General features: G+C 48.9%; 13 protein-coding genes across 19 annotated transcripts in view; 7 read left to right on the plus strand and 6 right to left on the minus strand.

Annotated features, from left to right (window-relative positions):
* The first annotated feature begins 25,225 nt into the window (after positions 1–25,225).
* On the plus strand, positions 25,226–42,515 carry FOXN4 (forkhead box N4). The gene is made up of 9 exons (XM_074159895.1): positions 25,226–25,308; positions 36,048–36,211; positions 37,507–37,622; positions 37,719–37,832; positions 38,292–38,419; positions 38,774–38,870; positions 38,958–39,165; positions 40,229–40,612; positions 42,265–42,515. The coding sequence occupies exons 1-9, from the start codon at positions 25,226–25,228 to the stop codon at positions 42,513–42,515; spliced, it is 1,545 nt and encodes a 514-aa protein (XP_074015996.1).
* Positions 42,516–42,621: 106 nt separating this feature from the next.
* On the minus strand, positions 42,622–70,440 carry ACACB (acetyl-CoA carboxylase beta). Of its 2 annotated transcripts, XM_074159896.1 has the most exons (52): positions 70,022–70,440; positions 66,838–66,970; positions 66,226–66,364; positions 65,835–65,944; positions 65,575–65,656; positions 65,010–65,108; positions 64,582–64,691; positions 64,246–64,356; positions 63,858–64,067; positions 63,427–63,597; positions 63,016–63,177; positions 62,607–62,770; positions 61,899–62,049; positions 61,723–61,826; positions 60,999–61,080; positions 60,340–60,485; positions 60,112–60,262; positions 59,826–59,960; positions 59,442–59,588; positions 59,136–59,324; positions 58,692–58,792; positions 58,509–58,597; positions 58,314–58,438; positions 57,828–57,941; positions 57,632–57,745; positions 57,180–57,269; positions 56,956–57,074; positions 56,564–56,701; positions 55,996–56,095; positions 55,798–55,905; positions 55,568–55,624; positions 55,130–55,171; positions 54,836–55,051; positions 54,580–54,735; positions 53,766–53,969; positions 53,083–53,238; positions 52,580–52,702; positions 52,090–52,359; positions 51,657–51,754; positions 51,370–51,490; positions 51,072–51,182; positions 50,399–50,542; positions 50,195–50,315; positions 49,934–50,030; positions 49,644–49,740; positions 49,263–49,398; positions 48,764–48,941; positions 48,221–48,333; positions 47,383–47,537; positions 46,946–47,116; positions 46,428–46,564; positions 42,622–46,298 (listed from the first exon to the last, which is right to left on the minus strand). In XM_074159896.1, exons 1-52 carry the CDS (start codon positions 70,438–70,440, stop codon positions 46,172–46,174), a joined length of 7,143 nt encoding a protein of 2,380 aa, XP_074015997.1. In that variant the 3' UTR covers positions 42,622–46,171. The 2 variants fall into 2 exon arrangements, with proteins under 2 accessions (XP_074015997.1, XP_074015999.1); XM_074159898.1 differs by lacking the exon at positions 70,022–70,440 and having other exon boundaries at positions 56,002–56,095; positions 56,938–57,074; positions 66,838–66,963.
* A 1,077-nt stretch (positions 70,441–71,517) lies between these two features.
* UNG (uracil DNA glycosylase) lies at positions 71,518–76,327 on the minus strand. 2 transcript variants are annotated; one of them, XM_074159585.1, is made up of 7 exons: positions 76,190–76,327; positions 75,407–75,607; positions 75,203–75,298; positions 74,318–74,415; positions 73,822–73,910; positions 73,410–73,588; positions 71,520–72,869 (listed from the first exon to the last, which is right to left on the minus strand). In XM_074159585.1, exons 1-7 carry the CDS (start codon positions 76,277–76,279, stop codon positions 72,729–72,731), a joined length of 894 nt encoding a protein of 297 aa, XP_074015686.1. In that variant the 5' UTR covers positions 76,280–76,327; the 3' UTR covers positions 71,520–72,728. The 2 variants fall into 2 exon arrangements, with proteins under 2 accessions (XP_074015685.1, XP_074015686.1); XM_074159584.1 differs by lacking the exon at positions 76,190–76,327 and having other exon boundaries at positions 71,518–72,869; positions 75,407–75,719.
* A 151-nt stretch (positions 76,328–76,478) lies between these two features.
* On the plus strand, positions 76,479–78,528 carry ALKBH2 (alkB homolog 2, alpha-ketoglutarate dependent dioxygenase). The gene is made up of 3 exons (XM_074159742.1): positions 76,479–76,775; positions 77,367–77,565; positions 77,709–78,528. The coding sequence occupies exons 1-3, from the start codon at positions 76,571–76,573 to the stop codon at positions 78,016–78,018; spliced, it is 714 nt and encodes a 237-aa protein (XP_074015843.1). The 5' UTR covers positions 76,479–76,570; the 3' UTR covers positions 78,019–78,528.
* Positions 78,529–79,282: 754 nt separating this feature from the next.
* USP30 (ubiquitin specific peptidase 30) lies at positions 79,283–92,843 on the minus strand. Its single transcript, XM_074159492.1, has 13 exons — positions 92,767–92,843; positions 92,469–92,578; positions 91,347–91,529; positions 89,994–90,097; positions 89,157–89,255; positions 88,366–88,408; positions 88,008–88,102; positions 87,221–87,280; positions 86,091–86,177; positions 85,482–85,562; positions 84,225–84,444; positions 83,416–83,524; positions 79,283–82,337 (listed from the first exon to the last, which is right to left on the minus strand). Exons 1-13 carry the CDS (start codon positions 92,841–92,843, stop codon positions 82,073–82,075), a joined length of 1,533 nt encoding a protein of 510 aa, XP_074015593.1. The 3' UTR covers positions 79,283–82,072.
* A 3,486-nt stretch (positions 92,844–96,329) lies between these two features.
* Positions 96,330–118,384, plus strand: SVOP (SV2 related protein). The gene is made up of 16 exons (XM_074159608.1): positions 96,330–96,364; positions 100,444–100,604; positions 102,196–102,281; positions 103,344–103,442; positions 105,413–105,484; positions 105,708–105,832; positions 108,504–108,567; positions 109,842–109,967; positions 111,013–111,141; positions 112,528–112,601; positions 112,918–112,994; positions 114,119–114,226; positions 115,748–115,859; positions 117,088–117,169; positions 117,401–117,490; positions 118,178–118,384. The coding sequence occupies exons 1-16, from the start codon at positions 96,330–96,332 to the stop codon at positions 118,382–118,384; spliced, it is 1,647 nt and encodes a 548-aa protein (XP_074015709.1).
* Positions 118,385–126,964: 8,580 nt separating this feature from the next.
* On the minus strand, positions 126,965–133,997 carry DAO (D-amino acid oxidase). The gene is made up of 10 exons (XM_074159597.1): positions 133,804–133,997; positions 133,569–133,683; positions 133,125–133,201; positions 132,659–132,724; positions 132,045–132,099; positions 131,464–131,568; positions 130,815–130,897; positions 129,524–129,641; positions 128,837–128,935; positions 126,965–127,096 (listed from the first exon to the last, which is right to left on the minus strand). Exons 1-10 carry the CDS (start codon positions 133,995–133,997, stop codon positions 126,965–126,967), a joined length of 1,044 nt encoding a protein of 347 aa, XP_074015698.1.
* A 3,012-nt stretch (positions 133,998–137,009) lies between these two features.
* On the plus strand, positions 137,010–174,934 carry SSH1 (slingshot protein phosphatase 1). The gene is made up of 15 exons (XM_074159526.1): positions 137,010–137,188; positions 142,390–142,430; positions 157,979–158,082; positions 159,909–159,973; positions 160,761–160,882; positions 163,039–163,107; positions 163,536–163,601; positions 165,402–165,596; positions 165,856–165,949; positions 167,293–167,421; positions 168,574–168,620; positions 169,951–170,097; positions 171,015–171,215; positions 172,357–172,987; positions 173,455–174,934. Exons 1-15 carry the CDS (start codon positions 137,123–137,125, stop codon positions 174,721–174,723), a joined length of 3,246 nt encoding a protein of 1,081 aa, XP_074015627.1. The 5' UTR covers positions 137,010–137,122; the 3' UTR covers positions 174,724–174,934.
* Positions 174,935–184,242: 9,308 nt separating this feature from the next.
* CORO1C (coronin 1C) lies at positions 184,243–236,445 on the plus strand. 2 transcript variants are annotated; one of them, XM_074159717.1, is made up of 11 exons: positions 184,243–185,542; positions 210,465–210,664; positions 221,800–221,922; positions 229,277–229,406; positions 231,278–231,459; positions 232,040–232,159; positions 232,508–232,612; positions 233,606–233,751; positions 234,723–234,780; positions 234,872–235,117; positions 235,916–236,445. In XM_074159717.1, the coding sequence occupies exons 1-11, from the start codon at positions 184,360–184,362 to the stop codon at positions 236,033–236,035; spliced, it is 2,613 nt and encodes an 870-aa protein (XP_074015818.1). In that variant the 5' UTR covers positions 184,243–184,359; the 3' UTR covers positions 236,036–236,445. The 2 variants fall into 2 exon arrangements, with proteins under 2 accessions (XP_074015818.1, XP_074015819.1); XM_074159718.1 differs by lacking the exon at positions 184,243–185,542 and adding an exon at positions 192,386–192,487.
* Positions 236,446–247,605: 11,160 nt separating this feature from the next.
* On the plus strand, positions 247,606–250,314 carry TMEM119 (transmembrane protein 119). Its single transcript, XM_074159782.1, is given in 5 exon segments — positions 247,606–247,785; positions 247,817–247,909; positions 247,912–247,950; positions 249,360–249,401; positions 249,553–250,314. Coding segments are annotated over 5 exon segments (1,116 nt in total).
* Positions 250,315–251,941: 1,627 nt separating this feature from the next.
* ISCU (iron-sulfur cluster assembly enzyme) lies at positions 251,942–255,128 on the minus strand. Its single transcript, XM_074159447.1, has 5 exons — positions 255,030–255,128; positions 254,821–254,934; positions 254,485–254,595; positions 253,542–253,620; positions 251,942–253,187 (listed from the first exon to the last, which is right to left on the minus strand). The coding sequence occupies exons 1-5, from the start codon at positions 255,117–255,119 to the stop codon at positions 253,090–253,092; spliced, it is 492 nt and encodes a 163-aa protein (XP_074015548.1). The 5' UTR covers positions 255,120–255,128; the 3' UTR covers positions 251,942–253,089.
* Positions 255,129–255,678: 550 nt separating this feature from the next.
* On the plus strand, positions 255,679–272,783 carry SART3 (spliceosome associated factor 3, U4/U6 recycling protein). 2 transcript variants are annotated; one of them, XM_074159431.1, is made up of 19 exons: positions 255,679–255,882; positions 256,747–256,873; positions 257,857–257,961; positions 259,025–259,209; positions 260,278–260,383; positions 261,141–261,265; positions 261,511–261,666; positions 262,836–262,974; positions 263,378–263,485; positions 263,876–263,953; positions 264,162–264,220; positions 265,218–265,327; positions 265,608–265,720; positions 266,137–266,213; positions 266,612–266,780; positions 267,566–268,017; positions 268,704–268,856; positions 270,528–270,715; positions 271,353–272,771. In XM_074159431.1, exons 1-19 carry the CDS (start codon positions 255,706–255,708, stop codon positions 271,531–271,533), a joined length of 2,808 nt encoding a protein of 935 aa, XP_074015532.1. In that variant the 5' UTR covers positions 255,679–255,705; the 3' UTR covers positions 271,534–272,771. The 2 variants fall into 2 exon arrangements, with proteins under 2 accessions (XP_074015532.1, XP_074015533.1); XM_074159432.1 differs by having other exon boundaries at positions 255,682–255,882; positions 267,569–268,017; positions 271,353–272,783.
* Positions 272,784–273,228: 445 nt separating this feature from the next.
* The window catches only part of FICD (FIC domain protein adenylyltransferase), a 4,732-nt gene continuing 635 nt past the window's right edge, over positions 273,229–277,325 (minus strand). The window contains exons 1-3 of one of the 3 annotated variants that reach the window (XM_074159731.1): positions 277,295–277,325; positions 276,854–277,254; positions 273,237–275,915 (exon numbers count right to left, since the gene is read on the minus strand). The exon at positions 277,295–277,325 is cut by the window's right edge and continues 31 nt beyond it. In XM_074159731.1, coding sequence (XP_074015832.1) covers positions 274,840–275,915; positions 276,854–277,145 — 1,368 coding nt within the window. In that variant the 5' untranslated portion in view covers positions 277,146–277,254; positions 277,295–277,325 and the 3' untranslated portion in view covers positions 273,237–274,839. Of the gene's footprint in view, positions 275,916–276,853; positions 277,255–277,294 lie in introns of all 3 variants that reach the window. The other 2 variants (XM_074159729.1, XM_074159728.1) reach the window with 2 other exon arrangements.

Raw genomic sequence — 277,325 nt, forward strand, 5'->3', positions numbered from 1 at the left:
CACTTCTTGGTCTTAAATATTAACAAAATGGTACAGCTGCTGTAAAACCTCTTTCCTTTTCCTCTCATGGGAAAGAAAAAAGGAAGTTTTGGTTTAATATACTAGCAGTATTTAAGAATAAAGCATGGTGTTTGCTATTTGAAATTATTTTATTTGTGCTTAACAAGGGTAAAAGAAGAAAGAATATACAGAAATGTATATATTCTGCTATAAGCTGACTTCAACACAAATAGTATGGGTAACTGCTGTCAAAAGTTAGATGGTAACAAAATTGCAGGCTAACGAATATGAGACCAATATATCAGCAGGTGCTTTTGGAGGTTGCTATATTGCCTATCAGGAGATGGAATTTTTGGGTTTAGGTGCATGTTTGAATCAGAAAGTGTTACTATTAAGGCATATATTCACTCATCTTGAAAATTAAGTCTATCTAAAATTGAGAACTTTCTTTTAAAGAGTTTCATACAAGGGCATAAGTAGCTTCTTTATACTTAGAGCTGAATGTTATTTGAGGAAGTAGAAATAACGACAGCGATTTAGAAGTAAATGCTTTACACATAAAAAAATAAAACAGAGGGGGGTTTGGAGGAAAAGAATGTGTCACCTTTATGAAGCCTTAAGTCTTCCCTGTAAGAACTCCTCTTCTCACAGAGGACTATTTACAGTGAATGGAAATTATCCCGGTGGTCAAACTGAGTATTTTCTTTCTGCGAGGGGGTGGGCAAAGAGGGGACATGGGAGAAAAGCACCGTAAGTGGGAAGAAAGGAGAAGCCGGGAGATGCTCTTGCCTTCCACCTGCAGCCATCGGTCTGGTCAATCATCTTTTCCCATAATTAGCAAGTAGCCCAAGAAGCCTTTGATCTCTCCTGAACGACCATGGGCTGCTCGCCAGGATCTCCCCTTGGGTAGGGACGCATCTCAAGGTTACTCCTTGAGACTGAGAGATTCCTTGCCACAAGAGATTCTCTGTAAGAGATTAATAGCGTGCTAAACTTTGAAATCTTGCCTACGTGATATAAATTGCGCATATATAATCCTTTAGACATAAACCATTGACCAAGTCTGGGGGTAGGGTTGGCTCCAGCCGCATCCAGACTCCCCTCGGAGAAGGATTTTAGGAAGCAAAGGGCGTCCTCCCTGAACCTCAACCCAACGGGAGGGTCTCCCTGACAGCTCTGTCTGACCCCGTCTTCCTGCAGGAAATAACCAAGCGCACCTCGCCATCGAACCTTGTTAAACCACTGTTGCATCTACCACCAAAATTTGTTAAATCATTTCTTTATATCAATAAATGTATCGCCGCTTCCCTCTTAGGAGTGAAGTGCATGGCTCCGTCTGTGACACGGCCTCAGAGGAAACGATGACAATTATCACAGTAATGAATGTGCTCGGCCCCTTTGCTGTAATTCTCTCTCATGCCATTCATACATTAAAATACACTAATACAGTAAATAACTAGACAGGGCATCCTGTCTAAGAGTAAAAATAAAGGGCACGCCAAACCATATGTAAATTGCTGTTTGCTTCTTAGCAGCTCAAGTTGCAGATAATGTGTTCTTTGTTTTGCCTTTCATTATGCTCATAAAATCTCTATTTCCACAGCAGGTGGCCAGGTCCCCCCACCCTGCTCCCCGAAGAGCCCCCCCGTTGCCGGAGCCCAGCCAGAGCGGTGATCCCAGCGCCCATCGGTGCCAGGCAGGGAGGAAAGAAAGCTTGATTTTAAAGAGGAGAAACTCCTCCACCCCTTGCAGCTCTGTTGCAAATCCCGAATTCAGTGCTTAGCAAACAGGAGGATGTTGCTCCTGTTCCCGGCAGATTACAGCCAGTTAATAAACAGTTCTGGGAATGAGGAGCCGGTGGTGTGCCGAGAGGGCCTGGGGACACCCAAGCACTGTCACAACTCCGGAGCTCCAGAGCTGGTGAAATACGGGGTGAGGATACACGAAGGCTATTGCCTGAGGAATTACTCAGGGATCCTATTAGGATTACTGTGCTGATTTTATGGTCTCTAAAGCTGACCTTCAAAAGGACAAATTGAGAAAAAAGAGCAGGGTAATGCTGCTTTGCGTTTTTTGAAATGAGAAAAGCAGGTCCCGGCTGTTTTTTTCCGGGGAGGATGAATAAAGAAGGGGCAGGTTTAACACCAGTAGGGCCAAAGAAGCTGCACAGGGTTATCTGACAAGGGCAAATGAGTTTTCCTTCGAGCTTTTGGGCTTATTTTTGTCTGATAACTGTAATTTACGTCAAATATCTGTCACGTAGTATAACAGTGGGAAGGCAAACTTTCACAGCAAAGTTGCAAAAGCACCCAGATGCTAAAAGCTGTTACTAAGTCTGGATCTGTCAAATAAATATACATTAAAAGGGAAATCTTAATAAGAATTAATATTTTATTTAATTGGATAAAATAAAATACTTTTTTTTTTCCTGAGAAAGAATTATTTTCAAGCCTTCTGTAACTGTTATTAAAAAGGAATTTCCTCATTCCTATAAGCCCCAATGGTATCTATCACATCCCATGGACTATGTTTAAGTTTGGGTCACTGAATGGGGGACTCTGCCATCTCTGATTCAGCCAGACTCTGCACTATCGAGCAGCAACACTGAAAATCACATGCAAAGTCAAATATCCTCCAGTGTTGCAATAAGCAAAACTCCAGTAGAATTAGCAGGATCATTGCACAGCCAGACACCCACATCATCTCCACGTTCAGCAGCCAGTACTTCAGCTCACTGAAATACATCCCTTTATCTCCCTCTCCGGTACTACGGTACATCAAAGCAAACCCACTATTACGTCCTTTCACTCTGTGTTCTCACCAGACATAAGATGTGGAAGGAATTAATTATGGCTAATTAAAAATTACATCCTCTCCTGCCTTTAGCCACTGTATTTCTCTCTCTTGACTCGGAACAAGCAGCTCAAATGCTCCGTTCTGCCTCTGTCACCTTTTATTCGAGAATAATTTGCTTACTTCTCTTTGGCTTCTGCATCAAGCTCCGTCATTTGGTCTTCGCGGTGCCAGCTACAGAGCCCCAGTCCGGCTGCCACCTCTGCTCCCTCTGCTCCATTGTCCCCGCTGCTCCCAGCAGTGACCGCCTTTGCTTCAGCACCTCTCCTCAGCCACCCGGTGTCACTCCTGACTTTAGCCTCCCCCCCACCCCCCAAGCCTGCAAGGGCCTCCCTCCCCGTATCTGCCCAGCCGACTCTCTCCACCCCAATCACTTGACGGAGCAGCTCTCTCTCTGAAGCTTTTCAACCGTGGTTCCTCAGAGGACACCACCTCTGCTGCACAACTGACCTTCAGGAAACGCATCGCGAGCGTCAACTCGTCCCTGCCAAACACAGACAACGATTTTCTGTGGGGAAGAGGAGGAAAGGAGGTGCAAAGGAACCGCTTTTCCTTTGAGCAGGTCTCAACACACCGATGCTCTATAAATAAATGGAGGATTAACCAAGTTGTTTTGCAGCAGGTGGAATGTTTGCCAAGTAGATCACAGAATTTCATCATGCCCTTCATTCGCCTACGAGTCAGCTCTGGACCAAGAATGTCAAGGTTACCTGGATGTCTGTCCTGCAAAAACCATCACCAGGTTTTTGTGATTTGAGATTTGACGGGGATTGCCGGAGGCAGTGCCACACCAAGACTGTGACCACTGTCCAAACAGGCCAGCTTCAGAACCTCCTCAGCATTTCAAGAGACTAAACTGGACTATTTAAGAGAACAGCGTGTGTTAGTGACGCAGTTCTGCTACGGAGGTCTTACGGAATCTCCCCTGGAAGTTTTGCTACAGTCTACAGCAAGAGAAAGTCATCAGCAGCCACCGAGAAACCTGCACCTTAATTGCAAGAGCTGTTATAAACCTTTGAATTTTAATATTTTGTTGGAGAAAAGTAGCTGGTTTGATCCTGGGGTTCCATCTGTCGTCTCCTCTGTCAAGACTTCATTTGCATGCAAGTGAGATGTCACCCCGGTCACGGCTTCCAAGAAATTTCTTTGTCAAAGTCCACTAAATTAACTTAGCCAGCAGAGAGGGAAAGCGAACATTTATGAATATAGAGGTACCAAGGATAAGAGTCATTCTTACTGCTGAAGGCGTATTGTCCAAGCTAAATGCAACACACACTTTTGCACCATGAAGTTTTTCAAATGAGTCCAGATATTTGTGGCTGAAGTCTACCAGTTGTGTGCTTTATAAAAATGTTATTTCAAAATCATTATACCATCATTTAGCCTATGGAAATTCAAATATTTACTAATGCAGTTAACAGAAATGTCATATGGAACTACATCTCCAGCTAGTCGCAACACATCTATCACTATAGCCACTAATAATTAAAGTTACCTGGGTATCCATCTTGAATGCTGTTAAAGTCAGCTGTTAACAATTACTCCAGCTAAACCATTCAAAAGGTGCTTTGAACTTGTTTAAGGTCCTTCGTAACACTGTGCAGCGAGCTAGGAAACTGCGTTCTCACCCGAATAGAGTACCATCAATAATTTACTGTGTGAGTCAGGGACTTTGTCCTATGGTACTTGCATACACTTAGTGGCTGCTTTTCCAAGATAAGAACTAGAAACTGTATCTTCCTTGAGATTACATTGCAGGCACCGGTGATCTTTAATGAGTCAGTATAAGCATTATATGTTAATTACGAACTGCTGAAATAAGTGAGTACATCCATTTGCTGTTTTAAAACTGCCCCTGGAGGCAGCCCAGACCAGGACCGTGCTGGTCTTGCAGACCAGGTGGTGGGTGCTCATCTGCTTGTTCAGAAACTGGAATGTTAGAGGCTGTAGGAGCTGACTCCAGCTGGAAGCTTTAAGGTTAATAATGTATATCTCTTGGTTATAGTATCTCTCTTCCCAGGCTGAGGCTAAGACATGCTTAAAAATTAAAAGTGCTGATATCCTACAAAGGAGGAACAGATGCTAAGACTACACATTAATCTTTAACGCGATTCCAACTCACACACTAAGTTTTACTAACTTCCCTGCATTGCTGCAACCTCCGCGATCTCTTCACCCCACTGCGCAATGTTCCGTTCCCTGTGACAAGGCACAGACTTACCCTAAAGACTCAAAACACTGTTATAACGTATGAGTACTCAACTCTCACGTTCACATATTGTATTCTCCCTTTTTTTCCTCTACAGGGTCCTGACGTGTTGTAACCAGATCTAAGGAGAGGCAGCCCTACCTCTGCTGGCATCCTCGCTGTACCGTCCTTACACTCAGTCCCGCACACGTTAGCTGATGAAAAATTAAGACCTCGAGCTTCAAGCCATTTCTAAAGCTGCTTAAATAAAGAGAAAGACGGAGAGAACTTTTTTAGTAGATTCTTTCAGGTTTATCTTGCAATCCTTTCCCCATTACATATCGTGTGGTGCACCTCAAATGCATGTGCATATTTATGTAAGTGTCTAAAATCCACAGCAGAGCAGCAGAGCGCAAAGCTGTGCAGAACGAAGAGCGACGAGTACTTACATCAGAAAACTGAGCAGCAGCGAAGGCTCAGGCTCCCAGTCCCATAGAGTAACTTCTGTAGCTTCTGGGTACGCTTGCATCATAGGAAATGCTGATAAACACTGCAAAACAACCCAGTTTAGATCTTTAGGCACCTTCTAGGAAAGGGAGAAGAAAAAAATAAATTAATATAATATGACACAGCATAACACATAGATGAAAAGCGTATGAATGTGTATTACTGACTTCAGAGCAGAAACGCTGAGGAAAATTCATTAGTTTATATAGGGCTAGAGATGAAAGCGGAGTTGAGTGTATCACCGAGTGTTAGAAGAGATGGAAAAACAAAGCATGCTCGTGCCCAGTCAAATTCGTGGAAATAAGCGCTATATTGATCCCTCACAATCACTTTTTTTGCTGACGGAGGCTTTTGTGCCCATCCTCATCCCAAAGTCACTGTCTTTGTACACAGACAAGGCAAGTACGTTTTCAGTGAAGTGGCCCGGACTGTTAGATGTGCTGTGGTGCTGTTACCTCGACCACCAACAAAAGCACCGTTGCGCTTTCAGACAGTTACAACTTTGAAGTTGCCACCAGATAAAATACCGAACAGATCTTTTCACGCCATCCATTCTCAGTAGGGAATGCTGAGGAATTGTTTTGCACAGAGTAGGAAAAAACAGACGCGGAATTAAAAGACAGAAGGAAATAATATTCTATGCTGACAAATGCAAAATGACAATCAATTTTGGACTTGGAGTTAGGGTGCTGAGATGGGCAGATATGAACGGGGCTCTTCAAACAGTCTTTGCAACTCAGGCTTGAGAATTTAACCCAGAATCCTGGGTTGGCAAAAACAGAGATGAGAATACTGCAATGCATTCCCACCTGCACAACAGAGCAGTATGTTCATTTCTACAGACAGTTCACGGAGATGTCTCACCCAGGAAATCATTTTAATGTGTACTGTTCATCCCCGGACATAATGCAAGCACAGCACTTGGGTACCTGGCCTAATTACAGAAGGAATATTTTAGCAGTTGCACGTGGCTTCATGGCTTCATGCTACACTACCTTTGTGTAGAGAGATCACCTTTAGCGATTATTTATTTCAGGAGTTCAGATTCCTGCCTTCCTGTGACATGATGAATGACTTTTAAGTAACATAATATCTGGTTTCCTCCTCTTTCACACACCCATTTCATTGCCAGTTGTCTTCAGTGACCAGATCCGAAAGGATTGTTTGCAGTCAAAAGGGAAAGAGAAATTCTTTACCGCGTGCCCATCCTCCTCTTGTTCATATTTAATTGAATTCTTGCTTGTGTTAAAATGGGTATCAGTCATTCACCCCTGAACTTATTAATTCCAAACATCCCAACTAATAAATAGAACTGCTCTGTTAAAAAATTCCAAAATACTTCAATTTCACTTTTTAATCCGTTCTCCACGTAACTGTAAGTAGCCAATGAATGATACGGGGCTCTCCTGTACAGATTATTTAAAGAAGAAAGCAGGATATCAGACAAGGTACAAAAGTGGTGTCAGAAGGTGGCACGGAGCAGATTCATCAGCTCCTGAGTCTCTCCCATCACTGCTGGCGCTGGTGATGGCTAAAGAGCACTGAGAAAAGTCCTCTCCTTTCAACCAGCAGCTCAGACCCCTCTTTCAGCCTCAGTTTTACCATTTGAAAAGAGTATTTTTTGACTAGCTAAATTAAATCCTCGACATCTTTTGTTTATAACCCACATTCTTTCTCAAGCCAGCTGAGAGGAAACAAAGCAGACAAAAAAAACAACCCCAGAGGGAACAGGAGATAATTTGATCCTGGTAAAATACAGCAAAACCACAACCTGCTCTCGGCGAGGCTCTCCAAACCACGCTGCACTCCAGAATTAGTACAGTCACACAAGATCAAATATTTCAAGATGCAAAGACTCTTCTCCTGTCGTTGTAAGATTAGAACACATTATTTTCAGGTTGTATCTAAGGCCCAGACGCAATCTCAGCCCTGCTGAGCAGGAGATGTGCCATCTCTATAATCACTACTCAACAGAGCCAGGGCAGTCCCTCTGAGAGTCAGCACTCCTTAAGCTTTAAAACTCTGCTGAAAAGAGACTGTTACAAACAGAAGCCTTTTTTCCTACAATTCTTTAATATCAATCCAGCGTGACCATGATAATCTGTGAACCTCGTGTAGCAACAAGGTGGTGGTTGCTGCCCAAGCAATGGAATGGTGAACGCATCCCATTAAAAAGTTCATCTTCACATGGCAAACGAGAAATGCAAATGCGATACATCCTACCCAACAAGCCACCGAGTGGCTCAGTTCTCCTACCTGTAAAATGGGACTTGTTTTACATTTAAACTTTTACTGCCATCGCTCAGAAATGGTATTTGGAACAGGAAAATCCACCTTCCCATGGCCTGGGTCTCATGGTCTTCTCGTGGATTCGGCATTCCAGAAAAAAAAAAAAAAAAAGAAAACAGAAAAAATCATGTCCGAGAAAACGTTGTCTATACCTTTTTCATTGTGCCATGCAATACAATAAACCCTTGCAACACAAAACAATAAACCTCTTCTCCCTTACTTTTAAAATGAACATATCCTTCTGTTTGCACTTGAAATTGTGAGAAATTTCTTAGAAGGATTTAAAGTTTCACCCTAAACTGGACAGCATTCAGACAGAAATTTACTGAGCAAGCGATGCTGGGACTTGATTGGAGTAATATTTTCGTTAACGTTGTTCTGCTAACAACAGAGGGGGTTACACGTGAAGCATTTTAGCTCTGCAGCTGAAAGGGGTCATTATGCTCCCAGAGAAGGTGCCTTTCGTCCCTGGGAGCTTTCTGCCGGCTCCAGCGGCTCCAGCGTGAGCTGCTGTGTTCAAGCTCTCCCTGGCATCCTCAGAAGGGCTCAACACACAAAACAGAGAGTATCATGATGACAGAAACAAAACCAGGTGGGTTAAACAGACCAGCAAGATTGGATTTTCAAATATGTTCTGACAATAACAAATCTATTTGTTATGATTTAATAAATGAACATGTAACGTACCCATCTAGGGAGCTTATCTCTGCACAGAAAGAGAACTGATACGGTGGGTCAGGATTTGTGACACCTGGATGCAGGTCTCTGCTTGGCCACAGGCCTCTGGTGTGAATTTATCCAGAAAAAGCTCACTGCACAGAGGACAATGCTCTACAAAGCAAGGATCTGTATAAAACCCCCTAGAAACTAGTCTGCTTTCCAGGATCTAAGCCACTTAAGTCTACTTCATCTCAATCTTTCCATAGCATTGTACCCTATCACATAAATACACCCTCAAAGCTTCAGTTCCACGTCTGTAAAATACGACTAACGATACTTCCTCTCCCTGGCACAGCTGCTGTCAATATTCAGACATAAATTGTTCTTCATGCTAACGTACAAGGAAGCCATTAAAAATCCCAAACATAGACACATGGTTTCTAGGGGCATGGAAAGCTGTAATAAATCTATTTCCATCTCACTTCTCGTGCAGGTCTCTAAATCTGTGCCTATAATATTAGGAGTGTGCTGGCTAACTGGCCACAAGCTATACAAAAGCCTTTTCTCTCCAAGTTCAATCAAAAAGACAACAGCATATGACAGACCCCTTGTATCTTTTGGTATTTTAGCCTGTCACAGCAGGGACCTCCTGCAGTGCCAGGAAAAGAGGGTTTTTCTGCTGGCCAAGCTAAAGCTAACAAAAATACCTAATGAGTAGAAGAGCTGAGAAGCTCATGCATTTAGCTATGTCTAAAGTAGCATGTGCACACTGAATGGGGGCATGAAAAATTAATTCCAGAGATGCTATCAGATAGACCTTCAAGTGACTGGTTGGACTAAAAAAAAAAAAATACTATTTTTGGCAACTATTTTTACTTCAATTAGAAATATTTGGGGGAGAAATGATACCATTCCCCCACACCCCCATTTTTTCTCTAGAACAGGGGAAAGGAAATCCTGGTCTCCAGCCTGAACACTGTCACCAACTTGGGTCTTGCAAGGTTGTGGTCTGACCCTTCCCTTCCTCTCTCTAGCACTGGTTTCTCTCCCTGCAAACCTCCATCCCTCTCACCCACACCACAGTTTCCCACCCACCTGAGCCACTCTCCCTCCGGCTTCTCATCACTGACCCCACTGAATTCCCAGGGGAGGAAGATGAGGTGGCTTGAGGAGCTCTGCGCAATGTGGCTACACCTCTGGAGAAGGACATAGTGAGTTAGAGAAGCCCTGGCTGGGAGAAGAGGAATTGAACATGCTGGAAACGCCTATGAGGGTGATGGATATTTAGTTTGGGAACCCAGTGTGTGGCACTGGAGCGGAGGAGCACTCCCTGGAGAGCTGCAGATGGGAGAAGTGTGTGACTGTCACACCGACATCACCTGAGAGTCCTTTTAGACTTTCAGCATGGAAAATACTCCCTACTGTCGCTCTAAAATATAAAGTGCATTCCCGCAAATTAATAAATTGAAAAAAAAACTATTAAAATGTCAAATGGTATCTACCAGCTGAAAGTAGTCACTTCCCATAGGAAGAATGAAGGTAGAGCAGACCTTTCATCTGTGATGGCACCTCTGTTCAAAAAAAGCAATGCAGGGAGAAAAAGCTAGAGATTCAGTCCAATATAACAGACAACAAAGGGCTCATCTGGATGTTACTCTGTTCTGCAGGTGCAACGTGCTTCAGAAGAAACTTTAGAGGCAGCTCGGAGAGGTAAGGCATAACTGACTTTTGGTCTGGAAAGGATGCCCATACACAGGCCAAGGAAAGCAGTTAGAAATGTACAGTGACTGTATAAACATTGGGAAATCCTTGTTCTTTTTCTCCAAGACAATCCTAGCCTATAGGCTTGATGACATATAATTTCCATGATTAAGCATCTGTTAATTAAACACACAATATATAATTACTAAATGCAAGCTGGTCGAGCTTCTAAGGCGGCTAGAGTTCCTGCCGTTCCAAACAGAAGGGTACTTGTCTTGGATCCCTAAACACACATTTTGTGAAAAAATGTCCAGTTTGATTATGTGTGTCACATCTCATTAGAGAAGTGGTGTAGTCTATTTATTTGACGTTCCAGCAAAGCTGAAGAGGGAGCTACTGCAAATGCAAACATAGTAAAGGAAATGCCCTGTGAAAGAAGTATTTGCTAACCTTACCTGTGTAAAGGGAAGCTTGCATCTGAAAATCCAATATTTAATCAAAGCCTTCTGTAATTAGGAAACTTGGTTCCACGATCTTAATCCAAAGAGGAGTATCGCTGATGGATTACCTGCCTCGGTAACTCTGGCAAAGCTAAAGATTCAATACAAATTGACTTGGTCTTGCAGCCCGCTGCTGACTCACTTCACGCTGCAAAGCAAGAGCACAGAGAATGGTTTTACAAACCCTGAAGACTACCAGAGTAAGGGTGGCGAGGCTGGCTCCTTCACCAGCATGGACCGGTATGTCCCTTCCCAACGACAATTCAGCACACGATCATTTATAATATTTAGAGCAACGTGCACCTGTGTAACAGGATGCTTCAATTCCTTCTTTATTCAGGGGTCTTTCTACATAAAAGCACCACCTGATAGTGCAAAAATGTTCACTTCATGACAGAAAAAGGCCAGATGCTCTGTTCCAAAGCAGTAAAAATGCCCTCGTTGAGCTATACAGAGGTATCTTCATTTTTAAATTCTGAATAAAACTTCCACTCAGGAGTTTTGGGAAAACTTTCAGGAGTTTCTTACATTTGCATGGCTAGTGACCGCAAATCTGTTTAAAACTATCTTAACCATTGCCTCTGAATCTACCACAGACCGTCAGAGCTTATTAGAGAATAAAGAGTTGTTCATCACCACCTTATGCCTACATTATGATTTTCAGTATAAAAGTCTGTGTAGTGAAAAGGTTCAACAGGTGTGTGATCAAGGTCAGCTTCTAATTAATGTATGTGTCATCACGCAAGAGCCAAGTCTTAAATAATGCAGAGCTCAGAGCAGTAAAACTACGTAAAAGCAAAGCCTGGAAACAAAAACTGTTGTTCCATTAAATTTAAAATACAATTTGACTCTGTCATACCAATGTATATGAGCTATCTGCATTAAATTGTGTTTAATTTAACTCTAGAACTATAGGGCCCAATTAAAAATAATGAGGCCTGTCTCCAACTGTCAGGCTCAATTAGAGATAATGGGAACTGATAGCTCCTGGAATAGATTCATTTTTGTCTGATAGACGAACTGGGGCAGGGGTCTTGGCAGGGGTCATTGGAATAGACCCGGCAACAAAACATGGGTCATTCAAGCTTAAGGAGACTTAAGGAACTCAGTTATTAAATAAGGAAGTAGGAAGTAAATCAAATCCAAAAGCACATGAATAACCCCAACAGAATATTTTTTTTTTTCTCTTACATCCCTGTATATTGCAATTCGTCTATTAAACGGCCCATTCTACACCAATAAAATATATAATGCATACACGTTAAACCTATTTGTCAAGATGAAAGAAAAACTAGAAAAATAAGTGCCCAACTATGTATGCCAGGGCCAATTTTCAAGAATGTAACGGGATCAATATTTTTCTTAGGTAATGCTCTAAAGCAAAATCGCTGAGCTTTTATTTTACATAAGTGTTATAAAAAATAAATTTGGATGAATTAAGAAACCCAGCCGTCCTGGTAAGTGTTACATGCAATGAACAGATTAGTTCCTATTCAGCCTCAGCAATAAAAAAAAGGAAAAAACTTTTTCAGCTTTTGCTAAGCACTTTCAAAGACGTAAGGGAAGAGTCAGACAAATTCAGAAACGCGCCCGAGAGAAACGAAGCCATTTGTCCTTGAAGAAACATGAATGGGCGACGCGGCGCCCGACAACTTTTAGGCGCTAGACAGTAGCTGTCATTTTAGATGAGTAATTAATCTTGAGCGGAGAGGGAGATGTGGAGCCCTGTTGACTGTTTATTGGGCTAGAATGACACTCGGTGTCTGTCGGCACCGCTCGGACCCTGCCTGGGACGGGGACCCTCTCCCAGGCAAAGCTTGGCCCTGCCTCTATTGTCAGCAGCAATGACTCTGAAGTTCGCGTTGGGCAATCCTGACGCGCCCTGCCTTGCCTCGCCTTTTGTTTCTCTGTGAAGACACTTTTTTAATCTAATGATATCTTTCTCAATGTCTAACCATGCTCGTGCAACGTGCCGCCAATGGCATTTTATCCTCGGCTCCCCTCCCCCCCTTTACACGCCCAGGCCTGCAAAGTCATGCTTTGCATTTTAAATCTGTTCTCCGTGACTCGTGAGGAAAGAAAGGACAGTTGAGCTTCTCTCCAGCGTGGCTTATTCGGAAAGAATGTGCACATTTATAATTTGACTCATTATTTTTCTTCATACATCCCTCCCTGTACACTGAGAACCTCACGAGGGGACTCGTCGGCCACATTAGAACATCACAAACACGTCGTTGCTAAAATATAACGTAGGGTTCCTGGCAATACAAAAGGACCAATGTTGTTCCTTTCCTCCAGTGTCTTCTCTTGGTTGAATGCACCAAGCGGTGGACACCCCAGGCTCTGGGTGACAACCTACTGGGCTCAACCCACACATCTCTTCACTACTCACTGGCTACACTGGGGTGGGAATCAACGCAGGCAGGAAGATCTTCGGAGCCTGAGCCATGACTATCTGCATCTGTGAAACACTCAGAAGAGCAGGGCAAAGATTTCAATTACGATCCTTAGAAATGAAACAGTTTTAAAAAAAAAAATATATAAAAATGTATATATTTCCTCTAGTCTTAAGTACATCCAGGTCACGTTGTGCAGCACTGGGGAAAACAGAAGCACTGAGGTTTTGGAGAATTCTGTTATTTGTAGCACTCAGTACAAAACCTGCTCTTCGGATGCTCAGCTGTGTGTCTCCGGTGGAAATTCAGGCGTATGAGCACAAGGACACGTCTACACACCCCTAATGACATGAGGTGTCGACTTGGGAAGGTAACGAATAACTTACAGAGGCATCTCTGTGGCCTTGTACTCATACACCTGTATATACATACACACACACCTCTCTATATATGTATACACTTATATGAGTATTTTAAGCCCCAAAAAGCATTATTGAATAAATTAATTGTTGTACCTTTCAGCTGGAAGAATTAAGTATTTTGCCAACTTCATTCTCACTTGACCCCTATGACTTTGGCCAATGCCAAGAGGCAAATTCTGTGACATTTTCATATCCCTCTGTCTTGACCTCCCCCTGGGAGTCTCACGGGTCTGCGGCACCTTTTGAAAGACAAATGTAAGCACCATGAAAGCACTAAGAATGCCATTCACTTCCCCACGTCAGAAATCTGAAGTGGGTTAGCATATCGAAGAGTTAAAAGGTGGTTGAAATAAATTCACAGCTCTGAAGGGAGTTCAAGGCACTCATAACAAAAAGGTGCCGCGTTTCCTAAACAACTGATCCAGAAGAGGTTGCTTCCAGTTCCGTTTCTGCAACTTTTCAAAGCCAGAGCCTCTTTTTCCGAACTGTGATCACCAGGATTTGTGGAACTGAGCCAAGTTGAATTCATATAATGACATCTTTTCCTGTGAGGAGATTTAAATTTTTTTCCTTCATTGCAATAGCAAACGATGAGGATATTTTTTGCATTTCTAGAGCATCTTTCATTAAATTATCTGGAAGTTTTATGAAAACTAATGAACGAAGTCCTAGCATAGCAATAGAAAGGGGCATTATATGTTTTACAGAACCAAGGCACAGATAACCCTAATTATATCACCTAATTAGTCATTTCGGTGGTTAATTCCAAATAACAATTCTTTGAGAAACTCAAGTTTACATTTTCAACACCGTGCAGTAAATTCGGTTGTTTCTAGTTTTGCTATGTCTACCTCAATTCAGGGCTTGGTGTTCAGCAGTTCTTGCAATATGCTGAAAAAAAGAATTACTAACTTACTGAGCAAAGACATTCAGTATTAGTAAATAATTCAGAAAATGGGGAAATCTGTACTATGTAAGACCACGCACATGGTCTATGACAGTGCTAGAAAAAGAGAGATTATTTCCCAACCACCAGCTTAGACCCACGACTGGTATTCCGTACACTTTGCTACCTTACTTGCAATCATTTAAATAAAATTTTTACTTTTTTTTTTTTTTCCCAGCTATATTTTTGCTCTTTATTCAACAGCTCATTTTCTTTCCCACTAACCAGCTTCCCCCAGAGCTCCCTCTCTCCGCAGGTTCCCACAGGAGGTGTGCGGTGCAGTGGCCAAGGGCGAGCAACAGGGGATGTTGCGGGATGGGAGCAGGCAGCGCAGGCAGGAGGAGGAGACTCTGCTCCCCTGAGCTGCTGCACCCCAGAGACCAGGGCATGACCGTAGTCCAAATTCTTTTTTCAAAATTGCTTTTCCCACACAGAACGTAAAAACCATGGGAAAGAACGAATTATCCCATTCCCTCGGCTGCACGAAAATCACCCTCTGCCATACGTATTTGGGGGGAATAAGAAGAACCTTTGGCATCAGGTCTCAATATTCAAGGGAAACAATGAAAAAAATGAAAAAGACGATGAGAAAAGGCATTTGGACTACATTTCTTTTTTTAAATCATGACTTGAAAGGAAGGCAATGAGACTCTAACATTACACACTAAAAGACATTCCGTAAACGTCATGAAATTTCTCAGTTTTTAGGGAAGACTAAAATGTAAATGTTTTTCAGTTTAAATAAATCTTTGGGATTTTGCTACATTCCTACATTAATAGGTAAAATATGACAATATATATTCTAATCAGAGCCCTGTGCAACAAACTGAACTACTTCAGACAACAGCGCACACTATGATAAATAAAATCTTAAGCAAAGACGTGCACTCAACACAATGCTTAAGCAAACCCTCCTGATTACTTCATATATATTAAATTTTTTTAAGTTTGGAGCATCACACAGGGATCCAACTGAAGTATTTGACACTGTGCTACAGACGGTTACAATCATGAAGCAACAACCCTGACACTGCTCGTGAAAGTGCTAAGCTTCAAGTTTAACGTTGGAACCCCAGGTTCACCTGACGCCGAACTATTTTCCTTTCACCCGATGGCACGGCGCCGTCATTTCCAATCGCCTGGTGTTTTCGACGAGATCCTCAGCTCCGCAGGAGGACAGGTGGCATCCAAAGTCAGGCGTAGGAAAGCGCTGAAATCATCCACGCAACCGGCAAACAGTAAAGATGAGAAGGAGTACCTCAGGCTTCCTTTTGCCACGTTGGCCAGGCAAAACATTCTGATGCGGAGTAAAAGGAATAAAAAAAAATAATAAATACAAGTCACTTCTCCATGCAGCTCGCAAAAGGGTGCTACGATCCTGTGTTCTATACAGCACCGAAGTAAAAGCAAAGCCAACCACCAACTGCGAGATTTCAATTCCCATGTATATCAAATCCTACACAGAAGATAATTTTATTTATGGCTAGTTCTACCTGCCTCGTGAAACCAGAGATTCTTTTGACTTCAACGGCCAGGACTAAATCCTTGGGTTTTTTTCAGTTTCACAATAAAATCAGCTCACTGTAGCTTGACGGTGTAATCTTTCTTAAAGGGCTTAGGATGGGCACGCCTGCCTTTCTTCAGCAGGTGCATCCCCTCAATCAATTTCTATTGCTCCACAGAATGCCCTTAATTTGGAATAAAAAGTGAGATGTTGCTATCACTTAAGTCTGAAGACTGTCACCACTGGAATAATCAGACGTTTCTCTTACGCTGCTGTTTGAAGAGAATTTGAAATACAAAGAAACTCAGCAGGCAGCCGATGAATTCCCCCCGGCCCTGTCTGAAAAAAAAAAAAAAGAATGAACCTTATGGAAGGAAGAGAAAGAGACACATAATTCATCTTGAAGATACCAGAGATTTTCTTTTTTCCCGTTGAGCGGTTCCAGTTTTGAACAGGGCTATACTGGAGCCCATCGTAGCACCGGGGCACTTCCCCATCTTTCAGTTGGTCACCCACGTACTGTAGCAGAAACTGCCAAACAATCGGTTTATTCTCTTGTGATAGTAACCCAGGAAACAAATCTATGATGACACTGTTACATGCATTCGTGAACTTAGTGGCCTCGTAGGTCACTGGACAAATCTCTCTAAACTGAACTGTTGACAGTTCTTTGCAGGGTTCCCCACAGGAAACTGAAGGTTAATTGACCATTCTTTCAAACCATGAAATGCTTTTGAAAATGTTAGTTTTGAGTCTCGTAGCCTAAAAATCTGATGAACCAGCGTGTCTGTACTGTGGTGTCTTCCAATTACTGAAATTAAGAATTTTGGTCGGGGAAGGTGGAGAAATGGTTTAATTAGATTTCTGTGTCATATAAACAAGAAACGACACTCATCTAAATTGTGATATTGTTTAGAACAGAGATGCTGAGGTAGCAGAGTACCTGCTTGAGAAGCTGTTCATAATAGAACTGACTACTTCTTGATTATGCTAATTTGATGATGGCCTTATTAAGAGATGAGATCCTGAATTTTCAGATCCTTAGAAAAATATGTACACGCTTATCTTCGCTCATGTGCATAGTCTCACCAATGTCAAAGGAATTATTAGTGTTGGCTTCTGCAGGATACTCCCACCTGTAAAGTTATAGTTATGCAAATTCTCACATCCTCAGAACCAGGAATCCCAGAAAACCCCCAACATTCTTGAACGACTGGCAGGAAAGCAGATTTGCTTTTCTGAGGTAAAATACATTCGTAAAACTAGTTACATATTCACCTAAGGTTTAGAGAAGCTAAGAAGAAAATGGAAATCAATTGTTCTGTCACAAATTATGAAAGTCCTTTATCATGCTGTGTTGGGGCTTTACACATTTAGAGTATTACCCCAACATCCCGTGGATGCTATTTTTCATTTGATCTAAAATGTGTCAGTGTATATGCTGAAAATACTGCAGAAATAGAAACCAAGGAAAAAATGTGTATTTATTATTAGTGTTTTTCTCCAGAAACCTTGACGAATACTCGACTTGAGTATTTCTAGTCATGGTTAATAAGCTTAACACAATCAAGAAGATCTGAGTTCTGCAAAATTTTAAATCTCAAGCTAGACTTCGGCCTTGTTGTCGTGTCACTGCCTTCCTATGTAAGAGCTATCAGTTTAAATGTGGCCAGATAGCGATCTTCAGAGGATGCCTGCCTCTCTGTGCGGCTCAGCCAGTAACATACTGGGAAAATTTGATTCCGCTCTGTCAAGGTTAGACATTACAGCAGCCTTGCTGGGAAGCAAGGTGGACCAGACTGGGCTCTCTCGGACACCAATCAGTCACCCTCCAGGTGGCCATCACTGCGTGAAACAACTGACTCAGTCTTTCAAAGGCTGAAGATTCAGCTGTGCATCCAACTGAGGCGACGAATAGCCCCTCAGAGACAAATTTCCCCAAATATCCTCCATGTTTGTTGCTACGGTGACAAAAAGTTGTATATTTACCCAAAGCTGAAAGCAGGCAGCTGTAAAGTTTCCCTTTTTCCTTCTTTCCTGACTTTTCACCTACAAAGAGGAAAAACTTTATGTGAACACAGGCATAGGTAAAAGCATTCATTGTCATTATCTGCACAACACAATCCATGGAGATTTGCTGAAAACAATCAAGAATATTATTTTAGAAAAAGCTCCGTGGTGAAGAAATAGGTGAAACCTACACGTGATTCTCTGCTGTAAATAAACCACAGTCTACAAAAGAGCAATAAAGAGAGCAAAACTAATGATTTTGTCTGCAGCGCTCTCTGTTGCTGAAATAGTCTCTTACATAGCACAAGGATTTGTTCTACCTTCACTGTCTAAATTTATGACATTAAAAATTCAGGGTGACAATATGGTTTTATTCCAACCTTTTACACCTACATGTTTTAAGAAGGAAATATTACCTTCTGCACGTGCTGATACTAATTGTCATACACAGCACAATATCTACAGACAACAGAACGGTTTGAGGAAACTATTTTAGCTTCAGTTCCAATTTTTTCTCATTTCTACAATCTTGTACTAGGCACCATGCTTCTGAAAGTAACCATTTTGCCGGAGGCTCACTAAAAATACACTGAAACTACATTTCTCAGAGATCACTTTCTCGTTAATGAAATTGTGAGGGTTAAAATCTGCTGCTAACAGCCTGTGATAAGAGCAATTATGTTGGACATTTGAAGTGGTGGAAAACACGCCAGCCAACCAGAATTCCCTTGTCACAACACTTGCTTCATAATATTCTATATAATAACCATTGCACTGCACAATTACACTATCTATAAACTATGTTTTGCCCCAAAATAGACACGTATCAAGGCAAAATATTCGTGTAGTCTGCTCAAAAAGATAAAACGGTGCTACGTTTAGGTTTAAGTGGCTAAATTATAAACAGATTGTCAGGCTTTGTGTGTCCTAGTGGGTCTGGTTTTGTGGTTCTGCCAGCTCTTAAAGCGCATATAATCAAGGCTCTGTATTATTTCTGTCACAGGGGCATTTAGAAGCCCCAGGCCCATTTTTCCAGGCACTCTGGAAATGTACAGTAGTGAGATGGTTTCAGCCTCAGAGGAAATTATACCAAATGCAGAGCTTTGTTTAGTATTTAGAGGAATTCTAAGGCACACGTAAGTATCACGAGAATAGCTGAGGCAAACAGCACAGCTATCCCCAACTAATTTTCTTCTGAATTTCAGAATTAATTAGTAACACTGCATTCTAAAAACTACATCTTTACCCAAAGTAAAATTAAGTTGGGCCACCAGCAAAGAAGCTGCTCCTTCCAATGAGACATCTCACCCTAATGAACCTGGATACGCTATGATGGATTACACAGTATGATGGATTTTTGTTCCTAAGTATTAACAGTTTTACATTAAAATCAATGAGTAGGTGTCAGATGGCAGTTTTAACTTCAGGGCTATACAGGGCAGCAATATCACCTTCACGAGGATGAAGATTAATTTCTTACAGGCCAGACTACCAGCACTTCACACGGAGCAGGACAACGTTCTCCCTGCTGAAGAGAGAACAGCAGGCATCAGTTTTAGTAACTAAGAAAGTGATAATTAAAAGCTGCCAAACTCCTCCTAATGGAATAACTACTTGTTTGTTGCCTAAAGAAGCAATAAAACAAAACAACAAAAACAAAAGAGTAAGAAAAGTAATAATTGCCTTAGAAAGTAAAAAAGGGATCCTAAAGGGAGTAAAAAGCAGGTTTTCCTTTGTTTGTGATACATGTTACGAAACTTTTCAATAGTAAAGGCATTTTTAAATGTAGTTTTTTCTGACCAAGCCAGGCACTAGGACCTCCAGTGTATTTTCCTTACCTTAGCCGTGAGGAAGGCCTTTTTGTCCGTTACATCCATGCGTGTAATCAGTGATTGTGCCTTTTGTAAAACTCAGATTCACCATCTGTATGCTCCCAAGTGGCCAGACGAGTGCTAAAAACCCATCCCTATGGGATTAATCTGCAATTTCACACTAAATGATTTTTAAGTGTAATTTGTTACGATACAGTATTCTAAAATAAATAAAAAAAAAAACGGTCAGTGCTTTTGCATTGTAATAAAAGGAGGAAGCTTGTGAAGTTTCCTGTATTTAAAATGGGTCGTATGGAATCCACTGGCACATTAGTTTCAATCAGATATGAATGCACATGTCTCGGGAAAAGAACCTCTGGGTAACTGAAATAGCTGCTTTTTATTTCTGAGGGAAAGGATACAAACACAAACTTAGAATCTGTGCACTGGGCAGGGGGGATGAAGTATAACGTACTTCCCTGTCTTGTTCAGGGACGGAGAATTTGCATGATGAAGTTGCAGTTTAAAATGTAAATAGAATATTTCACTTTTGTACTGAGGGGAACGGAGGGATGAATTGTAAAGGCACTGGGTAAATAAAGGAGGAGCTAGAGAATCCACTCTTTCACATAAAACAAAGCTGGCTTGAAGTGTGCAAGGAAATTATTCCTTTGTAAGAAGCACTAACTGCTTTTAGAAGCACCCCGTTTCACTAAACAGAGGGCACTGATCTTAATTCACATCATTATTTTCTCCACGCATTTTAGATACTCGGCTGAAGAAGGATGAAAACTAAAATCAGAAAACATGCCAAGCGAGGAGTAAGAAGATCGGGGGTCAGGACACACTAATGTCCTTTTACAAAAAGGATGATGAGTAAACATGAAGCTGCTTTTCAGCCGTGCTGGGTTCAGCATCGAAACCATGAGCCCCAGCCTAAACTGGTCTGAGGTGGGGGAAATATTTTAATTTTTCAGCCTGACTAGACGGAACACAGAGGTCATCAAAGTCTTCACAGAGTTTTCATAGATCTCTAGTTTTGAGGGTTCCTCAACTCTCCCTTACTTTTTTTTTCTTTTTTACGTATCTCCTAAAGCACACTCGAGAGCGGGGAAAATAAAACAAATGTTTTATAATGTTTTATAATGATCTTACCTGGTAGCAAAATGCATTCAGTTCAACACCCAAAGGAAGCCACTACAGTTTAAATCATGGTCTATAGAAATTGGAGCTAATTTTAGGAGAAATTCACACACAAGGAAGCCAATGCCTTTGCAAAGCAAATCCCTCTTTTGCCTCTGTTGTTTTATTGCATTATTTATTTGCTACAAACCAGTTACTCCAAACAAAGGAAGAATATAATTGCTCAACATTACGTTATTTTAAAGACTGTGTGTGATTTTTCCATGCTGCCAAAATAAATTAGATAGAAACTGGATTAACAGAAATACCTAATACACATTTCTTTTCTTTGCTAATATTCACTGTAAAAATAACTTGTTACGTCAGGTGAATTTGCCCTGTTCCTTAACTTAGACACGACTACAAATTAAAACAGTATTTGTCCATATTTTATATTCTCTCATTTTAAATCACATAAAGGAACCCAGCTAATGTATGTAAGAAAACAATACACACCGATATTCCTTTTCACGCTGTTTTCATGCTATTTCTTGGACACGATAATGTCTCCAGTCTAGTATTAACTGGGCGAGAAAACACCTAAAACAAGGGAAAAATGGCTACAGTCAATCTCTCTGAATCCAATCATCGACTTGCAGTTTGCCTGCATTCAAACTTCATCCTGACATAACAGAGAACAGTCACGGAATTTCTGAAAATACGTATGGAAGAAACAGCAAAAACATTCCCAGTAACTTCTAAGGCCAGCTGCTTAGTGAGGGAACTCTGCTTTTGAACCTGCTTGATAACGTTAACAGTGGTGTAGCTGGCAACTGCCTGACTCCACCACCTGCTCCTCTCAACAGTCACAAAAACCCCAGCCTGCAAATATTTATGTGCGTATTTTCCAAGGATTACTATATGCAACTGTGATGGAGTCGCAGAGTAATTTAGGTTGGAAGGGACCTCTGGAGGTGTCTGCTTCAAACCTCTACTCAAAGCAGATAAATCTGCTCCGAGCTCTGCCCAGTCAAGTTCTGAGTGTCTCCGAGAGCAGACTCACCATCCCTCTGTGCCCCGCTGCAATGTCGGGCTACCCTCATTGTGAAAACTTCCTTCCTAACATTTAACTAGAACTTTCCTTGTTGCAACTTGTACGTACGCTTCTAAGCGTTTGGAGAACTAAGCTCTTTATCCCTTCACATTTCAGTTTAAGCTCCCCTAGTGAGCAAGACGGGTATAAGTCACCCCTTCTACTCCTCACCTGTTAATAATCTGGCCCTTTCCAAGCAGGAGGTATGCAAATCACCTGAATGAGAAAAACGAATCCGTGCACTGAATGTCTCGCTACAAGGAAACCAGTCAAGCGAAAAGTTCAACACAATGGCTCCAGCAGATTCTGAGAAAGTCTAAAAGAAATGGTGCATTTTATCTTTACCCCTCCTGCAAATATTAATCTCCAGGAATGCTTTTTTTTTAAAAAAAAAAAAAAAAAAAAGTGTTTTTTAAGTTACAAGGTAAATCTGTAATGACTACAAGTTGACCTTATAATAAGTTACAAACTGGCACAACATATCACTGTAATTAAGGGAACACTTGCAACTGTGCAAATTCTGCCCCTTAGGCTCTAGCAGTACTATGACTTTTTCTTTTATTCTGCTTTTCAGTTCTCCAGATGTGCCTGGTATAGGCCTTGATGCTGAGAAGTATTGATTACTGCCCATTTCTATTGACAGTAATTAACAGAAAGAGATTTGATGTTCATCAAAGCGAACAGATTCTCATTAAGAACCGAATAAAAGATCTCCTGCCTTGACATTTCATTCCCTCTATAGTGTGCGGTAAACTGTCAAGCACAGGGAAATAAATTTCTCATGAGATATTCTGGGTTCTCATTCTGCGAGTGTACTTAAAGTATTTCCACATTTATACTTTCTGCAGAGACGAAATGACCTGCTTTCATCACCGATTTCAAACTGCTTCCTCATCAAGGCCACCTTTTGTGATAATTAAGGGCCCCTCTTGTGATGTAGCGTTTATAGGGAGAAAACTGGGGTCCCAAGAAAAAACCCAGCAGGTCCAGGCCAACGGCTTCTGGTCTGTCCCTCTGCTGACACGGGGTCTGACCTTGGCTCCGCCATTTCACGCCCACCTCCCGGGTACGTGGAGGTAACACGGGTCCCAACCTCAGGCCTTCCCTGTCAGGCTTCACTATCTGAAGGGCACACCACGCTTGAAGAGCCTCTGGTGAAAGAGGAAGTGAAAATACGTCTGTCAGAAGGAATTCTTCTATTTTTTTTTAACATATTAACTTAGGTAAGTAAGCGTGCCCACACCTACCCAGGCACCCTGCGGCCTAGTCTCCCGCCCGCACTGGGCCTTCCTTGGCACCCCTCAGCCCCCCGGGAGAGGCCCTGGGCACCCCTCAGCCCCCCCGGCACAGACGGGAGCTCCACGGGCTCTTTCCCGGAGAGCAGCGCTTCCCCTCAGCCTCTGCCCACCCCACAGCGGGGAAGGCCCCTCTCGCCACCCCGGGGAGAACCGTCCCCTCTCCCCGCCCGGGGGTCAGCCATCTTCCCGCCCCCGGCCGCCGGCGCTGGGCCGCTGCCCTCACACCTCCCGCCTGAGGAGGAGGAGGCGGCGGGACGGGCGGCTCGGCGCCTCCCCGCCTCCAGCGAGGGCTGCCCGCCGCCGGGCCCGCCTGAGGGAGCTCAACCGGCCGCTCCCGGGCCCCTTCCCGCGGAAGAGCCGGGGGGTGGGGGCGGGGGGGGGCGGAGGCCGGTCCCGGGCATGGCGGGCCCAGCGGCGGGGAAGGCTGAGCGGCGGGCGGGGGAGAGGCGGACCCAGGCGCTGCCTCCCCACCCCTTCCCGCCGCGACCGAGCGGGATCTGCGGGCACCGGGCACAAGCGCAACGCTCCCTCCGATGCGCTGCCCCAGCTCCGGCGGGCGGGAGGGCTGCTCCTCACCGGGGGCCACGGCCGTCCCCAGGGCGGCCCCCGCCTCACCTCTCCCTCAGACATTTACCACCCCCCGCTCCCCATCCCCACCCCCGGCCCCGCTCAAACCGGCTGGGTGCGCCCCCCTCCCCTTTCCTCGCTCTGGAAAGTTGCGAGAAGTTGGGTTGGGGGGTTCTTTTGCTTCTTCTTTTTGTTTGTTGTTCTTTTTCTTTTACATCATTCCCCTGCCCCCCTCGACCCTCCCCACGACAGGGTTCCCCCCCCCGCCCCCCCAACCCCGCCGGGCGCTGACGGGGCGGGCCTGGGGAAGGGGCGGTGGAGGGAAGGCGGGAGGGGGTGGGTGTTGGGGAGGGGGGGGGGGGGGAGGGAGGGGGGGGGGGGGGAGGGAGGGAGGAGGGGGGGGCACACACGACTGCCGGGAAAGGCGGCCGCGCTCCCCCGGCCCTGCCCCGGCCCTGACCCTGCGGGCGGCCCCCGGCCGCGCATGCTCCAGGCTGGACAGCTCCTGAGAGGGAAATTTAAAAACGGGCTGGAGCCCGGCCCCGCCGCCGACTCGCCGCGGCTCCCAGCCGCCGCCGGCTCCGTCCCCCCCACCCCACCCCCCCCACCACCACCACCCCCTCAGGGCCGGATCCAAACACCCCCCCTCCCCTTTCCCCCCCCCCCACCAATTCCCTCCTTCAGTCTCCTCAGGGGGGAGATCCCGCCGCGCCGGGCCGCAAGCCGCCGAGCTTCCCGGCCGGGCCCGCTCTCCCCCGGGCCTCGGCCCGCCAGGTTTGTGGAAGGAGCAAAGGAGCTCTCGGCCGGGAGGTGCGGGGTGTCGGGGCGGCGGGGATTCCTCCTTCCTCCTAGGGGAGCGGCCGCGGGCAGCTGGGCGGGCGGCGGGCGGCTCGGATCCCCCGGGCTCCCTCTGCCCTGGGGCAGCCCGGGCGCGCTTCGGTCACCGAAGGCGGTGCGGGGGGCTTCTGTGGGAGTTGAATACGGGAGCGTTGCCCGGCTGATCCCGGTGCTGCCCGTACCGGCAGCCTCCCGGCACCCGAACCGCCCTTTCCGTGTCCGCAGCCGATGGGGCAAGATTCCCCTTCTGAGCTTTCCCCACCACCCCCTCCCTTTTTTTTTTAATTTTTTTTTTTTATTATTTTTTTTTTATTTTGCCGTCTTGAAATATTTTTACCGTTTTGCCAAATAAACCCGGGGAGGTGAAGTGGGGCTTTGCTTTCCTCCGCCCTGTCCCCCCGGGTTGTCCCCCCGGTGTCCCCCGGGGCCGCCTCCCTCCCGCCCTGCTGAAGTGCTGGATAGCTACTGCCGCCTCACCCGCCCGCCGCCCCGCGCTGCTCCGCTCTCCCGCCAAGGGGACTATGATAGAGAGCCGGACCCCCTCCAGCATGTCAGGAGTCCTTAGGAATTCAGGGCACGGTCACCACCCCGCCCAGGAGTACAGGTGAGGCCTTTATCCCTTTCCAAACGACGCGCCAGGCTGCTCACCGGTGGTGTGTTCTCGTGATTTCCGCCTCCCCCCCCCAAAAAAACCCCACCTTACCATATAGAAATAAGCTTCTTTTCTTTCTTTTTTAAACTTAACTGCATTATTTGACAGAGCCCTGGAACAGGCTGCGCAGGGAGGTGGTGGAGTCCCCTTCTTTGGAGATTTTCAAGACCCACCTGGATGCAGTCCCGAGTAACATGTTCTAACACGCTCTAGGCAATCCTGCTTCAGCAGGGGAGTTGGACTAGATGATCTCTATGGTCCCTTCCAACTCTAAAAAAAATTCAGTGAAATTCAATGAAATTTCTCCACTCTAAATTAAAATCCTGAGCTGATGAGCGGTTACAATGCATTACTTAGAAGCATTCCTGTTTAAAGTACTTTGATACTAAACTAAGTTTGATAGTTACACCTTCAAAGCCTTGGGTTGACCTTCCAGTACACTCTCTCTGCTGTATGAGTGTTGCCAGAGAAGGAAGTTCTTGTTAAATAATAATTATTTAAAAGTTCCCTTTCAGATCACATTTTGCATTGCTCTGAGGCAGTCATGGAGAGACTAAATCAAGTGCAATAGACACTTGGAACAAGTTTTTGATTAAAGCAAGTGCTTACATAGTTCTCCAAAGCACTGCCTTCTGTCAAAGTTTTTCTAATATCAGTGTGAAAAAACCTGGATTTGTCAACAGCCTTTGATAATTTACCTGTACCGCTACGCATCCATTTGCCTTTTGAAAGTATTGTTAGAAGTCACGGGATGGCTCTGCATGAATTACAGAGCACTGGGTTAAGTTAGGTTACATCTCGTCACATGATGCAAAGTTCCAAGAAATACAGAATAGCAGAACACGATCCAGTTCTCACAGTAAAAAAAAAAAAATAAAAAAAATAGTGCTTTCCTGTTTTAAAATGAGGAGGGAGACAGTATTGCCTTCCTCCCAGCCTGGGTGGGGGTTTCCACCCATTTCTGTGGGTAAAAGTGGTCGGCTGCAGGTATTCCTCTATCAGCCTCTCTCTATTCAAAACGCAAACGCTGCACTGCAGCCTCTTGCAGCTCAACAAGTGATTTGTTATACTCTCTGAAGCCAGTGTGGAAAAAGGTTTGTGGAACTCTATTTTGCTGTTTATCGAAGCACTGTTTGCTCTAGGCATTTTGTTTGGCTGTGTAAATGTTTGTGAAGAAATTATTTGGTGTTTAATGAAGGGTGTGTATGAGAGAGCCTTCTGGGTATTTATATTTCAGTCTGTATCTTCAGTGCCCTGAAGAACATACCACCTTAACAAAGACCCTTTGAATGGAGAGAACTATTCTTTAACTCATAGCTGCAGAAAAACACTCTTTTTTTGAGAAAGATAGGATTTATCTTACTGCCAGTGAAGGAATTGTAAGAGTTTCTTCTTTTGTTCAGAAGTCAGCTGCTTTTAAAAACTAATTTCAATTCTCTGTGAAAGATTTTGAACTCAAAGATCTCAATCCTCTAACGTTTTTAACCCACTTGTGATTTCTTTAATGCAGCTTTAAAATGAATTATTTGACCTCATTTAATAGTGCCAAATTCTGGTAAAAATGCATAAAATCTGAACCGCACCATAAATGCAGAGCAGTATTTGTCCTACTTCATGAGAAAACACTTTGGATTATGTAAAAGAAAATCTTTTAGACTGAATGATTTTAAGAAAAGAATAGACCTGTCAAATTCTATCAGCTCTGTTTACTCTCCTGCTGTCACCACAGTCCAAGACTGGAACCCACAGTCCCGAGTTCTCCATGGGGGAGCATCAAGGCTCCACAAAATGGGGAATGGCCTCCAATTAGTGAGTGGGAGGCTGGGGCTGTGCTGAGAATACTCTTCTGTCTCACTCGGAATCTTTCAATGGGACAGTTGGACTTGGAGGAGACCAGGCTTTCCTGCGAGTGTGCAGGAGGAAACGCTGAAAAGGGAGGGAGGGGAGCGCGTGGGCGTGCGAGCAGGGGATCAGATCACCAAACGCTGAGAAGTTTTCACCCAACTTGTGCTTACGGTTTGAAACTGGGGGATTTTTAAAGGGAGGAGGAAAAAAAAAAAAAATCCCTGATTTTCACAGATCTTTGAATTCTGTGGATCCAAAGCATCTATAGTAAATTTGAGGTAGCACAGAGTAGTGATGAGGAACAGACACTGCTGTGCAAAGTCCAGGGACTATCTGCACCATAGTGAAATGATTTCAGACAAATATCTCTTCCGCTGTGGGATATAAAGCATCGTGCTGTCCAGGAATGATGAAGGGCCATCATATCTTCTCCGATGCCTATGTTTTTATGGTTCTGTCACTGGCTGGCTACCAATGCAAAGCAATACTTCATGTGAGCAGATGCCTATCTTAGTCTCCCAAAGAAAATGCTGCTACCTTCAATATTTTCATAATTGTACTAGTGACAAATATTTCTAATGATTTCATTTTAAATTTCAGGGAATAAAAGTAGAGAATTGTAACACACTGGGATTTTGTAACCCTTAACACTTTATTCTTGTCAGTTATAATTAATAACCTAACGTTATGTTTTAGTGCAAATATTTGGATGTTTAAATCAAAGTACTTGGCAGACTACGCGTTTACTATGCAGCGGAGAGTTCTCATGGTCTTCAGTGGGCTTGGAGCTGGTCTCTGAGAAACTCTGAAGGTTCTTCAGCTCGTGAACGCTGTGGTCTTCAAGCCATATTTTTAATAGAAATCTGCAGTCTCTCCTTTTGCAGTATAATTTGATTTAAGCCACGTAACTAGTGCAAGAGGAGTGAATGATGTGCTGTGATGTACAGAGGTGGGGAATCAGATTTACTGGGCAGGTCTCGAGCAGTAGAAGCCCCAGGGAAGTAGAGGAGAGGCAAAGGTGGTCCTGGCCTAAGACTGCAAGAACGCTTACAGACCTGCAAGTTCTCTCCCAAAGAAGGCTCAATATTTTCCTAATTCAACATTCTTAGTTTTCAAATGCAGCAGCCTGCTTATTTTTCTCAGGGACTATCCCATTCCCTAATGAGGTACAGTTATGTGTGGTTTATTATATATCATATAATAAATCATGACATAAACCCCAAGCCATTGGAAGGGATTGTTTGGCATATGTGAAAATCCAAATTTAAGGAATCAAATCATCACTCTAGATAACAATGTGGCATCTGTATTTTGAAAGAAATAACTAAAATGTATAATTCAATTTGAAGAAATAACGTTACTTAAGAAGAAAAGCTAATCCTAGATCAACAAGATAAATTAACTTCGTGTTTTGCGACTCAATATTTTGTGTAAGGACCATGTTTCTCTTTGGTATTACTATGTATTTCCAGTTATTAGAAGCCTTATGTAGTACTTTGAAAGCCTTGCGGTACATTTTCTAGACACGTTAAACAGGAATTAAGTTTTAAATAGATATCTTTTTGCCCAAAATTTGTTACTCAATTGTTAATGATTTGATGTATTAGTAGACTCTATCCTTAATCCCATTTTAATTGCCCCTTTGGTTCTTAAAAAGTTGGTCTATATCCATTAGCTAATAGTCAGATTAATTTTTTATTGTAGTAATTACTTTATGCTAGCATAGTTTAGCATAAAAACATATTACGAAGCGTAGACACATAAAGACACAACCGCTGTATTCCATATATTCTGGATGTGAGTGCATTGCAGTGGTGGAAAACGGTGAAAGGTCTTTCTCTATATGACACAGGGTGCATTTTAGCTCTCCTGAGCGGTGCTCTCACATCGGGTTTGCACTTTGGTTTCTGGAGAGCCAGCTACAACTTAGGCCTCCGGACTGTCACCTCCGGGGATGGACGGAGTCTGGGAGTTTGCATGAAGGACATTTCTGCAGACAAAAGGTTACAAATGCATAACTAACGAAACCGTAATTGTTCCTGGAGAAAATGTCAGTGTCCATTCCCTTGACACCATGTGTGTCTGACAGGGAATGAGATAATGACTCGATGTGTCGCAGGAATTTCATCACAGTAGTTGCTTCATTCTTTCAAAAAAATGTGAGAAACCTCCTAGGAATCAGTCAAACTCGGGCCACTGTGGATTGATTTAAGTGGATTAGCTCGACTGTTTCCTATGCAGTTCCTGAAATGTGCTAATGGGTATTAATAAAAAAATTGCTCCTCAAATTGTCTTGGAGTTGCAGGCAGAGCTGGGAAGGACTGGTTTGGACCCAGGCAATATCTTCCAGGCTTCTCAGGCTCGTCTGCCTCCGGTGAGACCAGGTCTGAGTTCATCACCTCTTACCTCAAAAAAGGCGCTTGACCTCCCGCTCTAAACAAAGAAGCAGAAAAGGAATTTGGACGTTTTGAGCATTGCTGTGAGATTTCAGGTGCTCGTGGGCACACCACTCTTATTTTACCCATTTTAAAAAAAACTCCTATGTGTGGAAAGCAGAATTGCTGCACGATCGCAGCAGCAGCACCTGATGCAAGTGAGAGGTGTTCTTACAACAGCGCGAAACAGAGGACGGTATATTTTTTTATTCCCTTTACACTGGAGTAAAGAACTACACAAGGTCCCAGGCAACTAGATCAGTTCGTGGCTAATAAACAGTATTTGAAGCAACGTTAAAAGAAAAAAATAGCTTCCCAGGTAGACAATGCAACTGATTTTTATAGAAAACATTCCTGTAGTGCCAGGTACTTCAACACGTTTTTGCATTGAGGAGAAGCTTATTTTGACATTAGCCACAGATGGGTTTTTTTTTTTGTCTTTTTTTTTTTTTTTAACAAAACTGATTGCACGGTCGGTCAGGTACCGACCGCATTTGGCAAATCCGAACCTAGGGATGGTTTTGTGGGTAAAGCACAGCAGGGAGCGAGCGGCTGGGAGTTCAGAGCTGACATTGCTGCTAATTTCCTCTTAGGCTTAAGCAAATCACGGAGGTCACTTGTAATTCGGTTTCCCTTCATCCCATACCAAAATGATGTAATGAGGGGTTGTGAAACTCGGAGCTGAAGTGTATAAAAGTCTCCAGGAGCACATCCATAGCCTGTTCTGTTAGTGCTAAGCACCTTTGCAGAAGGTTTTGGAGAATCCTCCTCTGAACCGTGGTGTGAGAAAAGGAGAATGGTGACACCTGACAGGGTAATGATCTGATTTGCTTTTTCCTTATTAGATTTGGTTCCTAAAATCCAAAGTTCCTTGAGCTGTAGCCGAGGAGGGACTTTCTGGTTGTCCCCGGAAAACTGCTTAATTTCTGTTCTTATTTCTAGCAAGGCCAGAAATTACTCAAAGAACCTGAAGAGAGGGAGGAGGAAGGCGGGCTGGTGGTTTGGGACTGGACGGGTGCTGTGTCTCCAACACACAAAGGGGAATCGCAGACCGAGAGCCCCGGTGAGAGCTGTGGCTGAAGCAGGAGAGGAGCTGGTGCAGCAAACAGGGAGGAGAGAGGCGGGAGGTTGTGAGTGTGGAAACCAGAACCTAGTGCCAGGAAAAGCACCTGCAGGGAAGGAAGGTGGGAAGAGAAGTGCATAGAAGGAAGGAGCAGAGCAGATGGAGTGAGGATCAAAAGGAGAAGTTGGCTCCTTCAGTAAGACAGAGAATACTTCTGACCGGGGAGACAGCTGAAGAGCCACAAAACATAAATATTTTCCTTGTGTTGTTTTACATATGAGAAATTATTGCGTTTGTTCTGAGGCCATTAGGTAATCCCAGACAAAAAAAACCCATCATCTTGTCGCCACTTCAAGAAGAGGTTTTCTTAGGACTCTTCCTGTTCAGTTGTCACTCACGCTGGATAAACCATTGCAAAGAGCTAATTAAGAATCTGTCACCCCTGATTGCTCCTACTCATTGAACAGTTGCATTAGGCAAGCGGAGGTGAAAAGCTCAGATGTCAGTGCTGGCAACGGTGATAAAAAGTTGTCCATTGAGTGAGAGGCATCTTAAAACTCCGGTTGGGGTTGAATATGGCAAATGCAACCGCGGCGTTTCGCTCTGGCTGTGTTTAGAACAGAGGCAATAACGAGCCACCACCACGCGCTAATCCCTCGGAGGGAACCTGTAGCGTTGCGTTCGCCCGACAACATCAACCAGTTTGAGCACTTTGTGTCTTTTAGGGACAGACTCCAGAGCAAACAAGCGGAGTCTTCTGAAAGGTGAATGGTGCAATACGCGTAGAAATGTGTAACTCTGCACACCGTATCCTAAACTGAAACTTCCAGTTATGGGCTAAACTATCTGGAGATGAAATATCTTAAGGGTATGCTTGTCGCTGCTGGGCTTTCCTTTAGTTTTAACCCACTCGTCTGGCAGACTGTTCTATGATTCTTTCCTGTGAGGGTGGTGAGGCACTGGAACAGGTTGCCCAGGGAAGTTGTGGCTGCCCCATCCCTGGAAGTGTTCAAGGCCAGGCTGGATGGGGCTTTGAGCAACCTGCTCTAGTGGAGGTGTCCCTGCCCAGGGCAGGGGGGTTGGAACTCGATGATCTTTAAGGTCCCTTCCAAATCTAACCATTCTATGATTCTATGATGCTGTTGAAGAGATGGTCTCTATAGTCTTCAGTGACAAGTTTACCGTACGATGGCGTTTGCACGTGTGGAAGTGGATAGTTCACCTTGACAGTGGTTTCTGCGGTGAGGAACTACCTCAGACCCAGCTCATGAAGATTCTGTGATTCTGTGATTAGAGCAACTCAATGAGAGGAAAGATGGTAAAGTGAGATCTATGAACATAGATTCAAATTCAACTCCGATCTTAGTTGCGGATTCCCGCAAGGGTAATGCCAGGAATGAATTTCATTCCATCCAGTGAGCTGTTGTGCCAGCAAGATGCACTTGATGGGGTTACAAAAATAGAGGTATCCTTAGGTAGACTTAGCAAAGGGTTGGCACTGCTGGCAGGCTCTAGTGAGCTTTGTCAGATGTGCAGGAGTCCAATTTCTCCGTGACCCCAGGCAGGAAGGTCTGGAGCTCAGTATGTGGAGATCTGGAAAGGGGTTTCATTCCAAGGGGTGTTTTTCCTGATTCTGGAAAAGTAAACTTTGTGTGGGCTGCCTGGTGGCCAAGATCTATCTCCTTGATTGGATAAACATTTTGGGGACGATATGATGGAGCAGATGGCAAAGACTAATGCCACCACTGAGCGTGTCACCTATCATAGCTCTCAGGGCCCTTTTCGCAGGAGACCAGCATCCTTGGACACACAAAGGACAACTAGGACGTAGATCCACAGCATCACCTGGATTCTTATTAATGCAGGTGCCTTTCTAGGGCAGAAACGCGTAGAAACAGAAGGGTGTTCTCCTGCAGAGCTTTGGAAGGAGTGGGGTAAAAATGGAGTTGCCTCATTTCGCCACACCTTTAAAAATAATATCATGTTTGCAACACGTTTGGTGTGAGCGTAACCTTTTCTTCAGAGGCGTTTAGTAGTTTGGTGAATCTACCCGACAGCCCCGGGGAATGTGCAGCTGGGGACATTTTCAGCGGAGTGCATTAATTATAGCGTATCACTATTTATCTCATTTACATGCATTGAAAGGAAATGGCTGCTTTTACTACAGTGCCCCATTGTGCCAGGGGCTGCGAACACCCATCTAAAGGCAGGATCTCTGACTCCTGGAGTTTACCCTCAAATGTGAGATGAAAAGGGCGGTGGAGGGGAACAGAATCGTAGTACACACGGTATTACAGTCTGTACTTATATATTTGTAGTTGGCTTGGCACAGGCAATTTTTCAGGTCAGAAAGACTGAACCCTGTGAGAATAAAACGTTAGGTATTACGGTGCAGAGCTCTCGCTTTCTCCAGAGGCAGTTAAATTAGCATTTTTTCACTAAAAGCAGGACACACATTGAGCCTGTGTACTGTGAGATAAGCCGGTTTTATGCTGCAGAATATATCTGGGCATTTAAAACACCTCAGTCAGGCAGTGATGGGCGTAACTTTAAGCAGTTTCACCTTCTTTAAGACATGTGAAGTTTCAACGTTGGTTTTGAAGATAACCTGAAGAACAATCCTTAAATGTGAAGTATCTTATTCTGATTAAATACGCTATTTTCCCCCCATTGCTAATGAAAAGTTATTCTGACAACTAAAAAATCCACGCCAAAAAAAATGTGTAAGTGAAGAGCCGGAGGTAGTTTTAAAAGAACTGAAAACTCAAATTCAAACAACCACGCTATGCAAGGACGGAGTGGGGAAGAAAACATCTTTGTCTTGGAAAAAGAGCTGGTTCGCATGCTTTGTCTAGTTTTTATATACTATTGCATCTTCGCATCTGTTTAAAATGGAGCTTAATGACTGATATATCAGTTTAAAAATGCAGTCACCTTCCTTGCCCTCATTGGGACCCCTGGAGTTGGTGCGAGAGGGAGGGAGCATCACGAGGATGCCGGGAGGATGCCGGGTGATGATAACTGGCAGGACGGAGAGTTGTGGTTCAAGCTTCTGATGGCATCCAACCGTGTCCAGGGCACCACCAGTCCTTCCCACGTCTAGAAGGAGCACCGGGATGAGTCCCTTTAGGGTGGGGGCGAAGCAGAGGCCGCCGTTTCCCAAAAAATCTAAAGCTGAGAAAGCTGCTGAGCATCACGGTGACTCCCACCGGTGGGGAGGGAGATGCTCGTCCCGCGCCGAGGAGCCGGGAGGGCATGTGGCAGATTCAGGGCCTGACAGGAGGCGTGTGCGGTGGGGGCTGACCCTCGCCGCCCATCTGACCCCCTTATTTGTTGAAGGAGCTGACTTGTCTGGGAGGACTGGCAGGGACCGGGGGTGCCAGATGGCATGTGGATGCGTGTTGTGTGTCGCCTGTCATTCAGCCAGATTAATGTGAACTTTGTAAAAAGGAGAAAGGGAGGGGGGGGGGGGGGGGAGGAAAAAAACAATTAAGCAAGAATCCCAAAAAACAATCGAGGCCACGTGCCACCGGGCAGCAGTCGTTGGCCGCACAATGGGTTATCGGCTTCCCATGAATGGGCCCAACTGTTGCAAACGACATGAGCCTGCCCAGTTTTCAAATCATTTAATGCTCCTGTTTACTTCCAACCCAGCCAATCTCCAGGCCGGGAGAGCCGTCACCTGATAAGTCTTTTTATGTATTTAAGTCCCAGGCCTCACAAAATAACTGAACAGCGGTAACCATGGCAATGCTAATTATTGCACTATAACTACAGTAGGAGAAAGAAAACAGGGTAGGCTGGGAGAGAGGTTTGAAGATGTTTTTTGGCCGGGACTGGAGCTTTTGGCTCCTGGTCATGTGTTGGATTTCTTTTTTTTCTTTTCAGAATCTTTTTACAAACAAATAGATTGCATTCTGCTTTAAAGATCTTCCAGATAATAGTTTAGAGAACTTTGATACGTGTTTCTGGGAATCATGAATAGAGGAGCTGAAAGCTCCTGGGCAGCCGGGCACTAGAGTTCTGGCTTGTTCTTTTAAGCTGCTTTAGAGTGGTGTAAAACATAAAAGATGCTTCAGCAAGAGACCAGATTTATTTAAGGCTTCTGCATCGTCATTTGGCAATGAACTCGCATTAGTACCACGCAGCTGGCTTCAACTTCTCTATGAGAGAGCTCTTTAAAGCCCTTGTTTTGAAAGCAAAATCAACTACATCCAACTAAACCGTGTTCTTCTGAAAGAGAAAGATGTTTTCCTGGACCCGAATCCCTTTGGATTTACCCTGGGTATCTAATGATATCTTCCTGACATGTTCTAATTACTGCTTTACTCCTCAAGATACCCATGACTTCTGTAATACTGTTTGAAATAAGTAAAGGTAGTTTAGCCCTTCATTCGCAATAGTTCTTCTATTGACTTTAATGGGAGTTTTGGCCACACAGGAATTTTTGAGTACCGTAAATATATTCCAATATTTCAGTTTTCTACACGGCGCTCTATCAGAAGCAAAACAAACCAGCTGGGACGGAGCATGCAGAACGTATCAAAACCAGAGCTTTAAACCAAAAGCAGCCTGTCATCGTTACGCCTCGCTTTTGTTGCTAAAGGCTGGCTGGCTGTTGTGCGTTCAGCCACCAGTTTTTCGTTCTGATCCTTTAGTTTGTCAAAACCCACCTAAAAAATTGTTTCATGTGCTTCATGGTTCCTTTTCAAGTATCAGCAACTTCATCTATCTGAATGGAAGAGATCAGCGGTTCATTCCGTGAAGCCTTTTTTATGCAGCAGCTCTCCGCTGCTCCGTTCCCACCGAGGGGACGCGGTGGCCGGGAAAAGCCCTCTCCCGGTGCCCAGGCCAGCAGCAAACATAGGTCCCTGAGGAGCCGGGCACAGAAACTCCTTCCAAGGCTGGTTGGTCACTGGATTTCAAGATTAATTCAATATTGTCAGGTTAAAAATCCCGACAAAACCTGTTTTTCTACCTGTTTTCTGGTTTCTTCTACATCAAGGCCAAACAAGTGCCAATTTCTGACAAATGTGAAAATTATGAACCAGCTTTGGTTTTGTTTCTGGGCAGCGTCTCTTCTTATGGGTTCTTATGCCTTTTTCCCCTGCAAATACCACAGAAGAAGTTTTCTTTACCAAAATGTTTCCAATTGTATGAAGGAACACATGATTAGGCAAAGGGAAGCAGCGACCAGCCAGTGGTGAAGTCAAAGGTCGTATCTGAATTCCACAAATGGAATTCCAGCCTGACACCATGTGAGCTTTGGCATCCCAGTCATCCCAGTCTTACCCGGGCCGGTGTGGCAGCATCTCCGCTCCCTGCTAACCTTTCCTGCTCTTTTGCAGACTCTTGGCATCTGACCCCTCCCGGCTGAGCGAAGATGACCTCCCCGGTGACTTGCAGTCATTGTCGTGGCTGACGTCTGTTGATGTTCCTCGGTTACAGCAGATGGCCAGTGGAAGGATGGATTTTAGCCTTGGTGCCCAGAACGCGATGCTGCCACAGACAGGTAAACTGTGAGCATGTTAAATAACTGCTCTTCAAAGGACACGGCCTCCTGCCCCCTTTCTCCCCCCACCCCCAGGCTGGCTTTCCTATTAGTACATTCCTTTTAAGCGCGTTACATTTCATAGAATCATAGAATCGTCTGGGTCGGAAGGGACCTTTAAGATCATTTAGTCCAACCATCAACCTAACTCTGATTTAAAAAAAAAAAAAAAACAAAAAGAAAACCATACAAAAGAACCCCCCACATCACTAAACCGTGTCTCTAAGCACTACGTCAACCCGTCTTTTGAAAACCTCCAGGGATGGTGCTTCAACCACTTCCCTGGGCAGCCCATTCCAATGCTTAATAACCCTTTCAGTGTCAAAATTTTTCCTAATCTCCAATCTGAACCTCCCCTGGTGCAACTTGAGGCCGTTTCCTCTTGTCCTATCGCCTGTTCCTTGGGAGAAGAGACCGACCCCCGCCTCTGCAACCTCCTTTCAGGAAGTTGTAGAGACCGAGAAGGTCTCCCCAGGGTGATAAGGTCTCCCCACTTTTGCTTCCTGTCAGAGGACCTGGAGCCCGTTGTCTTCTGACAAGGCTGTTGCTGACACGTTTCCTTCATTTCAAGAGGCTCAGAGCCCTGTCAGCCACCACAGAGATCTTAGGAACCAATTGGCTTCTCTGCTCAGGGTAGCTGCTGGTGCCCTGTTGTGTGAACTTGGGCCAAGGTATTTAAGACTTGCATTTCAGTGTTTTTCAACAGCTTTGAAATTAGGTAATTAGTCTCTCTTGTTTGTTTCAACATTGATAAAATTGAGAGTATCTTGCTTGCCCCATACCTGTTTGCTTCATACAGACTTACAGCGTGTGTTGGCTGGATGTCTGTCCTTCCTTTGTGAACATCCTTTAGGTAAACACACTCGCTCCCCGAGGTGTTCTGCACAGGGAGCTCGGCGTATCAGCTTCCTTGCATTGGAGCAGAAATCCTTCTGGAGTTCCGAGAGAGCTGAATGTTTTGGTTTTTTTTTTTTTTTTTCCTTTTGTAAGACACTGTGTCTGTGACGCCACCGCGGACTGTTAAACAGCTGTCATCTTTCATTCCCTGCAGAACGAGTTTCAGAGGCGGCTGATGTCGTCTTAGCCATTTGTGAAAGGCACTGGGTGCTTTTGGGATGGAAAGGCAGGGAGAGGTGTGATTATCCACTCCAGAGCTCAGCTCTGCTCAACCGCCTCCGTTAAAAACAAACGTCAGCTCTCTTTTCTGAAGTGTGCTTCCCTGCGAACACTCATCGCCTCTGCTTTCTCCAAAACAGGTCCTGTCGCCAGCAGCATGCACTCGGCAGGAGCACCTGGAGCGATGATTCACGTCCAGGCCAGCCTTCCACAGGCCGTCCTGGGACTCAATTCTATTTCAACACATGGAGCAAATGTAAGAGCAGGCCTCCATGGCTTGTTATTGCAACACTTCTTAGGGAAAAGCTGTTGGTGATTTCAAGACCGACACGTCTTGTCTTTATCTCAACAGATGAGCCAGTACGCTGTAGGTGGGCAGCCGTCTCCCAGTTTACAAACGCCGCAACAGCTCTTTCCTCCTCCTCATTCACAGCAAGTGTTCGCCCTGGCACAGAACACCCAGCAGGTACTGTTATTTGCTTGTCGCCTGAAGCACCTGCCAAGATCATCTCTAGATCTCTTTTAAAAGAAAACAAATAAAATATCCATATAAAATATATCTTGGAGCTGGACTCTTTTCAGTGGTTCCCAGCGATAGGACGAGGGTTAACGGGCACAAGCTGGAACATAGGAAGTTCCATTCAAATATGAGGAAAAACTTCTTTCCGGTGAGGGTGCCAGAGCCCTGGAACAGGCTGCCCAGGGAGGGTGTGGAGTCCCCATCTCTGGAGATCTTCAAGCCCCGCCTGGATGCAGTCCTGAGTGATGTGCTCTGGGCAACCCTGCTTCAGCAGGGGAGTTGGACTAGATGATCTCTAGAGGTCCCTTCCAACTCTGCCGATTCCGTGATTCCGTGATCCCTAAAACCTACGTACCCGTGGACATTTTGCATCCGATATTTTCCTTCTTTTCCTTCTGCACGCAGTGTAACCCGGCAGCGATCTACAACGCGCCCTACGGGACTCAGCCACACTATCCTCAGCCACGGCTGGCTCCTCACTCTGCCCAGGAGCTGCACCCGAAGCATTACCCCAAGCCGATCTATTCCTATAGGTGAGTGGGGAGCAGAACAGCTCATGGCCTCCAGCCCGCACTGGGATGACCGTAACGCGGTACGTTCGGTAGCACGAGAGTGTTTGAGTCCTTTCGAGGGGAACAAAACCCCCATCATCCAGCCAGGAGCGAACAAGCAAACTAGTTCCTGGACACCAGCGTGAAGGTAGAGTAATAGCAGAGAGGAGTAAGATGTGCAGGATGACGGGGTGACTCCTGAGCGCTTGAGAGCGGTAACGCCCCCCCATCCGCCAGCTGCTGGTGTCTCAAGAGGTGGCTCGGAGGTTGCTAGACCGGAACGATGGCTGAGAACACGCAACCTGTTGTTATTTCCTGTATTTCTCTGTCCTCTAGTTGTCTGATTGCGATGGCGCTGAAGAACAGCAAAACAGGCAGTCTCCCGGTGAGCGAGATCTACAGCTTCATGAAGGAGCACTTTCCCTACTTCAAGGTACGCGAACACCCGAAGGGCGGGGGTGGAACATCACAAATACTTTGTCCGTGGCGTATTTCACTAACGTCCTCCTGCGTCTTCCAGACAGCCCCCGACGGCTGGAAGAACTCCGTGCGCCACAACCTGTCCCTGAATAAGTGCTTCGAGAAGGTGGAGAACAAGATGAGCGGCACCTCTCGCAAAGGGTGCCTCTGGGCCCTCAATCCCGCCAAGATCGACAAGATGGAAGAGGAGATGCAGAAGTGGAAGCGGAAGGACCTGGCTGCTATTCACAGGAGCATGGCTAACCCAGGTAGGGCTTACATTACGCTTTTGCCGGCTGTATGAGAGGCGAGGGGAAAAAAAAAAAAAAGGCTATTTGGACCGGAATGCCTGAATTTCAAATAAATAATATGGAAAAGAGCTGGCTGTTGCAGAGCTCTCACGCCTTGCGACAGCCTCCTCTGAGCTGCTTGGCCAAAATACCTGCTGTGCCCTGCCCGGAGGCTGCGTGACAGGGGACTACACGGCAGCAGGAGGCAACCAAACCGACAGCTGTTTTTGGAGGCCCTCCGTGCGAACTGGTCCCCAGCTTCAAAAGGGATGGTCTTTTTGCCTCGCGCTAACCTGTCTAACACACCCAAGGCCTCCCGAGGAGTTACGCTGCCTCCGGTGTTAGTATTTATAGCGTCCTGTTTTAATGCCGGTTTTTACTTACTCTGCAAAACTCTCCTTTTACTCAGACTTTCTCATTCTTATTAATAAAGACACCTTATTGAAGCCTCCAGGAGCTCCATATTGGCAAAATCAACTGGAGTTTTTTTGCTGCAAAACCCGTGACATACGATCAACGACAAATTAGGGCCACGAAGATGATCAGAGGGCTGGAGCACCTCCCCTATGAAGACAGGCTGAGAGAGCTGGGGTTGGTCAGCCTGGAGAAGAGAAGGCTCCGGGGAGACCTCATAGCGGCCTTCCAATATCTGAAGGGAGCTACAGGAGAGCCGGAGAGGGACTCTTTGTCAGGAGATGTAGTGACAGGACAAGGGGTAACGGTTTTAAATTGGAAGAGGGGAGATTTAGATTAGATATTAGGAGGAAATTCTTTACTGTGAGGGTGGTGAGAGCCTGGCCCAGGTTGCCCAGAGAAGCTGTGGCTGCCCCATCCCTGGAGGGGTTCAAGGTCAGGTTGGACGGGGCTTGGAGCAACCTGGTCTGGTGGGAGGTGTCCCTGCCCAGGGCAGGGGGTTGGAACGAGATGATCTTTAAGGTCCCATCCAACCCGAACCATTCTAAGATTCTATAAAACGCTTTGGCTTGAACGAGTGGGTTAAACTTTCTCTTTTTTTTCTCGGGAATGGGCATCGCTCGCGCAGAGGAGCTGGACAAGCTGATCACTGACAGACCCGAGAGCTGCAGGCGGCCCAGCAAACAGGCAGAGCCCGAGGTCCCCACCCTGACCCACATGGCAGCGGCCCAGGGCCGGATCTCCATCTCCCAGCTGCAGCCTCAGCCCATCATGACGCTCTCGCTGCAGTCCCTCCCCCTGCACCACCAGATCCAGGCTCAGGCTCGCATCGCCCCGGACTCACCGGCGCCCGCACAAACGCCTCCTCTCCACACTCTGCCCGACATGAGCCACAGCCCTCTCCCCCACCACCCCCTGGGACGCGCCCCTCCGGACTTCCTGAACATGACGGCAGACATGAACACGGAGGTGGATGCTCTTGACCCCAGCATTATGGATTTTGCATTGCAAGGTAGGGGAGAAAGGGGCTGGGGCAGGGGAGGACGTGATTTATGTGGCTGTGTAGTCACCGAATGTTTAACCAGGGTCCTCAGCAGGATGCTCTGGGGTGGGATGTAGCCGAGCTAAAGACTTGTGCTGGGTGGTGGCCTCTGAAGCGTGACTTCCCTGGCCTTCCTCAGCGTGTTCCTGCCCTGTGCTAGGTGGGACAGCAAACCACCTTCATGGCTTGAGTGCAGGCACCGCAGTAGATGTGAGCAGGGGTGTCTGCGTAGCTGGATCTGGGACACCACATCTCTCTGCCCACGGGAAGCCATAGCTCTCCTCATGCCTTGGTTTTCCCCTTCTGTAAAAGGAGAAGTTAGAATCATAGAATCATTTAGGTTAGAAAAGTCCAACCATAAACCTAACGCTGCCAAGTCCATCACTAAACCATGTCCCTGAATGTCAAGTCTCCACGTCTTTTAAATACCTCCAGGGATGGTGTTCCCCACCACTTCCCTGGGCAGCCTGTTCCAGTGCTTGACAACCCTTTTGGTGAAGAAATCAATCGTTATTTAGGAGACTCCGTAGGAAGTGGTGTCCCCAGCTCATGGCGATGCCTAGCATGGCCCCTGGGTTCTGGTTAGCACCTGATAGACAGATGAGGCCTGGAAAGGTCTGGAATCCTGCTGGAACCAGGGGATTTCATAGAATCATAGAATGGTCCAGGCCGGAAGGGACCTCCAAAGGTCATCTAGTCCGACCTCCCCGCAGTCAGCAGGGACACCCCCAACTAGACGAGGTTGCCCAGGGCCTCGTCGAGCTTCACCTTGAATATCTCAAGGGAAGGGGCCTCAACCTGGGCAACCCATTCCAGTGTTCCACCACCCTCAGAGGAAAGAACTTGTTCCTAATATCCAGTTTAAATCTCCCCTTTTCCAACTTAAAACCATTGCCCCTCGTCCTGTCACTGCAGGCCTTTGTAAACAGACCCTCCCCAGCCTTCCTGTAGCCCCCCTCAGGTACTGGAAGGCCGCTATGAGGTCTCCCCGGAGCCTCCTCTTCTCCAGGCTGAACAACCCCAGCTCCCTCAGCCTGTCCTCACAGCAGAGGTGCTCCAACCCCCTGATCATTTTAGTGGCCCTCCTCTGGACCCGCTCCATCAGGTCCATGTTCTTCCTATATTGAGGGCTCCAGACCTGCACACAGTGCTCCAGGTGAGGTCTCACCAGAGCGGAGTAAAGTGGCAGAATCACCTCTCTGCTAGCAACGCATCTTTTGATGCGGCCCAGGATGTGGTTGGCCTTCTGGGCTGCCAGTGCACATTGCCTGCTCATGTCCATCTTCTCATCCATCAGCACCCCCAAGTCCCTTTCCTCAGGGCTGCTTTCTAATACCTCATCCCCAGTCTGTATTTATACCGAGGATTGTTCCAGCCCAGGTGCAGAACCCTGCACTTGCTCTTGTTGAACCTCATGAGGTTCACCTGGGCCAACCTCTCCAGCCTGTCCTGATTTGGGGGAAACAGACACACTCACTGTCCTTGCACTACAAATGGTACCATCCACAAGCAGCGCTTGGTCCTGAGCAGCGGGTAAAGCCCTTTAGTTCCAGACTGAGGCCTACACGCAGTGCCCGGGTGGGTTGGATGCGTTGCTGTGACCAGAATTTAATCTTTTCAAGGTAACATATGGGAGGAAATGAAAGACGAGAGCTTCAGCCTCGATGCCCTGGGTGCCTTCAGCAACTCCCCGCTCCACCTCTCAGACTGTGACCTGGGGACCCCCGGCCTCACCCCTGTCTCCAGCGGCAGCGATCACTCCTTCTCAGACTTGCAGGTCACCGGCCTTTACACCACCTACACCACCCTGGACAACGTAGCGGCAGCTCAGTACATGAACCCCCAGGGCAACAAACCCATCCCTCTGCTCTGAGGTTTGCTCCCTTCCATGGACCTCTCTGACTCGGGGACCGGTTTCTCCCAACCCTTAAAATCCAACCCAAAAGCAATAAAAGCTCCTCCTGCAGACGCTTGGAACACGTCGGCTTTTTACTGGGACGCAGCAGGTGATGCCAAAAGAAATCCAACTGTTTCTAGTGGAACTACTATCACCCGCAGCAAGACCAAGGAAGAGGCACGGACGCTTGTGTTGCAGGACCGGTGAGCTCTCAAGGAGGACCTGGACGGCATCAGTCAGCAGGAACTTTCACTAGAACGTAACTGAGCTAATAAATAGTCCCATGAAGGTAAATCCAGTCAAGCGACGCTGTGATCCGGACTTAGATGGGGACAGTGTTTGGTGGCCACCTACACAGAAGCCAAGACGAGTCCACGGGCTGGTCAGCACCGAGTCGGAGTCCAAAATGGTTCATCACGCACCACGTGTATCTGTTTTCTTGAATTGCCGAACCGCTATCGCTGTTGAACCAAGACCCAGCGCAGTTTCTGGAGATGCTTGCACCGCTGACGCTTTTCTGACGTAACTATCGTTAACTTATTGTTACGAGGTAGGACAAAAAGGAGCAAAACTATTAAAAGTGAAAAAAATCAAGCCCGTAGAAGACCACTGTTCTATCTAGGTCTGAAAACAAAGTCCTTGCCCCACCATGAAGGAAGTGGTACTACTGAATTGTTAAACCGATCACTGGCTAGAAGATTTTAGGAATTATGCCTATTTTTAGGATTTTTTTTTTTTTTTTAAAGAAAAAAAGATTAGATTTGTTTATAGTCTCGTGTATCGTGCTTCTGTCTATTCTTGTGCTAGGGCAGTATTACTATTTGTAAATTTATTTATATTTATTGTTATGAAGAGAGAAGAAATTATGTAAACTGAGCACTGTTCGCTTTTGTAAAATGCTGCAGTAACCTCTTTTACATCCACTAAGTTATTCAGAATCAAAAATGCAACAATTTTAATCGCTGTTGTTACACTACATTTCTTTTAAATAAGCACTTTTGATACTGTGAAACTCATGGTTTTTAAAAAAATTTTCAAAGACCAAATATTGTGACTGTACCGTACCCATTCCGAATAGTCTTTCTTTCCTAATTAACCAAGTAAAATTGATTCTAATGTAGGTTTTTTTAAATTTTCAAACCCTACTTTACACTTGGTAACATCCATTGCAAAAAAAAAATGTGATGAAACACCCGAAAACATAAAAAGCAAACTGTATGTTGGAGTTTAGCGTTTAGTCTACTTATATGTCTGTGACCATGAAGTAATATTTATATCTCGTGTTTTGTCCTGTTCCTGTGCGTTAATGGAATTAATTTCCCAGTCTGTCAGTCCCTGGTACTGGATCCACGCGCTCACAGGCTCCTCTCTCCCACCCGGAGTGTGGCCGAGGGGTGGGTGGGGGCCGAAAGCCCCCCCTCAGCTTTAGTCCATCTGCTGAAAACCCGGGGGACGCGGGACGCTGGAGCCACTTGGCTGAAAATCCCCGTTGTGAAGATGAGGGGCTAGAAAATGTCCGTGCCCGTCTCTCCCCCGGTGCGTACGTCCACGGTGACCTCTTCCAAAAGGGCACGATGCTCCGTGTCATAATTTATTGTTGAAGAACAAATGTGATTAACGATCATTTGCTGTGACTGGCGTCACCTACGATGTCTTCGTCTCTTTTTTTTTAAATAAATATTTCTTAGCACTAAGCCTGGCTCGTTCTGGATGTGCTGCGTTATAACCACGCCGGTGTCAGCAGCTCGGCATTAAACGCTAATTCCGAGGCGTCCGCTCCTGGAAATCCAACCCAGCGAGGAAATTGGTTTATACAATTTATGGATGATGACAAAGGGACACAGCTCAGGGGTGTGTGACCCCAGCCGTGGTGTCTGTGCGTGCTGAGGAGCAGGCCCTTCTCTTGGGTCTAAGACTCAGGTACAGCACTAACAGTGAAGCATCTCACCCACACACAAACCACTTGTAGCTCCCACCTGGAAATGGCCATGAGGGCTTATCTCTAAAAGAGCAGCTTTGGCCAGGCTTCACCACCTTTACAGACACCACACCACGTCCACATCGAGGCTTTGTCCCCACCTCAAATCCTCCAGGAGAATGAGAGTTTGCAGGTATTTACTGTGTGAGCTCTTTTCCCATCCCGTCAATCTGTTCCTGAGAATCTCCGCAGCTGAATGCCCGAAAAAGCTCTGGTGCAGGGACAGGGGGTCGCGGGAGGGATGCTACGAGCCGCTCTGCGCTACAGCAATTTCTTTGCCGCAGGGAGGGGGCTGCACAGGGGCAGAGGGACCGTCCCCAGATCAGATTCGCCGTGTTTATACAACGACAAAAGAAACAGAACTCAGGAAAACCTCCTTGAGAACTGTGCTCGCTTTATTGGCAGTGGTTTGGCTCCCATAGGGTGAGCTTCAGCATCCCCCGTCCCTGACAAATTGCAGTGACACCTTTCAAGCATCTCATCAGGCCCTTTCCAACCCCACTCCCAGGACAGGGAGGACTCCCCATAGACCTGGTGGGATTCTCCATCCCAGGCGTCCCCATCCTCCAGACTGAGGAGGTGTCCAACACCTCCACACCACGGGAACACCAGGTGTTCCACCTTGAACCAGGTGTCCAACCTTCCATCGCCTCCATCTTTGTGAGCCAAAGCCCAACCTGTGCTGGTGGAATGATGCACCCGCACAGCCAGCGGCACTGGGAAGCACAGATTCAAGTTTCTCCTCCATGAACCAAGCTGCCTAAAGGCAACCCAAGAAGCAAAATAAAGGTCCGAGCAGAATGAGAGCTCACCCTGGCTCCTGTGCGTCAGCGGAGGAACCGGATCGCTGGGGCACCCAGATCTGTGTCCTCCCTCCTCTCTGTCTTCCGCAGGAGCCACAGGTTGAAAACACCTGAAGGAGCTGTGGCAGGAGCCAGAAAGGACACAAGATGGGTGAGAGGAATAGTTGGGTCAGTCAAACTGCGGTGGATTCGTTGATGTCCCTGTTGCAATAGCTCCCAGCATGGCTCGCTGACATCTTTTCTGGGCCGTCAGCTACTCATAGTCACGTGTACTGGTCGCTCCCCAACGAGGGGAAGGATGAGACAAATTGCTCCTCACATTTCCTGAGTTTATTATAAAACATCAGTTTGAGACTGCTTCTTAAGCAGGGTTTACATTTCCTTGTGCTGGTGCCTGGTCAGCCTCAGTATGGCCGTATGGGGATCTCCTCCTTTGTCCTGCTCCCCTGTGCCTGGGCCAGTCAGATTGTACTTCCAGCTCCGTCCAGTCTCATGAGACACCTCTGTTACTGGTGCTTGTTTTAAAGACTAAGGCCAACTAAAACACGGTAAAAGATTTTAAATTCTTTTTAAAACCAACTTCTGCACCAGGTCCAGACTCCAGACTTGGCTCGGGACAGGTTTATCTTCTGCCAAGCCACCTCTCTGTCAAACACCCCCAGTGCCAGAAGGAACTTTGCACTGAGGGAGACACCATCTTCATGGCTTAAAATACAAAGACTGGTATCCTTTATTTAGGCACATGAGTAAGGTCCAAGGCTTCAGTTCGAGGGCTGATGAACCGGGTGGGGAGGTGAGGTCTGGCCTCGTTCCCCTCCCGCCCCATGGCGATTGCCCTGCAGGCCACTGGCTCAAGACGGGCTGTCATTATCCACCGTCGACAGGAGACGGGCAACCTGGGCCTTTTGTGCACGGGTGAGGTGCTGAGCCATCTGGACGACGCAGTCCGTGGCCACCTCGGGGTTGGCTTGGACCAAGCTGCAAGGCAGACGAGAGAGGGCAGCTGCCTCAGGGAACAAAGCAAGAACTGCCTCATCTCCACCACCCTCTGTCCCCAACCCAGGGGACAGCATTGCCCTTTGCATCCTGACTCCTGCAGCCACTCACCTCCGGATGTGCTTGAGCATGTAATCCCGCTTCAAGTACTTGATGTTCTCCCGGATGGCTGACTGGGTGCCATCGTCCTCTTGCATGTGCTTCTCCAGCCACTCCACCACCACCTGGTTGTTGTCCCAGAGGTAGCCCTGGGGACCAAGCACAGGAGCGACCTGGTGAGATGTGTGTTATGGTGCTTGCATTTGAGAGCAGCTCAAATGCAAAGACCCCAAGTCTCATGTCTGGCCTGGAAAGCCCTATTTGAGGGTAGAAAACGTTTATTCGTGGGCCACCTTGCTAGCCCTGAAGATCAGTATCCAACTGAGGTCACCCAATTTGAAGAGATAGCCCCAGGCTCAGGGCTGTGTGGCTGCCCACCCTGGCACAGGCTGCAGAATGGTGATCCCCACCACACGTTTAAACCCTCAGGGAGGCACCAACAAAAGAGCCAAGCAACAGGAGATCAAGCTGACAACCTCTGGGACCCCCCTGGCCACAGGGACACTTCGGGAAGCTGGGGCTGAGGGTACCTTTGCGGCTCCTTCTGTCTCCATGAACCAGCGCCGCAGCATGGACTGGATGTGGATGTGGCTCAGCTCGCTGTTTGCCTTCAGGACCTCTGCCTTCACCACCTCCTCCAGCAGCAGCCGTCGCAGCCGCCAGTAGAGGAAGGACCGGGCGTTCTTCCACTCCAGGATGTCCTGCAGAAACAGGGACACAGTCCAAGTTCACCTTTGCATAAAAGAAGAGAAGTTGATGTGCAGCAACTGCTCGCTCATGGCTCGCACTGGCAGGTTTGAAGGCATCTCTGCTGGGCTGGAGCAGAGAGCAGCATCTGGGGCAGGAATGGCACATTGGGCTCCAGCCCAGACCCTCAGGAGATGACTTTGTCTCCTGTCTTCATGCCATCTACTGCAACCCCTGCTGTGCTGAGCCCCCTCCCACCGCCGCCGATGCCCCGGCTCACCGTGATGACACCTTTCTCCTGCATGCGGCCCGGGGTGTCATGCAGGTCGGCGAAGTGCAGGGCCACCTGGTAGTACATGGGCAGGAGGAGGTCCTCACGGGCCTTGAGCTGCTTCTCCAGCTCCCTGCGCTGCAGCTCGGACAGCTCGGGGGTCCCTGCAAGACACGCCGTGCTGAGCAGCCCATCCACCACCCCTGTGATGGGCCGCTGCGGGGTCTGGGCTCTGCTCTGGGCTCCTACTTCAGCCAGCCCTGTCAGGAACCAGTGCACCCAGTGTCATGTCCCTTTGCTGTGGCACATTTACAGCCCTGCCCAGAGCCCAGCCACAGAAGGCCATGGCCACAAAAGGGCCACGCTGTGTTCAGCCCCTGCTGCAAGAGAGGTAGGAGGTGGCATTTGCAAGGACTTCGTGGGACTATGTTTTAGCAGGATGGAGGATCATGGGGGCAAGGACCTCCCAACACAGCCCCTCCATCCGCTGCAGGCAGGAGCCCATCACAGGGTGAAAAGAGACCCAGTGCATTAAAGCCAACTTCTGTGTGGCTCTGTAATGACTGTGTGTTGTCTCATTAGTGGTATCTCATTTGGCATGGCCACTGCCATTCTTCATCTCAAAGCATAGGAGAAAAGTCCAGCACCATTTATGGATCCCCCAGGAGATACAAGTGTTCTAAAGTACCACCACATCCCCTTGGCAGGCTCCACCATCAGAAAATCCATAAAGAATTGTCACAGAGGAACACTAAAAGATTTCCTGGTGGTTGCCACCACAGTGTTTGACCCTGCCATTTTAACTTACCCCTACCAATGCCCACAAGCTGAAACGCCCTTCCCTTACCCAGCTGCTCAACAAGCTTGGCATAGACTGTATCGATCCTTCTCATGGTCTTCACCAGATCTTTCTTTCTGAACTTTATCTCCACTGTTCCTCCAGGCTCCAAAATGCCTCCCCTGGAATGAAAGCTTGGTAAAGCAGGGATCTGGGACAAGAGGTCCAGGCAACTCTCTCTTCTAAGAAATAGGGAGAGAGAAAACCTAAAAGGGTTTTGTTTCTAGTCTGAAGTTCTTGTCTGCCCTCCCACTCCTTACAGCTTGCTCCAGTGTGCATGAATTCGGGTTACAGAAATGGCCTCCTCACCCCCAGGACCATGTTTTACTCGCCCACAGCCTTTGATGGACGCAGGAGGATATCCCCAAGGTGATACCTGCCACGCTGCTCTGTAAGAGCCCTGCAACTTTTAGCTGACGGCTTTGATTAACTCCAGGGTAAAAAATACACATCTCAAGTCTGGAGGGACTATAACTCTGCAGACCCCATGAACCAGTTCTCATTTCTCCGCACGCTGGCTGCAGAAGATGCACATGTGTTTTGGATACTGACCTGCTCTCCTTGTCTGCGTAGAGCTCCACGTACAGGGGGTTGATGGTGGAGTCGATGACTACCCAGGAGCCTCCCCGGAGCTCCGCATGTGGTGGGATGTAGACCAGGACAGGCTGCTTAAAATCCCGGAGGCTATCGACAATGAAGGCACCGAACTTCAGCATTTGGTCGTACATGTCTGAAAGCCAAAGGGACTCAGTGGCTGGGTGCTCCAGCCACTGTGGACCAGGCTATTGCCCATTGCCTCCTCCCAGCTGCCCAAACCATCTTCTCCATTAGAGAGACCAAACAAGCACCCCAAAACTAGACCAGCAGGAAACCACCGAGCCCTGGGACCAGGGTCCTGGTGATGCCGCATCACTCCCGCAGCCCAACTCCACATCCTGGAGTGGGGCAGGCAGCACCCTGGTAGGCTGGGTCACCCCAGGACCACATGGGGTGGCAGAAGTGTCAGCAGTATGACACAGCATAGGGATCTGGGCACCCCAAGAGCAAGTACCTTTCATGCCACTGGAGAAGCCTCGCCAGTTGGCGAAGATCATCAGTGGGAGATGCTCCCGGTTGAAGTCCCGAATGGCCTGGGCCGTTTTAAAAGCAGAATCTGGAAACCAGACCTGCCCTGCCTGCTGGATGATCTGCAAAAGATGGCAAGCAGCAGTGCTGAGACTGGTGCTGGTGCCTCCTGGCACACTGTGCTGGCAGGTTGGTGGCACATGGTGTGCAAGAGCTGGAAGAAAACACACTGACCAAGCACCCTTGATTTCACCAGTCTTTAAGGAATCAAGACATGCCAAAGGATTACGCTAAGCTTTTTCCCATCTCTCTCCCCTCCAGCCCCCTCACGGCTGCCACTCAGCCGCACTAAGGTCTCCCCACACACCTTCGCCTCTGAGTCTGGGTTGGCAGGGTCCGCAGGTATCGTCACCTCCACGGTGCGGGTCTCAACAGCGATGACGCCCACTGGGAGGCCTCCCAGCCTGCAGTAAGGCAAGGTGACCTCAGCAGAGGCCAGTTCCCTTCCATGTTTCATCCCAGCCCCACCAGAGAGGTTCCCTCCATCACCATCCCAAGAGCAGTGCCATGGCCAGGGCTTGAGTGTGCTTGACTGTGCATGCAACCTCTCCCCATCACTCTCTGCCCTGGGGTTCCATTCCCTGCTCCCGGCAGTACCTTGCTCTACCAACCACAACTGTCTGAGCCCATGGCCTCATGATCTCCAGGAAGCTGCCCTGGTCGAAGAAACCACTCTGCCAGGTCCCCTTGAGAGCTGCAGAGCACAGGAAAAAGCAGAGCAGCACAGCAATGAGTAGTGAATATTCCTCGTGCACCGACTCACAGCAAAAAGCACCTTCTTCACCGGAATGGAGGGTTTGCAGCCACAAGACACATTTGAGAGCATTGCTGAAGAGGTCTCAGGCCACCCTCACTTACTTGGATGGGGTCTCCCTGCCAGCATCCACCTGGGGTCGTAGGGGACTTTGGAAGGGACAAAATCGATTTCTCTTTCAATGGGGTCACTTACGGCAGCGACAGGCACCGGGCTCTTGTTGTCCTGCAAGGGAGAGCCCCAAAGGGCAGGTCACCAGCCAGATATGGGGTAACAACCCACACCATCGTTCTGCAGCACACTCTTACCTTGGGTATGTACGAGAGCCACTGTAGGATGGTGTAGACCCCCTCAAAGTCGTCCGGGACGGTGACATGGGAAACGCCATTATTGTGCATGATCTGCACGCCTCCCAGCTGGTTATTGGATGTGTAAACCTCACGTCCCAGCACCTACTCAGGATGATTAACAGAACACACAGATCGGTCTCTGCTCACACAGGAGCGGCTCCTCCTTGCTCTGTTTGTTAAGTCAAACCTCTGTACAGGCACGTTCCCTCTGGTTTGAGGCTGAATTTCTACCTCTGCTTGCCAGGTTAGTGTTAAATCAAAGGGATCCTGCTTTAGACAACTGGAAGCAGGTTTCCAGTCAGCTCAAACCATTGCGACTCTGCCCAGAAATGGGTTCTGCCCCTGAGATCGGAGCTGAACAGTCCCCATAGCAGCTCAATCCCACCCTGCCCCAGGAGCGATGCACCATGAACTGGCCCCTAAAGCAATACCAAATAGCTGCAGGTGGCATTCTCTCAATTCTCAGTGAGACCTGAGCCAGTTGCAGTTCCCCTATCGCTTCCCCAGACAGGTACCATGAGGTGACACACAGAGAAATGCCACTTCTTCCCACGGGACAGATAAGGAGCCCACACATGCAGTGGCATGAGGGGACAGTGCTGGGGGAGGACACGCAGCCAGAGCACAATACCTTATTGAGAGCCGTGACGCCGGTGAGGATGATGTGGGAGTTCTCCACCTGGATGACACGCTGGCCCAGCCTCACCAGGTACGCACCGATCCCGATGGCACGGCAGGTCACCTGGGCACACGCAAGGACACGTGGGGTTACTGGGGAGACAGGTGTCCAGCAGAGCCTGCAAACACTAGAAAAGTGGTGTTCCCTGGCTCTGCAGGAGTTACACCAGGTCCATTGTTGCATCTTGTGACCTTAAAAGCAAACAGGGGAGGGAGGAGGAGCAGAGGAGGGGAAGGGCACACCGCTGTACCATGCTGATGGTCACTATTTCATCATAAGCTCGAGAGGACTCCCCAGCGATGGTACCGGCAGCTCTCAGGTTTTCCACCCCAAATCCGTTGTCCTTCCCAATGATGTCCAGAAGGACATACCTGCAGGAAAGACAGAGCCACGGTGGAGTGGGCAGGACAGGGGGAAGTAGCCAGCTGTGTGATGTGTCTGACAGGATGCTGAGCCAGGATGCAGGAGCTACATCCCAGCAGGAATTCGGGGCAAGGCTCGGGGCAGCTTTGAGACCCATGAAACAGCGGGGCTGACCTGGACTCGCCCGCTTCCTCCACATGCTCACAGTGCACCGAGTTCATGGCGCTGATCCTTGTGTAGTCCTGGGGAGTCAGGTACAGGTACTTGAACCCCTGGAAATAAAGAGGAGGAGGATGAGTTATGGAGCTCCCCATGCACATGCTCATGTGGGAGATGACCCTTCTCCAAACCCAACCCAAACCCACCCCATGCATTAACAGCACCTCAGGGACCAGGGCTGGACAGAACAGCCATGCCACCACTGGCACATTTATCTCCCCCCTGCTGGGGAAAGTGGAAGGAATCATCCCTGTGGCGCCGGGTACAGGTGTGGGCTCACACCCAGCATCGATCCCACAGGTTTATCTCCCAGTTTATCTCTGGTCCTTCCTTCCCCAAGTAAGTCCTGTTGTTTTCTGTGATGACAGGAAGGGAGGTGCCCACATACCTTGTAGGGGTCCTCAGGGTCTACCCAGGCCACCTGGAACATGTGCTTTATCTCATCCGCAAAGCCGATGCGGGCACCGCTGTTGGCAGCAATGTAGATGCGGGGGATGCCTTCAGCCCGTGCTAGCTCTGAGGCCCGCAGGAAGACCAGGTCCTCCTCCGGCCCGAAGGAGCCGATCTTGTGTGTGATGTCGTTGCAGATGAGCACAATTTCCCGGCCTTTTGGATACTCAGGGGTCTTCAGCTTCATTTTGAAAGCAACCATCCCCACCTGCCCCAAAACAGCACAAAGTCACAGGGCAGGCTCTTCCAGAAAAATGGGGTCAGAGCTGGAGACTGCATTAACTGTCAGACAAAACGCTTGCTTGAGGAGCATCCCCTGGGCTTTAAATACAGCCAGACTGGGGAAGCCACCAGCCATTCCCACTTGCCACAGCACAGCTTGCCCCCACCCCGCTCTCTCGCCCCATTCCCAAATCATCCCTCGCTACCTCGTTCCCTCCAGGGACCCTGTTCATCTGCACCAGGTGTCCCTGCGAGTCCAGCACCAGCTCAGTGTATGTCAGGACGTCCTTAGGGTACTGCTCTGAGGAGCCCCACAGCTTGAAGAGAGCCTGCGGAGACACCATGCACAGAATGAGCTGAAAGCATAGGGTTGTGGCAGCTCCGAGGCTATCGCCAAGCACAGATCCACAATCCTGCAGCAGGCTGGGACTTGGGGTGAGTAAAACTTTGTATTAGAGCCCCCCACCCTGCTGCAGACCTCCCTGCACAGGGCTTTCTGGTTCACATCCTCCACAGCAATTTGCAAGAGCTAAGAATCCATCTAGAAATGCTGAATGTAACGAAAAACATTGGGGCTTGGGCTCTTTTCTTTTTCTTATTTGCCAGCTCAGGGGAGAGGAGTTTTTTCCCCAGATGGGGATACTGGGGAGGGTGGGGAAGAAAAGCAAATGTAGTAATTTGGAGACTTTTTCTGCTCAGCTGGACTCACCTGCCTGATCATCTCGGGGAAGTCATACACATAGGTGGTGCCCAAGGTCTGTGCCTGGAACCGCTTGGCCTGAAGCAGGTCTTTGGTGACGTAGGGGGTGTTGATGAGCATCCCGTGCTGCGGCCCTTGCTTGTCCCCATATGACTGGAACATGATCTGGAGAGAAGGGCAGAGCATTGGCTGCCTTCCCTTGGCGTCCTCTCCACAATGTTAAGGTGCAAGAGCCCCACAGGGCGGGAGCACTGCTGAGCTTTGCCTGGCCAAGATGCTCGTGCCCATGGCTCTACTGAACCAAAACCCGTGATTTTCCACCCCACTCTTTGCTGTTGAGGGGACAGAGTGCAACACTGCTGTGCTGCAAGTGCCAGTAACACCCTAACAGTGACCTTCACCTCCCAGTCCAAAAACTGCCCGACCACCCACCAGCTACACCCCTGGGGCTCAGCACAATTTTGGAGCAAAGTGTCACCCCAAGGTGCTCAAACAAATGCAGTCCAGAGGGGAGCGAAATCAGGTCAGCCCTGGGAATGCTGCTGCGCAGTCCTGGGGGCTCTGGGACAGACCAGCATTGCAGGTGCATGTGGATTTTTGCAGAAACCACCCCAAGGCTTTGCTGGAGCTGATAGCAGCTCAAGCAATTGTGGTTGGGTTCCAGCTTGCAGCCACTGCCTGCAGTTACTCACACTGCCAGTGCCAGGGTCCCTCACTTCCTTGTAGAGGCTGATGTCCAGGTAGTAGCCGGACTCGTTGGTCAGGAACAGGCGGATGGGGATGGCGGTGGCAGTGGGCGTCAGGCGAATGTTGATCTTCACCTCAGCCTGCAGGACCCGCAGCTTCCAGAGGCGGCTGCCGTAGCGCATGACCATGGACCGCACTGACTCCTCGATCTGGGTGGGGGACAGCACAGGATGAGTCCGTGGCCCCAGCGACACCACTGCCCTCGAGTGCCTGATGCCGCCAAGGCCCCATTGCATCTCCACCTCAAGCAGCTATTTCAGATTTGCTTTGGTCAAGCCCCTTCCCTCTCTCCATCCATCCATCTCTAGGGGCTGGTGCTGCCATCCAGCCTCTCCACTGGAGAGAAAGAAAGACGGTGTCCCACATCTCCCTCAACAGACACAGCCCCCCTCCCTCAGACCATGCAGTGCCCAGGGGAAGAACCTGCCACTCACCCCCCCACATCCTCCAGCAAACTGCCCACTTGTCCCAGTCTGGGCAAAAAGTCCCAATTCATTGCAAAGTGTGAAATCTCAGCACCTCCCCCAGCAAACAGCCCACAGCAAAGGTCTGACAGAAAAATTAAGCTTCAGGAGCCTCTGGAGCTGCTGAATCCTTTCTCCATCCAGGGTCATGTGGGCACTGGACGGGACTGGGTCTGCCAGCCAGCGTGGGCAGTGCCAGCCCATCCACACGACAGTACTGAGCACAGGGGATGACGCAGCCTCCATCCCCGGGTCAGCACCGCACTGATGGGAAGCAGGACACTGAGAAACGCACCTTGGAGGGGTCCATGACAACCGTCGGGACGAAGTTGAGGAAGATGTGGTTGCAGTCGGTGCGGACGGTGGTGTTGTTGAAGGCCACCTCCAGCTCGTCCATTGCCTCCAGGAGCAGCCGCTCGCCCTCGTTCTGCAGGTACTCGAAGGAAGCCTCCTGCAGTGCACCGGGTGGATCAGGGGATGTCGGAGCAACCCCTGCACCCAAAATGCACCCACCTCTGCCCGCACACCCGGGGGACCCGTTGCCGCCTTGCCTTGGTGATGAGGTCTGAGTGGCGAACAATGGCGCGGATGAAGAAGCGGTAGTCGGTGGCCTCGGTGCCCGCCTGCACTTTGGCAGCCCCCAAGTAGAGGTGCATCTTGTGATTGGCGCAGGGAATGGCCGTCAGGTCGAAGTTGCGCATGCGGTTCAGCTCCAGCTGGAAGGCCAGCGCCGGCTCCAGGTGCCGGTAGATGCGGTCCTCTGCAAACTGGTGAGGTGCGGAGGGCTGAGCCAGCGACCGGCCAGCTCGGCGTTAGCCAGGCCCTGCTTTTACCTCAACTCTTACCTCATCCCTCGCTCTGAATGTGAAAAACTTTGGGAATTCTCTCTACAGCAAAGGGGAGAGAAAGCTCAGTGTGAATAATCCTGGCGCATAAAGGATTTTTCCAATTTTCAGTGAATTCATTAAAAAGAAGAAACCTTGCAGGCTTCCTCCTCCCCCAAAGGGAAAAGAGCTAGGAGTAATCAATGCCTTTTAGAGACAACTTAAAGCCATGGAGTGGCCACACATTACTGGAGACATTAGCAGTGTAAAGGATAACACAGGAGATAAATCACTAATTGAATCCCTCGTTAATTAATGCCCAGCTCCTGATGCACGGTAGATCCATCACCCAATCCTATGTCTATGAGGTACTTATAGATGTTTCTAGGGGTTTTGGGGAGGTGGAAGCATGATGTGTCTAAAGTCACTCTGCCCATTGGCAGCTCAGTCTGCACTCACCTGCTGGGCAATGAGAAACGTGATTCTTCGGAGACCACAGTCAACGAGGATGTTTTTCTACATGGAAACACAAGGATCCACCAGTCACAAGAGCTTAAACGTCTCCACCAAGGGAACAAACAAAACCCAACCAGCTGACACAGGGTGCAGCATTTTGAGGAGCGCTACATGGGGATGAGGCAGCACTTTAGGATATGGTGCAAAAGGGGGGTCCAGCCCCAGCAACATACCTTGGACTGGGCAAAGGCTCTGAAGATGGGCACCAGCTTCTCATCCTCCATGTGTTCGGCCCAGCGGAGCGCAATGTTGAGGATGTGGATTGGCTCCTCACGGACGTTCTGGCAACAAAACCACTCAGTCAAACCTGACCAGCAGCACCACTGCCATCCCAGCACCACCTGGGGGGATAGCAATGGCATTGTGCCCACCTTGGCATCCTCCTCCTCATAGACGATGGCTCGTGCCTCGCTGAAGAGTGTGCTCTCTGAAGGTGGGTCAGCAAAGCACGAGATCACTTCATCGAAGTTCCTGCTCAAACAGTGAGGATGGGGTGACAAGTCAGCACATGGTGCCTACCCCATGCCCAAAGGGACAGCATGAGGAACGTGCTGTGGCAGGGACATGGGTACCAGCACAGCAGCCTGGGGACACGTGCCAGTTCAGTCGGGCTCTGCCAGCCCATGGCAAAAACACAGCTCATAAAACCCAGCTCTGAGCACTGCAGTGATAAAGTGCCAAGATGCTTAAGCCACACCAGACAAGCTCCCCCCAGGTTCCACATGTCCCCAAATGACATGTCATGTCCCTGCCAGGTAACTGTTGTACTGAAAATACCACTGGGCCCCGACCTCTGTCTGCAGGAGAAACAGGAGCTGCCCCGAACACTGCCCAGCTGCCACCAACTTTGGCTCTTCCACCCATTTGTGCTCTCTAACGATTGCAGCAGCACCCAAAAGGCACATACATGACCGGCCAGGCATGTCCCTGCACCCCCACCTCGTGAAGTCCTCAAATCTGTCAAAGGCCACCATAGCTCCCATCCGCTGGCTCAGGGGAGAAAAGCCACTGTCCATGAAGAGCTCAGTGCTGTGCCGGGCCAGGTCGGGGTTGGAGATGCTGATGGGGACGGACATCCTGCATGGGGGAGCAAGACAGTCATCAGCCATGGGTGGAGGCACCACTCCTGGGTCCAACAGGGACCACGCAGGTCCCATATGGGACCCTGACTTGGAGAGGGTCTATCCTGGTCCACTGGCAAAGGGAGAGCATGGCAGGCAGCTCCCTCTGAGGATCCTCATGTTTTGCAGGGAGAAGACAATACAAACCCAACAGCTTTGTAAAAAGGATCATGTCCAGGGAGCAGGAGAGGCCTGCGGGGGCCCCCATACCTGTTTGGGTGGGAGGAGGGCAGCATGAACTGGAACTCCACCAGGCAGGTGCCGTCTGAGAGCTGTCGGTGCTGCAGGCTGTTCAGCTCGTAGGCAATGTACCCACGCCGCACATACACCTGGTAGGGGGAAGGCAGGAGGTACCACCGTTTCCCTGCTGGCACCGCAAACATCCATGCCACCCCTCAGAGCTCACGTGCCCCCATGGCCCCCCCAGCCCTCACCTCCAGCGCCGCCATGCGCACCACCTGGTTGGTGTGGTAGAAGAAGATGGGAAGCACATCAAATATGGTGGTTTCTGAGAGGATCAGTTTCTAGGGGGGAGAAAGTGAAATTTAGGGCACAATAAAGTGGGACTCCCTTGCCCCATCACAGGGATGTTCCAGAGGAGTCCCTCAACATGGGGTTGTGCAGGACTGGTCACTGGGGTGCCATGGGACATTCAGCCCTCCATGGGGACACCACCATGTCAGTCCCCTTCCGAATGGGGTGAGGAGCAGGGGACAGGGACTGGCAGCAATGGGGTGTACCCCCCGCTCTGCAACGCACAGGCAATGACAATGCAGCAAGGCTTTGATTGTTTTTTTGACTATTTTTAAGAGTAAGCCACTTGCAGCCAGACCACCTCACCGAAGCTACCCAAGTTCCCTCTGTAGAAAAACACGCAATTCCCAACCTTCAGGTTTTCAGGGCAGTACTCGTGTCCGTACATGTCGATAGCGGAGAGGAAGATGGACTCCACCTGGTTGTGCCGCAGCTCGTAGGAGGGCAGGTGAGAGGCGATGAGCACCTGCAAGGGGAGAGACAGCTGGGACCATGGGGGACAGGGATGGGGACAGGGATGGGGAAGGCACAGCACGGCACTCGCTGACCTGACGGGCTCTCAGCGCCACTTTGGAGTGCTCGGTCTTGCTGAGCTGCGTCAGCTCGTTGAGGATGGCCGTCAGCTCGTCTGTCAGCGTGGGGTCACGGCCACAAAGCTGGTCCTGCAACACAAGATTGGCTTCACCTTGTGGCCCTTGCCCCACATGGGCAACAGGAAAGAGACGCGGGGCACTAAAACAGGAAAAATGCTGCATTTTGAACCAAATGCAACAACGCAACGCTGCAGAGGGGAGATAAAGTCCCCCTAAAGAGACACTTGAATGCAAAACCGAAATCCTGGGGATGCATTAAACAGAGGAGCAGAAAAGTGGTTTCTGAGGTGTCCACTCACTTTCAAGGGGAAAGCACAGGGCTGTGACAGTCACCCACAGCCATGTCCCATCCTGCAGTGATACAGAACTTGTCTTGGTTTATGGGCTTTTCCCTGCCACCAGCCTTTATTTCTGGTGTCTCGGGGCACGGGCTGTACTCACAATTAACATGGTCACCAGCAGGTTCTTCTTTGCCACCTGGGCGTGAGAGAAGATGCTCTCCAGCACGGGGGTCATGTCAGGTTTGCACTGCTCCCGCAGGCTGATGACACACTTGTCGTAGTGAGCTGTGGGGCAGAGCATGGTGAGCCCTGCAGACCCTTCAGAGAGCCCCCCAGAGAGCCTCCAAGACCTTACCATGCTGGAACTGTGTCTCCACTTGCAAGTAGCGTCTCAGCAGGTCCAGCACCACTGCCTTCATGTAGCCCCGGATGCCACTGCGGTACCTGGGGAGCAGAGAGCTCAGCACACTGCCAAGGAAGTGGCAGTTGAGGGGGGGGACACACGGTCAGGATGGGTCTCAGACAGTGTGGGGCTCACCTCTGCACCAGCTGCACCACGCTCTGCGTGTTCATGAAGAAGACCTCCCGCTCAGCCTTCCTCTGCAGTGTGGCCGCATGGGTGTCCAGCACGTTGGCGATCTGCAGGGAGAGGGCACAGGGTCCGGTGGAGCTCGGGGCCAGCGTGGCCACAGGGCTGCCAGCTCCCCAGCTTGCCCGGAGACAGCGGTGCTGCACACAGAGCCTTCTGTTGGGGTCTTTTTTCCCCTCGAGTGAAAAATACAAAGTGACAAATAAATGTAGAAACATACATTGAAAAATACTAAAATAAAAGTACAAGCATAAACCCACAAATATTTCCTTCACTGATTTCATTTTTTATATTATCTCTTGGAAGGACAAATTCAGGCAGAAACTCCTAAGTAGCATTAGCTGAAAAGGAAGCGAAGGCCCAGCTGGGAAGTGCAGCCCCCACATCACTCACCTGCTGGCTGGGGAAGCGGCAGAGCACGGAGGTGATGTTGCTGGCATATTGTGCCATCACCTTTCGGATTGACTTCTCCACGGACAGGGGGATTCTTCCCGAAATGCTTGTCATGATCTCCTGCAGCTCCAGGAGGGGCAGGGAGGGGTCCCGCAAGGTCTTCATCAACTGCGCCACCCACTCCTTCACCTGTGGGGAGCAGAAGCTGGTGCTGCCTGCACCCACCGGCGCTGCCTGTCTTGCCATCGTGGCAAACACAAGGCAATGGGGGAAGACACCGGGACTGCCTTTACCACCAGCACCCACCTTGGTGCTGAAGTAGGGCTCGGGTAGGCAATACCCGTTCATGACGTTGGTGAGATTGTCCAGCACATTGCGGAGAACCTGGTGCTGCTTCTCACCGGTCATGGGAAGGGTCTGCTGGGCTGGGAGCCCCCCTGTGAACGGCTGTGCCTGGAGAGAGCAGAGAGAGATGGGCTAGCCCAGGTCCTCGCTGATGTGGGACGGGGCCTCCCAAGAGCTGCAGCTGCCTCAAAAGCCCCAGAGAAACCATGACAACCCTCTCCAACATCTGCTGTTGGTTAGACACAGAGGAAGAACCTAACATTCAGCATCCTAAACGCTCCATGGGACACCATTTGGGAGCAGACGGGAGGGGACAGCAGCATGGCCGGCCCCTGGCAGACTCACAGGCTTCACTTTGGTGGGATCATCCAGCTCGAGCCGGGCTATGACGCAGCCCGCCTCCAGCAGCGCGCCCGGCCGCTTGACATAGTGTACCCGCCCGGATTCCTCCACCACCAGCGTCATGATGATCTTCATCACCTGGGGGAGGAGAGGTGAAATGGTCACCAAAAGAGCAGCGCCCACATGTCTTGGGCACCATGGCAGCACTAGTGGGTTTGATCTTTGCCATGTGCCGGAGTTGCAGGAGCTGCAAGAGAGGGGCTTATCCAGGCTCTTCAGCAAAACTCACCTCAATCTCTGCAAAAACATTTCCCTCAGACACGTGGCCACCATCGTCCACTGTGTACTGCAGCAGCTTCCCCGCGGAGGGTGAGCGCAGCACCGTCGGGTCCTTCTCCTTCTCAAAGTCACACGTTTTGTTGCCGATGGTGATCCGGTATCTTAAGGAGAGGGAAAGGTCTCATCAACCAGCTGCCAGTCGGCAGGGAAGGCCGGTGGGGGCCCAGTGGGGAGGTACCTGTCAATCTCCTCCTTCATGTAGGTGGTGTAGCTGTTGCCATTGTAGGAGAGCAGCAGCCCGCCGTCGTTCAGCCGGTGCACGTCGATCTCGATGTGAGTGCGGTTCATGATGATGACATATGTCGTCAGGGACTGGCGGGCAACCTGCAAGCAGCAGCCGGGGAGACCCTTCAGTGCAACCCCCCAAAACACGTGCAATGGCCTTTCTGGGGGCTGGTGGGGAGTGAGGAACATCTCCCCGAGCTCAGTGCAAGGGCTGTGCCAGGGGAGGGCAGGAGGCAGCAACCTCAGGCTGCACCAAAAAGCTTGTTCAACTCGCAGCCCGGAGCTGGTTTAACTCATGGCTCACCTGCTGCTTTCATTGTGAGTAGGGATTTTTTTTTGCATGAAGTTCAACTAATTGGGTTTAAAAGCAAGAAAAGGACGTCCTTTGCTAAACTCAGGGCAACAGGATGTATGAAAATGTCTGTCTAGTTAAAATGAGGTTATTAATGTAACCTTATTAAAATGAGGTTGTTAACCTCATTTTTACATTGCACATTTTTAAACGGCAACCTTGTATTTATTGCACCTTCCTTCTCCAGGACAGGAGCACACATCCCTGTTCCCATGAAAAGAGCTGTGGCCAGTTCAGGAGGAGCACGGCGCAGCCCTCACCTGGAGAACATACTTCACGCCCTCATAGATGAGCTCCACGTCGACGATGTTTAGCAAGGAGGCTGCTGGCAGCACCTGCCCCCTGAAACACAACGGATGGGTCAGGCACCACGAGAGTCGCCTGCCTTGCGCGCCGGCAGGGAGCCAAGTGTGTGAGATGTCAGCGGTGCTGCTGGCATCAGGCTGTGCGGGCTCCGAGCTGACTGCGGGAGGGCGCGAAGGTGACCGAAGGAAAAAAGCATCTGCTTTTAAATAACCCACGTGAGTGCCTTGTAAAAATGCAACGGGAGGCAGGCCAGACACTGGCAAAACACGCTCAGATAAGGGTGCAGGGGGGAGCCCCAGGCGTCCTCCAAGGCCGGAGGAATAACCTTGACATTCAAGTACAAAAACAAAAGCAAGCTGCATTCAGCCAAGCCAGTTTCCCTTGAAAGCTGTTTTCCCAACCCTGTGAAACTTTTTCCCCTCTCCTGATAAAGCAATAGCCAAGAAGCTGGAGCTGTGAGTCACAGCAGATATCCCTGTTTCCCAGGCTGTTGCAGTGCTACTGCCTCAAGGTTTGCAAGACTTTTGCAGCAAAAGTGAGAAGAAAGATGGCCCAGAGAGAGCAACACTTGGGTCTCTGTGCTTGCAAGAGCCACACAGGCTGCTGAGAGCCAGTCGTTAGGACATACACTCCCTGTGCCCATGGCAGAATCCCCGTTGGGCAGCCTCTGCTCCGCACCTCTCCAGAGAGTGCAGGAAGTCAGTCATACACGTCCTGAAGGCAGCATCCGCGACGTTCAGGGCACCGCAGACAACACCCAGCATCGTGTCTGGTTTCTCTGCCTGCAGGGGGTAAAAATAACAGGGTTTGGTCCAGAAGGGGAACAGTGAGCCTGGGGAGGCGGTTGCCCCTACCTGCACTTTCTCGGCAATCAGATGGTCCAGCCAGCCAGTGTCAATCTCGTTGCTCTGGAAGCTCTCTGTCTCCAGCAGCTTGATCAGATACTCCACTGTGGTCCGGAAATCCCCGCGGATAGACAGCTCTTTCAGGGCAACCACCATGTTCCTTTCAGAGAGCAAAACCCCCCCAACATCATCCCTGGAAGTGTTTAAGGCCAGGCTGGATGGGGTTTTGAGCAACCTGCTCTAGTGGAGGTGTCCCTGCCCATGGCAGGGGGGTTGGAACTCGATGATCTTTAAGGTCCCTTCCAACTCTAACCATTCTCTGATTCTATGATTAATGACCAATGAGGCAGTGCTTGGCTTTCAGCAGAGGAAACCGGGGAACCACAGGGACTACAGTGATGAGCTCCTGAGCCCTGGGTGCCCTCATGCCTGGATGAAACCGCCCCACAATCAGCATTGTTACATGTTGCTTAATTACTGAACATTGCTTAGCAGATCACTGCAACGTGTCTTTAAGGATCAGGTTGATGAACTGGGACTGTAACACCACCGCAGTCCACAAACCTTGGCACTGTGTGCTTCTGCAGCACAAACAAGCCACTCAGCACAGCAGCACCATTCTGGTCCTCTCAAATAAAAGCCACTTTTCCAGGCTCGTGCACCGATTGCAAGTCTTCACGAGGACACCTGTTCTCCACCCCATCCCGCCACACTCACGAGATAGCCTCCTCCCGGTTCTCTCCCCACGAGAAGCAGTGCCCAAACTGAGAATCGGCAAACTCGTGCAGCCCCCCGGCCGCCGCCACGCTGAAGTACCCCCAGACGTTCTTGCTGCTGCGGAAGTTCAACTCCTGCACTGTCCCCGAGCTGGGCTTGAAACCCTGAGCGAAGAGAGAGCAGAAGACATGGAGAAACCAGGTTTGAGACTCATGCAGTGTAAAGAGAAGGAAAATCCCTGTGCCATTTTTCTGTCTGCATGTGGATCTCACCCATCCCACAGGTTCAATGCCCATGAAGATCGTCTGGCTGGAGAGGACGGTGCCCAGTTCAACCCCACGAGTGGCAGGGGAGTCTCCCTGTCCCTGCATGTGGGGCTGGTGCATGAGAGCCTGTCCCCTCAGCTCACCTCCTCGGGGTTCTCGCTGGTGATCCGGGCGGCGATGACGTGGCCCCTGGGCACGGGGGGGTTGGTGGGGCTGTGGAAGCAGATGGGCGTATCGCCCCAGGGGCTCTCTCCGTACAGCACCCGGATGTCTTTTATCCTGTGCAAGGGGATGCCCATTGCAATCTGCACGAGAAACGAGGAGGACTTAAGCTGCCAGAAGAAGACTTTAGCATCAAAAGCGCAACTGGGAGACATTGATAGATGGGAGCCAGAGGTGAAGGAGGGATGCGCTACACGGCTTCTGCATGAACCCTACACGCTGGTGTATGGGACAGCTTCCCTATGCCAGGCTCTAGCCTAGCACTTCTCCCTAAATTACACAATTGCTTCATCTAACACACCTCACAAAGTCGCCCGTGTGCGCTCAGGTACCTGCAGCTGGGCAGCAGGGAGGTTCACATCTGCAATCATCTCCGTGCAAGGGTGCTCCACCTGCAGGCGCGGGTTCAGCTCGAGGAAGTGGAAGCTCCCATCCTCGCTGTAGAGGTACTCGACAGTGCCTGTGCTCACGTAGCCCACCATCTGGGCCAGGCGGACTGCGCACTGCAGGAGAAGGCGAAACCACCATGGGGAGTAATGACCCTCTCTTCACTGCAGCAGAGTCAGGGTGTCCCAAGGAAAATGGCAGCAGTGCCCTTGCATGGACCCAAGGAGACAAGCAGGTCTGGGGCTCCCTGCTTGGCTCGGGGGGTCCCTCCCTTCCTTAGGAGCCTCAGGTGCCAAAAACCACAATAAACCCAGCAAGAATCAGACCAGTTTCTCACTAAAACCTTGTGCTGCCCTAAGACCAGGGCGCAACCCACCTGCTCCATCACCTCGATGACAGAAGGTGCTGCAATGGTGGTGGGTGCCTCCTCAATGATTTTCTGGTGCCGGCGCTGGATGGAACAGTCACGACCGAAGAGGGAGATGGCATTGCCATACTCATCAGCCAACACCTGCACTTCCAGGTGCCGTGCGTGCTGTGCCAGCTTCATCAGGAAGATGGGGGACCCAGGCGCCTCCGCCTGCACCTGCAGTGGGGGAGAAGGTTGTGTTCTGGCACCATTCCCCAAAATTCACCCCAGGATGGAGGTAGGACCTGTGGTGAGCCCAGATGGGAAGCACAAGACATGCAAGGTGGGAGCAGGACCCTGCTGTGTGCCCCAGGCTGGGATGGGGACAGGGATGGGGGTTCTGAGAACCTCTCACCTGCCGGAAGCAGCTGCTAAATTCCTCCGCTGCCTCCACTTTTCGGATGCCTTTTCCCCCACCGCCTTCTGCTGCCTTGATCATCAGCGGGTAGCCAATCTTCTTGGCCACCTGAGAGGGAACAAAGACTGTGGTGACCGAAGTGCTTTGAACCCCAATCCATCACCCCAACAGCCCACCCTGCCCAGCCCCATGCAGCCCCGAGTAGAATTGCCCCAAGCTGCATCTGTGCAGAGGGAAGAACTGCTGTCATATGCGCTGGGAGCCCAAAAGAGGGCTCTAAAGAGAAAGAATGTTGGACAAGAGACAACAAACTGCCCATGGGCTCAGCTTTACCTCCAGGCCTTCCTCCGTGTCCTTCACACAGCCCTGCGCGTACGTCTCAAGGGGGATGCTGATTGTCTGCTGATGCTTCTGGTCCTCCTCAGACCACTGGGCCACCAGACCTGCAGGCACGGCCAGGGCTATGGTCATCACCAGGGTGGCATGGCTGAGGTGGCATGCTGCCAGTGCCCAGGGGAGCCAGGGTCCCCACAGTGGCACTTGCCATTTTCCTTGCGTCCATGCACCCCATCTCCAAAACCCCCTCTGCCCAAACCAGCAGCCACTCGACGGCAGTGGGGTCCCTGATATCTGCGGTCACCCCACAGCCAGCTGGGCCACAGACCCCAGCTGCAGTGCTTGCTTCGGGGGAGAAGGGAAGGCAGTGAGGAGAGAAATGGGGGAGCAGGGAGGGTGTGCGGAGCTGGGGAGGAGACACTTACCACTCCCACTCCATGGCAGTGTGGGGATCTGGACCGTCTGAGCCACGATGGTGGAGGCAACTTTGTCTCCCAGTGCCCACATGGCATCGCTGGGGGGACCTTCAAACAGGGACAGAAGGGGTGAGCTGGGCCAGCCTGGCCAGCCAGCCTGTCCCCAACACACGGGCGCTGCAGAAAGCTGCTGCCCACTGAGATGACACCATCAGCCCTTCTGCAAAGAGTGGGGGTGTGGGAAACCGCCCCAAACCCACTGCCCAGTTCAGGATAGACCTCAACCCTTCTCCAAGGGGAAGCCCAGGTTGTCCCCTGGCTGGGGGAGGTCTGCTCCCACCCAACATTCCTCCGTGAATGATGCATCAGCAGGAGCATTATAGGGAAAACCCAGAAAGCAATAGGATTCCTGGGACAGCTCCAGGAAACTGGCCTGGGGACTGCCACGCCACAGGGTGGACATGGCAGATGCATGAAGTGGGCATTTCCCAGTCCCTAGGGAGTGAGCATGCCTGCACACACAAGCCAAATGCCCGCTGCTCCCTCTGGCACAGGGAAGGCAGTGAGACCTTACCTAGGAAAGCTATCCCATTTTTCTGCAGCAGCTCTGGCAGCTTGGGGTTTTCCGAGGCATGTCCCCAGCCAGCCCACACCGCCTGGCATGAGAGAAGGAGCAGTGCGAGCCGTTACCTCCCTGTGCTGGTGTCCTCCCATTGCCTTCAGCATCGGGTCTGGCTCCTCCACACAGAGGGATGTGTCACCCCATTTCTGAGTGCCTCTTCGTCCCCATCCACTACCCTCAGCAGAGGTGGGAGGCCCATGAGTGGCTGCTACCTGGACTGGGATCCGTTTGGAAATGTCCACGATCAGCTCCACGTTGGCGTAGTTGTTGTTGTTGGCCCCTCCGGGGACAGGTACATAGTGATCTGCCATTTTGATGTACTCTGAAAGACAGCACATAGCGACGGTGGGAACCAGCCCCCCAAGCTGCGCCCCACTCACATGCTGCCCCTTGCACTCCTTCACCAAATCCTCTTTCCTAGGGAGGCTGGAGATGGGGGAAAATTATTTACTCCTGGATCTGCCTGAAGTGGCGGAAAATTTGCGACCCTGGCTGTGCAGAGCCCCCCACGTCCCAGGCAGCAGTGGAGGGAGAAGGAAAGGGATGCCCTGGCTCGGTCCAAGAGCAGGGAACATCCCTCTCTAGGATGCTTTTAGGAATTACCCGCATTAGCCTTGAGGTCTTCAGGGGTGACCATGACCACAAAACGAATGGCACGCTCATTTCGGAACATCTCGTAGGCCCACCGGCGGATGGAGCGCATGCACTTCACGGCGGCAATGCCGTTGTTGGCAATGAGGACCTGGGGGGACAGGGACATGGGGCATCAGGTCCTTGCTGGAGGGCTGTTGCCCTGAGGGATGGCAGTGGGAAGGTGAGGGCTGGGCACAGACAGTGAACAAAGCAGAGCAGCTGTGCTAACATGGGCACTTTGCAACAGCCGGTTGCACATGACGGCGGAGAAGGAGGCTCCTTAACAGCAGCTTTGATGCCCAGCACTGGGGCTAATGAAGGACAGGACTTTGGCCTTCGTTTGTGCCAGCCCAGTGCCAAAGCCACTGCAAGCAGCCACCGTGCAAGGGCAGCGTTGGGAGGGTTTCCATCTCCCAGCCCGCGAGGATGGGTGAAGCTGGGAGTGGAACAGCTCTGATCTGCTCCGGGTTATCATCGGTCTGAGCCTGGTGGGCGCAGGAGACTCGGGCAAGGCTTGAGGATGCTGCTGTGAAAAGCAACGACCCACCACCCAGGCAAAGGTAGGGGTGCACAGGGAAAGACCTTCTCGATGACACGGTTGCCCCCAAAGCGGGTGACGAACTCTGCTGGCGAGGCGACGGTGAAGTCCCGTTGCAGATCCATCTTCCTGTGCTCGCGGCCCTTCTTCGCCAGGTGCAGCCCGGACATGCTAGGCCTGCGGTGGGACGCGATGGCAGTCAGTGAGCTCGCAGCCACACGAGCAAACCCTCACCCGGCGCGAGGAGAATGCTGCTGCCAGCTGGGGCTTCCCTGGGGGGTCGGATCCACAGAGAGCCCGGCAGCCTGCAGCAACAGAGACCAGAATTTGCCCCCTTCACGTTTTTTTCCGAGGAAAGCAATAAAACCTTTCACCCTGCTGACACATGCAGGGAACACTGGGATTCACTTTCCTTGCTACCAGCTCCCTGTTGTGCACCGGCATCTCTCCAGGGACATTTAACACCCACTGCAACACCACAGAGGAAAACTGGTTTTGGCTGAGTTATACAGGGGAAGCATTTTGGGGTGAACAGAGTGTGTTTCACAATCAATACACGTCTCGCAGGAGCTGTGGGTCCACATTGAATCAAACACCATGACAAGCAGATTTGCAGCCACAGGGACTGGACTGAGAACCCTGCTGCACTGGACAAAAGCCCCAGGGTCTGCTGCAAAGCCCTCAGAGCTCCTGGTTCACACCAAACACCGTATCAGAGCTGTATCTATACCTTACATTCCCAGAGGGCACCCAGAGTTGTGGGTGGCAGGAAAAACACCGGGTACACAGGATGGCACAGATCTCTGTGCTTCTCTGCAAGGCAAGCAGGATTGCTGCCTCCAAAACGCATGGCAGGAGCACCAGGTCTCCAAGGTCTCTACAGCCAGAGGTGCCCCTACAAGGCCACCCCAAACTGTGCTAGAGTTAGCGAAGGGGGAGCAAAAAGCAGGCAGTGCTCTGCGAGAAACCTTGCAAAGAGCGGGCTGTACCGCTCCCAGCAGCTGCCTTGGGAATTGGCTCTCCCACAGCCTGCAACGACAGCAGCTGCAGTTCCTTGATGCATCAGACCCCATCCTGTCCACACTGCCTGCTCCACCACCCCAAAACACCTCCCCAGGCTCACCACACTGCCAGCCAGACTCACCCCCACCGTGGTTTTCCACTGAAGGCATTTCCATGCCCTCCAGAATCTATTCCCTGTTTCACAGCCCATCGTGCATCCCTGAAGGTCAGAGGGGGCTGCACTGGTGGCCGGACAGCTGGACCAGTCCCTCTGCAGGGCTCTGGCCCCAGCGGTGTTATAAGGCAGCCCTCGCACCTCCCACCTCCTGGCACGGCAGCAGCCGGCGCAGGAGGGTCTGGCAGCGCTGGCAGCCCATGGCAGGCAGGCAGGGACCTCCCCGGCAGCCAGGCACCTGCCTTGCCGCGGCTCTGCCTGGAGTTTTAAGCAACTTTCTATTTTAATTACCAGGTTCACATTCCCCCCCCCCGATAACTCAGCCAGATTTTGAACTGGTGATTGTTATTCCACAGATATTCTATAAATAAGCAAAGGAAGAAGAACCAGCCTCCCCCCAAGATGAGCTGATTTCACATAAGCAGCACTTAGCACATTTATTTTAAGGGGAAATATGCCAAACCCCCCTGGGGGATTGGGAAATGTCCCAACCTCTCCATGCAGTCAGGGTATTTTCCAAGTAGCTGGAGCACTGCATCAAGCAGTCCTGGGTTTAACACGTTCCGGTGCATTCCCAATGTTGCTTGGCAGCTCTGCCGGGGCCGGCCGCTCTGCCCACTTCCCTCCTGCACCCTCGAAATCCACTGCAAAGCCTGTGCCAGCACAACCCATCCCATCCTGCAAACCACACCAACCGCGGCTACAACGTGACTCAGGCAGCGACATAAGCAAATTCCTCCCACGTTAAAGCCCAGATGAGCAGCAGCGATTCCCCACTGGCAGAATGGTGCATGAAACAGCCCAAACCCCCAGCGAGGCAAGAAGACACCGTTGGGCTGTCAAGTTTCATCACGCGTCCCTGCAGCCAAAGGTCTTTTATTTTTAACTGTGAGTGGAGCAGCCAGGAGGAGCTGGGCAGCAGCGCTTTGTTTCCAGTTATTTATAATATCCGTCAGCTGTGCTTGCATGGGAAGCCGCCCAGCATAAGTCAGCAGGCAGCAGCGAGCTGCCCCACAGCCCCACCAGCACTAGCACTGGGCAAAAGTCGCTGTGAAGCTGGTTATGAAGCAAAAGCTCATCCACTTTTCATCAACTCACTGCAAAACCACAAAAAAGCTACTTTTCTGCCTTGAATAATTTGTCTTCAAGAGTTGCAGAGGCAGAGGAAAGGCAGGAGCGGCACAGGAGCACCCCACGTACCCCACTCCTCCTAGGATGCTGTTTCCCCACACACAATACCCGGAACATGTCGGCGTCCCCAACGTAGCAGAAGCAACGTGTATGCAGCAGCAGGAGTGGGCCCTTTTGGGGTCCAGCCCTGGGGCGACAGAGCAACATTTGCACACACAAATGCAAGTGCACATGCAGATGCCCTGTCAAATGGCCCCGCTCAACTTGCAGGTTTACACCCCGTGAAATGCCCCCAGCAACGCTCATGCACAAAACAGAACAGGGAAAAACACCAGCAGTGCCTGCTGCTGCCATTCACCACCTCAACCAACTCCAATCTCATCTTGCCACACAAGAAAATCCCCGCTCCCCAATGTACCCCCCGTCCTGTGCCAACCACAGCTGCGGCCAGTGCACAAGCACAACCTTTCCCGGCGCCAGGAGATGCTGCAGGGACAGAGAGAAGCAGCAAAATGATAGAGGAAGCAGTGAGAAAACAAGAGTGATTTGACGATTTGGCCGCAGCGCTGGGGGTTGCGTTTGAAGGAACATCACGCACACTTTCCAACCCGTTCTTTGACATCCAAAATCACTGTAATGGAGTGACCCCAGTCCTCATGTAGCACTGCTGTCACACAGAGCGTTTGGCCATATCCCCTCTTCCCAGGGTTCTGCCACTAACCTTATTACGAGGGTTTTTCATGCAGCACCAAGTCAAAGGGAGCAGGACCGGGGCATTGATTGAGGGCTCTGAGAAGCACCTGCACACCCCCCCCAATTTTAGCAACAGGATCCCTGAGAAATGCACCCCCGAAAAGCATCTGCCTGCCCCAAAGGGGGCATCTTTGCACCACCGCTGGCCCCGACCCCCCGCATCATACCTCATGCCGGTGGTGGGCTCCTGCGGGGCGGTCACGGTGGGGGGCTCGGTGCCGGTGCCCCCCACCCCAACCAGGCTGCTGCGCCGGCTGCCCACTCTGAAGGCGGCGGCCACCAGCTCATCATCGGAGGAGTTGTCATCGAAGGAGCCCAGGACGAATTTGGCCAGGGCCGGCCGGCGGAGAGCAGCTGGGTTGTACACTGCAATCTGTTCCTGCTCCCCCACCACAGCCTTGTTGGACCGTGGCGGAGGGTTGGGGGCCGGGGGGCTTGGCCATACTGGGGGTTTAGCTGTGGTAGGAGCTGCTGGCTGCTCTGCCGGGGTCTCCTCTGGCTTCTCCTCCTCCCCGGGCTGAGGGTTGGACATTTTGGCGCAGACGAGCCGCACCAGTACTAGCAGGAGCAGGGCAGCCAGCAGCATTCACCTGCCCTGGGGAGAAACACAGAGACGCTCTGTCAGGGAGGAACCCCAACGGCCATTCTGGGGGGGGGGGTGGGAGTGGGGAAGGGAAAGGAACAGCCCCCCAAAACACCAAGGCTCCTTCCCCAGTGCTCTCCCCACTGCAGCCCCCCCCAGCACCCAGCCAGACCCCCCCTCCAGCTCGGCCGGGCTGCCTGCAGGCTCAGCCAGAGCTATTTTTACTCCCCAAAACAGGAGTGGTACTGGTGAGACAGCGTGAGGGCACAGCTCCGCTCTGCCTTCACACAGCCCTGAGGGGGCTAAAATGTCCCCCCACCACCACCAACCTCCCCACAGCATCCAAAGGGTGGTGGCAAAGCCACCCCACCAGCCCCAACCCCTCAAACTGACACCCCCCCCCCCCCAAAACCTCCACAGGCAGTAAAAGCTGGGGAGGGTCCTGAGGGGAAACGGCCCGACCCCGCCACATTCCCCTCAGCCCCGGCCCCTTCCTGAGAGGAAGGGCACCACTCACCATGGGTGCCGAGTCCCGGCGATGGGACGAGCACCAGCTGCGACTGCCCACACCGACGCCACCGGTCACGCTTATCTCAGCCGGACACTCTGTTCAGGCCAGGCCGGGCCGGCTGGGTGCCAGGCCATGGCGGGGGGGGGGGGGGGGGGTGCCAAGCCACAGGGAGAGGGGCCCCCCCGTCCCTCCTGTCTCCCCCGAGGCCGGCGGTTGCCCTACGGTTGCGTTCCGGCACGTGACGGTAACGTCAAGCAGAAATATTTCCCCTGGAAAACTTCTGCTGGAGGCGAGGGTGGAAAGGGAAGAGGGCGGGGGGGGGGACAACACTTTGGCATGGCTGGCTGGGACACCGGATCCTTGGGGGACAAAGGTGTCCTGGCCCCGTTCCTGGTCATGGGGATGAGGATGAGGAGAAGCTCCAGCACCCACAGCTTTACCTCCTCATGGGGAAGCAGGGACTGGCCCCCCCCCACCCCGAGGCCAGCAGCCATTGCAGAGCCAGGGCCTCACCTCAGGCACACATCCCTCCCTGCCTTGATCCTACCCATGTCAGATCACACCACAACATAGACAAAGTTAATTTTATTTAAAAAAAAAAACAAAAAAAACCAAACAACAAAACCAAACAACAAACTGGGAGGAAAAACCCAAAACACACACAACACAGCCACAAGCAGCGTAAACTTCACTTGTACTAGTGTTACCTATCAGGGCAAGTGTCAAAGAAAGGTTTACAGCGTTATTCTATAAAAACTGAAGTAATTTCCCAATGAAGAAGGCACTTCGCTTCCGTTAAAGGAATTATGAAGTCAAAGATGAACTGGAAACTCAGAAGTGTGAACTGCCAACTTTGCCTTCATCCTGCAAGTCCCAACAGTCATCTTCAACACTGGCCAGAAACCTCCATTTGCTCCTATGAAGGCACAAACCTCCCTCTGTTTTAAGATCTTTTAAGATCTTAAATAATTTGTGACCGTCGGCCCATCAGTTGGCAGATCTCGATGCAACAAACCTTCACTGCCACCATCGGCATCTACCACAAATATGACAGTGCTCACACCTCACCTGTAATCTGAGTGATTAACACACCCAGTAAGAATCTCAAAAGATTATGGGTTTCCTCTGTAAATGCCAACAAAAACCTCAGAGCACGACCAGAGCCTTGGTCGCAGCCTCCCCTTGGCTGTTGGGGGGAATTTACCCCAAAATCTTGAGAGTACAGATACACCAAGTAACAATTCTGACAGTGTTAAACCTTTACAGTCTCAAGAGGCCATATTTCTAATAAAACTCGTAATCTGCAGCAAAAGGCTAAAATCAAAAGCATCTGCCTTTTCTCCCATGGAGTCACCTCCACACCCCCAAATATAAAATCTGGATTTGCACAGTAGGAGGCAAAGCAGCAGGAGGAGGTGCAGCAGGATATTTACAACAGCTGAACAGCTTCACCTGTAAGAACTGACAGCCCTTCACAAGAGCCTGAAAATACATTCCCATTGCAATAAACACACAAAAATTAATATAGAAGTCTTTTTTTTTTTTTTTGCTTCAAACTAGGCTGAGACCTGTTCAAACAGCAGAGAAGTTCTCCACGTAATACTTCAATCTGCTCTTTAAAAAAAAAAAAAAAGATTTTTAAAAAATATCACATCTCTGAAAGTTTGGTCATTTGTTCCTCGATCAACATCCAAAGAGTAATTCTCAGGTCAGCAAAAGTTTTTCAGAAACGAGACAACCCCTGAAAGAGGGGCTGTCTCCAACCATTAGGCCCCACAGCTCAGAGTGCTCTCCAGTCAATGGGCTTCTTGCCGGATTTCTTGAGCAATTCATTTGTCTTCGAGAAATGGCGACAGCCGAAAAACCCTCTGTTGACAGAGAGAGGCGAGGGATGAACCGTCTGCAGGACGTGGTGGCGTTTCTGTAAAGCGTTAGAGGAAACCGCTCGTTAAGATTTGCATGTTTGCAGCTCCCTGGACAAGGCTGGCTGCTTCTGCCCCCACCGAGCAGGTGTGATTTCCTCTCTACACCTCCTCAGCCACCAGCCTGAGGACCCAAAAAAAGGGGCCATGAGGACCAAGACTTTTATCCCACTGAGCAGAGGAGGATGGACTACGTCAAGCAGCAGCAATACCCTGGTCATTTTTCAATTGCTAAAATCCTAACAGCAAATTTTATGATTATTCATAAGCCTTTTCCTAGAAAAATAAAACAAAACAGTTCTGTCCTGAACTGGGGGAACTGGAAGCTTTTCTGACAACAGAAGGTTACACTTGCTCCACTTTTGTTGCTTAATTCTGGCAAAGGCTAAGCTGGAACACAAGGGTGGCTAAATTTGACAGCACGGTTCAAGCAGGGAGAAAACCCCCAATTCTGTAAAAGAAGTGCCCTCTAGTGTCCACCCAACTGAAGGAAAGAAAAAAAAATTAGCAAAAGGGAAGAGATGAGGAGTAACCTGTACCCTGTCAATGGAGCTGCCCTTCTTCTGGGCGTAGGCTCCCCACAGCATGAAGACAACCCCGTGCAAGTTCTTGTTGAGCCAGGACACCACCACGTCCGTGAACTGCTCCCAGCCTCGCTCCTTGTGGGAGGTGGCCTGGTGAGCTCGCACCGTCAGGACAGCGTTGAGCAGGAGCACTCCTACCAAGCCAACAAAGCAGAGGGACAGAGGATGAAGCAGAATCAAGCGTTAACTGCTTTTTCCCCTGCTTCCCCTGAGAAATGACAAATTAAGTTTCCATTCTAAGGTACCTGCTAAGCGACAGGCACTCAGAATTGATTTTCTCTTTTACAGATGGACTGTTTCCAACCCATGGGTCTTTTTTCTAGGTAGGCTGCTCTGTGACACGTTGCTAGAGTGTTTTTTAACTCACCTTGCTTGGCCCAGCCAGTCAGATCACCGTGACCAGGATGAGTGAAGTCCTCGATATCCGTAGACAGTTCTTTGTAAATATTTTCCAAACTGCAAATAGAAACAACAGAAGATTTTAAATAAACACATTTCAAGATACGAGCAAACAGCACCACTTACTGCTCTTATACTAGATATGGATCAATTTTAATCTTAGTATTTAAGATAATAAAGCCATTTATAGAAGCAGGTAACAAGGACCCCCTTTGTGTGCCTGGATAGGAGCTTAATGAGAAGGTCTCAGCACCACTTAAAACACAGATTTATGTACGGCATGCTTTTCAGAATATCAAACTATATAGAATTGCCCATAATTTTGCAGTAATGTTTTTTTTCTAGGCAACAGACAACACAAATTTCACACTTCCTATCACTTACCAAACTTACAGCCATAACTAATACAGAAATGCAAATAATTTGTAAACTAAAGGGCTTTTGCAAATCGAACGTTGTCATACCTGGGCGGAGGTGGAACAGGCTTCTGGACACTGAAACAGAGCCCATGAGCTTGATTGGGTCCATGATATGGATCTTGCCCCAAAATGACAACCTTTACCTGAAAGCAGACCTTTGTTAGCACTGAATTATGATCAGTACTATTCACAAAAGAGGGGAGAAAACAAAAAGGCTTATAAATGAGCTTTAGCCTAAAATAAACACACAGGAAAAAAAAAAACAAGCCCCAGAAATTGAAGTTAAATCACTGACATCTCATTACAAATAAGTTAAAGAACACAGTCCCCACCCAACACTAATGATTAACATCATCACAGCTTTGCTGCTAACATCATGAAGATATTTTGAGTGCAAAAGACCAATGTTTTCAAAGAGCCACAATAAAATATCTAACAAAGGTATTTTCCAAGTAGATTTCCTCATAATTTAGTTCTATGCCCCATTTGCTGAGATATTTTTGACATGGCACATTGGTGATGGGATTACCTTAAACACTGTCTTTTTTTTTTTTTTTAATTATAGATCACTACAGATCAATTATAAAGATATTTACAAGATCCAAAAATTAAGCGCTACATTAATTTGGTAACGCAGGAAAAAAAGGTCAAAAGTCCAACTAAAGTTTTAAAGGAAATTCTGTGGCCCGTGAGGGTAATAAAACAATAAAACAACGTTTTGGTATCAGAGATGAAAAGAGAAGCCCGGATTTACACGTTAGGTGAGAGAAACAACCCAACCCACACCACATGGGACTGAATCTTAAAGGATCAAACACTGAATTAAGGTGTTTGTGCACCCGACCCAGCGTTTTCACCGTTTTAGACACTCCAGCAGCTGGAAGGACGGACACACACACACACACCCCCAACGCCCACATCCATACTCACATCCCTGATGTCGCACATCTGCGTCCAGGTGAAGACTTGGTCGGGGGGCGGGTAGACCGTGTAGCGTTTCCTCTCTTCTGCTACAAACGCCATCAGCTGGGGAGGGGGGGGGGGAAGAAACGGGGGAGGGGAGTTTCAGGCCGGGGAAGGCGGGGAGCAGCGGCCACCCAGCCCCACCACCCCGAGCGAGCCCGCCTTGTTTACCTCCATGAAGTACGGCTTCGAGAACTCCCCGGCCAGCTGCCGCCGCCAGCTCTCCCCGAAGCCCGGGGGCACGTTGCGCTCGGCCAGCCGCTGCCGTGCCGCCTCCTTGTTCTTGCGGATCCGCTCCAGCTGCTCGGGGCTCAACGGTGAGGCCGCGCCCGCCTCGTCTCCCACCGCCTTCGCCTTCTTCGCGGCGCTGACCTGGAAACGGCGAACGGAGGGGCCGCTGCGGAACGGGCCGGGGACGGCGCGGCCCAGCCGCAGGCCCCGCCGCAGGAGGAGAGCGACCGCCATGGCCCCGCCACGCCCCGCCCTCCCCGGGGCGGCCGTACACACGCGGGTATTTCGCGGCAAAACAACCGCGGGCCCGCCCCCATTGGCCGCCGCGCCGAGCCAGCCCCGCCCACAAGCGGGAAGCCCAAACCCATTGGTTAACGGGAAAGACCACGCTGCTCCCCATTGGTTCGCTGCAGGCGGCGGAGCGCCGCTCTGCCTAGCAACTGTGGCGCGCCGGCGGCCGTCAGCGCCCATTGGACAGCGCCGGAGAGCGGCCTCGATGGGCAGCTCATTCAAGCGTGCCAAGAGCGCGGGCTTTTTGTAAGCGGCCGGGTGGCGAGTGGCCTCCTCACCAACGGCCACCAGCGCCGCGAGACACCCCCCCCCCCTTCACAGCCGCGAATTGCCCCCAACAGCCGGTAGCCCCCCGGCCGTCAGCTCCCCCTTACTCCCTCCGGAGCCGCCGACGGCCCCGACCCCCCTCATCCCCGGTCCCCCTCTCCCTACCTCCTCATCGCCGCCCCCCTCCGGGGAGCGGCAGCGCTTCTTGGCCGGCGCGGCGCTGAAGAAGGAGTGCAGCGTCTTCTGCCCGATCATGGCAGCGGTGGAGCGGGCGAGGGGCAGCCGTGAGGGGCGACAGCGATCCGGCACGGAGCGGGTGGGCGGAGCGGCGATTTGGCGCCAAAAAGGCGCGCGTGCGCGTGGGCGGGGCTGGGGGGGAGGGCGGGCACAGGGCTCGCGGGCACAGGGCTCGCGCATGCGCACTCGCTCCCCTCCCTCCGCGGCCGCTGAGGGGGCTCGCGCTGTCGCCGGGAGGAGGCGGCATCGCTGAGGCGGGGGTCCCCGCTGCCCGTCCCCGCCGCTGTCGGTGCCTCCGAGCGGGCGCCCATGGACCGATATGTGGTTAAACGCCCCCCCGGCGAGGCGGGGGGCGGCGGGAAGAGGCCGCGGCCGGCGGAGCCCGCCTCAGGGCAGCCCCCCTGGCAGGAGATCCGCGCCGAGGGCCTGAACTGCGACTACCGGCTCCTCTTCGGCAAGGCCGAGGCTGACGAGATCTTCCAGCGGCTGGAGGAGGAGGTGGAGTACTTCGAAGGTAAGGGCCGCCGAGGGGCTCGGCTTCCAGCCCGGTGAAGTGTTGCCCGGCCCGGCTCGCCCAAGACGAGTCCCGGGGCGATTCCGGTGGCCTGGGCAGAGCTGCCGGGTGGTGGGGAGGTTTCTGCAGGTGCCCGGTGTTTGCATAATCCAGGCCTGTGAAGTGAAGTGCGAGCACAGGTCTGGTCCTGCAGGGTTGGTTTTGCTTAGCCTTAAGCGTCTGACTCGCGGCCTCACTCACGTTTTAACGCTTGCAAAGAACAGGGATAGTCCTGGAAGGGTGACAGGAGGTTTGTTGGTAGATGCGGAATATGAGACATCCCTGGTAAAATCAATTCAACAAAATATGATGGGGATGCTCTTCCCATTCATCACATTCAGTGGGGATAGTAAAGCGATGTCAAACTTGAGAGTTAACTACTTTGTCGGGACAGAAACGCTTGTGACAGCTTTTGGGTTGTCATCAGCACCCTCCTTTCTGTTGTCCCACTGGAGACTCACAGAAGCTCCAAATCAAGGAGATTGTTGAACCTGTGAACTGCGGAGGTCGTACGGAGTTGGTTGTGATCCTTCTCATCTCCTGTTTAAACAGGTGAAATGACAAAATTGCACGTGTTTGGCAAATGGCATGACATTCCAAGGAAGCAGGTAACCTATGGAGACCCTGAGTTAACATACACTTACTCGGGCGTTACCTTTTCTCCTAAGCCGTGGATCCCAGTTCTCAACCGTATCAGAGATCGCATCGCTTTGGACACTGGACATACTTTTAATTTTGTTCTTATTAACAGGTATGTCTGATTTCCAGTTGCATCAAGCAGCTTGTTCAAATGAAAAATTGCTTGTGCAACACTATTGACGGATCATTGACAAGTTGTTTTACATTCATTTAATTGGATTGGTGGAAGAACTAATTCATCTGTTCTGTGTACAGATATAAAGACGGTGGGGACCACATAGGTGAACATCGAGATGATGAGAGAGAACTGGTTCCACGCAGTCCTATTGCTTCTGTGTCCTTTGGAGCTTGCAGGGACTTTGTTTTCAGGCACTGTGATTCCAGAGGGAAAAACGCAACGCGCCACATGAAGCCCATCAAATTGCAGCTGGCCCACGGCAGCCTGCTGATGATGAAGTACCCCACCAACGTGTATTGGTACCACAGCCTGCCCATCCGCAAGAGAGTACTTGCCCCTAGAATCAACCTCACGTTTCGGAAAGTGATGACTGTAGCCAAGAAGTGAATTATACAGCAATCAAGCACCTGGTCTTTTGACTCTGAAAATAGGAGCTTTCTTCCCTGACATAACTGTCAGTTTCTCATTCAGACACTGTCTTTGATGATCCAAGGTACCAGATGAGCAAATTAAACCAGGAGAGCAGATAGTGTATTTAGTAACTTGCTAATAAAGACTGCGACCACTGATCTTAAATGCCAGAATACTTTCTCTGTGAAATGCTGCTGTAGTCCTGCTGGTACAACTTTTAAATGAGTAATACCCTTGTTTTGCTCAGGAGGAAGTTTGTTCTCAACTGATCTTGATCTAGCCGGTTTTCCAAAAAGATCAAAATACTTTATATCCTTCAGATAGCGGTGAAACAGTTTGTAAATACTGTAGAGTACAAGATGCAGTCATTTAGAGTGAGCCTGGAAGCTGATGCTGTTCAACAGGTGACGCTTTTGTGTATGCTCTGTCAATGAGCTATAGTTTGCTTGTTTTTTTAAAAAATAAAATACAAATGAGACTGACATGAAAAAGAGAAGTGCTGACATACGAATATAGTGAGTGCAGCAAGGCTGGCTGCATGTTTACAGTCACTGTGACTTTTGCTTGATTATATTCCTCTGCTGCTCTACTGCTTATGTGGGAGACTGGGTTCTTTGGTTAGTGGTGGGGCCAAAGGAAGCATGAGGTGCTACCGCCCAGGGAGAGGGCCTCTTCTTCCTCAGGTCCTTTGTACAGAAACCAGGGAGCATAAGATGGCCTTTTGGGGAAAGACCGGGTTGGAGCATTTATATAGACAACGCAGCGTGAAAGGCTATAACTTCTGAGAATGTCTGTTTTTCTAAATAATCATCCCTAGGGGTTCCATTCTGACTACCTGAAAGGCATCACCTTCCACACTGGTAGTGAATCCTGCAGAAATGAGGAAAGACTGTCCAAAGTCACCGACAGGCGTTGAGGAATCAAGCACTGGTAAGTACTGAGCGAGAACGTGAACTGATCCCTGCATAACCAGGCTCCAAATATCCGAATTAGCAATGGGCTCTGTCCTCCAGCGGTGGGTCCATTAGGGCTATGTCTGTTTAGATAATTTGGAGTTTGTACTCCACAAAAGTAGTGGCCACTACCACAAAATCCTATATATAGCATTAATTGCTCCTGCATGAATGCTACTCACCCAGGGAATGTGAAGTGCTGCTTCTATCGGACACATCAAATGTGGTTTGGTTTATATATTGGTCTTTGTTTCAAGAAATAACCACACATCAACAGCTACTTTTTTCTAATAAGTTTGTTCTTTTATTGCTACTGTACAGTTACAAAAATACCCTGAAGTGAAAACGCAACTTCAAACAGCAATGCAGTGGTTTGACTATAATATCTTAATTTTTTAAATAATGCACAAAATAAGACAAGAATAATCCAGACACACAGATGTCATCATGGAGGTCTAATCTGATGGTTTTTTAACCGTTTACATTTTATTAACACCTTCTCCACCATGGGAAGCTTGTAAGTAACAGCATTTGATGAGCCTCATATGCCTGCACAGAGCCCAATGACTTTGAAAGGTTGAGGGTTGGGTGGAAAACATCTGCAGAGGCCTCTGATGCTCGCAGCAGGCTGGGAGCATGTAGCACAGCCCAGGACCCGGACCCAGGTGCTGACACTTTGCTTCCTTCCTCACACTGAAACCTAAGCCAAGACCGTCTACTCCTTCCCACCAGTGAAACCTAGAACAAATGCTGACTACTCAACCCTCATCTTTATAGCTCTTGAGGAAGCTTTCAGAGTAAATCTGCAGCTGAGTGAAACGGAGCAGTTTATCAGTGCCGTGCCCCGACTGTGCTTTCATTCTCAGCACACTGGCCCCTGAGCTCTGGAAAGCAGCTCTATGCAAAAGAAAAACATATCGAACATGCAGTAATATGTGGCTTTATGTCCCTGTTTACAAACTGATAAATGTAAGACTTACTGCGTTGTGTGCGTATGTTCTGAGCCACCTCCAGCATTACTGCTTTCGACCTGTTCAGATGAACTTCTCAAAAATTCAGTTAAAAACTCTACCCAGACCCTGTGGAGAATAGATACTGCAGGATATACGTTGCTGGCAGTGGAAATGTTTTGAAGATCTGAGGTACAAATGGTAGACCTGCCGGAGCTAGATGCTTTGTGTGATGTTTTTCTTTAGATGACACCCAGCACTGCTTTACAGAGCTCCTGCTGCACACCCACACTGCCCGGAACGGAGGGCTCTCACCTTTGGCAAGTCCCTTAGATCTTAGTTCAATGGCCAGGGCATTTTTGGCATTTTGCATCCTTCTAGATACTTTGTTTGTTTGTTTTTTCTTGTTGTTTTTCCAGAACTTAAAATAGAAAGGGTTAACACCATGCTACTGCTAGCCTAGCACAGACAGGGAGACTTCTCAGGAACTAGTACATCAGTGGATTTATAAAGACTATTTTATGTACTATGAGCATTACTTGGAGCAGGAATCGTGATCCATACTCTGGAATGATGAGTTGTGTAAATAGTTTTGCATATACACCCATTACCACTCCTGGGTTGGCTGGTTTTGAGCCTCCTGTTTAAAGAACTCTGAATGCCTGTGAGCTTTGGGCAGCAATATGAATATATGAGGTACAAAGTTGCTCTAAAAAACTATTAAGACAGTTGTTACTATTTGAAAACTTAGTTGCTGTTTTACACTGAAAAAGCTTGTCTGATAGAAAAGAGCTAAAAATACCCTACATACTTTATTCTTGGTAATTTCAAAGCAGTCAAAAGGGGGTTTGCTGCTTTTCCTTCTGTGCTTTGAGACTTTTTTTTTAACACGTCAAACAATCTAGAGCAGCAAAGTACCCCTTACTTCTGTTTGTACGGCGACCCGCATCTAACGCAGCGACACCGGTCTCTTCAGACTACTGTGCTATTTCACAAGACACGTTAAGTGCCCACCAGTCCCGATTCAGTCGTGTATACTCTTAACTTCACAAGGATGCTTGGGTTGCTGTACATCTCGGCTCACAATCACAGCTGGCACAAGCTCTAAAGCTCAATTGCAAGCCAGACAGCATGTATCTGAATGGTTGATGAGAAATGGCAGTTTTCAGCGTTAAAATAGGAAGGGTAAGTCTGAAACACCAATTACAGTAGCCTTGAAATCACAGCATTAAAAGTTGTAGTCGATACTACAAGCAACTGCATTCAACAGCTTCATAGTGACGAAGGAAATTACAATACTGATCGCTAGCAAACACTTCTGTCTCTTGATTTCAGCAATATTCCAAATATACAGAGCAATAAATCAGGGTCTCAGCTCCTAATAGATTAAAAAAACGTATCTTTTCTCCTGGAAAAAGGAAACCACTCTTTGAATCTGCAGAAGTCCTTCTGTGATATATAAAGAAATAAAATATTAGGAAAATGATGTGAAGAGGGAAGTTGTTTTTCAGATCGTGCATGTTATGTAGAGATGCCTTACTTTATTAAATTAGCTGGGATATCAAGAGAAATCCGATTCCGTTAGCAGTTCATCCTATCATCTTGAGACATTTATCAGAACGCAACCCACACGCAGCGGACTCAGACAACGGTAAGGTAGATATTCAAATAAGCTCAAGGCACTTTGTTTCTTAAATCATTGCCTTTGATAACAGTAGCTTCCCATCAACCGCTTCTGGGGCTCCCCCTGTTCAGAAACGTCTGTGGTGACATGTATAGGATTAAGCATCTCCCTTTGAAAACTTACGTACGCGTCAGAATATGGAACACAGCCTTGTGGAGTCTGTTTGAAATGTCTGTTTCAGAGCTGTGATGTTGACAAAATTACTGCCTAACAGAATAACTGCTTCTCTAACACAGATATACTTTGGACTGCGTGACGTCAGCAGACCAACTTTGGGTAGCGTAATTTTGGTACAAAACACAACTCCCAGCGGGAGCCAGCCATTGCCATAGAGGGAGGGGAAAATTAAAGGGCCTGCGGTGGGTTATTTGCATAACAGGAGGTGCAGCGTCAATCTCGTTAGAGGAATTCTGTCAGTTTTTGTCTTCCTTCTGCTCTCTCAATCACTCCTCAGCCCTCAACTCCAAGCTTTGGTGCTGTGCCCTCGAGTGAACACGCTCGTAAAAAAGCAAGTAAGCGCTAGAAGAAAGGACTTCCTGCAAACTAGCTTTGCGAACGGTGTCGTCGGAAATCCACAGCCACTGGCTGCTGACAGAGAGGGGGCTCTTAGGAGAAGGTGGGGAGCGGCGGTATGTCACAAAGTGTCCAGAATGCATGTCTCCGTGATGAACTACAACTGCCATCAGGCGGTAAAGGTACACAGGGGAACTGAAGGACAAAGGAGAAAAAGGAGAGGGTCAGCAGCTCCTGTGGATCACGCACACGCCAGCAGCAGCCCCATGTGCTTTGTCTTCAGTTGCAATTTCTTTTTAGGGCAAATAGATAGCTCCATAAGAGAAGTACTGCCTTGCGGTTCCTTTTCAGTGTACCAAGTCTTCACTGCAACGCTGCTTGATTCTATTATTGAGAAAACTGGACCGTTTATTTTAAAAGGTTATGCTACAGAGGGCTACTACATTTTGTACAGCGTAATTGACTGAATTTTGCAACAGCGTTTTCCATCAAACCTACCAATGTGCCAGTATTTAGTTCTTAAAGCACCGTTACTGGACAGAAAAGCTGTTCTAGGAGAACGAGCTTTTAACTGAAAAGTAAAATTGCAGGAGATAACTCACAGGAGATAACAACAGACACAGTTTGGAGGACTTGCTCTCAACGATCTTCATAACAAATATCTGGCACAAAATGCGTCTTATTTCACACAGTGATTGTGGGAATTGTCTTCCACGTGGGGAAAATATGAAATGGCAGATAGAAGTGGTACAGAACTAACTGGTGTGAAAATACGTGAACGTTCTCAAAAGCCAAGAAAAGAGATTATCAGGAGAACCATCAAAACTGATCTACTAAGTTGAATCATGGCAGTTGCAACTTAAATCAAGCTTGTTAAATATAACGTTTGAAAAAAAGGTCTGTAAGAGATTTAGAACTTTCTTGCAATAGTTTTAAAATCAGAGTAAGAGGAGAAATGAAAGGAAGAGGTAGAAGAAAACAGCAAAAGTAAGATTATGGCTATTCAGAAGGATGATTTACTGCACCATGAACCAGAGAAAGGAGATTTTGAGTTTTGCTTGTAATATGCTGTACTCCCTTTTCTAGGAGAGAAACAGAGCCAAAGACAACCACTAAAAATCAACCAAGAGAGAAGCAAAAAATTTCTGCACAGGAGCTAGGATGGATTCTGGTGAATTCTGTGACTATGCAGCCTCAAGGTAAAGACAGAATAAAGGAAAACATAATTTGAAGGGACAGAAATTACAAGATAGGATGCAAATCTCTAACTTACCTGCATTCAGGGAATGCAGCAAGCGGAAAAGTTCCTGAGGACATTAAAAATGAAGAGGAGCAGGCACCATTCATAAAGAGCGGTTTAGTACCAGATGGCTGTTCCGCATCTGCAAGAGAAAGAAGATGTTCAGTAACTGAACTCAAATGCTACTAGTAATATTACTAATAACAGTGCTCCCGTTCCTGCAGTATCTTTCATTACAGAATATGAAGGTATTTTACGTATTTTAATTCATTACATATTACAATCCCTTAAGAGATGCAGAGGAGTACAATCCAAAGACAGTGGTAATTGTTTTTACATTACACAAATACAAAAATGACCATGTTTACAAAATCCCAACTAAACAGAATATTGAGCTGCCTAAAAGACAGACCTACTACGGCTCGATTTTCTAACTGGTTTTTAGGAAGCCATCGTCCCCAGCATTCTTTCTATGCTTGTCCTGAAGCCTCAGAAGATATCACTCATAAGATAATCCCTTGGACTTGCTGAGTTCAGCATTCCTTCATCCTTTGAACATAAAACATTTGAGTTCTGTGCTCTCTGGGATTTTTTTTTTAATTGGTTGTTTGTTTGTTTTGTTGTTTTTTTTTTTAATATTTAGTAGGATCAAATTAAATTATCAAAACTGAACTGTAAACTTGGAACGGGGTATCCTGATGCTTGCTGGGAAAGGGATTTTTACCTGTCCTCTTTGCACAGATCCAAATAAAGACACTGCTCTTGTGTTCATTCTGCAGATTAGAATGTTTTATCACTGAAACGTAGAAATAACTGATAGATTTTATTTTCAAAATAAGTACCTGAAGGTTTTACTGCTATCCCATCCTTTGTCCCAGGTGTTGTCTCTTCAGTGTTTTTCTGATTCAGCTCATTCTGGCTTGATTTATGAACAGGAATGCGGTATTTGTAGATGTCCATGATCAGGAACTCGTTGAACTGTACATGTTCGTGACGTTTCAGAGGAGTGCCTTGGTTTGACCAGCTCAGTCTTTGCAGATGGATACACAAACACTGAGGGAGCTTCAGCGATATCCCATAGAAAAGGAGAGTCAAAATACATTTTAAATTAAGAAAAAGAGCCGTTCAAGTTAAAAGCATACTAACAGAAATGGTAAGTCTAGTGGATAAGGAAATAGATGACTGAACTGTTCCCCTATGTGCTACTTTATCTGCGTTTGAGTTTGTTGGCAATAGTATCCCTAAAACATGCCACTAACTCAGATCTCTTGAGATTTCTCCTAATGCCACTGCTGCTTGCTCACTCAGCAGTAGGACAGACAGCTAACATTGTTTTCTCCAAATGGAAGAAAAATCAATAAAAATGCATGCGTGCTCTTAAAAAGCCCACCTGTCGATCTCATCTAGCTTGTTGATCTGTGAGGTAGAAATGAGGATTGGAATTTGTTGTTATAAGACATTTGCTAATACTACTAATAAGTAATGGCTTTGCACAGGGAGAGTACCAGGGGCAGAAAAGGTCAAGTTGTTATAAATATCTGACATTCAAAGTCATGCCAGGGTTAACCTCTAACAATAATTACACATTATTATTAATGGCACCCAAGGCTGTTAATTACAGATGAGTGCCCTCTTGTCCTCTGCATTTTGTGATTACAGAGCAAAAAAAATAATAAAAGCTTCTAATATAAACTACACCTGATGTTCGGCACCAATTCACTTAAACCAGCTGTATTTAGAACATTTTAATTCTCTGAAACATGCATTCACTAAAGCTCCTACAAACACTGTACATACAAATCATTTCCCTTAACCAAGGAAATCAAGTATTAATGCAAGACGTATGAACTGCCACTGAGCCAAGCTCAGGCTTAAGCGTTTTGCTGAATAACAGTAGAATACTCACGTTCTTTTAAGTTATGGAGTTTGATGTTTTCCTAAATTGAGGCCTCAACGTCTACAAATACTTGGCAAATGAGCTTACTTTAAGTAAAACATTAGTCTAATGCCCAAAAGCGGACACCAAGCAAAGAGATCAAAGAAAAAAGTTACTGTATAATAGGATTTAATAATAGATTTGGAAGGTTAGCTTGCCTCACCTTTCCTAACTTTAATTGCTTAACAAATGTTGTTCTCTGGTTTTCTATGCTCTGTCCGTTCAGAGTCCCTCTTGCCTGAATCTGAAATCAAAGGGAAAACAATAAAGCCATTTGATTACCTACTGTAATCACGCTGCAAACAACAGTAACTGTCTATCAAGAACTATGCTAAGTAAATTAATTAAGCCTACAGTTTTTTAGGAATTTTCTTAAGAATTGTTGACCTATCCTAACAGACCAGAATTCTAAACCAAAATCAAGCAGAAATGACAGAACAAGCCCCGTTTCTCCAGGTTTATGCATAGTCATGTGCCGTTTCTGTTGGTTTTCAAACAAGCCCCTTTGGCTCTGTGCTATCATCAAATTACAGGCAACTGTAAAATACTGTTTAGAATACCAGAATAAAATATTTGTAAATTTTGAGTCTTAATAATAAACAAAGCTTCAGAATACTCTGTGAGATTAAGAACTCCATTTTAAATATAAGAAATCCCAGGCAGGCCAGAGGCTTTCCTGAAGTCACAAAGAAAGGAGCAGAGAACTGAAACCATCATTCTGTCACCAGGCTTAAAACTGAGCTAGAAGGTTATAGAAATTAAAATTACATACTTTAGTGCAGTTGTCACACACAACATCCTTGACAGATTCAGAGGAGATGAAATGATGGAGACAGTGATCCAGCGTCATAGGACGACCCTTAGTATGAAAAACCAAAATTATTTGCAGTATTTACAGGGTGCATTCCATTTAATTTTGTGAAAGGATTTTTCGTAAGTTCTTCCTAGAAACTACAGAATTGCAGACTTATTTCTTGAGAAAACTGACTAAATGGCTTTGAGTATAGAACACTGATAACGTAACTAACTGTGGGGATTCTTCCTCAGCCTGGATTAAACATGGAAAACATCACGGTCTGTAGATAAGAACAATAGCTGTGACTCCTCTGTGGTTCCGTTAGTGGGGTTTTAAACTACAATTACTATTTTTCTCTGAAGTTCTAGCACTTCATGGGTCACTTTCTGCACTCTGACCCTCTACATAGGAGAACTACAGCATTTAGTTGAATTTAGGCACTCCTTCCTATTTTTTTTGTAGGCTGTACTACATATTGCCAAGTACGAAAGGCATAATCTTTGATGATGTTATAAAATAAAATACAAATAGCAGAAGATGTGTCCCAAACCAAACCCTCGCTGTCCAGGAGTGTGTTCTGGAGGTACAAGTCAAGTTTCCATGACTGCAAGAACTTGCTACTTGTCTGGAAAGACAAATCTCTAGCAGATGTTAAGTAACAAACTGTTACAGTTCAAAAATGTCACATTTTGCCCCCAAAATCTACAACGTTTTGTCATTTATTCAGAGCGCCAAAAAAACCCAGAAACAATTTCCAGTTGAAATCACTTGATCCAAAAGCCTGCATTGGGTAACTTGTGTACTACCACCACAGAGCACCCAAAGGTCACCTTCCATGATGGCCAGAAACACACAGCCCTCGGGATACGATCTGGTCTGTTCAAATTACGCAGAAAGGACCAAACACTCCACCAGGAGAAACAGAAAACTCTTATTTGTGTCAACAAAGTCAGGCTTGTTGTACTAATTGGTAAATTGCACCAACATGCAAGAAAATAAACTAGCTACTCGTTTACACTCAGGTTGTAGCATCAGTCAGGTAGAAGGCATCTAGAGAAGATAAAGTTTTGAGGACACGGCAGTAGGCACATTAGAGGGATACGTACCCACGCAGCTGCTGGAATACTCAGTGAGAGACTGTCAAAGGTATCGTACCTCACAGGGCTCTGCAAGGAAATATTTCACATAGCCAGCGAGTTAAAATTTATGACAGTCCCGAAAAAAACCCAACCAACCTCACAAAAGATGAACATATGCCCTCTGGTCCACAATTACCTGGTGGAATAGGGTCAAAACCCCGGCTTTCCCAAGCGGGAAACACAAGGTGTTTCTTAGCCTGTTTCTGCTGAAGTTGTCCCTGCTCACTTAAATTTGTTTACAAGGTTTTGAAAAGTAAAAGTACTAAGTGTATTCTTAGTTTGATCTACAAATGAGATTTACTGTATTTTTTCCTTTATCCAGGTTCTCTTCGTCTCCCTGCTCTGGATAACTGGACTGCAATTTAATTTGGCTTTGCACGTGCAAGCTCAATACCGCGTGCTGAATGAATAGCTAGCCCTAAAACGCTACCCATGTGAGTGGATTTTCAGACTATTACAGCTGTGGTACTGAATATTAAATATAATAAGACAGGTATTAATCTGTTTGATAAGGCAGCTATTATCCCCACAAAGTGGATCACGCTTAATTTTCCTCACTATATTTAGTGATACATTCTTCTTCAGCACCAATCCCATAATAAGTACCTGAAAAAGCAACAGTCTAAGCTGTCACTCCAAACCTTTGAGCTTAAATCAACTATGTCAGAAACAAGGGATGATGGTTTCAGAACACGCTCTGAGTGTTGGGCATCCTTCTTCACGTATACATACTACGAGACACTTGTTCTTATACCTGCTGTTCACAGTGTTTGCAAACCATGTTGCTGGTCAGCCTCCCGTGAAAAGGATGCTGAGATTTCCAGTGATTGGACACAGGGGGAAGAGGCCCTGAAACACAAAGTTGAAATTGTCCTTTCAGTTTCAATACATCCCTGTTCGTCACTGTAATTCCACATTTTTGGCTCACAGTAACAAAAATAACTGCTCTAAAACATGTTCTGTCCCTCTGACAAATAATTAACGGGGTATTTATAGCTGAAGAGATATATTTCAGCCCAATACAGACAAAGATCAATTAATACTATCCCCTTAATAAACAAAGTGACTACACTATGATTGAATATTCAAATTTCAGAATGGAAAAAGCATACCTCTTGTTCTGCAGCTTATTTGCTTTTGGGTTATTTCTGGCTGCTACAGAAGAAGATAAAAATTTCATTAACCCCACCTCAGAAAGCACTAAGTATTAAATATGTTCTTATTTCATCCCTGATAAGCTATTCTCACATTAGAACAATTGTGGGAGTTTTAGTGTCTCTTTATATTTGAGAAAGGCCAAAAAACCTAGCATGCAACAAATTTATAGTTGATGAAACGAACGCTTCTAATAAAACAAATAATTGATCTGCAGAATTCGCTGCCTGGGAATACTGAAATAAAAGCTTAACAGATTTTTATAAACCTTCTGTATATATTTTAGACAAAAAGAGGTAGAAAATTTCCATCAGCACTAAGTTTACCGCTAAACTGGAGGATAAGATAAATTTCACCTCCAAATGGGACTATTCCATAAATGTCCACTTTGCAGTTTTTCAGACCTTTTTCACGCGTCAACTCTTACAAATAAGAGTAACTGCTTCTCTGGACTCCTCTTCTATGCTAGTGTTTCACTCCCTACATTCAGTGGATTTAGGAATGCAGAAGCCCTCATGAAAGTGGGATCACTGTAAATTCAGATACATTTGCTTATGAAAACCATTTTTAATTTTATAGATTACCTGACCTATCGATTCGTTTCTATCAGCACTAAAGAACAGCTTTGTAGACACAGGGAAGATATCTTCAGTTTCTAAACGGACCTTTTATACCCGACACACGTGGGAATCTAGGCAGACTACAGAAACTTCTCCTGATAATAAAATAACATCAGTAATGAAGTCACCTCCAGCGAATGCACATCGAACAAATGTGTCACACGTGGCTGCCGATCCCGTTCATCCTCTAATGAAGAGGTAAGGACATGAAATAGCTCATGGGCATCCTATTAAATAGAGGCATAAGACTTAGAGGAAGCAGAAACAAAAAACATTGTACATTAATAGTAATCATTTGTGCACCTGCTGTAGTTTTGCCAAAAAAGCTTTTTCTATAAAGCTGAACTTCCATTATTAAAAATATTCTAGGCCACATAAAATCTCTCAAAAGAGACTTAATACTTGGAGAAAGAAAAAGAAAAATGAATGGACAAATGCCTGCTTTCCTTGATTTCAATAAAAGCATATTTGAAATCTATGCTGTTTGCTTTGGCTCTGAGATATAAAAGATAGAACCATGTTTTATGAGTGAGGTAATTGGTTGAGGTCATTGGCCAGCTGCGCTTACTTAGGGGCTGAAAATACTGGAAACAAGAATTAGAAATCTTGTATGTTACATGTAACTAAATTTGGAAATGTTAGTGGAGTCCATCCCTCGAACAGCAAATTAGTGCTGTATCTCTTCTGTTTTAATATTACTGGCTCCATTGAACCAAATCTGAAGGTAATTAAGTACGAGGTTTTGAAGCAGCCAGGGTTTCCATGACAAATATCTAAGCCAACTGAAAACACCATTCATCAATCACATGGTTCGTTTCCTTCACTTCTGAAAGCAAACTTTTTGCTACAGCGAAGATTCAGCTTTGACAGTCAGGGCTGTTAGTACCACAGCTTGGATTTTCTGTTACTCCAAATCTAAGCATTGAGATGAATATGAAGCAATCTGACTTGAATTCTGGAATCACCTGCTCTTCAAACGATGAGATCTGCCACCTGTAGAGTCTCAGAACTTCTAAGAGGCAGCTTGCATCCAGGACGTCGTCCTCTGTTACCTCTTGGCAGGACAAAGCTAGAGACATCGCATTTAAAAAATGTTAGAGGGAGTCACAAAGAACAGTTAAAACACAAATCTGTTTATTTTAGACTTTACATTACTTAAGCATTATATAACGGGTTACAGCAGTTGTTCTTGATTAAGACAGGTAGACAGTGACAAACTATTAATTACCATTCTCATCTGACTCAGGCTGACTGCATGTATTCTCCTCATCTGATATATACGCAAATTTAAAGGTTTCTCAACTGTTACAGAGAGAATAAATATAAACATCATCTGAAAAGAGAAATTTTTACTAGTGGATTAGGTAAAAATTGGTAGTTTACATGTCACAGAAGTCCCAGTATTAATGCCCCATCATCGTTACATCAGTTAAATGTACATGCTTAACTGGCACAATTTTAGGATGAGCAGTATCCTGAGACATGAAAACTTCCAATGGATTCCCTTTAAAACAAAGCCCTGTGAGGAGAGCCAGGGAGAACCAACAAATCAAACATTTTGAGTGCTTAAATAGGATGTAGCTGATACACAAATTTAGCACAGGGGCAAGTCTGAAATGAGTTAGCAAATCAGGCTTAGAGGCTTTAGCATTTGTATCCAACATTGTACAATGTTTCTCATTTAACAGTCCGTATTTGGGGTAAAATAGTCAGCTTAGTGATTAGGAAAAAATGCTTTAATCATTTTATAATGCATTATTTTTCTTTTATATAGAATTCTCAGTGTCCATCTACTTGTGATAATATTTTTCCTATTTCTTCCATTAGACTGGGTCCATATTGATATTGTTTTAACCATTAATATTCTGTGAAGAGCAAAAGCATTCAAGCCCGTGGCAATGGGGGCCATAACCACATTTTCAGCTCCCCTGTTGCCTTCTGCTTCCATTTGTTCAAGCCACTGGCAAACGGTATGATGCTGGGTTTTGTTGCCCACTGCTTCTCCGTTGCCAGGCAAGTCAAACACAACCTAGAAACCTGCAGTTGTTGGCCAAGAAACAAACAACTTTGGGGACATACACACCGGTCCTCGCATTTTTTAGGCTCGGTACAGTAAGTTAATACCTTTTGGATCTCTACCCCTTAGTGAAAATTGGTTGAATTTGGCCAATGAGCTCAAAGTTAGGAGAGGAAATTAAAAAGAGAAGAATGCAAGACAACGTGAGCTTCCTTTCTTTAGGAAAGGAGGGTAGAAACGATAACATTTTAAGCGAAATATTTTCTCCTTAGTTTATCACGACATGAAAACGTTAAAGTACCTTTTAGGAGATGCAGCAAAGTGACGGACAGGTATTGATGCTCGATGGACTGGTTCCGCTCTGTCTTGTATTGTGCTGTAAATTCCTCCAGCCACTTGATGAAAGAGGGACAGGAAGATAAGCCTTGCAGCAAAGAGTTCATGAAACAGGTGTTTCCTAAGTTAAGAAGGCCAGGTACAAGCCCTACAAATAGAAGTGTAAGAGTTTACACCATAAAGTCTAGGAAAACCTTACTATTTTCATTAGCAAGGGTTGTGATATAGGTATTAAAATGATATTAAAATTAAATTATTTCCGTTTATTTGGTACTTGCACCCCATGAAAACTAAGACTCTGGCATTTATAGCAGCGTATTATGAAGTGTTCATATACATAGTGGTCTCTGAGGCTTACACCACTGTAAAAATACTAAAATTTCTTTGAAAAATACTTTTTTTTTTTTTTCCCTGATAGGAATAGATTTCTATCAACAACACCAAGGTTCAGAATCATCTGCAAGTTACTATACAATATGTAAAATTCACCCCTTATTGGGCAAGTTTACCGGAGCCGGTGGGGTCACTGCTGCACCCTTGGGTGCTTCAGCTCCTTTTGGGTAAGAATCCTCTTTTCCTCAGATTGGCACATTGTTACGAAAAGTCTTGGATTGCCAAGGATTTATAAGAGGGATTTCTGCTTAGCGAGAGACCTTCACTTCTCCGGTACTAACATTCAGTAAGAGCACGTTTTATTTCGCATTCCAAAACGCAAACTAAAATAAGGTGCCAGTACCTGCAGCAGTTCAGGAACGAGCTTATCACCAGACACAAAAACATGTCACAGTTTTAGAAAAATGCCCATGGAGAACAATTAAAACATGACGTAAGTAAGAAAAATCCTGTGGTCAATACACGATTTTTTGATTTGTTAACGTTTCTACACAGGGCAGTGACCAAAATTTTATGGTTAGCATGAGAAAATAATTTACGGGTGCTAATAACGAAATAATAGAAACAGGTGCATTTCCAACACCCGGGAGAGAGCTCGGAGGAACCTAAATGCAGAGAATCATTAATTAAATTAACTAATTGTGGGGGCTTTCGGGCCCAGGGCGGGGGCTGTCGCCCCCCCGGCCCTCCCTACCTTTCCTCCGCCGCTTCCTCTCGGTGATGGGCCCCCACAGCACGTACATCCCCGCCGCCACGGCGGCGGCCACCCCCCCGATCACGCCCCAGTTCTTCATCACTTTATATCTGAAACGGGAAAAAAAACCAAAACAACCACAAAAAACCACCACATAACCGAGCAGCCGGTAGCTGCTCACGCCCCTCACACAGCTCCCGGGAAGGTCCGGCCGAGGCCGATGGCCCCACCGGGCCGCCGCCGCCGCCGCCGCCTCCCGCAGCGGGGCCGTTCCGCCCACCCCCCCGTCCCCGCTGACCTGGCCGCCGCTCCGGCCCGCAACAATCTCCGTACCGCCCCGTCCGCCTCCGCGCCGCCGCCGCCGCCGGGCAGCATCGCGTCCCGGCCCCGCCGCCGGAACCAGGCCCCCGCGGGCAGGCGGCGCGGCGGACGGGGCGGCGGAGCGCCGGAAGTGGCGCGGGGGGACCCGGATAGCGTGCGGACCGCCCCCTAGCAACGGGCGGTCGCTAAGGCCGCGGGGAGCCGGGCCTACTCCGGGCCGCCCCGTTAACCGGGGGAAGGGCGGGTGTAACGGACCGTCCCCTGGCAGCCCCCCGGGGACGCCGGGGTGTGGGGAATAGCGGGGGGTTGGCTCAAAGCTGTGGGGAGAAGGTGGGACCCTTAAATGCCGCAAGCTCGAGTGTCGCCAGGGCTGGTTTAGGCTGGATATTAGGACAAATGTCTTCACCGAAAGGGTTGTCAGGCGTTGGAACAGGCTGCCCTGGGAAGTGGTGGAGTCACCGTCCCTGGAGGTACTTCAAAGAGTGTAGATGTGGTGCCGAGCGGCACGGTTTAGTGGTGGACTTGGCAGCGCTGGGTTAATGGTCGGACTCGATGATCTTAAAAGCCTTTTCTGACCTAAACGGTTCTATCATTGTATGAAACTGTCTGAACCCTATGAAGAGAGAACAGCTCTCGTCGCTGTGTGGGATACACCAGCACCAACACCCCTCTCCCTCCGATATTTGAGGGCCCCGCTCTGTTTGCTCTTCCACCTTGTGCTGTCATTTTTATTTTTGTTTTAACACATGCATTTTTGGGATTGTTTAGAGAAAGCAGCATTTCCCGCCTGTGCCGGGAGAGGAGGCATCCGGGAGCGCTTATGGGAATGACTGACAGATGCAGCTTTTGAGAGCACCTCGAGATGGCAGCTCCTGATCGTGTCCGTGGGCCTGGCAGGTAACAGGCTCCCTCCTCACACCTCCCCGGCTTAATTCTAACCACCTTCGTTAACCAAAGTGTCTGGTAACACCCCGTGTGTCTTTCTGGCTGAGTCCTTGTTTGCCTGACAGTGCTCCCTGTGTGCCAGAAGGCTGTTGGTATAAGAGGAGAGTGGTCTGGAGAGTAAGGGACTAGGGGCTGAGAGAAACAGGGGAGCCACAGACAGAAGGAGGATGGGAAGGAATAAAGTCGCCCTGACAGCTGCGGTGTCCACATGCTGTTCTCACGGCTGTCTCATACACATTACATAGGTGAGACAAAAGAACCAGCTGAGAGGTCAAATCTCACACCCTTAACTTACTGGAAAATTGGACCTCATTTAGTAAAAAAAGTAATAGAGCTGCTGGGTTCTAAAAAGAAAGTTGCTGCTTATGCTGTGAACATACAAGCTAAAACTTTGCTTGAAAAATGCCATTTTCTAGCAAGTTTTGGGGAGAAGCAGCCCAGAGTCTCTGTGAGCTCATGTTTTGTAGATAAATCTCATCCTGGAACTCAGTCAGGCTGCTCTGCTGAGACCCCTCTGATAAAGGCCCGCGATGACTGCTTTCCTCTGGAAGTTTCAGCTCAGTAACTCCTCCCGTTGTACTGACTTTTATCTACAGTATTTTACCCAGTGAAACAGAACAGACTTCTTGGATCACGTTAAAGCATTGAACTGTGGTTTCTTTGACCCACATTTTCTGAAGAGGAAACATAAATCTTGCAGATCAGGAAGGTGTTGGCAGACCAGTTTTATCTTCTGAGGCCTTTTCATTTTTTAATTGTGATGGGTCAGGCTTCCTTTCGTTCCAAATAAATTGCTCGGCTCCTTTATGGTAACAGACAGCTGGAACAATGCCATTCTTCAGCCCGAATCCGTCACCACCCAATTCAAAGACAAGGAAAAGGGTGCAGGGCTGGAGAGTCGTCTTGTTTATGGAAATCTGTGTGTCTGTGAAGGATACGCAGAAAATGGCAAGAGAGGTGACAAAGGAGAGCAGAGGGAGATACCAAACACATCCTGAACACCTTCTCTAAACTTGTTCTCTGAAAGAGCCTTCTTTTTTTAGTGCTTTTGAGGATATATTACGGAACGTGCATGCATTTCATGCCATTAAAATTGTTTTTTATTGCATTTTTAGGGGAGCGTTCAGTTGCCTAAGCACAGGCATCTTGATCCCTGGGAGAGAGCCCGACAGTGCCTGAGACATCCCCATGGTCCCATGTGATCCACCGTACGGTCCTGTGCAAACTCCCCGGCTGGAGGCCACAGGAGGTAGAGAGTCACCCAAAATGTAGCCGATGTCTAAGGCTAGGCGCCTGGATTCCACTCCTAGCCCCAGACGCTTCACTAAACAAATATTCTCACTATTTTTAAGGAAGCTGAAACCCTGGCTAGGTCAGCTGCGAGTCCTTTCTTACAAATACCAAAACCTGCTAACACTTTCAATATTTAGTGTCACAAACTGAATCTGTGTGATGGCTGCACAAGTCCCATTCACAAAATGAAGCCAGTGTGGTTTGTCACCGCTACGCCCAAGCCTCTTCCACCATCCATTGTGCCCTGACCTGTATTTGTACAACTTAATTCAGCGCTTTTCACCTGTCTCCACGCTGTCTTGGTGATTTCAGGCCACTTCTCCAATTTGTCATATATATTTTAAATTTTAATCACGTCAAATGTCCCCAAGTCCTTTTCCTGGCGTGTATTTCCTCTTCGTTTTCTCCTGCAGGCCTTTCTCTGCAAAGGATTCTCCCGTCAACGCAGGCGTGTGCACAAATAGGGTGTCTCTTCCCAGTGACGAAGGGCGACGGGGGTGAATGTGCCAGGGTGACAGGACATCTTTTTTCAGGTAAGTAAATGAGATTTTTACAAACTACTCTCATTCCGCGCCTGAGGAGCACAGGAAGCCCTACCAAGTCACGTTCAGGAACTTCCCTTGGGTTCCTGAAACACTCACTGCAATAATGTAATTTTCTTTGAAGTCCCTGGACAAAAATTCAGTGGTTGTGCTGCTCGGCGGGCCCGAGCCCTGTCCCCAGGGGAGCCTCCGCTCTCCGCCTGGCAGTGGAGGCACCTACACCGACCTGGCTTTCCTTGTGGATGTCTCCATCCTCTCCACTTCTCCTGCCCCGGGGCTGCACCCTGCCGATGGGCCGGTCGGCGCACACGGGTCCCTGCGGGGACGAGGACCGGCGGTGACACGGTAGCCGAGCCAGGCTGGCAAGCGGCATCCTCGCTGCAGGGACGGCGACAAGGCGGAGAGAGGGAGCCGAGCCGAGCCGAACCCAGCCGAGCTGAGTCGAGCCGGGCCGAGCCGAACCTAGCCGAACCCAGCCGAGCTGAGCTGTGCCGAGCCGAGCCGAGCGGTGCCCAGCCGAGCCGAGCCGAGCCGAGCCGAGCGGTGCCGTGCCCAGCCGAGCCGAGCGGGGCCGATCCGATCCGATCCCTTCCCGCGCCGCCAGGTGCGGGCCACCGGCAGCCGCCGGAGCTGTCCAGCCGCCCGCCCGTCCGTCCGTTCGTCCGTCCGTTCGTCCGTCCGTCCGTCCGTCCGCCCGCCGCTCAAGCCGTCCCCGCCATGCGGGAGCGATGAGAGCAGCTCCTCCAGACGCAGCCCGGCAATGGAGGATGATTTATTCCAGCTGAGACAGCTGCCGTGAGTAGCGCCGGGCAGGGCAGCGGGGATGCGCGGGGCTTCTCCTACAGGGGCTGCGGGGATGCTGTGAATCCTGGTGATTTTTAAGGGAATTATTTCTAGGAAGTGTCTTAGGCCCCAGGAAGCAGGCCATTTTCCTTGGATAGCTGCCTGGGTTCAGCATCCCAGAGGCATGCAGGCATCCGTTTGTTATATAAATTCACTCAATTTTTATTTTTTTTTTTTTTCATTTTTATTTGTTTGGCATGAACTCGCTGGCGGTAGAAATAAGGAGGGGTGGAAGAAAAAGGTGGAAGTGCCAATGGATTTTTTAATTTTTTTTTTTTTGGAGAGGAAACATTAGTATTGCCTTTGCAAGGTGGATGGCATCTGTAAATAACGTTGTGCTGGGGAAGGTGGCTTCCTCCGCTCCCTCCCTCCTTCATGCCACGAACCGATGGCAGATCGGAGCCCTTTTTGCCAAGGTGTCTTTGCGGTGAGCTTATGTGCTAATAAATAGCGTTATTTGCTAACTGTATTTTTTTTTTTTTTTTTTTTGAGAAGCAGACACTGCTGCTTCTGTAAACGCTGTTATTTGTGAGGAACTCCTCGCTGGTGGGATGTGGTTACTGGATCTGGGCAAAAAAGGTGATAAAAGTCTCGCTGCCTTTTAACACCGGTATTTCCTTCCCTTTTCATGAATGCAAAATGCTTCCTTTAAGAACAAGTGCATTTCTCCTAATGCTCCGTTATCAGGTGCTATGAAACATATTCCTATTTATAAATCATTGACTCTGCAAGGCAGGGAATAAATGCTTAAAGTTGATTTTAAATATTAATGAGCTCATGTCAATGACAGAGCAAACTGTCCCGTAACATTTCTAATAAGTTGGGAAAATGCACATGAACTCCAGTTATTTTCAAATACTTAGTTCAGATGCATTCAGCTTGTCAGTAAAAAGAGTAAAACGTGATTTCATTAGGCTATTTTTCCCAATCTTTTTTTTTTTTTTTTAAACACAGAAACATGTTCCAAAGTACCTTTCAATGTAGGTATAATTAGATGTATTGGGTGCTGGGAGATCTTGCAAACAAATGCAGCTCTCTGAGGTGTCTCAGCTGTGAAGAATTTTGCAAGTGTGGAACAGTCAATATCACTGTGTGGTTTTTTTCTTCATTTTTGTCAATTGGTTTCATAGTTGCCTAAGTAGTAAACCTATTTTTTTATTTCCTGTGATGAGGAATGTGGCCAATAGCTCTCTGTTCAGATTGCCATTTAAGTATTTACAATTTTCAGATCAATCACTGCCCTTGTATAAAGTCTGGAACCACCATCTCCAAAATGGTCAGTTCTGAAAATCTCCTTCAACAAATATTACGAAATAAGAAACAGTAATACAGAGGTTTTGTGATCAGGTACTTTAAAGAGAGGAAGGTTTTTATTAGCATATCTATTTTGCTTGTGGTTTCCTAGGACACTGAACAGTTACCAGCATAGGTTGTATGAATGATTTTCAGTCATAATCCCTTGGACTAATTAATGGCACTTTAGAGTTCCTGAAATCTGGTCCATATACTTCAGTGAAGTACCTTCATACTGAAAATGAAACTTCATGAAAATACTTCACTTTGCACCAGACTGTGAGACCACTAAACTTACAGTAATAGTCCTCCTTTAAATAATACAAATATAAAAGTTTACTTCTTATATAGTTAAGCCAGGTGCTTGTAAAGCTTTTGCAAATAAGATATAAGTGGTATTTTGATATTAATCGCCCCATGCAATAAAAAAGTTATCTCATGGGCATACAAATTTCAGTGTTTGTTTGCTGAGGGTATGTATTTTGTAGGTGATAGGATTATATCTTCAGTGACAATTTTAACACGAGAGGAATAATCACTTGTGTTTGTCCTATAGGGTCAGCAAAAGAAAATTCAAACTCAAAATTCAATCCTCTGCATGCCCCAAATCAGAGTGTGAGATAAACCCTAGTTTCACTGCAGTCAGTGTAGTTTTTCTGTCCATTCCGAACAGGCCTGGGGTTTTGTTTAAGATCTTCAAATGTTATCTTAGAAAACAAAATTTTTGACTTTGTTGTTTGTCTGCCAAGACATGAAGGCCAGAGAAAAGCTTTCAGTTTCGCGCTGCAAATGGGAGCATTATTAAAGTAGTAAAGGAATGGGTGCCCCATAGAGATGTTGGAATGCCCTGTTTACCTGAAAAAATCATCCCAAAACACCTCAACAAGCTGCAAATCATCTGTCCTAAAGACGAATGATAATCTCACGCAATGGTCACTGGACTTCTCTCTCTCCCCAGGTTACTGCCAGAATATCATTAGTGAATATGTGCAATTCCCCAGCTGGGATGTGCTCAGGGAAAGAATATATATGCCAGGACTACAAGAATAAATAAATAAATACTGTTTTGTATCCCTCTGTGGTTCTACCACGGTGAAATCCTAAACTGGACTGAATGGCTGGTTGTGGCCAGGACTTCTCTCTTTGTAAAAAGCCCCATGGGTGACGGAGATGTTCATTCCTTCATCCTCTTGTCCACCATTGGACCAAAATCCATTCACGGGAGTTCTGTAGATTGCCCGCTGCTTTGCCCTTATATTAAGCATCGATTGTGTCATCAGCACTTGTAAGAGAAAATAAGAGTTGAGGTCCTGCCAAATGGGAAAAGTCTTTCAGATCACCTTTAGAAATGTCACACGTGCATGTCAGTTCCCTGCAGCTGCACTTGGCAAGGATGCTGAGAGTTTAGTTTTGCTGACCTTTAAACCAAAGGATTAAACTGAAGTTCAAGAGCCTCTCTGCTAATCTTTATTGTAGAATTAAAATGTTCGGGTATCGGAAGCCAAAAGAGGTAGCAGCAAGACTAATTTAATCTATTCCCAAAAAAACTATTTCACCAAAGTCCAAGAAATTGTCAGTTTCCAAGGTGAAAATGTTACACTGATGTTGCAGGTAAAGTGAAGGAATCTTGAGGAATCTCTTAACGTTAAATACGGTAGATCTGTTCCAAAATCTTTGTTTGGTCACAGGACACTTAATTGATGGAAAATGGACCTCCTCTATATACATGAAGCGTCGTACAAAATCACTCCAACCAAGACACAACAGTTTTGTCAATTTTGCAAAGTTCTTGTCTTCATATCTTGTTCTCTCCGTGGCCTTGCTGCAGAGATTAGTGAATTGATTGTCTGTCATCTAGTGCCAGAAATGATATAAAATACAGGCAGCTGTGAGCGTGACACTTAAGTGACAGTCATCGTCTCTCGTGCTAGGGCTGTAATTGGCAGGCAGGTACGCTCTTCAGTCTGCACTTGGACTTAATGAGAAAAGAAGCATCCTTTGATTCACTTTCTTATTCTGTCCCACATCATTACCTAAGAGATTCAAAAAATGAACCAAGTATTGGAAATCACATAGTTCCTTAAAATACAAGCATTTAATTAAGAACTCAGTTCAATACAAGAGATGAAAGGAATCATAGCCGTAGTCACAGGATCATCACCAGAATGGAAAACAGTCAATTCACTGAATTGTCGTATGAATCCTGCTTTACTAAGCAGTGTTTAAAAATCTGACAAATTTCAGGACTTTTGCTTCTCCTAATACGCAAATCACTCTTATGAGAACAGTGTGGAAAATTGAATTTGGGCTAGTCCTGCAAGAGCAAAGCACCTGAAATTCAATGACACAGCTATGTCTAATTCGCAATGAAAGCCTGGGCACACAAAACATGGCTATCGTTAAATATGTATCATTTAATCATATTTTTAAAACCTCTATGCTTTTATAACTTTATAGTTAACATGATAACATCTTCTTTGTACAAAAATGATGACTATATCACATAAAAATGCACTCTATAGGGTTTTTCCAAAGCCAGTAACAAACAACACAATAACGTACCTAAAAGCAGGTACAAATAAAAGTCACAGCATCCTCTGCGAATGTGAAATAGGGACAGGAGAGTGCGGAGAAACCTGGCTGCTGTTTGGCCAAATAAGCCTTCAAGAATAACCAAACACAGCTTTGACCTCGAAAGGACTCACCAAAGTTATTAATCTTTTTCTCTGTGTTTTCAGGGTGGTCAAGTTTCGCCGCACTGGGGAAAGTTCAAGGTCAGATGAGGATGTCATCTCAGGAGAACATGAGATTCAGATTGAGGGTGTTCGGACAGAGCTAGAGCCTGTTGAGCTAGAGGATGGAGCGGCAGTGCCAAAAGAATTTGCCAACCCAACTGATGGTGAGTAGGGTTCTTGTTTTCCTGTAAGGAGAAAGGTGTGACCTCTTCATTTCAGTCGTGTTACAACCAGGCTGAATATATTTGGTTTAGAGAAGTTAAAAATCCCCAGATAAAAGAAGGAAACAATAACACAGGCAAATCATGTTACACCTGAAAATTGTGGTTTAGCTACCTTGTTCTCTGAGGGATGCTTTATGTGTTTGTTTTTATATTACCAGTAATAGACCCTTTACAGCAGTTGTGTATCCAGTTGTCACTGCCTATTTCATACAGGAGGTTTGACTTAGTTTCCTTTAGAACTGGTCAGTGCTCCTAAACCGTTGCTGAGTTTACCGGAGCAGTTACACGTGGCTCACCTCCAAGGCTGAGCATGAAGCCTCTGTGTGTTCCTGTCTCCTCCTTGCCTCGAGGACGAGAGGGACAGAACAACCATACATCCCAGCCTCTGCTTTCTGCCCAGCAGAGATGTGCTGGCTGCCCTGAAGACAACCCCAATTTAGAGACGCGAGAAGTGTTGTTTTTCTCTTAGCACAAGGCATACCAAAATTTTGTAGGATGACTATTTTCCTAGGGGCTTATTTATTAACATGTCGGTGCCATAGGAAACCTGAGTAGCACGGAGTGAGAGCTCGGTGAGTTTCTCAAAAGACTCAGTGCAACTCTGCAGATTTATGTAGAATGTCACCTGGCGTGTTGCCCCGAAAAAATGCAAGTGATGCAACAGCCCACTATGCCAAGCCTCAGCGCCATCACGTCAGACGCCTGGGTTAACGTCACAAACTGAGTCCTATGACATCTCGGCTTTGTTTTATCAGTTAGATTTTGTTTGGTTTCCTTTTGGTTTGTGTTTTTATCTTGCTTTGTGAGGATGTCCAAGTCTTAGCCAGATAAAGCTTTTCCATGGCGAATGTACTTTTTAAACTGCTGGAAGTGTTAAAGCTTTGAGACTTAAATTGATTTAAACAACTTGACTATCAGTATGTATTTTTGTTGTGTATTTAATTTTGCACTTGAGCAAAGGAATTCCGGATATCTCAGCTTCTCCAGATAGAGCAAAATAATGAGGTCATGGCAATGTGTGGGAAACAAGAACCATCAGCATTTTTAACAAAAGTATGTTTTAAGATATATATGTCTTAGACAAATTCTTGATTCAAATAATTACAGTTTGACTCTCATGCAATAAAATACTCTTTTGCACTTTCCATCACTTGCATGGTATTGCTATGGGCTGTTGAACAGCTCAGATACTTCTCACCAGAGGAAGCTGCAATTCAGCGGCTGGTGGAGTCGCTCCCAGGAGTAAGACGCTGAACATGTGCTGGAGTCATTGGTGCTATGCTGATTTACTCCTCTGTGAATAAAATATTCTAGCAATATTTAGAATTATTTTGGCTTTAGCACAATTCCTGAAGAACATAGAGATTTTCCTCAGTAGGAACTGTATAAAAGCTAAGTAGCTGTTATATACTTTAGATCTCAGTAGATTACCCAGTTAATAAGTAATTGCATTCACAGAAAATTCTGTCTCAAGGCACGGCTCTTACTCAGAAAGGAACACGCTTCTCCACTAGAATTGTTTTCTTCCTAGATACTTTCATGGTGGAAGATGCGGTGGAAGCCATTGGATTTGGGAAGTTCCAGTGGAAGCTCTCTGTAATTACTGGATTAGCATGGGCAAGTAATTGTTATCAAGGTCAATTGCATGATCATCAGTTAGAGAATGTCAGTGATTTCAAATAATGTAGCCATTCTCTGCAGAGAAAAAGTCTCCAAACAGATAGTTGTACAATAAAGAATGATTTTTACTTGAAATACTGAAATGACAGCTGGACTGAAACTTGGTATGTGGGGGTAACGAATAACTTAAGATTGATTTCTCTGTTTCTGAAGTTCTTATAAATCAGAAGTTCTTATAAATGATCTTTATTTCTTATAAATCAAGTTCTTATAAATGCTTGTTTCAAATGGAAAGAACACTAGGCTATTCCTACAGAAGGAGATCTCAGTTTTCATGCAGTGATTTTTACCACATTAGCTACAATCTCTGTTTTCTCTATTAGTATTATTGTAATCTCAATTTCAGGTGAAGAGCAATCCAGTACTTCTGGTTCTATCCTTAGTAACAGGAACAGAAAGACAGGCTTTGTTTTCACTTTTCTGCTATTTCTGAAGCACTAGATGTTAAATCTACTGTGGTATATTTTAGAGTAATGGTATCTGGAGCCTGTGCTTACTGGCTATTGTCTACGTATAAGGTTACAATCTGCCATGCTTTATATCTTAAGTCAGTAGTGGAATTTGGTCTATAGATGATCTATCAATATATTTGATACAAATCCAGAAGTAGTGTATAAAGGAGAAAGGGAGTAAGTTATAAGGTAATAAACAGCTCTGACAATCTGTGTGTAAAGGAGTTGAAAGCTCATTCCTTTAATATGCAGTGTGGAAGTGAATGAGCTTGGATGACTGATCAGACAACTTTTGACTTCTTTGAATCCTCTCTGCCAGTGTTACTAAACATTAGGACAATCAGAAATTAGTTTAAAAATGCACCTGTTGCTTTTTTTCTCTCCACTGTGTACCTCCACCGTACCTTGCAAACATAACTGTTTTGTTTCACCTGCAGAATGGCATAGAGCAGAAACAAGGTTAATTTCAAGAAGGTATAATACTGACTGCTATGTCAATCTAATTTTCAGGCAGGTATTTATTTTTGTTTCTTTTTTACCCTTCTAGATGGCAGATGCTATGGAAATGATGATTTTAAGTATCCTAGCTCCACAGCTTCATTGTGAGTGGCGATTACCAAGCTGGCAGGTTGCATTGCTCACATCGGTAGGAAAAATAACTGACAGCTCCTGTATTCTGTAAGGTTTTTCCACTCATTGTTGTTCAGACATTCTGCTGTATATCCCAGAGTTAAATCTGTTCATGGCCTTTGCAGAGTACCTTTGGCTCTGAAGAATAAAGGAGTCTTTTTTAAAAGCCAGAGCTTGAAGAAATGAAACTCAGTGAGAACTGGGGATATTTTGCAAGTTTCAAATTCAAAGTTTCATGTAATTTCCAGGAAAATACATTAATTGACTCAGACTCATCCTAGAATTCAAGCCATTTGATTAATTAAAAAAAAAAAAAGATTGGTAAATTTTGGCTATCTTTCTTGAAAATCTTTCTCTCTCACCACATTTAAGCTCAATTATACACAGACAGACTGGGAGCCGTGAGAGAGAGCAAGCAATCTCTTTTTGAGGTGGATCATCCAGTGATCTCTGCAAACAGAGCTCTTATAATACCATGTCTAAGCATGGTGCTATGATGTTGGAAACGTGCAATGCCTTTAGGGATAAGAAAACTAGTTTTGGGACCCTTCTCTCAGCATATGCCACTGTTGTATGGCATGCGCTCTAACTCCTACATTTCCTTTAGCTTTTGATGGCATTTGTGGTGGTGTGTAAATTGGTCAAAATGCTCAGTAGATTTAAATCAGTTAAAATCATGTCCTTTCCCATACCCAAAGGAGAGTCTTGTTCCTTCTTTCAGCTCAGCACAATTTTGTTCTTGCTGAGCGAAATGAGAAGGAGAAGGGGTCAGTGGACACGAGACAAAAGCTTTGACAAACAGAACTGCTTCTTACCCTACTTATTGCCTGAGTATGCACTTCTTTCTCAGACAGAATTCCTTTTGTTTTAACGTGCTGATGGGGGAAACATGCTTGGGTTTTGCCATTACCTTCACTGGGCAGGATTTAATTTCTCTCTTCATCTACAGAACAAACTATACGTTTGGTGTCAGCTCTGAAAAGGGTGCAGTATATTTTTTTGACACCTCAGTCTTTTTTTCAGACTTTTCTGAATGTTGTAAGATGTAATTTTATCTCCATTCCAATCGGAGACACTCTGAGAAGGGTAGTAGGAGACTGGAGGTGAGCTGGCCGAGAAGTGCTGCGTCACACGGGGCTCCTACAACAGCTCTGTCTTGCAGATCTCAGGCAACACTGATCACCTTTTATTCATGAATAAGTTCATTGAAACTGGAGAACTCGGCGTCTTCACGGGCTGAACTCACTATGTGTGTAACATCAGAGTGCACGTTCTAGTGTCAGACTGGTTTGTTACTGAAGGGATCTTTTAATTGCAAAGCTGACTTGAGGGGTGCCTCGTTGCTTCCCCTCTCCAACCCAAGCACTTGCTCCTGTCTCCACTTGCCTGTCCCCTCAGTAACCCTAATGAAACTCTCAGTGGGGCCTGAGATGAAAGATTATTTTGTGGGTTATGAAAACCCTTCAGCTAAAAAAAACCCACAACTCAGAAACAAGAAAATACTTTCCATTTAGTGGTAAATTGTGCACTCCAGTCACTTCTTATAATTAATTTTTCTCCATTTATCAAAAGCTCAAAAATATTCAGCGCTGGTCTAGTTCAGTTCATAAATTAACAGGTATGATGAAGGTGAGGGGATGACAAGTAGCCTGGCAGCTACTGGAAATGGGCCCACGACTGGAAGAAACTGAGAGACCTTGGCTTGAACAGGCTGCTGAAGCTCAGCCTTATTCCTGGGCAATAGCAAATTCCTTTCAAGTCAATGGAAGTGAAGTTAGTGACTTCTGAAAAATCCCACTATATGAATAATTATATTTAATAGTCTCTACTATAAAATAACTATACCCAGAACACCTGGACATTTTGCTCTATTGTTAGAGTCAAATTTTTCTAGTGTCACTGTGAAGTTGTGTTCTCTTTGCTGTCACACGGAATATTTCACTTGTCTTGTTGTTAATGGGAAGATTTTTTTCTGGTGTTTCTTAGGTGGTGTTTGTGGGAATGATGTCCAGCTCTACCCTCTGGGGAAACATTTCAGACCAGTATGGCAGAAAAACAGTAAGTCTTCAGCTCCTGCTAGTATATATTCTAATATTTCTACAGTGTGGATGTTTCAGTGCATGATGTTTACAAATGTCATAGTCCACATGTATGAAGCAGAATTAGGCAGAGCCAGAATTGACCTCTCATGAAATAAAAGGAATTTGAAGCTCTGCTTTACATTTTATTAATCTATGTCACAGCATAAACTCATTTCCTCGTGCTTGTTCGTTAAATACAGGGCCTAAAGATCAGTGTGTTATGGACGCTGTATTATGGGATCCTCAGCGGTTTTGCACCAGTTTACAGCTGGATCTTGGTGCTGAGGGGCCTGGTGGGCTTTGGGATTGGAGGAGTGCCTCAGTCGTAAGTAAATATTCACAAGTCCAAACTTTCTCTTTTCTATTTATTTTTTTAAAAATGCTTATGTCAGATTGAAGACATGCCTCTGTTCAGTTGTCCCAAACCCATTTTTCTCTAAGTATTTTGGAAATAATGTATTAAACTCTGAGAAGGCTTTGAGGATATCTAATACATCACTGAGGTGAATCAGATTTACAATGACTTTTATGTGAACAAGCTGGGTACTTAAATGTAATATATTATGTGCCTTAAGTCCTTTAAAGCTTCTCTCATTCCCTTGGGTAAACCATGGTGAAAATGAGAGTCCCAAGAGCCCACCTAGAAGTGGGTAAAACACAACAGGCAGCATTTTGTAGCTGTGGCTAAACACCGTGTTGCTGGATTGTCTTGGTGGAGTCCATAAAGGACGGCAAGATCTTGTTGCAAGATAGTTCATGACCTAAACACTGGCATTGAGAAGTGGAGCTGGGCCCTGACTCCCGGTGTCTGTAAAACTGCAGATTATTGTTCAATCACAGCCTGAACTTGCAGGTCTGAACCTGAGTTGGAATTCCAAAACCACACAGCCCAAACCTGGAGCACTGAAGATACCATGATGGCTCAGACACGTTTTTAATAAGGAGGCAGCATCAGGGTATTTCTCTATTACTGTGTCATTCCATTCACTGAAGAGGAGGATCTGGAATAAATAACTCTGCTCTAGGCTTTTAATTATAAATGTAAAGGGAAGAGTATAGCCATTCTCTCTCTGTGTAGTCTTTTATCCTTATTAATAATAGATATTTTGCCCCATGGAGGTGCTATTTCAGAGTAATCAGAGTCTAACTTTGATTGATGCCTCATAGACTTCTTCACAAGGCAAGTCAATATCCTGTCTTTTCTATTGCCATTCCCAGATAACAGATTCAGAGCTGAGATGGAACATCACAGTATTATTAATTTTCTTTTACTGCTCTCCTGCCCACTTTTAGAAGCTGCACAGACGCAGAATATGCATGTAAAGTAGGAAAGTCCATAGCCTGCTGTGTATTGACCACCAGCGAGGCAGTTTTTGCCATGCAGTTCCAACTGAGCACAACTGGAATGAGGCAGGAGAACCACAAAGACAAAGCGCCAGAGTTAATAGTGCCTCGTACTGCGAACACATATTAATGATGTTCCGCAGAGCCCCAGCGGAGCAGCTACAGCCCAGCTAGAGCCGCTTGACCGAGGGGCGGATAATGCACAAAGGCTACGTGACTTAAACAGAGACAAAGAAGAACTGGTTACAGAACTCAAGAGGGGATTCCATTGCTGCTGAGTCTGTTTCTTGTTCTAACCATAATAGTCATTCTTTTGGCAGAGAAGTAAATATGTATGAAGCAGGTCCTTTCTAATATCCTTAACTTTGGGTGTGAGTGCCTAAATTTCAGTGGAATGACATGGGTATCTTTATAATTGTATTGTATTCTATAATGGGTATGAAGGAGAGATGTATATGAAAGGTGCTATTAAAAAGAAAACATCCAGCAATAATAAATTAACTGGCTACAGCAGATATCCCTCTATCTATATGTATGTAGGAGCTGCACCTGAGAAGCTGTGGCCTCCTCTGGGAATTTTCTGCCAGATATTATCTAACGCTGAGTATGACCATTCATCTGCAGTGTCAACATCTGGACTTGCAAAGATACGAAGTATTCTCTTGAGAAAACAGTTCTGTACAGCATTAATCAGCTCCTGTTTTCTGCTGTGATATATAGGGAACTGCTCTGTATTTCATTATGGGATTTTACTTCTTTCTCCTCTTAATCACTGATTTAATACAATATTGTGGGCAACTTTCTACTCCAGTGAACCGAGCTCTAGGAAGCTACTCAGAGATCAGTCCACCATTTATTAAGTTAGTAGGAGTTTTTGTCACAAACATCAAAGAAATGAGTGTAGAGGCATAAACAGGATGAGTCAATGGAATGCAAACAGAGGAGGAGCAAAGAATGACAAGTCTGACCAGACGGTTTGAAGAATACAAGAGAGCTTTGACTGGCTGCTGACCCTTGTGTTCCACCTCAGGAAATGCTCACAGAGAAGCCGTACCATTACTCTCTGGCACAGTCATGAAACAAAGACTCTGCAGAGTTACATTATTTCTTTTTGAATTCCCACAATAAAAGAATGCAAATTATTTTATACCAGTAACACGATCAGACCTTGAAAGTATTCACCTCTTGGAGAACTGAAACCTGGCAGAGCAGAGTTATGTGAAATTCTCTGAGCCGGTTGTAGAGCCCTGAAGAAATACTTCACCCAGCAAGAGTTTGTGTTGAATGGTGATGGACCACACTGAAAATAACAGGCGTAACGCCTGTCCCAGACCAGAGCAGGGCTGTGAAAACATGCATCGAGAGCTGCAGCATCTAGCTAACAACTATAGGGTTACAAAATCACATAAACAGAGCAAGTTCTGTCCTCCATTGCAATGATGAACTAAAGGGGGTTTGTTCTGATGTAGAAAGGGGAGTCTGAACCGGTGTCTTGCTGACTCTGAGGGCTAGGAAGAGTTTAGCGTTACTACTGTGGGTTTGACAATTTTAATAAAAGGCAAAGGATAGGTTTGAACCTCTCTCATTGTGCTAACATGGCATTTTTCTCAATGTGCTAACATGACATTTTTCTCAATGTTCACTCTTTACAGGGTAACCTTATATGCTGAATTCCTTCCAATGAAAGCCAGAGCAAAATGCATTTTATTAATAGAGGTGAGCAGCGTAGCTGTGTGTGCTGGTCCCTAGAGGGACAAATTCTGCTATTGATTCCATCCATTCAATCCTGACTAGAAATCTCACACATAGATAGCAGCGCTCAAATCCTGATTGTCCAAGTTAGTGTGGAGCTGAGGTTTCCCCCAAACACTAGTACTAATTAACTTGGGTCCCAAAAAACAGCATAATGCATTTCGGTAATGCTCTACCCTTTTTGTTGATTCTGCCTTTTTACAAATTAACTTGCATCCGGTGCTGCCTAAGTTACTGCTGTTGGCACAAAGGGAGCCACTTGAGGGTCACCTAATTTCATGGTGAAATTCATCTGCAGCTCAGTAATGGATAGTGGAGACCTGACTGTTCAGTAAACGCAGGGCTAAATTCAGCTCCTCGTATTCAATCCAAATGTATCAAAGTCACAGAAAGCAGAATTTTGCCCTATAAATACTTTAAGGCAAAATTTGCAGCCCTTTAACGGATGGTTGAAGGCTCAGAGAACTGTTGCTCATCTGCATCCATCAGTTTGGAAGGAACATCTTTGTGGAAAACCTCACCAAATTGAAACAGCTTCTTGATGCAAAACCAGTTTTCTAAGATAACTGCTGGCTAGTCCTACATTCCGTTGATTAATCTTTCATAAATAGAATTCAGTAGTTGAATTACTTCTCTCTGTGTTACTTTTGTTCTGCCACAGTTTGGCTGCCTCTGAGCAACCCTGAGTTAGAAATATATTCTGAGTGTTAAATAATGAGCTAAGTGGATTCGTAATCCAAAGGAGAATAATCCTGCCTGGGTAGGATATGCAAGAGGATGCCAGCTCCGTTATTTGCTAAGAAAGTATCAACTCCTTCTTTCATCTACAGGCCAAACACTGTGGCTTTGGGAGCTTGGTTTCGGTAAGGAAAACAAATACCATAAATCTCATGGTGGTAGCTGGGAGTAATACTCATAGAAGGATATATTAATAGCAATTTTGCTTAAGAAACACCATGTGATGAGCCTATTCCTTATGAGAAGCTACGGTTAAGCATGAGTGTCTAGAGAAAGTCAACGCTGAGTTTTCAGAACTGAACATTTTAGCTGCTGCAACTTTTAAACAAATCCCCTTAAAATGTCTGGACTCTATTTCCATACAGTGGTGCATATTTGAAATGTCTCTGGCATTTCTCTCTCCAGCTGTCCCTGGAGAGCACATCTTGGAATGTGACAAAGAAGGAGGCCTTAAGAGTGCTCTTTTTCTCATTTGTGACTGTTTCTTTTCCCTTTGGCAGGTCTTTTGGGCCATTGGGACTGTGTTTGAAGTCCTTCTAGCAGTGTTGGTGATGCCCACTCTTGGCTGGCGGTGGCTTCTCATCCTTTCTGCCCTCCCGCTTTTGCTCTTCGCTGTCCTATGTTTTGTAGGTATTCTTTCAAAGACAGATGTGTGTTCCATCAATCTACCACTTCTCTACCTGATTCTTTAACCTGGTTGAAGGAAATCCGGATAGTTTTGAGCTCTCTGTTGGTGTCTTCTTTGAAAAGTGTGAAATAATGACAAAAATGCTGTTGTTTCAACAGGGTGCTAGTAAAAACCATTCCCCAGTGAGAGCTGTGTTTATGTGACCGTAATTGCTGGAGGACAATGGTGGGCTGGAATTTTGTGAAACCAAATCAGGCCTGGAAATCTCTCCAGTTTAATGACTTTGTTTCAACTAAGCTCAGTGGAATCAACATTTTATTAAAAGCTGTTGCCATTTCCCTGGTTGCTCTTCAGATTCTTAAATTATTTTGTCGAAAAAATACCTTTTAAAATTACTGACCATGTGAAAAATCCACCCAAATCAGGGGTAAAATCTGCATAATGCAGGTGAGATTCTAAAATGAGTTAAACCTGAGCTTCAGTGCACTATTAGGTAATATACTTGTCAATCATTCAGTCTTCTCAAAGATATATGTTCTTGTCAGGTTGTTTAGTAGCTCTTATTATTCCATAGTCACTGTCATTGTTTTTCAGGAATACCTCCAGTTGTACAGGTGCTAATATGCTTGTTTTTAAAAGGAGCTTAAAAATGCAAATTTTGGAATGCCTACAGCATCTTGTTATCTGCCCTGGATGCTTTGCCTTTCCTACTGGGAAAGTATAATGTAAAGAACCTGCAAAAAGGCCTAACGTTTCTCAAGAATAAAGTCGAGGTAATAGAAGGGAAAGATTTTAGGCTGGAGTTCTCACTTCGTGGTGAAAGGGGGGGGCGGTTTTTAACTAGACTTTTTAAAGTCTAGTTAGGAATTTAACATTTGGCAGAAAGATGAATTGTTAAAGATTAGCTCTGTAATCCTTTCTCATGCGAGTAGTCTGCTGGAGTCACTGAGATTTCCCACTGTAAGCCCACAAAGAAAATCCCCAGATTCTTTATTGCTGTATTTTTGACATAGTTGTGCGTGTGCTCTGCTTTGCTCTCTTAGTGGCTGCCCGAAAGCGCCAGGTATGATGTGTTATCTGGAAATCAAGAAAAAGCAATTGCCACTTTAAAGCGGATAGCAACGGAGAACGGAGCTCCAATGCCTTTGGGAAAATTAATTATTTCCAGACAGGTATGTGCAGGTAACAGGCACATTAATAATGTGGGATACAATGAAACTGGGCTACATTCATATGTATTTTTATAAGCAAATAATCAATGTTAAGTTTGATTTTAATGTCTCAGCCAGTAATAAAAAAAGATGATCATAAATACCTCTTTCACAGTGAGGGAGAGTTAGTTTCTCATTTTTATGTACATGAAAATCCTCAAAATGAAAAGGGCCTTTATTGTGGGCATTAATATTGTTTAACCTCACACTAAGACCCTATTTTTAAAGAAAATCAAACCTTGAGGCTACCGAAGAGCTCAGATCAGAACTCAGGAGACAAGATGGAATTTGACTCTTTAGCTATACCTCATTTTTAATCTAACCCTGATTTTTTGGAGTGGGAAAGCTGCAAGCTCCTGTTCAGTCCTAGTGCATGGAGAAATTCAGGCTGTTATTTCCGAGCTCCATATTACTGTATGAATGGTGTTGGAATTTTTTTGTTTTCCTTTCAACTTTGTATGGCCAACTTTTCAACATCCCTGTCAAAATATAAAGCAGCTCTGCATTTACAGAACGAAGAGCAGACTCTTTTAAGAGAAGAAAGTTACTAAGTTAGCCAGCAAGGAGGGACGGCAGAGAGAGACTTGTAGATTTGAACGACAGCGAAACTGTAAAGGTAGGCAGGAGCCTGTCGGTAATGACAGCATCTTATTAATGAGAGGTGGAGGTTTGATTTTCTAAGGTCCGGATCAGAGAGGATTTGAGCTCTCGTGCATTTCACCAATACTTGGTTCAGTCACGGTAATTTTGATGGGCCGTGCAGGAGCGCTCGCCAAGTTTTGGATGGTTTTGTTTTCAGGGCGGGGTGGGAAAGTACTTTTCCTTAACCACAAGTTTATGTGCTGCTCCCTCCGCTCGCTCTCTCTCTGAGAACCACCACAGTTTGAAAAGGGTCTGCCTGCAGGAGGGCTGCTTGTAGTTCCTTAATACCTTACCCTGCGTCAGAAGCCCTGAGGGGCTGCTCTAATTTACCAGAGCTGGCTGTGGGCCACATGAATCGTATGCCACCTGTGGACTGGCAAAGTTCTGCTCTACCTCTTGCCAGCCCCACCTTGTTCTGACAATTTTTCACCTTCCTGATGAAGGAGTAGTGTGCCCCGTGCATGAACTGCTTTTGATAACGTTATGCTCCTAGAGAATTCCCCTTGGCATTGGAATTCTTTACTTGGATCCCAGCTCCCGTGTGGCTCCTACAACCTGAAGAGCCTTCAGCTGAAACCAAACACTCATCCTGAGATACCGTACCTAGTAGTGTGTATTGTATTATCCCTTACCACTCTGCATCCTCCTCCAGTCCAGGACCAGTGAGCACCCTCTGATCATCTGATTTCTGCTTGTTTTCAACAGGAAGACCGAGGAAAAATGCGGGACCTTTTTACACCCCATTTTAGATGGACCACATTGTTACTCTGGTTTATATGGTAAGAGGAAATATAAATGGTTCAGTGTGGGCACAATTCTAAATGGTTTTTAATGGAGATATTTTACAGTATCATTAAAATACAGCAACTTCCTCCTCAAAAAAAAACCCCAAACTGTATTGATTTGTAATTGATTAAACCACCCAATCACTAGCATGCTCAATCTAATTGCTCTTTCATTTTGTAAATGCTGATAGGAAATAGCTTTGAGGTAGCACTTAGTGGAAGTCATCACACAGTGGGTTCAATTTTGATTCATGTTGTTTACTATCGCTTTGACCGGCTGAGACTTCCTCTCTCATTTTCTTCCTTGCAGGTTTTCCAATGCTTTTTCATATTATGGGTTAGTTTTATTAACTACAGAGTTCTTCCAAGCAGGAGACGTCTGCAGCTGTGAGTACTGGTCCATCTTTTCTTTTTAAATATACCCTGTTAAGTGGTGGAATATCTTTTATTAGATCACCTTCTGCTGTTAGTTTTGCAAGGGCTGTAGCTGCCAGCCTGGATTTTAAGGCATCCGCTTGAAGAGTTATTTATTTTGAACATTTTTGACAGACTGTTCCTCCTCTCCTGCACAATGCAGAGAGGTCCTGCAGTGTCTCTGAGCCCAAAAGGTAAAACAGCAAGACAACCTTCAAGGGAGTCCTGTTAGAAAAAGTACCTGTTCTTCTGGAGAAAAAAGTGACTGAATAAATTTAAGTTTCCAGATTTGACAGGCCTAATTAGTTCTGAGATAGAGATAACTGCTGCTGCTGTGGAGCTCCCAGGTTCTCAAGATGTGATGACCTGCTGAGAAAAAAAGATAATGGTGGGAAACCATCGCCCTTTTTGTTGCAGATTTTTGTTTAAAAAAAAAAAAAAGTGCTTTGACTGCATTAAGAAGAGGCTTGAAAAGTTTGATTCCCCAGGGGAGGCATGATTGTATTCAGAACACTTGTAATTAGTGAAAGCTGTCTGACAGTTGGAAAATTATAGAAAGAAGATGGAGAGTATTGGGAGAACACACAGATCCCAAGCTTGTACAATGGTGTATTAGCTATTTGAGATGTCTAACTCTGGTTAGCCTCCACAAAGGAGCGTGTATCCTTTAAAAAATGTTTGGTTTTACAAAGACACGGTATTATTCAGTCTTCTGAAAGTATAGATTATTTAGTATCCCAATTTGTGTAGGGAGAAAGCGAATTATTGATATTAATTCTGTTCACTGTCGTGAGCCCCGGACTGAAAAATAACTAAGCCTGTACAGCTGTTAAGGGAATGTAAGTTTTCATTCTGTTAGTGGTGGTTGCAGAGGTAAGGCATCCTGCTACAGATAAGATTATAAACCTGTTTGGTTTCAGCTGTATCTTCCAGGTAGAACGTACCTGCTATGAGGCAGGGGCTTTTCAGTACATCCCTCCATCAATTTCAGCAGTAAGAGTGATAAAGAAAGACATAACAGGAGTAAAGGAAGGTAAAAAGAGAAGAGATTACTTAAAATATATTAAATGTTTGGGTTTTTCTTTTTCCTCCTACAGTATCCAGTAGAAGGGAAGAAGTTAAAGCAAAGTGCAGCCTGACCTGTGAGTATCTGACAGAGGAAGACTACACTGATCTGCTCTGGACAACCCTGTCAGAATTCCCTGGTAAGTGGCAACAAGAAGCACCAGTTCTTCTTTGCCAGTGGCTCAGTGGGATGGGAATGGGCTCCGGTACAAGCAATGAAATGGGCTCTTCTGTCTGGCCTTGATGCCAGTGTATTTCCCACAGCACTGGAGCTCCTCGCTTGGACTCCTTGATCTGTGCAGCACACACAGTAGCTGTGACTCTCTTCACTGCCCCCATGATCACTACAGATAAAAATCACTAGTAATTGCTTTGTGAAGCTGTAATGGCCCATCCGACTATGGATTCTATCCAAGCAACGTATTAAGCATTCAGAGGAAGAGTAACAATTAAATCAAAGGGGCAGAATCACTTGAACTTTTATCCATTAAATGACTTTCCAGAACTATTTTAAAAGGATCATGGGAATAGTGAATCAATGGAGAACTTGCTCCCGAAAGGGCTGTGTCCAGCCTCAGTCAATTCCAGTGAATTTCAATCAACAGTCTGACACAGAACAAGCTAGATAGTTAGTGTGTAATAGCCATCATTTCTTCAGGTGTAGAAGATGATTTCTCAGCATTAATCTGTTTGAAATAATACTGTGAGGCAGTGGTCAGGTTATTTTTCACTGCTCTAGATCATACTTTCAGGGACAAATGCTCAAAGAGAAGCTATTTAATTGGTGCAAAGTTGTAAGTCTATGACTGATAAATACGCATAGTCGCTACCTAATAGGAGGACTGTCCTGCACAGCAGTCGTTCTGGGAATGATGTCAATGGACAGCGGGCAGAAAAGAGAGTATGTCCTCTGGGACTGATGCTATCGCTGAAAGGACTGATTTGATCCTGACACATACTAAGGCAGGAGTAAGAAATATCAACAAGAGATACCTCTGAATATGACACTGGCAACTCTGGTGCATGAATAATCTCCACACTTGCTGTACATCAGCTTTTAAAAGGATCTGGAAAAGTTGGATAAGAGAGAATACTTAATGATGTGAGACTTACGGAGCTTTATCTATTTCCTTTATCAAAGAGCAGGTGAGAAATAATTTGATGGCAGCACATAAATAACACAATGGAAAGAAAATAGTAAGTTGTAAAGAGCACTTAAATCTAGCAGTAGGAAGATTAGCAGGGAATAATGGTTGGAAGTTGAAGAAAAGATATTCCAATGAGACATAGGTTAGGCATTTTCAGCATTCCCGTTGGTAACCACCACAATAATCAGTGGTTAACAGATGTCAGAGTTAATTGCTCACTCCTACGTCAGCGCGTAGCCCCTGAGTGTGTGGGCACTTGAGCGTGGGGACATGTGGGGCTGTGAACAGGAAGCAAGGCTCACCAGCTGGGACACAGAACTTCGGTTTTCATGTGGCACCAATGGCTAGGGCAATCCATTCTATACCCCTGCCTGATGCCTCTGCCAGCAAAGTATTTTAAAGAAAAAGAGAGAAGAAAATTTCAAATCTAAATAACCCAGGCTGTGTTAAAAGCTGGCTGCTGCAGCCTCCACCTTTGCTCAACTCCCAGCAGTCAACCTGTCTCCTTTACAGGTGTGTTAGTAACACTGTGGATTATTGATCGGATAGGCCGCAAGAAAACCATGGCCCTGTCCTTTTTTGTCTTCTCGTTTTGCAGTCTTCTGCTGTTTCTCTGTGTTGGAAGGTAAGTAAAACGCGGTGAACAGCTGGTATATCTGATTCATCCATGTTCTCTCTTGATTACGGCAGGAGAACGGGAAGTGGTGGTTTGAAAAGCCATGAGATGGTCATGCTCAACTGGAGAAAGAATTAAGAACAGTGTTAGGTTTTCTCACCAGGGTTTGGAAGGAAACTAAAAGAGCAATCCAAAGGGGAAAGTAAGAGCTTACGTCTGAGTAGGAGGCAACCTTTGGACAAATTTTAAATCAGATCTGATGTCATGAGCCTCGGTAGCTGGTTCATGTGCTGTTCTCTGCCATTCATTACCTGTGTTTTCCCAGGCTGACTGTACCAGAGCAGTTCTTCACAACCAAGCCCAGTCTCTGCCTCCCATTCAGCTGCTCTGACTGCCTCACTCCTCATGGGCTCTCAATGGTTTAGGTGCTATGGCACCTAAATGAGAGAAGCAATTAGACACAGACTGGCACAACCCTGATATTGTATCCAGCACGGCTGGTGGAGCTTGATGCTGGTATCACAGATACATGGGGCCCAACTTTCAAAAGAACTTGGCTTCACATTTTGGTATTGTTTAGTATCTGTCTTTCGTGCAGATTTTCCAAAGAGCAAGGCAGTTGGCAGCTCTGCCCTTGAGTCTTAGCGGTACAAAATTTCCAGCTGAGCTCTGAGAGTCCGCCTCTGACTGCGCCTGGCCTTCGTGCCACGTGCGTGTGACAATGTCTGTACCCTGGGGCTGATGAACAAGGAAATGACCTAACAGCCAAAGGAGAGCTCTCTGAATTTAAACCTTTTCAGGCATGGTAAAAAACCTTATAGTACAGAAACCTTGTAATAAGAAACCTTACAAAGTTGCAAATATCCAGGTGGTACCTAGGTTTGTGTCTTTTGAACAGGAAAGCTGCACCCTCATTTCCCTCTCATTTTTTTGTTACACCATTCGTAACGTGGAATATATTTTTCTTATTTAGATAAGCTTAGGCATTCGCTCCTTATTTCAATAGGCCACAGCTGTCGCTTGGAATGAATACACTTAGAAAACTGATGTGATTGTGGGAATGCAGATTGTTTGGCATCATTGTTATATTAAAGGTCCAGAAAAAATACAAACGGTTCATTAAAAAACAAAAGAAATCGTTCTAACGATTTAGCATTTTGATTGCACTTGCCTCCAAGCTAAACAAACAGATTGTACAGAACAATCCCAAACACTGCTCTCCTTTTTATTCTCACAGAAATGTTCTTACTGTGCTGCTCTTCATTGCAAGAGCTTTTATTTCAGGAGGATTTCAGGCTGCTTATGTTTACACTCCCGAGGTAAGGAGGTTGTTTTTGTAATGAGAATATTTAAGGGGAGTGAGAAAATGGTGGGAAAGTCATTTTTATGACCTCTTCACAATGGACCTTACCCCAGATATGAGTTGATGATCTCATTGTCATTGTCTAACAGAACTTGCTGTAGCACCATGTATTAATTTCCATTGATTTAGGAGACTAGAGGGAAGAGAACTTCCCACTAGGGTTAATGGACTGATGCTTTGTTCACAGGTTTATCCAACAGCCACGCGTGCTTTGGGCCTGGGAACATGCAGTGGAATGGCAAGAGTGGGAGCCCTCATAACACCCTTCATCGCACAGGTAAAATCCCTTCTCCTGAAAACGAAGGCACGGGAAGGTGAAGGAGAACCCGCTTTTCTGCTGTCAGGGGCAAACCAAGGGCAATCTGTGCATGATGTGTTGAAGGAGGGTTCTTGTTGCCTCTTCATTGAGGACAATTCAGGTTCATCTCTGAATTTACCTCTTGCTCCAGAGGTCTATGTGATGGGGGGGTAAATAACTGAGGAGCAGGCTGCTGAATGGAGGTAAGGGCACCGTGGAAGCCACCATCTGGAGATGGGATTTGTAAGAGGCAAGGAGTTTCTCTGTGTGGTGCAATGCCACCTTTCCCTTGAGATCCCAGGCTGAGGTCCTGGAGGATACAAACCTTAAGGGTATGTGCAACGAGGACAGGGAGGTTCGGGGAGCCAGACTCCAGAGGTGCAGGACTCAGAAGAATGTGTCAGAAGCTCTGCAGAGTGGTAGGTAGAAAACTTGTGGTTTGCTGAAGTCCTGTCTAATACATAAGGGCAGCAGCACCTCCTGGCACTTGTTTTGTCAGCGTTCAATAGCTATGTGTCATCATTGAGGACAGAAATTATGCAGCAGTGCAGATTAAACATTTTTTCCAATACTGTAATTAAAATTTCTACTACATTGGTATTTACGTTTCTTTCTGTGATAAAGCTCAATGACACAATTCTGTATTTTCTGCCTTTTTTTCTGCAGGTGATGTTGGAATCTTCGGTCTATTTAACACTGGTGGTTTATAGCGGGTGTTGCCTGCTGGCCGCCGTGGCTTCCTGCTTCTTGCCCATCGAAACAAAAGGTCGTGGCTTACAGGAGTCCAGCCACAGGGAATGGGGACAGGAGATGGTTGGGAGAGGATCTCATTCCCCAGGGGTCACCAGGTCAAACTCCGGATCACAGGAATGATGGGACGTGAAAACCTGCTGAAAGAATGAACGATACGAGCAAGTTCTCTTTCACAAAAAATCCAACCCTGAAGCATAGGAAGCTGACCATACTGTCACTGCCAATGTCATGTGTCAAACTGCGAAAACTTTTGGGTTGAACCTAAGCAAATTGTGTCTCTGCTGCTCTTTGCTCACACTCATCAAAACTTCTGTATTGAAAGGCATTTGATCCAGATTTCATTTGAAGTTTAGCAGGAAGGGGTTTTTCTTAAGTCTGTTGTGCTTGCATGGTCAGCTATTCAGCTTAAAATGTCCCGTGTCAAGCAAATAGCTAACTGAATGCAACTCAGTATAAGCTGTAATTAAAATAATGTACTCTTGATGCCTAAAAACAAAAGATTAATATTTATTGTGTACCTGGCATAGCACACGGTGGATTCCATACACTACAGAATAGGTTTTATGAATTAGATGCCTGCCTTGCACTTTTTAACCGTGAACAACACCAAAATGTGGTAACGCCAAATCAACCGATGCTTTCTAGTTCCTTTGCTTGTGGGTTCTGTTCCTTGAGAAGTAACAGGCACTGATTTGCTTAGAAACGATTTTCTGAATGTTTCTTCCATCCAAGGCAGGTAGTTTGAGTCAGTGAGGAGTGATGTCGTTGCAGAGATGGAACCTTATATCAGAAATGTAGATCTTTGTGGTTTGGAGCAGAATTTGTCTTTTCTGCCATTGCCAGAATCATCGAGCTCTCTGTCTGTGGCTTGGTGACGGGTGCTTTGGCTGTACCGGTGTCTCTTTGTGTGTGGAGATGCACGCTGTGGTTTTCTGCATGGGTCCAGGTATGTTTCTGCTCAATTTGCCTGAGTATGTTCTCGCGGCGGTGGAGCCAAAACCTTGGATAAAAATGCCTCAGTCCAAACAGCTGCGTGTAGCAGTTGATGGAGCTGCTTTCAAGTGTCTCCCAACAGAAGGTGGCCTCCAGAAGCTGGGCAGAACTTTTCGATAGCTGCTGATTGTACATTGACTGTAACGTCAAGCTGGTGACAAAGGAATGTAGCTGGCATCATGTCATAAAAGAGCGAAAATCATAGGAAGAGCCGAACTGCCATCATTCTTAGATGAGGAACTTCACTCCTTCCGGTGTCGCTCCTCGAGGTTGATGATTCTGCTCTTGTCAGAGAATGTAACAGAGTTCGGGTGAGGAGACATTCGTCTCATTTGTCAGGAATCCGTTGCTGTGCAGGAAGTCAGATTTCGGAGCCTGTGGATGTGCAGCGAGGAAACGCGTAAGGAAGCTGAGACGTGTCTCATCCAGGGCTCAGCTGTTTTTCAGGATTCCAGCCTATGGAACACACAACCAAATGTAAGTGAGATGGACTAAACACTAATCACTGGGCTGTGGGAAGCAATACATTTTTATAGTGCGTGTGGTCAGTTGTCTCACGTAAACGTAGGCAAGTGTGCAACAAATTTTTGCACAGAATTTTAAGTCGTGTTTTCTGGCCCCTTTTCTGTGGGGCAAGAATAGGTCACCAAGTCCACGTTTGGGTGCAATACAAATGAACACAGTTGGGGTTCAGCTTTCACTTAGGGTTTCACAGCACCATAGTGCAGTGTCGTGCTCCAAGACGTGTTAGGCTGTTTGTTTGTAGCACTGAAGGAAAACTAGAAGTGGGTAAGTCCTTCAAGAAACTGAGGAAGCTCAGACTAATAAAAAAAACGCCAAAGAGGTTATTGATGTTCTGTGGGTGGGTATCTTCTGCTGAGAAAAGTTAAAGTTTGACAAGGCACCAAGATGTCTGTCCATTCATTTAGCACTCGATGATGGTGACTGCAGTGAAAGACTCCAGAAGCGGTTGGTCTAAACAGGCAAACTTTCCTTTTCCCAGTAATATGAAAATGCCACTCAGCTCACAGGGGATCCCGCTTTAGATGTGGCTGCTGACACAGGAACCCACTGTCTGTCCCGGTGGCTGTTGCTGTGTGCTGTTTGGTTTTCTCTGTCCCTGCTGTCTCTGTACCCTGTGTGCTCGGTCTCCAGCAAGCTCCAGCTCCTGTCGATCCCCAGTAAACAGACAGGGCTCTCACGGCACTGACAACCAGTGCAAATCATTTGTTGTCATCTCCTTCTGTCAGGCTGTAGTTGGATAATTCTCCCAAACGCACTCTGCAGCTGGGGTAGTTCGGTGCTGCCCCACCAAAGTAGGGATAGATGGACTTGTTTCTCCTTGGGCTGTCCCTCTGGTGTGCGAGAGGTGGACAGGACATTGGCAGTGAGGAAGCAGTTCCTGGATGGGTTTAGATGAGATATTAGACCACACGTGTGACCAACGAGCTAGAAAACCTGCTTTGCCTTTGCGTAGTACGGACTGGTCACCCTTTAATGACAGTTCTCACTACCATCTTCTCCCTCCTGCTGGTGAAGGTGCTTGAGAACGTGCCAGTCCTGGCATGGACCTGATGGGGGACATGTCGAGGTGCTTTCGTGTCTCTCACCGTGTGGGCTTGCTGAGAGCTGTGTTTACAGTGAGGTGGACACCCCAAAACTGGATTAATTCCGTGGGGTGTAAGCCTGTACTAGAGGTGAGAATGAATATAAGGTGCGTGACATCTGTGGCCCAAAGGAGTGCCACCCGAGAGCCCCGCTGCTGAGTTTGTCTGTCTGTTAGTGAGCGCCTTGAGTTAAAATTCTGCTTTTCCAGTGCTAACGTTCACAGATCGCTTCGTTGGTCACAACAACCCCAGGCAATGCTACAGGCTTGGGGAAGAGTGGCTGGAAAGCTTCCCAGCAGAAGAGGACCTGGGGGTGTTGGTGGACAGCCGGCTGAACATGAGCCAGCAGTGTGCCCAGGTGGCCAAGAAGGCCAACGGCATCCTGGCCTGTGTCAGGAACAGCATGGCCAGCAGGAGTAGGGAAGTGATGGTGCCTCTTTACTGGGCACTGGTGAGGCCTCACCTTGAGTGCTGTGTTCAGTTCTGGGCACCTCACTACAAGAAGAACCTTTAAGTGCTGGAGCGTGTCCAGAGGAGAGCCACCAAGCTGGTGAGGGGTCTGGAGAACAAGTCATACGAGGAGAGGCTGAGGGAACTGGGCATGTTTAGTTTGGAGAAGAGGAGGCTGAGGGGGGACCTCATTGCCCTCTACAACTCCCTGAAAGGAGGGTGTAGAGAGGTGGGTGTTGGCCTCTTCTCCCAAGGGAATAATGACAGGACCAGAGGAAATGGTCTGAAGTTGGGGCAGGGGAGGTTTAGATTAGATATTGGGAAGAATGACTTTCCTGAGAGGGTGGTCAGGCCCTGGAACAGCCTGCCCAGGGAGGTGGTGGAGTCGCCATCCCTGGAGGGATTTAAGAAACATGTAGATGTGGCACTTCAGGGCATGCTCTAGTGCCCGAGATTGTTGGTTTGTCTCTGTTTGTGGGTGGTTTTTTGTTTTGTTTTGTTTTGTTTTGTGGTTGGACTCGATGATCTCAAAGGTCCCTTCCAACCATGAAGATTCTGTGATTCTGTAAAGGACTGCATTGCAATGGCCTTCAAAGTGTGCGTTCAAAGAGTTTCACCTGAAGTATATATATCTCATAAATTTGCACATATGTATACTTCAAATAAACTATTTCCCAGGTCAAGATTTATAGGTAATGCAAAACCTTTTCACGCTGTTGAGTAGTTTACTTTTAACCTGTGACATTTACAGCGTTAAAAGAAAACGGAAGGCATTTTTGCTTTTCACTTTTTACGAATTCTGCATTGAAAATGTATAGAATGATGCAAACGGCCAAGATGGGTCCTGCTGAGACAACTTCCTACTCTGGGTCTTTGATTTATAGACAGCGCTGCCTAAAGCACGGTCCAAAGCTCACTGAAGTCTGGGAGAATCTCCCGTGGATATTCCTGGGCTTTGGATCAGCTCAATAGAGGAAGACAGGCAGGAGCCCACCACAGCTGATCCCACCTCACTGGAACCAGTAGGAGCCTGTTGGGCACTGAAGAAACTGAAGTTCGGGTTTTTGCAGGATCTTGAGTATTATTAGGACATTTTTGATTGTTCACTGAAAAACTGAAGAACATCGGGGTTGATACACAATAGCCTATAAATAATCACGAGTCATATTTTGTTAATATGGCAACACCATTGATGTATATAATAAGCTTCCAAAGATTGTTTTACACACTCTTGAGTATTTTTCACTGATGAAGGAATTAATAGAGCTAATTCATTTAAAACAATAAAGTGAGATAATTCTGAATCGAACCTGAGAGCAAACAGAATGGTGGGATTCAGAGATTTGCTAAATGTCCAATATATTAATGTGGAAAGCTGTTGTGGGAAAAATAATTCTCCAAGTGTGCTTTGATGGAATGATTTATTATTCCTAAATGCTTGCCGAAAGAACGTTGAATGTTTTCCTGTGTTTGAATGTACAGTTTCTAAGCTGGATACATTTTAATGTTTAAAAACTTTGTGTATATCAAGCTTGTTGTAAAATACTCCTTTTGTTCCTCTGTTACTGATGCAACATCGGATAGTTTAATTCCACACTAGATATTTTATGTCGAACAAATAAATAGTTTTTTCAGTAAAAGTGCTTTTGGCTGTTCTGTGGGACTTCTGTGAAGGGTCAGGAACTTTACCATTTCTTTGTCTTGACGTTCAGAGATGTGAGCTGGGCGCTGCTGCGCGGCCTCAGTTGGATACGCCAGGGCTCGGCACTCTGCGGATCCCACTCGTTTTGTGCGTGCGTTTTACGCATTTGCTCACAAAGAACAGCCACAGGATTGATGTTCGCGTTACAAGTAACCTCATAGATAACTCCAGCTAAATATTTTTTTAAATTATCTGAAGATCTTTAGTTGCTTTTTGCATTTAATTGAGTTCGGACAATAAAAAACAGTCCGTTTTGCTTCTTGCCTGGGGGTAATTTCTAGCGATGCCTGTGATGCTGCAAGATGTGACTGTAGATCACGGGGGCGCGTTGGGAGGAGGAGGCTCAGCGTGTGTCTGCGCTTCGGGGCAAGGAGAGTTCCTGCTCTTTATTGACTTTGTCATGTGAGCTTTTCTTTTACATATCTTGTTTTTATAAAAGATAATTAAGTGCATAACCTTGACTGTGTTCCTCTACCCTTTAAATCATATTCTTATTTTGATGTCCGGTAATTTACAAACATAAGGTTGTTCGTGTCCGAGTCAAAAAATGATCTGGGAGTACTTTGCATGCGAATGCAGTGTGTTCTCATCTCAGCCTGCATTAATCTTCCTTCTCACAGCTTGGGCAGCCGCTGACGGTCCACTGGGATGAGGAGTCTTATTTCTGGGAATGGAAACAGTCGGTCGCTACGGGAGGGTTTGTATCGCGGAAGCAATACTTAGGGAGAATATTCATTCTTCTGTGTTTTCTCTGAACTTTTTGGCATCCTCAGCCATTTCGAAAGCTCATTCTGTTTTTCCGAAATGCCAGAGCTGCTGTTTGCTTACAGAGAGTAACTTTACTGATACTTGATGTATTTCCAGCTTTGTTCTGTGTCACAGGCGATCGTTGTTGAGAACTCGGAGTTCATAAAATGTGCTGATGCCGGCCACGGGAGACAGCGCTTTGTGCTTGTCGAGAGAGTCCTGACATCCCACTGCCTCTCTCTTACCTTGCCCTTCCCACAAAAGCCAACTCCAGTCTCTTCTGTCCCGCGGGGTTCGATCTGTGCGGTGTGAAATACCTTTGGAGTGATGGGCTGAGCTGCGGGAGAGCGTCCCAAACATTTCTGTATGGGAACAGGAGTTCTTAATGGGCCGGGAGCAATTAGCAACAACAGCCAGGCAAACAGGTTATTTCACACGATGGTATTTCTGGTTCATGCGGCTGCTCAGAATCTGAAACGACATCTCTTCCTCCCGCAGGAGGATGTGTTCAGGCAAAATGTGCGGGGAGACATGGAATGATGGGATGTTTGTAAGGAATAAGCATTTGAGGCGCTATCTGTGCCATCGTTAAGAAGAGAAAGCATCACACACGCGATATTTGAATATTACCTTTACTGTGCACGCATATTAAATTTTGGCCTTTTAGAAAATAAGCAAAATTAGACTGCAAATAGAATTACACCTCGAATCATTTCTGTTTGTTTTCTAAGGGGCTGTGTAAGGTCACAGATCAGCTGCTCCTAGAGGCTGTAAGATCAGAAGGATCAACTGCGCATTGCAAGCCACGCAATGATGCGCTGCACCCCTGGATCCAGCGTAGCTCTGCCGAGATCAGGGAGGTGGTTTGGGATTTATAGCAGTGCACGTGGGAGGAGAACGTGGTCCTTAATATCTCATATTTGGAATAAGTGACATCGAGTGGATGCCGTTTCACCGAATGGCGATATCACAGACCATTAGCTTTAGCATTAATCAATAGTCATTTTTCTCCAGCTACTCTTTTCTTTTTTCTATCCTTTCCTTGATTGTACCCCTTCGAACGTGGCTGCAATGTCTCAGGGGAGCTGCCAGGTTAGTGGGAAACCCTTTTGACAGACGGACTGGATGTGATGGGGGGCTCCTAATTTTCCCGTGTCTCCCTTATGTCTCCCTTTGGTTTTTAAGCTCAGGGCAGAGGTTCCCCAGTTCCCAGCCATCAGCAGGCCCTTCAACACCCCTCTGCGCTCTGCTGCCTTCCCAGGATGGACACTGCTCTGCCCTGACCTGTGCCCTGACTCCACAGCGACTACCAGGGCTTCCCGTCACCTCTGCTGCGGTGGCAGCAGAAGGTGGGTTTGTGCTTCACAAGGGTGTGAGAAGCACCAGCCTTAGCCCAAAATCGCAGCCAGAGGAACTTGTCACCTGCTCTTGGTGGTGGCTTTGATAGCAAGTTTTTGCCTTGGACTCGAGTGAAGCAGGAATGGGAATTCCCACGCCACGTCACTTTGCGAGCACCACAGGTGTCATAGCAGAGGCAAACACAACCCTCTCGCACCTTTACAGGAGGAAAAGGGGACAGGGCAGCAGCCGCCGAGAAATTCTGACCCTTGCGGTGAGAGCAACCATTGCTGCTTTTGCAAAAGGGCAGACAATTAGCAGATGCACTCAGCAAAGCTCGTCAGAGCTTTCCGAATGCTCAGGGTGTGTCAGCCAGAGAAGAACACAATGGTCACATAGCGTGCAGCGGAAAATGAAGCTGCTGGAAGGTCCCCTGGGGCCACGGCTGCGCTGGCACGGTAACCTCCACAGCACTGCTGGGAATGAGACGTGTCTCATAACGCGCCCACGAGGCCGCACATCCCGTGTGCATGGACCATCTCCAGCAGCGCTGCTTGCCCGTGGCTTCCTAAAAAGCCTTCACAGGTTTCTCTTTTCCTTGGCGACGCTGAAGCAGCGCCTCAGGAGATGGGCCCTTGGACAGGGAGCAACTCTGGTGCGCTTATCATGGGACTGTTTTAAATCCAGGTGCCCAGGAGGTAGAAGGAGCCCGGCTGCAGGGCAGCGTCTCCCATTCACTGGTGGATCACGGATCAGGCTGACCAGCTATTTCTGGCACACGGAGTCGGAGGGAGAGAGAAGCTGCATCACAGATGAGTAGGAAACAGTTTTCTGCAGAGGAGAGCGAGGCAGGGACCGTGTGCTGGGCTCGGGACAAGCTTGGGGTTTGAGGCTAATGCTTCGTGCCCATTCAGTACCTTGTCTGTGATGTTTTTTAGAGCAGGAAAAGCAAGTGGCATGGAAAAATTGGCCAAACTGTACCATCAGAACAGCACGTTGGGTCCCCAGCAGCGGCGCTGAACACACCGGAAAAGTCACACCCTCCTGGGATCTGTCCCCGACTCCTTGGGGAGGCACAACCTGCCCGGAGTCACCTCCTCTCTCCGAGCTGGAAACAAGAAACTGAAGAGACCGTGGGAGTTTTAGGGCCGAGAACAACTATTTTGCGTCTGCTCTCTGCTATATATAGAGTCTGGCAAGTACACGGGGCTGGAACATGTTGCTTTTGTTGCTAAAAACATCATTTGGAAAGCCCATTTTAGGCAACGGCTGCTGTCTATTGCCAGATACACTAAGCAGGTGCTGGGGAGCCGGGCTTTGTCCTGGCATGAACGTAAGCACGTAATTGTAACTGAAACACGTGCTTTTAGAGCTATTGTTACTTCCCGGGGAGCTTCAGAGCTTCTTCCTACTAAGGAGCTTTTGCCTCCTGGGGGAAGCTTGCAAATCTAATTACGTGCTGGGTGTCGGAGCAGTCAGGGAAGACCTCAGGTGGCACGGGCTCGGTTTCAGGTCCCGTCCCGTGGCGCAAATGGAACTGCAGGACCGTCACGATTCCAGCTGAACCCTGCCTGCCCTTTGCAGACTGATCCCCCCGGGGAGAGAAGTGCGCTTCGTCACAGATAATGAGTTCATATTTTAAAGCACTTCCTTTAGGTAGGCTGTGGAAGGCCAGGGTGGAGGGGACTCGGCAAATGGCAGCGACAGAACCGGCAGGAACCTGAAAACCAGACGCTACGAAGCGGTGTTGGAGCTGGGGGGGGGGGATGTTGAAAGGTCCACGTGTATCGCTGTGTTATTCGCATCTTCTTGCTGTGATTTCTAAGCTACTGCTGTCACGATAATCCCGGGTGAACCGGCAACTCACAAGCGGGGCTGCGGGGGGCTGGCCAGCTTCTTCTCCTGCAGGATGCTCCCGAAGAGCCTGGCTGCTGCCATGGCACAGCCCCAGTGGATGGTGATCCCGAACCCACCGTGGCCGTAGTTGTGTATCACCTGGGGGAGGAGAGAAGGGGTCAGTGCTGGGAAAGTTGCGCTGGAGCTCTCTGGGGTTAGGGGCAGTGAGGAGCCACGGCAGTGGCTGGGAATGTTGTTCAATCATAGAATTGTCTTGGTTGGAAGAACCTTTCAGATCGTTGAGTCCAACCATCAACCCAACACTGACAAAAGCCACCACTGAACCATGTCTCTCAGCACCACATCTGCCTGGCTTTTACATACCTCCAGGGATGGTGACTCCGTGACTTCCCTGGGCAGCCTGTTCCAATGCTTGATAACCCTTTCAGTGTAGAAATGTTTCCTAATATCCATCTTAAACCTCTCCTGGTGCAACTTGAGGCCATTTCCTCATGTCCTTAGTGTCTTCAGATTGACCCTTGGATCTGGGAGCTCCTGGTGCACAGCTCAGCTCCACTGCTCCTTCCCTCCCTCCAAAAGCCACTGGAGAGGCAGGAGAAACTCTTAGGGGGTTCAGTGGGGCCCCGGAGCGTCCTCTGCCACCCCAAAACGCAGCAGTGGGGCTTGCGGCCGTGGTCCTCGGAGAAGAACGTGTCACATCCTACCTAGTGCTTGTTCCTGCTGAGGTAAATCCCTGTCCTTCAGCAGGAGCCCTGACTGGTGGCTGGGATCAGTGGCTGCACCAGGACAACACGGATACGGAGTGCTGATATAGGAACAGAGCGGTCCATAAGTTAATTAAACTACAGCATTGCTTTGAACCATGCTCTGCCTAAGGACACCAATTTCTTTCCAAGATTCTCCAGCTAAAAACTGAATATATTTTCAGTACATCTAATAACATTTTGCAGCCGCCATCCCCTTTGGAGCTTTAATCTCTTCTTCTAAGCGGTACAGAGGCACGTGCACGCCATCCGATGGAGGATTCCCCCTGCAGGTGTGCTGAGGAGCGTTCAGACTGATGCGCTTCTACATGGAGAAGGTCCAAGGGTGCTGAGGGGCCGAGAGCAGACTGCCCACTGAAACTCGTGCCATCCCCGGCCTCCTTTCTCTTAAAATATATATTAGCAGTGCAAGGCCATTTAAAGAGCCGTTGCCCCGGGGAAGTTTGACACTTGGCACCCAGCTCTACCCACACAGAGGCAGCTGAAATTTTTCAGAGCCCCACGGCAGGTACAGCCCCAGCAGTGTCCCTCGGTGCCTTCACCGTGTTTCGTTTCGTGCTGCTGCTGAGCTTCGAACATGTAGAAATCTCAGAAGTCCAATCTTTTGCACCAACAAGCTGGTGCCAGTGCTGGAGGCCGTGAGGATGTTATTAAAACCTGCGTATTAGGTTTTATTAAAGGGAGACGTGAAGTCCACACGCACAAGGGTTGTACATTTATGGGCTGCCAGCAGAAAACCACACTACTTTAAATGCTGACACTGAAACATGGTGCACAAGTGCCTCGGGTGATTCTGGGAGCAGCAGAGCCCGTGGGGTTTGTTTCCTCGGAGTTTTTCCTCCCAATATGGGTTTTTTGGTGTCTGTTAAGGACTAAGCTCCAGCTGCAGGTTTTCCTTTGGCAGGAGCGCTCTCTGCCCTCTCCCCCAAGAAAATCCAACGGACTTTAACATCCTTGACGCTTATCTGTGAGACTGGGCTGAAATTGGCTCAAAGATGCATCAGTTGTTAGAGGGGAGACGGAGCGAGGACCGATGAACGCGACTGATGCACGATTAGCGTGGTGGTTAATGGCACTGTGGGCTAACGACACATCTGGGGGCTGTGCACGGTACCTCTGCCTGGGAATGCCCGTGGCGGAGGGTCTCCCGCTCCAGGCGAACACAGGGACGCGCTGGTCTCAAGCCGCTCCACTCCTGCACGACCTTCGCTTTCTGAAAGCAAAAGCAGATCAGCCCCGGCCCAGCGTCTCTCTGAGTTACAGCAGCCAAACGTCAGGGCACGACGTGACCCATCAGATGAGGGCTCTTACAATGACCTCCCAAAGCTTTGTTCTCATTTTTAACCAGCTCTAGGAATACTTTATCCTACAAACCTTGTCCCAAAAGCAATGCCAGCCCCGGCCCCTGCCCGTCGACCAGCCAGGTGTGCGGAGCCCGAGATGGGCACGATGGACACCGCCAGGCAGGCACAAACACCGAGCCCTGCCACCCCCCCGTGTTTTACCCTCTTGTTGAGTGCTACGAGCTGCTGTGGGGTGCACACAGAAAGCCCGGGGTTACTCTATGTGCACAATTCACCTGTCAACGGTGTGTTTCTCGCCGCGGTGGCTGACACTGCATAAGCAACCGTCACTTTGCAGCTCTCCTGCCCTGCTGAAGGCAGGCGCCGCCTGTTCCTCGTGTAAAGATTCAGATTTTATGGTTTGGCCTCAGCCTCAGCTGCGCCGGAGCACCCAGGCTCTCCATGTCCCCTCCCTCTCCAAGGGTGCTTCATCCCGGCCCCAGGTTGGGGTCACCCACCTGGAGCGTGGGGAGCAGCCTGCAGCACTTCTCCCAGATGGTTTTGTGATCCTGGGCGCTGTTTTCTTCATTCCAGTTGCCGTGCTGATAGATCCCTCCCAAGACGGTGAACTCGCTCCTGCACCAAAAGCCAAAGGAGAGAAATCACAGTGAGTGTCCCCTTGGGATGGGCCATCGCGCGGAGGGACCGGGATCCTTATGGATCCTGCTACGGATCCTGCTACGGATCCTGCTACTCCCTGAGCCTGGGATATATTCCTGCTGGAGAAACTCTCACGCCAAGCAGGCAAGAGAGCGGTGCCTGCGTGTCTGCTCGTGAGCAAGTCACTTGTTAAATGCTATCAGCACCCCAAAGGCCCTCGCCCGGGCAAACCAAACCAGCTCATTTCATCCTCTGTCAAGCAGGTCTGCTCCTGCCGGGCTGAGGAAGAGAGCTGGAAGGAACGGGATGCCTGCAGTGAGGAACACAAAGAAACAGATTTCTTTTGCTGCTGCTCCAAAACTCCTGCGGATTAGCAGAGGAGGAGAGACAGGCTAAGGCTGGGGGGAGCTGGGGGTCTCTGTACCTGCTGGACCTTTCTAAAACCTTGCAGGAGCCCTGGGAAGCACAAAGACAAAAGGGCTGAATGCTGGGGTGTGCAGGGGCGGGGGGAACCCCGGGGCTAAGCTCTCCCACATGGAAGAGGTGTCCTCCATGTAGGAGCGCCAGACCTGGCTGCTTCCTTCGGGAGCCAGCCCGGTGCCCGGCTGTGACAGCTCAAGCGCAAATAAACACAAGGAGGGAAATTCATATGTAGCTGGGACCGTGATCAGAAATTGCTTGGAATACTTTGGCTGGGGGCCGTGAGCGTTCAAAGTTCCTATTTACACAATGGCTTATTGCCTATCCCTGAAATATTAGTGCAATAGGAAGCGCCAGAAATGCAGCATTCAAGTTTTGCTTTGGTGGGATTTGCTCATTGGAAAAGGACAAGACCAGGGAGATTGAAGCCCCGTGGTGCTGCCCGATCCGAGATCGCAGGAGACCAGGACCAGCCTGGACCCTCCTTGCATCCAAGTGCCGAGCCAGGGTCACTCTCTGTGTGACCACGGGAGCTTTGCCTGCCCACGACCTTCTGCTCTCCTCCCACACAGCAAATAAAAGCATCATCGGGCCGGGTACCAACCCCAGCCTGGGCTGCTGCAGGGCAGACACCAGCAGGGACCTGCATCCGAGCCGGTGCTTTAGAAGCACCGAGAGCAGAGCATCGCTAATGCCAGCCAGACCCTGCCTCGCCCCTCTGTCACCTACCCCGGAATGACGTACGGCGAGTTGTAGATACCAGATTTGATGTCGTGAGTGATGATGAAATGCTTCACCCACGGGGCCAGGACCTGGGATGTGAAAGGGAGAGGGTCAGGGAGAGCCGGAGAGTGGGGTCCCTGGCTCGGGGAGGCAGAGGGAGGGACGTGGGCAGCTGGGCGAGCATGGCCACTGGGGTCTGGCTGTGGTGCCCTCCCTTCTGCTCAGGCTCTATGTGGCACCAGTTTTTTCCCTGCGCTGCTGTGGGAAAACAGGGAGATGCGAAAGCAGGCAGGCAAGCGGAGGAGGCATGAGTCTATGTTTCCCCCAATCATCATCCTTTTCTCCCAAGGATTTTATGTCTTTTCATTATTAGCATTATGCCTCTGGCCTCTCCCGCACCTTCACCCAACCGAGAAACGGGCTGGAAACTCGGGGCATCCCCACGGCTGAACGAGGAACGGGATCCAGGATTTTTGCTCTGGTTTCCACACACATGAGGGTTTTACACGACCAACAGCTGCTGGGAATCAGGACTTGATCCCAGTGTGGGTTCAGCCCACAACCCCATGATTTGCCCCAGAGGGTACAGGTACATGGTTAATAAATGCCTCCTCCAGAAAAAAAAGGGGGGACACAAGCCCTGCGCCCACCTCACCTTTATGACCTGCCCACGGCCGGGCTGTAGCTCCGGGTCGGGCTGCAGCTCTCCCGCACGCACCCCGGTGCAGTTTATCACGACATCCGCGCCCTGGGCAAACACCTAACGAGAGGCAGAAGCGGTGCGGTGAGCAGGGCACACACACGGCGACGCTGCCCGCGGGGATAACGAGATTCCTGCAGCGAAGCCGAGCCAAGCGCTCGGTCCAACAGTCTGGTAATGGATAAACCACACGGGCTGGATCCAGGGCATCGCTTCCCCGGCACGGCTCCCGCAGAGACCCCGTGTGTGCAGGCAAGGAGAATGTTTGTGGTTTAAGGGGAAGCCGTGCTGCTGATCTTCGCTCAGCACCTGCTAAACGTGCTACTCCATCCCCTCTCAGCCACCTCTTGATGCCCAAGAGCCTTTCTCTTCCCTGGTAGAATTTATTTCCTAGATCTTGGCACACTCTTGCTGCTCTCCCCCTGTCCTGGCTGTGCCAAGGAAGATCCCGGAGCAGCACGTGCCCACTGGAGGCTGCATCTCCACACCGGGACGGGGCCATACCCGCTCTGCCCTGGCTAGACATCACTACTCACCTCCTCGAAAGATTCAACCTTCTTATGGAAAAACTTCACTCCTCTCTGCGTTAACCTGGGAAGAACGAGTTCATTCGTTACCGGCAAATTAAAAGCAAACGTACCGTTCAAATTAGTGCTTGTAATTGATGACCAGAGGTGGAATGGTTTGTTGCTCCTTGTAATAAACATCCATGGTCTTCTCAGTGGTTCCTAATGGTCTCCAGTCATTAGCTCATTTCCCTAATGGGCGAGAGCTACTGAGGGTGATCAGTCCTGCTAAGCCCAGGCTTTCTGCTGCGGACAGGGCACCCACTCCTCGTTGGAAACGACAACAAAACCAAGCCTTGAGTAATACTCCCATAGCTAAAAGCACTCAGACGCAGCTCTAAGTATCCTTCATTTTTGTCAAGCAAAAATACACTCCTGGGCCAACTATTACAGTGGGGAGTCTGTTACCCCACTGGGACAACAAGGAGCTGCCTAAACTCAGCCACTGACTCGGCACTAGAGAAGGATCCAGAGCAACACCTGATGCGCAGGATGAAAACCCACAGCCGCCTCCCGCGTCCTGCCGGGCAGAGAAATCGGGGGGAACGGCGGGACCCCTGCACCAGCCCCAACCCCGCACTCACCTGTTGGTGAGCCACGGCAGGTAGCTCCTGCACTCCAGCATCAGCGCCGTGTTGAACCAGCCGTAGCTGAAACCAGACGAGGAGAGGAAGCCATAAGGACCCACAGCAGCTTTACGCGAGCAGCTGCCTCCTGCCCCGGTGCTCCCTGCAACTCTGGGCCCCCCAATTCTCCCTTGCACATCAAATGTGTAATTTTTTCCCTCCTTTACAGCATAAAACACTTTCTGCTGATTTTCTTCCCCCGGTTTGACAATATCTGGTGAAGTAAGAGAGGGGCTGGAATGGTTTATACACTGGGCTGCTACTTCTTTTGTATGTTTGAGGTGTTTCCTACTTATTTTAAGGGAAGAGGCTGTAAGGAAGCAAGGCCACTTCTGCACCCCCAGCTTCTAATCCTCATTGCCCTTCAACAGGGAGGTGCCTGGGACCATCCAGCCATACCTGGGGAAAACAGACTGAAAAATACCTGTAACCAGGGAAGAGTTCAAGCTCTTTTGGTGTCAAGTTCCTGAATCCCAGGACGATGTTCTTCCAAGACGGATCCTGCAACAGGGAAAAAGGTCCCAGCTCATTAATGAACACAAATCGCGTGCCACCGTGGGACAGAAGCCGCGGGGGACACGCATCCTCACTGCACAACCCATCCTGAAGAAGCACAGGCGAAGGAGCACACTCCAAGGCCAGCGATGCTCTGCCAGCTCCCACCCTCAGAGGGCTCAGCCCTCACTTCATACCAATATTGCACCGGGGACACAGAAAACACCGAGTCCCAGGCAAACTGTCACAAGACAAACTTGGAAGGATTTGAAAGCATTCAGAACATTGTCTGGGAAGAAGTACAACCCTGCCCGCCCCCAGGCAGCCTCCGAGCTGGAGCCTTTCCCAGCCCTGGCTGTGACTTGCTCCTTACCGGCACCGGCTGCGTGAACAGGTTGTAGCCAGAAATGAGGAAAAGTCCCATTTCCTTCGCTGCCGCTGAGCCCAGGTGCCCCAGGAGGTAATCGAACGTCTCTTTATTCCAGAGCCTATGATGAAAACAGGAGAGCGGTGGCTCTGCCAGCCCCATGGTGCTGTGCCCAGGCAGCTCAGCCCCTCGTACACTGACGGGGACGTGGCGCCAGCCCCTCATCATCATCCTCACTTACGTCTCCTGCAGGTTGCCGTGGTCGCTCAGGTAGGGCTGCCACAAGCCGGCCGCCCCGTCGCTGGTGGTGTGGGGCGTGTAGCGGTCCGCATAGACCTCCATCTCCAAGGAGGGCACCAGCCCGTGGTACTGCTCATGGATGCACAGGGCGGTGGAGAGGCCGATCACCCCAGCCCCGATGATGGCCACACGCATGCCTCCGGCTCTCTGCAGAGGGGGAAACACTTGACGGGCAGCACCGGGGCTGGGAGCTGCTTGGAGAAGCCAGGGGTTCCCAAGAGGGTCCTGTGGGACATGACCTGGCCTCGGCTCTGCTGCTGGAGCGGAGCTGGGCTGCAGGGAAGGGGCTGAGCTGCGGCTTGGTGCATTCTGTGTGCATTTCTTAAAGCCTCCAAATTCCTCTTCAACACCTGCCTGCACCGACCAGGCACTGAAATCATGGATGGGGAGGGTGTAGCTTGCCAGGGTGGCAGAGCAACCTTTCTCCACTGCTCACAGCCCTTGTGCTCAGGGTGGCATCCCTAGCTCTACCCTTGGCCATGCTGTAGCTGCATGTGCACCCACCCACTGGCACCATCTCCCACAAGATGGCATCAGCCCTCTGTGCCCAGGGTCAGGGTGCTCCAAATTCTCCCCAGCCCCTGGCACGGGCTGGAGATAAAAGATGTGGGCAGGGATAAAGGAAGTGGGAAACAGCAGGTGTTCTCCAGGGAGCAATGCCAGGTGTGATAAATCCAAGGACGGCTCCTCACGCCGCTGTTGCCCTTGGGACTGCCTGCACGTGAGGGCAACTGCACCACTACCCCAAACCTTTCCCAGCTCCGACTGGGAGAACCGCTGTATGTAAATGCCAGCTGCAAAGAGGGCCTGCAGCCCCCCCTCGGTCCCCTGATTCTTCCCTCTTGACGGAGCTTTCCTGCCTTGCAGCCTGGGAAAAGCCCTATAGTCACCCTCTGGGCAGAGAGTAGCCAAAGACTGATTTGGGGAAGGTCTGGGCGTTCCTCAGATCACCTCAGCCTGGGTCACATCCCTGGATGCTCAGCTGCCAGTGCGTGGGTAGGGAGATGGACACCAGCAGCACACCAGACCTAGTTCTGGGCAGCATGAGTAAATTCCAGCCCATAGTTTTATTTGGATAAGGTAAAGTGCAGCATCTCTGCTGTGAAAGACAGCCCACGGGGGAAATGACATTTGCTGGGATGGAGGGATGAGTCATCGGGTCAGCGAAGCACCGATGGCAGCGGGAGAGCCATGCTGCTTCCCATCTGCTGTGGTTTTATAACCCACGGCAGGCAGGAACCAGGGCTGCCTCTGCCCCAGGGCTGCACCCCAGGCTGCCCCTGCAGCACCAGCCAAGGACGTATATCTGCCTCGCTGGTCAATAAATAACAGAAACACATTTTTCACCAGCTTACCTGCAGAATGCGTGGTCCTCAGGGCAGCCGCTGCAGTTTTCAGAGGCTTCGACAGAGCCACCTTCTCTGGGCAACTTGTTTACAACCCAGCAAACCGCCCGCAGTGCAAGGTCTAAGTGCCAAGGGCAGCGGGATGACAGCCCGCCCCTGGGCAACGGGGCCAAAGTCTGTGCTCCGGACCCGGGGAGGTGGAGTTCCCCACGCCAGACCCCATGCGTGGCTGGCAGCCGGCCCTGGAGTCGCGCCTCTGAAAGGAAAACGGGGGCACCATGGTCCGTGGCAAAGCGCCATCATCGACACTTGTCACCATGGTGACCGTTGGCTGCCCCGATGATGGGTCCTGGCCGATGGGGACATGGGGATGGGACTCCCCAGACACCGTATTCCTGCAAAATCTGGGAAAATCGGATGCTTTGGTGTTCACTTTTGTGTGGTGAGAGAGAAACGGCATTGCCTTCCTCTTGCTAGACCCCAGGAGCTGTGCCACCAGGAGCTGTGCCACCCAGCTTCCCCCTCTCAGGGCTCAGATGGCTTCATTTGCCATTTCTAAGTTGCCTCTCCCTTCACAAAACCCACAACTTTGGGTTCTGGGCTTAAAAAAGAATGGTCTCTGTCAGTGTGGATACCATTATCAGAAGCAGAGGCAGCCCTGGAAGCTCAGGTGCTGCTTGGGCAGAGTTGCTACAATTAGGGATTTTCCTGTGCCTAAAGCTTTTATAAGAGAGGTAATGAGGATAAAAGAAATGGGAACTAATCTCCTGCAGAGTCAGGTTGCAGACACGTCTCTGGAGTCCTGGGCCCAGGGTTTCAGCCACGCAGCACGACCCACCGCAGGCAACGGGAATTCAGTCCCACAAAAGGCAGAGCAAAGGCACAGGGTGACCAGAGCAGAAGGATGCTTTACCCCGAGAGGTCAATGGGGATGGCCTGGGGAGGGGGGGTAAGTCCACAGGCCCATAGGGTTTAAGCACCCGGTACCTTTAATGCTTTTGGTATCTTTAATTGCTTTGCCACCATTCGCACACATTTCCAACCCCGAGCGTCGTTTCAGGGGCCGCCATCCTGTCTTCCACCGCCGGGCAGGAGCAGCAGCACCAGCGAGCGACTGACCCCATCCATTGCTGGCTCCCGAGGGTGGCAGCCGGTGATGCCGCAGCTCAGGATCCCCCTCTGGATGCCATGAAGGAGAAGGATTGTTCCTTATGCGTGCTGTCCCACGGTCGCATCCTCCCAGGGACGTTGCCAGGAGAAACCCCCTGGGGTAGATGTTGTCCAAGCCCCGGCCATCGGACCCCAGGGTGCTTTTTTGCACAGCTCCCCTTTGCAGGGGGGGCAGGGGGAAAAGGCAGCCACCCGACGGCCTGAATTATTAAGGGCTTTACATACAATCAGCAAAGCCTCTTACACTAATTACCCCATTACTCCTCTGCCTCTTGCTTTCGGCACCGCTGACCCCTCGCACTTTCTTCGGTCCGGTTTGAAGGATGCTCCTGGCTGCTGCGCCCCGCAGGGGCTCTAGGGGCGAAGCTCACACCCCACCGCCACTTTTTGGGGTGATGGGGGACCGCGACCCCCCCGAGTGTGGAGGTGCTGGACATGCCCCCCCTCTTCTCCCGTGGGGTGAGGGTGGGACCCCCTTCCCCCGTGGGGTGGGGTGGGGTGGCCCACCGGAGGAGCCCGGGAGGGCGGCCCCGCGGTGGCCGAAAGGCCGCGGGGAAGCACCGCCGGGTCCCGCCCCGCCCCGCCCCGGGGCCGCCCCCGCCGCCGCAGCGCCCTCGCCCCTCCCCGCGGCGCGGCGGCCGGGCGGGCTGCGCAGCCGCCGGGGCGGTGGAGGCGGCCGGCGCCCCGCAGCCGCCGCCGTAACCGGGCTCTGCCGCCGCCGCCACCACCGCTACCACCGCCACCATGGCGCTGGTCACGCTGCAGCGCTCGCCGACCCCCAGCGCCGCCTCCTCGGCCAGCACCAGCGAGGTGAGCCGGGCCGGGCCGGGGCGGGCCGCGGGGAGCAGAGCAGGCCCCGGCGGCGGCGGCGGCGGCAGCGGCGGGGGGGAGCGGGGCGGGACGCGGCCCCTCAGCGCCTCGGCTGGGCCCCGCGCGTCGGCCGCGGCCCGCAGCGCCTCACGGCCCCAGGCCCCTCATAGCCCACGGCCTGCAGCACCTCAGGGCCCCTCGGCCCCAGGCCCCATCCCCTCACGGCCTCAGGCCACTCATGGCTCCATCTCCTCACGGCCCCAGGCCCTTCACAGCCCCGCCTCCCACCTCGCCCCCCGTATCTGCCAGCCTTCAGCTTCATCCCCTCACGGTCCCCAGCCCCACAGCCCCCTGGCCCCCCACAGCCGCTTGCCCCCCCGCCTTCATCCCCCCCACAGCCGCTTGCCCCCCCGCCTTCATCCCCCCCACAGCCGCTTGCCCCCCCGCCTTCATCCCCCCCACAGCCGCTTGCCCCCCTGCCTTCATCCCCCCCACAGCCGCTTGCCCCCTGCCTTCATCACCCCCACAGTCACTTGCCCCCCCACCTTCATCTCCCCACAGCTGCTTGCCCCCTGCCTTCATCCCCCCCACAGCCGCTTGCCCCCCCACCTTCATCTCCCCACAGCCGCCATGGTCCTGGCCCCTCACAACCCTCCAGCCCCTTCCCCTCGCAGCCCCCCGGTGCTACCCAGCCCTGCCAGCCCCCAGCACCATGATGCTGCCAGGCTGAGTCAGGCCCCATGATGTACTTTAGACGTGGGGACCATCCAGCCGTCTCCCTGCTCTGCCCCACCACGCGCTGGCCGTCCCCTCCTCGCCCCCATGCAGCCCTGTTTCCTCCATGGCTGTACCCCTTCAGCCCTCGCCTGGCATTACCTTGGGATAGTAAACCCTGGGGCAGCCCGCTTTGCTCTTCTCCGCCAGGTAAATCCCCGGGCAGCACGCTGGACCTGTCTCCATGGAGCTGGTGTGCTTGCTGGCCCATCGCTGCTCCCTCCCTGTCACCCCGCAGCTGCCACCGTCTCCTGCCCCAGGGATGCTCTGCTTTACCCTCTGCGTTGCTCCTCTGTCCCTCTGCAGCCTGTGCTGCCTTTCCCCGTGCCTGCTGCAGCTTCTGCCCCACGGGGAGCTCATGCCACCCCTTCCCTGAGGCACTGTGGTCAGTTCACAGCTGCCGGAGCAGCTCCTGTCCTACTCCGTACCTGTGTGATGTCCCCATGCCATGCTGTCCTCCGCTGCCACTCCTCGCCGCAGCGCAGCCTGCACCATGCTGCTGCCCTCTCCTTCCCTCCCAGCTCTGCTGCTCCGGGATCATGGACGTGTCGCTTAATGTTCTGCTCCGCACATCCCTGCCATGCCAGGACAGGCACCCCATGTGTCCCAGCTCTGCTGTACACCCCCTTCTTCACTCTTGTACTCCAGAAACCCCATCTCCTGTTTCTGCCTGGCCTTGGTCTTCTGTCTTCCCGCACCTCAGCTCCCACGCACTGTCCAAACACAGCTGCACCCTCCAATTTCTTTTTCTTCTTCCCTGTGCATCAATTTTTTCCTCCTAACCCATCTCTTTTGTGACCCCAAAGACTGACCCGGTGTTTCCCTGTATATCCTCCCTGTGCATCCCTCTCCTCCCTACCTCTTCCCTTTGATGCTCACTGCCCTTGGCTTCACTCTGTCCCTGCTCCCACCAGGTAAACAATCCTATTTGTCACCTGTCAGGTCCCTGTGACTCCCCTGATTAGCCAGTCCCGAGGGGGATGAGGCGGGAGGGGGACAGTGCCACAGGCTCATAGGTTCTCCCTCTCCTGGAGGGGCCGCGGGGGTTCCCTTTGCACGGCCCCTGCTGGACTCATCCCTTCCTTTTGCTGACTGTTTTGCCGTAGATCCGTGTCGTGTGGTTTGGGCTCCCGAGGCTGCAGGGACCCAGTGTTTGGACCATGCATTGAGAAACATGGAGACAGGGCTTGTGCTTTTCCAAGGATTTTTCGGAAGGAGTTTTGTTGGGCTCTGGTTTAGATAGAGTCATAAATGAGACCTAGTGGCCACCTGATCTACCCAGATGTAAATGAGCTGTAACCCTCTTGCAGACAGTAGAATTAGACTGGATTTGACTGGTGCAGTTGGAGAGGAGTCAAAGTGTTTTGCCTCTCACCTACCCATCTCTGTTAGACACTGTATTGTGTAGGAGCTCTGTGTTGGTTATTCTTTTTTCCGTGGGGTGACCACACGATTCTCCCTTTTCCCCTCAAAAATGCTGACCCAAAACTTAACGCCTGGCCTTGTCTGTAGCAGGGCACTTCTGCCGCCAGCATCCATGGCTCAGGTGTACTTCGGTTGCTCCCAGAAGAAGACATCAGCTCCCGTTCTGTTTGAACGGTCCCTTCTGGCATTGAAATACCATGGAACTATAAACCATCCTTTTCCAAATTCAGCCCGTTGCTTTTACAAAGTTAATTTCAAAGGAAAAAGCGCCAGTGTGCTCCCTGATCTTTTATGATGTATCTTGCAAGGAAAATCGGGGCTCTTCGGGGATTTTAGCCTATGCGAATAATTACTAGAAGAATTTTTTTTAATGGAAAATGATGACCAAATGCCCTTGCTAATTGTGAGTACGCTGCTGCAGCCTCTCTGAATTCATGAGCCAGAAGGAATTTATAAAATGGATGCTGCTGCCTGCGAGAGGCCTGCTGCTGTGTTAACGTAGCGTGCCGGAAATTCTTAGGAGGAGAGAGTCGTTCATACACACGCGCTCGCAAACTTGCAGGCACTTGTTAGCTCCGCTGCCATCTCCCTTCCACACCACCTCCCGCTCCGTGCCAGGTCCTTCAGCCCCACCGTGCTCTGCATGGTCCCTGGGGAGGGAGGAGGATGCGGCTGGTGGAGTCCTGGACCCGGCGCTGGTGTCTGTGCCGTGGTGGGATCCACGGTGATGGTGAGCAGCTGCAGGTCCACGGCATCCCCTGCATGGTGCAGCATAAAACCTGGCAGCTCAGAGGGATGCTCTGACCAAAACAAGGCAGAAGCACCCAGCATTTGGGTTTGCTTTTTTTCTTTCCTGGCATTACTTGGTTCTTGCAGGTTGTAAACAGGGCAGCTCCTGTGTGCTTCAGCCTCCTGAGTCTGAACTTGGGGAGGTGAGGAACAGCCCAGGTCCTACATGCACTTTAAGCTTGAACATCTTACATGAAACTATTTGCTGGGTGCTTATGCTTTGTTTCGGTTTTACTGAAGCTTTTTAGTAGAAAATATAGGGAGGGTCAACTTTGAAAGCAAATCAGCTTCTGCAGAAGATGAGCCTGCAGCAGATTCAGGGGCCAGTTCTGCTGCCAAGACTCAGCTGCCGACCATCACGACTTGACAGTCACATTTGTTTAAAAAGAAAAAGAAAGAAAAAAGTTTTCCCCCGCCTTGTTGCTACGTGACAGACCCAAACAAACAGGAGGGTGACTTTACAAAGCCCAAAAACCTGCCAGACCTTCCCAGGGCTCACGGCGGGGGGGTTGGGGGGGAAGGTGGACTGGGGGGTCGAGGGGTTCCCAGAGCTCTGCCTGCTGCCCCGGCCGGGCTGGCTCTGTGCTGCCGCTGCGCTGTGTAAACAGACTAAAAATAGCGATGGTATGTTTCTCGCCATCGGCTGCAGTCATCTTGGATGGGCTTTGTGTATCTCTCTTCCTCCAAATGGCTATATTTCTGATATCCGGCCCGTGTGGTTACATTTGGGTGTTTTTTTTTTTTTTCCCTGGCAATTACTTGGTTCTCGCAGATTGTAAACGGAGCGGCTCCTGTGCGCTCGGGCCTCCTGAGTCTGAGCTTGGAGAGGTGAGGAACAGCCCGGGTCCTACGTGTACTTCAAGCTCAAACATTTTACGTAAAACTATTCGCTTATTTTTTATTTCTACAAAACCACCTGGAAACAAGTAACCCTTACGGTGGCCCTTATTAAATACGGGTTTTAAGCAATGTTGTAGTAAATAACAAAATGTTCCTTGAGTGTTAGCGCTGATGGAGCACGATTTCTTAAAGGCTGGTGTCCTTCCAGGTCTAGTGCCCGGTGTGTTGCAATTTTGAAGGTTTTCCTATTGCAGGGCGATCTGTAAGGTTCCTGCTTTGCTTCAGGGGTCCAAGCCACCTCCCCAGTGCGACATTGCCCTCTGAGGGGATGCTCCTGGCCTGTTTTCTTCTGTCTACTTGTGCAGGACCAAAAGAGGAGGATTATCTTTGAGCCTTTTTTTTTTTTTTTTCAGTCAGCTCTGGATGCAATTAGCCCCAACTCTCTTTTCCTTTAATATGGAGTTTTGTCCAGAAGCTAATAGAGAAGTTGAAAGGGGTGGCTGGAAAGTACAACAATGTGAAAATGCTTCTCTCAGAAAGTAGGCGTGAGTCAGATAGCACGCTTCTGTTTTTAGGAGAGTAAATAAAGTGTAAGGGCCAATAATGTCACCTGAGCAGCCACATTTGCTTCCAGGGGGACTTTGCTTTAAAAAGTGGCCGTTTAATGCATGCCCGCCATCCAAGCAGTGTGTTTATCGGGAAGGAAGCAGACATAGGACTTCTTGATGACTGGGCAACCAGGTGGGCATCATCCTAGCTTCAGGATTCATCTTCTGCCAGCATCCAGGTGGAGGTGGCCTCGTTGGCGAGGTGGCAGCTCAGAGACGGTGGAGGATCCCTGGAGGTGTGTGCAGCGGATCCGCACATGGGTGCGAGGTTGGGGTTCGGATGCTGGAGGCTGGGGTGGTCCCAGCTGGGCAGTTTTGGCTGTATCCGCTGGAGGGCACTTGTGCTGTCGCTGCACACCCTGAATTGCAGCATTAATTTGTGCCCAGCTCCTCGTTAGCAGCCTTTGGGACAGGTTCTGGCCTGACGTGTGCGCTCAGTGGGAGTGATGTGTGTGCACTCCTGGTGACGTTGGGGTTGCCGATCTTCAAACCGATCTGCGCTCCAGGACCAGCTTGCAGGATTAGGACCTAATAGCTTTAAAATCCCCGTGAGCCCCTTTGTCACCCGGCGCCGGGTGCTGATGGCATATATGGCCAGGGAGTCTCATTTATCCCTGGCACTGGAAAGAAAAACCCCGTGAAAAACAACCACCCAAAAGCTGTTAGTGCAGGGATGGCTTTGAAAAACGTGGGGATTTTTGTAAAATTGTAGTATGGAAACCAGCAGCATGTAACTTTCTCTGTATCTTTCTTTTCTCCCCTCAGCTGGAGGTTGGCAGTGATGAAGAGCGTAAATTAAATGTGAGGTAAGCAGAGCTCTAAACTTCGTTTCCACTGTTGTTAATTGTCTGCCGTTTATCTGAGTCCTGATCCCGCACAGGACTCCAGCCTTCAGCGTGTGTGATTGCCTGGTCTGCAGAGAGCTAAACACCGGGCATGCTCTCTCCCTTATCAGTTTAGTTTTGAGATGAGCGTTTAATGAACTGAAAGCATAAAAGAGGGTTTGTGGGTTTTTTTTTTTCCCCTGCTGGGAAGAAACTGGAAAATTGCTCATCGGCTCTGGCCACGGCACTTCACTGTTATCGTGGTATCTCTGTCTCTGCTGCTGCTCTCTGAGGTGGGGGCTCTGGGATGGAAAGGGGGGATGATGCTCCAAGGGTGGGTAGGGGAGAGCTCTGCTCCTTCCTGGGTATTAACCATCAGGAATTTGATTCCTTTGATACTGGGGTTGTGTAGAGCTGCTTTTTTCATGTGAGGGGGAGGAAAGGACTGAGAGATCCTGCTGGAGAAGAGGAAGGCTTCTCTCGCTGACGTTGTGCAGAGATCAGAAGTGGTAATGATAACGCTGGTTTGGTGGGATCCTGGCCTAATGGGGCTCTGGGTAATTATGTGGATTGTTCAGTCCAAACCCAGCTGTTGCAGACAGCTCTTACCCTCCAACCTGTAAACCGCAATCCAAGGGAGAAAGTGTAAAAACACAACAGTGGTTCAGCAGGCTCGGTCACCTCTCCTTGTTACTGCTTCCTACTTTAATCATCTTGGTTTCAGGTAAAAGCAAAGCCACTCACACTGCTGCTTGGGGATCGATTTTGTTGTTGCCATCCTGTTTTATGCTTTGAGGCCTACAGTTGCAGGGGTACAAAACTGAGACGCTGGTGGCAGCGGGTTTTCTGTCGCATTCTGATGGACTGAGACTAGGACAAAGTGGAGTTCATTTGAAGTCTGGTTACCCTTGTGGTTTTGGGAGCAGCAAGAGGATATTGGGGTATAGACCATCTTTACCCTGCAGGTGAAGTCAGCAGAAAAGCAAAGTTGCTTCTTTACAGAGTAGGAAAGCGTCAGGACTTGCCATTTCTGTGTCCCGGGGGTGATTTGTCGTGGCTGCAGCCCAACTGGGAAGACTGGCATTCGGTAGCCGTCCTGCTTGCATGCACATGGGTCAGAAGTGTATGTTTGGTTGCTCTGTGTTTTCCTGTGTAGGGGCATTTAATGGCAGTCTGTAATGTCATTAATCAGCTTATTTTCTGGAAAATGCATTTTGTATCAATTAAGGTAAAATTCAGGATTTCTGATTCTGCTCCCAGCTTGGTTGTGGGCTTATTGTACAACTCAAGGCTCGAGCAGGAACCTACTGAAGTCATGACCAGCAATGCATCTTAATTCTTGTGCTTTTTCCCAAATTGTGTTAAATAGTAACACTTAAGCAAGCAGTATGATAGGCTTTTCTTTTGTATACATGGTTCTAGTGCTTAAAGAGGAAATATAGCTTTATCCCTCTTCATTACAAATGAACTCAATGACAATGTACAGATAAATCGTTGGGAGATCATTGGTTTTGTGGCTACCTTTGGTCTGTCTGGCCTTTTTGCACGCCAGGCATGTGCATCCATCATTGCCTGGAGCAACCGTGGGGGTAGGTGTCATGAGACTGGGTTTAAAGACTGCTACTTTTCTACTGGCCATTGAAAAATGCTGCAGCACTGACTTTAGATACCGAGTTCCCAAGAGCTTCCTCTGGGATCTCCTTGGGGCTGCTCCTCTGTATATGATTTTCAGGATAAGAATCTGGTAATTAAATCACTGGATAGACCTCAAGAATAGGATGGCTCTTGTGCAGAGCCTCAGGGGGAAACACCGCCAAGGACTGAAGAAAATGTGTGGCCCTAGTGTGAACACACCATAGATGACAAATGAAACCCCTCTCGTGGGGAGGTGGGTAGATCCCGTCCCCTTCCTGCCACCACCTGCTCTAGATCAATTCCCTGAGACTTTACCCAATGCCCATGGGGTGGCAGAATTGTTCAACTTCATTGTGCTACTTGTCCAACTGCAGAGTTCAGGTCTCCTTTGAAAAAAAAAAAAAAAAAAAAAATCCCAGGAACTGGCTGTGATGATATTTGTGAATCTTTAAATCCCAGTCTAGCCTTGGTGGAGACGTAGGTGACAGCTGTGCTTTGTCACACGTGCCCTGAGTGCAGGGGTTGGCAGTCCAGCGCCTGACTTCGCAGACCTCCAAGGTTCTGATGGCTTGAAAAAGGAAGGGTCGTTGGAAACAAGACCCCATCTTGCTGCCAGCTCCAACTGCGTTTCATCGATATGGGATGAACGTGCTATTACGTTTTTATGACACAATTTACTTGTCCGCTTGCTGAACAGCTTATTTTCATTCATTCCAAAAAAATTGCAGGATTTTCATTCAAGACTGCATAGTTGGATCTGGTTATATGAGATATCTGAGTTTTTGTCTTTGAGGAACGGGTCTGTCTCATGGTTTTATGACCTGCTGCATGTCTTGCTGCTCTCTGGTCGAAGAGCAGCAGACCTTCCTTAACGGTTTCTGTCATTCCAAAATGCTTTTTCTTTCTTTTCTCCCTGAAACGGCTTCCCCTAAAATAGACTGAGGGGACATGTTCTAGGTTCAACTTTTCTTTCAAAGATGCTGTTATTTGCGTTTTCTTAGACTTGAATGTGCATTAAAATCTTCCTTTTCTCTTGCTTCCCAAAAATTTTGCAGAAGCCTCCATAAGGTGACATCCACGCTGTTTCCAGCAGACAGCCAGGAGGCTGTTTTGCTCCCCAGTGGGTAGAGATTCACAGCAGAAATAAAAGTAAGAGCAAAGCCTCAGATCTAACAGCCCAGTCGGGTTTGGCCCAGCTTCCACGTCTGATTCTCTGCGTTAACTGTGTCTGCTGAAACCTTCCTTCTCAAATGCCCGTCAGCCGTGGGATGTTGTGGCTTGATCCCCTCTTTTTTTTCCCTAATGATGCAGCGCACGTGCAGGAGACCTTGAGACATCTCGCTCAAATCTTAATAAAACTGCCGGCATGGTTCCGTCAGGTCCATGGGGAGTGTGTGTTCGCTTAGAGTAAAGCACAACCTTAAGTTTTACAAGGTCGGGATCCGCTGAGTTCAACACCAGCCCTGTGCGCGTGGTGCCGGCCACCTTATCGCAGAGCAACCCCAGAGAAGATGCTGTCGGGTACGGGGGAGACTGAGCAGACTGCTCGGGGAGAACAGGGTATGGGCAGTTTCTCCTACTCTGCTTTTTGGTGCGACCCTATTGACTTCCATCGCTCGCCCTTGGTTGGCTCTAGCACCGAGGCAAAGGAGATGTTTTACAAAGCCAGTCGTGTTGTGAGTGTTGGCTGTTTCTCAGATGCGATTGGCAAACGCAGCAAGATAATCACTGGTTCTAATTACAAGCACAAGTAAGTTTGTTTAGCCAGTCGTTCTGTAATCTTTGCCGTTATTGGCTTTCCAATTGCAATCCAAATGCGGTCAGAAACAGGGCCGGGTGAGTGGTTTTTGGGCACCTTCTGGAGCAGAGATGGAGGTTCAGCTGCTGCAGAAGGGCCTGGGAGTTAGTTGTCTCCTGCCTCTGATCCAGCTTGAAAATCATTATGGAAAGAACTGTTCTTGTTTGACACCACTAAACCCAGTTTTAAGAGCTGGCAAGAGCAGCTGTGGGAGGTGGAGGTTTTCAGGATTGGGTTTGTGTACATTTGTAGAGTCTTCTAGTGGCATACGCTGCTCCGCTGCCCCTCCATCCTGCATGGCGAAGTGGAGACCCTGCACTGAGAATGCTGCCTGGAGTATCCAGTGTCCTGCTGAACAGAGAAGTTGTAGAGGAAGAAGAGGAGACTGGGAATCTTCCTCTCTTTGCTGATGTGTACCTCTTGTGTACCTCGCCAAGTTACTTACTGTTCCCAAGCCCCCTTCTCCCATCTGCAGCCTGGCAGATGACTGTTAGCTCCTTTTCTGAAACACTCAGAGGAAAGTATTAGATCTGTTTGGTTTTATTCAGCATTAAAACCTTTCAGCTGTAAGAGTCATAGGGCTTTTGAGCTCTGAGGAACCGGCGGTCGTTTGTGATGGGTAGAAGGCACCATATCCCTCTTGCTTTCCATCTCACTTACTCGCCTTTTGTGTTTTGCATGATTACCTGGTCGGGAACGAACACGGTCCGCCACACTGGTTTGATAACCAGCTCTACAGTTCCTTTAGTGACTGCTTTTTTGTTGTAGTTTAACAAGTCGTTTTCCCCTTTGAAGGCACTGGAATTACACTGGGCATTGGTTTGACTTGGTTTTGCCTTCGCTGCAGGAATTAGGTGGAGCCCTCAGGTTGATGGAAACTCCCTTTGCAGCTCGGTGATCAGCAGGAGACAAACGCTTCACAGAGCATCGCCCTGGCTGGCACGCACCAGAGGACTCGTTATGAGGAGGCTGTTTGGTTAAAATCGCTGTAATAAACCAGATTCCTTGCTGGCGCTACGTCTGGCCTCTCCAGTATGGAAACTGGAAGAGCGACTGCAGCTCCAGTCCATCGTTCAGGCTCTTCTCCGTGCAGCTGAATGTGTTGGCTCTGCACAGCTCTCCTGCGCCGCACTGAGTGCCCACCACAGCTGGGGATGTTTATACATCATACTTTATTGTAGATTATATTTTAATGCACCAAAAACTATTTATTCACACTTGGATTTTTAAATTTTTTAGGGATTTATGAGTGTGTTTTGCTGGGGGCAGCATTAAGTGAATGGCTTCTCTCCGCAGCTTTGGCCATGTTTATGGTACTGGGAAGGTGCACGGGGCTGGGGGTACGCGGGGGCACCTGTCTCGAGGATTTATTTGTGGGGACAGCGGCTCGTTACATACTTCACAAGTCCCGGTCGCTGCAGTATTTATTGTCTCCCAGTTATTTGGTGGGAGATCTTGGGGCAGAAGTTGCTGACTTTATTAACTGTTCAAAACAGGACGCTGAATCACATCCTGGCAAGGCTGCAGCATCCTGCCGTAGCGTGCTCCGTACAATGGGGAGGCAAATTCACAGGCTCGTGACCCTCAGTAACTTTCTGGCCCGTAGGTGTGGCCGTGGAAGCCAATGGAGATATAATTAGGCCTTTACATTTTGTGGTGGGTTGTGTGGGGGCGTTCAAAGACCATGGAGCCGAGGAAGCATGCACTTATTTGACATTTATTTAAGATCTGGCCTTTCCAGGAAACTGTTGCTGACTGGAAGTTGAGCAACGTGAGGAGTTTACTTGGATGTAGGTAGAGCAACAGCAGGAGACCTGCCAGTTTGCAGATGTGGTGATCAGACCCTTTTTGGAATGTATCTGGCCCCGTTATCAAAGCTACTGGCTTTGCACTCAACATTTCTTTTTCTGAAAAAGGCCAGTGTGGTTACTGTTTATTTAGGTGTTAAAGAGCCGGGTCAGAAAAATATTTTGGTTCCAGATGCCTCTTGATTTCTAAATACCTTAATCTTTGATAATCAGTTGCCAAGATCTGTGAGTCAGGGATTTCTCATACAAATCAGAGCTGCGGTCTGCCTGACAAGTGCAGTTAAGTTGTTTTTGGAGAACATGAAATGGACAGAACACCTTCACAGGGATGGCTTTACTTTTAATGAAGAGAGCATTGAGTTTTTTATTTCCCAAACGTTTACGCATCCCTCTGCAGCGTTGGAGTCCCTGACGCAAAATGGCTCTACTGCTACACCAAAACAATAGAAAGCAGAATAAGGCCAGCCTCAAATGCGTTAGGATTCAGACTGCATCTGTTAGTTGTTTAGATTTATCTAGGATGATAAGAACTCTTCTCTGCAGAGCTTGCCTTCCCTCTCTGAAAGTTTTAGTCGATGGTGATGAGCTTGTGCGGCCCAAGACGGATGTGCGTCAGCTCTCCGTAGAACTGGCAGTGGTTAACGGCTTTGCCGGAGCTGCTGGTGGGCATAGACGTCTTCCTCTTGCAGGCAGTGCAAAGGTTTTATCTTCTGCCACAAGAGAGGTAGATTTCCCTGCATCCTTGCTGGGACAGGAGCGGGAATAGAAGCCACGTCTGCAGAGCCGCTGGTGTCTGTCAGCCAAGGTGTTGCCCATGGCACCAGACTCTCCCCAAAGTCCCCGTACTGAGGTAACATCTGTTGTAGGACCCGGGCTTTGTGCCCGATGCTCATCTCACCAGCGCAGGGACCCTGTGCCGAGGGACTTTCCAAACTGACAAACCTGCCAAAACCACACCTATGTTTCTTGAAGAAATCCTTGCTGCAGGAATGGCTTGTGAAGGCAGCTTCTGGGCGATCTGTGGCCGTGTGCTGCTGGCCGCTGGGCAGAAAAACCTCTGGGGCTTAGCATCAGGGGCCAAGACATCCAGAAGTGAACGGAACGGGACAAAATGTCCCTTTCAGATTTTTCAGAGAGCTGCCAGGTTGCTTGTTTGCCCTGTCTGCCAGCCAAACAGTCGTGTCCAACACTCACATCCCTGCGGAGACCGCTGCCTGTGGGGCTGCTCGCGGCGTGTCTGCGTGTGGGCATCTCCCTCCCAGCCCTGTATAACTTCTTGGACTTAACAGATGTCTGCTTCTCTCTAACACTGATTCTGCTTGGAAAAGCTGGGTTTGGAGAGGAGGGGAAAAAGAAGGATGATGCTGAGGTTTTTACCAACACTTTTCTGTCTTGAAGTAGCTTTGCCCCTGGCTGGCAGTCTCCTAATTTCTGGGGTGCACCTCCTCCCCGTGGGGTGCTGGCTGCCTGCCCTCGGGGGAGCTGGGAGGACAGGCTGCGGTCTGACTAAACACTAGAGGGGGTGTCGGGGTTGAGCTAGAACTTCTCTCGCTCTGCTTTTACCCCGTGTGATCCGTCTAGATTTGTTTTGTTTTATTTTTCCGCCTTACCAATGTGTCGAGTACTCCCTGGTCTCCGCTGCCTTTTTTGGAGTCGTTCTGAAACCCATCAGCTCAGCTATTTTTCGGGTTGCTGTGCCACCGCTGCCTGGAGGCTTCTCGGTTGTGCTTCCTATGCCGTTGTCTGTGTCCTGGCTGACCTTCGCGCGAGCCGCTTGGAAGCTGCTTTCTTCATCCTTGAAACTATTATTCACCTTCCTTTTCTTTCCCGATGGCGCCGCTGGAGAGTTTCCACTTGTTTCTCTGGCCTGTCTCTGGGAGGCACCGCTGAGTGGGTGAAGTGGGGTGACTTAATAAAATAGTTTAAAGGATTAAAACAATGAGTTGATGGGAGGAATGCGGGAGGATTGGCCCATGTGCCGACAGCTCGGCTGGGGAGGAGGATGGGAGCGGGATCGGCTTCTGCCCGGGAGCGCGGGTGGGAGGCTCTGCCTTTGATGTGCCCTCCACGGCAGGAGCCTGGGGGCCGGCATCGTCCCACCTCTCCTAAAACATGGACCATGGCGCCAGGACACCTCCCTGGCACTCCCGGGCTTGTGGTCTGTCCTCCTCCCTGCCTGCAGTCACGGAAGAGCTATGGCAATAACAGGGCAACGACAACATCCCAATAAGTGACTTGTTAAAACACAGGGTGTCTTTGGGAGGTTTTAGTGAGGGGGAAGAAGGGAGCCAGTGTTTTGGGAATAGCTGGCTTCCTTCAGACCACCAGGATGCTGCATGGCAGAGGGTGCGCTAGGCTGGGAAACGGTGGTGTTGCTAATACTGGGACCTCTGTATACGCCTCTATATGCTGCCCTCTTAATGGGCAGTCGTGCAGGCTGAGTTTTGGAGGCGATCTGGCCCCCGCCTCCTGGGACAGCGGCTATCACAAAAATGACATCATGTTTTGGTGGGAATCTCAGAAATGCAATTCAACCCGCTAGTTCCAAGAACATCGCGTGGCCGGGTGGTGCTGTGATCAGCCTCCTGCCTTTTTGAACTCTGCGATTAATGGGATGAACAAAAAGGATTTCTTTTTCCTTGTGAAACAATCTCTTATTTTATTTGGCTTTTCATCATCCAAGTACTCGGGATTCCTAGAATTTTCTTTTTCCTGGCCATTTGGGAGCTGTTCTGCTAACTTATTTTGCACAAGCCGTGCTGGAACGGGGGATGATCCTGCTAATTTGTTCGCTTCCCTCTTCCTGCCCTTTCTCTTGGGCAGTTTATCCGAGTTGCTCCTGGGTGTCGTGCTCTGCCGTGGGGAAGACACGACTGTCCCGGTTCGGCTCCACGCGGAGCTGTGGCGATCGCTGCCCGAGCCCGATGCATCGCTCACCCCCGGTGCGCAGGAGCAGGCTGGAGGCACATCATCAGCAGTCTATTTATGTTAGGAAATTAGCTTTTGTGGGCTTCATGATTGATTTCATTTTTTTTTCTTTTTCCTCTTTGTGCTCGAGGAGCGCTTGTATCTGGGGCTGTGAATGGCCCGCAGTGTCTCAAGCCCTTCTTAGCATTCTTGTGCTGGGGATGTGGCCCACGCCTTTCAGCTGAACAATACATGCTCAGACTCCCCTTTTGTTGCTGCGCTGCTAAAAACACGAGAGCGAAGCCTGCCGGGTCTTCCTGCCTGACCGACCGTCTCGCTCTCCTTTGAAATAAACGGGGAGATGTTTGCCCCTGCAGGGAGGCATTATAAGACTCCCCCCCTTTAGCAGAGGCTGCTGCCTGACCCCTTTGCAAGCAACTTTTTGCCGTTGAGTGATGGTGCCCTGGCTACATCTAAGGAAGGGGAGATGTTCTCCCTGTGTCTGAAGCAACGTCTGACCTTGCCGTGGTTCACAGCTTACATTCTGGGTTTCTTCTTGGGGTGACTTGTTTTCAGCTCAGGAAGTCTGAGGAGCCATGACTTTTTATAGCTCATCAAAGCTGCACCTTGTTTTTTTTGTAATAAAGTAGTATTTCCAAAGAGAAACATTTCCAAAAGTTGCCCTGGAGGGAGTTGCCTCCTCTTGAGACGCATCGCAGAGATCTCAGCAGAGGTAGAGCACCGCAGTCCAAGCGATGCTGGCAGCTCTCACCGACTTCAGCAGGTGTGTTGGGCACCTGCGGTTCTCATCACAGGTCAGTTTATCAGCATATCACAAAGTCTACGCGTGTATGCAGTAGTATTTTCTTTTAAAACAGCATTGAACGTGTTGAAACTGGGTCTTTCCTGGTCTCTGCTCGTCCCTCTGCATGGCAGCCTGCTCCGGGTGGAGTTCAGCAGGGATGGTCACGGCCATACTCTCAGCTATGTTTGTAAAGGTGACTCCTTTATATTTCATTTAATCTTCCCATGACACTGGACTCTGTGTGACTGGTGTGTGACACAGAGCAAAGGCCACTTGGAAACACACAAATTACTTTTTTTAAAAGCACGAGAAACGACCTGCTGCTGCTGTTCAAGGCTCCCACTTCTGTTTTTCAGGTTGTGCAGTAGCATGTGAGCGAGCAGCTTTGAAGTTCATTTTTCCCTGGCGCTGTTTTGTGTTGCTCAGACCCCTTCCGAAGGCCCCTTTCTTGCTCAGGAAGTGTTATCTGATGTGCCTACTATCAAGCCAAAGCAAGCAGCCAGCGGGCTTTTAGTTGTCGACTGGGCTTGGGAAGCCGGGGCCGTGCAGCTGCCGCCTCGTCTTCCTGCTCCGTCTCTCCCCACATCTTCCTTTCTTTTTGATGTGCTGGTTTCCAGTTCAGTTTATGTTGCTATTTGGGTGTGACTGCCTGATGGCCCTCTGGCTGGCTGCTCTTAAAATCCACCCTCTGGCGTGTTCAGGGCCTGGCTGGGCTGCGGGAGCATCCGAGGGGACCGGCTCGGTCCTCAAGCTGTGGCACCGCGGTGGGAACGTGCACTGGAGAGGCCCCTCTCCAGGGCTGCATCATTTCATGTTCTTGCTTAATTGCCTTGAGATGGCTGGGCTTTTCCCAGACTGAGCAGAAAATGAGGGGGGGGGGGGAAATCAGTTGTCTTCTTCCTTATCAAAGGGGCTGCGGAAAAGGGAAGTGTGTTTAATTTCGTGGCGCTTGGAAGGCCTGTTTTTTCCTCACCTTATCAGTTTGGAAGGGTTTGGAGCAGAAGATGCCATAAAACTGAAGGAACCAGGAGGCACTACCATTTTCAGACCTTTGTAAAATTGTGGGCAATTTTGAGAGAAGCAAATATTGCTTTGTTTCTGTTTTTTACTGCTAAAACACAGACCTGGTTGCAGGAGGGCAGCTCCTCTGGACCCGGGGAGAGGTCTGCACACAATGGGTAGGAAAGGCAGGACAAGTGTTGATGGATGCTGGGATGAGGGGAGGTTTCTGCCCCAATGCTCCAATCTGCTCTCAGATGAGCCCAGAGGCCACCGCTGTCCCCCAAGCACTCAGGCTCAGCCCTGATGGATAGATGACCTTCTCTGCCCCTACACCACGTGTACGTTTTGTTCCATTAATGAGGGGGGAAATTAAAAAACTTAATTTGACAGAGATTTGGTGCCTGGAGAGTATGATGGTGGCCCTGTGCCTGGGCAAGGTTTCGTTGGGGAGCTTTGCTGGGACATGCAGCTCTGCACCTGAGCTCCTCAAACACACAAGAGGTCAACAGTGTGGGAGCTGCTCAAGATGAAAGGTTAAATAGAAAGAGAGAAAGCTTCAGGTGGGAGAAGATAGCTGGGCTATTATCCCTTTTGGAGAGGGTGTGACTTCAGTGTAATGGCCAGGCAAAGGTGAGCTCCAAAGGTTGGCTGAAGCAAGCTTTGGTACCCATCAGGTGCATATGCCTCGGTCTTCTGGTGGTGCTGGGCTGCTCCTGAGGACATCCAGTGCCCGGGTGTTCACTACGTGAGCTCAGCACTAAAATAATACTCTAAGAGCAGAGTTGTGAGCAAGCAGATCTGAACAGCACTTGCTGTGAAGGGGCTTCTCATCTGTGATCACCCCCAGACACAGAGATAACAAGTTCATTACGGCCTCAGAATTACCGAGGGTGGTTGCAGGTGTGGAGATAAGCCAGGTCCCTCGGGCATCCCGTGCACCCAGTGATCCTGTGGCACCTCTGGGAGCAGCAGGGATACCCGGCCAGATGCAAACTCTGATCTTTCCGTGTTCTGCCTCTTTTAACTTGATACTATTTTTTCATTCTCAGACTAGGGAGAGACTGCTGAAATCAGCCTCGGGCTTGGCTGTGCCTTCCCAGGGAAAGTGCTTTTCTCTCTGCTGACTTCTGTGTATGGATATTTATTTTGAGATGAGTTCTGTAGCTATAAGATATATTAATAGAGTGTTTTCTTGTATCCTGCAGGATGATTATGTCTTATGTGAGATTTCCCATTAAAACAGGGAACTCGAGTACCTGAGGCATACGAGGCTTCTTCCTGGGACACACCACGGCCTGAGCTACCACGGCAAAGCAAGCTGCTTAGGGAGAAGTTTTCTGCGACTGGCAGCTGGCTCCCAGCTCTGTCTATCTGTCCGTCCAGTAACGCGAGCAGCTCTGTCTCTTGTTCGGAAACCCAGTATTTTAAACAGATTGCTTATTGGCGTTTGTGGACCCGGGGTGGGGGGGGCAGCATTTTGTAATGATTAAAAGGCACTGCCTATTGTGTTCTTAAGCAACTTGAAATGTAATTGATGTGTGTTGCAGCCACGCTCTTCTGGAGCTTTCCCAAAGGGGAAGAAATATTTCCTTTTCAAGTTGAGCAGCACGGAGCCAGTGGATGGAGTGAGGGACAGTGAAGCCAGAGACGCTGGAGCCTGCTCTCAGCAGTGCTGTGGCCATTAAGCACCCTCTCCTTGCCAGCCCCTGGGTGCCATCCCCTGCTGTACCTTCCTGCTGACACTCTTGGCATATCCCAAGGAGTTTTTTACCTCCCTTAGGGGGTTAATGCCATTAGTTTGGTAAGGTGAGGTTATGGAGTGGAGGGAGGACTGGTCTGCAGCTCTGCTGGAGCACCAGGGTCCTGGGGCTGGGACAAAACTCATCCCGGCATTTATTTGAGAGCCTGAAGTGACTCCTGTGAAGTAGCTGTGCTGGTCAGGATTCCTGGAAGGGCATCCGGGGAATGGGTGGTTTCTGGTGTCCGTGCCAGTTGGGCTGGGTGAAAATGGAACAGAAAGCTGCTTCTCCCTCTGGTTTGGCTGGTGGTACTGGTGAAACGCGGGCGTGTGGTTATGGTTTATGCCTAGAGAAGGAATTATTCAGGGGTCTGTAAGAAACAAGTCTTCGGTGAATGTCGTTATAGCCAGTTGCTAACAAATAAATACCAAACCACCTGAAAGACCTTCTTGTTCAGCAGGAGCTCAGTAACTCGCAAGTCACTCTGGAAAAAGAGCAGATCAAACTGCGGTAGCTGTACAGTAAGTGAAGAAGTATTTTAATTTGACAGCCTGTGTCATATCTGTATGACAGCGGTGGCATTGCAGGCTTTTAATTGTAAAGAAACAAACAAACAGGCCTTAGTGGATACGATGCTTTTTATCTCCTCCTGTCCCAGGGAACACGGACTTTGCACAGCGAAGGGCTGCTTTGCTGATGGGCGCTGCGTTGCCTTCGGAGCATGCGGGAGGAAGCAAACAAACAAACAAGTCTGGAGGAGGGAAATGATTAGACGAGCCTCAGCTGGTTTTTTTTTTTTCTTTTTTTTTTCTTCCCCTCTTGAATGGCTCCCTTTCATCAGGATACGTTAGGACAAGTGCTTTTTCAAGCCAGGATATCAGTGGAAGACACAGTGTTCTGTAAAAGTCATCCAGTTCCTGGGTAGCATCAACAGACGCGATTCCTCTGCTCCGCACAGAATATACGGTCAACCTTTTCTTTTCCTTCTTTTCTTTTTTTTATGGGTTTAGAAGCAAAAGGATGTGAGTTTTACAGCTAGTTATGAATCTTTTTGAATTTACTGACTTCTGTCTGACTCTTGGGCCAGCACAATGCTTCTGCTGTTCAAAGAAAACCAGTCCAAATTAGTATGTATAAGCCACTCGTTTTTATGCTGCTAACAAATGCTGCTTGCTAGAGCATTTATCACTGCTCCCGAGGGTCAAAAGTTGGGGATGTTCAGTAATGATCGGATTTTTCTGTTCTTTAGGAGATTTTCTTTAAAAAAAGCTGGAGTTGTATTTGTTTACTGGAGCTGCAGGATTTAAAAGGGTTTTTTAAAACTGGGTTGGAATATTGTGCCTTGCCTTTTTCTCCCTTTTATTCTGTTAGCGCTTGTGTGAAGTGACCGAGAGCACAGAGTGTTCCTAGAGCCGGAGATAAGGGACGGTGCCGGGTAATGTCGCTGTTTCAGCGTGCTGTAAACCAGGAGCTTTTTGCAGAGAGGCGCTTGGATGCGTTACCTCCATACGGCCCCGCGCTGGCCGTATGGAAACGGGAGCTCCTGTGGAAATCGGGGAGTACGGGTAGTGCTGGGGAGGGCTGGGCAGTCCGACTGGTGCCAGGCTGTGTTATATAAGGTTAGCGTGCAGTTTAGGAAACAAACATTTAAATTAAAAAAAAAAAGAAATCTCGCTCTCAACAGGTTCTTTGGCTTTTTTGGTTCATTTCCATGCAGACAAATACACGGTGACAAAAATTTTGCGATGTGGGTTGTCCTTTTCCTGCAGTCACTTTCAGCTCCTGCAGGGCAGCTTTCTCGTTTGCCTGCAACTGGGAATATTTGGCTTTATTGTAAAATATTTCCTGACTGTAAAAGAGGAGAGCCTCAGGCGAGAATGAACCGTCAGAGCAGGAGTTCCCGATGCTTTTGGGAAGGAGCTCTCTCTCCTCCAAGGTTTTTCCTGCTGTGGAAACCCCAGTCAGTACTTTATTAGGGATAAAAGAATATCTTTTGGGACATTTTTTTCCCTTTCCTAAAGAAATGTTTCCCAAAATTCTTGGGACGTGGATACTGTGAATTAATCTCCTTGTGCATTAACTAACCATTCCCTTCCTCTTGCTATGAAAACAGATGTGAGTGCGTGAAGCTGGTATTTAGCTGAATATCCTATACGTTGTGTTGGTGTCACTGCTTTTGTACAACTTCTGGCCTTTTTTAACGCTTTCCTGCGGGATCTGGTGCGAGAAGGAAACAAGGCTCTTCCTGGCTCACTTATAGAATGAAGCAAATTCCCGTTTGCAGTGTGTGCCAGGCAGAGTAGAGCCCATGTTTCGGATCACAGGGGAACTCTGTGCGGCTCACGTTCAGACACAACTTGTTACTGGAGTGAGTGGTGAGTGTTGGAATACCGTGGGAGCGTAAATGGAGAAAAGCTTGCTTTAATTAGAGTGCAGTCATCCTGCTGGAGTTTTATTGATCTGATATATGAGTGGCGGAGCCTGGAACTTAGGCGAAAATTTTAGTTCACTTGTTAAAAGCAGCTGAAATCTCAAATTTAAACCTGATCCAAATTTTTCTGGATATTTTGCACCTTGAAGATTCAGTTGAAAAATGAGGGAGCTTTGCCTGGAAACCTTGGTTGTGTTCTCAGGGAAGGGAAAAGCTGAACTTGCACCAGAAGCTGCAAAGACGTGCAATTTATATCTGTCCTTGCAAAAATACTACGGTAGAGTGGAGCCTTAGTGCTCACTTCTGCCCAAAGGCAAAGACCCCAGATAAAGTACAGAATGGACGAGTGCTGGGAATAGTAACTCCTGTGGGATCATTCTCTGGAGCATAAGTAACTCCCATGTAGCACAATCTCGTAATGGAGCGTTTATATTTAGTAGATAGCAGACAGTAATTAATGATGATCTATGTTTGGAAGTGTAGAGCGGCAGAAAATTGGGCTTTGTAACAAGGAATGTCTCTTGTGATGTTTTGAGGGGTGTAAGAAATGCAGTGTAAGCAGTTACTGTGGCAACTAAAAGGTAGCTTAGGAGATGTTGATTTTCAGCCTTGTGGGAAATTCTAACCTTACCACTTAGGGCCAAGGCTATTTCTGAAACGCTCGCGAGTGCGTTATGGTACTATGTGATTAGGCTGGTGCTTACTGTAACTACTGATTTTGTTCAGCCTTCTCTTGAGTTATGTTCTGGGGCCTGTGTGTCATTTGACTCTGTGGGAATATCGTTATTTATTTGCACATACAGTGACCTGCCTTCTTATCAGTAGCTTTTTCCAGGACAGTTGTATCTCACCAGAGCAAAGCAAAATCTTTGCTATTGTGTCGGTTGCTTTTTCCCCTGAGGTTTCAGGGCAGTTTCCTTTCTCTTGTGATGGGCAGGTTTCATCTGCCCTCCCTTCCTCTTTAAATCCACAGACAGTTTCTGGTTGCATGTTCTTGTTTTTGCATTCCAAAGAAATCTCAGGAACTGAAATTAGTAGGAATTGATTTGCTCTGAACCCCATCTGAAGTCATTTTACAAGTCTAAGCCTGTAAAAAGTCTTAGCCTCTGCTGTTTTTAAGTTGCAGAATTCGGTAATCAAATGATAAAGTCATTTTCCAGCCCATGACGGCTGGAAGTATCTCCTGCAATGGCCAAGTAATAAAATGTTGGTGGAAAATGGCATGTGAATAATCCTGGAGCGATCCTGTGCAAGTGGCAGGATCAAATTTTGGGAACAGCTTCTTGTGGCAAAATCCTACTATATTTTAGTGAGAAGCCCTTCCTTCCCTGGCCACGCAGACCCTGAGCACATGTTTTTGCTGCTGTTTCCTTTCAGTTGACTTCCTCTGTCTTTTGTTTTCCAGCCTGAGCGAGAGCTTTTTCATGGTGAAAGGCGCAGCCCTTTTCTTACAACAAGGAAACAGTTCCCAGGGCCAGCGAAGTCTCCAGCATCCTCACAAACATGCAGGTAGGGGATTAAATCACCTACTGAAACTCCTTTTCCCTCTTGCTTTGCTGCTCACCCTGTCCATGGGGACAGGCTAATACCACGCGTGGGTGGGTGGATGGATGACTTCTCTGATTGTCACAGTGGGCCTTGTGCAACCTGCTGAGTAAAACCAGGTTTTCAGCCCACTTGATTGGAATGGGAACGTATGTTTATTGAGTCTTTGTTTAAACCTGTGTCTTTATCTTGGAACTGAAGTAGAAATTCATTCTCTGCAGACATCGTGGCATTCACCATGGCATTCTTTAGCCAGGGAAGCCAGAGGGTCTGTGCTGAATGTGTATCCCTGTTTTCCGCAGCCGCAGATGAAGGAACATCACTTGGTTTTGCTTCAGTGATTTGATCTTTGCCTTCCCCTTCAGCCTGTGGGGAGGAAAATTGGATGGGCTGAGTCCCAGGGCTCTAGCACCTCTTCTGTAGCTGTCGATGGTCCTGGGTCAGTGTGGCAGGGACATTCCTCTGAGTGCTCTCCCAGCCTCCAGTAATCTGAAGCTTAGGACTTTTGGTTTTCTTTCGAAACTACCTGTTGCTGGGTTGGTTTGATGCTGCTGCTAAGAGTGAGGAACATTTTAACAAGATTTGGGTCTCTGGATAGACATGCATTTCTTAGCTCCTTATATCCCCTTTCCTGGTTTCAGGAAAATCCCCTTTTCAGTTAACTCATCACAGTCTGGCCTGTAAGAGTTTCTCATGGTTTAAGAACAGACTGTCCTTCCTCCCCCAGTCTCCTCTGGTGTGCCAAACTGGTGGGAAGAAATGGTAGGGAGTTGTATGGTGGACATACATAAGGATTGATAAGCAGATAGGGGCTTCAGGAAAGTGGGTTCTACTCACCAAGTGATTTTATGCCTTCTGGTTTTGACAGTTTTGGAATAAGTGATCACTGGGAAAGAAGAAATAAGATCATGGGGGCATTTTGAGTGCAGGAGCATGTGGGAAAGGCACAGTGTGGTACTGTGTGTCTGCTGCTTAGTAAACACTCCAAGCACAAAGAGGGTGTTTGAATGCCAAGCTTGGCTTTGGGTTTCTTTAATTGTCAGCAATTTCATATACCCAGCAAACATCCTACGGAAGGAATTTTATCTTGTATGGAAAGTTATGAGTGCATTACCAAGTTATTAGATGTGAACTTGTTTTGTTTTCTTGTAGATTCCTTGTTCCTTTCACTTGCTTTCACCACACAGAAATGTACCCGCTGCTCTAGAGCCTGAGGGACTGGGTGCGTGAGCAGCGCTTTGTTTTAGATAGAAGGGATCCATCACCCAAACTGGGCTGCTCCTGCAGTCCTCCTTCCTCAGAAGTTTCTCCTGTTCAGATATACCCTCTGTAAGGCCAGTGGGGCTGGTCCTTCGATGTTATGTGTGTTTCACAAGACAAAGTTTTTCTTTTGTCCTTTGTTCCTTTTTGGGTTTTGTGTTTTTTGGTGGTGGTTCTTTTTTTATCAGAGTTGTTCCTTCTGCCTCTTCCTCCCCTGTCTTCAGTGCCCATATCTTTCTGTCTTCTATAAGATGCTCTAACAGGAAGAGTATTGTCATTTGTGCCAGTCACAGGTGGTCTCTATATATTTGGTAACTTCCAAATACAGTAAGGTCGAGTTCTTACACAACCAGATAACAAGAAGCTCACTTCTCTTAGTATTCTCTGGGACAACAAAGTTAATTTGCCTTCCTTTAATGGTATTTTTTGACTTAGAAACATTCAAGACTTAGAAACAGGTCAAGACTCTGCTGATTCTTAGTGCAGGAGGTGAGAGACCCTTTCTGATGATTTCTCTGCTCTCCCTGCAGGTGATTTGCCCCAACACCTCCAGGTGATGATCAACCTCCTTCGCTGTGAGGATAGGATCAAACTGGTAAGAAAAGATGCCTTTTCCTTATCTCATTTCTGTTGGAGGTGCTTGAAACAGACCTGTAGAGCTTCACGAAAAGCATTGGCAAATCCTAGGTTTCCGAGTCAGCTCAGCTCTGTGCTGGCTGCCAGCCCTGCCGTGTTTTCCCATCTGCTCCTTTTGCCCTGGTCCTTACATCCAGGTAATGACTTGGGTCAGGAAGTTGATCTGTCTGAAGTGTATTTGTTTTGTTAAGTTGAATTTTCCAGTCATTCCAAATGCTAATACAGGAGAAGAGACAGGAGCTTGCTGATGTTACCGGACACTCTTAAGTCAGTCTTGAAACTGCATCCAAATGGGGCTGGGCTCTCTTTTAAAGAAATCTGCAGAGGCTGGAAAAGTTGCTGCAGAAAAGTCCGTGTCAGTTATCCCCTCCAGCACGACTAACATGTTTCAGTGAAGGCTTGAGATTAGAAGAGTCCTCTGAGCCTGCCTCTGTTTTCAGTTCAGTACCAACATTTTTACCAACTTTATAGTTGAACCTCTTTAGAACAAATCTTCAGGTTACATTTTGTAGTATTTCCCCGGATTGGGGCAGATAATCCAGGCTAATCTTCTCCCTGGCTGATGCCAGTTCAAACTGGCAACTAGCCTTGCTGCAAGATGGGCCGTCTCTCCCTGTTGTATTTCATACTGCAGCTAAATAAAGCTTTTGGGCACAATTACACCTTATAAAAAAAAAATATTAGGCAGCAATGGAAGTAATAATTATCTAAAAGCTGGTTTGAAGAGCCTGATGACCTTTTTCTAGGCTGTCCGTTTGGAAAGTGTGTGGACAGACCGAGTGCGGTACATGGTGGTTGTGTACAGCAGCGGACGACAGGACACAGAAGAGAATATTCTGCTGGGTGTGGATTTCTCCAGCAAGGAGAGGTAAGTCTGAGGCCAGGCTGGGCTTGGAAATTGGGCAGGCTGGCTTCTCTGGAAAGCCTAACACCAAACTCTCCCCAAGCAGTTAGTTGACATGTATCTGGAAATTCTAGCAAGAGAGAGGACGTGTTGAGATTTCTGAGGGCGAGAGGGTGATTTTGTTGTTCCAGAAAGCTTTCAGTCTCCTTCGAACCTCTGGGCAGTTGTGGGCAAAGGGTTCACGTGTAATCCACCCGTAGGGCTGTGGCATCTACCTCATCTATGGTAGTTTGCTGTCTGCTCACTACCAAATGCTCTCAAAGGCACAGCTGCAAAACTGGGATTTATTCAATCCACCAGACTTCAAGTCTGTTGATGGTATGATGCAATGGAGCTGGTTTTTGGGGGGGTAGCTTAGTTGCCAAATAACGTCAAAAAGCGATACTGCTAAAGTACCTCCAAAACCAACAAACAAATGTGTCGGTAATGAGCTGTTTCTTTTGTCTAACTGATAAGAGCACAGAATATTTTGAAAGGCAAATAAAATATTTTGTTATGGCAGACCCTCTCACATTATTGCAGTTGTAGGTGAGCAAACCAAGGCAGAAAAGCTCTTGGCTTGGAGAGACGGGGCTGGTTTGGCCGAGCTGGAGTTAGAGCTTCCAGACCATTGTTTGTGTTCCCCCATGATTTAACAGGCTGCCATGTTGTGCTGCTGCAGCCAGAGTGACTTTTGTTTTCTTTTTGGAAACCCTCAGTGGGTGTTTCTGTTCTTGTAAGTAGAAGAGGGGAGCTTTTGCGCTTCAGTGAGACCTGTAGGGAAACTTCCACCCGTACCTTCCTAATTACCACTGTTAACCATTGGCTTTGGTGCTGCCTCTTGTCTCTGCTGGGAAGTTACTGCTCTTGGTGTTACGGAGGAAATTCTAATTTCCTTCTGACACACTTAGTGTGCAACAGCAGTGAATGTTTGCTGTGTCATCTTCAAACCCGAAACAACCTTGCCGTAATTTGCTCCTGGTGGCTGTTGATGTGAGACAAGAGGAAAGATGGAAAAGTTAAGACAAATCCATCCCAACTGTAAGATTAGCTGCCGTTTCAGTTCCTGTCTCCCCGAAAGCCAAAGTTTTTGTTAATTAAGGGTAAGTCTCATGCATAAAGAAGTCAGTTGGCATTAGCAAGTTTATTGAGGGACTGCGTGGCTCTGTGTTGGGGCTGAAATGTCACTGCTGAGCTGTAAGTGTTCTGACTGCTGACAGTTTGACTAGTCAGGCGCTTTTGTGGGTTTTATTCCTTTTACATGTGTTTAATAAAAAACATTTTTTCTCGCAAAGCTCTAAAGTGCACATTGTCCATATGTGTGTTCAGACTGGCCTGTCAAATCCTTTGATCCGCTCTAGAAAGCGGCTGAAGGCTTAAAAAAGAAAGGAAAAGAACAAAACGAAACCCGAGTTCTTTGCTCTCTGTTGCTGTATGCATCCCAATTTCCTTTAAAACTTTAATAATCTCAGAAGCTTAATTATTTACTAGTTGAAAGTTACTGGCTACCATTATAATATGGTTTTCTTGCCAGATTGCATCTCTGAAATGGAAGTGTTCTTTTGGATTAGGTAAACTCATTAAAAAAAAAAAAAAAATCCTTCTTGTCTTTCCTACGAGCCGGAGTGATGAAGTGAAAACCGAACACGCAGTCCTTTGAAAGGCCCCATGGGTCCCCTTTGGAAGAGGCGGGTGGCTGCTCCGCCACCTCCCAGGGCTTCTTCCCCCCACGCTTTAGTGAGCTGAATCTCTGCAGACAGATCATCTTATGACCTTTCGGAGACCTGCCTTGCCCTGAGCTCGTGAGGGTGAGCAAAGCAGGAAAGATGACAGGGTAAACACTGCAGTGCTTTCTGGCAGGTTCTGGAGGGGGAGAGAAGAGCTGGTGATTTTAACTCTTGCTTCTGTACTGCTCCTTCAGCCCTGTGGAGCAATCAAAATGCTGATATCAAGAGTAGACCTTTAGCCTTCAGCTGCCAGTCTCCTTGAGTGTTACGCATTTGATGGCCCAAGGTATTACTAGGAATTACTAGAGCAAGGCCTGAGGATGTTAAAAATTAAAGACTGTTAATAATTTAGGGTATTGGCATGACCGCATCGTGGCCTATATTTAACATCCTGTATAACAATCTCTCTTCCAGTAAAAGCTGCACAATAGGAATGGTTCTTCGTCTGTGGAGTGACACTAAAATCCATCTTGATGGTGATGGGTAAGAAACCACATTAAAAGGATAAATGTGAATGTCCTTCCCTACTGCAGGCAGCTCTAGGAGATATTCTCCATCACCTTGCAAATGAAGTTCCAATTTTGGATTCGTGGCTGCAGTCCTCTTACTCAGCCAGTGAGTCTCTGTCTTGCTGCCCTCAAACTGCTCGGTGGAACCTGTGGTACCCGGTGAACGTTCCTGAAATCTCACTTGAGGGGTGGCAGCCTATGCCGGGAAGGCTGTCCACTTGCCTTTCTTATTTGGGAAGATGTTGGAAAATCAGTGATGCAAATTCTCATCCCTGATTCTTTTTGACTTTGAGTGCCCCTATAGCTGCCTTGCAGTAGCTGTTTGTAGAGTGCGGCTCGTGATGTGGAGAAGAGCAGTTTCTGACTGGTTTTGGTTTTTTTTTTTTTTCCTCTCTCCGTTAGTGGCTTCAGCGTGAGCACTGCAGGGAGAATGCACATCTTCAAGCCAGTGTCGGTGCAAGCCATGTGGTATGTCTGTTAATTAGCTTTATTGAGAACGAGACTGCCATTTCTGTGCATAAATTAAAAACAAGTAAACTGCATTTTTGCATTCTCTGTAATTGGTAATTAGTGAGCTGCAGCAGAGATGCTGCTTCCCTGTGTCAGCGGGTGCTATAAAGGGACTGTGAGAACACTGATCTGAAAACAGGATCCTCTGCTTCTGTTCAGAGCAGTATGTGCTCCTCAGTGTAAGGGAAATGGCGCTAGTGAGATGAATTAAATCATAGAATCATGGAATGGTTTGGGTTGGAAGGGACCTTAAAGATCATCCAGTCCCAACCCCTGCCCTGGGCAGGGACACCTTCCACCAGACCAGGTTGTTCCAAGCCCCGTCCAGCCTGGCCCTGAACCCCTCCAGGGATGGGGCAGCCACAGCTTCTCTGGGCAACCTGGGCCAGGCTCTCACCACCCTCACAGCAAAGAATTTCTTCCCCAGATCTCATCTAAATCTCCCCTCTTTCAGTTTAAAACCATTATCCTTCATCTTATCACTGCACACCCTAATAAAGAGTCTCTCCTCAGCTTTTCTGTAGGCCCCCTTTAAGTACTGGAAGGGGCTATAAGGTCTCCCCAGAGTCTTCTCCAGGCTGAGCCCCCCCAACTCTCTCAGCCTGTCCTCACGGCTGAGGGGCTCCAGCCCTTGCAGCATCTCCGTAGCCCTCCTCTGGACTCACTCCAACAGGTCCACTTCTTAAATATGAAAGACCAACATGAATTCATCAGGCTGCAAACCCAGTCTTTCCACTCTCTGTGTATTTTTCTAACTGGCTGAAGGAGGAGTCTGGGGACCCGTTGCCAATCTGACGGCGTTCCCCGTGTTCTGCTTCGTTACTGGGGCCAGGCTGGGGTTCCTGCCACGCAGAAACTTTCCGTGCTCCCCCCGGGTGCTTGTTCACCTTTCAGCTCCTGTCGCCCCTCCCAAGGGCAGGGATTCCAAAACACTGAAGCAGAGGTGGCTGAATCAGCAGCGGCCGGTGCCAACAAATTCCTCCTTGAAGAGGCTGCTACCCAGCCCTGCACAGAACAAATGCAGCTCTTTTGGCCTGGGCAGTTTGCTGGCTCCTGCTGGAGCCTCCAGAGATCCCTGTCCTTGCAGCATCCGATAGGGAGAAGATACAGATGTAGAGAAGGATGTCGTGCTAGGGATGATTTGGTACGTAAACAAATGAAACTCTTGTTCCTGTCATTTTTTAACTCAGCCCCTCCTGTTGGCAACCTTAGATGCGCTTAATGTATTCGGTACAATGACATCTTCGGAGTAGAGCTTTTAAAAAAAGAGAAGAGAAGGAAAAAAAAAAAAGAAAAAAAAAAATGAGTCGGGAAGGAAGGAAAAAGTAATGCTAGAATTTGGAAAAACAAATGACCCAATCTGGGCCTTGTCCCTGGAGCATGTCAGGGGCCAAGAATGCTGGTAAATATGCATTTGACTCCTTGTTGAAGGTGGTTTGAAAATTGTCCATGTTCTTTATTTTTCTTTGGTCTGGCTTTACAAGTTAGCTAATGATTAGATCCCAGAGCGACTTGTGCCTTGTGCTTGCCTGTTAATCAGGAGGAGATTTCGGCCTCTGCCTTGGCCTGGCTCTTGAGAAGGCCTCCGAGGTGCAGTTTTTGGCTTCTCTGAACTCTGATATGATAAACAGTATCTTTATCGTATAAATTACAACAAATAGTGCTGAAAATCCTTTTCCTCTCTGAAAATCTCAGATTTTTTGGCTCTGTCTGTTCCCCCTGCTCACATCTGTACGAATTTGTTCTCCGCACTTGCAGGTCTGCTTTACAGATCCTCCATAAAGCCTGTGAAGTCGCAAGAAGGTACAACTACTTCCCAGGTGGGATGGCCTTGGTCTGGGCCACGTACTATGAAAGCTGCATCAGCTCCGACCAGAGCTGCATCAACGAGTGGAACGCGATGCAGGACCTGGAGTCCACCCGCCCCGACTCTCCAGCCCTGTTTGTCGACAAGTCAGTTCTGAATTTTATTAGAAAATTAGTTCTAATTTTATTAGAAAGGGACCTCTCCCCTTCTCCCTTTTCTTCCCCCAGTGGTTCATTTTCTTTCTTTTCGTAAGTGTCTTCGAATGGTTTTTCTTCCATTATTCTCATAAAAATTTTAATCCCAGCACCTTTTACCAGCACTCTTTACCACCGCTCCTCTGTACAGTACGAGTTGCACCATATGTTTGCTGCCAGCTTGGAGACATCCTCTCCTTTTCCTTTGCAGGCCAACTGAAAGGGAACGAACAGAACGGCTCATTAAAGCCAAACTCCGGAGCATCATGATGAGCAAAGACCTGGAAAATGTGACTTCTAAGGAGGTAAATACAAAGATTCCTGCTATCTTTGTTCTTCCTGCTGGATTCATTTCCAGAGACACCATATGACTGAGTGTCACTGGCTTCTGAGTGTCTTATTTCCAACTGTTCCTTAAAGGCTCCGCTTTTCAGCTTTGCTGCCCCTCTGTTTCCCCAGCAGGGAAATGAGGGTAGTACAGACATCAGAGTGTGTTTTTTCAAGACTTTAGTAATAAGTATGTGACTTCCTCATGCAAAGTGCCTGGTTCTTTGCCAGGGGAGAGGCGTCAGAGGTGATGCCTGAATTACTGTTGGTTGTAGCACACGTAGGAATGTCCAAGCGATGAATTTGCAGCCGCTTACTCCTCAGTGTGTCCCTGTGAATTTCACAAGCAAAGGCAGCACTCAAAAAGGTACCGTTGTCTTAGATGAGTGTCCTGATCTTCGCTTGCTCATGGACTTGCAGAACAAAGTCTACGCCCTCCTTTCTCCTTGTTGGCTTCATTTTAAGGGTTTTATTTTCTTTGTTCCTGAACAAATGTCAGAGGGTCCTGCAGATGACATTTTGCTAGTGAGTTTACGGACAGAAAATCACAAGCCAAGGGTAAAGCTAGTTTGGATCTAGGCTGGTGTAAATGCATCCAGCCACAGCGCAGACTTATTCAGAGCAAATGGAAACAGTTCTTTTGGGGTTGGGGTGTCGTTTTTCAAGGGAGGCTGTTAACATGCAGGGCTTTCCTTCCTCGAGCTTAGCACTGGAGGCTTTGGATACACTCGTGTAACAGCAGCTTTACAAGTTGTAGTCATAAGCTGAGAACTCTTCTGCCTGTGTACGTGTTCTCAGCTCTTGGTGCAGTCAAGATGCTTTGATTTTTTTGCTGCAATCGTTTTCCATGGTGGGTTAAACAAAGTTATGGTGCTTTCTTTGCCTTGCACCTTCCTGAAGCTGAAGTGCAGTGGGAGGACTGTGGCTGTGCCCTGGTGTTTGGAAAAGGGAGAGTACTGGAAATCCCTCTTCACTATCGCTGCTGCCATTATGCGCTCCTTGCTTCCAATGGATTTCACGTTTGTTTGTTAGCTTGGATCTTGTTTTTTAACTTTTGAATTATTTTTAAGAAGTGGGTACCCTAAACCACATTTTTTTGTACTCGAGTGTTATCTGAAGCTTTATTTACAGATCTTAAATCTGGGGGCCTAGGATACTTGGAGAGGTGCCCCGTAGTGAGATTCCTTGTCTCCAAAAGGTCGAATCCCTCTTGCTGTTTTTAATGAAGTACAAAAGAAGTGTTGTGCAGAGGAGTTGCCAACAAATGTTTCCATTGAACAGAGGTGATTCTAGGTGGCATCCTTTGTTTTCTGCTCTGCAGATACGAAATGAGCTGGAGAAGCACATGAATTGCAACTTGAAGGAATTCAAGGAATTTATAGACAATGAAATGCTGCTTATCCTGGGGCAGATGGACAAACCATCTCTGATTTTTGATCACTTATATCTGGTAAGCTGCCACGTTGGGAGTTCCAGAAGAGCAGGAGGCTCTATGGGGGTGATCTGACAAGTCGCTGGGCTGAGGGAAAGCTGGATGTTGTGTCAAGGCTGACTTGTGCAGCGTGAGCGAGAGGTACAGCCCGCTCTCCCCACTTCGTGCAGACTTTTCTCCAGGACCCATAGTGCTTGTAAGAGCCTGTGGTAGAGAAGCCCTTTTTTTCTAACTCCATTCTTGTTTCTGGTGCTTAATGCAATGGTTCTTTCCTGGTGGACTGATCCTGTTTCAGGACATACCGTGGCATAGCTCAAGTTCTTTCTATGCACCTTCATTTTTTAATTTGAGCAACGGAGATTTTCTTCTGTGACAAACAAAGGGTCCAGCTGTGGATGCTGTCCTGGTGTGACACCCATGTGCTCTTTGATTTAGATCACTGTATTGTTTTTCTCAGTTGAGCCTATGAAGTTCTGTAGACATGGACAGAACTAATGTGCTGACATGCTGTACCCGCTTGTGCATAAGCAAAGAACAGTGCTAATCTTTTTGTCTAATCTTTTGCCACTAGGTGGTACTCCAAGCAAAACATGGCACTGCCATCTGGAACAAAGACTTGCTTGAGATGAATACATTTGTGCCCGTTATGCTTGGGTGTTTTTTTTTTTTTCTTTTTTCTTCTTTTTTTCTGGAGAGCATCAGAGGAAGTGCTCATGTTTAAAAAGCAGGTTTTGCACTCAAACCCTTTTTTGCTTTCCATTTTGCAGGTATAGGGGGAAATCAAGGTGTAACCACCCCTATAAATTCCAGGATTTGCTTTCTCATATACCTGTGATTCCAGCCATGCCACACATAAACAGTGCAGGGAAAGAAGATGATTAATCTCTGTGGTTAAAAATCCAGAGTGGCCGGGAACAGTGATTTGGAATGTGCTCTGTCCCACGCTGGCCTAGAACTAGCTCCGTAGGTGAGGATGTCATGGCCTTGTCCCCTCCTTCAGGAGGTCCCTGCCTGCTCAGGACAGGACATCTCTGTGCTGGCTGCAGCGGTGCAGTGTTGCTGTTTCAGAGGTTATTACCAATATTTCTGCGAGGCTAGGGGGTTGTAGAACTTTAGGAAAGAGGGAGGGTCTTGGGCTCCTTTGAAACATGTATTTTGTGGCTGTTGCAGGGGTCCGAGTGGAACGCCTCCAACCTGGAGGAGCTGCAGGGCTCGGGGTGAGTACTGCACCTTTCAAGCACCAGCCTTAGACTCTGGAACCTCCAGTTGTTTGCCTTTAATTTACATTCAGGTCTCCTGGGAAGACATATGATGTTTGTAGACTGTAGGGATGAGTTTGAGCCCATTCCCAGCGATGTGGGTAGCTTACTGTCAAGACTTTGGTTGAGAAATCTTTCCTACCTCATTTCTATCAATCACACGTAGAGTGGAAATAACAAAAACTCTCGTTTGTGAAGTACATTGAGATCTCTGAACCCCCTCAATGTGTAGCAGCCGAGTGTGAAATGGTCATCCATAGTGTTGTGTCAGGTGTGAATTCCTGCAGGCTGCAGGAGAGCAAATATTACAGGAAAAATAAGCCCCACTCTATCTAAATGGAGCAGAACTTCCTGTGGATGAGCAATCTCCACCTCACCTGCCCAGACAGGCAGCTGCAGGGCTGTCTCTCACCACGCTCTCATCACCGTGCCGCTTCTTGGCTTGATTTCCTTTTCACGCTTTTTTGGCCCGAGTAAGGATTTTGCATGTAAATATTTGCTGCTTGCCCAAGGCGTACACCAACCCTGATGTGAGAAACTGCAAAATATTGCTCAACAGCATGGCCGAAAATGTTTAGTTTGGAGTCCTTGGGAACAGATGTCTGAACATCTTTGAACAAGTAAATCAACCAGCGCGTTAATGCTTTTGATCTACGGGGAAGGCATCTTGATACGCGGTGCCTAAAAGCCAAAGCTGGACAAATTCTGAAACAAATATCCCGTGTCCTTGATTTGTCTGAATGATAGGAGGTAATAAATCAATATGGGCATTCGTTCTCCCCGGGTACATTGTAATCCCTGCTGTAATATTTGGCAGGAATCGAGAGATACCATGTGACTCTCATATTTTTGGTCAGAAAGATGAGAAAGGATGGTTTTGCAGCTACAGCCTGCAGTTGAAAATTGTGATTCCCGGGGTCTGTTCCCAGCCCTTTCCCGAATGAGTCACTTGCAGCTGATGCACTTTTCTCCTCCCAGCGTCCCCGAAGCTGCACGGGGCACACAGTGAGGAGTTTGAGTAGGTTACAAAGTCTCGGGGTGAAATAAACTTCTCCCTCCTGTGCCCAGGGTTCTGACGCTTTGAATGGGACACACCAGCGGTGAAAGATGGATTGAATGGGGTGTGTGTGTGACCTGTGTCACCGCGTGTCCCGGGCGTTCGGGATTAGGGCTGTAGATAAAATCTTACAGTTCGTGTTGTGTCAGATTTCATGGACTTCACAACACGTGTCAGTTCCCTTTCATGACCATGGTGGTTCAAATTTATTTTTCTTTGTGTTCTCCGCAGCATCGACTACATTTTGAATGTGACCAGGGAAATTGATAATTTTTTCCCCGGTTTGTTCGCGTATCACAATATCCGTGTGTACGACGAGGAGACCACAGACCTGCTGGCTCACTGGAACGAGGCCTATCACTTCATAAACAAGGCCAAGTGAGTGGGCTGGGAGATGGGATTTGGTGTGAGAGCACATCCGAGCCATGGGCTCTGATGCTGTGTCCTGCGTCTCCCATCCAGCGTGGAGCTGGGCCCTCCCCAAAGCCACATCACCACGGAAGGAGGCCACGGGGCTTTTGCCAGGATTCTTCTGTGTCCCTGGAACTTCCCCGTACCTTGTCTCTTCCTGTACTGACATTAACCTATTCCCGGCCTGTGATATTTTTTATTATTATTATTTTGTTTTGCTTCCAAAAGGAAACGAGGACATTTCCTCTTCTCAAGAAGCTCTGGAAATGCTCCAGCACGTGTCCGTGTTGGATTAGCCCCAGCTGTCTCTGCAGACAAACTCTGCTGGGCTTTTACACTCAGGTTCTTCCCGCTTATCCCTGTATCCGTGGGCTCGGGCAGGCAGGAGGCTTCATGGTGGTCTCTGAAATGGCAGCGTGATTGAGGCTTCACTTCTCCAACTCCCGACTTTTCTGGAGAGAGATTCTTCTCATGGCCCCCTTAATCCAAAGAGTTTGTCACCTACTGAGCCATGGTGTTAGGGTGGTCAGGAGGACAAAGTACTGTCCCTCCAGCATGTAAAATGGTAACAATACCATAACCATAGAATCATGGAATGGTTTGGGTTGGAACGGACCTTAAAGCCCATCCAGTGCCACCTCCTGCCCTGGGCAGGGACACCTCCCACCAGACCAGGTTGCTCCAAGCCCCCTCCAACCTGGCCTTGAACCCCTCCAGGGATGGGGCATCCACAGCTTCTCTGGGCAACCTGGGCCAGGCTCTCACCACCCTCACAGCAAAGAATTTCTTCTTGAAATCTAATCTAAGTCTCCCTTCTTTCATTTTAAAACCATTATCCCTTGTCCAGAATGAAGAGATGTATTTTCCTGTTTGTTCTTCTGCAGGAAGAATCACTCCAAGTGCCTGGTGCACTGCAAGATGGGTGTGAGCCGGTCAGCATCCACTGTTATCGCTTACGCAATGAAGGAGTTTGGCTGGTCGCTGGAAAAGGCTTATAATTACGTGAAGCAGAAACGCAGCATCGCAAGGCCGAACGCAGGCTTCATGAGACAGCTTTTGGAATATGAAGGCATTTTAGACGCGAGGTAAGGCCACAGGAGGAATCATAGAATGGTAAGAGTTGGAAGGGACCTTAAAGATCATCGAGTCCCAACCCCCCTGCCCTGGGCAGGGACACCTCCACTAGAGCAGGTTGCTCAAAGCCCCATCCAGCCTGGCCTTAAACACTTCCAGGGATGGGGCAGCCACAACTTCCCTGGGCAACCTGTTCCAGTGCTTCACCACTCTCACAGTAAAGAATTTCCTCCTAATATCTAATCTAAATCTCCCCTCTTTCAGTTTAAAACCCTTGTCCTGTCACTACACTTCCTGACAAAGAGTCCCTATGGAATGGAAAAGTGACTTGTGGGAAATAAAGGAGCTAATTGTAGGCAACCTCACGTCTGGTTCTGGTTGAAGAACCAACAATAGGTTCTTTTGCCAATGTCTTGCTCAAAGACAGTGCCAGAGTGTACGGGTGCTGTAATCTGAAGGGTCTTTAGAAGAGCAGATGCAGAAGCCTGGGCTAATTTTATTTTTCTAAACCTTTCCTGTGCTAGGCCTCCCTGGATGGAAATTAGCTGTCTTCTAGGGAGATCTGCTCTGGGTTAATTCAGTGAGGGCTTCTCTGCGTTCGGGAAGCGTGTTCCTATTTCTCAGCAGCCAAGTTCTGTTCAGCAAAACATTGTTCTTGTTTTATGAGGCAGAACTGAGCCGAGCAGTGTTGGAGGCAAGTCACTCGCAGTTCTGGGTGACCATGCCAATCACAAGTCTTTGTCATTGCAAGTGCTGTTGTATCTAATAAGGGTTTCTGCACGCTCTGCTTGGCCTCTGCTCCGCTGGAGGAAGAGGAGGGAAATTTTTCACTCTGGTTCAGCAGGAACTGTGCCATGGGATGTGCGGAGATGTTGGTTCAGGGTGTTTTGCTCTGACAGAGGGCTCTGTGCCCCTCCGCCCTGAGGGACTCTTCCCATCATGGGTCTGGGAGCCTGCTGGGCCAGGGGAATCTAGAGAGGACAGGCAGGAGGGACAAAATCCTGATGCTAGAGATGGTTTTGCCCAAGTGGAACTGCCAGGCTGGGCCCACTATTCAGCCTTTCGGCTCCAGGTTATAGAAAGGGATGTTCCTGGAACTGGGCATCCTGCGGTTGAACGGTGGTCACGTGTGTCTTTGTCCTTTCCCCCCAGCAAGCAGCGCCACAATAAGCTGTGGAAGCAGCAGGCGGAGAGCAACCTACCCCAGAACACAGACGGTACCACGGGGTCGGGCGACTTCTTACTCGAGAGCTTAGACATCGATCTGGAAAACCGCCTGGCTGACCTGGACACACCTTCACAGTCAGCATACCTGGACAACCGTGCTGGCACGGAAATGTCTGTGGGTTTTAATTATTGCTTCCATCGCCTCTCGGACACGCTGCTGGAGAACAAGATCCCCGGTGACAGGGAGAGCTTTTTCCACGTGGAGGAGCTGGAGCGGGATGCGCTTGCGGAGCGCGCTGCCTCGCTGGTGGGACAACCTCCGTCTGCGCCTCCTGAGGGGAGGCTGGTGGAGCCGGTGAAAGCCCTGGAGACAGCGGAGCCGCTGGCAGAGTTGAGCGGCTTCACCGAGAAGGAGGTGAAGAAGAAACTGGACTTCAGCCCCCGGAAGGGAAGGGTAGTGCTGGGCTCCGGGGACCCAGGGGAGGACGGTGTCAGGGAGGAAAATCCGATGGAGAAGTGGAAGCGGCGTTTGTCCATGCACAAAGAGGAGAGCAGGCTTAATAGAGAGAATTTGAATAACAACAACAGCAAAAGGAGTTGCCCAGAGGATTTTGAGGTGCGTATGGAGTTGAAATGTAGGTGATTAGCATGGCTGACTCTGCTGCAAGTGAAACTGCTCTTCTCATCTTCGTAGCACAGTTTCATTTGACTTGGATAAAGCCTTTGATTCCATGATGAGCTGCTTCCTTTTCGAAGTGCTTCTCAACATGGCTTTGCTTGCCCAAGCTATGGATTTAGATGCCAGAGAGAGAGCGCACGCATGTGAGTGCCCTGTAAACTGCTCTGGGCAACTTGCTTGCATGACCGTCGCTTGAAACGGTAGGTATTCTTCCTTTGGAGATACTGTCCGCTGAGAAAGTGCGTGGCTTTTATTCCTGCCGCAGGGCCTTAAGAGAAGTGGAAATGGGCTTTGTTTCAAATCTGCCTGGCTGTAAATACATCTTGTGGTCTATGCCTCGCCCTGCTGATCGCTGATGTCCTGTTCCCTGCCCGTTTATCTGTACCTCTTCTCTTTTCTTGCAGCACGATGCCGTGTTTGGGATCCTCAGTAAAGTCAAACCTTCCTATCAGTCTTGCGCCGACTGCATGTATTCCTCGGCGGGTTTGTCTCACGACTCTTTTGGGGAGCAGTGTGAGAAGTTGAACCCCGGCACCGCTCGTCGCAGCACCGCCACCATCTGCACGCAGCCGGCCCTCCTCTCCCACATCAATTCCAACTTGGTGGACCTCCTGCCCAGCAAGGCACACTCGGAGGAAGGAATCAGAACTAAAAACGTCGAGGCTGCCCTTCCTCTGTCGGCAGGGACCGGTGCTTTGGAGGCTGGCACTTGCAAATCGCTTGATCAACACCTTTTGGAGAAAGGAAAAGATGCACCAAAAACCCCGGTCAAAACTCTGCTGCCCAGGAGGAACTCGCACTGTGACAAGAGCCTCCTTAACGCAGAACTGGTAAAAGAAGAGTCTCTGGCCAGAAAAGATGGGAAACCTACTAAGGATCTGAAGTACTTGTTCAGCAAAGACTTGGAAAAGCCAAGTGCAAACAGTTACTTGATGCAGCATCAGGAGTCTCTCATTCAGCTGCAGAAAGCGGGCTTGGTCAGGAAACACACCAAAGAGCTGGAGCGGTTGAAGAGCCTGCCCTCGGAGGCCTCGTCGCTGCTCAGAGAGAGCCCCCTGAGCAGAGTCGACTCCGGCATCGTGGAGGAAAGTGGGGAGTTGATTTCGCATCACGGCCTCGTGCCTCTTCTGGGCCCCACTCCCTTGATCCCCGAAGAAGAAAACGACGTGGAGAAGTTAGAGGCGAAACGCGTCTTGGAGGGGATCTCTCAGAAAACCTCCACGCCTCTCGTGTGTCGGTTGGAGCACACCAGCAGTTTCACCAAGGACTTTCTGAAGACCATCTGCTACACCCCTTCCTCCTCCCGGAGCTCCAACCTGACACGCAGCTCCAGCAGCGACAGCATCCACAGCGTGCGGGGCAAACCCGGCCTGGTGAAGCAGCGAACTCAGGAAATCGAGACCCGGCTCAGGCTGGCTGGTTTGACTGTGTCTTCTCCTCTGAAAAGGTCCAATTCTCTCGCCAAGCTGGGATGTCTTAACTTATCTTCCGAGGACTTATCGAGTGACATGGATGTGTCAACTATAACGGACTCAAAAGAGGCCGTTTCCAGTGAGTCTTCTGTGCTCTGTGAGCCACAGTCCACGTTGAGGAGCACAGATGTCCCCTCCAAACTGGCAGCGAAGCCAGCGCTCGGAAACTTGAAGAACACGCTTTGGATGGGCAAAAGTTGATGCCTTCTGTTTGGAGGGGGATGGATTTGGGGTTTTTTTTTTTATGGCATTTATCCATTGCACCGATGCAGTTTTATCATCTGACTTGCGGTGGTTCATCTGATGCCACCTCGTCTTCCCCTCCTTGTGCTCTGAGTGGGGAGAACAAAACCGTGATGGGTCAGTCATGATGGATGGCACAAGGGAAAATAAAATGTGTTGCATGGCTTAGAAGAGGACTTTGTGTGTGAATTGCCTGTTGTCCCGCTGGATGCTATTTCTAGTACTGTTTGCCAAGTATAATAACGTGGTTGTGTGTGTGTGTGTATATATAGATAGATACTTGTATCTATCTATATATATAAAATGCTGAAATACTCGGTTTCAAGGACTCAACAAAATAATTAGTCATGACTTTTTTTTTTTTTTACAGAACAAACACAAGTCTCTAGTTAAATGAGGGCACTTGTGGAAAAATCCTTAAAATGGTGACATGAACACTACCTCTGTTCTTGCTGACTTTTAGTCTTGGTTTGTTGTTTTGTTGTGTTTTGTTTTGTTTTTTTTTAAAAAGGCTTTTCCCACAATATTTACCGTTGTTTGAAGGTGTTCCCTTAATGTTACCTGTAAAGCCCTGGAGGAGTTTGGAGACAGAGACTTTCCTGCCCCGAGTGACCCCGCTGTGACATGAAGGAGTATTGAGCTGTGTTCGTGGTGACTCCGTGACCTGCTGGTGTTTGTCCGTCCTCGCTGCCTGTCCGGGTGAATTGTCATCGTCTCACGTGGGTGACACCCGGGCTGTGTCGCTGTCGCAGGCTGAGAGGCGGCGTGTGTTCTTTGGGTGGTTTTCTTGCTGCTGTTGTGGTTTGTAACGTCCCAGTGCTAATGACGAGCTGGGCCAGTCAGTGACCCCAGTGAAGCTTTGTGTAATGCTGTGTCGGTGTCGTGGATCCTGTGTTGGGGACCTTTCGTTGGGCCATTGGTGGCACACGGTGCCGGCGAGATGGCCGGGGAGGGACAGCTCTGGTGTCCCACGCGTTTGAAATCCCAGTAGGTGACCGTGTGTCTGTTCTGGTTACTGCTGCTGGGTTTGGTAGAGCGGTCCCTGGGTTTGCTGGCAGCCCGGGAAGCTGCTGGCAAAGTCCGAGGGGTTATTTATGGTGGGTGGCAGGAGGCTGGGTGGCCCCAGAGCGGGGAGCCCGGGTGTACGTGTCCCGGCTCTTGTAGGGGTGACAGAGGCGTAAATCCTGCTCTCGAGGAGAGCACATCCTTCAGGGCGAGCAGTCAGACAGAAATACGGGCTCGCTCCAGAGAGGGATGATGAAGGTGTGGGTGAGATCTCCTTTGGGAGGAAGGCATGACCTGCGGGGAGGACACCGGGAGCTGCCCGTGCCCTCCCTCGGCGAGGCGCCCGTGGTGCTGCCTGCCCTGCAGCGACCGCGGCCGAGGGAACGCGTCCCTTCCCACGTCGGAGGCTGGCTCTTGGGGACCGGTCAGAGAGCAGCGTCACCGTGCACTCCTCCTCCTGCTGCCCTGCTGTGGGTGATGCTGGGAGCGCAGCAGTTCACCCAGGCTCTTTGAAATGCACGTTTTCTTAGAATATTTTGGGCAGCCGGGTCAGGAGCTGCTCTGTGCAAGATGCACTGGCCACGTCAGGAGGGAAGGGCTTGAGAAGCGTGTAGGGGGGGACATGCTCCAAACCTTGGGGCTCTCAGAGTCCCATCTGAAACCGTGCTTGGCTGCTTGTGCCTTCGGGGTGGTATTTTGAAGCAGGCTCAGGGGTCAAAACAGATCTTGGGTGTCAAAGAGATCTTGGGGGTCAGGGATGGCAAATAAATGGGTTTGCTCCTTTAGCAGCCGGGCTGTGAGCGTGAGCTCTCCCACGTTTTAACATCTCCCGTCGAAAGCCATTCTTAAAAATCCCCTCCTTGCGGTGGGGGAGAGCAGGGCTGGACGCAGTCGTTTTCAGAGTCTGTATTAATCAAAAATCCACAGCCTTGAGAAAGGGAGACGCGTGTTTTACTGTCCGAAACGCCCAGAGCTTACCTTTTTTTCCCCTTCAGCAGAAGACTCCACATTTTTATATCGACAGTGCGAGGAATTGTAGGGACCGGCAATCAGTAAATACGTGTCCCTCCTTAAAGAGTCTTAAACGTGATGTGTGTTTTTAGCTTAAGGCACGCTTCTGTTTCAGCCAGGAAAGCGGGTTTGAAGCAGCAGCTGCCGCGTGAGGGGACCCTGGAAAATGCGCACAAGCTTTTTAGGGCTGAGAAAACGCCGGGTCGTGTTCAGGGTAGGACAAGAAATACCCTCCACCCGCTGCCAGCACCGCGCCAGTCCAGATCGGCAATAAATTCCCTGTGTTTGTATCATCTTCACTCCCCTCCTTTACACCCAGGTTCTGATTTATGAAAGGGGGGGAGGCGGAAACCAGGGGCGGAGGGGATGCCCCCCCCGGGGCTGGATGTTGCCCCTTGGGAGCCGCTGCCCTCGGGCTCCATCCCAGCGCAGTCTGATCCGTTCGCACGGTGATTTTTATTTTTTTTTCCCCGTTAAACTTTAGACCCGCACCTTTCTCGGTGCTGCAGCCCCTTCCCGTTGCTGCCCCTGGCCAAAGGAAGAACCGGGGCCGGGGGTGGGGGGGAGAGGTCGGATTTGAATAAACTCAGAAAAATTCCGTTAACCGATGCGAACGAACATCTATATTTCCTTCCTGTTTTCTTGAGTGCCTGCCAAGTTCTGCTGCGCGCAGACCCCCCCGCTTTCCCGGGGCGCAGCTCGGCGCCGGCCCAGCCCGGGCTCTCCTGGGAGTCGCTCTCGAAGCCAAGGTGCGCCAGAAGCGCCAGCGTGCCATTTCCAGGGGTTTCGTAGCCAAACCCTTGATGCTCGCGGAATTCCGTAGATTTATTGCATGAGCAAAGGTAGACGTGTTTGTCCTCTCCCACGTATTGTAATTGTTCTTTTACAATTGAGTGCCTTAATAATAGTTTACAAATACTGTGTATTTATGCTGAGCTGTTAAAACTCTGCTGTTTGCCGTTTGTTTGGGGGTTTTTTGTTGGTTTGTTGGGGTTTTTTTTTTTTCAATTTTTTTTTTTGGGTGCTTTTGGTGTTTCCGGTGGCAGTGAAGAACCGTTGCTACTTCTGCATCTCCACCTCCCGGCCCCCGCTGTAACCACTTCCCTCCCGCTCCCCGTACGGCAAAACCAAAGGGCTGTCGAGACGCCGCCGCGCCGGCGGCAGCTCCCGGTGCCCCCATTTCTCTATGCATTGCAGAAACGTGACCTGGGGGGGGGGGGGAATTGTGGGGGGAGGTATTTCTAGCTGGATTTGCTCGGCGGATTCCCAGGTGGGAATCCAAACCCCGTCCCGTTCTGCCAGAAAACCCGAAATGCACAAAACTGGCACCTTATTTCCCAGTCCAGGCGTCGTCGGTCTCTGTGATAGCAATAGCCACCCCCCCACGCCCCCCGGTTGTCCTTCCCGTGGCTCGGTTCTGTCCCCCTCTCCTGCTGCCATCTCCCGCTGTCCCCTGGGGAGCCGGCCCCCCACCCAGGAGGTGGAGACCATCCTGGTCGGACCGCGGCCACGGACCCGGAGAGGGGAGGGGAAGGGTGGGCGAGTAACGTGTAGCTGTTCCCGTGCGTTGCTGTACTCTGTGATAACAATGTTCCTCTTAATTTCATGGTATTTCTTAATTCTGGTTTTATATTTAAATACGCCGTATCTTTTGTACTGTACGTTCGCGGTAGGGGACGCATAATGCACTTTTTTTCTTTTTTTTTTTTTTTTTTTTTACTTTTGTTTGTAAAAAATGTACTGTATATTTTATGTGCTTCTTGTGAGAAAAATAAACTTTTTTGGGGGGTTTGTTTCGGTTTCCTTTTACAAATGAGCTTTTGCGGCGGTTTTAGAGGTAGGGAAGGTTCCCCCGGCCGCGGGGACGGAAAGAAAAGGAGGTGACGGACACGTATGACGGGAGACGCAGCCGCCGCCGGGCTCCCACCGGCCCCAGCCCCATGTTATCTCTTCCCGTCTGTCCTGGCTGCGCTCCCCCCTTTTTTTTGGGGGGACGGGGGGGGGGATCCTGGCTCTTTTCTGCCGCTGAAGGCCACATCGGAGGATGTTTTTGTCCCTCTCGGTTGTGTCCTTGCAGCGCTGGACGTGTCTCAGCCGCTCTGCCGGGGCGGCGAGCGCTGCAGAAACACACCGAGCCGCGGCACGGGCTCTTTTGCAGGATTTTTAAGGGAAAAAGGGAACAAAATAGAAATATACTCAGGAGGAGAACTGAAATCTGTAATTCTCCACTCTCGCCTCTTTTCAGAGACTCCAGGCCGGGTTTAAGGAGAAGCTCCTCACGTTCGCCAGCATCAGTGCCGGCATCGGAGCCCTCGCGCGTGTGACAGCGACGCCTGGGCCGTGCTGAGCCCTCGGCGCGTGGAAAAGTGCTTATTTGGAGAAGGGGGCTTGGCGCTCCCGCAGCGACGTGGGCTTTTTTAATTCCCACAGACCTGCGCTGCAGGCTCCCCCCGAAGAGCAAAACCCGGCGCGAAAAGCCCAAGGAGTGAAATCCTGGGATTTCTTCTGCCCTGAGCCGCTCCTGCTGCCTTCCCCACCATCCACCCGAGGTGGGACCAGCCCTTCCCGGGCCTTCGCCAAATTTTGCCTTTAAAGGCAAAGAGCGAGCATCTGTCTCGTGCGCCGGCCGAGGAGTCTTGTTACTGCCCGGGATTGTTCTCGCTCTCAAAAGCCGCTTCAGGGAGGAACATGTCAGTGTTTACCTTGGCAGAGTAGCAAAGCGCAGGCTGGGGATGCTCTCCAGCTTTGGCACGCTTGCTAATTGCCTCAAAGAGTCGTTAACCCCCACCAGAAATGTTTGCTTTTTAGTGTTTTTTGGGGGAAGGGGGGGGTTGATTTGACTTGGTGCGTGTCACCCATCGGTAAAGCGCGGCAAAGCCTGAGTTACTGCCCACCCCCAGTACCCAGGAGCCGCAACCCTCGGCCGGGTCCCACCAGCCGGACCCGGGGCAGGAACCGGCACTTGCCACTGACTCCACGATGTTCATTTGCCAACTCCTCGTGCCACAAACTCATCGGGGGTGAATTAATTGGCTTAAGTCCCACCGCGGCCTTAGCGGAGGCTGGGGTTAAGGGTGCAGCAAGGCGCTGTGCGAGAGCACGGGGCTGGGGAACATCTTCCTTTCACCTGGCAGCCGAGTGTCACCCCGCTGATGCCACCGAGTGTCACCGGCACGTTTCTGGGCTGCGCTCGCAGCTTTGCAAGGGCTCACGTGTGGGCAGCAGTTCCTCAGCTGGGAAAATAACCTGGAAATGGTGGAGGAGAGAGCCCTGGGCTCCCTGGGATGGGTTTGTGAGGGTTTGGGTCTTCTCCTCTCACCTGAGAACATCTCTGATGGCAATGTGGCTCTTCCCCCCGATGCCGGAGCGGGGTCTGTCACGGCACGGGCAGGTACCCGCTGCGGGAGCTGCGGCATCAGGAGCTGGGACCAACATCTGAGGCTCCCCTGATGGAGGACAGAGACCCCCGGGCTGAGTCACCCTGTCACAGAGCTCTTGGCTTTGTGTCAGGGCCTTCCAAGAGTTGCCCAGATGCCCTGTGCTTACAGGATGGCACGGGAAGGGAAACAGCGGGAGCGAGTGTGTGTGTGGGTGTGTTGTGTGTTCAGCTCTTACACCCTGGGGTTAACTCTCTCCAGCGCTGAGCCACAGCAGAGCTGGAGCTGAGCTGGGAGCCCCAGAAGCTCCCACTCGCCAGAGCTCTGGTTTGGGGGGACACCACCTTTCTCGCTGTGCTGTTGCTTTTGAGGTCCTTGGGACAGAGCCTGTCCCTTAAGCCAACGCCGTTTTGGGGGCAGATGTTTACTGTTGGCTCATTTAATTCCCACTTCCCTCGGCTGATTCACAAGACGATGCTCTTGGCTGGTCTCGGCTTCCCAGAGATGGACATCTCCCCACCGTAGCTCGTTGCATCTCAAGGGTTGCATCTGAGAGGTGACACGTCGGAGAGGCAGCAGGAGACGGGACTGGGAATGGCCAGAGGGTGCCCTGGGGCCGCTGCTGAGTTCGTGTGTCTTTTTTTGTTCTTGTTTATGATTGAAAGTCGGTTCTTTGCGGAGCGGTTCTTGTTATGGCCGAATGTTACATCCTGTTGTGACGTTGCTATGGCAAAGCCAGGCAACATCTGGAGCAACACGAGTTCTCTCCGGCGACCGTCGGAGGGATTATTTATAGCCTCGCCGGCGAAAGGAGATGCCTGAGCGTGAAGCAGATGATGGTGGGGGCAGCCTGGCATCGGGTGCCCTCCCGGTTGGGGCCCAGGGCGGTGGGAAGACATGAGGTCCTCGCCTCACCGGCCCGGTGGAGGAACCCACGGGTGTTTCCGAGCAGTGATCAGGAAGGAACTATCTCCTCGAGGACCTTCTCGACTCCGTACTTTGCCCCAGATGGGAGGAGGATGGTTCCCTACCAGCGCTTCCCGGTTTCACGCCGGGGTGGGGTGACCACAGGGGTGCTGGGGCAGATGTTGAAATGTTGTTATTGGGGGAAAAGAGAAGGTTTGGCAGGTGAGCGGGGCTGGTTTTAGTGACACAAAGCGGACACAAAGGGCCACTGCTGCACTTCGCCACCAGCAGCCTCCTGCAGCGAAGGAGAGAAGCTCCTCCAGCAGTGGGTCTCCTGAAGCCCTGGGAGGATGCCTCCGTGTCTGTCGACACTGGGTGGTGGCTGGAGAGCCACGCTGGCCTCTAAAGAGGTAGAGAAGTCAGTATTTTTCTAGGCAGAAGTTGAGAGTTGGCACTGCCCGTGCCAGAGGAGCTGGTTGCTGCGACGGGACGGAGGGGCAGGGGGCTGCGGGGCTGGGGCAGGCGGCAGTGGGGCTCCCTCTCCATCCAGCCAAGGGGCTGCCGTTTGGAGAACCTGCGGTGGGAGGCCCTCTCTGTGTGCGCACACACACACACACACACACACACAAACACGTGTATTTCATGCTGAGAGCAGCGTCTCCGCCACCTCAGCCCGGGGAGCTGCCGCTGAGCCCGTGGGGTTTGCTCCAGCCTCAGCCCTCGCCCTGGGCGTTGCGTATTCCCTAAAAGTCTCTTCCTCTCCGGTTTGAAGGATGGGGCAGCGGCGACGTTGCTGCTGCTGCTGCCATTTCCTTTTATGCAGAGGGTTCAGGAGCAGAAGCTGCGTTGCTCCCGTGTGGGACTTTCCCGAGCGTTCAATAAGCAGCTCGCAGGAGAGCGGTGCAGAACCCAAGGTCCATCGACCCAGCTCTGGGGCTTCCACAGCAGCCCTGGGCTCTGCGATCCCCACCCAGGGCAAGCCAGAAAAAAAATCAAGGTTATATGTCCAGATCGTGATGGTTTTTTGAGAACCCTAGAGTGTATCTGGCCTTGGCATGGGGGGACCAACGGGGTTGGCTCAAGAGGAAGAACCCCAAATTATTGATCAGGTCATTGTGCCATCTTCAAGCGTGCCCCAGTCTCAAGTTTATCCCACGGAGAGGTGACTTGGCTTTAAAATTTGTCACTCACTCAAAAGTCAGCAAATCTCGCTGCTGCATTTTCACTACCGGGGGGGTTCGGTGCTGTGAGGTGTCGTGTGTCCCCCCCCCCCCGCCACTGCCGGCGTCAGCAGGGAGCATCCTCTGCTCCTGGCGCGGCTCGGGAGCCCGGCTGCCCGCCCCGGCCCTGCTGGGAAGCGGTTGTGTTTGTTTTGGGCAGCCTCAGCAGGGATTTAAAGCTTCCAGTGGTAACAAATGGTGTTTTGTCTCGCTGCAGAGAAGCTCTGCAATGTGCATTGATAAAAAATGATCCCGGGCTGGCTCCCGGGCTGATAAGGGCTGGGATAACTGTCATCCCTCCCGCCTTCCCCTTGACGGTGGCTCCTGAGCCGGCTCGTGCAGCAGGGGATGAGGTGGTGGCATCATGACAGACCGTGGTCCAGGTGTCACCCCCGCTGCCCATGTGAGTGCGTCGGCTGCACTCGGACCCCAGGGTCCCTGGGGGCTCTGGATGAGGATTTTCCAGCCCCACGGAGTGTCTGTGAGATGCCTTTAGCCTGGGGCCGGTCACCGGGGGCTGCTGGCAAACTCTTGGGGTTCACACTGGGGTAACTCGGCCCCAATGGGAAACGGCACCCGGTTCAGCCCCGGAGGTGCCTGCGCAGGTTGTGCCTGTGTCTCTTTAGGGACCATCTAGGTGTTTTCCAGCATCCCGCCTCGGGATGCTCCCCCGGATCGGGCTCGGGCAGCCGGCACCTCGTGCACCATAAAAGGCAAAGCATTGGGGAAGAGCTGCCGGGGTGGGAGCTGCCGCCGCTCGCTGCAATGCCAGGCATCCCGGCTGCGTATCAACGGATTAGAGCCCTCCGGCTTCTCCTGCTCCCCCTCCTTCCCGAGAGTTTTACAGGAGCCCGTTTGGCAGAAGGATTATCCAAAGGGAGGAACTTTCTGCTTGGAGTGTTGTTTAGAGAAATGCCCAGGGCGTTAATAGGGATTTTTGATAAGTTACATTTTGGAGTCTCCTGAGGGAAACTTGTTTCTGAAGCTGCTGTCGGGCTTCTGTGTTTATCCCGGGAAGGCTTTTTTAATGTCACAGCAATTCTCTTAGCAATAACATATTCCCGCAGATCATTCCAGCCGATCCGTCTCTCCCCGGCGTGCTGGGTGCGGGCGGTATCTCTCCCCGAAGCACTGGGACGTGGACCAAGGCTGGGCGCCGCTTCCAAGGCTGGAGCGCTGGGGGAGAGGCTCTGTGTCCGCCGGGCGCGGGGCAGGGAGGCAGGGAAGAAAGGCAGGGGCAGGGATGCGGGTTTCCAAGCTCTCTGTGAAACGCACGGAGGAGCTGACGGAGGTGATCCTGCCCAGACGAGCCGCAGCAGATGACCTGGCAGTAAATCACTCTGGAAGCGGCGAGATCGGAGGGGAGGCAGGGAGGGTGGCTGCACGGGACCACGGGGAGTTATTGCTGCGGCAGGTTGGGGGAAAAGAGGAGAGTCCCTGAAGAAAGATGCAGATGGGGAGCAAGTCCTGCCTGTAAAGTGCTATGAACCAGCAAATTAGAAGCTGGGGGGGAGGGGAGGGGTGCTTTTCCGGTGGTTCAGGTGGGATATATTTGGGTAGGGACCAGCGTAGCATCAACTTTGACAGCTATTGTGTTGGGAGGGAGCCTTCTGCCCGGCCGCAGAGGATGGGCTCCATCACGCCAACGTGCATTTTCATCTCTGCTGGCCATGAGGCTAAAAAATGCCGATTCACATGACCCAGGCACGGAGGCTTCCAAGCTGCCTCCGTCTCTCCCAGTAGCGGAGGAAGGAGAAGGCGGTGCTGAAAGTCTGCCGAGACCCAAGGTGGGAAGAAATCTTGGCTGGCCAGTTCCAAAGCTTTTTGGACCAGGAATTACAGTGACTGAGCTCCCCGCCATGGAAGCCTCCACCTGGCAGTACTATGGATATTTACAGGATGACACAAGTCAGGCGAGGGGGAGAGACTGCGCGGCTTCCCAGGGAGCCTCTGCGGGGACGTGCGAGGATTATACTCTGCTGCAACTCGGCCAGGAGGGCCTGGGGCACAGGCTGGAGAGGGGGGACATCCCCGACCCTGGGAGCGACACGCAAACCCCTGCCAAGAGGTCCGAGATGAGGAGCAGCGGGCAGAGGGGGCCGTGGGGGCTGGAAGGGGACCCGTGCTGGGAAGAGCACCCCGGGTCCAAAGGGTGCGGGAGAGGGGAGGAGGGAGAAGCCCCTCCGAAGGTGTACGAAATGGAGTTTGGGCACGGGCGAGCGGGCAGGGGCAGGACGGTGAAGCCGGTGGTGTACAGGCTGGAGGAGAGCGAGTACAGGCGCCTGATCGAAGAGGCAGAAGCAGAACCCGAGGAGGAATGGGAAACGACAGAGCACAAGGTACCTGTGGTTCAGGAGGGCTACCCGGGGGATGGGAAGGTGGCAAGTCCGAGCCTAAACAGGCTCAACTCTTTCCAAGGAGTCCTGAGGAGGCAGATAAGCCGTTCGGACTCCGAAAGCAGTGCAGAGAACAGGCAAGTGAATAAACTGACCCTGAACTCTCCCTCGGAGAGAAACAAGCCGAGTGTCCCCATCAGGTCGGATAGCTTCGAGCGAAACGCCATGCTCATGGATTACATTTTGCAAAGCAAACACGAGGCAACAACATCTGTTTCCTACGTCCCCAGAGAAAGCAGCAGAGCAGCCGAGAGCTTCAGGCAGGCAGTGAGCTTCGCCGCCCAGCCTGAGAGCACCCCGGACCTTTGCCAGAACGGTCAGACCGGCGAGGAGGATCTGGCCAGGAAGCCCGAGCCAGACAAGCAGGTAGCAAAAAGCCTCGAGAGAATGGTCTCTGCGGCTGCAAATTACGCCTCTGTGGCTAGAGGCATTGAAAAGCTTCCGAGACAGAGCAGCATCCAGCTCCTTGAGAGCAGGGAACAGCTCGGGGGTGAAGCAGATGTAGGGATACTCGATTCGTACAGCCCGAAAAAAACCCCACCGGCCCCTCCTGTCAGGTCCCACAGCAAGGAGAGCCTGGCTTTGAGTATGAGCAAGACCGTGGCAATGACCGAGGCGCTGCTGGAGCCCCGCAGCGATGCAGCCAAGCCTGCCAAGGAGCAGTGGGCAGCTGCCGGCGCGGAGCAGCTCACTGGAGGCAGGACTGCAGGAGGAGGGGGCTCGGAGGAGCCGGAGCGGAAGGGGAGGAAGAGTCAGGAGGATGAGAATGTGCTTAAAGTTGCCGACGCAAAGAAAACCTTCGAAAAGCCCAAGGCGGCGGAGGGGAAGGCAGCGACGCCACCGCCCAGCGTTGCCAGAAAAGGTGAGGTGTGAGGGCTGCGCCTGGCAGGGGACAAGGGGGGACCCGGAGTGCGCTGCCACCGAGGGCTGGGTGCCGAGGGGAGGTGGGAACGCGGCGGGCGCCAGGCTTTTGGGAAAATACCTGCCTTGTCATCGGCGAGCAGTAGATGGGAGGCACTCGGGACGCGTCTGTGGTCGTAACGAGGCAGGATGAAAATCAGGTGTTGATTCACAGCTACTGTTGGCTTGGTGAAAGCACTTCTCGCAGCAAAACTGTTTTGTGGGAGAAGGGATTTGCTTTTTAAGACTCTCCTGTACATAAATAAGTATAATATCCAGTGCTCCTATACTTCTATCTACTCCTATACTGCTTTTCACTAAAGGACACAGTGCAGAAGTGGCCATATGATACTTTCTCCCGCTGTCACGTGGGATTATTTCCCTCTGTCTCTCTAGGGATTGGGTGGGCCAATATAATTTTATTTTAGCTATGGCATACAAAGGAGGCATTTTTTCCCTTAGGTTCTTTTTCTCCTGCGCCGTGACTTAGCTGGATAAGCCTTTCGGGAGAATGACATCAACTTTCACCAACTCTTTCACTGGAAAACTATGGATAAATGAACTTTGTTGAGATTTTACTGGTAAAAGAGCGGCTGTGCAGAAATAGGGAGAGGTTAGAAATGAGTGTTTGGGATTTTGGATCCTGCGAGGACGTACGGTTAGACGTCCGGTTAACTTACAGACTCACGCCGGTTAACTTACATCTTCTGTTTATTGACAATCTGCAAATGTGGATTTCCTTATAAGGGAAAAATAAATGTTTTAAGGCGCAGGAAATCTATGCTAGCTTTGAATTGAATAGCGTGTTTACTTGAAAAATAGGTGTGATTATCCCACGGCGCTGGGTACATTGTGCTGTCAATTACTCTCGTTCACAGAAGTCACGAAATCAAGTCAGAGTGTGAACATTGCCACGGAGATTGTGTGCGTGTCAGTGATAACAAAAAGCTTACAGCACTGAAAAATAGATCCTATCCCCTCAGGAAGCAGCTGAAGAGACATTACCATTCTCCTGATGTAAAGAAATAGGGTTGTGAAATGTTTGTCACTGCCGTGTGACAGGCCCAGGGTCTGTACGCGGAGCGGTGCTGGTACCAGCACGATGTGGGTGTCTGGATCCCCGCAGCCTCTCGGTTCCTCCTGGAGTGGGAGATTTGTCCGATGAAACGGTACAGCTGATTAAGGGCACGTTTCCATCAGCCGGATAAGAGGAAGGGATGCTTTCATCAGCGATGAGGTGGGCATCCTTTGCGGGGAGCAGGAGGAGCGGGTGGATGCAGGAGGTGATCTGTCGGAAAGCGGGGGGGTGTGTGAGAAAGGACTGGGAGAAATCGTGCTCCCTCCCTAAGGCAATACCGGCTGCAGCTAAATCACTCCTGACAGATGTTTACCCACTTGTTCTTCAGAAGAAATAGGGAGGGAGGGTCAAGACAATCTATTTCAGTGCGGAACTGGGAAAACGTTGCAATAAGGAAGAGTAGGAAGTGCTTCTCATTTTGCTCTACCCATGAAATAGTCTATTTAGTTTTTTAAAATCTGTTTCTAAAGCTGTATCTTCCCAGATTTCATACTGATCACAAACATCACTTACATTTACCGTTATATGATTCCTTTCTTATACCTCTGATTTTTCCAGCACCTTTGGTCCAACTTGATCCTAGACAGCAGGGAGAGAAACAGAACAAGATGGCAAAAGGATTCAAAACTGGTTGAATGATGAGGACAAGACTAGGATATGTGATAAGTGTAACATGGAGAGCTACAGGAGCCCCAGCGCCAAACCTCACGTTACCTCTCGCTGCTCAAAGCCCCTGCTCATTACCTGCTGCCTGGCTGATTTATTTTTTTCCTGCCGTTCAGAATGATAGGAAGCATCAATCCCAGGATATTCCTGTTGTAAATAAAATACAGCTTGCTTTTTTGATTATTTTTCTTTTTGTGTTCTGCTTTCTCGTCTCTCTCTCCCCCTAGTTAATCAGCTGGCGTAGCGGAGGTAGCAACAAAGAAAATCCCATCTGTTGCAACTAATTGCTTCGTTTTAATTTGGCGTCCCAACACTTTAATTAGGTATTGAGACCACCTCCCCTTTATCGCAAAAATGGGGAAAAAAGAAAGAAAAATATATTTCCCAATCCCGTACAACGATGGAGAAGACAAATAGGTGAGGAAACAGACTGGCTCAAAATGAATTTGGAGATTTCCTTTCAGTGTAAAAACCGTGGGCAGCGGGTGTTTCTGTGCCTTTCCCACCGACGAGTCGGGAGGGGGGTGTGTGTGACATTTGTATTCCCGCACGCAACATGCATGAGAGTGTGTATACGCAGTGATAGATGTGCTTTACGAAATGTATTTTAAATCATTAATAACAATAGCATAAATTATTAACGCCCATCCTGACCTAATGCTCACTTATTATTATCAGTCTCCAGCTCTTCCATCAGGCCGAGCCGCGCACACACCCTGTCGGTGCAAGCGCTCGCTCACCCCGGCGGGTTTTCATTACCCTTTGGGGAGGGGGTTTGCCACCTGAAACCCAATTTACTGGGTCTGGAAACAGCGCAGGGACCCGTTCGATGCCACCCAGAAAGGTGGAGCAGAGCTGGGAATAAAACCGAGGGGTGCTGCCTCCTAACCCTCTGCTTTAATTCACATATCCCTCTTTCCTCCTCATCCCCGCGCTCCGATACACCCTCGCACACTCACTCCCTGGCTGTTATTTGAAACAATCTGATCGAACATATTGCTCTCCTTACCTTCATTCCATAATTCTACAGCTCCCCTTTCTGGCCAAGGATTGAATAAGGCCAAACGGAATGGATTTTGCTCTCTCTCTCTCTCTCTCTCTCTCCAGACAAACGCTTTGCTGGATCTGGGGAACAGATCAGCGCAGGGCAACCGCTTCCCCGGGCGGAAGGCGTAATCCCCTCCAAGAGACAGAATTGATTAGCTGTAATCAAGAGCTGTTACGTGGCGGCTGTTAGTCCAACTGTGTCTCGGCAGCCGCTCAACGTTTGACGATCACGTCCCCGATTTCCATGGGAGCAGCTCCTCTCAGCGCTGCTGAATCTGGCCCTGGGTACCTAAACCATGAGAGCCATAGAAGAAACAGTATAAAAATATACAGCTTTCAGCTGGGAGACCCTCGTGCTTCCTGTAGAGTTATTTACATTTAATAATTAATGGTAATATAATAATAAATCAAAAGGCTTCAAGAAATAAATAGATAAATAGTGGACACAAATGTCCTTCAAAAGTTGTATAACTCGGATGATAGCTGCAAACCCAAGGTCCGAAACACAAACTGTCATGTTTGGCATATTTTGCGTGACGTAGAAATTAAGCTGCAAAATAACAGGACTTTCAATCGCTGATCTCTCTAACCCCTCTGTAAGCCCTTTTCCTTCCGTCAGAATATATTTAGCGGCGAGGATTTGAGGAAATTGAAATGTTCGAGGCGAATTCATCCCTCGGGTGGCTTGACTTGAGGTTCTGAAGGACTGGGTTTGCCGCCCGGGCTAAGATCACGCAGAGGCTCCAAGCCAAATTGCGTAACGTCAGCTGAAGGCCAAGGCCATCAAAATTTCTCCTAGAAAGAGGCGCCGCAGGTGATTTTATCTTCTTTTTTTTTTTTTTTTTTTTACCTTTTCTAACTAATAACACCGCACTGGCAGAGAAGGCTGGGGGACATACCAAACGCGTTACTTATCAGGCACGTCAAGATGGTCGTAGGAACAAACCAGGGTGATTTATTGCAGCGGTGGAATTGATGCATATTTGCAAGGAAGCTAAATTTAGTGGCTGACCTAAGTTTCAGAGGTGGAGTCTGCAGACGCGGCGCTGTTTCCGTATAAAGGCTGTGAGAGAGACTCTTCGCAGCAACCGTGCACCGACGTAGCGGAGGGTAAAATATGTGGGATGGATAAAACCGGTGGAATGTGTTTTTTGAATAAATTCGGCACCTTTTCTGCAAAATTAAATAATCAGGCACGTTGGTAGGGATAAAACAGGACAAACCTTGTTGTGGGGTTCCTCGTAGCTGCAAGAATTTGGTAATAGGCTATTTTGCTTTACAAAAATTAGAATTTGTGACATATTTTGACAAGTTGTTAAGCTGACATCACTCTGGCTGTAATTTAAGTACTGTTTGTTGGAATGATTTTATTCAGCCGAAGTGATGAAGATTACTGTTTACAGCGGGACCAAAGAGCATGTGGAAAACCTTAGCCATTCCTTCTGGCGTTGATGATTTCAGCCTGAAATTCATGTCGTTCCTTCACCACCCTGTACGGTGAGCTGTTGCGATCGAAACGGCTCATTAATCCAGGTCAGGATCCAAGTGATCTTTGGAGCATTTCCATCCAGAGGTTTAAGGAAGCACTAGAGAAAATTCAACAGGTATCGTTTCCTTCTGAGTCCATCCTTAGTGACTCTCCCAAGGACGTGCCAAGCTGCAGGAGCGTCCACCCCTGCAGTGACAACGGGAACAGGCCGTTCAGGTGGCAGTCATTGAGAGGACGAGGTCTCAATCAGATTTCTCAGGACAAATTTCACTTTGTGTCCTCTGTGCACCCCTCTCTTTTTAGCTGGATGCCAAAAAACCTTCCTTGGTCCTTGGTCTTCCTTGGTTTCTTTTCCAAGCTGGGGGGCAGTGCTGGGTACTGCTGCCTTCGCTGTTTTTCAGCCCAACATCACCTCAAGCATCACCTCGAACATAATTAAAATACCGTTTCAAGCTCGCCCACTGCTTTGAGCTAGAAGGAGCTATACATACGGGTAATACTTTTAAGTACCATTTTATATGTTTGTATTAATAGGTTTTTTTATAAAGTTTTAACCCTGGGAGACTCCTAATAAATTAACAGCGGTGGGACTGGCAGTCAAGACACTCAGCTCTATCACTGACTCACTGTGTGACCTTCAGCAAGTCACGTACCTACGTGGAAAATATGAATCACAATCTAAACCCACTAAACTACAGATTACCTGCAGGTCTGCTCCCGGGCTGCCAAACTGCTTTTGTTTTCTTCTTTTTTAGCTTTAAAGAGGTTGTTTGAGGGAGGAGGGCGGAGAGTTAAGTGCGCTGGGCTGGCTTTCAGAAGGAAGGTGTTAATTCCCGGGTAATTGATGCCGCTGGCAGCGCGGGGCAGGGATGCAGGCTTGCAACTCTAATCTTTGGGTGTATAACTTTTTTTTTATCAAGGTGTTGCTCAGCACGTCAGAGAGACTTTCCTGCTCTATTGAATCAGTGGTTAAACTCGTGTCAAAGTTTAACAACTGTTGGATACCATTTGCTTGTTTAAGTTGTAGCTACCGTGGCATCTGATGTTTCCATCAGCTGTAATCAGCCCAGAAAGACCATGACAAATGTGTCTCTGTGAGGTTTTCTGCATGTTTTGACACCCAACTATCACTGAACAGGGGGTAGTTCATGGTGCTGTTGCGGTTTCATGGGAGAAGAGCAGGGTTCTCAGCCGAGCTCATCACGACACGCATATTTCTCCAAATTCTCAAGGATTCTAAGGGGAGTTACAGGTTTTTTGCTCCCCTGAAAAATTAGGCCCCTTAAGCACCTAACCACATGCAAACGAGTTCGCAAATATTGGCCAAAACATATAAGGAAGTTAGACTTAGCTTTTGGTTTTAGCCATGTATGGTAAACACTGTGCAACGTGGGCACTGATCTAGCATCATTCATCCGCTCTTCAAGTTCCCTGGAGGAACAGAAACACGCAGTCTCTTTGAGACTGGTATTACTCTGTGTGCCTTGAGGTATTTGCTGCGCGGCTACTCACCTTCTTACTGTTTATTGTGTAGTTTATTAATAACCCTTAGCCTCTTTCATCTAACAGCAGATCAAAAAAACTCTCTTCACAACCACATAAGCCAGCACCCCCCAAAATCTGGCTTTACTTTTAGCGCAATGGGAAGAATATTCGGCTTCAAGCTACTGTCCTGTGCTTCTCATTGAAGTGTGATTTTTAGCAGGGGCTTAAGCTCTCCTTTTGTCCCTGGCTTGCTGGCCGTGCCATTTTCCACGGCAGCCACCGGCCCCAGCAAGTCAGCGTGACAAAATGCGGCGACGCGGTTGTTTTTCTTGCAGAACTGTTGGTTCTCTTCAGCCTTGCTTTTTCGCTGCCGGCAGGCTCTAGCTGTGCCCTGCTCGGCCCAGGCCTCACGGGGACCTGCATCCGCGGGGTTGTGCCTTACTGCAATTTTCAGGTTTGGTGCCATTAGTGCCCCAAACCCACCCTTTCCTTTCGCTAGTTGTGTCCCCACCTTTGCTGACACCTCGGGTACCTCAGGCAGAGGTGAAGGGTGCCGTGCCAGCAGGGAGCCGCGGCTGGGCCCGTGAGGGAGGAAGGCCAGAGCCGCGGCTGGGCCCGTGAGGGAGGCGGCCTGAGGCAGGCCAGGGATCGGCGGAGGGTGACGACCCGGCAAGGGGTTGAGTGCCTGAGGGGAACCGGGCTGTCGCGGCCCCGCCAGGGCCACGAAGGGGCGAGGGGTCGGCCCCCCTCGGGGAGGGTCTCGCCCCACCGCCGCTGAGTAGCGGCCGCCACCGCGGCCCACAGCGGCCGGCGGCGGGGAAGGGCGGGAGAACGCCAGCCAGCGCGCGACCAGGCGTGGCGGCGAGCGCCGCGTCGCCAATGGCTACTCGAGCCGCCAATCACCTCTCCGTCCCCGCCCTCCGGCCGAGGGAGGCGGGAGGTGCCTGTAGTGAGGGGGCGTGGCCCGCCGCGCGCAGCGGGGGGGGCGTGGCCTCGAGGGGCGTGGCCTGGCGCCGGCGCTGCCCGCCCCCGCCGCGCGGCGGTCAGTCAGTCAGTCAGTCAGTCAGGCGGGCGGAGGCGACGGCGGAGGAGCGGCTCCGCCGGGCTGAGGAGCGGACGCGGGGAGGCGGCTCGGGATCGTGGTGCGGAGGAGAACCGGGGGAGCGGGGCAGTAGCGGGACCGGGTGGCAGCTTAGTGGGGCGGGAGGGATGGCGGGCGGGCGGGCGGGCGGGCGGCCCGCTGCGGGGAGGCGGCGGCGGGGGCGCCGGTGGTTGGTGGTGGTGCCCGCGGGAGGGCGGCGGCGGCGGGCGCTGGGCAAGGGCTGGGCTGGGCTGGGCTGGGCAGGGCGGGCGGGGGTCCGGGCGGGCGGTCGGTCGGGCTCTTCCTGCGCGGGGCCGGGTCGCTGCCGCCGAGCCCTTCCTGAGGCGGCGGCCCGCTGTCAGCGGCCGGGCCTGCGGGGGGAAGCGCCCTCCCCGCTCCAGCGGTTGGGTGCCGCGCTCAGCCCGGGGCTTCTCCCCCGCTTTCCGCCTTATTAGGTAGCGGAGCCGGCCCCGGGGTCGCCGCGGGTTCCGGCATCCGGCCGGGGCTCGCAGGTTGCCGGCAGGGCATGCCCCAGGCGGGGCCGGGCTCTCCCGCCGCGGCTCGGGCAGCCCCGCACACCTGATGCCGGCTGCCAGCCCCGGCCGCTTTCTGCAAAGAGAAAACGGGGTTTTTCCTTTTCTTCGGCAGGTTGGTTGATTTTTTTCCTTTTTTTTTTTTTTTTTTTTTTTTTTCCCCTTTTATATTCATGGCGATGCAGCAGCAGCTGGATGGCAGCGGCGTGTGCGTGTCGCCCCCGGAGCGCCGCGTCCCTGCTGCCACCCTGTAACGTTGCAGAGGACAAAAGATGACCGGAGGGTTTATTTTTATTATTTTTTTTTCTTTACACTTATGTTGACCGGGTCTATGTCACGTTATTCATGACCCTTCCGAGTCAGTTCAGGGGATGCGTGAAGTCCTGGGTTGCATGAGATGCTCCTGGGCTTTGTTTTTCTAATGCAGAAAGCCACATTGTTTTAATAGCGATATGTCAAAGGCCAGAATGTAAAGGTTCGTAGTTATCCGTGCTTCTCCGCTCCCGATACACGGAAAGGCGTCCAATATGTAACCACGCAAACGCTCAGCTGTAGCACCCCGGTCTAGACAATGTGATGCTGTGACTGTACAGGAGACAGGGTTGTTTGTTTTTTTTTAAAAAAAAAAAAAAAAAAAAAAGGGGGACTGAAAGCTGACTGGAAACAAAAGTAAAACTGATTGATGCAGTTTTATTGTTAAAGATAAGTGATATGCATTAGTGTTGTGTTGTTTTAATAGCTGTAGTTTTAGTCCTCTGTGTTTGTTTGAGTGCATCTATTCAGCCTATTCATGCAGATGTGCATGTGGATCAGTATAAGCAAGACCAAGGATGTTAGCAAAATGAAAGAGTGACATTCTGAATATACTGGGCTGTGGCTGGTTTTTTCAGTTCGCTGCTACCGATTCAGGTTTAATTTTAGGCCGGGCTGTATCTGAATTACCTGGCGCTCTCCTCTCTCTTCGTGTGCCTTTATAAGCACAGGCAGGAGAGATGCTCTGTGCCTGCTGGAAGTGTGGGAAAACGGTGTGAACTGGCACAGCCCGTCCTGTAAGAAGCGTGTTCGTGTGTGCTGAATGTGCGATGGCTAGAGAAAACAGCGGGTATCTGGTGCGTGAGGCGGGAGAGGGTATATTCAATTTTCATTTGAATAACAAGCCTTGAATCATCTTTGCTGCTCAAGGGGAAAAACAGATGGCTGTGCACTCCCCGAGACGTTTTATTGCAGCTAATATTCATGTTTGCTAAAGACTGTGTACACAAAGGTAGAAGATCAAACACTCTGGTGATAAAGTCAATGCATGTTTGTTTTGTGTATGTATCTTTTCAAGTATTTTCAGTAGCCATAGTAAGACCTGACACTCTGGTCCATGTCCGGGAGCATTTGCTTTGGGTTTATTTTAATATAGCGCTTCATAATAGTAATTTTTCAATGGTCACTTGTAGCCTTTTATACAGATTGCTTTAATCAGCATTTATGTGTCTCCCTTAATGTTCTCTGTTGGCATTACTCTATCTTCGAGTGAGCAGCCTTTTCAAACATCATTGGATTTTTTCAAGTTAAATCTTCATGCTTATTGCATCTGTCACTTCTGGGATTCGCTCCAAGCAAAAGGCAGAGATTCAGTTTAATGGCAATGAGAAGGAATGCACAGAAGGGTAAAATATCAGCTTTCCTGAGTGATGCAGCAAAGGACGCTGAGAGATCTGCCCTCAGTAACTGTTCCATGCATCATGTTCAAGATTAATATTAGACTTTAATGACGGCTGTATAAAATGGCTCATTAAAGCACAACGTTGCATTTTGATTGTAGGAGAATTTATGTTATCGGTTTTAATTTGATTATTGATTCCGAGGAGCATAACTTGGATGCCAACTTCCTATTTTGAAGACACGAGCAAAACACTTCCTGGCCTGAGTTTGCAGCTTGGTGAGGTCATCAGCGCACCACTCCCAGGGCTAGGAATGTCCTTTTAGGCAAACTCACAGGCACATTTTCACTTGACTTTTAAAGTATGGGTTGATTTGTTTTGATTTTGTTTTACTGAGGCTTTTGTGATAATCTCGGGCCTTCTCTAAGGATGCGTTGGAACAGAAACTCACTGAGGATTTGAAGTGCCCCAGTTTAGGAGTTTACAGGGCATGTGAACAAGAATTAAAATGTCTGTGTTCTCTTCTAGCTCGTTCCCTGTAGTCCCCCCCACCTAATATTTTCGGTCTGCTTGTATTCTGGTTGTTAACTCTGAAATTAATCTGATTAGAAACTGCTTACAGCTTTACTTTACAGTCACACTGGTTCTATAGCCACATGTGAAAAGTCAGGTTGTCGGTGGCTTTAGGCTGACAGGATGTGAACTGGTGGTGTTTTTGTTTTTTTGTCACGATATGCACGAATGCAGGTGGTGGCGGCGTTGCTGGGATGAACGCCACGTCAAAGCTAAAGCAAAAAGGTTTAGGTTAACTGAAGTGACTCAGGAAAGCCAGCGGTGAAAGTTGATTGTTCCACGCGTGTTGAATATACCAGTATAGTTTGGAATCGGTTACTGGGCCTCTTCTTTCTATTTGCAATAATAGGATTGCTTTGTTCTGTTTTTCCTCATGTGAGTAACTCCACTAAAAAGGAATTGTTTCTTTTTCAGACGGTAGCGTTAGGCACATAGAATACCAGGTGACACTAGAATGATGTGGCTTCTCGGCATAGCAGTGACAAACCTGATGAGAGGTCCTACCGGCAGCTCTGGTTTTGCGCTGGAGGATTCTCTGATGCCCAGTCTGGCGCTGATGCTCCTCAGAGGAGCAAACTGTCTGGAGAGGTTCCTAATGGAATATACCAGCCATTAGTTGTATTAGCAGCCATTAGTTGCCTATGTGCCTGTATAGGTTTGTGTAGTGAATACAAATCTGATCAGAATTAATGGCTGGATGTGAATGGAGGTAACGCTATAAAAGGAGCTATAAAATAGAAGGTGACTGTTCGGGCACTGCTGCAGTCTTCTTCAAATAGGTAATTTTACTTTACACCTCTCCCATGCAGTTCTTCATGCTGCTAAGACAGATGTAATCTCTTTACAGCAGACATCTTCGTAAAAAGTCAGAAAGTGCTCCTGAAATGGAAGAGGCTTTTGTGATGGGGTACCATAAAAGCTTTAAGGTCCCGCTCTGTAGGTCAGGAACTGGCAAGGAGCTTGACAGAGAAGTAATGTAAATGGTATCTGCTACTGCTTCCTAAGGGGAAAAAAAACATGTTATCCTTTTGAAGGCTGCTGGCCTCCTGGTGCTGTCATGGAGCCCGTCAATAGAAGAGGTCTCCTTGACTTAGAGGTGACAGTGTAAAACATGGGCTCCTTGTCCATTTTTCCTCTTTGCTTTTCTTCTTCGTTAATGAGTTAGGTACCAAGGCAGAATCACCTGCATTGGAGAAAGGACAACAGCGTTTCTTCAACATCATCACTTTGCTTCTTCAACGTTATTTGCATTGTCTTATCCCAGTTTTGTTGATGATGGTAATAAATGCTATATAATGTGCTTCTTGCTGTGAGCACATAATGACTCTTGAGGTCTGGCTTTCGGTGGGAGAAGCTGCGTGTGGTTGGATCGGTTATGGTGACTCTGCCGTTGAGCTGGGCCTCTCAATCCATCATAATTAGGTTTTTCTTGTTTTCCCTTTTTAATAATTTAATTTGAAAAAAGCAATGGAAATAAACCAGTGGTGGGATATGACTTAAAGTGATTAAGGTTGAGCCTGATGCGGTGGGGCGTGCTGGGATGAGCTCGCAGCTTTCGTCTGGAGCAGCGCTGAGCCGCGCCTAAGGCAAAGCGTTCCCTTCAGCCGCGGTTTCCTTGTGGCTCTCCAAATATTGGCTGGCCATAGCATCTTTGTCTGTAATCTATGTACAATTCTTCTTAGCCGAATCTTAAGGCAACCATTTCTGCAGTCTTATCAAATATGCCTGAGCAGATTTCGTAAAACTAGAGGAGAGCGGTGTGCCAAAAACTAGGCTATGTTTGCATCCCTGTCTGAACCTCGGCAATACATTTCACCTACAGTTCCTGGTATAAGTAGTCCCTGGAAAATGGACTTCAAATCACTCTGGTTGAAGTATTTAGAAATGTAGGAACTTCCCCTCCTCCCCCCTCCATCCCTGTAGTTCTGCATATAGTTGCCATAGAGACTGTCTTCTGGGGTCCTTGAAAACCCATTGTTTATCTCGCATAAATGTATAAACCTGCTGTATTGAAACATCACACTTCATAGCGTCCCCTTCCTATCTGATAGGGACCCGACATCCGACAGTGCTGCAGATTTGGATGTTGGACATGCGTCAGGCACAATCAGACAAACTGATAATGGGTATAATTAGCACCACCAGGGATTAGCAGGCAATAACAAATTCAAGCCATAGTAAGCACTCTGTCCCTTGGGAGCTGGGCAAACTGGCGGTGCTGGGCAGATGATCACTTGATATGGAAGATAGTCATCAGCAAAGGCTCCATGGTAAGGGCCTCAGCTCAGTGCTAGTGTTACCTCTTGAAATTGCCTTTTTTTTTCCCCCCCTATCTCTTTCACTTTAAATACTTAAAAACCTGATGGTTTGATAGTCCATGCTGAAATCTTGCACACCCAAGTGATTTGGGGTCTATGCTTGGCATTTGCTTGGCATTTATCATCATACAGTGGCCAGGCAGCGTTACAGTTGTTTCTTGCAGTTACCTGTGTGAAACAGATTGATATCCTTGTTTCCAAATTGGAAATGTGAGGTTAAGCATTTTTCTCGGGGTCTTGCAGGTACGAAACTAGGAATGCTTCTACCATATAATACAAAGTGTACTTGTTGTTTTACAGGTGGTTCATATATTTGCACCAGCACACATAGTGGGATATGTGTGTGGTTAAATGGCCATTCTTACACGTAGCTTTTCAACTGTTAATTCCTTACTGCAGTACTTTAATTAATTATACTGTATGTTGGAGTAAATAGGCACGAAGCCGTCTCATTCAGAACAGGAGGTGGATTAAATTTTTTTTTGAGTTTTCAGTGAATATTTTTTTTTGAAGGTTTATTTTCATTTTTGGATCTGCTGAGATCGGTTTGCAAGGCAGGAAAAAAAACCTTGAGCCAGCTTAGACAAAAATGAGTTGCCAGACGTACTTTCAGCAGTATATATTTCTGCTTTAGCACGGCATGAAGTGTAGGCACAAAACACTTTTAGCTGAGTGTCGTTGTGCCTTCCAGCAGCTTTTTCCTGGCCACTGCTGCTTTCTGCAGCAATTTGTTAAAGTTCTGCTTTGTGTCTTAAGGTGCTATGGTGTAAAGGTGGGCTGCCCTGGTTTGGCCTCCTGTTTCACCGTGCTTTGGATGCAGGGATGTTCTCTCTCTGCACTTCATTTTGCTCCCTGATGTTTCTTTGGGGGTAAAGGTTATCTTTTTGTTCTTATATATGTAGTGCTTGCGTCATTGATCTGGTCTACATGCGGAATTCTTAAGCACTATGAAAGATCACATAAAAACCAGCTGGGGCTTATCTCAGTGTAATAGTGCCTCTTGTTTTGGCTGGTCTCCTCCAGAGCTGCTGTAAGTGCCACAGGGACTCTCCAAGGGCTGGAAGTGTGGGTTGCACGTGCAGTAACAGGACTGTCAAGCTGACAGGTAAGTAAAGCTTAAAGGTCATCAGGCACAGGCTGTAATTCTTCATGGCTCTTACTGAAAACAAGTTCCCCAGCTGAGAGCAGCCAGCCGCAGGTCCCTTCCCCAGGAATTCAGCCTTCACCCGGCACTTATCAGGGTGTGATTCTCCCCGTCAGGTCAGCAGAGAGCTGCTGTGGGAGTGCTGGAGATGTTGGCGACAGCAGGTACGTCCCTCGTCCTTGGCACAGGGAGCCTGTGGGTGTAGGAAGATGTTTTTCCTTCTTGCATGGGAAATCTTTCTTTGTAGTGTAGCAGGAATGTTTATTAAAGCTGCTTACTGAACCAAATACACTCTTCTAAGTCAATTTATTTTTCCTTGCCTGCCTAGAGAGGTGAGAAAGGTGCTCTGTGTTGGACTCCTGGTTTGACACCAGCTCGCCCAGGTTGCTGTCCTCCCAGCAATGGCGTGCAGCGGCCGGGGCTCTGCCACAGCGCAGGACAGCCTGAAACAGATCGGCGACAAAGAACATCTGTAGGACAGAGGAAATGTGTTTGAACTTGGAACCCTTTGCTAAAACAGATGTTTGAGGGGCTGTAATTGGTACCACAAGATAGGGATTTAAAATCAAGTTAGCAGATTGAACTATCTGGATTTGAGTTTTAGCTTCCTCCAGTCCCTTCCTCCCTCCCCCAGCCCTGATTTCAAATTGCATGTTACGGAAACAGGACAGAATGACAATGGTACTCTTTGAATTATAGGCTGCTTGGCCAGAAGAGCTGGCAGGACAGCAAATGGAAATCTGGAGAAATACAGGCCAGTTCCAACTGTGAGAATTGAGATTCATTTTGCAGCTTATTTGTACAGCATTAAAATCTGAAATGCTTTTGCGTTGTCCAGTCTGAACCTGCTGCGATCTTCTATGCTGAGGATATTGTCTTTGACAATTAACCATTGTTGGTTTTATTTCGGGCACATCAAAAGCTCAATGTGAGTGCCTCACCTCTTGGATGGGTGCTATTGAGTAGCTTGAGAAGTGAAAGTGGCTAAATTGGGCTCTGATTTAGCTAGGATTTGGATGAAGGTTTTTCTTAGGGTATGCTAATGAAGCCCGTTACTACTTTTGAGAGTGGAGTGTCTCCATTCAAAGTTGGACGCAACTGGTCTGTGCTGTAACTGTAGCCTGTCCATGACAGTGTCCATGTCTCTGGCCCATCCAGTCCAGTTACTGGACTGGAAACAAACTTCAGATACCACAACAGTGCGTGTCCAAGAGGTGCTGCCATTACGCCTGGCCGTCCTGCTCCTCTCTGATCGCATCCCCCAAGGCTGTGCTGTCTTCTCAGCGGGCTCCCGGCAGGTCTGGGTGTTGTGCTCCATCCAGCAGACCATTTGTGGTCAGGCAGGGCCATCTGGAGAATGCTGCATCCTCGCTTGGTCAGTCTGACTCACACTTGGCTGGTCTATTTGTGAGCCTTGGTTGTGCTGATCTGTTGTTTCTGCTTTATTTCTAAGTTGTGGGGAATTTGTGTCCCAGCTAACTTTCATGTTTATAGCGGAGGGCTTTCTTCAGGTCTTGGTTTCCTGGTGGCTCTCAGGCTGTAGTGCTTACAGTACCCTTGAAGAACTGGGACCTTCTATCTACAAGACCGTTTATCTCCTTAAAACATCTGTAATATTTATAGTTTCTTCCTGTGGATGCGGTGGCATGTTGTAATTGAGGAGGAATCGAAAACAGTTTATCAAGTCCTTTGGAGGTTTCTCCTTTTGATAAATTTCCTTGTCATTTTTTTCAAGGAATGATCTGATTAACTGTAAGCAAGGACAAGCAGGGTAACGTTTCCAATAATGTCGTAATCCGCTGGAGTTTAACAGGAAAAGTGCTTACCTTATAAAATACTGTGTTAATCAAATTACCTTCATGTCTGCACCCCTTCTTGACTTTTGCAGAATGGGAAATCCTGCATGTTTTATCCTTCCTGTGCTTTAGGCTCCCGGCACCTGGGTACTGCTCTCTGCTTGGCTTCTCGCTTGAGCTCATCACTGAAGAGGACAGACTCCGGCCTGTATCCCTAGTTGCGTTTCAGGTCTAGTGGCTACTGGTGAGCTCCTTTGTCACACACATAGAAAGACCGTATGTTTGCCGTTTATTTCATTTGGGCACATTTGATTGCTTCAAGTTGTAGGCAAAAAATACAGTTGTTTGCTGCTGCTAGCACTCTGTCATGTTAGGAAAAAGTGCTTGTGCCTTAACTGGTTAATTGGGAAAGGTGAGACCTGGTGGTCATTTGGTGAGAAATTAGCGAAGCTATGGTGGGAAAGAGCTCTTTCTCCATTTGTAAACACCATCCTTAGCTGGCACTAAGATTTTGCCCAAAACAAGGTTTAAAAAAAACAAAACAAAACAAACCTTGTAATGCGTCTCAGGAATATGGCCTGGAAGAAGCTTGCATGAGAGAGAAGAATTCAGCAAATTGGGATAGCAGCTCTGAACAGATTGATACCTCCTTGTTGGCTCTGTTGCACTGATAAGAGAACTAGGTCAGCTCTATGGAGAAGGCATTTTATCTGCATACTTCTCTTAACTGGAATCCCGGCGATGCCTCTTGTAACAGCCTTGCTGACTTGCAGCTCTGCACAGGGGGTTGTGCTCTCCGTCTCGTGTTTTCCTCGGGGTCAACGTGTGGTCTGAAGCCCTGTTGCTTTCCCCTCTGTGGCATGTGCTGCTTTTTACTGTGGGGGTGATGCAGTCAGTCCCTAGGGGTGTAAGTAGCATCTTCCATCACGCTGGTGTAATGTCTCTGGCTGAAGTTCATAGGGCTGCTGTTCAGCTCTGGAAGTATATTGCTCTGTCTCTTGGCAGTGGATGAGGATACAGTGCGCGAAGAAGCATCTCTGGTGTTCATTCCAGTGGAGAAAGTGGAGGAGAATGAAGGCTCTTGGAGGCAGGCACATGAAAGGCTATGGCCTTCTGTGGTCAGCTGCTGGAGCCACAGTGTCTCAAGGTGGAAGTTTGTCTACTCCAGTGCAAGGTTTCCCTTTCCTTACCCAGTAAAGCTTTTTTGGTGCCCCCCAATTGTGTAACTGTCTCCGGTGGCAGCAAAAGTGGAAGCTGAAATGCAGAGATGCACTGAGGCATCCGGGATGCTTAATCCCCAGGGACACCAGTCCTCTTTTGCCTATGTATTCTGTGAGTTACTTGCCTGTATGAGGTTTTGTCCTGGCTCCCAATGCCTTTTTTTTTGTTTTTTCTTCTCTACTTTGCTCTCCTCTGTCTTCTGTTTTCATTTCACTAACCTTTTTTGCCCAGTGTGTGCTAAATTTCCATCATCCAAATATCCCCCAGTACATCAAATATCACTGCCTATGAGGTTGGCAGCTTTAGCGCCAGCTGACAGAAGATAACTAGAAAAGATATAAACCCAGAAGAGGAGGTTGGTTTGGAGGTTGTTGCTCTGGCACCCGTTCCTGCTGCTCAGCTGCCTCACCTTTTCAGGTCCAGGGTTTGTGTTTCTCTTTGCTGGTTACCCATCCCATTATGGCCTCCCGGTAAATTATTTTGTGGAGTGATTTTTGTGTGCATTCATTGCTCCAGCTTTATGGTAGATGGCACCGATTAAATGAAGACAGACAAAGCTCTCTGTCTGGTGTAATGACTTCTAACCGCGGTGTCCCTTTTATCACTGTAAATGATGGTAAATGATGTAATGTTAGACCGTAAAGATATAAGCTGCAAAATGATATGAGTAGTAAGATCCCCTGAGATGAATTGCACACCTTGAAATCTTCAAGTGAAAATATCTGTTGCATCCCTATGTGCATGTGAAAGTGTCAGCCACCGCATAGGAGACGTGCACTTGAGGTGAGCACGTACGGCGTAAACTCTTAGAAAATAATATCTACTTCTTGCTGATACCTAGAAGATTTAAACATTACAGGCACTTCTGACTTAAGAGTTCTTCATATTATAATGGTCTTACTATGATTGTTTCAGGGTGCTCTTCTGAAAACCAGAATCGTATCAAGTATTTCACAGGTTAGAACCAACACCTTGCACTTTGTCCAGAACAGCAATTTCAGCTTATTTTAAGTTTGGGTTGTGTTACGTTTTTGAATGTGCTGGGCTCCCCAGTTGAGATATAATCGAATTCCCTGGTAGTCTGTGGTTTAGGTTCCCATCCCAAAATAGAATCTTGCCAGTGGTATAACAGCTGGAAATTTCAGTATTAAGTTCATATTCCAGCTTTTTGTCTTTAAAATGAAGTGAAATCAGATGGCAGGGTCTTGCTCAACCTAGACTAAAGTAACCAAAGACTGAAAATAATCTGTGCACAAATATGATGTATTTTGGAATTGTGACCATCTGTAGTAGTGTTCACCCTTGGTTTAAATAACTCTGAACATCTGAAAACAAAAGTTCTGTCAGCAATGGACTTAATATGAATTGATTTGAAATGGTATACCATAGAGGGAGTAGCATTATGTTTAAAAGTAGGGGAGGGCATCAAGGTAATCGTGGCTGTTCCTTTTTTCTGCCCGAGGTTTCATGTGAAGTCATAGGCGAGCTGAAATTTTTGTGGCCCTGTGACTTCTTTTTTTTTTTTTTTTTTTCCCCCTCTGCTTCCTCCCTTGCCGAAATATTGCAAGGCTTAATATCATGAGACTAAGTTCATTGATTCCCTTGATACTTGGAGAGGGAGATGAAGTCGTCCTCCTCCAGCCTTGCTGGTGGCATACTGGTTCTCCACCGTGACAATGGTAGCGATTTACTGCTCTTGTGGTCTAATGCCAGTTGGGGCCTTGAACTCGGTGTAGGACACATGGTTGCCTTAGTCTCCTGTGGTGGTTAGATTCCTCCTCTGGGGATTGTCAGTCTGTGCTCGTTTGGTTTCAAAGAATGGATGGTCTTCACTGTCTTTGCTATTTGCGTGGTTGAGCTGGTGGAGCCGGCAGCAAACGCTTGCCTGATGGCTTCCCCCACGGATGTGTCTCACTTTCCTTCCTCTGCCAAAGGTGTCCTTAAAAATGCCCTCCTTAAAATCATCTGGCGTTCTAGGTGAGTGAGGCTTCTGAGACGTTACCATGTCCTGTGTGGTATGGTAAGGCTGTAAAGTATTGGGTTTTAAACTGAAAGAGGGGAGATTTAGATTAGATATTAGGAGGAAATTCTTTACTGTGAGGGTGGTGAAGCACTGGAACAGGTTGCCCAGGGAAGCTGTGGATGCCCCATCCCTGGAAGTGTTTAAGGCCAGGCTGGATGGGGCTTTGAGCAACCTGCTCTAGTGGAGGTGTCCCTGCCCATGGCAGGGGGGTTGGAACTCGATGATCTTTAAGGTCCCTTCCAACTCTAACCATTCTATGATTCTATGTGGGATATGTGTGCAGTTAGACTAAGCACAAGGCAGCGTACGTCTGTGGCACACGCATGTGTCTTTGTGCTTATGTACAGCATGTTGTGCATGTGCACGGGTTACAGAGAATCCACAGAGGTTGCACAATCAAGCATTCTGAAGTTAAGAAATGTCAGAAGTGGGCGATTAGGAAATAACCTGGGTAATGTTTGTTCCCTTTTTCACACGCAGTGGGGTACAGCTGTTAGCTCAGTCCCTGCTCCGCTGGCCCCTTGCTCTGTTGGCCATGCAGCGATGGCCACGGTGGTGGGACAGGGTCATCCTTGCCTGTGTGGAGCAGGAGGTGCCATGGGATGGTGGTCTCTTTGTGGCACTAAAACATCTGAATGTTTATACCCTCTGTTCCATATGTGGCTATGCATCTTATCTACCATATGATGTTCAAAGTGCTCTGAAGAGTGAATTACTAGATTCCTTGTGGGCTTTTCTCTGGCACTTATCTCTGTGATGGCCAACTGCTCCGCAGATGTGGCTCAGCCCTGCTATGAGGCAGGGTGTTTTCTCTATGCTGGGGGCACTTAGACCTCAGGTTGAAACATCCATGGCCTGATTATTGGCTTAAGATTATAACATACTTTCTATTATATTTTTTAAAAGAGGGTTTCAGCTCTGAGCACTCAATCGCTTTTGCAGATGAGGCCCGAGTATCTCAGCCTGGGTGTTCAGAAGGACCTTGGGCTGCACAGTCAGTGTGTCAGTCCCCGAGAAACCTCTGGGCTCTGCCCTGCATCAGGAGCCCATGGTGTGGGATGTCCCATCTCGCAGGGAAGCTGTGGGCTCTTTCACAGGTGAGACTGTCCCCTCTCCCTGCTGGCCCCAGCACCCTGTCCAACCCATAACAAATGAGGCAGGTGCCCCCTTATATTAATTATCATTCATAATTGGTGCTGGTGGCATTGCCTATAGTGTATCTTGATATATTATTTTTTTCCTCGTTATCTACTCGTTTGTTAATAGTTATCTGAGACTACATTTATTCCAAAGCTGCCATTGAAGCATATGCAACCTCTTCAATAAGGCTCTAATTCCAAGTCTGGGGGCTCACCATCAACAGCTGCAACTTAGTCTTGACATTTTCCACTTAAGGAAGAGCCTTTCCAGTCCCAAGTACCAACCTTTTATAAGTGCTGTTCTCCCTATCCAGTGGATTTATATCTCCTTGCCCCCCCTGTAACGGTAGCCGATGCTGCCTGGCTTAAACTAGCCTTTTATTTCAAATGTCTCCCTTTCCAGAAGGGATCACAATCACATGGGCTGAGCAGGATTTTGCCATTAGTGGGGGGTTTTCCTGTAAGTGTTCCCTAGCAGGATGCGTTTCCTCTTGCATAAGCAGGCTGAAAACCCTCCGAAGCCACAGAAATACATCTGTTGGATTCTTGAGACAGATAAATCCTTTATAAACAGGAAAATGGGCAAACTCATGGTAACTCTTGTGACACATCATGATGGGAGATCAGAAAGAGATGGAATGAAAAGTATCACTGTGCAAGCACGGCTGACAGCATCCTGCATTTCTAAGGTCCTTTTAAATGCTGACACAAAGGCCAGCGGCTGAGCTGTATGGTGGGCACAGACGGTGGGAGACGAAGTTAAATGTTTGGTAAAATTCAGCTGGAATCACTTGACATTTTGGGGGGAAAAAAAAAGAAGAGTTTTTGAAGGTTCTTTCCTATGTCCCTACCAGAACGTGTAAGATGCTGTGTGTCATGGAGCGGGATCCAGGAGATCAGCGCAGTCGTAGATCTGTCAGCACTTCCATTGTAGTGGTCTTTGCAGGGTGTCTAACGCTTCTGTTTTAATTTTGCTGAGGGCTGTAACTCTGGCAAAATTTAAACTCCTTTCAACTCCTAGTCGTGAGGTTTTAAATCCTCCAAATTTGTACTTTACCAAAAAACAGAAAATATTTCCTGTCTAGCAAGTGTATGGAGATCGTTCCAGCTCCTTAGCTGAGTTTTAACAGCGGAGACAATGATCTAATTAGACTTCCTTTTTAAAAAGTCTTGCTCCAAGTCCACTTCCTGAGAGCAAATCCCTAGCACAGCCCCGTGGACCATGGATGCGGCTTCTTGCCCGCTCGGGTATTTCCACAGTCCCTTCCCGAGGGTCCCAGGTCACACTTTGGCGTGAGTGACAGAGGCTGAATCAGTCCTTCCTGATGCTGAATCATCTCAGCTATCGGTGTCTCACCTGATAATCCTACAAGTGGCCAACCTGGGAGCTCCAGCCTCCACCCATGGCTGCACATGGCTCTGTGGAGAGAACCTGTGGCAACCAAATTCAGCTGTGGTTTTCTTGCATGGATGATGGAGGAGGGGATCCTTTCTACTGCGGTATTGAGAAACAAATGAGGATGTTAAATGCTCTTCACGTTTTTTAACTAGAGGCTGGGGTAGGGAGAAGATGACTTTTTTTTTTTGTTTTTTGGTGCTCAGGATCAATCTAACCCCGTTTTTTTTTTTTTTCACCTGCTCGTTTTCTGTGGTGTGCGGGAAGATCCACGCTCGCTGCTCTTTAAAACTACAGCCTGCATAATTCTTCTCCCCCCTCCCTTTCTCTTTGGAGAGCAGCCAGATCAAAATGGCTGTGATCCAACGCCAAGAATCACTCCCTTTGCTATGGAAATGAGGACTTGGAGGCTGCTCGCCATGTGTTCATCAGAGAGTTCCTGCTAAGGATGATGAGCCGTAGGTGGAGAAGAGGGCAGCGAAGGTGTGCTCGAACAAATCGGCTTGGAACAAATAAGGGTATTTTTGGATACATCTGACTCTTTTGCATTTTTTAAAAGTCATTTATAGAAAACCAAAAAAATTACACTTTCCATCAAATGGTAAAAATGAAGGAAATAAAGTAGTAGAATTTCACCGAAGGATAAAGGGTGTTTCTCTTCCATTAGCGTGGAAGGGGTTGCGGCCCTCCCAGTGTCTGATATTTGAGATAAGCGGGTTTTTTGGCGGTGGTCTGGTATCGATCAAGCGAGGGAAAGATATAATTATCCAAACTATACAAATAATCCTTCCTCTTAGCTCTCATATCCACATTCCCAGCATTAAAGCGGACAAATTGCAAGACCCCTGGGTGTATGATAGGTTGACATGGGGCAATTTGCGGCGCGTTAACTCAGCAAGGCAGGTTTAAGCCCTCGCTTTACCTTCTTCTAAACCATCAGATTTTAATCTTGATGCACAGTGGGATGGGAATGTTGCCAGTGGGTGAACACTCATGAAAATTGCCCGTGTACCAAGCAGGGGGCTTTTCCCTTCTCCTCGACGAGTTACACGCCCCGGGCGGATGAGCGAGTCGGGTTTTGCTGCAAGAAGCCCTGCGAGGTGTGTTTTCGGAAGGGAAAGGGCTGCTGAGCTGTTCGCAAGCTTCCTGCGGTGTTGCAGCACGTTGGGCTTCACAAGATGGTTGTCCCCTCTTCTTCAGGGTGGCCTGGTGTCACCTCTTGTGGTGGTGAGGGGCGGAGGTGGCTGGGAGGGGAGGATGGAGGGAGGAAGGGGGTTCTCCCTGTAGGATTTGGCAGGATTGAAGCCGTGGATGCCAAAGTCGGGGCAGCAGAGCAGCTTATGGCTGGGAGGAGCCCTCTCGGGATGAAAATGTCTGACAGGTCTCTGAATGAGTCGACACAATAAATTAGTAACTGGGTGTGGAGCTGCATTTTTTTATGATGTATCTTAATTGGGCCTCGGGCAGGTTGATAGTACAAGCGTGTTTCTTGTCTTTCGGGGATCTTGGAGTTGAAATTCACCTTTCCTTCGTGCGTGATTCAGTGGGGCTGGGGCTGGGCTGGGATCATGCTCTGAATCCACCCAGGGAACGGGGCCGGTGTCCCTGGACGGAGCCGTGCCCTGCCGCATCCACCCTCCCCGCTGGGGACGGCCACGCGTGCGTCCCTGGGGAGCCTGCCCGGCCGCCTGCGCTGGCACCGCTCCACCTCCAGGCACCACGTACCATCTGCTTCGGCAGAGTTTCTCCCATCCGTTTTGGGATAAGTTAATCTCTTCCTTTCCCTGAAAACAAACCCAAACCCCGCATCGCACTGTGAGCGGAGCGGTTCTATTTCTCCTCCAAAAAACTGGCTGCGCTTCACTGCCAAGGTGATTAATTATCCGTCCCGCGCCCGTAGTGGTTTGCTCCTAAAATTCAGCCCTACAGCTGGATGGAGCAGCTGAACTCTCGGGGGTGTTGCTGTGCATTATGAGCGTAAAAAGAAATTGGGGTGTCCGGATTTTGCAGCCTTACCTGCTGCCTGGAGCCGGAGAGCAGCTCCTGGTTTATGACTTCCCATTGCACTTGGGTGTGTCCAGCGTGGAACAGGCCTTTTATTTGCGCTGTGTGGGAAAGAGTTGGCAGAAAGTGTATTACACAATTCTACTACCTGGTGTTAAGTATGGAGGAAGCCTAAGTTCATCCATTATATGACAGTAATCGTTAGTAATTTATATGGTAGCTTTTTTTCACGTGGACATCTTAAACACCCCGATCATTCACAAAATTATGCATATAAAAACTACACCTGGTTTGTTTTTTTTTTTTTTTCCTAAACTGCGTGAGTTCTTAATAAAACGGTGTTTGCGGCACTTCTGTAGCTCTGAAATGACGGAGTTAATTGGGGAGATTTAATAGGGCATCAGTTCAGAAATGGTCCTGAAAGAAGCACTGTGGGGAATGCCCGCCTACTCGCAATGAGACTTCACGCCTGTGTCACCGGCGCGTAGAGGTCAGGTCACTGGTGACTGAGAGCCATTGCCAGCTGCGTGGCCCGTGTGAAGGCAGTCGGTGGCCTCCACCCCACACCTGGGGACAGATGTCCCCATGGCAGAAATGACCCCATAATCGGTGTATTTATTATCTGTGTCTTCAGAGGAGCTGGTGAGGCTTTACCCCAGACGGGTAACTCGCTGCCTGGGCTGTGACCCACGGTCTGGGCTTCGCTTTTACCGTCACACTGGTGACACCAGTGGCACTTGCACCTCCACAGCCGCTGCCCAGACTGGAGATGGCCAGTGCCAATTCCCAGATTCTTCCGCTGGATGTGGCTGGGGGGAGCTGGTAGAAAACAAACACTCTGATTCTTTTTTCTTATCTGTGCAAAAAATGGAGTATTTTACTCCATAGCTGTCTGTTACATTAATTGTAACATTTTTCTCCTTTTCAAACACATTACATGACTGCTTATTTCCCAGCTCTGATGAGTGCTTTCCTCTAGTTATTCAGCTTTTTGTTGCTGTTAAATTTATATTTTTTTTTAACCTCCGAGACTACAAAACAGCCATCATTCTGAAGTCTCTTTTTCGCTCCCGCTTTCATGCCATGCCTTTGCAGTTGGAGACAGACGTACAACCTTTTATCACTTCTGCTGCAGACAGGCTGTGCAGAGGGAGCCGTGTTCGGAGTCTCTCACTTCAGAGCATCAGGCTGGTGGGTCTGGAGCAAGAAGCTCCATGAAGCCGAGCAGTTTTTCCCAGCCTCTGCATGTGTTTGGGGACATACTGGGAGGCAAGATAGGAGAAGTTGGCTTATTTTTATTTTTTTTTTTATTTTTTTTTTCTTTCCCTAGAGACTGGGGCAAAAATATTTTTCTCATATGTAAAAGCAAGATGCTATGTGGAGGCTCCTCGTTCTCCTGCAAGCCCTGATTGAGGGAGAAAAATCTTGTATGATGAGAAAAGTCCTTCCCAGATGTGAGGGCTCCATAAGGTTGCATACACGAAGGGCAGGACAGTCACCCACTTCCAGGGCTGGTGGTTGCATGTGCCCATGTCTTCTTCCAGGGCTTGGCTACTGGAATATTCCACGCCATTCCCTTTCGCTCTATTCTAGCTCAAGCCTTCTTGAAAATTATTCTTCTCAAGAGAAAAAGTGCTACAGACACACAAAGTTAATTTGAGTCATTAGCTTGTTTCCATTACTCCTTTCTGCCTAGGAAACTAATTTTATTATTTTTTAGTGAGATTTTGGAGTTAGAAGAAAGAAATGGAAGCTAGTGAACATGTGGAACCACTTCACAGGAACACCGGATTTTGAGAGCTTGCATTTTTATTTACATCTTCTGGACCTTGTCTGACTTGAAAGTAAACAAGTTCAATCTGAGACCAGATTTATCCCCAAAAATATGTGGAGACTTGTCTAAAAACTGCTTTTAGGATTAGGAACTTCCTTTATTGCAATGAGAGAATACATTTACAATGGGGAAACTGATGCTTAACCGGCAAATTCCTTCTGTAAAACACCCTTGGAAGTGCAGTTCAGTTGTGTTTAGTGCAAAAGCAAAATTAGCAGAGAACTTGGCAAGTCTAAAGCAAGGTGCGGGAATAGTGAGTGAAACTGTATTTCTGTGTTGCTGGAAGTGGGGTGATGGTACAGACGAGAAGGTCCTGTTGGAGGTCTTTGGCCGGCATCTTCTGGGCAAGCAGGAGGTCCCCTCCACCTGTAACTGATCTCCTTTTGACGTTCCTCTTCCCTGCAGACACGATGAGGCGAGTGGTACGACAGAGCAAATTTCGGCACGTGTTTGGCCAAGCGGTGAAAAACGATCAGTGTTACGACGACATCCGCGTTTCCCGTGTCACTTGGGATAGCTCCTTTTGTGCAGTAAACCCCCGATTTGTTGCAATAATTGTAGATGCTAGCGGCGGCGGAGCGTTCCTGGTGCTGCCTTTGCACAAGGTAAGTGCTTTTTGAAAGTTTCTCGCTATTACACGCTCAGCTTTGTTGTCATTTCGGCGCTTGTTTATGAATAACATTAAGGCTGGGAAGTCTCTGCTGTGTTGTGACAAACGCTGCTCAGTGGTGCCATGTAAGAATCCATGTAATGTCTCTGTAATCAGCCTGATGCTTCCTGTATGTTACACACAGTAAATAAGCGGTTTGCTTGACTAATCTGCGCCAATTCTTTACGACAGAAGTTTCTAGGTAGAGTCACGCTCCTAATGAAGCCTCTTCATGATGGCAGGGGTCAAGTTTTTCCACTACTTTTTGAGCTCTGTGACTATCACTTAGGTTCAGGTGCATTCCTAAATTAATTACTCCTTGCAGCCCCGTATCAGATGGATGCAAAGGAATGAGCTGGTTCCAAGCAGGGCATTTCTGTAGATCTCATGGCCCCAGTGTCTGGGCTGCAGCCAGGCCCTTCAGTTACTGTTTCTCTGAACAGTATAAGACAAGAATGATCTCGGTAAGAAAACAGCTCCTCTAAGTACCACTGCAGCTGTCCTGCACTTCTCCTGGATCACAGGAGAATGTCTTGGCTTTATTATACTTCAGCCAGATCTTGTTATCCCATAGTACCTGAGATACTGAGGAGAAGGGGCTTCCTCTGATGTTGGCCAGGGAAACAGCCCTTACATTCTCTACTGTGTGCAACATGCTGCTAAGTCTCCAATAAATAATCATTCAGTGAGCCCGTATGTGCACTCTGCTTCTTTTACCTTCTACTTTGACTTTATTTGAAGAGCTCCAGGGGTGTGCCTTCCCAAAACACACAGAAAAATTAGGTTCCTGTCCATCAGCCGTGAGAATGGCCAGACAAAAGGTTGGGAGGGAGGCTGGAAAGACGGGTATGGAAGCCTTCCTGGTAGTTTCTTGCAGTGCTGTGGTATAAAAGCACCAAAATGAGGAGGAGCAGTGTCTCAGACTGAAATAAATTCCCGTTGTCCCCCAATACTGCATGGAAAAAACTGCAGAGCATCTTTCTCCCACCCTTGTTGGAGAGCGGTGCTCTCATCTCCCTTTCTGATGCTTCACCACCACGATCTTGTGATCAAAGTCTTTTTTCTGTAACGTTTTCTTTGTGACCCTCAAGCTTCTCTCTCAACTGTACACTTCAGATGTCCTCAGTCTGTCATCAGCCCTGTCCTTTCTTTTTTCTTTTTCTTTTTTTTTTTTTTTCCTAGCTCCGTTTGCGGATCTGCCCTGTTTTATATATAGAAATAGTGACCAGAATGGAGTACAGCATCCCACGTGGCGAGCACATTCCAGGAACAGAGGCAGCGAGTTCTCACTTTTGCCTCCGTCGGGCTGAGCAAAGCCAGCCAAACCCTCCTTAAATAGCTCCCCGTTTCACTCATCTTCTGAACAGCCCTTCTTTGCGAGTATTCTGCTTTTTTGTGCCCGTCTTGGGGCCGCGTGTCCTGCTCTTGCCCAAGCCACACGCGGTGGCACAGGTCTCCATCAGAAAAACTCCTTGCTCAACACAGCCCGCGGTTGCACTCGTGTTGCATCACGGCAGCATCGGACGCCGATGGCAGGGGACGTGCACCCCTCTTTTTAATCTTCCCAATGTTTTCTCAGCCCCTGGCAGAAATTCCTGCCGATTCCGAGTGATCTGGCCTTTTGCATTTTTTAAGCGCCATCTTATGTTTGGGGTTGTTTTTTCATTTATTCAGTTATTCCTCCTGCCTTCCTCTGTATTTGTCATTACCTTTGTGCCCTCAACGATGTTTTTGTCCTGTCTTACACAGCTATTCACTAATAATTGATATATAGAATTGACACGAATGAATATTAATTTAATATTCACGTATGAGGTTTCATGCAAAGCTGGAGGAACTCTGTTCCCAAATCCCCCAGCCTGACACGTTCCTTTTGCCGTGCAGCACGTTGCTGGCTTTGCTCTAACCAGTTCCTGTGTTCCTCGGTTATTTTTATAGCCTCGGCTGATGAAATTGTTCCTTTAGCTCCTTCAACACCCCTAACATTTTGATCTCTGAGAGGTATTCACGGAGTTCCCACAGCGAGATCCTCGCTGTTGTATGCGGAGGGGGGTGTGTGTGTGTGGGGGGGGAAGCGTCAGTTTTAAGCCATGGGTTTGGTATGATTTTAAAATTTGAGCCGTAAAAATACACTTGCCGCATTTTGGAGCCTCCGGGAGGCTGCCGGAGGCTGCAGGGAAAATGGCCCTTCTGTAACTTAATTGCATCGTGTCCGCTCAGACCCGGCGCTGTGCGGGTCACTCGGAATCACTTTTCATGTGGCTTGACCTTCTGCGAGGGCTGAGCCGAGCCCGCGGGTCCAAGGGCCGGTGTCACGGCAGAAAAGCCGTTTTTTGATCATTTTAAATGCCTTTTTCCTTTCCAAGTTTTCAACAATATTGTGGGTTTGTGTTTTTTTTTTTTTTGCGGCTGAGGCTTTTCGCTGCCAGACGGGCGGCTCCCGGATCCCTCCCCGGCCACGGGCAGGGGGTCGGTGGTGGGTGTGGGTGATTTTTTGGGGTGATTTGGCGGGGGGGGGGGGGGGGGTTGGGGGGATGAGCGCCCGGTGGGACCCAGCACCCACGTGCGGGGGAGGAGGGCGCCGGGCTGCTCCGCCCCGCCCCTCCGCGCGCGCGCACCCGCGCCCGCCGCAGCGGCACTGCGGCGGCCGCGGCTTTTTACCATATATGGTCATGGCAGCGCTCGCGGCCGCCGGCCGCCGCCGCGCTGATTGGCGGGGGCGGGGGCGCGGCAAGTGCGCGGCCCGTTAACCCCTGCGTGTCCGCCGCACCTCCGCGTCCCCGCCCGTCTCCCTCCGCCGAGTCGCCCCGCTCCTCCGTCCTCTGCCCCCGCGGGTGGAGAGGGTCCCGCCGGCAGCCCCCCGGCGGGGAGGTGGGGGGAGATCCAAGGGTCTGCGGCCTCCCCCCTTCTCCGCATCACCCCCACTCTCCATCCCTGCATCACATTCCCTCCATCCCTCGGGGCTCCCCGCATTCCCCCCCCCCCCCCCCCCGCCTCCGTCCCCGCATCCTCCATCCCTCGGGGCTCCCCGCATCCCCCGACGCGGAGCAGAAGCAGCCGCAGCCGCCGGGGTTGCTGGCTGTGGAAATGCTTTGTCTCAACTTCCTGTTTTCTTGCCTGCACATGTGCAGGGGCTTTGGCAGGAGCTCGCCATTCCCAGGCTCCAGCAAGAGCCACGGCCGCTCTCTTGAGTTGCTGAAAAACGCAATTCCCACAGGTTGGTTGGTCTGCAGAGAGATGGCCTCTGTCGGAATGAACCACATGTTTTTGAAAAGATGTAATTGATGGCAATTAATGGTGTGTAGATGATAAGAGGCAAGCTAATCGGCACTAACTGTACACACCAGGGAAAAACACTAAAAACTCGCCTGCTTATTCTGGAGAGTGGGTGACTGGAACTGAGCAAAGCGTTAGCGCGGAATATCGCCGTTAAACTGGAAGCTCACAGGCTTTTAGGGTTGATTTTTTTTCTCTTTGAGCCTTATCCCAGGCAAAACAGTGGGTGCCCAGGGAGGGAACCCCAGGATAAAGCTCTTCAATCTGAGGTCCATCCCTCAGCCTTTGCTCGCTGGGGAGCACGTGCTGCTGGATTAGATGGAGATGACCTCCAGCGCGGTGGGTAGGCACAGTTCTTAGGGAACACTGCTGTGCCCCTCTCTGTCTTCCGTGTGCTCATCTCCCTTCAGATGACAGCTGAAGTCCAGGGGTTGGACTTGATGATCTCCAGAGATCTCTTCCAACCCCATATCATTCTGTGATTCTGTGAAACAGGACAGCAGAGATCTCCCTGCCTCTGCTGTCAAAGGAGAGGGGTGGTGGGGCATATTCCCACCCATCTCGGTGGGTGATCCCTCTTTTATGGCCCAGATGAAAATTTTGTGGGTTTCTTGATGCGCTGAGGAAAGTGACTTCCAAATACCTGGGTTCTGGGTCTACATTACTGCAGAAACGAGTACAATTTTTTTTCCCTCTTCGATAAAATCTTCGCAATTTGTATCTGCAAAGAAAAAAGCGACTGCAAAGGGTTCGTTTTTGTTTCAGCTCATCTAGAAAAAGATGCCTTCAGCTGCAAATCATGTTATGTAAGGCCTTTAGAAGACGCTTATTCAGTCCCCTTTGGATATACCTTTTATTAGATTTTCCATTTGTGTGCCTGCCTTCTTACTGCACTCCCTTTCCATAGGCGGCATTCCCACAGAAGCTGCCATCAGATGGGTGCCCTGAGAGGCAATTAGTGTGTGGGTGGGTGAGTGCACACCTCAGGAATGATCTTCTCGAAGGAATATGTTGTTCTGCAAGTGACAAGCCTTTAGTGTTCAACCCTGGCATATGTAAGTTGTTAATCAGCTGTTCCAGATTCTCATTCCTCTACGGAAGGACTGGAAGAAAATCATCCTTTTCTTTGAATTGGGTGTAAAATAAAATCAGGAGGTGCTGCTGGGATGGGTTCATTGAGCCCTTCCAGCTATTTTAAGTGGAGTGTGGATGAAAGGATAAGAATGAAAATTAATTACTGTTGTCTTGACCTCAGCTGCCATGGAGCCCCTGTCAGTACTAGTGCTGTAAATCTTTCATAGCAATGTCCCTGTGAGAGAAGTTTGCAAGGTTGAAGACCATGAAGAGTTATTTCCCCCTAAATTTTGGTCAGATTTCCATGCAGCTCTAAGTAGTTCTGAATGTTGGGTGGAGGAGATAAAAATTTAAGGCAACTCTGCAACAGCTGAATAAAAAAGCCAGACATCAGGGGTTTTCAAAGATCCGAGTCATCTTGTCACCAGTGGAACTGCTACAACTTGGTTTCTTGCAGGTTTTTCTTACTTCCTACATCCCAGCTCCCTCACACACCCTTTCTCTCTTGACCATCACCACGTTCCTGCCTCACCCCAGTAGCCCAACCAGGGTGCCTGTGCCACTCAGGGGAGACATGGACTTGAGGTATAACTGCACCTACCCTAGTGGGGCACTAGTTTGGATTTCTTTCTGTTATTTCACCTTGGATTTTTCTCTTAAGCTGCTTTTTTTTTTAAAAAAAAAAGTGAGATATTTATCACTGTCAGTTTGATTGCAATGGCTCATCAGGCCCTAGTGTACTAGGGAAGAGGGGGCAGGGCAGGCGGTGCGGCTAATTAATCTCATTTCTGTGGGAAAGCAAGCAGCAAATACTGTCCCTTGTCTTACGGTCAATTGTACAAATGTTGCTGTGGTTTTAAGGCCTTGTCCAGTAATGAAAATAGAAATTACACTTGATAGTTTTGTCTGCAGGCAGGTAGGAAAGAGAAATCATTGCACAATTCCTGATCCACATCTGCCTCCCTGTCTGTATGCAGTGGTTGAAACGGAGCGTAAGGAGTGGTGTAAGTCCTCATAAATTGTGTATTTGTCCAATATTCAGATGAAAAATAATGTTGCTTTACCAGCAGCAGGAGTTTCCGATTGTCTCCATGGCATAATGTCACTGGTTTATGCAGGATACCAACATATATATGCAAATAATACATCCAAGCACGCTTCCAGCAGGGCTGCAGGTGGGCCTGAAATGGAGGATAAAATCCTGGTTTAGCTGTTTAAAACTTCCAACTAAACTCAAATCTTGGATGTCCGAGGACAAAATGAGTTCAACAGAAATGGCTGGAATAGAATGGCGCTTCTTCCCTGGGATCTACCCAGACTTTCTCCTGTCTCTTCCTTCCCCATCTGCATTTTTACTGGTCCCAGTTTGTTTTGCCGTGGCTGATGCTGAGACTCCCAAATCGTCTGTTCCCAGCTTTTGGGGATGAGCGTGTTTGGGTGACACGAGGCTGTTATTCCCTATGGATTTTTTTCTGGACACTGCCTCCTTTCTCAGCAGCTCGGCCCTCTCTGGGTGGGTGCTCGTCCTCTACCACCCCCTGAACCACAGCGCGGTTTTCCTGCTTTATCCCAGAACCCTAAACATTTAAGATGCTGATTAGGTTTTTTTTCCTTCAGTTGGAAAGGTAGTACACCCATTTTACTAACGGGGGAATTCACTGCTTCAGAAATCACACTTTAGGGACAGAATAAAAGAGTGACTCCGTATCTTGTTAATTGTAATGTAATTTCTGGGCAACAGGTCTCTTTGTTTTGGATCTCTGCATCTTCTGCCTGAAGGGCTTCCCCAACTAAAAGTTAGCTGGGGCTGAAATTTAATTTTGAAATGTGTTTAGAGCTTTCCTCCAGAAACTGGGATGGTCATTAGCTGAAATGCTGCAGCTGAGTGATAGGAGCTAGCAGGATGGGTTGGGTTTTGGGGGGTTGTTTTTGTTGGGTTTTGGTTATTTTTTTCCTTTTTTAAAGGCAGTGTGAGAGTAGTTGATTGTTGCAATTAATGTTGTGAAGGATTTTGCAGCTAAACACACATTTTTCCAGCATCCCCCAGTTGCAAACAGCTCTATCTATCTGTTCTCTGGCCAGCTGCAAGTGCCAGTGCGAACCATGAAGCCCACCAGCTGCTACAGCTCCTCACCAGTGTGAGATGAACCTCGCCATCGCTGCTTCCCCACCCCTGAAACCCTCCAAACTGCCCAAAACCCTCCAAACTGCCCCAGACCTTCTAAACTGCTTTCAGCTGCGATGCCAAACATTTTGGGGCCCGTGCAGCGCCGTGGTTTTTAAATCCCTGCTCTTGCTGCTCGGGCAGGGTTGGCTTTGGGCAGGATTCCTCTCTGTCACCATGTTTGTCTTCCCTCATCTTTGTGTGCATCCCTGTAGGTCCGGGCACTGCGGAACAAGGACCTTTGTCTCCGTTCTATAGCAGCCTGTAACGTCTACTGTAATGTCATAATGTCACATCCCTGCAACTGTCAAGGTGATAAAACGAGAGCAGGAGCGCGGCCGAGGAATATTTGGAGGGCACAAGCAGTGTTTTTAGTGGTCTGGTTTGAAAACAGTATGTTGTTACAAATGCCTTAAAGTCTCTTATTGCATGCCATTACAGTAGACCTTTGGGGAGTAACACTTTTCATAATCTCCCGAATTAGTTATGGATGCCTTGATTGGTTTGCTGGGTGACTAATGTCCGTTTGTCACGGTCACGAGAGAGCAATGCGCTTTCATTGCACCCTCCTGCAGTATTTTCTCCCAACTGCCTCCTGCGAGACCAGCTGCTGCAACCAGAGGTGGAGGTTTGGTGGACAGACCACATTAAACTTCACTCCACAGGACATTGTGAAACTTGAGTTTGTTGTAAGGGAAAAATACCCGATTTAGCTAAGAAAATATTCCTATTTTCTCTAACCGAGAAAAGGTACTAGTCGGTTTGTGTTTCAAACTTTGCAGTTGTGACCCGGTTTCCTTCCTCAAACTTCTGCAAACTAAGGGTGGGGGGAATTGCTTTTTGCTTGTGCAACTTGATGCCACTTCCCTATTTTAAATGGCGATTTTAATGAGCGCAACCAGGGGTTGGGGGAAGCAGCTGTTCTCCGTGATATTTTTACCATTATCCATGACTTGTTTCGTGCAAGCAATTGCCCTTTTCTGGCAGAGAAGCCATTGTAAGACAGTCAAATTAATTCATAAAACTACCACTTTTTGGAACAATTTTCTCGTGCTGGTTATCCGTCCCTTCTGGATTTAATAACAATTTATTTTTTTTTTCTTCTCATCTCTTGGTTTTTTTCTGATCTGGGATACATGAAAGCACTAAATGAATTCATTTGGCAAGGTCAGCTTACCAGCTGTTGAAGGACCTGAATATTGAGTGTGCCTTCTAGTCAAACACCATCCAGCATATTAATACTAATCCTCACGCAAATTCACCTTTTTGGCTAACTTTTATTAAAATACACTCTGAATTTCAAAAGTTGTTACTGTGATGTGTTGCTCAACCAGAGTCATAATGGATTATGAGAAAGATTTAATTTCTTGAAGTCGTACCGAGTTAATTTTAAGCTGCGTATCAGCACTTGAGATTTATTTTAAATCCTCAACTAATTAAAAGATTACATTTTTAAAATAAATAAATAATTTCTCAACCTGGGAGTATTACAGTAGCCTGAAAACACACCCATTTGGCAGTGAAGTTACAAACCTCGTGGTGTTCTTGTGGCAGAAGAGGCGTCTCTTTTAAAAGGAGTTGTGTTTAGAAACATTAAATTTGTTAATTTTACAGGCTGGCATTTTTTTTTAATACCCTACTGCAGGCTTCCTGGTCTTTTCCCTTTTGGAAAAGCCCTTCAAATATTGTTTTTAAAGCTCTTTTGTGCACAGCTAATCCCACGCGAAGCCAGGAATAGGGGTCCCTTGCCTGGGGAGGGGAACGCTGCCGGGAGGAGGGAGCCTGCGGTGTGGCCTGCACGGACGGTATTTACAAAACTGGCTTAGAGAGGTGATAAAATAACACGTTTGAGTTAAAAACAGTTAATTTCTCACCCTACTGGGTGGTTGAGGGGAAGGCGTGCTGGGCCAGGCCCTGGGGTGGTGATGTGAGTTATTGTCCTTTGACAGCCCCCCTGATCCCCTTTGAAGGGTCACACTTTCTAATGAAAGTGTTGGGTTTTTTTTGAAGTGGAGCAGGTAAAGTGCATTTAGAAGCGTTGCCGAGGAGAGCTCTTGCTCTTTGCTATCTGTGGTTTCCTCTTCCTGCGAAGATGTTTTTGTGTCTCTGACCACAAGTCAGTAGCTTCTCTGAAAGTGGTTGGACTTCTCCCAGCCGAGCTGCAGCTTCGAGCAGTGTCACCCAGTCCGTCCCTCCACGTCTTCATTTATCCTCATTTTGCTATTTTGACACTATTCTGTGAGGACCCCGGTGAGCGGCCGAGTTGGTCCTCTGGTGCAGTAGTGCCGTGCCCAGGTGTAAATGCTGATGCCTCTGGGCTGTGCATCTCCCCTGGTGTAGTCTCCCTCTGCCAGACCCAGGGAGCTGTTGTGTTACAGGCGGCGCGATGTCTCCTTCTCCTGCTTGTACTCTGATGGCTTGGTTTTGTAAATTTTTGTGAATAAGTACGCTTGGGGTTGCTTGAAGTTATTGCATCTCCCACACTGCTTCTAAATAACATCTCATTTTCCCCATCCTTACCCTGCTCCCTTCTTAGAAATGGTTTTCCTGTGTCACTAACTGTCCACATCCAGGCAGAAAAAGGGTCCACTTTATGGATGATGAAGATAATAAGCATCTATTCACCTGTAACCTGGTGCAAAGATATTTCTGCTCGGTTTGGTTTAACTTCCCCTTTGTGCATCTGCAATTTCTTCTTGATCCAGAGGGCTCTGGCCCAAGATACATTTTCTATCCTTGTCCCCAGAAGCCACCCCTGTGTGTTGGTCTCAGGTTCCTCATCTTGGTGACAAGATGGAGCTTTATTCTACCTTGCTGCTAGAAGCCCATGGCTGTTCTGGTCCCTTCTGCTTTCGGGCACCGAGAGCTCACACGGAGCCTCCCTGACCTTGTTTTCCTCGCTGCTCTGGGAGCACTGTTGGTTAGTGAGCTAATGGCCGTACAAGATAGCGGGTTTGAAAAATGAGCTCCGTTTTAGGTGATCAAAAGCAGGCGGTGGGGTTGCCTGGTCCCCGCGGTCAGCTGGCTGTCACAGGCAGTTGGCTGCTGCCGCTCGTGCTGTTCAGGTTCATCATGATCAAAACTGAAAGGTGAAGTTTGTGGTTTAATTTGTTCAAATTGAATTTTTTTTTTTTTTCTTCCCTCCAGTAATAAATTACTGTAAAAACTCTAAACTAAAACTGACAAGCGCTCGTGCAGCCTGCAAATAATTACCTCGGGCTCCTCTTAGAGGATTACTCTGAGCCCTGCCTAGGAGCAAGAGCAGGTAGTCACTGACGTCGTGCAATATTAGTCGTGTTTTTTTCTTTTGATTTAGGTCTATATTTGTATTTAGCCTGTAACGTGACTTCTGAAATATGTTCGTGTGCCTATGCTCTGCATGGTTCTTTTTTAATTAGATAAATTAAGATGGACTATGCACGTCAGTTGGATGTATTAATTTTTTTAATCCTATTTCACATTATGGCATCCAAGAGGGATTACACAGACTTTAATTCTTGAATGCCTGGTTTATGGCTTTTCATCTACAACACTTTCACTTTTAATAATTCCAAAAGCATTTGAATCGCTGGGACAGTCTCTTTTTTTGAAACCTCAATTTGGCCATTTAGGAAATAGTAGTTGTTTTCTTTCTGTAGCTTAGTCTGTTTGGATCTATGTCTTGTTTTGTCGCTAGTAGAGGTCTCCAGGTCAGTAGTCTTCAAAAGCTGGTATCCAGCATTATTCCCATCCTTTGTCCATAAGACAGCACTGAATAGGAAGAGCTTTCCACATGGAGATGGGTAGGAGGCATATGTTAAGAGATGTAACCTCCAAGGTTGGGGAATGTTATCACCCAATGGCAGAAGTGAAATGCCAGCCATTTCTTCTGCATGTTTAAACACAAAAGAAGATGGCCCCATCCCAGACCTCTCCCTCCTGTTTCTCTTCTCCCGTCACTCATGAAAAGTCCATTGTGGCATTCCCTGGAAACAAAACCCCTTGGGTTCTAGCCCTGGAAGTACAGGGGTCTCCTGCTCACCCTGCAGGTATTGCGTGTGTCTTCAGTATTTTAAATATTGCTTTTCATGTGTTCACTTAATCAACATTATCTCTCTTGGTTAAGTAACTAGAGTGATTTGTATTTCCTTTCACACAGAGGATGCTGGGGTATTTTGTGCATCAGCAGTTGCGGGGGGGTCAGGTGCTTCAGGCTATTGAGGGACTCCATCAGCAAAATGTAGACCCAGTTGGCAAAATTGGTTTCTTTGCAACAACTGCATTGGCATCGTTAGATATGTCTCAGTTCCAATGGGAACGTCTCATTAGCTTGCATCCCTGCATCCAATGGGGAGCAAAGCCCTCCAGTGCTGAACCTCTGAACCCTTGCCTGTCACCATTGGGACTTTCCAGCTAGTCCATGCTGGAGAAGAGTCGCTGGTTCATCTCCTCTACCGATCCATGAGATGATTCAAATTCCATGGAATTGTGAATACTGAAAGAGTTAATGCAGAATTAGGCAGCATCTTCCCACACTGTGTGAGACGTCCTCTGTGCTGTCCGTGTATTACAGCTCTTTTCCTTGTGTCTCCCTTCAGACAGGAAGAATTGACAAGTCCTACCCAACAGTGTGTGGCCACACAGGACCGGTGCTGGACATAGACTGGTGTCCTCATAATGACCAGGTCATCGCCAGTGGCTCTGAGGACTGCACCGTCATGGTAAGTGCATTTAATTTGTCTTATCTAATCTGGGGGGCTTTTGCTTCACACTTAAAACGCTGCTGCAAATGACACTTTTATTTCTAAAGAGAAATTTCCTGTACCAACACCGAGCAGTCCTGGTTGTTCTGCAGATCACATTTGGTCTTGGCTTAAGAAATGATGCTGTCTTGGCTGCAGGACCTAGAAAATAATTGGAGCAAAATAGCAAAGCAAGGTTTATTACCTGCATAACAGCAGAATTTGGACTCACAACTGGCACTTTCTTCTCGTGTTAATTCTGGAGAAGGTGCAACCTCAGACCTATGAGAAGAACCTCTTCAGTGCTGAAATGGCACTCGGAGTAATGGACTTGGCCCGTGTCTTCCTGGCTTTGTCTTCAGTTGCTCTTCCCTTTTTCCTTCCCCTGGGAAATTGTCTAATGTTTGGGAAGAGGAAAGAGAAGAAAGTGCCAGTCAGTGGTGAGGTGTTTCGATTTGTAAGGTGGTCCCTTACCTCAAATATCCTGGTATGTGTTGGGAAGAAGTGGGGATTGGAGGGGTTTTTATGAATTCTGAATTTTTCTGAATTTCTGAAACCTGATGGGTTTCAGAATTGCTTCAGCCCTTGATTTAAGTGGTGCTTTAATTTTTTCCTATAGCTACAGGTTGTGAGTAGATGTCAAAAAGGCTTTTTTAAATAAATAAAAAACAATCCAAATTCTGCACCTGCCAGCCTTGGTCCTGAGACCTGTTTTACCTCAGTCAGAGCCCACTGAACAATAGACGACCTTGCTCCATGATGGATGTGGAATCCCGTGTATGCAAACACAGCAGAATAAGTGAAAGAAAATCCTTGTAAGATGAAATAATGCCAAATAACTTCAGTGATCTTTGGCCATATTTAGAAATGCTGTAGGCTGAATGTTATATTGAAATCTTATTATAGATCATGTCAGATAAATTCCTTTGCTTCTGTTCCTCGTGAAAATGTTTGGGAGGGGATTCATCCCAAGAGGCTTATCCTGGGACAGCTCTTGCCTGTGATCTCTCAGTCTTGGAAGCTGAAGCATGTTAACAAAATGTACTATATTTAATATTAAACAAAACAACAAGCTTCTGTGTTTGTAACGTTCACTACTGGGCTAGACATAAGCTTTGAAGGATGCAGGAATGTTCCTCCAGAAACCAGGATCCAGAAAGGCTGCAAGTCAGAAGGAACGGTCTCTGAAACACGAGCATCAACGGGAGCAGGCAAAGCTAAGGTCCATAGCTGCCGCCTTGGAGGCAAAATAAGTCTCTAATCCAAGTGCAATGAGAAGTATGTTGTGAGGCTCCAGGGGGATTGAATTATGTAGAAAAACCAACAGTGTTCAATTACAAGTTGTCCAAATGCTCCTAATGTAGACACAAACTGTCTGGGAGAATCTGAGCCTACGACTGTGCAGACAAGCTCGGTGGGGCCTGGGTTCACGGCAGGTTGTCTGCTCTGTGGTTGCTGCTTATCTGTACGTGCTGAAGTGGGGGGTGTGAGAAACTGGAACCTAACAGGGGGTGGGCTTCCCCTCTGTCTCTAGAGGCAACATGCACGTGGACAGACACTGTGGTGTAGCTGGCTGCAAGTTTCTTGGTGTGTGGTACCTGTTGGTGAGACCATGTCTTGGGTGGAAGGCAGTAAGCAGCTGAAATGAGTTCTTGAAGGAACGAGCGTGTGCACCTCATGATGTGGAAGGTGTTAGGTGCGTGGCAGCTGGAGGTTTGAAATGTGGAGGAGCTGAGCGCCCACAGAAGAAAGCAAAGAGGACCAGCTAAAGACTCAAGTTGAATCTCCTGTTAAGTATCACCTAACTTATAGAATCATAGAATGGTTAGAGTTGGAAGGGACCTTAAAGATCATCGAGTTCCAACCCCCCTGCCATGGGCAGGAACACCTCCACTAGAGCAGGTTGCTCAAAGCCCCATCCAGTCTGGCCTTAAACACTTCCAGGGATGGGGCAACACTTCCAGGGATGGGGCAGATCAGAACTTCTGATTGAAAACTATGGATCCCAGATCACTTGGGACAGTTGGTAACCAGGATGGACAGAGCTAGAGTATGTAGCTTAAAGAACAATCCTGGCCTGGGGTATTTGGAAACAAACTGGATGAGCTAATGAGCCTTCCCATTTTTTAATTGCTTTTTTGTCCTGACACGGGTAAATTAGCATCCTGTTTTCTTTGCCTTTCTTCAATAAAGATTTTGGAGTCCTTCCTGAACAGCCTGTCGCTGAATAAACTCATCTCACTTTAAAGGACATGTGGTTGTTCATCAGCTCTGAACTCTTCATTAGCCAACGTGAAATGAGAAGTGATGTGGTAGAGGAAATCGTGTGGCTTTCTACAGAAGTGCCAGCTGCTTTGAAACAAATACCGAAGGTTTTTAAAGACCCTCCGTGCCTTGACACTCAAGGGTTTAGGATCTTACCCTCTGCCACAGAAGATCTCGTCACTGTGATATGAGTTGAGGAGGAGGGCATGGCTTTGAGATGCTCTCTGACCAATGGCTCCAGGATGAAGAGGGCTGATTCCCTGCAGCTGGAACCTTGCACTGTCTGTAGCCTTTGTGTTGCACCGGGAAGGTTAACTTGGCCCTTTCAAAAGCTAGAAGCATTTGTAGAAGGTGGAGACACCCTGTTAGCTGCATATAAACCTTGAGCAGGCACAGTATTGGAGATGGTTACAGTAGGGGTTGAAATAGGGGACTGGGAAAGAAGACATCTTTCTCTGATACTGCTGGGCTTTGTAGCTTGGACAGCTTTAGGGGTTTAACTATTTGTAGCTGCATTGAGATTTTTCTGATAAAAGGCACCTGATAGGTGTGATCTGACAGTTTCGGGTGATACACTCATTAATTTTGCCATCACATCTGATGCATTCAGAAATTACTTGGAGGCAGAGAGGAAAAAGGTGTGTGGGGGGCAATGCCCACCCTTGCAAGGCCACCTTTGTGCCAGTCTTGGTGCCAGTGGGTATAAGCACATCACTGCCTGATCCCAGTGGAGGAAAAAGCCGAATGGACCTCTCCAAAACACCGCCCGCTTTCTTCTTGGTAGGAGCGTAGGCCTGTGGAGGAGCAAATGCTCTTCCTTCGTCCCACGCCGGGTATTCCTCGGGGCACATGTTGGCCTCCATCCCCTCCTGCCCTTGCCAGTTTGAGCGCGAAGCCAACAGATTCCTTTTGAGTCAGTTGGCAAATACAACTTGCTTGAAGTGGCCTGAGATATAATGAAATGCTTATAATCTGCAAGTATTTCCTTTTTTTTTTTTATGCCTTGTTCTCGGTTCTCCAGAACGTGGCCCATTTCTTATGTCCAGTGTAGCATGAGAGCCCTAATCAGACAAGCGACGTGGAGTAGGTAATGGCAGTAGCTTTTCTGCCCCATTTGCTGGTTTCTTGCCAAATTTCTCTCTTCTTTTGCAGAAGTTGCTCTCAGAGACTTCCTTTACAAGGCTGTGACACGCAGATACCTTCTGTGGCCTCTTCTGGTGTTCTCTTTGAAGAATGATTTTCTTGTGCCAACAAATAAGGAATTACTTAAATACTCATGCTTGATACTCTGCTCAATGGCTGTAATGTACTGCAGGTTTTTTTAATTCAGCTGGAAAATGTTTGATTACGTAAAGGCTTGTAGATGCTATCAGATGGCCTTTCTCAGATATGGAAAATTTGCTTCAATAGAAGGGGAATACTAATGAGTTTACATGTAATGGCCAGAGTAGAGTTCGTTTGGTTGAGCCAATTTGTTTTAAAAATTAAACCAGAGCCCTTGCAATGACCTGGGACACCAACCTGATGGCAGACAGTTAAGATGTGGTACCAGGACAGGATGAACCAGGACCAACCAGCTATAGAGAAGGTCTTGCAGCTACAAAGAATAGATGCATAAAGTACCTTTTCCTACAGCGATACGAGAGCAGGGATGTAGGTAAAACCCAGGGCTCAAACTCATTCATTTCCTCATGAAATATGGATATTGGAATTGATATTTCTAGAAATTGACTTAATCTTCTCTGCAGGTTGGTGCAGAGCCAGAAGAGACAGTTTTTGATTGTCTTTAAAGGGTATTAAAAAAAAAAAAAATGCTGAAAAAGTTTGCTTGCTTTTCCTTCTCGCATGCTGTTTGTGCAAAACCTTCCCCCCCTCCTGCTCTTCCTCTGAGACCCAAACCTCTCCACACCACCGTGGCGTGACTTCAGCGTGACTTCACTTCCTCGATAGCAAACAAACCAGCCATGTTAACTTAAAAAAAAAAAAAGAAAAACAACACCCCGAAACCCTCACAAGTGGGAGAGTTGATGAACTATTACTGGTGTCCAATTAATTTTGCAATATTTTAAGATTTCCTTTGTGTACTCATCCCGAGTCCTCACCTTCAGCAATCTGGGTCCTGTGTCCAAAGTGAAAGTTCCTTAATTTGCCCCCGTGAATCTCATTCCATCCCACGCTGCAGACAGACACCCCACCCCAGGCAGGAATGAGTGGGCCAGGTCGCTTGGGAGCCTACCCTGACCTTTTACACTCCTAGCTTTTTTTTCTTTTGCAATACCAAGCAGGATTATTAGGTCAATAGTTTCTGTAATCTGCAGAGGATTACACTGGTCTGCAGCTGCTGTAAACTATAGGGGCTTTCCCTTCAAGAGAAAAAAAAAAAAATCTGACTGTACTCCAGAGGCTTTTAAAAAATCCTTTTCATTGGTATTTTGCCTCTAATACCTCCCTTTCCTCTCCCACTCGCTGGCTCACATTTAAACTTGGTCCTGGAGTTTTCTGGCACGCAAATTACTTTGCTGTGAAGCTGATCTTGCAGAGAAGGATCCCTGCACCATTCCTGGTTGAGAGAGCGCAGACCAGAGACAGGGATTTCAGGGACCCGGTCCCTTCGCTCCGGCTGCCCCTCAGCAGGGAGAAAGCTTGGCTCCAGCTGCAGGTGTAGAAGCTGCTCTGACCCTGCTGCTGTCCCTGTGTGGCTTGTCCCCAGGTCACGCTTGAACCAGAAGCTTGTGCTGCTCCTGGGTCTTTTTGTGAATAAATTCAATTTTCAAAGATTCCCCCTCAAAAGGCGTGAGGCGGAGTGAGTTGGGGTCACTTGATGACAGTGAGGTCACTTGATCACACCATTTCTCTCAGGGGAAGAAATGCCTGTGTTCATCAAGGCTTGTCATTTTTAAGGGCTCCTGGAATAACCAGGTGTCTGGCTCCCTGCTTAATCCTTGGTGTGACATCAATTTGAGTAGGTCGGTCTTGGCTGTCATGGCTTTTTCATCATCTAGTGGAGAAGTGGTTTGGGTGATTTTTTTTCTGGTTTTTTTTTTTTTTATTCCCACATCAGCTGTGCCCCAGCATCCACCTGCCAGGCAGAGCTGTTGGACACCAGCTGCTCGTGTCGAGCATCTTCTGCCCTTGCACTGGTGTCACCTAATGTCCCTGGCTCCCCTGCATTGCCTCTTCTCCTGGGGTCTCCCAGCTCTCACATTCTCTTCCCAGCTTTTACTGCATTAGGTAATACCTATTTTTTGCATTACATCAGTGCTTATGATTGTGAGGGCTTTGGAGGTGGTTCATCTGAGAGACCCGCACACAGGTATGACATTAAGTGCAGGTACCCGTTTTAGGAGACTGATGTTAAAGTTCTCCCGTCAGCAGACGTGTTTTGAACTGTTGCTACTGTCAGCGTCAGGTTGTTAAGCCCTGACTGGCAAGGAGAAAGCTGCTTCTGTAAAATTTGATGGCTTTGTAACTCAGTTTTCTCACGTAATGGGCGGGTGATGTGGTTTGTTGCAGTTCACGAGGCCTGTTGTGTTTCGGCACAACCCTCGGAGCGAGCTGTGGCTGCAGCCGGTAGCAAAGCTGGTGGGATGGGATGTGAGCAGGACAACGTCCTGCTTTTCTAGTTTGCAACCCCATTTTTAAAACGTGATTGCTGGTAAAAGTCTTGGATTATAGAATTTTATTGCTAGCGCTGGTCCGTCAGGCAGGAAGAGAAAGAGGGATTTTTCAACCCTTGCAGAGAAAGTCTCTGCTGAGGTTGTGTCTCCACCGCAGGTCGTTCTTTCTGGGATGCTGAGGGTGGTGGGAGGAACGGCACCGAGAGCCACGTCAGTGAAAAGGGAAATCATTTTAGGGTTATTTAGAGGTGAGCTGGTACGCGCTGAGAATTTTTGCGTCTTGGTGGGTTTTATTTAAGCAGCAGCTGGCTCTGCGAGAAGGGAGGAACTGGGATTAGCGCAAAAATCCATGTTGCCCTCACGCATGTCTGTCTGCATCGCTTCCAAAATCCGCTGGGCTCACATCTACTGGCGCTGACAGCTCGCTTGGGCATCGTGGGCAGGGTCTGGCTGCCCTATTCTCTTCCTCCAGAAAAAAGCAAACAATAGAAGGCGAAGCAAATGTGCTCTAATGCTGCCACCTATCTATAGGTAGCTATAATTGCTCACTGACGGGCTTTCCATTTAATTTTTTAATATGCTCTATGTAGGTCAAATTCAGTTCAAAGATGCTTGTCCAGTGCTGAATTGCAGGAATAGTTTTAGCAGGGCTGATCCTGCCTTGGGGCATGGGGTGATGGGTTTTGTCTCTCCCATCCCTGCTCCCTGCCGGTTGCAGAAGCTGCCTCCTTCGGTGTGTAAACCTGCTCTGACTCCGCAGCTGGAATTTCAGCGCTCTGTGATCCTTGGGGGTCTGTTCCTCCTCCTGAGGGCAGTTTCCTGAAGATCCTTGCAACAGAAGGGTTGTGTAACCAAGCAGGCAAGAAGCAAACAGGCAGTTTGCTGCATTTGAAGGTAGTCTCTGCAATGCTGACTTGAGCTGCTTTAACCTTTGCCAGGACCAAACTGCTCTTCCCCAGTTAAATGGCATCTGAAAGGAGGCTCTAAATGTAATGAGAAAATTGTAATTGCCAGCATGTCTAAAAAAATAAGAAGTAGGCATCAGTACAGCTGCAATGTCATCCCTGGAAGGAACAAGCATAATTTGAAAAGACAGCAGCTTGTTCAGATGGAATTTGAGCTGCAAGGCAAATTGTTTTTTGAATCCTCCTCAGGCAGCACCTGAGATGAATGGATCTCTGGACACAGCAATAATGGGGCGTTTGCAGCGTAAGTAGCCGGTGGTTCTGTGCTGGCAGCGTGAGCGAGGAAGGATGTTACGCACAGAGCAGCCGAAGGTTTATTGGTGGCTGGGAACGATTCCCTCCCCGTTTCTCTCTTCCTGTTTATATCGAGAAGTGACAGGTCGGAGTTCTGCCGTGGCGTAGCGCAGGATGCAGGAAGCAAATGAGTGACGGTGCTCTTCAGAGGGGATGGCCCTTGGCTAACTGTCTTTCCTTTCCCTTTTCCAGGTGTGGCAGATTCCCGAGAACGGACTCACCCTGTCCCTGACAGAGCCGGTGGTCGTGTTAGAAGGCCATTCCAAGAGAGTCGGCATCGTGTCTTGGCACCCGACGGCACGCAACGTGCTGCTCAGTGCAGGTACGCTGCCTCGGGGCTGTGGGGGGGCCAACAAGCATCTCTCTCTCACCTTTTCCTTCACGCCAAGCGTTTGGGGGAAGAGCTTGTTGACTCCTTTTCCTTCTTTCCTCTGCCAGCTGCTTAGGGCCAGCGAGTCACAAGACTAACAGCAGAACACTGGGACACATGGCTCATAGCCTCCTCCTTATCTTGGCCTTTTCTTATCTTCAGTTTACAGGGACAAGAACCAGGAAATTGTCTGGAGGCATGAATTACAGTATTAAAATTGTTCCAGACTTTATTTGATCTCCAAGTTTCATCCGCTGATAACTATTTATGTCTGCACTCTCCTCATCCCTGTTTTTTTATGCTTTTTTATAAAAGACCCAACTGTTTCTCCTTTTCACTGATCCCTGCAAGGTGTCCCAGAGTCTGGCTGCTGCTTCCACAACCTTTCATTTTCAGCATTTGCCAGATTGTCTCCCTGACTGGCAGGGTCTATGCAATGAGCCTCTTTTGACCACTGAAAAACAGTCACATCATTATGGAAATTAAAGTCATTATCCATTAGCACGGTCTGAGGCTTTCATAGCATGACCTTTAGGTTAGAGCCCAGTAAAAGCAGCCAGTCCTTTCAGCTGGACTGTCAGATGAGCTGTGTGTTTTCTGTTGATATTAAATGCTTTTTGAGGTACCAGTTTGATTTTGATCTGGTTTCCCCAAAAATGCTTGGAGTCGCAGACCTTGTGGCAGTTAATCTAATAAAAGGAGAAGGTGATTTTTCTTACATAGCTTTCTCAGACTCCTTTCTCACAAGCAGTGAGATGTGTGTGTCCAGGCAGTCCAGCCAGGATTACTCCTAAGAAACCCAGAGGAGAATGGATGCAGTCAGGTCATCGCAGTCTGCAGGGTTCCTCTTGGTGACAACAAACTGATTTTGGATGTCTTTCCCACCCCTTAGGAGCTCAGAGTGATTGTTATCTTTTGCCTCGTTACATGTTTTAACCTCTCGGGAGCCTTAGGAGAAATTGCTCAGTCACACATTGTGTTTCCTTCCCTTACCTGGTCCTCCAGTCCTGTCCTTTGTTTTGCTGTCATCTTGTCTTAGGTTTTATTCTTTGTCTTTTCGCTGTCCGGTCCTTGAACAAACCCACCCACCTGATGGCTGTAGTCCTTGTGAAACTGCTGACCTCAGCTTTTCCTGCCTGACTTTTTTTTTTCTCTTTGTTTTGCTGTTTCTCCTGCTGTCACTTGCCTGTTTTCCATCCGTGCCACTTTTACCCTTTCTGCCACAGATCTCTCTGACCTGAGAAGGCAATGACTGGCTGACAGCCGGTGTTCTCATGTATAGAGTTGTAAGAACATCGCTTCTTTGCACTTGGCACCTCTTGCTCTGTAGTCCTGCAGTTGAGCCAAGACCCAGGAGCTCCTGCACAAAGCTCCTGCCGTACCAGCAGCCAGGGCACACTTTCCCAGATCTTCTTCAGCTTCTTTCTCCTGCTTTTCCCTTCAGCTTCCTCTCCTGTCCCTCCTGCCCGCCCCTTGCGTGCTGTGGGAGCAGTGCCCAAATACTCCCACGTAAACTGCCTTTGTTTGGGATGGCTACAGCACCTCTGAGAAGGTGCTCAGTGCTTTCAAGGGAGGAATTTGGTGCCTTCTCTGGCTGCTTGGTCCCTGCCCTCAGCCTGGATTTGAGTGAGGATGTGCTGCCTGGGGCTTCATGTACATGATGGTGCACAGAGCATGTTTAAGAGTCAGCATTTGAAGCTCTGGAGCCACAGCAGATTTTATACCTTGATTTTATACCTGCTGCTGTTTTGGGGTGGGGTTTTTGGGGTTTTTTTTTCTGTATGCACCATTGTTGTGACTTTAGCTGTTATTTTCCCTTTTAGGTTGTGATAATGCAATCATCATCTGGAACGTGGGAACAGGTGAAGCCCTCATAAACCTGGATGACATGCACGTCGATATGATTTTCAATGTGAGCTGGAATCGCAATGGCAGCCTAATCTGTACAGCTTCCAAAGACAAAAAAGTTCGAGTTATTGACCCCAGGAAACAAGAAATTGTTGCTGTAAGTTTGCATGATAATTAAAGAAGCAACTGGGTTTCACTCCAGCAGAGAGTAGCAAGAGCTTATAAAGAACCTTTTTGCCTAGTCTATGCCATGTTTAGTTGTGTTTTTCAAAGTGAGGAAAAAATTGCAGGAGGGATAGCAGTGGTTGAGGGATTTGTCTGGGTTTATTGGGATTAGTGTTTGAACTAGGATTTTAGGGCTTGGTTTTAAAACCTGCAGGAGTGTAATTCCACATCTAATCCTTTTGTATAATTACAGTTCCAAAGTTGTGTATGTAAAGTGGAGATTTAGCAGCCTGCGTATGTGTCGTAGCTTGCAAAGAAGTCTTCCTTCAGCCTTGCAAGAGTCTGATAGGCAAAACTGAAATGAGACAGGAATGACCACTTCTTTTGTAGTTTAGTAATTGGTTTCTTCCCTCAAGCATCGGGCAAAGATAGTTGGATGTTGCTCCACGTAGTCGGCATCCTGCGTGGAGGAGCGGTGTGTCCTGCCAGGGATTCTGTGCAGGTGGAAGAGAAGCCACCACCAGGTGGGCTTCCTGTTCCTTGCTAGAGGCTGATCTGTAAATCTCTTTCAGGAGAAAGAGAAAACCCACGAAGGAGCCCGGCCCATGCGAGCCATTTTCCTCGCTGATGGAAACATCTTCACAACCGGCTTCAGCCGCATGAGCGAACGGCAGCTTGCCCTTTGGAACCCGGTAGGTTCCTCTCCCGTTATTACTTGGCTGTTGTCTTGCAGATCAAGGCAGCAACAGTCCCGTCACACTGGCACAAGACGCTCGTTAACATGACTGTCACATCTTTGCCTTGACTGTGAATTTTCTTGGGTCCTGCTTTTATTGCATTTTGTGATTAAAACGTCCCTGGGAAACGAATATGCTTGTGAACGTTTACAGCGTTTGTTATTGTAACACACAGATCTTTCAGGGTGGTGAAGACACCGCTATGTGTTCACTAGCTACAAAGAACTGTTAATAATTTAGGTCTCATGTGAACATGAGCTTTTCCATTCTTCATTAACATCACTGGCATTTTTTTATTTCCAGAAAAACATGGAGGAGCCCATAGCCCTTCATGAGATGGACACCAGCAACGGGGTCCTGCTGCCCTTCTACGATCCAGATACCAACATTATTTACTTGTGTGGCAAGGTAAGGGAGAAGCTTTTGGAATGACTGGGTGTGTGAAGAGGGAGACTCCTGTTGATTGAAATGTGAAATGTTCCCCAAGTGTCTCAAGTGAGAAAGGTAGAACCAAAAGTTAGCCCTGCAGCGATGGCCAGAGCTGCAGACAAATCAGGCTGCTCTGAAATCGGTTTGATCCCCGCTCTGCAGGACCATACAGAGACCCTGTGAAGGTCTGGTATGTAATTGGATGTTTCTTTGAGACGGATTTTACTTAGGTGAAGTTGCTCTTAATACAACAAGTCAGGTACCATCATCAAAACATTCTTTGTTGGTGTTGACCTGAAGGATCGTTCGTTAGTGTGGGAGGAAGGTACGTTTTAGATGTTATCCTCCTTGTGCTTAAAGATGAGGGAGCATGTAGCAACATTTACAGTAATTTTGTGGGGTTAAATAATAGAAAACTGGAATCATGTGCTCCTTTCTAAAAGCAATTTGTAGGCCTAAAGTGCCCGCTTCTGAATGCCGCAGCTTTGGACTTCCTACAAATGGGAGCCAAAGACAAGACGAACAAGTAATTACAAAGGAGGATCCATACAAGTACATTCAAGAATCCCATCTTTGTAAACAGCTAATGAGAAATACTTGTTTTATATCTGCTACCTCTTCTGCTGTTTCAGAGGTGCTAGTGTAGTAGAATCAAATTCCAGTCTGCCTGGAGTCAAAGAGAGACTGGTTTATAGCCTTTATAGCCGTGTGGCTATCGAGAAGGCAGCAGCGTGCTGTCTGACAGCGACTGCTGTGAGCAGCCTGAGATCAGACATATTTGACTGGCAAGAAGTTGGAAGTTTTAGCCTGAAAAATTAAAAAATACAGCTGTAAACTGTGCGTTACTCTGTGGCGATGTTCCTTGAAGGAAAGGCTATGGGTTGAGGCCAATGGCTGCCAGCTTCGCAGGGAGGGTATGGGGAGCACGAGCCCCTCCAGCCCCTGGAGTGGTCCCCCTCTCGTTTCTTGCAGGGTGACAGCAGCATTCGCTACTTCGAGATCACGGACGAATCCCCCTACGTTCACTACCTCAACACCTTCAGCAGCAAAGAGCCGCAGAGGGGCATGGGGTTCATGCCAAAGAGGGGCCTTGATGTGAACAAGTGTGAGATTGCCAGGTAAGCAGAGAGGCTGTTGCGGGGGTGGTGTCACCTTAGCAGGCTACCCCCATCGCCAGCTCAGCTGCTCAGAAATGGAAAAGTCCTGCTGCTGCACCCGCACCTTCCTACAGTGCACATCAGCCAGTTTTCTGTGGGCAGGGGAGGAGTGGGGCAGGAGGGGAAGGGGCTGGGAGCCTTCTGTTAAAACCCATTTTGTTTTCACCCTTGGTTTGCTGGCAAACCGAGTGCTGCTGGGTGTAGGAGCCCACTGTTGGAAAGACCTCTCTGCCACATTCCTGCTTTGTTGGGACCTGTGACATGAAGCGATACTGCTGCTGGGCATAACATGATAGAACCTCAAAATATGCTGGGATTTAGGTTGAGTCTGTTACAAATAAATGAGTGATATCGAGCGGAATACGTTGTCTGCAGAAAACTTAGCATCAGTGGTTACAGCCTATGCTGTCAACATATCGATGATAAGCTTTTGGTGCCTAAGTCTGATATCAGCCTCCAGCTTGTAGACAGCAAGCGGGTCAGAAGCCAGTTTTGGGAATTTAAAGAGTAATTAGAGCAGCAATGCAGTGAGCAGAGTGTAGCTCTGGTAAAGGAAGGTGGCACCTCAGGAAAGCAGGTTTGTGTCACTGCTTCTGGTACACGGCTGGCAGGGAATGTGCTGGATGTTGCCCCTGAAGCCTTTTGATGCTCCCTGGATTATTAACAAAAGCAGGAGCCCCTGACAGGGAGCAGGGGCTGCACTTGCCTAAAGCACATGAGCATTTCAGCAGCAGCGCCCGGTGGCCAGGCTTGAGGACCATGGGGTTTGTGGCACTGCAAGGGGTGACCGGAGCGTGGAAACACATGTGAGCAGAAGGCTGGCTAGTGTGTCCTACTCATGCTGCTGTGCGTGAGCAGCAGAACCGAGGCCTCCTTTGCATGGCGTTGGCTGTCCTCACCTCCAAGTCGCAGCTTTCCTTTTCCTTTCAAAGGTTCTTCAAGCTTCACGAGAGGAAATGTGAGCCCATCATCATGACGGTTCCTCGAAAGGTGAGCCCTATGTGCTGGTTATGTGGTTTGAAGCCACCTCATGCCTTCCAGCACCAAAGTGCTTGACCAATTCGTCTCTTTTGGCTTGCAGTCGGACCTCTTTCAGGATGACCTGTACCCTGATACAGCTGGCCCAGAAGCAGCTCTGGAAGCAGAGGAGTGGTTTGAGGGGAAGAACGCCGATCCCCTTCTCATCTCCTTGAAGCATGGGTACATTCCAGGCAAGAACAGGGATCTCAAGGTGGTCAAGAAGAACATACTGGACAACAAGCCTGCTGCGAACAAGAAAAGTGATCTCATAAATGCTCCAAAGAAAGCAGCTGATGCCTCAAACTCTGTGAGTACAATCCACAAGCTTTTGGGGAGTAGTGGCCTGAGACGTGATTATCAGGGTGCTGCAGCTTCAGAAATAGTTATAACAACGCTCGAGCATGTGTGACTCAAGTACCCTGGGACTTGGGTGCTGGTGGGTGACCTGGAGTTGGGGTGATACTTGTGGTGTTCCAGGCAAGGTTTCTGTAGCTGTGGAAGATTACTGGGAACTGTGACACAGAGGAAAGCTTTACTCGTCGTTCCAGCCGCCCATCTGCTTGGGAGAGCTTCTGTTCCCCTCTTCTTTGTGTTGGTTTTTCCCCAGAGAGATTGTAGAGTCTCTGTCTCTGGAGATATTCAAAACCCACCTCGATGGGTTCCTGTCCAACCTGCTCTGGGTGACCCTGCTTTGGCAGGGGGATTGGACTAGATGATGTCCAGAGGTCCCTTCCAACCCATTCTGTGATTCTGTGAAAACCCGGTGCAGAGGGTGGGACAAATAAACCTTAAACTAGGCAGGTCCAGAAGGAGGTTGTACAAGTCTGTAATTGGGGGCTGTGTCTAATGTGGGGCATAGTAATATGTGGAATTGATGGCCGTCAGTCAAGTAGGTCCTTAAACATGGTTAAAGAGCAGATACTGGTCCAGTATGTCCTTGAAGTGGCCCAGTGGCCACTTCATCCCAGTGGCCGCAGTGCCTGTGCCAGTATGGCTTCCGAGGGTCCAAGTCAGAGCAGCCCCTTGCTTTGAAATCCCCCCTCCGCAGAGCGCGTCCCACCAGCTCTCCCAGCGAATCCGTGTCGTGTCTTGTCTTGTCTTCCAGCAAAACGAAGCCAAATTGGATGAGATTTTGAAAGAGCTGAAATCGATAAAAGACACGATCACCAACCAAGACGAGCGCATTTCCAAGCTGGAGCAGCAGATGGCAAAGATCGCGGACTGAGCGGGGCGAGCGGCGCTGGCCCCGCCGCCAGCCCAGGCACATTCCAGTTCCCCAGTTCGGCAAGCAGCAGCCTGCAGCATTCCAGTACGAGCTTTCCTGTTCTCCTAAATTCACGTCAACGAGAGCCGATGATTAAAAGCCAAGCTTTTTAGTGAAAGATTTTTTTTTTTCCTGATGTTTTAATGAATTTATGTGACTGTGTCAAACAAGTCAAAAAGAATAAGTGCTACTTTTACAGTCTTTTTTTTTTTTTCTCCAGATGTTATGAATTCTTGAAAACAAATCCATTCTGACTTTCAATGTTGTGCCCAAATATCTTTTTCTAGATTTAGGGACCAATGCCACATTGTTCTTAACCATTTTTTAAAGTTGCCAAAAAAAAAAAAAAAAAGTTGCTTTTTATTTTTCTTATTTGCCACTTTGCAGTATTTGTGTTTTACATTTAAAGGGACAGCACTGCGTGTGTGTGCGTGCGTGTGTGTGTGTGTGTGTCTGGTGGGTGTTTATACTGTTCAGAGAACAAAACTGAAGCTATTTTGTATAAATCTTCCATTTGGAACAATCAGATCGGTTCCCATCGCAGCGTGGCCCAGGCTGCTGCCGAGACCCCTCAGAGATGGTGCGAGCTGCCTTTCCTGCCTCCCCCACGTGTCCCGATCACCGCTGTCTGACAGCTTGAAGGGAAAAAAAAAAAAAACCAACATAGTTGTGAGTGAGGTGAATTGTGCCACAAAACGCCTCTTCTCCTTTTATACCCTACAGAATTTTTAAACTAGCATCATGTTGCCCTTTTAAAATAGTCCTGTGGTTTGGATTCCTCTGCCCATGTCCGAAAGGTAGAGGAACGTTTTATTTCCCAGTTTGGTTTTTTTTTCTATTATTTTGAGGCAGAAGTTACTTTCATGCAGGGAATGTTTTTTACCTTTACCTGTGGAGTCCAAAGTTTAAGGTGAGCCGTGGGACACTCGCAGTCACCGGGTCACAGTGAATCATAGAATCATAGAATGGCTAAGGTTGGAAAGGACCTTAAAGATCATCTAGTTCCAACCCCCCTGCCATGGGCAGGGACACCTCTCACTAGAGCAGGTTGCTCAAAGCCCCATCCAGCCTGGCCTTGGTGTCTCTTTCAGCTGTTTGCGTTGCTGTAAATACTTGTTTCTGCACCGCCACCCTCTTGGGCTCATTGGCTTTAAGAAGCTTTTAAAAATCTGCCAGCTTTCAGTTCCCTGGCCCCTCACCTCAGTTCTGATGTTAGAAATTCATTCTCTGCTTCTGAAGCAGCTTGAGCAGGACCTGGGTGACTTTATTATGATGGGTCTCTGGAAACAAAATGCCTCCATTAATTTTTTTTTTTTTTTTTATAATTTCTTTTTCCTCTCCGTCATTCCTGCCTCACCACCCCACCATGCCCTAAAACTTTGTAGAAACTACTTATTCCCGGATCAGATGAGTCACTTCTATCCCCAGACCCCTTGCACTCTCAGGCCTTCGGAGTGGAAGGGACTGGGGAGGCTGGTTTTCATCCCAGTTTGGAGAACTGGGTTTCTCACACGGTCCTTTGAGACCCTCGGGGGAGAAGATCCCATGAGGGCGCCGGGCTCACGAGCTCCTCGTGGGATTTCTTAGATGCCTCTGCTCAGGTGGGGTGTCCCCTGCGTCGGGGACATGTCACTGGGCTCCGTGCCACCCCGGCTGTCATCGGCAACCCGTGATGGATCCAAAGGTGGGCGAAGACCGTGGGGTGTCCGAGGGCCCTCGGCTGAGGAGCCTCCCTCCCCGTCCCAGCTGGGATGGATCCCAGCTCCCTGCATCCCTGTGTGCGTGCACGTGTGTGTGCTTGGGACCCACCACACCACAGCAGCGTCCCCCTGCCCAGGGCACCCCTGGCGGCTGCCCCTCGGCCGGGGGGGGCCCGTCCCTTCATCCAGGCTGAAGTGGATCTTTTTTTTTTTTCCTTTTTTTTTTTTTTTTTTTAATTTTTTTTTTTTTTTCCCATCAGGTTAGCTAGCAATCCTCAAATCCGCCGTTTTTCCCAGTGTTTTTTGCATGTTCAGAACTTTACAGATTAAGGGTTCTCTGTTCTGGAGGGATGTCTGTGTGTGTGAAGGCGGAACCGCGCCGTCGGGACGGCCAGGCCACGTCGCTGGAGAGGCACGAGAACGGGAGGCGAAGAGACGGTGGATGTGTTATAATTGCGTAGCATGAAAGCTTCATAAAAGTGGGATTTTTCCTGATGTTTTAAGTGACGAGAGCCCAGCAGGAGGGACGAGCGTCCCCTGCCCTGTGTCCGTGACCTCTGATGCCGGATTCACGGTCCAGATGCTCCGGGTTATTTGAATGTTCGGTGACGTTTTTGTGTCGCAGTAAATGGTTGAGATGATGTGTGTTTTTATTTTAATTTCTTTTTTTTTTTTTTTTTTTCTATCGGAAAACAAACCCAAACGTAACGCTCTCCCCAAACGGTGATCTCTGTGTCCATTTGTACGTGTGACTTCAGGCTTTGTGCGCTTGGGGACCTTTTGGGTTGGGTTTTTTTTTGGTTGGTTTGGTTTTTTTTTTGCCTAATTGGAGGGGAAATAAGGTTTTTCTGAGACGCTGGATTGAAATGCCCAGAGGAGGTCGGTGTGTGGTAGATGGTCCGAGGAGGGCGGAGGAAAGGCCGCCCTGGTTTTTAGTTTATAGCCTGTATTTTATTTAAATGAACTGATGCCTAGCCAGGCTCAACCGGAGTCAGTGCCTGAAGCTTTTTGTAGCCGTGATATCCCAGAAGAGAACCAGCGAAGTCCTGAAAGATGCGCTCTTATAGAGCGGCCATAGTATCTGTCCAAATATTTGCTTCCATTTTCAAAAGATAAAAGTCATTGATTATAAACTTCCTCTGGTTTGCTTTGTCTTTGGCTCTCCGCGCCCTGCACCCGCTGCTGCCCGGTGCCACCTTGCGCTTTAGGTTTTATCCATCAGCAGGTTATTAAATGCTGGCCTGACCCTTAACCACGGGTGAGGGATAGAAACCTGTGTATGGGGCTGTGGTTGAGGGGGGGGGGGTCGGTCCTCTGGGACCCCCCCCGTTCCCGTCTACTCTGTCCCCATCCCCGGGGTCACATGTGGCCTTGCTGGTGGTTTCCCTGCGAGTGAACCCAAGGGCTTGGCTGGATGCGGGACTCGATGGCACAGAGTTGCTGGGGGGGGGGAATGTCTCAGGGTAGCGGAGATGGGGGTGGTGTGGTCTCCAGGAGGACCAGCGCTGGCTGGGGGCTGCTCCGGAGCTGGGGGGGGCTCCTTCTGCTCTTCCTGAGCTGAAATCCGCTTCGAGGGTGCAGGAAACCCTGCAATGGCAAAGAAAGGCTGGAAACAGCATCGCTCGGTCACCAGCCTGGGTTGAGGCCCCTCCCTCCCCCCACCCAGTGCGACCTCCCCAGGGGTCCGGCCGTGCCTGGGAATGGGAGGAAGGATGCTCTTGGAGAGACGATGGTCCCCGACCCAACCACTCATGCACACCCTGGACCCCTCCCGGGGGATGCTCAGGACAGGCTGAGAGAGTTGGGGGGGTTCAGCCTGGAGAAGAGAAGGCTCCAGAGAGAACTTAGAGCCCCGTCCGGTGCCTGAAGGGGCTCCAGGAAAGCTGGGGAGGGACTCTTGATCAGGGAGGGGAGCCATAAAATGAGGGGTAATGGTTTTAAACTGAAATAGGGAAAATTGAGGTTAGATCTCAGGAAGAAATTCTTTGCTGTGAGGGTGGTGAGACCCTGGCCCAGGTTGCCCAGAGAAGCTGTGGTTGCCCCATCCCTGGAGGGGTTCAAGGCCAGGTTGGACGGGGCTTGGAGCAACCTGGTGTGGTGGGAGGTGTCCCTGCCCAGGGCAGGGGGTTGGAACTGGATGATCTTTAAGGTCCCTTCCAACCCAAACCATTCTATGATTCCATGATCCCCCACCGCAGCCGCTCCTGCAGCCCCAAACCCCATTTTCTGTGCGTGTGTTCCCACCAGTGATCCGGGGGCGACAGGAACCGAGACCCTTTTCCAGCCCCCATCGCCGGGAGGTTTCCAGGAGGGATGGGGTGAATCCGGCCCCCCCAGCACGGGGGTGCTCACGGTGCCGGTGGGGGCCGGCAGAGGTGGTGGGGTTGTTTACGTCCCTGAGCAGCAGCCGCGGGGCGTTTGCGGCGGATGCGCTCTTGCAGCATCCTTCCTGCGGCTGCACCTCCCGCCGGCTGCCGCGCCGGTGCTCACGGTGAGGGTGGGGTATTTCCCAGCTGGGAGCAAGCCTGGTGGCCCCCCCCCGAGATCTCCTCGGCCACCGGCTGCCATCCTGGGGACGTCGGTGCTGAGAGAAGGGCCCTGGCACAAAGGCTCTGCAGATGCATTGAGCCAGGCCTCACCCTCCTCCTCCTCCTCGGGTGCGAAGGCTGTTTCCCGGTGTTGGGGTACCTCCGTGTCCCCTCCTGGAGCACTGTGACCTGCCCCCCATCCCCTCTGTGCCCACATCGTGCCCGGGGAGGGGGGCTGGCAACCCTGGCACCGTGTTTGCCGTCACTTCTGCTTTCGGGGTGGTGCGAGCCCCGGCACGCAGCTCGGCGGAGCCGCCGGTGGGGCTGAGCTGGCCAAGGTTGGGGGGGGGGGCTCCCACAGGCCACCCAGCACAGCGGGGAGGGGCTGGAGACCCCTTTGTGGGGCACACCCCACATCCCGGCCACCCTCACGGGCGGGTGCACGCAGCCCCCCGCCCTCGGTGGCCCCTCTCCTGGGGTGACGTCGTTCCCCCGCCGGGCTCCCCAAAACCACAGCCGCTCTTCCGCGCCCGCCTTCCCTTCCCCGCGCAGGCGGAGGGCGGCCCGCGACGCCCCGGGATTCGGCGGTTGCCCGGCCCCGGGGCTGCCCTGGACCCTTCCCACTGATGCCTGACGGTGCTGCAGCTCGGGGTCCCCCGGCGTCCCCCGGCAGAGGTGAGTCCCAGCGGGCGGGGGGGGGCGGGTACCGGATCGGGGCTCGGCCCCGGGGATGGTGTGGGTGCAAAGGGGATGCTCGGGGTCCCCCTCGGGGCACACGTTGGTTGCCACGCTCCGTGCAGTGCTGGTCCCTGGGGTTTTTTAGGAGGCGGGTGGGTGCTTTGGGGATGCCTGAGCCTCCCGGGGATGCTCAGCGCCGGGGGAGCATATATCAGCGTTCGGATGCTGGGCATGGGGACCTGGCTGGCCTCCACCCACCGGGGCTCTGGGGGGGCTGTTAGTGTAATGGGGGGGGGGTTGGGGTGAGTTTGGGGTGGGTTTGCTTTTCCTCCTGCTCTGGCCCAGATGCACAGGTACATGGTGGCTTCGGGCCGGGACCCCCATGCCAGCCTGGCCGGTGGAGGGGGAGGACAGGCAACCCGGGGGTGGGGGGTCGATCGAAGTGTGTGCGACACCCCTGCGGTTTCATTTCTGCACGGGGGAGTCATCCCGCAACTGCCCGTCCCGCAGCAGCCGTCTCCGTGGTGGCTCGTTTCCCATTTCCAGACAATCGACTTCCTTTTCAAAACTTTCTTCTCAAGCGGATTTGGGGTCCCGCCGGTGGAGGCCGTGGCTGGAGGAGGTTGGTGTTTGCATCCTCCAGCCCCCCCACCCCCCCAAAAACGCAGGGCCCCTCTCCGGGAGGGGGAGGAGGATGCTCGTGTCCTTCCTTGGGGCCGTCTCCAGCATGAACGACGGAGCTCAGCATCCTCCTGCGGGGACCCTGATTTCATCTGCCCCCTCTCTTCCCCCCTGCAGGTCCCATGGCGCCGGGCTGGGCCATACTGGTGATGCTGGTGCTGAGCACCCTGCGGGCGTGCGGGACCGTGCCGCTGCCGGAGCTGGGGCAGCAGCAGGGCGGGCAGTGGGTCTGGGGGGCGGCCGGGCCGGCGCAGGCTGAGCCCCTGCCGCTCTCCCGCAGGAAGAGGGACGATGGCGGGCCAAGCACCAGCACCACCGCGCTGGGGCACGGCCACGCTGCCACCATGATGCCCAGCAGCAAGGAGTCCGATTCCCCCGAGCCCGACCTGCTGCTGGGCTCGATGCCACCACCGGCACCCGGCACCAACACCAGTCTACACCCGGCACTCGTGGTGACGACCACAGCCGACCCCCTGGATGAGACCGATTCCCCCGAGCCCGACCCTCTGCTGGGCTCGGTGCTACCACCAGCACCCAGTACCTTCGCCAGCTTGCTCCGGGCATTCCCAGTGCCGACCACAGCCGATCCCCTGGATGAGACCGATTCCCCCAAGCCCAACCCTCTCCTGGGCTCGGTGCCACCACCAGCACCCGGCACCAACGCCAGCCTGCATGGGGCACTCGTGGTGACAACCACAGCCGATCCCCTGGATGAGACTGATCTCCCTGACCCTGACCTGCTGCTGAGCTCCTCACCACTGGCAGTGCCCGGCATCAACACCAGCCTGCTCCGGGCATTCCCAGTGCCGACCACAGCCGATCCCCTGGATGAGACCGATTCCCCCGATCCCGACCTCCTGCATGGCTCTGCACCACCGGCAGCACCCAGCACCGAGGCAGCACCCCAAAAGAGCATCACCACCATCCCCAGCTGGCTCACATCGCCCAGCGAGGAGGGGACAGTGGCCGGTGTCACGGACAGCACCTCCTCTGCCCTCGGCCCCACCACCAGTTACAAGAAAGCCAGAGACCCCCCAGCAGCGACTCATTCGACCTCTTGGGACATGAAACCCTGGGGGACCGCGGTGCCTGTCCCCTGGGACCCCAGCAGGTTGATGGGCAAGTGCCTGCTAGCCATCCTGCTGCTGGCGCTGGTGGCCGCCACCTTCATGGTGTGCACGGGGGTGCTGGGCGCCCTGCTGTGGCGGCGGGGGCGGATGGCTCACCGCCGGCTCAACCCCACCGAGATGGTCTGCATCTCCTCCCTGCTGCCCGACGGCGAGACGGTGGCCAACGGCCCCAGGCCCATCCCGGTCCGGCGGCAGAAGCTGCTGCTCGATGGTGGCTCCGAAGCTGATGGTGACAACCTGACTCTCAGCAGCTTCCTGCCAGAGCACTCCTGAGCCGTGGGGATGGGGTCCTGCATCCCGGAGCATCGGGGTGGGCACGGTGGCCGGTCCCCGGTGCTGCCGCGTGTGGAGCCGCAGGTGGGAGACCCCCCCCATCCCTTTGAGTTCATGTTTTAACTTGGACTGACGTGATAGGAACCTGCTTTCCCCCCAAGCAAGCTCAGCCCTCCAGGCTGATCCCATTAAAGCGTTACTTGGACATGGTGGTCTCTTCCTGGTGGGGATGGTGCCCACCAACCCCCCGCCCCCATCCCCGTTCCACCGCCTGCCCACATCCCCTGCTGAAATTTCGCTTCTCCATCCTCCTTCCCCCACAACAGCAGCCCCAGCATCCCTGGGGGGAGCAGAAATGAAACCCGCAGCCACCCCTCGCTGGGCAGGGAGCCAGACCCCAGGGGGAGTAGGGGACTCCAGCCCCCAGGAACCCCTCCCCACGTGGGGCTCGGCCTCGTGCCGTGGCGTGGGAGCGGAAAGGGTGGTGGTGCTGGGGCGGAAACGCCGGGGAGGGGGGTCGGGGACGGGCATGTTCGTGGCGTAACGTGTTCCTGCCCTGCGGTTGCCCGCAGCGAGGCGAGGGGATGCATCCGGGACCGTCACCACCCATTGAGGTGGTCCTGTGCTCTGCCGGCGAGCCCAGGGCGAGTCCCCAGTGAGCAATCAGTGGTCACAGGCTCTCGGCCTCGTGGGGGGGTGCTGGCCAAGGCTGTCCCTGCCTGGTTGTGGCTGGGACTGGGGAGGATGGAGAGAGCAGGGCCATGAGGGTCCCACCATCTTGCCTGTACCCAGGGACTGAAGTGGGCACAGATTTGCTCCCAGGTCCCGCTTCCCACAGCGTGCAGGTGCCAGTCACCCTTCGAGCCACCAACCCGACCCTTTCCCTGTGCCCGGCCCTGGGGGAGCCACCCAGGGGAGAAGAAATGGCCCAGGACTGTCCCTGCCCTGCCGGGCTCTGTGTCCCAACGTTCCCATCCCTGCCCCAGCCGGGCTCAGCAGCCCCATCCCCGCCCCACCAGGCTCAGTGTCCCTGTCCCCACACCCCCATCCCTGTCCCAGTTGGCCTCAGTGTCCCCATCCCTCCCTCCATCCCCAACCCTTGCCCTGCCAGGCTCAGCGTCCCTACCCCGTGTCCCTACCCCACATCCCTACCCCTGCCCTCCATGTTTGCAGCTCACGCTTGGGCAGCGAAGCGTTTCGGCACACGCTGGCGACATCGCTGTGCCACCCTGTCCCGAGCTGAGCCCTGGCTGTGCAGCCACCTCGAAAGCCGCTTCCAGGGGTGGCCATCCCATGGGTGGGTTGGCAGCGCGGTGGCCACCTGCGCCCCGGCCACCCTGGCCCCACGGCATGTTTACATCCGCACTGTGCTCCAGATATTTTCCATCTGGGGCCCCGAGCAGCCCGGCCGGCCCCGCTCCCTCCTGCAAATGTAAATGTTTACGGGTGAGTCAGCGTGGGCGAGGGGATCTGCGGCAGTGGCCGGTCCCCCACATGGGACGCCCCATCTGTGGGCTCCCCAGTGATGCCACCCTCCTCCGACCCCGCTGTGTCCCCACACGTGCAGACGCCAGCGCCTGCCGTGCCAAAAAAAGCTGCCGCAGGAGTTCATGGCTCAGCCATAACGGGCACGGAGGATTATGTGCCCCTGGGGATTTTGTTCCCCCGTGCTGGGGAACGGGAGCCCGTGGGGACCACTGTCACCCCCAGCCCCACTTTCTCTCGGAGATGGGATGCTCCCATCATCCGGCTTCACCCCACAGCGTCAAGGATGATGGAGCTGGACCCTTTTCAGTGGTTTCCAGTGACAGGACGAGGGGCAACGGGCACAAGCTGGAACATAGGAGGTTCCACTCGAATATGAGAAAGAATTTCTTCACGGTGAGGGTGCCAGAGCCCTGGAACAGGCTGCCCAGGGAGGTGGTGGAGTCCCCTTCTCTGGAGATCTTCAAGACCCGCCTGGATGCAGCCCTGAGTGATGTGCTCTGGGCAACCCTGCTTTAGCCGGGGAGTTGGACTAGAGGATCTCTAGAGGTCCCTTCCAACTCTGAAAATTCCATGATTCCACGATTCCATCTCATCCAGCCTCTGCCCTCCTCGGTCCGGGTGAGGATGAGGCTGGTGGGTCCCAAGACGGAGGATGGGTGCAGGTCGGAGGGATTGCTCCTGTTTTCACCCAGCCCCGTGCCCGCCCCGCGGCTGCCGCCCTGGGAGCCCAGCGAGCGACGAGGATAAACTTTCCTCCACCGCCGGAGTGTGAGCCGGCTGCCAGGAGCCGGGAATCGCCCTATTTGGCATCCTCAGCGGGTCCTTGTCGGGCTGCCATCTCCCAGCTCAGGGCAGAGGAATCTGCAGGAAGCCGGCGCGGTGGCACAGCAGGGTCCTGGGGACACGCCGCCCCGGCAAGCGTGCGGCACAGGGGGCTGCGGGTGACACGGGGCTGTGCACGGGGGCGTGGGTGACACGGGGGTGTGGGTGACACAGGGCTGTGCACGGTGCTCTGCACACCCCGGTGCAGCTCCGCAGGATCAGTGTCCGTGTCCGTGTGTGTGTCCCCCCCACTCCCCCCCAGCTGTTTCGCTGGCACAGCAAAGCGCAGCCCAGTGAAGCAAATTACAAGCAGAGCAGGGCCGAAATGTGGCAAATTGCAGGTTACCTCGGGCCGGCTCTGCCGCGGAACCGAGCCCTGCGTGTCCCCCCCGCCTTCCAGCTGCCCCAAATTACAAAGCGGGGCCGGGGCGGCGCAGCCCTGCCCAAGGCCCAGGGGCCGAGCCCTCCCCAGCCGCAGGCAAAAACGGCATCGTAATGGCCGGTGGGCGCTGGCACCGGGGGCTGCCCGTCCCCGCGCCTCTGCCACCCCGGGAAGAGCCCAGGGCAGGGATGGGGATCCCGGATGGGGGCGGTGGGGACCGTGGCTTGGGGAAGGGTGGGGACTCTGGAGGTGGAGGGATGGGGGTGCTGGCCAGGGACAGATGGGGACCCCAGTCAGGGAGGGATGGGGACCCTGGACAAGCAATGAAGGGGTCTCTGGATGGGGATGGTGGCCATGGAGAGATGGGGACCCCAGCCAGAGAGGGATGGGCACCCTGGCCGAGGAGTGATGGGGACCCTGTCCAGGAAGGGACAAGGACCCTGCATGAAGAGTGACAGGGATTCTGGCTAAGGAGGGATGGGGATGCTGGCCAGGATGGGACAGAGACCCTGGACAGGGTGGGACAGAGACCCTGGCCAAGGAGTGAATGGGGACCTTGGACAAGGAGTGATGGGAACTCTGGCCAAGATGGGATGGGGACCCCGGCCAGGGTGGGCACACAGAAGGGACTCGCAGATCCATCCCTGGCCGGGCTGCAGGAGTGAGTCCGGATGCTGCTGGCCCTCCTCCAGGCACACTTGGCTCGGCAGGACGGCCACCCTTGCACCGCTCTCCCCCAACCCCCACCCCCCCCGGCCTCCCCTCACCTTTCCCCCTTCCCCTCTAAGATTTCAGCCCTGATCACTTAAGGCCGGGAAAAGCCGCCCCAGCAGCTGCGCGGAGCCGCCGGCTGCAGACAGACGGAGGGACCCGTTATTTTTGGGAGCCACGATGACGTTCGGCGACGCCGGGAGAAACCCAAGCGGCGCCGGGTTCCCCTCCGGCTTCCTGGTGGCCATGGGGACAGGCACCCTTGCCCCCAGCCCCATGGTGGTCACAGTCCCCAGCTGCCGGCGATGGCTTTTTTGGGGGGGAATTTGGCTGGGTCGTCCCCCCCCCGCCCCGGGGAGACGTGAGGAGCGAATAGCAAAAGGATGAGGTCACCCACCGGCGGCTGCAGCCTCTTGAGCAACTTCAGCCCGGGTGGAGGGGACCATGGCGGGGGTGGGCAGAGCACTGCTGGCGGGAGGGGGCACAGGCGGTGTCCCCAGACCCCCCAACCTGGAGGCCATGCCCTGGGGAGCTGTGCGGCCATCGCTGCCGCATTGGCCTGGGGAATCGCGGGGGTGGTTTTCTGCCCCCCATCCTGCCCCCCGAGGCAGAGGTGCCTGTGTAGGACCATTTCCAGCCCCGGGGAATTTAGGAAATGTCTCCCGAAATCAAGGCGGGGGGGGTCTCGAGCGCTGTTTGGCCCCGTACCACTCTGCCAGCCTCCAATAATGCCAGGTACCAAGCATTATTGGTACCCCGACACCTTCCCCATCCCCTGGGCGCTGCATGGCCTCAGTGGCCATGTCCCACTGGCTCGTGCCTGTCCCCAGGCAGGGCAGGAGGGTTTGGGCCAGCAGGGCTGGGCATGGGGACAGGATCTGGCCCTGGGCTGGGGTGCTGGCACCCTGGCAAGCAGTAAAAAAAAACATCTGGGTGGGGTGTCCTGGCACAGCATCACCGGGAGGCATTTTGGGGGCGCCAGCACCCCCGTCCCATCATGGTGGCTCAGCCATGTGGCCGTGGGATGGAGTTTTACCTCCATCCTCATGGGCAAACCCACCCTCGCAACAAACTCTCCTGCCACCCCCTTCCCTGCCTGCACCCCAAAAAATCATCCCCGTCCAGCGGTGCTGCTGGGATGACGGGGGCCACCGAGGGGCTCTCCTTTTTGCTGGTGGGGCAAGAGGCCCAGAAGCCCACCCAGCCCCCAGTTGGATTTTGGCTGGGAGGGGGCTGGGGGCCGCTTGCCCCTCACCGGCCTCCCACGCTCCCTCCCCAAACCGGCCCTAATGAGAACAAGCTGGTCCCAGGCTGCAGTGCAGGAGGAGGAGGAGGAGGAGAAGAAGGAGGAGGAGGAGGTGGAGAAGGAGAAGGAGGAGGCTCCATCCCAGCAGGCAGCAGAAAGGGGCGCGAGGAGGCGAGGTGTGCGGGACAGACCCCATCCTCCCGGCTCCCTCCCGCCGACGCGGCGGCTGCAGGCGAGGTGAGGGTCCCTCTGGTAACGCCAGCCCAGCTCCCCATTTTTGGGGTGGCTCCAAAGTGGGGGGCTCAGGCTGCCCCATGGCCAGGGGGTGCCATGGCGAGGGCTGGGCATGGTCCCCGCGGTGGGACGTGGGATGGAGCCGGCCACGCGCCCGGGGAACGGTTTGGAGGATGTTGTGTCTGGACAACATCAAAAATAGTGATTTTCCCGAACGTTTGGGGAGCGGAGCGAAATGGAGCAGGGCTCGCCTGCGTCCGGCCGAGCCGGAGCCGGGGATGTGCTGTGGGTCTGGGGGTGGGGATGGGATGGGGGTTGGCGATGGGGATGGAGGGCTGGTGATGGCCATGGGAATGAGCCCATGAAGGTGCTCATCCCGACCCCCGCCCCACCAAAAAACCCTTGTCCTGGTGGTGCCGCCGTTACCGCAGACCCCCCCCCCCAGCAGCGGCGATGCCTGCGCTGAGCCAGGAGGGTCGGGGCGGGGGGGTCCGGGGGCACCTCCCGCCGCCTCCGCCGCCGTTTGTTTGCTCTGGTTTAATGCAAACCAGATTTTTTGCAGCCGGGAAGGAGCCTGAAAGCCAAGTCCTGCTGCTGGAGTCCCTCCCGCTTCGCAGCGCTGCCGGCTTGGGTTTGTTTGGGGGGGGGCAGAAAACGGGAGGCAGGTTGGGATTTTGGGGGGGGGGGGGCTCAAAGACGAGGGCATTGTCCACCGATGGACCCGGGGAGTGGGTTCGTGAGAGCGAGCGGAGAGCTCTGGGGATGGCTCCATGGTGTTACGTGGTGCAGCCAAAACGTGCTGCGTCCCCCCGGGAACGCCTTCATCTGGGATGCTCGGGCAGCCAGGACCCCCCCCCCCCCGATCACTGCACCCCAACTCCAGGGCTGCCCCTTTGCAAAGGCTCCGTGGGGCGGTGGTGGTGTCCCATGTCCCGTTCCAGCACCGCTCAGCCACCGCAGGCAGCACCGGGATGAAATCCTGCCGCCAACCTATTTTTAGCCCCGTTCAAGCTGGGAATGGTTTGTAACGGTCCGCGCCGGGACGAGCGGTTGGGAAATGCCTCTCGCGCCGGGGGCCGGCCCCCTCCGCGGCGTCGCCCGTCTCAAAGTTTCCACTGGAAACCTCAATTTTTCAGGAATTTTCTAATCAGCCAAAATGACCGCTTGTCTGAAGCTGGCTCTTGGCGGCGGCCCCGGTCCCCTCCACCGCGCAGGCAGCGTCCTCGTGTCCCCCCCACCCCCCCCCCCCCCAAGGCTTGAGCAATTCGGTTCAGCTGGTTTCCATCTAAATTTTTTTATTATTTTTGCAGCGCCTCGTTGCAAAACAAACGCCGACCCTCGCTTGGCGTCAGGGCAGGGAAACCGGAGCTGATGATTGATTTTTTTTTTTATTTTTTTTTGCTTTTCTTAAGGATATTGAGCCCGGCGAAGGGGCCATCGGGGGGGGGTTCGACGCTTGTGCTCGTCCTTCTTGGGTGCACGGGGGGAGAGGGGGGCTTCGCTCCAGGCAGGGCTGGGGTGGGGGGAGTCTCGCTCCATCGGGGTGTTAATGTTTTGCCCTCCCCTCTGCATCCCGCAGGCCGCCGTGCACGAGCCCCAGGGGAGATGGCGGCGGTGGCCGCGTGGCTACTGATGCTGCTGGTGCTGGTGGCCGCCCCCCCGGCACGCTCGGCAGCGCCCCGGCACGCCGCGGTGCTGCCCGACGGCGGGGGCAGCGGGGACGGCGAGGAGGTCTCGGCCGCGCCACCCGTCCACCGCGTGACGCCGGGGACCGGCCCGACGGTTGGGGACGCGGCGGGGACCACGGTGACCAACAGCTCCGCGCCCGGTGGCATGCTGGACGGGTTGGTGGACTTCTTCAAGGAGTACATGCTGCTGGTGGTGGTGGTGGGCTCGTTGGCCTTCGTCCTCCTCTTCATCATCTGCGCCGCCGTCATCGTCCGGCAGAAGCACAAGGCGTCCGCCTACTACCCCTCCTCCTTCCCCAAGAAGAAGTACGTGGACGAGCGGGACAAGGTTGGGGGGGCCCGGGCTTTCAACGAGGTGCCGGAGAAAGCCCCCGACCCCGGTGCCGAGGAGCCCCTCGACTGCGGCCGGCAGCTGCAGGCAGACATCCTGGCTGCTGCCCAGAACCTCAAATCCCCCCCCAAGGCACCGCTGGCCAACGGGGCCCGGGGGGAACAGAAACCTCCCCCCAAGGAGGAGAAGGAGGAGGAGAAGGAGGAGGAAGGAAGCAAAAAGTTGGGTGATGAGCAACCCGCTGAGCAACCCCCTCCCCAAAATCCAGGTGCCGAGGAAGCGGCGGGTGCAACGGGAGCAGCCCCCGGTGCAGCCCAGGATGGCCCCCAGGCCCCCCCCAGCATCTAGGGCAGGGACCCCATCCCAGTGAGCCCGAGGAGCCACTGGCTCGGGTTGGGGGGGGGGGGACACCCTGCAGACACGCAATGGACATGGTGGTTGTTGCTCCACACGTACGTGGCGGCTCGAGGAAGCCCTGATGAAGCCCCCCCTGCTGACCCCCCCCCCCCCCCAGGGCCCACCATCACACTTTGGCAAAGCCATGGGGTTTTTTTTTTTTGGCAGATGGTGGTTTTGGGCACTGCCGTCCCCCCCCCGTGGCTCCAAGAGGATTTTCCCATTCCCTCCCAGCTCCGGCTCTGCCGTCCCCCCCCCCGTGGCTCCAAGAGGATTTTCCCATTCCCTCCCAGCTCCGGCTCTGCCCCCGCCCCGCCAACCCCCCGATGCCATGCCTTAGCAGCCCTCACTCTCCACCACCCCCCCCCCCCCCCAGCTTTCTCCCAAATGTAATTTTACTAATTAGCAGCTTCTTGGCCCCTACCAGGAGCTGCACCCTCCGGGCAGAGGCGCTGCAGCCGGGGGGGGGTTCTGCAGCCACCCCCCCACTCTGTGGGGAGCAGGACAGGGGCTGGACATGACCTTGGGCACCTCTGCTGATCGCTGTGACCACTGAGGAACAGAGGATGGGGTGACCGTGGCCACCCTCGCCCAGCTCAGGAGAGATGGGAAGAGGATTTAGCGGCAAGGACCCATTCGCTCCATTTTCTGCCCCAAAACTGTGCCCCAAGGGCAGCCCGGAGCCCAGCTGGATTTTTTTTTTGCATTATTTTCTTAACTCCTTCCGCTTGTAATAAAGACGTTTCCTACGCAGAGCTCCTCTCCCGTGTGTTTCTGCAGCGCGTGGGGTGGCTGAGCCAGAGCCCCCAAATCTCTTCGTTCTTTCAGGCCCCCCCCTCACATCACACCGGTCTCGGGGCACAGCCGGTTTCGGCTCCAGCCCCAAAGGGTTCCCAATCGCCCCCAGAGCCCAGCTCCGCTTCGGGGTGAAGGACGTCTGTGGGTGAGACCCCGGAAGCCGAGGGACAAGCTTATCATTCACAAAATCCGTAGGCCAACAGGCTGTTTCTGGGAAATTTTTATCTTGCACCCCACAGGCGAGGGGGGGGGGGGGACGACAGCGCTGCGCCCGGCGGGCAGGGACGGCAAACCTGGGAGGAAACACATCCCTGTATCCCTACATTCCCCAATCCCCACCTTTTGTCCCAACCATGGAGCAGGCAGGGATGTCCCCCAACGTCCCCGCATCAGGACAACCTTCCCCTTTGGAAGAACATGCTGGCTTTTCTCCTCCACGCACAATGAGCCGATTCTGCCCCAAAACGGATGTGGGCACCTGGAGTTTCCCTGATTTTTTTTTTTTTTTTTTTTTTTTTTTGGACTGGGAAACCGCAGGATGGTTTCCAGGGAGCGAGGCGCATTCCTCGCTGCAGGAGGGGTGGCAGGAAACAACGGCTGTGCCCGGGGCCACCGTCCGGCACGTGGGCTGGTGCCGAGGGCCACCACCCAGCCCCAGCTGAGGCAGCGGCAGAGCCATCTTGTGAGCGACAAACCCCAGCAGGGAGAACACGTGGCCGCTCCGCACCCAAAAAAAACAAAAGCCGGGGACGGATACATCAGAAACGAGGCACTTATTTTTAACTGTGGTTTTTAATGCTTTTAAAACACCCCGGGTATGGAAAAAAAAAAGAAGAAGAAAAAAAAAAAGGCAAGTGGGAGTTTCTTGTGTGGTTTAAGTCTTAAGAGCAGGCAACGTTTTCAGATGTGTTTGGTGTTTGTTTTGGAAATCTGTGGAAATATCCCCCTGGGAAAGAGCCAGAGGAGAGCCCGGCGGCCCAGAGGACAAGCCGGGCCACACCACCACAAAACGTTCACCTTTCCCATGTCGGGGTGTCCCCAGCCCCCCAGGAGCCAGCTCACACTCAGCATGCACACCCTCGAATAGGTGAACACCCCAAACTGTGTCCCGCAGGACACAGAGGTGTCCCCAGAGGGGCAGAGACCGACCCCTGCTCCCCCGGGAGCTCCCCATCAGCTCCACACCCCCACTACGTCATTCCCCTCCCAGGTTCAAACCCCAGGGTGGATTTATAGCCTTTTAACAGCGTTGGCCAACCCAAAGGTTGGATTCTTACAGGAGACACTCCAAAATTAAGATTGTTCCTCTAAGGAGAGCTTCAAAGACAAGCTTTAGGGGTGGCAGGACGTCAGAAGCACTCAGTGCCCAGAAAACATCCTGCCAGTGCCCTCTAGTGCCAGCCACAGCGTCCCCACACCCCGGGAGGTGACACCCACTCCCCAAATGAAATCCCGATACAGCCGCGGTTTGGGGGGCAGACGCACCACCCCACATCCGTATCCTGCGTCGATACACAGACCCATCTGCAGTTCTTAACACAAACATCAAGACCAAGGCAATGCTTCCTGCTAAATTCTGTAAAATATTAGGCAAAAGTATACATCTTCCCCCCAAAAAGTGCAGCCCTTGCAGTACCGGAACAGCAGGATTTTTCTTGCCCGAGAGAAGCCGCTGAGTTCTCTGCAGCTGCGCTGCCGTCTTCTTCCCTCAAACATTCCAAAGACAGTCGGTGAGGGGACACAGGCTGCCGGAACACCCGCATCCCCGCCATGTGACAAAGGTGGCAGTACACACACCGACAGTGACACGTTGTGCGTAAGTTGTGCGTATCTTACAGCTTCATTTCGTAGTGCGTAGGGTCCTACCAAAAGCTAGCAATAATTGCACTGCAAATTTAAGTGGAATGAGAACAAGCCTTAACAGTCAGTTTAGGCGTTGGTTGCGTTCTTCTCTGGCTGTTCTTTGTTCGGATCCTGCTTCAACTTGTAGTCAGCCAAGGCAGCCTTGATGGCATCTTCGGCCAGCACTGCAAACACAACAAAACAAGTTTCAAGGACAACGAAGTCGTTTAGAGCATAAGACGCCGTAAAAGCATGAGCAGGCAGCAGTGACATCACTGCAGGGCGGCATCTTAGAAGTAGAATGTCAGAATTTTAACACTTATTATCAGTCTGCAGAGCTACGGAGTACAGAACCTGAAAGAGCTCTGAAAATTCTCAAAACAACCCCGAAATTTCTCCTGTGGGCCAACCTCAGCTGTGCCTTGTGCAGAAACTTTACTTGGAACACAACATTCAGAAGCACCTGCGCTATTCCCAGAAGTTTCCCCTCTCACACTGGTGTCTGTGTTTGAGCTTTCACCGTTCCATCCTTTACTTACTGGAGCAGTGCAGTTTGACCGGAGGAAGGCAGAGCTCTTTAGCAATATCCGTGTTCTTGATTTTCAACGCTTCGTCAACCTGAAACACAGTTAGTGTGGTCACTGGTCATAGAATCATAGAATTGTCGAGGTTGGAAGGGACCTTTAGATCATGGAGTCCAACCATCAACCTAATTCTGATAAAAACCATCATTAAACCATGTCACTAAGCACTATGTCAACCTATCTTTTAAATACCTCCAGGGATGGTGCCTCAACCACTTCCCTGGGCAGCCCATTCCAATGTGCAATAACCCTTTCAGTGTAAACATTTTTCCTAATATCCATGTGAGGTACAACACGGGCTACGAAGGCATTCGCTCTAACAGTACTTTAATGCTGCAGAGCCAACAGAATCCATGCGGAAGAACATCTCAGCTGCCGGGGCAGCGAAGGATGTTGGAATTAAGGAATGTCGCAGAGTGAGCAGTGGCAGGAATGAATCAGCGTCACAGATAAGTGCTGCTTTGGGGACTGTTTCTACGCTTACCTTTATCATAACACAGAAATGCGTTTCTTGTCTGGCAGAAAAAATATAAATAATCTAAAGACGGTCCAAAACTAAGCTTTCTTTCAGAACCCACGATCACCATGTTTTTGTTTCCTGCATAAAACACAAAGTACTTTCCTGCAGATTAATAGAGGTTCTTAGAAAAGGCAACTATCGGTCTAGAATGAGACCCGTAACTGGGCTGACAGTTGCTGTTTTCTAAGCTACTGCACCACTGTCCTGGTTTGGCCACCTGGGCCGGCCACCAAAACAAACAACCACCAAGCTGCACCAAGTCAGCGCTGGGATTCCAAGGCCACCGTTTCTGTCACGCTCCCAACAGAGAACACAAGCACGTCTGAAGCTCTGAAGGCTTTCTGCGGTGTCATCTCTGACTCCGGCAAGGACTCTCACCGTTTTCCCTTTGACCCACTCCGTCGCCAGCGAACTTGACGCAATCGCCGACCCGCAGCCGAAGGTTTTGAAACGGGCATCGACGATCCTCCCGTTCTCATCCACTTCCACCTGCGAGAGCGTTGGTGCCACCTCAGCGGTGCCAGGTGCCCCAGGCACGGCCCTGGCTCCCCACCGCCCCCTCAGGGGCAGGAGAGGGCCTACCGGGCCCCAGGGGACACTTCAGGGCCGGGGCATGTGAGGAAAGGCCGTGCTGCAGCCCTGAGGGGAAGGTTTGGGCCTTGAAGCACTCCCAGGCAAATCCCTCCCCCGGTGGCAGCGGGTCCCCAAGGTCACCTGCAGCTTCATGACGTCCCCGCAGGCCGGGGCACCCACCAGGCCGGTGCCCACGTTCTTGGCGTTGCGGTCGAGGGAGCCGACATTGCGCGGGTTCTCGTAGTGATCCACCACCTGCCGAGGGCACGGCGTCACTAACGGCCACCACGTGTCCCCACCCCACCCCACCCCGCCCCTGCCCTGCCTCCCCACAGCCCCTAGCCCCTCACCTTCTTATGGTAGCCCAGCCTGGCGGCCGCCGCCGCCTCCCTGCGCCCGGGCCGCAGCAGCGTCTCCCCCACCGCCCTCAGCGCCGCCATCTTGAGCCTGGCGGGAGCGGGCGACCCCGCGCCGCCCTTTTATAGCCTCGGACGGGGAGGCCCCGCCCCTTTCCCCGCCCCCGCGCCGCCTGAGGCCCCACGTTGTAACGGGGTGCGCGGTGCGAAGGGGGCGAACGCTGGAAGCCGCCTGCTGGGCAGGAGGTGTTGGGGGAAACCAGACAACCCCGCGCTGTCGCTAAAGCGGTCGATAAACGCTGTTTCCAATCGCGACACTGCTTTTACCGCGACACCCGGTGCATGTGCGGCTCGCGGCGGCCACACTCAATATGGCGGGTGGGCAGCGCCGCGCGCGCTCCGCCTCTCTTCGAAGGCCCCCTGGCAGCCAGGTCCCGGGGCGTCCGTGGAGCCGCCGGCGTCTCGGCTGAGAAGACAAGGGCTCCGGCTCCCCTGTCCTTCACCGCAACGCAGCCCCAGTACGGGGCCGAATGGGGGATCCTGTAGGAGGCGGCTCGCCCCTCTCCTTGCAGCGCTTGCCTGGCGGCAGTGCGCGGGGACGGGACAGGCGCGGTGGGGGCAGCCCCCTCAGGCGGCGGAGCGCGGCTGGCTGTGAAGGGAGCTGCATAAGATGGCGGCGGCGGGAGCCGAGGCGGCTGCGGTGGCGGCAGAGGAGGAGAAGCGGCTGCCGGAGGGCGACCCCGAGTCGGGGGGTGATTCAGAGGATGAGGGTGACTCGGACTCGTCTGGTGATGGCGAAGATGAGGAGAAGGAGAATGAGGCTGAGATCCAGCGGCTGGAGGAGCAGGTGCGGCCCGCCAGGGCTGGTGGCGGCGTGGGAAGGGGGCGGTGGGGCAATACGGCGGTCTCTGGCTGGTTACGGTTCCTGGCTCAGGGGAAGCGGTCCTGGAGGCCGGGCCTGGTGCTGGTGGCCCGCCCCTGGTGCTGCGTGAGACGCCTCGGCCTCGGGTGCCCCGCGGGAGCAGCCCTGGGGCTGTGGGGGAGGCTCGTCCCAGAGAACAGAGGCCTCGCCTCAGGGAAGTCTCGGAGCGGGGCGAGACCCGGTCTTCGTGGGGTTTTCCTTTGGGTGACTGCCTGCTGGAGCGGCTGCGGCGGTAACGGGAAAAAAAATCCATGGCTGCTCGTGGAGTTTGATGCTGGGAATTGTCCAGGCGTGAATGTTTGGAGTCTGAAGTGGGGACTAAGCGTTTAGGGTTTTTTTTTTTTTTTGAGAGGAAGATTGGAGAGGAGAGCCCTTTCTTATTTACAAAAACTAAAACGTATTTGGCTCCGAAGAAGGATTTCTTTGTTTTGCACTCTTGGGTCTGTTTCTGCAGCTGGTAGCTGCTGTGCTCCTGGTGCGTTTGTGCTGCTGAGCAGTAACCTTTAGAGCTTAGAGCTGTAGACTAAGCTCTGAGCTTAACTTTAAAGCTCTGTTAAACTTGGAAGTGTTTTTTATAAATGTCTGCTTGTGACCTGAAAGCATCTTGCAAACAATAGTGAAGTCTGTGCTGGAAGGGAGGTGTTGTCTTGGCTCTGTGGCACGTGAGGAGACTTGTGTGCCCCAAAGGCAGTGTGATGTTCTGTTCTGCTAAGTGTTTTCAGATTTCTTCATGTCTGTCACTCGACAGTGCTTTTAAAAAATACTACTGTTTGGTGTTTTTTTTTTAAGCTTTCCATCAATGCTTTTGACTATAACTGTCACTTGGATCTGATAAAGCTGCTGCGCCAGGAGGGAGAGTTGATAAAGCTCAGAAGAGCTCGTCAGAAGATGAGTGAACTCTTTCCACTTACTGAAGGTACGGAGCATCTTCTGCTCATGTTGCAGCCAATTAAGCTTAAGCATAATCCATGTAAAACACTACTGTTTCAATAGTGAAATAATGTGTTTGTGCCAGGCTTCAACAACATTGCTATTGTCCAGAGAAACCTAAAAGAATAGATTTGGGACTTCTTAAACTTGGAATACTGAAGGTGTTAATGGCCAACATTGAGCTTGACCTCTGGCAGACACAGGGTAATGAGCCTGGTGCAGGAATTGGAGTTCTTGCCCCTTGCAACTGCACTGTCCTGCCCTGTTTCCTGCTAGGGGCTGCGGCTGTCAGGATGCGACCTGCTGTAGGGGGCGAGATGTGTATTTCCTTGTGCTGCCTTTGTTTTAGGGCTGGTGACACACAGCTGGGGTATGGCAGCACTGAAACTGCTCTGGTCACTGCGTCAGGGAAAGTGACTCAAAGCACAGACAAATTCCTGTCAAAAGTTAAATTTTGCAGGCAAGCAGCAAAAAATACGATGTTGGTGGAAGTTACAAGTAGCCCTTGAAGTGGGTGTTTCTTTTCTATTCATAAAACACAGGTGAGGTAAGTATTTCAGAGGCTATTCTGCCAGTGTGTTTTTAGTCTGGGCAAGGGAAGGTTTCCTTCTGTGCATGTGGAAACTTGCAGCCTCTAAAGCCATTTACTATTTCTCGTAAAACTGTGAGGAGAGGTTTACCTCTAGATGCCTCTTTGGGTGCTGGTGGATACTGGTCCTCTGCCCACAGTACTGATAAATTGCTGCCTGTAACATCTGCTCTCTTTAAATAGAAGTGTTGGTACTAATTTGACATGGTCTCTACTGAACTTTTCTTTTAAATTAGTTGTGAGTAGTTGTAGAGGCTAAAATTGCTTTATTCTCCCTGTTTTAAGTCTGTTACTAAAAACCCTCATAAAAAATTCAACAAGTGGATTTAACTTCTTTTTTTCTGAACATTGATGATATATTCTAAACTTCTTCCTTCCAGAAATTTGGCTGGACTGGTTGAAGGATGAGATAAAAATGGCTTCTGAAAGCTCTGAGCGAGAGAAAGTTTACGAGCTGTTTGAGAGAGCTGTGAAAGACTACATCTGTAAGTTGTTAATACATGCTATAAAATGTGTTGTGCTGCATTCAAATTATGGCTTTTTGTAGGAAAGTTTCTTCTGTTATAATGTAAATTGGATCAAAAATATTGGTGTGAAGTGATCCTCTGTTTTTCTGAGGCATTGGAGTTAAAGGCAATGCTTTAAGTACTCTTGCAGTCTTTAAGATCTTCTAAACAAAGTAAAATTTTAAATCCGTACTTTGTACTTCTGTGATCTCTAAAAGCAGCAGGTATTGGGCTCACTCAGTGAGTGCTCTCAGGGTAGGTAACCCCAGCCCTGCCCGATACCAGGCTCTGATCATCCTTGTTAAAAGTGAGGGAAGCACATGGTGTCTCGTCTCTCCATTTCTCAGGGTCTGTCTGCAGCCGTAGCTTAAAACTTTTAGCTTAGGGAGATGAAGAACCGAGGAGGAGCTGGATCTGCTGGATGGATTGCACTTGGAATTTGGAAAGGCTTCTGGAGCCCGAGATGTGCAATCCAACATCCATGGGTTCGATGGTCTCTGCTGGGTGGGGTCCCTGAACCACGTTTTCTCAGATGCTGCTGGTGGTGGGAGAGGTGCCAGGCAGCTCACACTGTTCTGGCAAATCCACCTTCTTCATAGTTAATGCTGCTGGAGCAGTTGCTGAACAGGCAAGTGTAGGAGTCTGGAAAGAGAAGGACGACCTACTTTAGTCTGAGTTCTGTAGGAGTGCGACAGCTTTGCGGTCCCAGCTCTGCACAGGTGCTCAAGAAAATTCAAGTTGCTGTTGGGATGCATGCAACATCTTGTGCATCTTGATGCAGCTTGTATACCAGAGGTGGCACACAGGAGTCAGCCTGGGTCAGTAGCGACCACGAGAGTTACTTCTGTCAGAAGAAAGTAGTAGCAGCTGGGACTGAACCAAGCCCATAAAATAAAATATTTTAATTTTTCTTTACTACATTGGATGGTAACGAAAATTATCACATGGTGGTCTATTTGTGGATGTTTGGGAAGTAGAGTTTTTTTTTATTATTATTATTTTTGAGGGGATTAGGTCACCTATTTCTTATAACTTTGTTTAGGTCCTGAAATTTGGCTGGAATATGCCCAGTATTCAATTGGTGGCATTGGTCAGGAAGGAGGAATTGAGAAAGTCCGCTCAATATTTGAGAGAGCGTTAACCGCGGTCGGACTGCACGTGACAAAAGGAACAGCTTTGTGGGAAGCGTACCGGGAGTTTGAGAATGCCATTCTGGAAACCGCACAGGTGAGGCCAGGCTCCTGTAAGAAACAGGTTGTGCTGCAGTTTCTGAAATCGCCTTGTGCCGCCCCCTCATCAGTCTCCTCTGGGAAAAGAGGCTGTAATATCACACTGTTGTTTCTTTTCAGCTGTAGAAACTGACCCTCTGTTGTGGGAAAAACATCGCATGTATTTAGTTGATATATTAATGGATTTGTGTTTAAATAAGATGATAAAATCTCATCTCCAGAAGCAAAGTTTCACTCCTTTAGCTTCAGCTAACAAGAATAGCTTTCAATTGAGTATCTCCGTTATGAAACAGTGTGCTTGCCAGCAAATGTTTTTGCAGATAGTCAGTCATGTCTGTATTCCTAGACTGTTTTGTGCTTCAGCTTTTAACTCATTCATTATGTCACTGTTTTTGTGACTTTTGCATGATAGTATGTTATCCCTGGAACATACTGTTTTAAGTCTACAAAAGATACCTTTACAAGATGGCCAGAATGTGAATATTTCTCCTTTGTTTTTTTTTTTTGCCATTTGCTACATAAGAAATGGAAGTTAAAAGATGTCCCTGCCTGTGCTTGGGGGGGGGGGGGGGGGGGGGGGGGAGAAAAAGGGGGTGGGAACTAGATGATCTTTAACCATCCCTTCCAGCCCAAACTGTTCTATGAAATGCTCTAACAAAGGAGCAATGGGAGAACACCTTTTCACTCACAAACGGGAGGAAAGCTGGAAGATTTCACTTATCTGTGCACACACCAGGGATTTATTGAAAAACTATTTGGCAGCCCAATGGGTTTGGGAAATGACATGATGACAAGCTTTTTTTCAAGTTCTCATTTCCCTGTGTGTGTGTGTCAGCTCTTGGTGAGGAATGCTTTTCACATTGATCCAGCTTCCAAGTCTAGTAATTTCCAAGCTTTAGCTTTCCCAGCAGTGACCTGAGATGCGAGTTGGCCATGTCTGTCCTTCAAGGATCACGTAGTCACATTCGGAGCCCAGACTCCCCCCAACCCATTAAACAGTACTTCATCGTGTTCATCAGCTCAGGCTTGAGGAGAACTGATTAAATTTCCATCCTTTTGTTTGTAGCCAGCTCCTGGCAGCGTTCCATCGCCCGAGCAGCAGCAGATGCTCTGCAGCCAGCTTGAGAAGATCCACACGCTGTTCAGGCGCCAGCTGGGGATCCCACTGTTGGGTAAGAGCTGGGGCGCTGGGAGAGATGGCGTGGATAAGCTGTGTTATGGTGATCCGGGCATTAGTCATGATTATTCTTTTGGTAGAGCCACACAGACTGCAGCTGGAGCATTTGTGAATTCTTTAATCAATGACATTTGCCTGTCTTTAGGGCCTGTTGAATGATGCACGGATCCCTTTTGTTAGGAAATATTCCTGCTCGTTGAAACTTGGTTTATCTGTTTCTTCAGTACATAGTTTGAGGCTATTTAAAGTACAAGTGATGAGCACAAAACATGGCCATTAGGATCTAGGAATTCAGCTGTGATGATCACTACATAAGAACCCTGGTCGGTAGGGAATAATAAGTGCTGACAGCTGGATTGTTAGAATTCTACCATATCTGCTTCATTCTTTAAACTCTGAGTCCCTTTTCCTTGTGGCTTTGCTTATAGGAGGAAGTTTAACACAGTTCTCTAACTTCTCCATTTGCATATTGAAAGAATTTGGGGTGATTGGCTTTTCTTTAAAGCCTTGGGAAAGCCTTGCCACTTCGGTTTTCTAAATCAAATTCAGCAGCTTTAATATAACATCCTGAGTTTGTGTTGTAGTGCCCTGTATAAGATGAAGTGTCTGAACCCTCTAAACGTGCATTAGTGTGACAGTTAAGATACGAAAGTATAAATAGAAATACAAATGTGCTAAAATCAAATATAGGTTGAATATTGATTATTTAGCCCATTAAGTTATTAATGGGGTTTCACGTCTGTTTTTAATAGATATGGAGGCTTCATATGCTGAGTATGAGGAATGGTCAGAAGATCCGATCCCAGAAACAACAGTAAAGAATTACAAAAAAGCTCTACAGCAATTGGAGAAGTGTAAACCATATGAAGAGGCACTGGTACTGCTGTTACTCATACCTTGCTTAAAAACTAAGAGTTAATTGGGGTGATTTTTTTGGGGGGGTCTGAATGGCTTCAGAACCAGGGTGGTATTCAGAGGTACGTGCAAATCAAAAGGTGTTGACATTTAGCAGGCCAAGCTCTTGTGTGCAATTTTGCATGAGACCTACTCTGAGTAACAGTTGGACTGTTTGATTCATGCTTTGTTCAGAAGGTTTTAATTGGTGATATCTCTGTTTTATAGCTGGGTGCTGAACCACCGAAGCTAGCAGAATACCAAGCATACATTGATTTTGAAATGAAAGCCGGAGATCCAGCTCGCATTCAGTTGATCTATGAGAGGGCTTTGGCTGAGAACTGCCTTGTGCCAGATCTTTGGGCACGCTACAATCAGTATTTGGTAAGGACAAAACCCAGATGTTTGTGCGTTTATTTTCCTGTTGGTTGTGGTTTTTGGTTTTTGGGTTTTTTTTTAAATCTTAGTGGCTGATAAATGGACAACCAGTAAATTCTACCTCAGTCCTGTCCTGTAGTCTTTAAATTCTTCAAAAACTGATTTTCACCTCACCTTCGGTTTCTTCCTGTTCTTGGTGGTGTGTCTATTGATCAAGTGAGCATTTGCTCACTTTTTCCTCCAGTTATGTGTTTTCTCTGCAGAATTAGCGTAAGCCTTAAAGCTCACACCTAGTCTATCTGGCAAGGAATTGACTAGGTGTAACCTAGTACTGTAAGCCCTGATGTTGTCCCTGGCTAGTCATTTGGAGGCATTGCTTTGGAGGATGTCCCTCATTTTCTTCTAGCTTTTGAAGTCAAAGCAGTTCTGTGGTGTCTGAATCGCTGGGGACCCTGCCTGTCTTTCAGGACACAGATAAATTAATGTCAGTGCTTGTTTGAGGGCTGCCAGCACTCTCCTAAATATTTTACAGTGGAGAACAACTAATTTACCAACAAGCCAAAGCAAACCCAGATGTTTAGTCTATATTTACATGTGGGCTAGTTAATACGCTTGGAAAATCATGCCAAACTTGAGAAGCAGGGTTTTCATGTGGACATGAAGGTCAGTCTATTAAGCAAATCGCTACAGGAGACTTATCTGGGCTGAGTTGCTCCCTCATGTCTTTATCTTACCAGCCTGAGACAGCAGGTTGTGGGTGGAACAGCGTCTGCCTCCCTTGAGTAGGCTCTGTGTGCACCTTCTTTCTTGTATCTTTCCTCCTCTCTTCTAAACATACTGAGAACAGTAGGGAATTTGCTCGGTGCCTTTATTATATTTACCTCATTGGCAGAAAATACCAAACTGGCTCAGTTGGAAGCAGACAGTTAGGTATTGCAGGCTGAATATGGCATGGAGTTCTTGTTTGTGTTGCTCCTGAGCATATCCTTTCTCTTTTGAAGGTGTTCATGAGGTTTTTAGGGCTAGAGAATTTAAAATACCCATCTTTTTGTAGCTTTTTCAAATATAAAATGGAAGTACTGTTTTAAGGCTTTGGCTCTTTATAAGTTCATATGTCTTAGACGGGCTCTCTGGCTAATAAGATCTGAAAACTTTGTTGTATTTGATTATTTCAGGACCGGCAGCTGAAAGTGAAGGAGTTGGTCTTGTCAGCTCATGACCGCGCCGTTAGAAACTGTCCCTGGACGGTTGGGTTGTGGATTCGCTACCTTTTGGCGATGGAGAGGCACAGAGTCGACCACGGCATCATTTCTGGTAAAGAGAGACCATCTCAGCAAGACTTCTTTACACAACTGCTCTTTGTGCTCTGAATAATGTGTGACAAACAGCGGTGACCTGTAGGACACCATAGGATTTGTTTTCCTCCTGCCGCAACAGTCTTAAAGCTTTTAGGGCAAAGCTGCTTTTGTTGAGCAGCTTCAATTCTGAGCGAGCAATTTCCTTCAGCATCCCACAAATGTTACTGAATTAAACTGGCTTTTACATCCACTTCCTAAACCAATTTGGCATATGTTAGGATACCTTGTATTTTCCTGTATTCCTAGAAATGTAAGGTGTAGATACTATTTTGTGCCATGCACTGTAGCTTGCTAATTTTGTCAATATTTGTAAAGTAAATATGTTTGTGTGGGTGTGTTGTTTTTCCCATTTCTTTCAGAAATGTTTGAAAAAGCTCTGAATGCAGGTTTTATTCAGGCGACGGACTACGTAGAAATCTGGCAGGCGTATCTTGATTACCTGAGAAGAAGGGTGGATTTTACACAAGGTATATGATATACGTATTAATAAATATTTAAACTGTTTTCTATATACCTCCTTAAAACAGTGGTATTAATTTTTTAAAAATTTAACAGTAGTTTCACATCTCTCACAAAAATTACTTTTTGAGCAGTTAGTGTCTATAAAACATATAAACCTAGTTGGTTTAAAGCGGCTCCTTGCTGACAGAATAGATTGTGCTGTTGAAAAATGCCCTGCCTTATATTTTTTGATACTTGATGTTTGTTTTTTTATTATGCATGTGGTGAGTTTTATTTAAGTAATAAGCTCCTCCCACTCAAGTAAAATCATTGTGGGTGTTAGGGAAGAGGTTTTACTGGATGGGAGATGAAAATTAGATTATTATTTAAAGGCAATTCTTTCTTTTTTTCTAAAGACTCGAGTAAAGAATTAGAAGAGCTGCGGTCTGCGTTTGCACGTGCTGTGGAGTATTTGAAACAAGAAGTGGAAGAGCGTAAGTTAAATCATCCAATATATTGTTTTCTCTTGTTTAAAATAATTTTTATAAGACTAATTCTCCACAGAGTATTTAACTTGTATTCAAGTGTCTCAAACGTTTTAAGAAAGCTACAGATAAACATTTCATCTACAGCGTAGAACTTGTTTAATAAACACTTTATTTCCAAGAGCCATTCACAAAGAGTACTTATTTTTATTCCCAGGATTCAGTGAAAGTGGAGATCCATCCTGCACCATCATGCAGAACTGGGCAAGAGTTGAGGTGATGTTTCTCTCTGCTGTATTTAAATTGCTAGACTAGAGGAAATTGATCGTTTTAATATTCCAGCCACAGAATGCAATCCTCTTGTACTTTGGCATTTTGTCTGGGTAACTGCAATGAGTAAATCTTTCTTCTTCCACTTCCTGACCAATCTGGACTGGTCAAGCACATAGTGTAGCTTCAGGCATGAAGCACGACATCCCAGGAAAGAAATGGCGTTCTATTTGCTAAAGTTGTCAGGGCTGTTGGTGTGTTTATACTGCAGTCACAGCAGTATGGTACAGAGATCTGGGAGTGATGTCGTGAGAGGGCTGGCCACGTGGCTGGCAACTGAAGACGAAGTCTCGAAACTGCCTTGAATCCTGCCTAATTTAGTGCTGCCTACGCTAACTGGTTTCAGACTAGTACAGGTATCCATCCATGTGCTGGTGCAGTCACTGCCTGCGAGCGGATGTTTTATTTTCCTTCCTTTGCCACAGATTAAGTCATGTTACTTTTATGCTATAATTTCTCTGGACATAATGCATGAGATGGCTTGCCACAATCTTAGGCTCTGTAGTCTTCCTGAACAATGTGGGCCTGAATCTGAATTAATTACTTTCACTTTCTGTCCACTTACTGGAGGGAGAAAGTAGGTACACCCAGGTGTGATTCAACTTATGCTAAAGCAGTTCTAATAATGACAAAAGGAAAAATTCAAAAGCAACTACCTAATTTTTTGATAACGACCAAAATGAAACGTATGTGGGAGCCAGAACCCAAGACTGATGTAGGAGGTGGGCAGGGAAGTATTCGTTAAGTAGGGTTGTGTTGGGTGTTCTCTCCCATCACTGGAAGGAGCAGATGTGTCTTCCTGGGTCTTTGTGCACCATCTGTGGTGTTTTCTTCTTTGGAAGAAATGAAAGAGCATAAGTTAAATCATCCAACGGTGGGGGGGGTAATGATGTTGATGGAATAATCCTAAATTATATTGAGTATTTTGGATGCTCTGTTTCAGGCCCGCTTATGTAACAACATGCAGAAAGCCAGAGAACTCTGGGACAACATCATGACTAAAGGAAATGCCAAATACGCGAACATGTGGCTGGAGTATTATAACCTAGAAAGGTAAGAGCCTGCCTGGTTGGAAGAGTTAATTAACTCTTTAGTTTCCTCATCTGTGTGAGACAAGACATAGATGCTTAGCATGGGTATGCTTCATATGGGTTTATAGTGTGGTTTTGAGGCTCTTAACAGCAGCTCTGCAGTATATTTCAGAAGGATTACAGCAACAAGGCGTAGTGTGAGTTTGCTGGGGGAGGAGGGAAAGCATTTGCATAGACTGTAGTTAATTGTCCCATTTTGTAACCTTGATGTGGCTCCTCACTGCTGTGTTTCCCTCCTGCAGAGCTCACGGAGATACTCAGCACTGCAGGAAGGCCTTGCACCGAGCTGTGCAGTGCACGAGCGACTATCCAGAGCACGTCTGCGAGGTGCTGCTCACGCTGGAGAGAATAGAAGGTAACTAACCGCACGGTGTCTCATTTTACCCAGTCTAGTTAGTGTGCAATGATTCTGAGTGAATTTTGATCTGGTGTTTTGTGTTCTGGTCAAGGCTTATTCTCTTTTCAGGACTGTACTATACACAAGCAACTCTTTTTTTTCCTTTTTTCTTCTTTTCTGGCCTCTCTTGGAGCCTGCTGAAATTACTGGGTTTTTCCATGCCTTTTTGGAGTGTTGTATTATAAATGAGAGATTTCTGCTCTGTTTAGTTTTTGTCTTCTCTTTCTTTGAAGGCTACTTGCTATATTTTGAATTTTCATGTGTAATGGTTAATATGAAGAGCATGTTCCATGAACTCATTGACCCTTACTTTTCCAGAATTGTATTTTCAAACTATGGGAAAGCTAAATACAAGGTTTTCTTTTATCCTTTAGGAACACTGGAAGACTGGGATGCCGCCGTTCAAAAAACAGAAAACAGATTAGCTCGAGTTAATGAACAAAGAGCAAAGGTCAGAACTTTCTGTGAACTACCTAAGCAGTTTATAGGAAATACCTATATTAAGGTCATGCTTGCCCAAATGTCAGATTTCTAATGCTGCTTCCCATAGATGAGCCTGAATTGTCTTAAAGCTTCAAAACTATTGGTTTTAGTTTAAAACTGTTTAATGTCTTTTGATGCTTTTTTTTTCTTTCGCTTTTTGACCCTTGGATGGATACAAGAGTAACGTGAGCTCCAGGAAAGCTGTAAGAGCAAACAATTGAGATTTGCTTTAAATGATGATCCCATTAGTACTGTGTTTTGTGGAGCTTAAGAGAAAACCTTCCAGGTCCAGCACTAAAAAATAGCGTGTAAGAATGCTCTGCAATCTGCAGTCACTAGAAAAAAACATATTTTCCATATTTGTAGACTGCTGAGAAAGAAGCTGCTCTGGCGAAGCAAGAGGAGGAGAAAGCTGAACAACGAAAGCAGGCTCGGGCGGAAAAGAAGGCTTCCAAAAAGGCTAAAAAAAACAGGATTGGAGACAAGCGCAAAGCAGATGATGATGATGAGGGTGAATGGGGACAAGAAGAAGAAGGTAAAAAAACAGAAAAACCAATCAAACAAATCAACCCCCTCCCCCCAAATATCAGGAACTAAAACTTCAAACCTCTGGCAAACGGGGTTATTGGTTGCCTCCCTCCAGCTAGAGGCAGATGAGAAAGTGCCATTTCTGGTGTCTTCAGAGCTGCTGTCTATTCAGGGTCTCCTCTTTCTCCTAGGAGATCTCTGTGATAGCAAGAGAAATGAAAGCAAGACTAAATGTTTGGGTTTTTTTATCAACAAGTGTATGTTTATAAGAACTTCTGTAGAGTTTTTTAGGTTTTTCTTGTTTCAGAGAAAGTGGGTTGGTTTTTTTTTTCTATATTTTAAGAAAAGTCATTTTCCTGACTCATCAAATGACACTGAGGTCTGTGTCTAAATTGGGTTATTCAATATTGTAGCAGACTCACTGAAGGTGGTAACAGAAGATGTTAACAGATTGCCGCCCCTGAGAGTTTTGGGAGCTCCTACATTTTTGTGTTACTTGAAAAATAAAAAATAAAAGTCATCCCATTAGACAAAGAGAACATGAATCAGTAGTTGTAACTGACAGGAAAAGGGAAAAAATATCCCTGTTGCTTTCATCCAAATACTTGCTGTCTTGGTCAAGTAATCTGTTGTTACTCATTCTTGAAAACCTGAGGGAGAATTTTATTTTGTGTATTTGTGGTTTCACATGCCTTTTCCAAGCTCCACTGTGGTAATGGAGGACAGCTTAGTCTCAGTGGTGAATGAAATGGTGTAATTTTTTCTAGTAAAGTTTTCGATTTCATTAATCAGCAGAGCTGCCCAGCAAGAGACACAAGGGGGATGGTGATGGAATACACCTTGAAGAAGACATGGAGGTAGAAACTGGGCTGTTTGGAAGAAGTGGACCTGAAAAGCCAGATCGCCCAGGAAACCAAAAGGAAAAAGCATCTACCAGTCGAAAAGACATCCCCAAAGTTTTACATGACAGCAGTAAAGATAATGTCACCGTCTTTGTCAGCAACCTTTCCTACACCATGGCGGATCCTGAAGTGAAACTGAAAGAGCTCTTTGAGGGCTGTGGGGAGGTGGCAGAAATCCGTCCAGTATTCAGCAACAAGGGGACTTTCCGGGGCTATTGCTATGTAGAATTCAAGGAGGAAAAATCTGCTCTCCAAGCTCTTGGCTTGGACCGTAAAGTTGTGGAGGGAAGACCAATGTTTGTTTCTCCATGTGTTGACAAGAACAAGAATCCAGACTTTAAGGTAAACTTTTATTCTTCCAAGTAATAGGTGGAACAGTGGGACTGTGTAGAAAAGCTAGCAGAATATCTTGCGTCTAATGAATTTGTTGTGCTAATTTGGAATGGTAATGTTGTATCTTAGCAGCAAAAACTGTTTTCTGGGAGTTCTTGCATCTTATCTTTGCCGTAAACCAGGATTGATAATAGCAGATTTCAACAGCTCTTGGAGAAGCGGATCCAAGCAGCTTGTTAATGGTGTGAGGTACCCAGATTCCTGCTTGAGCATCTCAAGCTGTAAAGTACTTTTTTTGGTTGAGTCATACAGCACAGGCATTTATTACACAACCCACTGGTTCTTGTTAATTGTCTGTACAACTAGATACCAATTGTATAATCAGTGGTTTTCTGCATTACGGAGTTACGGTAAAGAAAAATGGTGACAGATAGTGACAACTGAGCAAGGAGTCATTATCAATGGCCCTTCGCGTTGTGAAGGGGACATGGTTGTTCAGAAGTGTCTCAGTCCTTAAAATTACTTGCAAAGCCGTAGTGTATGCTTGTATGTTTATGTGCAAATATCTTTCAAGATAATACCCATGACTTGAAGGTATTTTTGTATTGCGCACATAAGCTTTTGGAGGTGTAATAGACTAAAATCCGTGGATTCTCCAACCTGTTTCCTGTTTAACAGCCTCTTCGTTTCTTCAGGTGTTCAGGTATAGCACTACACTGGAGAAACATAAATTGTTTATATCTGGTTTGCCGTTTTCCTGCACTAAGGAAGAGCTGGAAGATGTGTGTAAAGCACATGGGAATGTGAAAGACATTCGGCTGGTCACTAACCGAGCCGGAAAACCCAAGGTAGGCATCCTTAATGCACTCTTAATTTTAAGAAAGCCTTCAAAAAGCAGCTCTTCATGAGGTTTGGGTATTACTTTGCAATAAAACCTGTAGAAATGCTTGGATTCATATGGCCCAGTGTGCCTTTGTGCTAACAAATAAGAAGTAGGAGGGGAAGAGAAATTTTTCCAAAAGACTTAACTTGCACAAGAAGGATGTGTGATGTAGATGGGATGGAAGGGAACGCATTTACAGCGCTTTCAGTACGGTAAAAATAAGCATTAGTAAATAGTCAATATTTGGTTTTAAAGTAACTGACTGGGTAGGGTTCACCTGGTGTAACCGATTCCCCTCCTTCCTCTTTGGTTTCTTGAGGCTTTTGTTCGTAACACCTGCTGCAATAACAGATCTGCCTGTGAGAAATGAGCCACCTCTTTCTGACGGGGCTCATTATTTCCATCCTGGAATAAATGACTCCTTGTTAAATAAGAGACTCTATACTAGCTGTGGCTCTGCCAAAATTCTACCTGACACCTCAGCCGTGTCTGTGTGTTGGGCACTTCTAACAGGTGCCATCCTGGTGGCGTTGCGCATGTATTTTTAAAACGTATTTTCTGGCTCTTGGCAGTACCTCAATCACAGTTCCTGTTGCACTTGTGCTTTGTAACAAGCGCTCTCCGAGTGCACCCCAAGTCTTGCAAGCCGTGTTCTTGGCTTGGTTTGATCTGGGATTCTATCTAAACCACAAATAAGTGTATTTTGAATGTTACATAAAATCTGATGTTTCCTCTGAGACTGGATAATCCAAAAATACAGCTTAAGGGTTTGAGCGTCATTTAGAAGAATAACAATAATAGAACAGGGATGTGATGCCTTCCAGCTACTGTACTCGCTGTGGGAGCCTGTTGTTAGCAGATGCTTGGGGGTGCCCTTTTGTCCACTTGCTGGAAATCAGACCCCATTACCGAAGGTGCACCAGCAGCTGTTGGCAGCTGGTTACCAGTGCACGGTTAGCAGCGGCGACTTCACGGAGCCAACATGGATTCCCTTCCTGCAAAGAAGGGTTTTTGTCACCAGTCCCTGTTCTCAGGGCAGCAATTCTGGTCTCCTTAGAGAACGGTGTCTGTCAGTTCTGTTAGAGCTGCTTAAGATGGGTTTTAAAACCAAGGTGCTCTTGAAACCAAGGTGGCCGCAACGGCCCTGTGTTAGGGGATTTGATTCCTTAGGTATGAGTTGTAGCTTAGTGAAGGATCGCAGGAGAGTTTGTGTGGATCTTCCTGTTCTAGCTCTATAGATGAATTTATCTTTTTTTCCACTATGAATCCAAATCTGTCCAATACCAGATTCAGCCTGGATATATGTATTATACATATATCCAATATGTATTTAGAAGTGAAGACTTCCCACTGATGCAGCACTTCGTTATACTTACTTTACTGGGATCTTGGTTTTCTTCTTTTTTCTTTATACCCATTCCATAAATTGGGGCATTGTGAATGAGAGTCAAGAAATGCAGGTTGTAGACTTGCATAGATAAGAATTGCTTTAGCTAAAGAATACTGGAGCTCTCGGCCACGTTTAGGTCTGCTTTCTGTGCTGTTTTCTTACGAGTTGTCCAAATTATTAGCAAAAGCTGTCATGCGGAGAAAGAAGCACTAAAACTAATGTAGGTGACCTCTTTTCCTTATTTAGGGCCTGGCCTATGTGGAATATGAGAACGAAGCTCAGGCCTCGCAGGCAGTGCTGAAGATGGATGGCCTGACAGTGAAGGAACACGTCATCAAGGTGGCCATCAGTAACCCCCCTCTGCGCAAGCTGCCGGACAAGCCTGAGGCCAGCAGAGCCTCGCAATTTGCGGTACCGCGACAGGTTTACGGAGCGTGAGTATTAGTGAGGGGAAAAAAAAGAAAAATTGGGTGTGTTTTCCCAGTGTAGGGATCCCTACAGTGTAGGAATCTTCTCTAGAATGTGAAAGAACATCTAAAAAGTGCTCAACTGTGAAAATTTATGTTGCTGGATTGATGAGAAAAAGCAGATCTACTTCTCCTTCCTTCTCCTCTTCAATAGAAACAGGTCTGTAGTGACCAGGAGTATCAGGTGTTGGGCATCCTTTTGGATCAGGTGTTAGCACCTGGGTACTAATAACTTCCATGTCCTCTCTTTCTGGAGAACTGGCTGTTGTTCCCAGTGGGCATCAAGGTTGCTCTTTAATCTGTTGGAGTGCTCCTGCTGCTTAGCGTTGCATTGGGGTTGTTTTGTACATGCCCTGTGGATAAACACAGAGCTTCAGTTCCTGGGGACTGTCGAGCTGTTGTTCTCTGCAGTTGGGTATCCTCTTTCAAAGGGTGCCCGTTGAAAGCTTTACACTCATTATTACTGAAACAAATGACAGGAATAACATTTAAATGAGCGTTCCTCATAGTCAACAAAGTCCTTCCCCCCTCTCCCTCCCCCAAGCTAAAATGGTGTGTTCAAAGAGCACGGAGATATTTTTAAATGTCACTTTTTGTTCTGCAGGCGAGGGAAGGGAAGGACACAGCTTTCCATGATGCCTCGTGCATTGCAGCGCCAGAGTAATCCCATGGCCAAGGCTGAGAATGGGATGGTCCAAAACTCACCAGCAACTTCGTCCCAACCCCCTGAGGAGCCTAAAAAGATGTCCAATGCTGATTTTGCCAAGATGCTACTGAAAAAGTGAGCAAGAAGTCCGCAGTCAGCAGATCTGGTAAAATGTGAAATGCCTTTCTGGAAGCCATGCTGTGTCCTTATGCTAGCGAGGAGAGAACGCCAGTCACAATCCTGTGTAAATACCCAAATACCCTTCTGGACTACCTGCATTCATCGAGATCAGTGTAGGATGGTACAAATCCTGTTTGGTGGTTGTTTTGTTTTTTTGTTTTTTTTTCCCTTGTTTCTATGAGCAATGAGTTCTGTGTTCTGGTACAATGGCGTTATATGATTCCTCATATTGAGGGTAACGAGGGGGGAACTATTTCCTGTACAGGTTGGATGCCACATCAAGTTTTATGAATACTTTACGAGTATTTCTCTTTCATTAATGAATGAGATGCGATGTGAAAGCCTAGTGATAACCTTGTCGAGCTCCACTGGTTGGTTCAGGTTGTGATTGCAGCCATTCTCTCCGACAACAAACCCATTTTACACCCAGACACACACACACGCAGGGACATTCGTCTCCTTCCATGAAGAGTTAAATGGCAGACACCGGTAACTTCACCACAATGGCCTATTTTAGTATTGGGAGAGTTTCTATACATATGTGTGTATATGTATATACACAAATATACATATATATGTATTCATTTAATGTTCTGTTCAAGTTGATCTGTTTTTTATATTGTGTATTTGTAAAAGACATTCAAATTATTATTTTTAAGTGTCATAATACTTAGATCTGGTAATTTTTGTTTCCCATAAAAGCTGTACATGCTGTTTTGTGGACCATTGGTTTTTTTTTTGGTTGTTTTTGCTAGCTAGTTCATACGTCTTTTGCAGGTGGTTTCTGTATGGTTTTGTACAAATGTGAAGTGCAAGCTGACGTTTCTTGGTTTATTAAACTCAAGTTCTCAAAGGTTTTCTATAAATACTGTTGCTTTTGTTGAAATGTGGGTGTTGGAATTGCACTTATCCTATGGCAGCTGGGTAATACTGATGTACCTCGCCTCTCAGGTGCACTGAGATACAGTGGCACATACCTTTAAGTAGCTCATTCCATCTAATGTGAATATCCTGAAACCACTTTAGTAATCACCTCAGACTTTTAAATAACCTGGTACCTGATCTTGGATAGAAATACTACTCCTTGTCAACTAAAACCGCTGCAAACTCTGGAAGCTGAATGTGAGGGGGGACCCCAGTACCAAGTTCACTTGTACAACACAAGCACTGCTGCAAATAAACACTATTTTCAGTGCTTACCTTCTCTGCTGATTTGACTTGGCTTTGCTTTGAGGTAATGAGTCTGCTTCGTAGCTTTGAAGCAGGCACCAGTGGCGGTTGTGGCGATACAGCCAGGGACTGAGTTCTGTCGGCGCTTGTTCACAGGACGGTGCGCAGCCTCTCGCGCTACAGCGGGATTGTATCTCAAAATGGGCTTAGGAACATTCCAAATAACACTTTTTTTTAATACAAAGCTTTGATTTGGGGGGTAGGAATGATAAGGCTGGTGCTTGCTTTGCCCTGATGGCAGGGCACGCACAACCCCAGCAATGATTCACACTTCCTTGGCTGTTGGGGTTGGACTTGCTGCTTTGGAGCCCCCTGTAACATTTTAACTGATTTAACAGTAAACCGCTGCTCCGCAAACCGAGCTGTAAGCATTTCTTAGTTTACTGCACAGGAAAGTGTTTTGAGAACAGTCTACTCCAAACAAAGACTTTAATATTAAAATAGTTTATTAATCTGTTACTAAAATAACTTTTCTTTTTTCCCCAGAGCTCTAAAGTGCAGATTTTATTTACGCTTACCTTAAACTACAAAAATAAGCATGCTTTGTAAGGACAGAACACCCTTCCTCGCTGTTTCCTTTCCCTGTCAGCAGTAACCAGTACAGGAGCATGGAGTGGGGCTGTAGTTCACAGGGAACTCCCAGTCTATTGCCTGCCGGTATAAAACTTGTCAGAACTACCTTGCAGGTAAGAAAAAGTTAGAAGGGAAGAAACCTAACACTGGCGTGGGACAGTCTTTATGCTGTTTTCCAAATGGTTTTAGCTTGACAGGGCTCTAAAATGCACTGAATTAATGTTTTCTGAACTTCGAGGTGCTGGGATCAATTCTGCTGTTCCATACCTGGCGGGCAGGGGTGGAGGGAGCTATTCTATGTTAGGCTGCAGGTGCCTTTACCTTAAAAGCAAAGATTAAGGATGCTGCTTTGAATTGCACCACAGCTTCCCAGTACTACACTAACTGCCACTGCAGCAGAGAGGCCTCATGTGATTCTTGTCGGGTTTATCACAGTAATAATGCAACCTAGTAAGTAATTGTGAAAAGTTCTCTTGTGTAGATTGAAGAAACTTAAGTTTTTGGCAATATGCATTCTTAGCAAATTGGCACAACTGATAAAGGTTGTCTCACTGTTACATACAACAACCTCTTCTGCCCACAGCTTTGCAGAAATGAGCCCTTTTCAAACCCTGAACTGAAATGTATAAGGACAGTTGCAGTTTCCCAGGGCTCCTGCTTGATGAGGTGGGATCCGAGGCAGGGTCTAGGTAGTCCTTCTGGCTGAAATTATGCAAAAAGCACCTCGCAGTTCAATGAAAGAAGCCAGAGAGCATTTCTTCTCTTTTTCCAGTCAAGTCATCTGTAATCTTAACACCAAAACTTCCTGCTTTTACAAAACTTGCCCTAGGAAACGCAAGTGAAAGTAAACATGCAAAGTGCTACTGAAAACAGAAATGGGAGGGGAGAAGTGCCTTTGCTGAGCTGGAGTTTAGTCTCCTTCCTGCTCAGTGCTGTCAAACTTGTATGACTGGCAGGAAAAAGTTTGATTTCCAGAGCTGAGAGAGCGCTGTTACTGCAAGGGTTGTGTTTTGGGTTTTTTTTTCTGGACAACAGGGAAGAGGTAACACAAAAGCAACAACTCAATTAAGACTTGTCAAGGAGCTGTTAGGCAAGACAAAGGTAAGGCAGTACACTTGACTGACCAGGTGAAGGGTCGCGATTGAGACAGCTTCTCAAAACTTACATTTTTAAGGAGAAATTAAATTCTACTTCAGCTTGTTGAGCCCTTCTGACACCTCTCCCCACCTCCTTCCAGTAGCACAAGCAGGTTAGAGTGCACGGTCAACATCAACAGTTCACGTTTCAGCTTGGCATAATGTATATAAATAAATTATATTAATTTAAATAAATGTAAGACACTTTAAATAAATGAAATGCTAAAGAGTGACACCTCCTGTCGAGTTATTTCCCAGCAGGAATACTGAGTGGCTTGGCGTTCTCTTCACCCCCACATTCGTTAGGGTCCTGGATGTTCAGGAGCTCAAGTCTTGACGGGGATGGTTTGTTTGCATCCAGCAGCGCTGCAGTCTGCTTCAGGTAAGCCCACGGAGTACTCCGTGGTGGCAATGAGCAACATGTCCAGAGTAGTTTCAGTACACTTTGCAATGAAGCGTATGAAAGGCCTCACGTCGCCCTCATTGGCTACTTCCAAGACGTGGTAATACTCGGCTCGCTGCTCCTTGCGGATGGTGATGGGTGGGTACCCTGCCTGCATTAGGATGAGGTTCATTAACAGGCGCGAGGTCCTTCCGTTGCCATCAACAAACGGATGGATGTAAACCAACTTGTAGTGGGCTAAGGCAGCGAATTCCACAGGGTGCAAGCTCATGGCGTCTTCCGAGTTAATCCACTGCACGAACTCCTGCATCTGCTTCTCAACATCCTGGGGGTGTGGAGGTATGTGATGTCCTACAAACACCTGAGTAGTCCTGAAGCGCCCTGCCTCTACCGGGTCAGCGTAGCCCAGCACTCTCCGGTGTATCTCCAAGATGTCACTGATGGTGACGGAGCCTATCCGTGAGACCAGCGTGGTGTTGACGTATTTCAAAGCCGCATGCATGCCGATCACCTCGTTCTGCTCCACTAAGCTTTTCCCAGGAACAGCGTATCTGGTCTCAATGATGTGTCGTATTTCTGACAGCGTCAGGGTGTTGCCTTCAATAGCAACCGTGTGGTAGATGTGGTGGTAATAGGACTCCTCCATCACTCGGCGCAGGGCAGAATTGCCTTTGGGGATGGCCATCACTTTTTTAACCTTGCTGTCAATAATGCTAAAATACCTCTGATCTATCTCTTCAACTAAAGGCAACGTCCGGTCCCGATTGATCAGAGCCTTCTCATTGCAGGGAGAAATGGTTAGTGCTTTGGAGTACAGGTAGTCGGCCTGAAGAATGTCTTTTTCCTCTTCAGAAAAAATACCAAATTCGTTCAGAGCATCCACGTAATCAGGGTCCATTTTGAGGGCGTACACGAAGAGTTTGTGGGCCTTCTCCCGCTTCCCTTGGCGCTTCATTTCCAGGGCTTGATTCAGAGCCGCTTTGGCTTCTAACTTCACTTCTGAAATGCAATGATAACAGTGAGATAACAGGGCAGGGAACTGTACTGAAAGCCTCTGGAGCCTGTCACCATTCACCGATATAAAATTCAAATAAAGTCAGCCTATACGAATTTTAATAGAGAACTTTTATTCCAGCCTTTGCCAGGCTACAAGCACAGAGGCTTGTGCCATGTTTACGGGCTGAGTACGCAGCAGCAGAGCTGTTCCTGGCAGGATCTGTGAGCAGCGTGGCTCAAGCTGGCCACAGGCCTGTAGCCATCCCGGCAAAACTCACTTTGGCCACCAGGCTGCTTTGTGTGGGAGGACACAGTCTCTTAAAAGACATTCTCTCAGCAATAACACCAGTTCTCTTGCTAGAAGCAGAGCCCACAGCTGCTAACAGTGCTTCTATCCGTTTTTTCACTGAACTATCAAACATCTTCCCAGCGATAATAGCTTTAATGCGAATAAAGTGCTGGAATTGTAATGATTCCTTTGAGTGTCCTCCAAATTAATGTCCTGGCCAGTAAAGGCAATGACCACAGCCTGTCATTGCCAGAAAGGCTGTTCCACAGCAGCCAGAATTTCAGCAGTAATGCCGCGTATCCCATGTTACTGTGTATTAAAACACCACTCCCTATTCCAGTCACCTCAACAGAACTTACTGGTACCGAAAACATGAAGAAAAGCTTCTGAGGGACAAAAGAATGGTGGGAAAATGCCAGCGCGTCACCCTTCTGCAGCTCAGGGCGATGGAATGCAGTCGGGCTGGCGATGGTGTGTCTGACCTCTGGGTCATTCACAGCTGACGTTAATTTGCAGTTGGGTAGTGAGAGTTTGTTACCATTATGGGGTACGGGAGATCATCAGGTGGAGGAGTGTGGGTGTCCAGATGTGGGTCGTTGTTATTATACAGCAACCCAGTTGTTCCCCTGTACCCACCTGGGGACACTCTTACCTGGGGAGGCTTTGCCTTTCAGCACCAGCAGCTCCAGCCCTTTGGAGGTCACGCTCAGGCCAGTTGTTTGTTCTTTGTATCTGCTGACCCCTGAGGAGCCCGCCCCCAGTTTACTCTTCAGGAAGGAGAATCCTTTGAGCACTGTGTGGCACTGGTCTTCCACAGCAGCCGGCGGGAGCAGCAGCATCACCAGCGAGCTCAGGAGGAGCACCAGCACGGCCGCCCACCGGACGCGGACCCACAGGGTTATCCATTTCAACTCGGGATCTGTCGCCATAGACACGAGATTCATCCTGCTTCCAGCGCAGACGTGAGGAACATCTCCTTTCCCACTGCTCCCACCTGGGAACACAAACAGCTTTAGCCAGAGCTCCGTGTCACGGGGCAGGCATGGCACGGTGCTGGAGACGTGGCATCTGAGCGGACTTTCAGCATCCGTGCTCTGGGCTTCTGTCACAGCTGTTAGGGGTTA

The sequence above is a fragment of the Numenius arquata genome, chromosome 16, assembly GCF_964106895.1.
Source record: "Numenius arquata chromosome 16, bNumArq3.hap1.1, whole genome shotgun sequence".
NCBI lineage: Eukaryota > Metazoa > Chordata > Aves > Charadriiformes > Scolopacidae > Numenius > Numenius arquata.

What these genes read in the sequence shown, in the direction of transcription:
- UNG (XM_074159584.1), bottom strand. Translation starts at nt 75,700, where the DNA reads ATGGCGGTCGCTCTCCTCCTGCGGCGGGGCCTGCGGCTGGGCCGCGCC. An exon ending in GACTGGCTGGGCCAAGCAAG is followed by an intron (nt 73,589 to 73,821) that starts GTGAGTTAAAAA and finishes TTGGCTTGGTAG; the next exon opens with GAGTGCTCCTGCTCAACGCT. An exon ending in AGGGCAGCTCCATTGACAGG is followed by an intron (nt 72,870 to 73,409) that starts GTACAGGTTACT and finishes AACGCTTTACAG; the next exon opens with AAACGCCACCACGTCCTGCA.
- SSH1 (XM_074159526.1), top strand. Translation starts at nt 137,123, where the DNA reads ATGGCGCTGGTCACGCTGCAGCGCTCGCCGACCCCCAGCGCCGCCTCC. An exon ending in GTGTCGGTGCAAGCCATGTG is followed by an intron (nt 163,602 to 165,401) that starts GTATGTCTGTTA and finishes CCGCACTTGCAG; the next exon opens with GTCTGCTTTACAGATCCTCC. An exon ending in CACTTCATAAACAAGGCCAA is followed by an intron (nt 170,098 to 171,014) that starts GTGAGTGGGCTG and finishes GTTCTTCTGCAG; the next exon opens with GAAGAATCACTCCAAGTGCC.
- SVOP (XM_074159608.1), top strand. Translation starts at nt 96,330, where the DNA reads ATGGAGGATGATTTATTCCAGCTGAGACAGCTGCC. An exon ending in TTCCAGCTGAGACAGCTGCC is followed by an intron (nt 96,365 to 100,443) that starts GTGAGTAGCGCC and finishes CTGTGTTTTCAG; the next exon opens with GGTGGTCAAGTTTCGCCGCA. An exon ending in TAATTACTGGATTAGCATGG is followed by an intron (nt 102,282 to 103,343) that starts GCAAGTAATTGT and finishes TTACCCTTCTAG; the next exon opens with ATGGCAGATGCTATGGAAAT.
- USP30 (XM_074159492.1), bottom strand. Translation starts at nt 92,843, where the DNA reads ATGCTGCCCGGCGGCGGCGGCGGCGCGGAGGCGGACGGGGCGGTACGG. An exon ending in AGCAATTAAAGTTAGGAAAG is followed by an intron (nt 84,445 to 85,481) that starts GTGAGGCAAGCT and finishes ATATCGCTGAAG; the next exon opens with CTCCCTCAGTGTTTGTGTAT. An exon ending in GCTGCATTCCCTGAATGCAG is followed by an intron (nt 82,338 to 83,415) that starts GTAAGTTAGAGA and finishes TTTGTCCTTCAG; the next exon opens with TTCCCCTGTGTACCTTTACC.
- SART3 (XM_074159431.1), top strand. Translation starts at nt 255,706, where the DNA reads ATGGCGGCGGCGGGAGCCGAGGCGGCTGCGGTGGCGGCAGAGGAGGAG. An exon ending in AAGGGTGGATTTTACACAAG is followed by an intron (nt 263,486 to 263,875) that starts GTATATGATATA and finishes TTTTTTCTAAAG; the next exon opens with ACTCGAGTAAAGAATTAGAA. An exon ending in ACAAGAATCCAGACTTTAAG is followed by an intron (nt 268,018 to 268,703) that starts GTAAACTTTTAT and finishes TCGTTTCTTCAG; the next exon opens with GTGTTCAGGTATAGCACTAC.
- FOXN4 (XM_074159895.1), top strand. Translation starts at nt 25,226, where the DNA reads ATGATAGAGAGCCGGACCCCCTCCAGCATGTCAGGAGTCCTTAGGAAT. An exon ending in TGGCACAGAACACCCAGCAG is followed by an intron (nt 37,833 to 38,291) that starts GTACTGTTATTT and finishes TTCTGCACGCAG; the next exon opens with TGTAACCCGGCAGCGATCTA. An exon ending in CAGGAGCATGGCTAACCCAG is followed by an intron (nt 39,166 to 40,228) that starts GTAGGGCTTACA and finishes TCGCTCGCGCAG; the next exon opens with AGGAGCTGGACAAGCTGATC.
- ISCU (XM_074159447.1), bottom strand. Translation starts at nt 255,119, where the DNA reads ATGGCGGCGCTGAGGGCGGTGGGGGAGACGCTGCTGCGGCCCGGGCGC. An exon ending in GGCTGGGCTACCATAAGAAG is followed by an intron (nt 254,935 to 255,029) that starts GTGAGGGGCTAG and finishes TGCCCTCGGCAG; the next exon opens with GTGGTGGATCACTACGAGAA. An exon ending in AGTGGGTCAAAGGGAAAACG is followed by an intron (nt 253,621 to 254,484) that starts GTGAGAGTCCTT and finishes ACTGTGTTTCAG; the next exon opens with GTTGACGAAGCGTTGAAAAT.
- ALKBH2 (XM_074159742.1), top strand. Translation starts at nt 76,571, where the DNA reads ATGGACCGATATGTGGTTAAACGCCCCCCCGGCGAGGCGGGGGGCGGC. An exon ending in GGAGGTGGAGTACTTCGAAG is followed by an intron (nt 76,776 to 77,366) that starts GTAAGGGCCGCC and finishes CTGTTTAAACAG; the next exon opens with GTGAAATGACAAAATTGCAC. An exon ending in AATTTTGTTCTTATTAACAG is followed by an intron (nt 77,566 to 77,708) that starts GTATGTCTGATT and finishes TTCTGTGTACAG; the next exon opens with ATATAAAGACGGTGGGGACC.
- DAO (XM_074159597.1), bottom strand. Translation starts at nt 133,997, where the DNA reads ATGCGTGTGGCCATCATCGGGGCTGGGGTGATCGGCCTCTCCACCGCC. An exon ending in AGGTTGAATCTTTCGAGGAG is followed by an intron (nt 131,569 to 132,044) that starts GTGAGTAGTGAT and finishes GCCTCTCGTTAG; the next exon opens with GTGTTTGCCCAGGGCGCGGA. An exon ending in GCCGTGGGCAGGTCATAAAG is followed by an intron (nt 130,898 to 131,463) that starts GTGAGGTGGGCG and finishes TTCACATCCCAG; the next exon opens with GTCCTGGCCCCGTGGGTGAA.
- ACACB (XM_074159896.1), bottom strand. Translation starts at nt 70,440, where the DNA reads ATGCTGCTGGCTGCCCTGCTCCTGCTAGTACTGGTGCGGCTCGTCTGC. An exon ending in ATGAAGGAGGAGATTGACAG is followed by an intron (nt 60,263 to 60,339) that starts GTACCTCCCCAC and finishes CCTCTCCTTAAG; the next exon opens with ATACCGGATCACCATCGGCA. An exon ending in GTTGTGGTTGGTAGAGCAAG is followed by an intron (nt 49,741 to 49,933) that starts GTACTGCCGGGA and finishes GCCTTACTGCAG; the next exon opens with GCTGGGAGGCCTCCCAGTGG.
- CORO1C (XM_074159717.1), top strand. Translation starts at nt 184,360, where the DNA reads ATGAGGAGCAGCGGGCAGAGGGGGCCGTGGGGGCTGGAAGGGGACCCG. An exon ending in TGGTGCTGCCTTTGCACAAG is followed by an intron (nt 210,665 to 221,799) that starts GTAAGTGCTTTT and finishes GTCTCCCTTCAG; the next exon opens with ACAGGAAGAATTGACAAGTC. An exon ending in TTATTTACTTGTGTGGCAAG is followed by an intron (nt 232,613 to 233,605) that starts GTAAGGGAGAAG and finishes CGTTTCTTGCAG; the next exon opens with GGTGACAGCAGCATTCGCTA.